General features: G+C 41.5%; 11 protein-coding genes and 1 long non-coding RNA gene across 23 annotated transcripts; 8 read left to right on the top strand and 4 right to left on the bottom strand.

The window, feature by feature from the left end:
* Nucleotides 1-27617: 27617 nt before the first annotated feature.
* Nucleotides 27618-52529, bottom strand: trip10a (thyroid hormone receptor interactor 10a). 4 transcript variants are annotated; one of them, XM_054758389.1, is made up of 15 exons: nucleotides 52201-52528; nucleotides 46901-47016; nucleotides 44419-44475; nucleotides 43847-43994; nucleotides 43062-43124; nucleotides 40747-40851; nucleotides 40534-40662; nucleotides 39245-39391; nucleotides 38981-39169; nucleotides 35109-35135; nucleotides 33468-33577; nucleotides 33136-33268; nucleotides 32016-32104; nucleotides 31729-31862; nucleotides 27618-30916 (listed from the first exon to the last, which is right to left on the bottom strand). In XM_054758389.1, the coding sequence occupies exons 1-15, from the start codon at nucleotides 52222-52224 to the stop codon at nucleotides 30765-30767; spliced, it is 1623 nt and encodes a 540-aa protein (XP_054614364.1). In that variant the 5' UTR covers nucleotides 52225-52528; the 3' UTR covers nucleotides 27618-30764. The 4 variants fall into 4 exon arrangements, with proteins under 4 accessions (XP_054614364.1, XP_054614361.1, XP_054614365.1 ...); XM_054758386.1 differs by lacking the exon at nucleotides 35109-35135 and adding an exon at nucleotides 35260-35424 and having other exon boundaries at nucleotides 28825-30916; XM_054758388.1 differs by lacking the exon at nucleotides 35109-35135 and adding an exon at nucleotides 35260-35424 and having other exon boundaries at nucleotides 30822-30947; nucleotides 52201-52529.
* Nucleotides 52530-56408: 3879 nt separating this feature from the next.
* On the bottom strand, nucleotides 56409-63562 carry angptl6 (angiopoietin-like 6). Its single transcript, XM_054759597.1, has 9 exons — nucleotides 63458-63562; nucleotides 62646-62710; nucleotides 62416-62583; nucleotides 60691-61128; nucleotides 60478-60615; nucleotides 58928-59126; nucleotides 58009-58202; nucleotides 56755-57025; nucleotides 56409-56684 (listed from the first exon to the last, which is right to left on the bottom strand). The coding sequence occupies exons 4-9, from the start codon at nucleotides 61126-61128 to the stop codon at nucleotides 56500-56502; spliced, it is 1425 nt and encodes a 474-aa protein (XP_054615572.1). The 5' UTR covers nucleotides 62416-62583; nucleotides 62646-62710; nucleotides 63458-63562; the 3' UTR covers nucleotides 56409-56499.
* Nucleotides 63563-63611: 49 nt separating this feature from the next.
* Nucleotides 63612-68117, top strand: ppan (peter pan homolog). 2 transcript variants are annotated; one of them, XM_054760702.1, is made up of 12 exons: nucleotides 63612-63691; nucleotides 64021-64191; nucleotides 64260-64361; nucleotides 64501-64551; nucleotides 64728-64898; nucleotides 65087-65163; nucleotides 66553-66660; nucleotides 66737-66860; nucleotides 66939-67017; nucleotides 67197-67326; nucleotides 67405-67562; nucleotides 67639-68117. In XM_054760702.1, exons 2-12 carry the CDS (start codon nucleotides 64114-64116, stop codon nucleotides 68031-68033), a joined length of 1473 nt encoding a protein of 490 aa, XP_054616677.1. In that variant the 5' UTR covers nucleotides 63612-63691; nucleotides 64021-64113; the 3' UTR covers nucleotides 68034-68117. The 2 variants fall into 2 exon arrangements, with proteins under 2 accessions (XP_054616677.1, XP_054616676.1); XM_054760701.1 differs by having other exon boundaries at nucleotides 63625-63808.
* A 283-nt stretch (nucleotides 68118-68400) lies between these two features.
* Nucleotides 68401-70523, top strand: LOC129171743 (eukaryotic translation initiation factor 3 subunit G). Its single transcript, XM_054760703.1, has 10 exons — nucleotides 68401-68510; nucleotides 68594-68640; nucleotides 69022-69110; nucleotides 69178-69237; nucleotides 69310-69414; nucleotides 69508-69703; nucleotides 69853-69963; nucleotides 70042-70178; nucleotides 70250-70356; nucleotides 70428-70523. The coding sequence occupies exons 1-10, from the start codon at nucleotides 68488-68490 to the stop codon at nucleotides 70441-70443; spliced, it is 891 nt and encodes a 296-aa protein (XP_054616678.1). The 5' UTR covers nucleotides 68401-68487; the 3' UTR covers nucleotides 70444-70523.
* Nucleotides 70524-72946: 2423 nt separating this feature from the next.
* Nucleotides 72947-74590, top strand: LOC129171188 (eukaryotic translation initiation factor 3 subunit G-like). The gene is made up of 7 exons (XM_054759611.1): nucleotides 72947-73039; nucleotides 73403-73478; nucleotides 73570-73605; nucleotides 73693-73888; nucleotides 74038-74148; nucleotides 74227-74363; nucleotides 74435-74590. The coding sequence occupies exons 2-7, from the start codon at nucleotides 73437-73439 to the stop codon at nucleotides 74543-74545; spliced, it is 633 nt and encodes a 210-aa protein (XP_054615586.1). The 5' UTR covers nucleotides 72947-73039; nucleotides 73403-73436; the 3' UTR covers nucleotides 74546-74590.
* Nucleotides 74591-78155: 3565 nt separating this feature from the next.
* Nucleotides 78156-97275, bottom strand: dnmt1 (DNA (cytosine-5-)-methyltransferase 1). 4 transcript variants are annotated; one of them, XM_054760270.1, is made up of 35 exons: nucleotides 97138-97275; nucleotides 94420-94456; nucleotides 93791-93898; nucleotides 93510-93711; nucleotides 93354-93426; nucleotides 92457-92538; nucleotides 92335-92375; nucleotides 92211-92262; nucleotides 92050-92133; nucleotides 91878-91987; nucleotides 91675-91793; nucleotides 90389-90481; nucleotides 90157-90308; nucleotides 89858-90045; nucleotides 89299-89313; nucleotides 87380-87563; nucleotides 86731-86828; nucleotides 86446-86593; nucleotides 86261-86376; nucleotides 85990-86191; nucleotides 85792-85925; nucleotides 85541-85717; nucleotides 84603-84827; nucleotides 84339-84531; nucleotides 84175-84265; nucleotides 83496-83636; nucleotides 83130-83412; nucleotides 82907-83048; nucleotides 82153-82319; nucleotides 80642-80819; nucleotides 80367-80562; nucleotides 80129-80292; nucleotides 79605-79721; nucleotides 79438-79531; nucleotides 78156-78317 (listed from the first exon to the last, which is right to left on the bottom strand). In XM_054760270.1, exons 3-35 carry the CDS (start codon nucleotides 93812-93814, stop codon nucleotides 78280-78282), a joined length of 4323 nt encoding a protein of 1440 aa, XP_054616245.1. In that variant the 5' UTR covers nucleotides 93815-93898; nucleotides 94420-94456; nucleotides 97138-97275; the 3' UTR covers nucleotides 78156-78279. The 4 variants fall into 4 exon arrangements, with proteins under 4 accessions (XP_054616245.1, XP_054616244.1, XP_054616242.1 ...); XM_054760269.1 differs by lacking the exon at nucleotides 97138-97275 and adding an exon at nucleotides 94799-95020 and having other exon boundaries at nucleotides 89858-90025; nucleotides 90173-90308; XM_054760267.1 differs by lacking the exon at nucleotides 97138-97275 and adding an exon at nucleotides 94799-95018.
* Nucleotides 97276-98452: 1177 nt separating this feature from the next.
* On the bottom strand, nucleotides 98453-126527 carry s1pr2 (sphingosine-1-phosphate receptor 2). The gene is made up of 2 exons (XM_054758378.1): nucleotides 126147-126527; nucleotides 98453-102007 (listed from the first exon to the last, which is right to left on the bottom strand). Exon 2 carries the CDS (start codon nucleotides 101890-101892, stop codon nucleotides 100777-100779), a length of 1116 nt encoding a protein of 371 aa, XP_054614353.1. The 5' UTR covers nucleotides 101893-102007; nucleotides 126147-126527; the 3' UTR covers nucleotides 98453-100776.
* An 89-nt stretch (nucleotides 126528-126616) lies between these two features.
* LOC129170644 (uncharacterized) lies at nucleotides 126617-132241 on the top strand. The gene is made up of 6 exons (XR_008566656.1): nucleotides 126617-126647; nucleotides 129198-129273; nucleotides 129341-129435; nucleotides 130793-130866; nucleotides 130955-131086; nucleotides 131933-132241. It is a non-coding gene; the product is annotated as an uncharacterized LOC129170644 (long non-coding RNA).
* A 2357-nt stretch (nucleotides 132242-134598) lies between these two features.
* On the top strand, nucleotides 134599-181392 carry LOC129171424 (hemicentin-1-like). The gene is made up of 23 exons (XM_054760067.1): nucleotides 134599-134758; nucleotides 137645-137723; nucleotides 160320-160469; nucleotides 161802-162071; nucleotides 162144-162467; nucleotides 163679-163915; nucleotides 164023-164253; nucleotides 165654-165917; nucleotides 166106-166237; nucleotides 168414-168674; nucleotides 168751-168909; nucleotides 169946-170170; nucleotides 170258-170494; nucleotides 171295-171493; nucleotides 171563-171579; nucleotides 173227-173502; nucleotides 173577-173900; nucleotides 174928-175176; nucleotides 175423-175571; nucleotides 177141-177264; nucleotides 178844-179110; nucleotides 179199-179531; nucleotides 179987-181392. Exons 3-23 carry the CDS (start codon nucleotides 160412-160414, stop codon nucleotides 180244-180246), a joined length of 4596 nt encoding a protein of 1531 aa, XP_054616042.1. The 5' UTR covers nucleotides 134599-134758; nucleotides 137645-137723; nucleotides 160320-160411; the 3' UTR covers nucleotides 180247-181392.
* Nucleotides 181393-182738: 1346 nt separating this feature from the next.
* LOC129170642 (hsp90 co-chaperone Cdc37) lies at nucleotides 182739-187597 on the top strand. The gene is made up of 8 exons (XM_054758377.1): nucleotides 182739-183123; nucleotides 183782-184063; nucleotides 185593-185698; nucleotides 185775-185890; nucleotides 186321-186443; nucleotides 186517-186699; nucleotides 186840-186911; nucleotides 187092-187597. Exons 1-8 carry the CDS (start codon nucleotides 183016-183018, stop codon nucleotides 187230-187232), a joined length of 1131 nt encoding a protein of 376 aa, XP_054614352.1. The 5' UTR covers nucleotides 182739-183015; the 3' UTR covers nucleotides 187233-187597.
* Nucleotides 187598-187758: 161 nt separating this feature from the next.
* Nucleotides 187759-205127, top strand: tyk2 (tyrosine kinase 2). 2 transcript variants are annotated; one of them, XM_054758374.1, is made up of 24 exons: nucleotides 187759-188817; nucleotides 189987-190187; nucleotides 190261-190384; nucleotides 190493-190613; nucleotides 192161-192312; nucleotides 192575-192917; nucleotides 192979-193158; nucleotides 194242-194399; nucleotides 194495-194612; nucleotides 196337-196520; nucleotides 196640-196755; nucleotides 196838-197002; nucleotides 197075-197162; nucleotides 198027-198154; nucleotides 198384-198519; nucleotides 199591-199742; nucleotides 199819-199963; nucleotides 200055-200146; nucleotides 200222-200408; nucleotides 201240-201358; nucleotides 201459-201631; nucleotides 204028-204145; nucleotides 204221-204331; nucleotides 204416-205127. In XM_054758374.1, the coding sequence occupies exons 2-24, from the start codon at nucleotides 189998-190000 to the stop codon at nucleotides 204548-204550; spliced, it is 3435 nt and encodes a 1144-aa protein (XP_054614349.1). In that variant the 5' UTR covers nucleotides 187759-188817; nucleotides 189987-189997; the 3' UTR covers nucleotides 204551-205127. The 2 variants fall into 2 exon arrangements, with proteins under 2 accessions (XP_054614349.1, XP_054614350.1); XM_054758375.1 differs by lacking the exons at nucleotides 187759-188817; nucleotides 189987-190187; nucleotides 190261-190384; nucleotides 190493-190613 and having other exon boundaries at nucleotides 192183-192312; nucleotides 192561-192917.
* A 178-nt stretch (nucleotides 205128-205305) lies between these two features.
* Nucleotides 205306-216897, top strand: raver1 (ribonucleoprotein, PTB-binding 1). Of its 4 annotated transcripts, none has more exons than XM_054760707.1 (15): nucleotides 205306-205716; nucleotides 207116-207182; nucleotides 207345-207814; nucleotides 208593-208784; nucleotides 210632-210755; nucleotides 210838-210938; nucleotides 211012-211047; nucleotides 211636-211714; nucleotides 211809-211984; nucleotides 213229-213310; nucleotides 213383-213513; nucleotides 213582-213650; nucleotides 213729-213857; nucleotides 214065-214130; nucleotides 215756-216897. In XM_054760707.1, exons 1-15 carry the CDS (start codon nucleotides 205387-205389, stop codon nucleotides 215900-215902), a joined length of 2199 nt encoding a protein of 732 aa, XP_054616682.1. In that variant the 5' UTR covers nucleotides 205306-205386; the 3' UTR covers nucleotides 215903-216897. The 4 variants fall into 4 exon arrangements, with proteins under 4 accessions (XP_054616682.1, XP_054616681.1, XP_054616684.1 ...); XM_054760706.1 differs by having other exon boundaries at nucleotides 211012-211083; XM_054760709.1 differs by lacking the exon at nucleotides 211012-211047.
* The last annotated feature ends 1842 nt before the right edge of the window (nucleotides 216898-218739 follow it).

Raw genomic sequence — 218739 nt, 5'->3', positions numbered from 1 at the left:
TTACAGTCTAGCCAAAACATAGATACTGACAGCTCCTACAGCGAAGTATGGCTCCTGCCGTGCATGACATGACTGAAGCAACGGCAATGGCCACAATGAATCATTAAAACGCAGTCGTCATTAAGATGTGCTTTGTGGGTTTTTTTTTTTTAAAGGCAACCCATGTGAGCTGTGCCGTGCTTGGAAAGGATCATCAGGGACCTAAGAACTTGTAAGACCATGTAGAAGGTGTCAGAGGAATGGAGGAGACGTGCAAGCGGAAAGCAAACGGCGAGCTCTCGTGATGACTGAGAGATTGAGGTCATCTGCATCGTGATCTTTACTTCAGGTGGAGGAGGGGTGGGGAGGGTGTTCTATGGCATGTTTAAAGAGATGACATCATTAGGATTGGTGTCACTGGAAAAATCAATGTTTTATATCATCATGCTTTATTAATGAAGGCGGTTTCCAAACAGATAGCATGCTGCTACCATTTGCATAATGGAAAGCAATATGGCCTTGACTTACATTGCTTGTCACTTCAAAGACAAAAGATGCCAGAAACAATGCAAAAAGGCTTTTTTTGTGTTATTATTATTAAGCTCAAGGCGAGAGGATGTAGACCCTTTCACAATGCCATTTAAAGCCATTCTGTATAAACATCACTAACATGAAATTTTCATGCTTCAGAGGTAGTAACAGAGGCGGGCCGCCACCCGTGTATAAGGGTATCCTGCCATCTCCCACCATGTTTGCTTGCCATGTTGTGTTAAACAACTGTCACTCTCCAACACATACGTTATTCATCACTCCTATTGCTGTGCACATGGGAGGCGACGAACGGCTGTGACCAGCCACACCAGTGAGCGACGTGTTCACATCCAGAGCGAATTGTACGAGTCTCCCACGGTTTTGATTGGCTTTCAGATGTTAAGGGAATTTGGGGGTATCAAAGTAGTTCAGAGGAGGAAAAGTGTTCGGTGTTGATCGAGTACTCTTGCTAGTACCAGATCTTACTAGTTTGGAGATAAACGTACATCAATGTCAGTGTAAAATGCATGTAAACTGACCCGGTATCTTTACTCTGGCACCGACAAGTTCCCATACCGCTTTGTTGTTTATATCTCTATATTCTTTTTTAGAAATGTCAAATACCTTCGGGAAATCTGACACGGCAAGTATAGTGTACTGATTAGCATCCTGTTCGCTCATTGGTCAATGAACGAAACCCCGGCTGATTGGTCCTCGTCTGGGCAATAGCGATGAAAAGTTGAACGTGTTTCAACTTTCTGGGCTCGCGCCGCAAGCCAGTGTGTGCACGATGACACGCGTGAACACAAACTTTCACATGCACGAATTTCACGTGTCACTTGGCCGGACGGTGACACGCGATAATCGCCCTACCGTGCAGGTTCCGTTGAAAATGAACGGAGTAGAGCCGATGTCGCCTCCCGTGTATGGCGCCCATTATACTACACAGTCTCCACTTTGCTGCAGCTGCCCTCAGTCTCCACTCGGATCAAATTAGATATAACAAAAAGATAGATATAACAAAAGATATAACAAAAATAAACACACAAATTATTGTTAGCTTTACACTCTGTTATGCCTAAACTTTATTATACTCCACTGTCTATACTTTCCTACTGCCCTCAGTCTCTCCTTCAATAATTTGTCTCCTTACTGTGACGGCTGGTAATGACAAAAATTGTTTTGCTCTCAGTCTCCTGTTAGATAAAATGTGTCTATTTACTGTGGATGTAAGTACAGGAAACCCTCATTCTGTCATTGTTGTTACTTGTTAGAGTGTTTCTTTGTGACTGAGACATTCAATACCGCTTCGAATTGTTTTATACATTACGAAACCGACCAAGGGAAAAATGTAAAAAAGAAAATAATAATAATAATAATGTCTGTGAAAGCACCTCACATTCTTGTCTGCACTATTCACTATTCTCTTGTCTGCCGCCGCCACACCATGTTTCTAGGCGACTGTCAAGCTTGAGTGGGAGAGGAAGGACATCGAATGGAGACTTAATGTGGCGTCCTTCCGACACACAGCTGCTGATATCTGCTCGCAAAGAGCGCGCCATAAAGGGACCGCATCTCAGCACTGCAGCTCACGTTGTGTTGAAAACAGTCCCTTCAAATATAAGATATATAGGAAGTTTGAGTTGAAAAATTCCCCCTATTTGGGTCACCAATTGGCATTGGGGGATGATGGTGTGTTTAGCCAAACAAGTTGAGAACCACTGGCCTAGGCCATACTAATTTTGTGGCGCACATGTCCTGCAGCCTCGCCACTCCATCCAACACAAATATCAAGCGTAGCTCTCTAATTATAGATCACCGCTTTCGGCTTTGTCCCACTTTTTATTTCCCGCGTCCTATGTGGACGGATGCAAGCATGCCGAGACCTTCACGTGCACACATGGAAGCGGAGGTAGCAGATGTTAGCTTTCGCGTGCGTTCTACGCGTGCAATCTGCTCTTCATCGTGTAATTAACCTCTCCGCTGTCATGTTTACATCACGTGTGTCAGAAGAAGCCTGGATGTTTGCCAGTAATGACGTGTTTCATTCTGTGCTCGTTACTGTAATTCCATCAGAGAGAGATTGCGTAACCGCTTTTTGTACGGGATTAAAAAGAAGAAAGCCGGCGAGCCGAGTCGTCAGGTGCATGTAGAATAACTGATGGAAGAGACACACTTTGAAGCGGTTTGTTGATGCAATTAAACCCCCACCTGAGCAACACATTTAACATAAAAAAAGGACCGCCGACTGGGTTCCCTCGGGCCGCACACAGCGAAGCAAACAAAACCAAACACCAGAGCAAAATATAAACTGAATATATCAATTATTTCTTTATGGCTGGTGTGAGCGAGCTGATCTAGGACCACCTATACATCCAATTTATTTGACGCACAAGTGCACCTCTGTGGCGTTTAGCACTGATGCGAATTTGCAGAGATATAGATTCAAGCGAGTGCTGTAAAAAAATTAAAATAAAACGCAAACAAATAATAGAGCAGGCTGAATGAGCACGTCAATAATTATGCACTGTATTATTTTCGCAACCAAGCAGAACAAAAAGAGAGCGCTTGCCACTTTTAAAATAGTAAATAATTGGGCTTTCTCTGCTCCACTGTCCAGGAATAAAAAGATAATGAATAGAAAATATGAGAGAATATTTCACACTCCTACCAAGAACTACTGGATATTTTGGGGGTTTTGTGGTTTTACAAGAGAGTATTTCCTACATTAATGGAAAGATCCAGTAACGGATGAAACTTTTTACACTTGAGCATCCATTAAGAAGGTTAGAAAGTGATCTAGAAAGTGAAAGTGATGAAAATCAGCTTCACGTTACGCCACTGAAGATGTTCAAGCTAAGAATGGAAAGAGTGTTTTGTTGCTATTGCATTTTTACTAGTGGTAGCGGTTAAGTTATTTTTACACTTGTATGACAATAGAAGCTGCTGTTTGTCATCGGATCAAGATTATATAACCAAAAAATATAAGAACACCACCACCGGCTAGCATATGTTACCAATAGTGGTTTAAAAGAACAAAAAAAAAGGCAATATTTTTCCACAATTGCGAATCAAACAGCATTGAAATAAGCGTGAATTGTCATTCGGCCCCAATAAGATGATGAGATGGTCACTCACGGCTGTCTGATATTCACGCACATGTCCATAGCGTGTACACGCACACACAAAAGCAGTCCCAGAAAAGCAATCAACAATTTATATTCTTCTTGTTGTTACAATAGGCTATTCATTCGGTGGTAGCCAATGTCAGTAGCTAAACTGAAGAGGGCAGGATATAATGTTTGCAGTAAAGTTGAATGTTAATGTCCTCTAGGCTGTGCCTAGTCATGACATACAGCAGCTTTAACTTGTTCAATACCACTACCGATACCGACAATGTATTTATATGTCTTTTATGTTTTTTTGCGCAAGAGGCAGAAAGAGATGATGATGCAACTCTCCACTAATGCATTAACACTTCAGATCACTTTTAAGCCAAAAAACAGAGATGGCAGAAGTGCATGTTATGAGGGCTCGGCAGCGATTACGACAAATCGCACATGACAGGACGGAGGAAGTAAGAGGTCATGGAGGAGTGTAGCGTGCAGAAGGTTACGCATTGTAGGAAAATCTTAACACACGCCCAAGCCCACACACGTGCACACACATTGTTCAGTTCCAAATGTGAAAATTGTAAATAGTTCATGGTGTTATATTTGTAAATAAATTGTTATTTTGATGTAAAACTACCCCATTTTTGTGTTGTTTACGTTGGTATAGTTGTTTAGACATTTGAGCTGTCACAACATCAAAAAATATTTGTGAAAATGTTTTCTTGAAATGTATCTTTGGACAAAAAGCTGGTTTTCTCCCTTTTCTAGTCAGGAACTGATATTTTTCTGAAACTTGCCTATGTTCTACTGCTGATTATAAAAAATGAATTTGGTAGATTTTAACATTCTATAACATCTGTGGAAAATAGGAAATTTTGTATTTCATATCGTACTTGCAGGCAAGATGATGTTATAAGAGTAATATGTGTCCTTCGAGCGCCTTATGAGCACCAACCATGAGAAAAATGCATCGTCTCTCACTTGATTGCTCCAGTTTTGAGAGGAAGCATGGACATGATATCACCTCCGATCCTCCCCTAACGAGGTGAGCCTGCTCCAGGTATACGCCGACCACTTCACAGAGGACAGCTTTGTAAAAAAATGAAAAAAAAAGAATTAAAACCAGGCTTCGCTACACATCTAAGCCTCAAACTCTACTATCGGCTGCAGACTGAAAGCTGTGAGTTAATAACAACATCCAAAAAGCCTTGGTGGATGTCCCACACAGGCTCTCCAAGGTTCCTTCAAGGCCTGCACTCAGCACAAAAATGTGGACCAACATGAGATGAAGACTGGATGAAAGGATTCGGCCGCTGCCAAGGTTTTTTCGTCCTGCAGGGACGAGTCGAGCGAGTCATTATGGATGTTGGAATGAAAATGTGTCACCTCTGCTGTTTTGTTTGTGTGCACACCTGCAAGTGTGTGATGTTCATAGTGGCTCTGTGCAAATGAGAGGAATTAGGCTGACAACATGCCAGAAATGCTGACTCATGCAAAGCACCCAATTACTCCCCTGGATTGCCAGGAAGCTCCACATTTTTTTCATCAAATTGTCGTTGTGAGCGAGTATAAAAGGGAACAAAAATGGCTTTTAATTTTTAGACTAAAAAGTTGGTTGTTCATTTTGATTTACTGGGTGCTACTCTCTGCTTTATGGTTTCTCTGTTGGCCCTTAAAGCAGCCACCACTCAAAGATGGCACATTTTAGAATGCAAGGGAAGGATACTCCAGACAAATCTGTCTGGACCTGGAGGGTGTAGGGGTTTGGGCTGCTTGCTGTGAGGGAACACAAGACTATACACATGCATGCAATACAAATACGACTGCTGCCCCGCTGGGATGCACAAACAAGCACTTAGAAATGTCGATTTGTAATCGCTCTCAGCGACACGTAACGAGAACACAGCGTCCAATCATTAGTGGGAGGGTTGTAAAAGGAGGATACATATACATATACACATATACTGTGTACATATATATATATATATATATATATATATATATATATACAAACATATACATACACACAAACGCAAACATATACAGTATATAAATGCATATATATGTACTGTATATATATACATACATACATATGTATATACATACAGTATATGTATATGTGTGTATATATACTGTATATATATACATATACTGTATGTATAGTATATGTGTGTGTGTATATACTGTATACAGTATTTCAAATTCCAGTATTTAACTTCATTGTAAAATGCAAATGAATTGTGTATGAATAAATGTCTCCTAAGTCTATTTTGTTGTTTAAGTGGTCTAACTTCTTCTGGGCGTGGTTGGCATATTCAAATATTGCTTATTGGCCACTGGTGCAGTCATGATTGAGTCCTCCGCCTAGCAAAAAGTGACAAGTAAAAAAACAAACATGAGCAAATCTGTCAATTTATGGTTTAAGTCTGAGTTCTGACAATGAATTAAATTACACATGCTGAATGAGGTAAAAACAGTGTTAAAGAAGCTCACCGGGAAGTCAGAAAGAGTGATGTGGTTGTCCGTATAGAAACTATAAACCACTCCATGCATCAGTGTGCTTGCATCATAACAGCATAATGGCTGTAAAGCCAAGGTACGGTATCACTCAGCTAAACGATACACCTTCAAAACAAAAGTCATTTCTCGCCCCACTCTTCCTTTTCGTCAATTTGCCAACACTCAGTGTCCTTGTTGGACTCACATCCTAGACATACATTGTATAGTAAACATCCACACACACTCTTAATGTATATATACACAAGACCCCCCACCCTCATCCATCACCATTTAGGGGGCTCGTTGTGCTTGGACATTAATCGCTCCCCAAGCAGCTCTTTGCTTACAAGGGCAAGAAGTCTACTTGTGATGCAATTTGCACTTTTTAAAAAGTAAGGGTAAGAGTGTTCAAACAGAGGGTGGGCAAATGTAACAGAAACTTTAAAAAACAACTCACTGACGCCCAAAAGCTGCAGGGTAAGTGGAAACAAAGAACAAAAGAATACAAAAGCAGCACTAAAAAGTTGAACGTCCTTGCGATCACTGCAGGATATTAAAGTTGGCGGCCAGTTCCGATGTATCCTATTGTGATGTAAAATACTGTAGGAGTGTAACCTGGGTTGCCAGTGCCCGGGGCAACTTATAGAAGCCAACTCCCTATCTGGTTCCACCAGCCAAGTATTGAGTTTTTTGTGACCCTGTTGGGCCACTGTGGTTCTCGTATATGTGGAGCAAGTGAGTCAAAAGATGAAATGAAGTGATGATGAAGACGAAACTTAGCCAAAGCATCTTTTTTATTTAAAAAAAATCATTATGACAACTAGTACTTGTATTACTACTATATTTTTCATTTCCTAAGAGATTTTGTACCACCCAACATTTTGCACACAGGGCAACGGCCACCTCTTTGCTTTTAAGTAGACATAGTCGCAGAATAATACCATGACAGTGTATTTTGGGGTTAAAAAAGAAAAAAAACATACGAATGTTTAGATGAATGGTTAATTAATTAACTGTTGTTTTAAATTGCATTAAAGAAAATTGTTTTAAACTATTACATCGCAAGATACTAATAAATACTCTTAAAAGCATAGGGGGTGGGGAGCAAGTCAGCAAGTCATTAATCCTTTTTTTGAAATTTTGACATTTTTTAACACCCAAAATTTGACATACAAGGCAATGGCCATCCCTTGGATCCCCCCAAGATATGCCACTGGTAGAAAACAGACTGAAGTACAACTAATCATCTTTTTAAAAAAGATATAATTACAACAAAAACGTGTTAAGAGCAAAGACACAAATAAAAAAGTGATCCAAACATATATTAGTCTTGTTATTTTAAGAGGTTTATTGGGGTTACTAAGTAACAATGTCTCTTCCAACCCGTCACTTGTATTTGCACTGATTCACTTTGACTTTTTATTTATTTCATGTTTCATTAGTCTTTTCATTGGCTCACTAGGCTGGAAAATATTCTTATTAATTAATGACCTTGGTTCATCCATTCAAACATCTGCCATAAAAGCTTTTTTTTAAATAAATAAAGACTATTTGCAGAGGAGAGGAGTGTCACTGAAGCTTGTTCGGAGCTTAAAAGGAAAATCGATAAAATAAATCAATAATTTAAAAAAATGCATTTAAGATGCATTTGCATGTGTGGTGTTTTAAATTAATTTATGGAATAAACAGAAGCTAGTTTGTGCAAGTGGGGATATTTAATTAATGTTGGGAGATGTTTTTATTTTTTTATTTGCTTTAATAACTCACATCATTTCAGCTGGACCATGTCGACTGCAGCCCCACGGCGCTCAGGGGCTCTTATACTAAACTCCACATGAGCAACACTGCGCATCACCATAGAAACCACGGTCAGCTGGGAGGAAGACGCATTACCATGGGAGCACGAGGGAGACTATGCAAAGTAGCTGTAGTCTAAATATATGAATAATTACAATAAAAACAACAACAAAAGGGAAAGCAATGGCGAGGGCCATGGTCGAGGCATCGGTTTATTTTTATGAGTGTTATTATCCAAGTGGGAAAAGATCCATTATAACTCGTTTTTTATGAACAGGATAGACTATTGAACACACGTATTTCCCTTTTCTGTGAGTTCTAAAGTGAGAAAAACTGTGATCTAAAGTGACAAAAGCAGCTAGCATGAGGGAGCTAACAATGCATGTAATGGGACACACCTATTTTGACTATAAAGCCCTAAAAAATGTATATACAGTATATGTATATATACAGTATATATATATACATATATATATATATACTGTATATATATATATACACATATATATTAGGGCTGTCAAAAATAGCGCATTAACAGCAGTAACTAATATATTTCATTAAATACGTTAATACATTTTTTACCGTAATTTACACACACGCATCATGGTAAGCCACGGCTCTATGTTATGACGACAGCTGTCGTCACAGTGGCGGCACAGTGTAGCTCCCCACAGAGTCACACAGTGTCTGACGCTCTTTTATAACTTTATTCTTACTTGAACACATCAACAGCAGTGCAATTCCAACACCATATATGTATCTCCTACTCCAAACAGTCTCTAGTCCATTCATTGCAACAACGCTTCCTCTTTGTGTTCACTGACACTCCGAACATCACAACAACGTCTTTATTATGCATGTATGGGTGGGTTAAATAAACAGAAATGCAATGAAAATCACTAAGTGGATATTCTTATCACTCACTTTGTAACTCTTAATGAGGAAGTACAATTTGCTGCATTTAAGTGTGCTCGGAAATCCCAGAAAATTCACTCAAAACGTGTATTCAACTTAAATGACATGGTGTCTTTGAACGCAACTCCTCATCGCTAATGGTAATGGTTTAATTTACTTTGAACATGCATACAATTTACATTGGAATACATCACAAAGTACAATTCACAGTCCTACATATCCAAAAAGGAGTAGGAAGAAGCAAAGCTTATTTAATCCTACCCCTCATCCGTTTCACATCAATTGCAATCCATTTGTTCACTTCCTGTATTACAAATGTATTATTTGCTAGTTTAAAATATATAGGAAAATGATAAAGTAATATGATAAGGTAATATAAGGTAACATAGTGTGACGTGGTGATTAATTATGATTAATTAATTTTAAAATCATGATTAATCTGATTAAACATTTATAATAATTTGACAGCCCTAATATACATACATATTATATTACTATATGTTATATTACAGTAACTTACTGTATTTCCTGGGCTCATTGATTTCACAGAGCCCATAGCAACGAACGCTACTTCTGTCAGTAACAGCAGCGTAGAAAGCGTGTGTTTGATGCTACTAAACATGGATTTGTGAGAATGGAGGTTCTAGAAGCTGAGCGGGCAAGAACAGAGAGTGAAACCTTGGAGCAGACGGGGACCGAGAGTCAGGACTGGTGGTGTAAAGTGGAGCTTGCCAAGCAATGCCGACAGAAATCGAGTGTTTCTGCTGCACTGAGTGATACACAGTGTTAACAGCGATGGAAAGGCTTCATGTACAGTATATGGCGAGGAGGACATTGCTCCAAGAGACTGCATCTACCCTGCAGTGGTAGAAACTTTTTTCCACCTACCCAAAATCAACTGGAAAAGACTCCCCAGGCCAGCTGGACCAGATGGACAAATGTCCACCACAATATTGATTCTGCTACATGGAGCACGTAGTGCTTGATAACACAGTCCATCTAGCCGTGTACAAACAAAACATGGAATGTGGGCTAATACAGATAATTTGGTTGTCTATTCGTAGTTGTTCATATTTTTGTTCCTGTTTCCCAGTCAGTACAGATTGGTGTCCTATCACATTGTTTTAGAGTGGGCCCTTTACCTCTTGGTAGTGGCGTGAGGTGCTGTGAGCAAGGCACCGTGTCACGACGCCAGAAATGCAGTTCTTTGGTGTTAGCTGCTACAATAACAATGTCTGTGTAGCTTGGTTCCTATGCAGGTCAGTTATGTAAATGTTGGAATTTGTTGGAGGTTTTTTTTAAGGGCTTTATAGTCTAAATATGTGTGTATACGTGCATTGTTCGCGCCCATATGCTAGCTGTTTTTCTGTCTTTTGAACGCACAGAAAAGCCATAAGGATTGTGGATGATGGGCAACATTCCAAAAAAAGTGCAGTTTTCCTTTAATAAGTAACACTATAGGTTACAGTAAGTCACATTTAAATAACATGTTGTAACATTATTACGTAATTGAAGAGAGGATGTTATTTTCAAAATGTGAAAATTCAGGATACAGTATAAACAACATACCTTTTTAACGTTAATAAGGACTTGGAGAGCATGGTCATTTATTAACAAGTGTATTGTGCACCGGGAGCTCCGCCTCTGCAGGGCATCAGTGCACTGCAGCAAAACAGCAGACAGGCGGCAGCAGAGCGACAGACACGGAACATGACATCTTTTCCCTAAATTTGGGTCTAATTTGGAATTGTACGGCTTGAGAGGCATTCTGCTTTAGTACAGTAATTATTTTTGCAAAATGCAAACAAAAATATAACAGCAGACAATAGTATTGTCCTGTGTAGTGAGCAAAATAGTTTAGTCTGCTCTGTATTTAATGTGCAATCCTAGCTATAGTAAGTGCTCTACTCTCTTTAGACACAATTAAATGCAAGAAAAGGGGGGTATAGAATGGGATAATGTGTGGCAGGAAGCAGGATATGTTGGACAATTTGTGATGGCGAGCTAAATGGGCTACGTTGCACCCTCACCACATGATGGACTCCACTGCAAACACAAGCTGACAGTAACGTCCTCTCAACAATTAAACCGTGGGTAAACAGCAAACACAGCTTCGCATCAGCTGTACGGCCCCGTGCGTGATGGGACATGCAGATGAAGATATTTACATATTTAATTTTGTACGTATGTCTCGCACATGTAAGGCCTACAAATATACGCATTCATCATCTCTGCAGAGAGCGTATTGTAATGATTTGTTACAAGGCAAGCTGCTGTTCTCACGCCAACATCTAAGTGCAAAAAAACAAATATATCAAAAGAAGACGAATATGACACCTTGAAAAATCTATTTGAGCTTCAGGAATATGTGTCTAGATACTGTGCATTTGTACTTGAAAAATAAGTTTTGGAAATAACAAGACAGGTTCATAGGCGGTTGAAATGCAGAAACATCACTATAATAAAGCATATGTGTATAATGATGTTTTGTCTTCACTGTAGCAAACTTTATAAGTTGACCCTCAGAAATCGGACAAAAATCATATTACAAACAGCATAGACTGTTATATTTCACTACTAAAAGCGGTTGACTTATTTTAACACTCTTTGAAGCAACAAATGACTTTCTCCAGTACAATGCTGTTTAACTGATGTTCACGAGGGTACCACAGTGTGCCCCAAACACTGTTTTTATGCAGACAGAGGAGGTAGTAAGTACTCCAGAACTTGGAACCCCTATAGGAATTAGTTGCACTAATTACCAAGGCTTGATCAACCTCCATTTTTGCAGAACAGCTTTAAATTGTTGAGCCATTTTGTGGCCCCTGAAACAGGCCTTTTTGTATAATTCTGAAATACACATTACTTTTCAGTTTTGGGCAACCTTGCCTTTTTTTTTAAACCTCTGGCACTTCACCGCTTACCTTTGTACCATTTCAAGCTATTCATTGGACTTGAACGACTTGAATTTCAATAAATAACTGGAAAAACTGGGGTGTTCTAAAACATTTGTAGTGTATGTTCACCGCTTACTGTACCGCAGAGGCACAACGGCGAATCAGGACGGGAGCTTCATGTCAGCTGACTGTTTTTGACGTGACACTGAATGAACCACACTACCTTCGATCGAACCACGACTGGTAGATAGCAATCAACGTAACGGGCACCTCTGCTCTAATATAACCTTGTATACATGTTGGAAATAAACTAAACCATTACTTCTTAAGGGGGAAATTTAGAAAAAGCAGTTTAAATACCAACCTGTCCAGTTCATCCTGAAAGAGGATTGTGTTGGACTTTAAGGTTCTACTGTACCTCTTTGACAGTGTCCATCAAAGCTGAACATTGCTGCTTCTTTGTAAAGGCTGAATTTTTGATAGAGCTCTTGTATTGGATCTCATTAATGTCCTAGTCGGTGAGCTTATACTCACTGTCGAACACACACACACACACAGACATGCCTGAGCACTACCCATCAATTTGGTCTGTCTCATTCATTATAAATCATGAAGAGAAAACAACAACTTAGCGAGTCACCCTTCTTGTGGGCTCGGCTAACAAACTCTCTGCTATGCCGCTCACAGCCTCGGACCGATCTATTTTCTGAAAGTGCACAAGCTAGATAGATGAAAGGGTTGCAGCTGTTGGCGCACAAACAACTGAGCCAGATGAATATTTATACAGACACACACACACACGGGAGGGCTTCACTATGCAGCTTTGAGAGCTCATTCTCCTCCTCATCCTCACAGCCGCTACACCGCTTCCCCGCTTTAAAAAAACAATCTCCATTCCAACTTATGAATCATATTTCCTCCAACATTGCCCTCCACTCTAGTAAACACCATGCCTCAATCAACTTTCGCAAGCGTCATCCACGTGAATAAATAACGGCCACACTTAAAAATGATGCCTCCTTTACTATGACTGATAGCACCGTGTGTTTACACGTCATTGTAGACATCTTTACCACAATACACACCGCCATCTGTAAAGCTGAAATTTATGGTGGAGTTCAGAAAAAGTGTTGCTGGGAATAAAAGATTGGGGGAAAACAAAACAAAAATCTGACTTATGAAAAACGTTTTCAAAATAAATTGTATTCATTCATTCATTTTCTATGCCGCTTAATCCTCCTAGGGCTCCGGGGGGTATGCTGGAGCCTATTCCAGCTGATTTTGGGGTACACCCTGGACTGGTAAAATAAATAATTTTGTACAATAAAAATTGTACACAATAAAGCCCTGGACCCTTACTAAATTCCTCACCACAAAGAGATGCCTGGTACTCTCAGTAGTTATGCAAAAACACCCGTACCACAATAAAAAAAACATTGATATTATCTATAGATTAACTGATACTCTCTGCAGTTTTGGAAATTTGAGTCAGAGGGTGCTATGACAAGTATATAGTGTCCACAAAAATAATAACATATTGTTTTATATATATTTTTTTAAAGTACAAATAAACACCTCCACTCTACTTAATTCCTCACCACTAATAAACACGCTCTGTAGTTGAAAAACTGTAGAAGCCCCTGGCCACTACAACAGATAAATCATTTTAACTAAGTATCTTTATTTGCTTGTGGAAAAAAGTAGTAAAAATCATATACACCCAACAAAAATAAAAACGTAACAGTTTTGTTTTTGCTCCCGTTTTTCATGAGCCAGACTCAAAGATGTAAACGTTTTTCATAAGGCTTATCTCTCTCAAATAAAATCTGTGTTAGCGAGCATTCATAATTCCTCCGCCTTACGGGTGGGGCAAGATGCTGTTTAAACAGCATTAGTGCCTTCGGTTGGCCACAATAAAAGGCCACTAAAAAATGTGCAGTTTAATGGTATTGGGGAAAGTGCAGGGGGGGGGTCTTGAAATTGAGTAATGAGTAGCATATATTATTGTAAAATGTATTATTTAAGTGTTATTATTTATTTGTGAGTAAAATAATATTACTATATGAGGAAATACTCATGAAATGAGGTTCATGAGTGAGCGTTGCAGTGTGTGATCAGTGGGACTTCACAGCGGGACGTCCTCGTTCAGACAAAAAGCTGAATGGCAAATTGGAGTGTTGGCTGAAAGCTGCCGAGCAGTGAGCCGCAAATTGCTCTCCTCACACTATCCCGCGCTAACACGGGCGCAGACATTCATCAATTATCAGCCTTGCTGGAGCATCCGCAGCTTTAAAGGCGCTAAGTGAGTGCTGTATATGCCGAATACAAGAAGCCAAAAAGTCCACCGGCTGTGTGAGGAGGGCAGAGAGGCAGTAAAGGGTGACATTGTGCTGTCTTGTCATTGCAGCACAAGCAGTTTGTGTTTCATGATAATGGCGGTGCAGCATTGTGCTCCACTTGAACTCAAGAAACAACTTAGTTCTGGGCAGTCATCCATTACAGCTAAAAAGAGCACAGGGAGCAGTTAGAGCTGGTTTTGACCTCATTTTTGGCTTGTATTGCTTGTTAACCACACAAACTGTACTGTTTGATCTGAATAACACATTTGGCCAAACTCTGCATTCAGAGCTGGAAAGTAAGTGCCCCACCAGATCCAGCAGTTCAATGTTGCTTTCCTTTTTCCAATATTTTTTTTTTCATTTTTACATTCATTTTTATAATTGATACTGTCTCCTCTCTGTCCAGGAGCACAACCTAGTGGCTATGGCAGGAATATGCCAATTTTATGACAGTAATCCCTCGTTTATCATGGTTATTGGTCCCAAAGGGTTCCTGATAAGTGAATTTCAACAAAGTAGGATTCTTTATTTATAAATGAAATATTTTCATAGTAACAGCATAAAAAACCTATTTACGACATTGTAAATATGATTTTTAACATTATAGAGCCCTCTAGACACCAACTAACACCTGTATAGTCAACTTTACACTTGTATTACCCAATAATGTAGACATAATAAGAGTAAATAAGCCATTTAAGACATAAATAAGACTCAATCTTGTGTGTGTTGCTATAAATGTATTCCCTAAGGGAGCTGAGTGGCGGGGATTCAAGAGATTCAAGAGATTCAAGAGAGTTTTATTGTCATGTGCATAGTACAACAGCAGTTATACTATGCAATGAAAATCTTATTCTGTTCATTCTCCCAAGAAAAGAAAGAAAACAAATGAAAGAATAAGAACATAAGAAACATAAACACATAAACATATATACCAATAATTGGGGATTGGGGTTAGAGTTGAATTTTAGCTTGCCGTGGATGACGGCCACAACAGTAGCTAGTTTTTTTATTATGGATTTTTTGGGGGGTTATTGTGCCTGTTGTGAGATAATTCAAACCTGTCATAAAAGCTTGTTGTTCCTGCAATCAAGTCTGGTGTTTGTGTGTCTCACCGTACATTACAGTAACATTACTGACACCAAGTGACCAGTAAGTGAACAGTGATACTACATATCATTCACAGCATCTCTGAATGCCTTTTATATGAATTTTAGTTAATTTTGCCATTTTTATGCTTGCATATTTTTTTACTATTAATTGGCTGTATTCAACCACTAAACAGCAGGATTTATTAATATATTTTGGAAAACTCGTGATAGAGTGAAGCCGAGAAATTCAAACAGCAAAGCAGCAAGGGACGACTGTAACGGACGATGAGACAGTTCTGATTGAGCCCGGTCGATTCTGCCAAGCAACAAGTGGCCAAATATAACGTGACCAGGAGCAGAAACAAGAAAATCCAAGCCACTCTGTTGATCTGCTACATACTGCTGCTCAAGGTTGTATCACTTTAAGCAGTTAAAAAACATGTTTTTATGATATATGTTTGTGCTTTCCTGTCGTCTGCAGTTTTCAGCAGCACAAGCAGTTTGTGTTTCATAATAATGGCGGTGCAGCATTGTGCTCCACTTCATCCCAAGAAACAACTTAGTTCTGGGCAGTCGTCCATTACAGCTGAAAAGAGCAGAGGGAGTACACAGAGAGCTGGTTTCGACCTCTTTTTTGGCTTGCATTGCTTGTCAGCCACGCAGACAAAAATCTAAATGGCTCTTTCTTTGACCACTCAATCATTATTAACAAGTATATCGCACAACACAGCTGAGTGGTGCAACCAACATTTTAAAGCGCACACAGAGGTAGACAAAGCTGCTGGATTCTGACCATTCATGATACTGACATCTAGTGGAGTTAATATAAACACGACATCAGGAGGTTGCCTACAGCTGCAGACGTGAATTCCAATGGGTTATTTTTCTTGCTGCTTTTGTAGACCACGCCCCTGACGACGCCAAGAGACTGGTTTTTGAATAGAGGCGTTAAATGGAGCATTTACGGTTGGCATCATTTGCACTGGGATGATCTTCTTTAGACAGCAAACTCGGTGAAACTGAATCAACAGCACCTTTGAAAAGTACTACACACCACTGTATCTAAATTGCTTCAAGACGCAATCAGTTCTACACAAATGATGGAATCCATCCATCCATCCATCCATCCATCCATCTTCTACCGCTTAGTGGAAATATGTTTTCTCCTGATTTTTTTGTTTTGTTACCCACAGACAAAAGTACTGGGACACCTTTGGAAAGAATGTTAGAAGCTCAACAGTCATCTGCCATTTTTGTTTAGTGACATGATTTAGGATTTATAAAGCAGCCCTATCAAGGAAGACCACTCTCACCTTGTGTCCGTCTGTGCCGGGTCAAGCTACCTTTTAAATTGTCGGCGTGACGGCGTAGGGCGTAGACATAGCTCTAATTTGTCCGACCTGTTCCTGCTATGAGATTCACTGTAGCGCGGCGGGTGGACGTGCTTCTCCTCTCCAAGAGCTGACATTTAATCCATGCCAATTTATCACCGCTGCGGCCCACCCGGGTTGGAGCGGGTGGCGCATCGCCTCAGGGTGAACCTCCAGTGCAGACATGGGGCAAATGTACTTTTATTTTGTTGTTTTTGCGCATGTCAATGAGAACGATGTCAATGAAGCGCTAAAAGGGAGGCGGCTCATAAAAAGGAAGACATTTTCTTTGTGCAACTTTTATGGCTACGAGGTGGACGCGGGCCAAGATAGCAGCCATGCAGAAAGATGCAGCAAGGAATCTTCTCAACAGCCGATGGAGGGAGGGTGAAAAACACTGCTGCGTGTTTTTTATAGTGCTTTATTACCATATTTGCAAAGTTGCCCATATAAAATAGTGCATCTCTATTTGCTTTGAATGCACAAGGCCGTTGTAGTGGAGCAGGCAAGAAGTTAAAAAGGCTACACTCTCAGGGCTAAACCTGTCAGCCTTGATTTTTTTTTTCCCACCTCCCGCCATCATAAAAACACAGATGATATTATTTTCTGTCAGTTTCTGTCTCTGTACATCACCAGGATGGATTTTGGCTGCTAATTCACTGCAGGCGAATGATCAAATGTGCGTCCCGAAGAGGTGGCACAGCAGATTACAACCCTGCTTAAGGTGACAATCAAGATGCCATGTTGCAAGAAAGCATTCTGGATTTATTCTTTATAATAATAATAATAATAATAATAATAATAATAATAATAATAATAATGAGGATACATGGAAATAACTTCAAAACTGTGTTCCTTCTACTATCTTTCTGCATTTGTGTTCCAATGGCAGCTCTGCGTTAGGGACTGGAAGGTCGGCACCCCACCAGATCCAGCAGATAGTGCTGTTTTTCCACTTTCCAATACATTTTTTATGGTCAATAAAAAGCCGTTGCAGTCTTTATTAAGCGCCAGTCCACATTGCTGTTCCTGTCTGCTCTCTGTCAAGAACAAGAAGAAGAAAACACGGCCATTCTGTTGATCTCTGCATCTGCTACGCTGCTGAACTTGTTAAGTTTTATCATTTACAGTACAGTCAAAATTTGGTTTGCCCTACTTTTCATACGATTCAGGTTTTCGACGACACTTTTTGTACAGCCTAATATTGCCCGGCGCACGCTAGACTTCAAATTTCGCAGCTTCACTCTGATGGTTTCTCAAAAATATATTAATAAATAATGCTGTTTTTCGGTTGAATATGGCCTTTTACTCGTCAAAAAAATATGGGAATTGAAGCAAATGTTACATATTTTTTGCCTAAATTAAGCATTTTCAAGAATAAAAATGGCTAAACTAGCTAAAATACAAATATAAGACATTCAGAAGACGCACTCAAAGACGCTGTGAATGATATGTAGTATTCTACAGTGGTCACTAATGTCAGTAATGTTACTGTAATGTACGGTGAGACGCACAAATGCCGGACTTGATCGCCGGAACAACAGCCATTTATTGAGGGTTTGAATTATCTCACAACAGGCACAATAATCCCCAATAAAAACACAGGCAACTGGTGCGGCCATAACCCCCGACGTCACTTTCAGTCCTCTCCACTAGGGAACACATTTATAGCAACACACGCAAGCATGAGTCTTATTTATGTCTTAAAAGTCTTATTATGTCTACTATCATGGGTATATATGAGTGTAAAGGTGACTATAGGGGTGTTAGTTCATGTCTCGAGGGCATTAATAATGTAAAATCGTATTTAGAAAGTTGTAAACAGGTTTTATATGTTCTAACTAAAAAAAAGAAAAAGAATCACCTATCATAGTCAGGTCTGGAACTAATTAAACCCGATAAATGAAAGATTATCATAGTCCGTTTGACCACATATTTCAAGCACTATGTTGATGTCTCCATTTGTTTCTCATTGAGTGAGCATCACCCAGCACGTTCATCCAAGACGATTTGTTATCCATTATTTTTTCTGCATTTTTTTTTTTTTGTCTGTTTTGCTACTGGTAACTAACCCACAACGGGGCCAAAGAAGACAGTTGGGAGCGACAGTGAAGAGAAACACTTTTGAATTCAACAAAGAACTCAGCGAAGTATGAAAGTGGCCTCTGGAACAGACTAATTGGATTTACATTTTGGTTTTCGTCCAACTTTTTGAAATTAATTACTACCAAAAAACAAGGTTTCACTGTAGTTTTTAGGTTTTACTTATGCTATAAGTTTTATGGAGAGTTTTCCTGGTATGTAGTCTACATCTAAGGGTACATTTACACAACAATGACATTGTAAAAATAAACATCCTCATCCAACGTCTGTTAAAAACTATCTCACATAAACACCACTGCATTTGGCTTTTTTTCCTCCTTTATCACATTCCCACTTCTCAGACTCCATCCTCATCAGTCTTCTGGAGGTCTCCCGTGCCCGTGACCCATCAGTTCTGCTCAGACCTCGAAGGGGTCATTCATCAACAGTCCACGCTGCAACCTGGGGATAGATTTCCTCTCCCTTCTTCCCCTGGCATCAATCACCTGCAGGGGGACTACTGTGCATACTCAAGCAGGCAGCAGAGGCTGGGAGAAGCCAGGCAATGTCACTGTGCAGGCCTACAGGCTATTTGGGGAATAGTATAACCTGTGCCTGATAGCCAATGGACTACAAATGAAATGGGTAATACATTGAAATCAGGGGGAAAAAAAACCCGCTGGAGATATGTGAAAGCTGAAAGTCCACATTCTTAATTACTGTAAATGCTCTAATTACAGCTGGGCGTTTATTTACCTAAACCGCAGAGATGACGAGGCATTAATTGAAAGCAGGCAATAAATGGAGAGACAAATTTGCAAAACACGTTATATACATAAATTTAATAATGACTTGGAGTGCATGAGAGTGCAAAAAACAGCTCTCATTGACCACATGGTCATTCATTAATAAGTATATTTCACAACACAGCAGCAACAGAACCAATGTTGCAATAGTGGTGAGGAGCAAACTGCTCACCCTGCATTAATACCACTGATGAGTTCACTGCAAACAGTAAACAAGAGTACACAAGTTTCACACCAACAGCTGAGGAGAGAAATCAACTTTTTAAAGCGCATGCAGAGGGAAATAAGCCTTCCCACTCATATTTTTCTACTTCAAATGCAGCTACTACCATCTTGTTGAGTTGATATAAACAATACCTCAGGAGGATTCCTTCGGCCACAGCTGTTAATGCAGACAATTTTTGATCTGGCACTAATTACAGCTTTTTGCTTATGTACACCACCCAGCAACTCCAGGAGACTCTGCAGTTAACTGAATCAAGGCGTTAGTTGGCGCATTTAGATCAGGGGTGTCTTTTTCTTTTTTCAGCCACATACTTTGGACACCTCAAACAGATGGTTTGAAAGAGGAGTAAAGGAAGCTATTTTTGTCAAACAACAGAACCCATCATTGAATCGGAATGGTGGTTTGAGGTTCAATTTGGACCCTGTGTTCAGCAGGTTACTGAGACCAAAACCCACAGCTCTTAGTCTTGCAAATGAGGTGAAGGCAGGGCCGAGCCAGAACAATAGATGCTAACAAGCCAGTATCAGAGTCGTTCATACCCAATTCAGGGAGCGACACTTCCCTTTTATCGTAGGTGTGAATAACAGGATAGGATTATACCACTGCTCCGCCCAGGCTTAGTGTAACGAACCAATAGGAGGAGGGTGTTGGCACACCAATTCCGCCCACTCTTACTGTATTTAAGGCCTAAGCTACCAGCACTTATTAGTTTGCTGACGAAGCTCTTCGGATGAGGAGCGAAACGTCCGACACCTTCTACACAGAAGTACAGATGACGTCTCAAGAAGCCTTTTCCTCGATGGACAACTCCTGTACGACTGAGAGCCTACACAGACGCATTGCGACCAACTTTGGGAGAGACATCCTTCTGCTGGTACGTAGCTTAGAAAAGGCCACTCTTAAATTAGCAGATTTAAGGAACCACCTCAGATTCAATCTTAGATGCAGGCAGAGTAGGTTAATCCCCAAATGCATGAGGCAAGCGTCCCTTGAGCAAGGACACTTGGCAAGGAAAATGCAACAAAACTACATCAGAAAAATACAGAATTTGAGAATTAGGAGACTTAACATAGAGATAAAAAAATAAACAGTCTGAAGTAGAAACCTTCTATCAGAGATTGCAAACCAAGCTTACGCACGAAACCTATCAGGAGGTTTGTGAATTTACCAAATCAGGTTATATGAAGCACCATAGCAAAACCAAAGAAAGGCATAAGGGAAAATTCCAGAAACTTCTATTGGAAAATCGACCACAGCTTGTCGTAAACACTAAGGATGGGGGGAATCAGACCAATACTAAAGAAAATTGGATCAAAAATCTGTCAGACAGAAGCCTCTCGGAGACAGAGAAGGCAGTATTAACCAAGGGTCTCAACTTCTCAGTGACTCCTAAAACGATACCCACAGTAGACTATATCACAGCAGCTGAATCGGCCATCAGGAACAATAACCTTTCTAGAACAGAGGCAGGGGACCTTCGTCTGAGAATATCGGCCCTTCTCAGTAGTGCCAAACCACCACCGTCCAATATCACGTTAGGTGAGAGGAAAGCATTAGCGGCTCTGCAGAAAGATGAGAGCATCACCATCTTACCAGCTGATAAGGGCAGATGCACAGTGGTTCTCAACACATTGGACTACGAAGAAAAAAAAAAAAAAAAAAAAAAAAAAAAAAATAACAAGTCTAATTAGTGATGCCAACACATATGAGCAACTTAAAAGGGACCCATCCAGTAGGTATAAGAAAGAAATCATACACTGTCTCCAAAAGTTAGAGAAGGAAGAACTAATTGACAGACAGATGTATCATAGGTTATACCCTGGGGAGGCTACACCATGTATCTATGGCCTTCCAAAAATCCACAAGGAAGGGTTTCCCCTCAGACCCATTGTCTGTAGCATTGACTCTACCACGTACAATGTAGCGAAATATGTAAAAACAGTCTTATCCCCATTGGTAGGCAACACTGATCATCATATAGAGAACACAAAAGGGTTTGTGGCGAGCATCAAAGACCTCAGATTGGAGCCAGAGGAAACTTTGGTGTCTTATGATGTGACTTCACTTTTCACATCTGTCCCCACCTCAGCAGCAGTCTCGGTGGTGAGGAAGAGACTGCTCGAGGACTCAACTCTGCATCGGAGAACAAAACTTAGTGCTGACCACATCTGCCAATTACTGGAAATTTGCCTTAACACCACATATTTTCAGTTTAGAGGGAAATTCTACAGACAAATTCATGGTTGTGCTATGGGCTCACCAGTCTCACCCATAGTGGCGAATCTGTACATGGAAGAGATGGAGAAACAGGCTCTCACATCCTTCTCAGGGACAAAACCAAGGCACTGGTTTAGATACGTGGATGACACCTTTGTCATAATCAAAAAACAAGAAATTCAGTCTTTCACAGATCACATCAATGCGGTGGACACCAATATCAAATTTACTCGCGAGGACACTAAAGAAAACCAACTAGCCTTCTTAGACTGCAAGGTAATTATAGGAAAGGACAGACAGCTACTTACAGAGGTCTTTAGAAAGGCCACACACACTGACCAATACCTGCTTTTTGAATCAAACCATCCACTACAACATAAACTAGGGGTTATTAGGACCCTCCAACATAGAGCGGAACAAATACCAACTAGTGCTGAGGGAAAGAAAAAGGAGACACAACATGTCCAGAGAGCGCTCTCAACCTGTGGGTACCCACGGTGGGCTTTTAACAAATGTCAAAAGAAGAGAGTAGGGAAAGAAACCCAAAAAGCCCACAGAAGCAAAAAGGAGAGGAGTGGTAGTCCCTTATGTAGCGGGGGTCTCCGAAAAACTCCAGAGGATCTTATGGCAACACAAAATTCCTACCTATTTCAAACCAGTAAATACCCTGAGACAAAAATTAGTGCATCCTAAAGACAAGGCTCCAAACCAGAAACAGAGCAATGTGGTCTATTCCATCCACTGTAAAGATGAGGAATGCAAAGAGCACTACATTGGGGAAACTAAGCAAATGCTCCAAAAAAGGCTTTATCAACATCGCAGGGACAATGCTAGTGGTCCTCAATCAGCAGTACATCTACACCTGAAAGCTACCAATCACTCTTTTCAGGACAGCGAGGTAAAGATTTTGGCCAAAGAAAACAGATGGTTTGAAAGAGGAGTAAAGGAAGCTATTTTTGTCAAACAACAGAACCCATCATTGAATCGGAATGGTGGTTTGAGGTTCAATTTGGACCCTGTGTTCAGCAGGTTACTGAGACCAAAACCCACAGCTCTTAGTCTTGCAAATGAGGTGAAGGCAGGGCCGAGCCAGAACAATAGATGCTAACAAGCCAGTATCAGAGTCGTTCATACCCAATTCAGGGAGCGACACTTCCCTTTTATCGTAGGTGTGAATAACAGGATAGGATTATACCACTGCTCCGCCCAGGCTTAGTGTAACGAACCAATAGGAGGAGGGTGTTGGCACACCAATTCCGCCCACTCTTACTGTATTTAAGGCCTAAGCTACCAGCACTTATTAGTTTGCTGACGAAGCTCTTCGGATGAGGAGCGAAACGTCCGACACCTTCTACACAGAAGTACAGATGACGTCTCAAGAAGCCTTTTCCTCTGATTTACAATATAATCCATTGTATTCACATCTTTAACCAAATCCTTACCAAAATTGTATGCATACATGCATCACTCTAAACAAAAATGCATAGAAACAGACAAAACAAAGAGTAATCTAAAATGGTACAGTTTTCTTTTGAAGATGTGTCTGTTTTCGACTAATTCCGGTTACTTGTTCAGAATCCTACTAAATCACCAGCGTTTTTTGTTTTTTTTTTGTACAATGTAGAATTCTGTGAAAAACAACAGCATTGCAAGTAATTTTGAAGGTTTCCCATGTTTAATTTTTTGATATCATTGCAGTGCTGTCACTATCACAAGCTGTTTGGCGCTTTATCTCTTTTTACGTGACGTTGAAATGAAGAATACTCCACATAAATTGTATGGGCGTAATCCAAAACATTGTGAGCAACAGTCTGTAAAGCCTAGACGAGCAGAAAGAAGGGGCGCTCTAATGACACACTACAGAGGCAGGAAGCACTGATGCAACAAAGTGGAAAGAGACTGAGTGGAGAAAGAAAAGTTTAATAAGACCTTTTTTGGGGGGGGCTGTGTCAAAGCAAAAGAAACGAAGCAGTTGTTGACTCAGTGCCCGACGTCGCTCCCCCTAAATGTCTACATGAGCAAAGAGCGCAAGCCGGAGTTGCCACCAACTCCCCACCAATTAAATCCTCTAATTAATCACGACTATTTTTAGAAACACGCTGGAAGCACGCCGCCGGAGGGGGGTGGAGAAGCCTTGCACATCTTTGCTCTGGTTCTACTTTTCTCCGAGCTGCCCTCTGGTATAGTGATGCTCCTGTTTGCAGAATGCAGCAGATAAACACTTTGCAAAACACATTTTTTCCTCACGTCACGGATACGGTCAAACCTCGGTTTTCGCACGCCTCAGTTTTCATATGATCAAGTCAATAATTAGAATCTCAATAAAATGTATTTTTTAAAAGGGATAGTTCGGATTGTTGGGCTGCACGGTGGCCTAGTGGTTAGCATGTTGGCCACATAGTCAAGAGATTGGGTTTGAATCTCTGTTTAGGCATCTCTGTGTGGAGTTTGCATGTTCTCCCCGTGCATGCGTTTTCTCCGGGTACTCCGGTTTCCTCCCACATTCCCACATGTGAGTGTGAATGGTTGTTATATGTGCCCGGCAATTGACTGGCAACCAGTCCAGGGTGTACCCCGCCTCTCTCCCAAAGTCAGCTGGGATAGGCTCCAGCATACCCGCGACCCTAGTGAGGATAAGCGGCATAGAAGATGGATGGATGGATAGTTCGGATTTTTTTAACAATTGTACTACATCAACAGTGACTTACCCCCCATTTGCGTTCAAATGAGTACATTTGCGTAAAAAAAAAGCCTACTCAAAAAAATCACCTGATAAATCGCTCGCCGTTATATTTGTCTCCGCCATATCCCTGCGCACTGCTGCGTCTCCATTCTTGTGTATGTGACGAAGACGCTCGCATCTTCTTCCGAGACGGAGCGCCGCAGCCATCTTGCGGAAGAAGATGCAAGCACAAAAGTGTAAGAATTAGTTAACCACTGATGCTGATAAAAGACGCTGGAGTCAGTAACTTCCTGTATCTGCTTCTTTTAACACGCCTTTTAGAGACTATAGCCCTTCTTTTGAAGGAAGTGTGGCCAGATCAAACTAATACTCCAACAAACAGTTAACGGGCAAGTTTCCTGATCATCGGGACCGCCTCCACAGAGTGCTTATGAGAAAGAGGAACTCAGTTTCTCTTTAGAGAGCGCTCGGACCTCGCTAGACTGCCAACTGGGTGGCTGACCGTTCTCTCCAGCGCTGGCATTACAATCGCTTGTATTCACTCCAAATGGAATAAATTGTTGACTCAGGTAGTTATTTCTGAGTGAAACTTCACTGCCAAAAACAATGCTTGAAACATAGTTATTAAACACTGAGCGAGTCTCTCATTTCAACGCATTTGAAGCACATTTAATACTACCTTGATGACAGGATGCCAGACTTGAGTTTCACTTTAATCATTTGCATTCAAACAGCGCGTCTGCTAATAAACTACCCTCCGTTAATGATTCATATTTGGAGGTCCAACCTCAGCCCCCGCAAAACACATCCATCCGTTACGCTGCGACATTTAAGAACATTTAAAGACAGAGGAGCCGTTCCACTAAACTACCTCCATCAAAGAAATATGAGCGGCACCAATGACCGCTTTTGTAACTTAGTTAACAATAAATCTCTCGGCGCATCGCCAATAACAGATACCCAGCTGTTTTATTGAGCTCGTAAAAAGGGATGATTAAACACTTTTTGATTTTAAGGACCCCGCACGCCGTTATAGTAATAATAATAATAAGCGCAACTCAAAAGGGGGTGATCTTTCAAAACAACAGTGACTCACTTTATGCAAAGTGAAGGAGCATTTGAGGACACATCATAATGTCTCGCTTCACCATGCTGAAACCAAAATAATCACTTTTTAAAGGCTTCTCGTCTAAAAATAAAAATCCGCTGCTGACCGCAAACCACATTACACAACAGGCAACGCCACCAAAATGGCCACAGCATTCAAAATAAATGGGGTTTAAAGTCAAAACTGCTGCAAGTTATGAGGGAAATCATTGAAGTCATGACAAGTCATATTTGCCGCATTTTGAGGTTAGCATTAAAAGACGCAATCACTGTTAGCAAAGATACATAAAACCCCAGTGGCCAAAATGCTACAAAACGGTGTCCATTTTGGTTCAAACAAGTCAAAGTTATTTTTGATGCAGTCTAAGCTTAAAAACGTAAAAAGATGCTGCTACTGATTGCCAAAACATTTAATGCAATACACAATAGTGGATAAAATGTTATGTTAAAAAAAAAATCTACCAAAAAAAACACGAGTGGCCAAAATGCTACAAAACGTGGCCATTTTGGTTCAAACAAATGCGTTGGATTTCTTTAATACATTCGACGCTTAAAAACTGAAGCTATAACCATGTTAGCCCAAATATTAACCGCAATACACAACATTGGATAAAGTATCAAAAAAGGGTCAGTTAAGTAATTTTTGTTGGATTCTAACCTTAACAGCAGAAGATACCATCACTGTTAGCCAAAATATGCAAAACAACACAGGGATGTGGCCATTTTGGTGCACACAATGGCCCCTGAAGTCATGTTTTAAGCATTCAAAGCTTGTAAACAGAAGATGCAGCTACTGTTACCACACAACAGTGTACACAATGTTCCAAAAAAAAAAAAAAAAGAGTCCATCAAGTCATTTGTGTTGCATTCTAATCTTAAAATCAGTCATTGGTAGCCAACAGTATAACTCATGACAATAGTTAAAATAGTCAAAAAGTACACCAAGTTTTCACAAGTTTTAAAGCCTTCTAATGGGATTCTAAAGCTTGACACATTTATATATCTGGCTTGTTTTAGTTTGAAAAGAAGAAAAGGTGCAAACCTGTTAGTCCTCACTTGAACCAAAATGGCCACCCACTTGGTTCATGACTCATGGAGGTAAATGTACTGCAGTTTAAGCTAAAATCTAAACACTAAAAACACATAAACTAGCTAAATGTCATGTTAGGGAGAGTCAAACATGTTACATACCAGAAGAAAACACAGGAAGTAGAGAACCACGTATTGTATATGTAGCCAGAGCCATAATTGAGGTAGTTGTTGTGTGGGAGGAGTCAAACTGTATAAGTGCTGCGTTCAATGACACTGAGATTTTTTTTTTTTTATCAATTTACCTTCCAATCAGAATGAGAGCAAGTAAAATACTTCATCACTCTGTTTGCTATTTCCGTATTAATACACAGTATGACATATAATTATCTGTGCTGTATTGTATTAACACCGTTCACTGTGTAAGAAACAAAATTTGACAGAATATTAGAAAATCCAAAGTGGTAAACAGACTGAAAATTGGCCTGGAGCCGCTACCCTCAGGAATGAACATGAAGCAGTCTTTTATTTGTGCATTTTACAACAAGAAGTTACCATAAAAAGCCTAATTGTTAATTCATGACTTTCATTGTATCACAAAGCATCTAAATAGGAGCTTGGCAAACTTGGAAATATCAATTATTCAGAAGTTATTTCCTACCCCTGTAGTGTGGAAAAGTTGCTTTATGTTTAGAATAGGACTTTAAAAATGTACATTATTAGACTGCTGAAACAGTTAACTTCTGTGGTGGCTGTAATCTTTTTTCCTTGCGGCAACTGCTGGAAGATCGAATTTTAAATCTAAATTTAAACACCTGCGGTGCAGGAGGGAGAGGGATAATTGCTTATTTTCTACCAGAAGCCACCATAAATAAAAAGAATATACCCATAGATTTTATCACTGAATACAATTACAGGGCAGGGGATACTAGTCCTGCTGCTGTATAGCCTTTTATTTCCATGTCATCGTCATATTTAACTGGCCTGAGCTGAGTAATGGTCCTTATTATTAGCAGTCTAACATACTGGAAGTGTATGCATTTTATCTCTTAACTCCACCAAAACCATGTACCACAATCTCTTAATTCTAGTTATTAATTAATGTATGCAATAATTCATTAATTTCCTTTATTTATAAGGCTCAAATTGTTTGGTTTCTTTAATTTGATTTTTCTTTATTTATTTTTATAAAATGTATTTATGCTTCCATTTTTTTTGTATCAAGGTTGTATTTTCTTCAATTTTTTTTTTATTTTATTTTGTTTTACTTTTTCCATGTGTTTGTTTATGTCCAAAATTACTATGATTAATGTTTTTTTAATGTAAATTTTTAAACTCTATTTTATTTATTTCAAGGCAGAATTATTTTACTCATTTTTTTTCTAATTTTTCCTAGTAATTACTATTATTATTAATGAACCAACCGGGCAGATATCAGTTCAGTTTCATTTAAAACATTTTTGTATTATTATTATGTACAGACACGTTTCTTCGAAAGAAAAAAAAAGACATAAAGCTAAACATAATTTTAAAAATTACAATAAAATGAATCAAAAATTAATATGACAAATAAAAAAAAAAAAAAAATACTTAATTGTATGGGTCAATTATATTTTATTTTTGTTTTTGTAATATATTTAATTTTTTTCAAGGCTGAATTATTTTCCTTTTTTGTTCTTAGTATTTGCTAATATAAATGAACCACATGGGCAGATATTACTTCAGTTTCATTTGTAACATTTCCATGTATTATGTACAGTCATGCTAAATGCAAAAAAAGGACATCACGTAAAAAAAACACATAATTTAAAAACATTTATTATAAAATGCTCATTATATCCTATGACCGAGGCAGCTAATTTGTGATTTATTCCCTCTGCGTGGACCGCTAATGTCGTACAGCTCTTTATCTTCTTTTTGTGAACGTTCCGAGCCAGTGGAGCGCTGCAGTGTAATCCCAGTCATTAGCTGTGCGATCAGGTAGATGTATCAAAACTATGTTAATCATCTCCATTGCAAATTGATCAAAGCTAAGGGTCTGCATGCAATTTATTGTGGCAGTTAACTTCTTTTTACACTTAAAACATGACCACTACAGCTAATAAAGGTTTCGTGATGGCCAGAGTATGAGCCGGGAGCTGATTAATTCAATTTTTATTCATTCTTATGGGGAAAAAGTAACAAACTATCAAAGTTTAAGGGTAGGACAAGTTGTTGTAGTTGTGAAAGTTGTGAATCCTATGGGATTCATCATCTGAGGTGCCAGCATGGCACATTCTGTAGCATCCAAAAGAAGGAGCCCCATGAATATAGTGTGTGACCTTTAAAGGCTTTGCATTCAAATGATCTTATCCTGTATAGCAGGATGTTCTTTTGGCTATAAGAAGAACTCAGTTCAACTTTAAACTAAATCTAAATCCTCCAAATCTAATGTGCAATCTAATGAATCTTGCAAATGTGCCACCAGACCTGTGTTGAAAACATAATCTTGCAAAGAAGATAGTTTGAATGCAATGTTACTTAGGAAAGATGCAATAGTGCCACCTAGTGACCTTTTTGTACTGTACAGTATGTCTATTTAGAAAAAATTAAAAATCCATCCAGAAAAAATTACTATAACTGGGCCTTGAAAGACCTAAAAGGAACCTATAAATAATGATCAAATTACATGCAGAATTTTACTTGAGTATACCTAATCTAAAAATCAAGTGTTAGAATATAAAAATGTGTATGAATATTATAAACATATTACAACAGTGTAACACTAAATTCTTTCTAATTATCTAATAAATGTTAATTTCCAAACAGAAAAATATGAAATATGTATATCCTTACTTACCAAGACCTCGAGGCACCTTAAAAACAGCTATGCATTATTCTAATTAAATAAGTATACATCTTTTTTTTTTTTTTTTTACAATTACAAAAATGCATAATTGTCAAATAAACTTGGCTTTTTTATTTGTCAAATTATATTAACAGTATAAAACAGTATTATATTCATAGTAGAAATTTAATAAAATAAAGCGTAAATGACATTTCATTGACCTTGAGACCCCTGAAACACCTATACATTTGTATAGTTATAGACGTATTTAAAAAATACAACACACTACCAAATCAATTTATCAATAAAAAAAATACTATAATAACTGACCATTATTTAAAATATATTCAGAATAAAATAAATATAAATAATAGTGTATATATTTAACAAATGATTCTGTAAGAGCATAAATGAGGCATGTATCTTTTGAAATGTGCTCCAGATTTATTTAGTTTTGAACCAAGAAAATATCTTAATGCAAAAATGGTATATATACACACATAATAATAATAATAATAACAATAATAATCATTTCAACCTGAAAGGCACCAAAGCTTGAGAAATGCTTTCTCGAAGAACATTTAAAAACAACTTCAGAAAGTATGAAGAAAATGACGAGCCTCACCATTATTAGCGACGTCCTCTGAAAGGTTAAATAAGACAATAGTGGTATCTAAAGCATATATTTACATAAATACAACCGCCACTATATCTGCTCCCTTTTGTGACTACATTGTCCGCCACTATGTGTGTGTGCACGTTTTAAAAAAATCCTTATTCAAAGCGCAACATCTGACAAATGGGACATAAAGATTTGCAATAAATTACATTGAGTAGAAAAGCCCTATGTCCTTTATGTTACCGCTATAGGTGGGATGTAGAATAGTGTGATATGGCTGCGATTGTCTCAACAAGGACGTGTGCTGTCAACAAACAAAATGTCACTCATTCCCCTCAGAGACTTCCTGCTCTCACAAGTGCTATTAAAGCCACATAAAAATGTTGCATATTTACATGTTTTCATTCATTGTTCATTGAAAAGGTTACATATCACTGTGGTGTTCTGTGGTGTGGTTAACTGGCGATGACAAAAAGAGCATTCGTTAGCACCACGCTCTTGCTAATTGGGGACAATTACCTTATTTTTCTCCTCCCTACTTCCCGGTCCCGCTCATAAGCGCTGTCGTTGCATCGTGATGGCTCCCGTAGGGAAGGAATGCAAGTAGTTTTTAGTTTGTGTCCTCTCACGCTGCGTGTCATTTATTGAGGGAGATGGTGACGTAGGAGGTTGGGATGTAGCCTTCGTCGCCGTTGCTCCTACGTACACGTGTCCAGCCGTCACCTTTGTCTTCCTCCACCACCGCCAGCACCTCGCTCTCCTGCATGGAGATGGTGCCCTCACTGGCGCCTGGAACCGCATCACGGAGCATTACGCCTGACTGTATTATTGGCGTTGGAGTTTGAAACGTCCACACATTGTCATTTTAATTCATTTACACCAAAACTGAGAATTACAATCTCTGTTGAAGCAGACTATTTGATACAGCTTTAATTGTTTTGGCACAAGCATAACAACTAGATGCAACTAAAGCCCAACTGAAGCATTGTGTGTTAAAAACGACAACTCTAAACACCTCGCCATCATATGTATGGGGCAACTCATGTGTTGTCATCAAACGAGATGTAATGCCTACTTTCACCAGAAGGGGCGTTAGTTTGAACTCTAACGCTTGTGTAACGTGCATTTTTATATATTTGTTATTTTTAAATGTGAATTTAAAAAAAACATAAACAGTCATTGTACAATTAAATGCACATTTTTTCCTGTTTTTTTTTTTTAAGTACAAATCAAAAGTCTGGACACACTTTCTCATTCAATAAAATAATAAAGAGTGTCCAAACTATTGACTAGAATTGTAACTATTTCAAGGTCAAAACATACAAATTATTAAAAAAAAATAAAAATAAATAAATAAATAGATATTTCTTTTGTTTGAGTAAAAAACAAAATCACATCACATTTGGAGATACATTCTTCACAAGTGTGTATCTTCTTGGTTTAAAATAATAATAATGTTGTCCTTTTTTTTTTTATAAATGACAAAATCTAATCAGGTTTTTAAACATTTTACACATTGTCGAGAAACGATTGTAAGTGATACCTAAATAGGTGGAAGGATGGATTATTACACTAAGAAGCAGGATGTGTCAGTGACATACCGGGAAAGTTGTACATGGCGGTGCAGGTCCCAATTGGAGCCGTGACTTCCTCATCCTCAAAGTCATCGTCAAACTCTGCGTAGATGGCGTGGGAGGGGTCAGGTGTGCCTCCGTCAGAGTGCGCTCCATCCGGGCTGCAAAAAGGAGGGAAAAAAATAAATACTATAGAAGCTAGGAGTGTCCTAACAAGTGCTACATTAATGACAGTTATTGTTATTATTATTATTGTTATTATTATTAGAATACACTAACCAGTACATTGCTGAGTTAGGAGAAGTGAGAGTCACCTGAGCGTTTCGTGACCGTCGTTGTTGTTGAAGGAGTGGGATTTATAGCGTGGTGTGTCTCCTCGACCTCCCGCCTCGGCTAGCCATATCTGGGTGCACATTTGGACACAGGTGATGATGCATTAAATGACATTTTGCATCCATTTGTATTTGTATGTATGTCACTGAACATTAAATTCTCTTCCTATTTACTCAAATGCAGAGAGTACCAGGTGTCTAGTCGGGGTCAGGCATTTATTAGTAGGAGATGGTGCCTTCGCTGGCACCTGGAAGCGCATCATCCATCATTAGAACTGACTTTTCTTACAGAGGTTATAGTTTGCATCACACTGAGAGCTGCTTCTAATATTCTGCCTTTCCCGTTGAGCTTTTACCTTTGTACCTAATGTTTTGGCACCAGCATAACAACCAGCTGCAACTAAAGCCTGACTGATATTGCCACCACATTTTACAATATTTTTATATTTTTTCCACAAATAAACAAGTTATATTATTATATACTTATTTACATATTTTTAAACACCATTTTTCAAGACACTAACAAAACAATACTTTCTTAACTCCACTATAAAGTTCAGCTTTACAGATGCCATGCCTGAATGTATTGTTTGACTGACTTTATATATTTGTTTGTGTAAACCAACTCTTCTACTTCTGAACGACTGCACACAAAAGGGTGAAAGTGTGTCAAAACATGCACCCCTACTGCGTTGCCTGCGCTATTACTAGTCTGACAAATCCACCACGTGGCAACACTGTTATTAAACCCCATAAGTGGAATCGACTTCCCACACAGCTCCACAAAACACCCACTGTAATTTTAGTCGAATCACCACCAAATTTGGTACACACCTTTAGGGGACTGACAAGCACATGTGTGTAAAATTTGGTTGAAAAACATGTCCGCCATGAAGTAAAACATCTTCGCAACTAATTGTACATAAAGTCGAAGTCATTAATAATTGTAAAAACTGATATCTGTATTTCATGTTCGCTAACGTGTCTTCCAATGCATTTTGACCACAACCTATAGGAGGCAAGGAGTCACATAAATAATTAAGTGCCTGACTAGGCTATTAATGGTGAAAGTAAATAATGAGAGCCCTGAAGTTGGCATTACCTCATACTTGCTTTGCTCCCCCCTGAGACGCTCTATATTCTGGGCCGTCTGACTGATTTGGGATGCCAGACTGGCGGGGTCTCCCAATTGAGGATTTTTCTCATAAACATCCTTCATCTTCCCCAGGGCCTCACTGACAGACAAAGAGAGAGGGGGGGGGATTTTATTTTATGAGTTCAAGGGCTCCATTCTCACTCTCTCACACACACACACCATAGTCATGTGTCACTACATGACTGTTACAGTCACAAGAGAGGCTCTAATAGAGAAGAATTGGTGTGCACACACACACACTCACACACACACACAGACAAACACAGAGAAACACACACCTACTATCTATTTCCTTCTGCAAATCTTTGCCAATTTCATCCAGTTTCTGCTGCAGCCTCTTTCTGCGCTGCTCTGGAGGGAGGTGGGTGAAGTCCTCAGTCACCGCGGGCTGCCAAAAGGTCACACAGCTTTAATAGGCCTGAACTTGCACCAGACAATAAAAAATAAAGAAATAAATGACCACCCTCAGGAGGAACACCAAGAAGCCAAAAGCCCAAATTCAGCTCACTTTGCCAGTGACATTTTAAAATCACGCTCGGGCCATTTCAGACATATTTTATATATATTGGCAGGTGCAATAGTGAGCTGAACCACAAACGGCACTCATATAATTAAAAACAATGCCTTTTAGCACATCATTTTCTATTAAAGAGTAGAAGGCCCACACTAAAAAAAAACGTAATAAAAGAATAATACAGTATTATGAAAATAAAGTCGTAATTGTATTAGAAAAATGTATATTATGGTTTCTTTAAAATGAAAACAAGGTTGTAATATTATAAAAATAATGTCAGTTTTTCATAAGTTGTACTACAACGGGGGGGAAAAATCATAATTTAAGAAGAAGAAAGGCATAATAAATAATATCACAATATTATTAATAATATAATATGATGAGTTGAAATCATACAATTAATACAATGATGTTGTAATATTACAGTAGTGTTTCTCGAGGAAAAAAGTGTTAATATGTTAAAAATATTGGCAAGCATTATTGTTATTGGGCAATATTATGACAAATACATACTTAATATATTATATTATATAATTATATATATATATATATATAAAATATTGCAAGAATATTAATATTACAAGAAAAAAGGATATTGTAATTTTCTGAGAACTAATTTCAAAGTGAATTAAGTAATCTCATCGGGGGGGGGGGGGGGGGGGGGCGAATAAATCGGAATATTATGAGATTAAACTTGTAATTTTTTCTTTAGAAAAAAAGCGGTAAATTAGCCAAAATATTTGTTTACAATATTTATGGTCGGAATATTACAAGAAAAAATGTTAAATATAGAAATTGTAATTTTCTGAGAACATGGTTCAAAGTGAATTTGGTAATATTATCAGGGCAGGGGGGAAACACTTCTTTTTACGCCAATAAAGTTCTGATGTTACAAGAATAAAGTTGCAATATGCCAAAAAAATATTTTAACAAGGTTGAGGTTGTGCTATTATGAGAAATAAACCTGCAATACGTCAAGTGTCATTTTCTGAAAATGACGGGAACGCAATAATGAGGTTGTCATACTGCAGGGATCATGCTATGATAATATGAGAATACAGCTGTAACTTTCAAAGAATTAAGTTGTACTACTACAGGAAAAAAGTCTGAATTTTACTGAAGTAAAACTAATACTGATACTAATACTAATACTGAAGTAAAACTAAAAGCTCAAGACTTTTTTTTCCCTCATAGATTTACTGCTTTTTTTCCTACTGTGTCTCCCCTCCTTCACCAGCAGGTGGCCACCTTTTCAATGCAAACTCATGCAGTGCTTGATGACCTTACCAACAGGGCCAAATGTATTGATTGTTTATTTATTAAATGTGAAACTGCATGGGGAAGGTGGCCACTATATGAATCACCCAGTTTGCACCCCGCAATGTTATAATGTGGTCCATATTACCGAGGCGAGCCTCTCTGGGGTGAACTTCTGGAGGGGGGAGAGGAAGTAATTTAAATAAAACCATGTGGAATGAAATAAAAGTGGTGCAGATGTAGAGACAGCACATGCAAGCCCCAGCGGGTGACTGCCTCTCCCTTTCAAATGGACTCACCGATCTCCTGAGTGTGCGGAAGGATGAGATTCTGGGTTTGACTGTCTTATTGATCTCCTTCAAATAGTACGACAGGGGGTCCCGGCCAAACTTGGGGGAGGGGGGTCCGTTGGAGGGTGAGGGGGCCGGAGGTGTGAACAAAGGTGGGAGCAAGGAAGGGGAGAGCTGGGGCGGGAAGAGGGACGCAGGCGGTTCGATTGGGGTAGTAGTGGGGAGGAGGGTTGACAAAAAAGAAGAGGACAAACAAAGTGACAAGAGAAAGAAAAAGACACCGTCAACACCTTAAAGCACACCACCAAGCCGAGAAGACACAGAGCCCCGACAGCACACACACAAACACATATCACAATAAAAGCACAGCAATAATAACCGTAAAGCAGCCATGCTTGTGTAGCAGCAACACACACCTGCAGTCACACCCAAACAAACGTGGTGGCGCATTACAATTTTTCTGGATTATTATTTGTTAAAAACTCATCTATACTGTAAATAAAACCTGCAAAAATGGTATTGCCCTAAAATAACACACAATATTGAGGTATGGGAGGGGTTTGCCTTAAGAAGTCATATATAAGAATGCATAATAATAATAAAATAACAAAAAGCATGTGGGGTTAAAGAGCCTACTCTAAAAATGAGATGTAAATAATATAAATCTACTCCGGGTACTCTGACTTCCTCCCACATTCCAAAAACATGCACGTTAGGTTAACTGGCGACTCTAAATCGTCCATAGGTATGAATGTGAGTGTGGATGGGTGTTTGGCTACAAGTGCCCTGCGACCGCCTCTCGCCCAAAGTCAGCTGGGATAGGCTCCAGCATACCGCTGTGACCCTAATGGATGAAATTTCCTAATAAATATATAAATAAATTCTCCAGTTTTATAGGTTGACAACTGGTTCTCCTCTTCTCCGCCAGCATGGGCAGCCTTTTCAACTGTCATAATGATTTTGATCTTTGTTATTGAGGTCGAATTTGTGATACAACTCTTGCATTGGATCTTAACAGGCTGAAACAACAAAAGTGCTTTATGAGGAACACTTGACTTTGTAAAACTATGCTTCAAAGTGTCTAAGAATGTAATATCATGTATATAGAATAATAATAATAAATTTAAAACTATGTGTGTATTTGGGAGCTGAGTGTGTGACACTACCATTAAAAGTGGAGGTTGCTCCTTTCCTTGACAGTAATGTCCGTCTTAGGGAGCTTTTAAAGAGCGAGGCGAGGCAGGAGGGGGGAATGTTTTCTAGAGAGCGAGAGAGACCCACAAAGCTCTCTCAAGTGAGCCCGCTATTCATCGAGCTCTCCTGCTCTAATTGGGAGAGCATGACTGAAGACACACACATGCACACGCACACATACACACACAAACACAAACACACATAGATGCATGGCCGAGCGCAGCCTGGGAAGACATGCTGGGAGGTGAGAGACGCTGAACAAGCAAACAGGGAGTACAGAGGGGATCATTTAGTGTTGTGAATAGAAGGGAGGGGGGATGTGAGAGAGGGAAGGTTTGAGAGGGTAGGTGGTAGACCACTCATGTGACCAAATGAACACCTCGGAAAGAGTGGGAACCTCAGAGTGCAGACCTCCAGCCAGTGCCAAACAATCCTCAACATGTCAGTATGATAAACACTTGGTGGTGCTGTTCCACTCCAGTCCTTTCGAGGGGGGGAACACACATTATACAGTAAAATCTTTGCGGGAGTAACAAGCTTATTTCTAGTGGATCACTGCCCGACTTGATCCCAGAAATTCGAATTAAGTTTGCACCTTTATCCAGATCTGCAGCAAAATTGCAAGGTTCTTGATCTGACAGTGTGGATCATGCAGGGGATAATGTACTAACTCGTAACGTTTAACTAACTGCAGTGGAACCTCCAAAGTTGATTACAATCCCTACTAACGTGACCTTGGTTGACTTCAAAACTACATTTTAGGAAATCAAGTCAAGTGAATGAATCCACTCCAGGGTCGAACTGTCTCCATAATAAGACCTTGAACTGTACATGAAATGTTTTTAGTCACATTTTAACTTCCCAAGCTGCCATATTAAGCATTTTACTGTACATTAAAATTAAATAGTCGCCCCTTGCAATATCGCGGTTCGATTATCGCTTGCTCGCTATATAGTGTTTTTTCAGAAATTAATGATCGCTGTTTTGTAGTAGACTATGGTCTATTATTAGCCAAAACATATTGAAATACAAGTCATATGTTGTATTCAGGCCACTAGGCAGCAGTAATGTTACATGGATGAGACATCCATCCTTATTACATTACTCTACCTTGCACTCCATGTAGCCAGCCATGAATGCAGGGTGAAAAAAGGTTCATCTCCCATTCTGTGTGGAAGTGGTAAGTTTGTGGCTTCGTACTTTGTCCATCTTCCCCACTCCGTTTGAAACCCTTTCTTTAGTTTAAGAGAAATTAAGTCGAGGCTAACTGGTTAGCTCCCTAGCTCTCTAGCAAGCGGCCATCTAGAATTCCTGTAGCACAATAGTGGTGCAAACCAGTGTACATGACTAGTGGGGTCTTATTTAATGTGTATAGGGCTCTGATAATGTTAAAAAAAATGTATTTAGATGGTCATAAACAGGTTTTCTATCCTGTAACTGCATAAATATTCAATTTATTAACATTGAATCCTATATTGCGGAAATTCATTTATCTCGGTGGGGTCTGGAACCAATTAACCACTATAAACGAGGGATGACTGTAACTAAAATAAAGTCAAACTAGTTTTATAGTTTTGTCGCAGTAGTTTTAGGGATACTGCTAGAATTATTCCATTCTATGATTATGAAGTGCTGTATGGTGTCTAACAAGTGTATTTACCTCAATAAATCTAAAAGTCAAACCCATAACCACACATAATGGAGAGGAAGCAGGAAGTAGTGTCTCCTAGTGGTGCATTATGGGGACTGCTGGGATTAATAAATGTTTGGTGTGTTATCTGAGAGTGTTTTTACGCTAGCTCGGTGCCTAACTGTATCGCTCATATTGTACTAAGCAGCCAGACACTTTGCTATGTTGCATAAAGTTCCATTTCTGGGTCTATGGTTATCATCACACTTTTCATCTGTCATAAATGGAAGTCTTCTGTCTTTATGTGGAAAAAAAACAGCAAAACCTGGCTACTGAGACATATTTTTCAAGAATTTGATGGTTAAACTGATGTATTTTTTTATTTTTTGCAGGTTCCACTGTAACTAAACAATCCAAACATAGCCGCCCGCTTTTGCACTTGGCACTGATACCTAAAGTACAAACTGACCCGATTCCCGTTTTCCTGACCTGGCAAATAACATTCCGGATTGTTCTCACAATGATTGCGATTGTGACAGCAGGGCACAAGGCTCGCTTCTAGCCAAGCATAATGGACGCAGTGTGTTTGTGGATGCCTGCAGAGGAAAAATTCAATGTTGTTCGGGCCCCGTGCTGCTGACAGCACAACTCTGACTGCAAGTTGACCTGTGCACACAGAGGGAGGGGGTGAGGGGACTCACTCATGCAAAGGGGCGTGTTCTAGAAAGACTCTCATGGGTGCAAAGGGTCATTATGACAAAAGAGATGCATGCTGTTGAGTTTTAGAGGGTGTGAACGCGTGAGAGGTCCACCCTGGCTCGGCCCGTCATGCAAGGAGTCACCCACTAGCTTGACTGCTTTGCTACAACATTCATCTTTTGTGTGATTTCATAATCATAATCCTACCTTTGACTTTTTGCTGAAAAGCCAAAAGTTTTTGCTTCGATTCTTCCCCAAAAGGTCCATGGGGCCTTTGGGCGTCCCCAGACTGCTGTCGGACGACGCTCTATTGATGCCCTGACTAAAGTCCTCAAACTCCACGTCACCCGGACGCTCAAATCCTGACTTGTTCTGCTCGATGACAATCATGGAGTCCTGGTTCAGAGAGTGAGCAAGCAGCTTAGTTATTCTTCCACCTGTTCCAAGCCAAAGACTAAATGAGCAACTCACATTCTTCTCGTTAACATTAGTGCCGGCTTTGGTGATCCCGTCCAGGCACTTGCCGATGATTGGCATCACCTGCTTCTCCGTGTCGGAGAACAGGACGTAGCCCTGCGCCAACTTACGCACTCGCCTCTCGTCAAGTTCTTGCAGTTTCTGGGTCACAGAAAACATTTTTTACACATTTAAATTAGAAAAAACTATTTCAAAAAATAGCAGATTGACGCAAAAATGTTATTACACATTAAAGCACACCTCTACACAACACTTAACTTCATTTTTTAACTTTAATAATGATTTGGAGTGCATGAGAAAGTAGAAAAGAAACTCTCTTTGACCATACGGTCATTTATTAACAAGTATACAATAATCCCTCTAAGCATGAGCTAACACACCGATAGTCACCTTTACATTCATCTTACCCAATATAGTAGACATAATAAAGAGAAAATAAGCCTTTTAAGACATGAATAAGCTATGGCCGCGACAGTACCCGTGTTTTTATTAGAGATTATTGTGCCTGTTGTGAGAAAATTCAAACCTGCAATAAAAGCCTGTTGTTCCAGCAATCGCGTCTGGTGTGTGTGTGTGTGTGTGTGTGTGCATGCGTGCATGCGTCCCACCAAACATTACAGTAACATGCTGACACCTAGTGACCAGTGTAGATTACTACATATCAACCACAGCGTCTTTGAATGGGTCTTCTGAATGCCTTACTTTTTTTATTTTACTTCATGTAGTCATTTTTATGCTTGAAAATGCTTAATTTAGGCAAAAAAATACATCAAATGTGCTTCAATATGCATATTTTTGACTAATAATAGGCTGTATTTAACAAAAAAAACAGCATGATGTATTAATTTGTTTTTGAAAAAGAGTAAAGCTGTGAAATTCGAACCGCAAATGGGGGTTGTATTGCACAAAAGCAGCATCAGAACCAATGTTGAAATAGCATTAAGGAGCAGCCAGCATTAAAACCAACGACGAGTTCCTTGGGAACTACAGTACGGCAAGTGTAATACGCTTACGTTTCACACCCTCAGCTGAGTAGTACAACCGGCATTTTAAAGCGCACGAAGAGGTCGATGAAACTGCTGGATGCTGACTCATGATATTCAAATGCAGCTACTGCTATCTTGTGAAATTACAAAAACTACATCTCACATTTCTTTGGTTAGAAATAACTGTTGGTGTGCAGTGCAGTTCCACACAATTGTAAACATACTACATTTATACTTATTATCTTTAAAAATGCATTTTTCATAGAAGTCTTGCATTGGCATGAGTAGAATACTTACATTAAAGATGAGCGGCATGTCGGTGAAATAGAACTGCTTCTGCTCCTTGTTGAACCTCTGGAGTTGCGCAGCATAGTCGTTCTTACACTCCTCGGCGACGTGCGCCCTCATGTGAGCTTGTTGTTTCGCCTGCGAGCACATCACCACGTTTCATCAAGTGCATCACATTCCACCTTGAAATTCTCAATATGAACTCCACTGCAGTTTCTTCACCTTTTCAACATCCGCCTTCGTGGCGTTGATGTCCTGATCCGTCTTGTCGGCATACTGCGCCGCGCGTTCTGCTTCTCGCCATTCTCGCTCAAAGCGCTTTTTACTCTGGAAAAAGCACATTAATAGAGAGAGCATGTGGATTTAAGTGTAAAAGAGGATGTATTATGCTTTTCCTCTTTTTTGACCTATAAATGTTACCATGTTGTACTTTGGTGTTAAACAATGCCAACTCGTCTGATAATAAGGTTTGCGCATTTGGAAGTGAGACCTGAAAGCAGTTTTGGACGGCTCTGCACGCTGTGTTTTACAGAGTATTTTTTAACACTGAGTTCTATTGACGTTGATGCAACCCTGACTTCCTTATATTGGCATGCCCAGCACCCCTGCTCTGCTTCGCTCTGTTCACGGTGTTAGCATGTCCAGCAATGGCTCCCAGGAAATGTTTTTTCGGGGGTGCCTAAAGAGGCATGCATCAGGCAGAAGTGGTTGGAGTTGCTAATTCCCCGCCAGCAAGAGAAAAATAAGCTCATCTGTCAACGGCATTTCACACGAGACTGTTTTGTGAACACGGGCCAATACAAAGCTGGACTATCCGCCAAACTGTTGCTGAAGTCCGACACCGGTCCAATGTTCCTTGGCCGTGTTGAAGAGTCAGGAGAGCAAGCTGTAAGTAACAATTTATTAGTGTCTTAACTGTTTATTTTGCATAAGTAAACGGACAAAAGGGGTTCGGCAGCTGTCCGGAAGTCCTCGGGAAGGCTTGGGAGTGTGACCAATCACAGCAGAGTGGGCTCGGCGGGAGGCGTTCCTGGAGGAGGGCCATGGGTGGAGTAAATTACACAAACCGTTTGGGCGGGAGGCAGGAAACACTGCAGGAAGAGGTGCAGAGTCTGGAAGATCTAGAAAGCTTTCTGTGTGGGTTATCGTGTGTAGCTGCTCTATAGGAGTCCAGAACTCAATACAAAAGGCCCGAAAATTAGTATAATAGGTCCCCTGTAAGGTTTTGCTGTTCACTTTTGAAAAGGCCATAAATAGAAAGATGCAGAGCCTGCCCTAACACGTTTTTTTTGTTGTTATTTTTATAAATGGTGCCCCCCTCCATGAGCAATTTACATATGCTCACAAAAGAAATTGAATGGCATTGTTTTTAACGCTGTCTTTGTTTTGTATAATAACGTGTCACCCAATTTACATGGTTACCAAATTCCAAATATATACAAAAAAAATCTTAAATACAGCATAAATACCCACAAATAAAAATTATATACATTTACACTATGCAATAACTAACAATATAGCTAAATAAAATAACTACTGTATGTACAAAAGCTATGTAAAATACCTACACACAACTATATGCAAAACGATGTACAAAAATTATGGGTGCAGGGACGCTTTACTACCATTTGTAGTAATATTAATTGGGCATTGCGTTACATTTCATTAAATGTGAGGTATTCCTTTTTTTAAGAGTTCATAGTAATAAGTAGTTTTAATATACAGTAATCCCTCGCCACTTCACCCTTCGAATTTTGTGGCTTCATTCCATCAGGGTTTTTCAAAAATATGTTAATAAGTAAATCATCGCTGTTTCATGGTTGCATATGACCTATTATTAGTTACAAACTGAGCATACTTTTATTTATTTTTTCAAAATATATTTTTTGGCTAAATTAAGCATTTTCAAGCATAAAAATTTATACATGAACTAAAATACAAATATAAGGCATTCAGAAGATGCATTGAAAAATGTTGTGATGATTTGTAGTATTCCACACTGGTCACTAGGTGTCAGTAATGTTACAGAGATGAGACAATAGCCACTACAGAAAGTTCTGTATTATGTATTATTTATGTCTAATATATCTATTATATCTATTATTTTATCTTATTATATCTACTATATTGAGTAATATGAGTGTAAAGGCAACTACAGCGTGTTAATCCATATCTAGAGGGCTAATATAGTTAAAAAACATATTGAGAAGGTCGTAAGCAGGTTTTCTATGCTCTAATGACAAAAATATTTGATTTATAAATGAGGACTCCTACTTCGCGGAAATTCACTTCTCACAGTCGGGTCTGGAACCACCGCAAAATGTTTTCCCAATTTTTGGCGCCCCCTTGAGGCCAAGGCAGCCTTAGTATTTGCCTATATTGACTAATGGGCCAGCCGACTCTGGAAAGATGTGTATATAACCGTCTGAATCATACATTTTGGACGTCTCTGCACTGTTTATTAGAGATCATGTGCCTCTACTGGCTCACAGAGAAAGTGACTTCGACTGATTAAGTTCCATGAAGTTAAGACTTACGGTTTCTAGCTGCTTGCTGGTGCTCTCCAACGCCTGCTGGGCCTTCTTGGCCTCCGTCAGATACTGCAGACATTAGTAAAAATACACAAGAGTCAGCATGGGAGGGAGGTGTGGGGGGTCATATGACAGCGAGGAGAGACGCAGGGTAAATAGTGACAACACGACGGAAAAAAAGGAAAAAATGAAAAGGACAAATGCCAGTGTGTGTGTGTGTGTGTGTGTGTGTGCGTGCGTGCATGCATGCGCGTGCGTGTGCGTGAGAGACGTCTCGTCTGCAGTAAGTCTGAATAATCCAGCGAGACAGAGCCAAGGAATGAATCCTCACGGGGGGAGACAGGCATATCGCTGCTTATCCAGTTTGGCTTCTGTAAACACTGAGATCTACACATCACCCAGGCACATCTCAACCACCCCTCACAGCTACTGAAGCACATTCAAAAGTCTTTGTACAACTGCCTGTCCATTCACGTACAAATTCACACAGATGATGTTAACGTGTCTATAAATTCACATCATATACAGGTAAATGTGTCTAAGCACAACTGTCCATTCGCATACAACAGTATGTAAAGATGTCTGTCTGTTCAACACATCAGTCCATTCTCATACAAACATCCTGTGAGGATGTCTGTCTAGTCGCATCATGCAAATGTGTGTCCATACACACACATACAGTGCATAATGCAAGTGAATGTGAACACATGTGAAGATGTCTCGTCTATTCACATCATGAAAACGTGTGTCTGTTGATACACACACACACATATAATGGAAATGTAGCTCACCGACTTTCGCTCCAGCTTGACCTCCTGCAGGTACTTGGTGAGCTCGGCGCAAATGTTCATCAGCATGTTCTCGGCCACCAGCTCCCTCTGGCCGGCATAGTCGTTCATCTCGTTCAGGATGTCCATAAACGACTGGTAGCTGGTGAACCTAACCATTGTTGGGGGGGAAGGGAACACAGCAGAGGCAGTGATGAGGGCCACAGATAACATGGGAAGCCATGATAAGAGCTGTTTCCTGCTTCCTTCTGGAGGCATTTAAACATCTCGCACTGCATCCTGGAGGTTAAAATGTGCTGTTTTTCTCTTTTTATAGAACCCAAGAGGTTATGTTTTCAGAACCTTTTCTATCCATTAGCAGGAATAAGCCACACATGCTTAACCAGGCATGGATCAAGGACCCACACATATTCGTGCAAATCTGGACAAAGGTGTAGCTGCACTTTTTCCTAACATGTTGGTTCATTTCTCACTGAAGGAGTCAGGCATATAACCTTCTAAAGTTGTACAATTTTGGTTAATCCAATTTAGGATTAAAGAAGAAGCAACTTTTTCGTTCAAGTTTGCATCATCACCTGCCATCTTGCTCATCTTTGCCGATCCGTTTTAGATTAAATTTCTTCGACAGGTTCCTGAAAAAAAGGCAAAGTGCGTGATATTAACGTGTAGACATATCAGGAAACCTTACAGGAAGTGAACATGGACGAAAACATGGATTTGTGAAATTTGGGACACACCTTTATGGGGACTGACATGCACATGTGTGTAAAATTGTTGGCTTAATTCATTGAACATTTGTCTCATAAAGGAGTGTCCAAACTTTGACAAGGGACACTTTGATATTTTGGGGAAAAAAAACTGCATCTCAGCTTTGTGATATATGAGTGAAAAAGCCTATTTGTGCTTTGCTCTCCCCCCCTCCCATTTTTCAGTTTTTTTTAATTTTCCAAATCTGTCAACTTTCTTCTTAAATACTCTTCATACATTTTTTTTCCTAATATTATGACTTTATACCCATAATATTTTTACTTTACTTGCATAATATTATACCTTTTCCCCATTTTTTTTGTTTTGTTTGTTTCTGATAATATTACGACTTTAAAAAAATTGTCTTTAATATTTCAATTCTGTGCTACAAAATTTTTCTCATCATATTACAAGTTTATTCTTATAAAATTGTGACATTTTTCTCGTTAGAATACGACTTCTTTCTCTTCGTATTTTGACTGAATAAATTCAATATGTAGCCGTTTTTTCCATTTTTGCTGTTTGTTTTTTTCCCCAATTTCTTCTTGTAAATTTTCTTCTCAGAATTATGACTTTATTTCCATATTGTGACTTTATTCCTATAACATTATCACTTTTTCCGCAACTTAACTTTATTCATTGTTTTGTTTGTTTCTCGTAACATTTTAATTTTTTTTTTAAATAACTTTTATAGTTTTTTTTATATTTTTCAACTTTATGCTACTAAAATGACATTACTTGTCCTCATAATATTACAATACAATATTACAATACTTATTCCAACTTTTTCTTGTTAGATGAAAACTTGTATTTTCTCTCAATAGTTTGACTTTATTCTTTCAAACTTACTGCAGATTTTTTCATTTATTTATTTTTTTACGTTCCTTGTTCAATTATATTTTTAGAATGTGCTGCATGCCAAAAAAAGTACAGCTGCCGGCCACACTTTGGACACCCCTGGTCTAACAACAGCAACGTTTTATGGATATCTGTATTACATGCATGCTAGCATGTCGTCCAAAGCATTTTGAGCACAAGTCATAGGGGCCGCCACCACTGAACTCTATAACTGGAATGGCCCCGATCGCTTGCTGCGCATTGGAGGCTTGAAGCCACCGGAAGTATAGAAGTCGCCATGTTGTTTCACCCAAAACAAGAAAGCCTCAGAACTAAAAGGAGTTCGAGATGCCGTCTTGTGCTGCTATTAATTGCACAAATCGTGATACTCGAGAAAATCGCGAGAAGGGACTTACATTTCACAGGTAGATAAATGCTTATCAATAATAAAAAGTTTAAAAAATAGATACTTTAAATCTGAAAGCATCTTTTCATCTAAGTAGTTGTAAATGACCCCTTATTCTCCTTTAGATTTCCACACTGCAATGCTCAACTTCTAAAGCAATGGGTAGTAAATATGCGGAGAGATAGGTGGATTTCTGCAGCCAGATCGCAACTCTGTTCAAGTCATTTCACCGAGGAGAACTTCGACATGACCGGCCAGACTGTTAGATTACGACAAAATGCAGTTCCAACAATATTTGACTTTCCTGATCATCTTCTAAAGGTATGCGTTGCATTTAACTTTGATACTACGTAGATCCTTATCATAACAAATACCTTGTGAACACTGAAATTGAGTTGTTATGCATTGTAATTTCACACCATAGAGGTAGGAAAAAACTTAAACTGGAGGGAAATTTTGAGATTTGGGTCTAGTAAATTTACTCTGTTTCAATGGAATTTTTGTTAATTCGTGTTAATTTTTATACCAAAACATAATAAATGTAGTGAATGGAGATACATGTATGTGTATGCGTGTGTGCTTTTTTGGGTGAAGCAAGATGGCCAACCAATGGCTTCATGTGGTCAGCAGGGACCCCCCCTTCCAGTAGTATAGAGTTCAGTGGCCACCACAACTTTCATTTAAAGCCATGTGAATGAAGACACCTGATGTATATCAAACTGGAGCAGGAGGGTGTGGTGAATGAAAGTAAAAGCCGTATGACATCATAAAGAAGCCGATAAAAGTGTTTTGGTGAAAGCATATTTTTTCTAAAAAGACAAATCTTCTTCCTTTTACTCTGACAACATCCTGTCAGTCATGTGTCTGTCTGCTCCCACTTCCTCTGGAGGATGAAGAGGGAGCAGCGGCTGCAGCCGAAGAATGAGGCCAGTGTGTTCTGATAGAGTGATGGGTCATGAGACCACAAACACGGCATAACACACACACACACACACACGCGCACACTTGCGCACACTTGCGCACACTTGCGCACACTCGTGCACACACAGATGAAGGACAAGGCCCACCTCAGCTGCTTGGCATAGCTTTGCTCAATCTCTGTCCTCTCCTTCACAAATTTCACATACTTCTCCGCCAGCTCCAGGCCGGACTGTGTGTGCTTCTCGATGACATCACATCGGTCCTAAATTAAAGGAAAAAAAGAAGCACGAGGGACAAATTAGGAAAAGAGACGCTGCAGGATGTGAATCATGTGAAGATAATGTTCCATTGGCTAGCATAACTCTATGGAGGCGCTCTCTTGTGTGTTGCATTGCAGAAATTGCCACCGCAAATGTACAAAAACCACCGCAACCATCATTACGCTAGGTCAAAAGATCACACACAGTGCATAAGCCTGATATTTTAAAAAAACCTGACTTTATGACATCTTCTTGCTCAGGCAAGCCTACCAAGAGATGAGATTGCAGATCTCCCCTCAGGTCTTATTTGAGGCTCGTAATTGTATTGATGAGGAGGATTCCTAACAAGTTAGGCCAAGTCGTCCATGCACCCTCCCAGCCAAAAGACATTTAGACTAATTACAGAGTAGACGATTAAAGATGGAGGCCAAAACAAAAGGTAACATGCGCAGTAACATTCAAACCCCCAGTATAACATCAGAGCTGTCCAATGAAAAATATCTCCATTATTTCTAGATATAGATTTCAACTGTATGACTAAATTTTGTCATACTGTAATCCCTCGTTTATCGCGGGTACTTGCTTCCAAACCGGACAGTGATAAGTGAATTTATGCAAAGTAGGACTCCTAATTTATAAATGGAGTATTTTTTAAGTTAGAGCACAGAAAACCCCCGTAGACCCCACCACCTGTGGGGGCAAGCAGAAGGATCCAAGTGCAATGTGCTATGGGTGGCGGTCGAGGGCGGCCGGAATGTCACGGAAGGAGCCAAAGCTTGTGACATTCCAACTAGACATAGTCGGACTCACCTCGACCCACAGTTTGGGTTCTGGAACCAAACTCCTCGAGAGGGGCTGGACCTTGTTCTACTCTGTAGTTGCTGCAGGAGAGAGGCAGCAAGCTGGTGTGGGCTTATTAATAGCCCCCCGGCTCTGTGCCTCCATGTTGGGAGTCATCCCCGGGGTGAACGAGAGGGTCACTTCCCTATGCCTTCGGGTTGGGGAAAGGGTCCTGACTGTCGTTTGTGCGGCAGTTCAGAGTACCTAGCCTACTTAAAGTCTATCAGAGGGGTGCTGGAGAGCACCCCAGCTGGTGACTCCGTACTTCTGAGAGACTTCAACGCCCACGTGGGAAATCAGTGTGACCTGGAAGGGCGTGATTGGAAGGAACGGCCTCCCCGATCTGAACCCATGCGGTGTGATGTTATTGGACTTCTGTGCGAACCACAGTTTGTCCAGAACAAACACCGTGTTCAAACATAAGGATGTCCACAAGTGTACTTGGCACTAGGACACCCTCGGCCACACGTCTATGATCAACTTTGTCGTGATATCATCAGACCTGCAGCCGCATGTTCTTGACACGCGGGTGAAGCGAGTGGCTGAGCTGTCAACTGCACCACCTGGTGATGAGTTGGATTAGATGGCGGGGGAGGATGCCGGACAGACATGGGAGACCCAAACGTGTAGTGAGGGTGTGCTGGGAACGTCTGGCATCTTCTTCTGCTGTGGAACACATACGTTAACACGATGGCCGCGGCGCTCCGCCGCTGAAGTAGTTACGAGCGTCTTCGTCACATACACATGAACACACAGGCGACAGTGCGCAGGAATACGGCGGGAGACAAATATATAACGCCAAGCATTTTGTGAGGTCTGATTTTTATGAGAAGGCATTTTTGTGATGCAAATGTGTTCATTTTTTTTAATGCATATTGTTTTGAGAAGCCAAACTTTTTACTTAATTGTCCCCTGCAACTAAGCAGAACTACGTTCTTCATCACGGAAATCTGACCAGAACTGGACTTAGGAGACCAAGTGGGGGGTAGGTCTCTGTTATTGGACTACAACGCTGGCGGGGATATCATACAACTTCATGTAAAAAAATCCGAACTCTTCTTGTCAAAAAATCCGTACTATGCCTTTAAGAGATGATACTTTGCAAGCAATAGCTAACAACTGGCTTGACAACACAATACAAACAGACAGACGCACGTAAAGAGCACAACACGTAAGAGGTAAGTTAACACGCAACAATGAACTACCATTCATATAGGTTAACTGTTATTTACAAGTGCACGCAATAATGCTGGGTAGTCCAGCGGCAACTCCTCTCGACGCTACGATATAATGACAGTATTACCTGTAGAATGACATGTACCGGTACATTATTGCCAAAATCATCATCAATATTTTTTTTAATAGCCCACACAATTCGCGCAAGCATGCACATCTACTGCTGTATGGAATGTAGCCACCACCCGTAAGTCAATAACTTAATGTTCTGTGGTTAAATAAGATTTACAAACATGAGATAATATGCCACATATTTCTTATGACACAAACCAGAAAGCTCCAATTTACCTGTCCACACACAAACACAGAGTTCTGCATTGTGGCCAGTTATGCAAATTAAACACAGCCTGGGATGAGCAGGAAAAAAACCCAAAGATACTCCAGAAAATCCATTTTTCGGGGAGTAGCTGTGACCCCAACTGTGTTATGTCACTGTGCCAAACTTTGGGAAAAAGAAAAAAAAGACTAGATGGTCCTTGGTTGTCACGGTAACAGCGGCGATGCTCTTCTCCCTATTATACTATATACTCTGGCGCAAAGAAAAGACAACTCCTGCAGGTGATGCTTCTATATCTTTGTCTATTTTTATGTTGACACAAGTAAGAAATATTGCTTTTTGTTGGCAATTTGTGCATTTTATCACTTTATATTTTATTGTCAAGAGTCCAATTAGCATTCCACACAAGTGGACACAATCCAAAGTAGGTCAAGTTATAAAAAGCAGTACACAGTGGCATCTTGATTTTCGCCATCAATTTGTTCCACATCATCCGCCGAAAACCAAAACGTACAAAAGCCGAGGCAATTTTTCCAATAGGAAATCATGTAAATCCAATGAATCAGTTCCAGACACCCAAAAATATTTAAACACTAATTTTTAAAACAATTATTATAGTTTTACATACAGAAAACAATGCAAAATAATTACAAATGACTCTTTATCAAAGTGTTGGCACTTTCTTTCTTTGGCCCCATGGTGACTTATGTAGCAGTCACACACAATAAAAAAAAAAATTCAGCGAGTCAGCAAGGTACGGGGTGCTTTGTTTGGACACTTGACCTCGCAGAACGATACACTGCAGAGCAAATGGACTAGTTAAGTGCAATATTGTTTGAAAACAGAGGCAACATTTTTGCAAAAATTTTAGACAAAAATCAAAAACTGTGGCATAAAAAAAACAAAGTTTGACCGTATTTAAGAAAAAGACAGAAAACTAAATAAAAACACAACAACATCCAACTCAGTCCGACTCTACGGTGTTTTTTGTGCCACAATTGGCCCCTAGGCCTGACTTTGGACGCCCCCGCTTTAGATAATCATCTAAACAGCTCAGCAAGACATGTTGACGCGCGTCTGTCATCACATTAGCACACAATACTCATAAAAGCCCTCCTAAAAGTCTGTTAGCACACACTATCGTAGCATGTGTTGACACTCTGATCTTGCACACCGCTCATCTTAAAATAGCCGCAGGATTAACCACCACCGTCAGTGGACGGATGCCATAGACTACGAACGACTCTTGAGGCAAAGAAAGTTATTATTCCTGTGGGACTTTTGTTTGAACTACCGCAACGGAGACTAAAAACAAAAAACAAGTTAGAAATCAACGTGACAGCAGAAAAATGTGAAACTGGTGTCCCAATCAAAGTAGGCCAAAACTAATTTGGCTGTTGCATGCAGAATAGAAAAAGGGACAGGGAACGTGGCCCGAGGGGGAGGAAACTCTGTAATGAGGCTGCAGTGTCCCAGTCGGCATTTCTGCAATGAAACACATTCTGCTTTTTCACAGAGAATGAGCATGACTGAGCTGAGCCATTATGTGACATACAGTACATGGGGAGCAAAGAATACATATATAAAGTCAGGACATGGCATGACATCATGTGACCTAACTGTGTTGAATGTGTATCGTTGTCTCACACACACATATACACACACACACACACACACACACACACACACACACACACACACACACACACACACACACACACACACACACACACACACACACACACACACACTCTCTCTCTCTGAGGGAGAGAGCATAGCACTGATACAGCCCTTCCAAGGCATTTTATCTTGCATATTTGTCATTTTTGCATGCTTTTAACCGTCATTTTAACACTGGTTAATATTACTTTCACAATTTAGCTCGAGTGAACCAAATCGAGCGGACCGAGACGGCACGTTAGGGTTCGGATGATTGCGTTTACATTTAACAAAAAGAACCGTACTTGCAAAACGCACCAGAGTTCATTTAAACCAAACTGAACACGACGAGTGTAAAGACACACTTAAAACCTCCCCAAGTTAGATTTATATTGTTGAGCTGTGTAATGATGAAATGTGCACAATTGCTTTGCCACATCATTGTTTAATTTGGGGTTCTTTGATCTTATGATGGGAATGTTTTATAAAGTACTGCATGTAATAATATTTCAACAGTTTGGTGCAATGCAGGTGAATAAAAATGTTGCTGCGCATATCTCGGCATTAGCACAATATTATTGTTGAGCACAACTAAATGCACAATTCAATATTATTGATTGCTATTAACTTATAACCTCTTGTGCATAAATGAGGCCCACCAGTGATGGTGATGATACTATGGTGGGACTTCTGTTTTCAAATAATGCCAGCATCTCTATGGAAGCAAAGTGTCAACAATGATTCCCAAATGGGTGCAATGCATGAAAACGCCTCCTGGGGAAACCTTTCAGGTGCTTACAAACACGGACTACCTTTTTCAGTGCATCAACATAAAGGATGTGACGTCACAACTTTCATGTACTGACACAGTATTAGGTACACGGTTCACCTGCACGATCTGAGTTTGGGGGTTTTAATTTTTATTTTTTTTTAAACTAGCACTATTTTTGGACAGTGAACACCTTTAGGTGTATCAAACGAAATGGCGAGTGGTTTTGGTGTGTGACATAGTGCAAACGTGGACTAACTTTTTTTAAGTGGCTTCTTGTCACGTATGCTATGTGAGTGACCCTGAACGCACCACCACTAAACATGAACAGCAGCTAGCAAAACACCAAGCTCGCATAGATAGCCCTCTCTCTTGATTTTGATGCCATCTTCCGCAGCGACTCACCCAAAGCTCGGTGCCCCAGTCCATGTTCAGCCCGCTGGCCAAGCCTCTCGACCGCCCCGAATACAAAGAACTTCTCCAAAGTTATTCGAGTATAATCCCGAGGCGGCGGCGTCGGGAGGGAGGGAAGCAAATAAGACTTCTTCGCAGAAGCGTCGCTTCCTTCAACAAGTCATGTAAACCGGTAACATAATTGAGCAATTACGTGTGCACACAGCTGTTAGTCTAGTTTGTCCAAATATTTTTCATAGCGAAGGGAAGGAAAGATAAACTAGGTTTCATATCCGCGTCACTCCCAAATCCTTAAACCCTTAAAGGGCCAGTGCACATTACATGACGGTGTGGGAAGCCACGTCCTGTCCGGCGCGCGCAGACGTACTGTGTGTTGACGCTCACACGTACAGAATCACGTGACACCCACTCCACGTAAAAAAAAAAATACATTAGTGTAGGGGGAAAGTAAGGATCGGCCTTGGATGAGCGGATGAACAGTGGTTCACAAATACCCAGGGGGTACATGAAGGTACTCCAAGAGGTACTTGAGATTGGGGAAATAAGCATTTGATCCCTGGCTGTTATAGGTTTACCGAACTACAAGTATATAAACAGTACAGAACCTTTATTGTGGATTTACTGTAATTTAGAGAGACGAAGTCCGGAAAGAAATATAATAAATAAAATGTATTTGCTCTTGCATTTAAGAGCACATTTATTGTCATCTCAGAATGAAGTGAATTATTTCTTCGTTTACAATTTACGTGTATTTTTATTTCCAAATGTTTGAAACATTGATGCTACAGTGTGTTTTGCATCTTTATTTAAATCAAATGATGCAAATTACAATGGCCCCTCATTGTGATATTTTGCCTTAAACCAATCCAAAGTAGATATGCTAAGAATTGTTCATATATTTAAAGAAAAACAGTGTGCATCTCAGTTTTGTTTTATAGGTAGGGGTGTGACGAGACACCCAACTCACAGGATGAGACGATGCACAAGAATGGGCCCGCAAGAACGAGACGAGATTTTAACATTAATCTGAACAAATTCAGCATACTGCCTTGTTCGTGTTGATGGGTTCACTTTGCTCATGATTAATATTCCCATACGGGGGCTGTGGCATTTAGCTTTCCAATCATCTTTCTCCTACTAATTTCTAGTACATTACTTCGCACTGCTCCTCATGAGGCTCCCCTGCTGCTAGTGACCGCGCCTCCTCCCAAAGGGACTGTATGACTGACAAGAGGTCTCACTCCGTTGTTTTACGGAAAGCTATTGTTTTTATGAAACGCCTACGTGCTGAATCAATGCACAGAGTGAAGCCTCTTCCTGTCTGTTTGGAGGAGAGAGACGAGGAAAAGAGACATGCATGCACAGGGCAATATATGGAGGCGGGCAAAATGGAGTTCATTTTCATTTAGCATGTGATTAATTTATTTATATGTTATGGCAAGACTTTTTTTCAGCTGTGATTGGCTGGCCTGTTGCCCGAAGTCAGCTGGGATAGGCTCCAGCATACCCCCGCAACCCTAATGAGGAGAAGCGGCATAGAAAATGGATGAATGGAAATCTTGACACATTTTAATCTTCTGAGATCTTGTGACATGAGATCCTGTGACACGCCTTGTTATAGGTGATTATTATTACTATTATTACTAAACATTTCAACATTTTCTTTTTACAGTATGGCTTTTTTCCTCATTTTTGCTGTTGATTTTGTTAGTGTTTTGAACGCGTGGCGTCACTTTGGACACCCCTGGTTTAGATAATCCTTCTTGTTTTATTATAGTTTTTAATTTTTCTTGACATTTCTGATAAAAACAACAAAAATGCATCACATAATTGAATCCAGTTGAAGTCCTGTCCTGTATAAAAACAACATGTGACAACACAGGGATATGTTCCATTCAAGCATTCACATAAACCAACCACTGGGGCCTTAAACGGCCGTTCACATGAAGTATTACATAGTCTTGTTTCCCTGGAAAAAGACACGTCGTCTTTGAGTGTCTTAAGATTTATACACGCAAACCAACAGATGGCACCAAACAACCTCTCCTCAAGCAAGTCAGCGCTTTTCTTCCCTGTCATTCACGCACACCGGCGCCTGACTATAGAGGTCTCACTATATTGAATACTTATCATAGAGTGGGCTGAAAGTGGGCCAGTTTAGTCTGTATATTTGTAAGTAATTAGTAATGGAAGGGTCTGACATTGCATCTCATTATTGTCTATCTTACCTGAGTCAGCATTACTGTCCTGGACACAGACTTGGCCGCATTCCTGGCAGTTGGCAGTACTGTTGTAAAGGCCGACGTTAGCAGATGTGGCTACTATGATCTCGAGTCCCATGGCGCCACTTAGTGGGCCTCACATACGCTGCATACACACCTCTCCAAATCATCTCAGCTGGAGGTGGAGATGGGCGGAGGTATTTCCTCAGCTACCCCCACAGTGCTGCCTTCTCGCTATTTTCAGTAATGCTGCAGTACCTCTTGCAAGGAAACCAAGGCCTGAAGGCCTGTGTGTGGACATGCAGTTTTAGACCAGGGCTATTCAACACAGTTGTTCTGGGGAGCACATTTTTAGGAGTCTAAGCAAAGGGGCTACGGACATCTTCCTTCACTATATTCTTATTTAGTCTACAATGCAATGTTTAAAATGTTTACTCCACCAAAAAGCAGCCGTACGATGTATACAGTGATATAGTGATAAAGATAACTTTAAGGACCTATTGTAAAATGGCCAGTCAAAGAGATTCTAGTTTTTTTGCTGTTTTTATTGCAGAAACATCAAAGATCCTATATGACAGGAGTGTGCTGCTGTTTTTCAGAATACAGCCCAAAAATGTAAGTCAAAAGCTTTCTTAATAGCAGGAGTGTGCTGCTGTTGTTTGGAATTTACGGAAAAATGCTAGTCAAAGAGCCCCTTTATGACAGGACTGCTCTGCTGTTTTTAAGGACCCACTCCAAAAATTCTACTCAAAGATCCTATACTGTATACGACAGGAGCTCTCTTGTGTTTTAACGGACCTACTGCAAAAATGCTAGTCAAAGAGCCTCTAAATAGCGTGTGTTGCTGTTTTTAGGAATCTACTGCAAAAATGCTAGTCAAGGATCCTATATATGCCAAGAGCACTGTTTTGATATTAAGGACAGACGGCAAAAGTGCTAGTCAAAGCGCTTCTAAATAACAGAAGTGTGTTGCTGTTTTTAGGAATCTAATGCAAAAATGCTAGTTAAGGATCCTATATCACAGGAACGCTTGTCTGTTTTTAAGCACCTACTGCAACAGTGGTGGTCAAAGATCTTCTAAATAACATGAATATTTTACTGTTTTTAGGAATCTTCTGTAGAAACGCTAGTCAAAGATCCTCTATATGATAGGACTACTCTGCTCTTTTAATGACCTACTAAAAAAATGCGGATCAAAGAGCCTATTTATGACAGGAGTACTCTGCTGTTTTTAAGGACCTACTGCAATAGTGCGAGTCAAAGAGCTTCTCAATAACAGGAATGTATTGCTGTTTTTAGGGATCTTCTTGAAAATTGCCAGCCATATGGCATTGATACAAGTACTCTTCCGTTTTTAAGGACTTACTGCAAAAGCGCACGACAAAGAGCTTCTCAAGACAGGCGTGTATTACTGTTTTTAGGAATCTTCTGCAAGTCAACGATCCACGACATAACAGGAGCACTCTACTGTTTTAAGTGATTCTCTCGCAAAACGCTAGTCAAAGATCCTATATATGACAGTAGCGCACTTCTGTGATTAAGAACCTATTACAAAGGACCTAGTCAAGAGCTTCTAGTTAACAGGAGTGTGTTGCTGTTCTTGGGAATCTTATGCAAAAACGCTAGTCAAAGATATCACAATGACAGAAGTACTCTGCTGTTTTTAAGCACCTACTACAGAAGCGCTAGTCAAAGAGCTTCTAAATGACAGGAATGTTTTGCTGGTTTTGGAAGTCCATTGCAAAAACACTTCTCTCTTTATGACAGTTTTTTTTGCTGTTTTTTGGTATCTGCTGCAAAATTGTCACCCAAACATGAAACACATACAGTATAGTACATGTAGAGTACAGTAATACCCCAACACAAATATTACGCACCCTGTCATGCAATCCACGAGAGACAACATTTGGAGGACGGCATTTTTTGGATCATTTTATTGAATTCAAAAACATGAACTAAAAAAAACAACAAGGAAGACTCATCCCAGTAAATCATTGGTGAATGTTGTTGACATCTCCAAAAGCAGCATTCATCTAAAGAGGAGACACAAGCTCACGATGCAAAGAGACTAACTGGGCTTGACCATCATGAGAACACGTCTGAGGGAGTAGGAGCCTCCGTGGAACTCCGCCCAATACACACCGTCTTGGTAGCGGCTGCGATAGTGACCGCCCCGATACCACACGCCGTTGAGGTTGGAGTGGGCGCACATGTGGTACCACCAGCCTCCTTTCTGGTAGTGAGCACAGTTACCTGGGAACACAACAAAAACCTGACAAACCCTCACATCCACAGGAACAGGGCATTAGGCGGGGATGCGCACCTGTGTAACCGTCTTTGTCCCGATCCAGCGTGGTGAAGGCCTTGTTGTTGTGCCACGTGAGGGAGTCGCCCGCGTTGCCACGATACTGTCCCAAACGCAATCGGTACCAGTCAGTCTCCGCCTCCAAACGGAAGCTGTCGTACTCGGCGAACACCTGCCGACCCTGCCAGTCCTCCAGGACCACACGCAGCTTGTATTTAGCTTGTTTGGTTAGCCAGTAGAGGTGCTCCAGGCCCAGCCAGTACTCCCCATCCAGGTTCCCAAAGCCTTGCTGGAATACATTGTCGGAATGGGCATAAACTAAACTGGAATTGGGCAACTTTGTAGGCATTCGTAGAAGATATTTTTTAGTTTATGCACTGACTAGACTAGAGGTCCTGATGCGTTTCTATACAAACTCGGAGGAACTATTACCGTATTGACAAGAATATTAAAGGTAATGGTAATGGTTTAGATTATTTCGAACATGCTTAACAAGTTTAAAGTACATCATATGTTTACACTAGCACATTTCAACATGTCCAAAAAGGAGTAGGAAGAAGCAGAGATTATTTAATCCTATACCTTCTCCGTGTTTTAGCACTTACTGATGTTTAACATGTAACATTACCATTTTTGATGATGAAAAAACAGATAAAGAACGTGTAATAGCGACATTTCTAGGGTTTTGAGATAACTTATTCAGTAATAAAGGCGTAAGAATTGACAGAAACTTTGTATAAAAAGTGAGGAATAAGTACAGGATATATGATAAAGAATACCTGAATGATAACAAGACAAATAAGTACAGGAGTTAAAACTGACACAAACATTGTATGATGAATAGATAAATACAAAATATATTATAGATAAAACTAACAAAAGCATTGTAATGAATAGATAAATATATAACAGACGTTAGATAATACTATTAGACGTATTTATGCATACAAACCAGCAGGTGGCGCCAAACAACACCTCCCAAAGCGAGTCGAAGCTTTTTTTTCTTTCACAGCCACGACACAAAGACAGTGGCTGGGAGGTGTTATGATGCTAATTTTAACGGTGACCAATGAGGCAGAATCATCAAACAAAAATTATGAAACCGTCTTTTATTGCAATTTACTTGTTATTTAAAAAGAAAAGAGGGGTTGTCTTATATTTGGTTAAATGTTTGTAACTGAAGTACTTTTGGGGGGCGTGTGCAGCTGGTGTGGTCATGAACGTAGCAGCCACGAGGAGACAATTATTTCATTTATCTAACACTTGATTTACCTTATACTGCTCCCAGGTCCTGAAGAAGTTGACAGATCCATCCTGCCTCCTCTGGATGACCGTCCAGCCTCCCTGAGCTTGGTTCTGATCACACCAGGCCTGCAGGAGTCGGTTGGGGCTTTGGAGGCGCAGTAGGTAGATCCCGCTGGTCGTCTCGCCGGATTCCAGAACGTGTTGGCAGTCTCGCCACGGCCCTGAGTTGCAAGAGGAGGAAAAAAAAAAGTGTGACCTTCGAGAAGAATGCATTTGCGTGTACAAGCAGAGCGCATGTCCTCGTTAGGAGAATGAAGGAATGTGTCGACACACACAGTAACTTCTCCCACACCGAGTGATAATGCCTAATGATCATTCCAACAATGTTACGGTGAATTCCCGGCGAATATGTTGTGTGAAGGTGGCCTCACTCTGAATCTACTGCTTGGTAATTGCAAACATTCTGATAAGGCATGCATGTTGCTGTTTGACATTGTTTGGGCATTCCCAGAGAGATAAGACTCCCCCACAAGTAGGTCATTGACTTCATCGGCATCTGCTGGACTTCAATACGTGACAGGCTATGGACAAAAGAATCAAAACAATTGCTCAGGGCAGGGTTGTCCAACCTTTTTCCATCAAGGGCCACATACAAAACATTTACAGCAAAGGATGCGGGGGGCCACTTTTGACGTTCTTCACATTTAGTGATCTGTAAAACTAAAACAGCCGACGACAAACAAAAATACAGACCGATATATTTTTTTGCATTGCTTTTGTTTACTTTTAGGCTCAAATATCTAAAATGTTTTTTTTTATTATTAAAAACTAACTTTTAGACTAAAATATCCCCAAAGTCAGCTGCAGTGTACCCATGACCCCAGTGAGGAACTCTATATTTCCTTTCCTGGCTGTCTCAAAGCCCCCATCCATGAGATTGACATACCTGGCGTCTTGGTGACAGGGAAACTAATGACAGGATGTTCTGTAGGAGGACTGGCTGGTGTGACAGGAATCAGATGCACTCCCATAGGATTGTCCTGCTGCAGAGAAGCACTCTGGTCCCTTTGAAGATCATTACTGATTTCAGTGCTGTCATTAAGATGCACACCAGAGTGGCTTTTTGGTGGGTCGGTCGCTACCACCTGCAGGAAAAACAACATTCTCAGGTTCTCATTGGGAAGGTACGACGGAGTATTAGGGCCACATAAAAAAATTAATCTGAGATTTCGAGAGAATGAAGTTGTAAATTTACAACAATAAAGTTGTAAATTTATAAGAAAAAAAGTTGTAATATTATGAGAATAAAGTCGTAATATTACGTGTCATCGCGTCATCCGTGTCAGAGGGAAAATAGAGCATAGCTCTTCAGGAAGGAAGGAAACTTTTATTTTTTAACGTGGCAGCAAAACAGAGCAGTTGCAAACAGATTAGCACGTCTAACCCTTCTCACCTCCGCCTTCTTTACGCCACCCCCTCCACATGCCCAAGGCCAAAGGTCACATAAGTCCCCTCTTTTCATAGCCGTTTCAGGCAATGCCTGTAACATAAAGTTACAAGGTTTTTCTCACAAATGTCCGACTTTATTCTCACTTTATTACCAGTTTCTTTATTTTCAATATCTCAGATTAATTTAATACGCCGCTGCCTGAGACAGCTATGAAAAGGGGGGACTTAGGTGACCTTTGGCCTTGGGCAAAGGTCATATTAGGACTTTTTTTTCTCGTAAAGTTACGACTTTAGGTTTGTTAATTTACGACTTTATTCTTGTAAATTTACTACTTTTTTTCTCGGAAATTTACACCTTTTTTCTCGGAAATCTAGGACTTCTTTCTTGTAAATCTACCACTTCTTTTCTTGTAAATTTACAACTTTATTCTCGTAAATTCACGACGTTATTCTCGTAAATGTATGACTTTTTTTCTCATAAATCTACGACTTCTTGTATTAGAGACAAGGCCACATTGGAAAAAAAAATCTGATATTTCGAGAATAAAGTGGTAAATGTACAAGAATAAAGTCGTAAATTTATGACTTTATTCTCGAAATCTCCGATTTTTTTTTCATCGTAGCCCTAATACTCCGTCGTATGAAGTTGCATATTGCTCTAAGCTTGAAACAATTTATATAGCAAATAATGTATTCCACGAGTCTTATAACATTTATTTACTGTAGACGTGATGTTCTGAGCGGACTATAACATTTATATATTATAACATTTATAACAATCATAAAAGTGTGAAAAAAATATGTTTACAAACCATTGTATGGAAACATAATGGAGAGGGAACAGGAAGGCGTGTGTGCTGTCACATAGTGGTGTTTACCGCTGTCATCCAGCAGTACCAATAAAGCGCTACCAGGTGACAGTATCGCACTTTAACTCATTGTAAAGGCACAATTTGCAATACAACTATTTTATTGGATCTCATTAGATTGTGTAGATTGTGTGATTGTATGTGCTAATATTGTGGTCTTTCTAGACCACCTTCTCACCTGGTCAGACTGTCTGGAGTCCGTACATTGGCATCGCTTCTCCAGGTGGGCAATTAATTGGCTGTGATAGCTAATTGTGGACGTGAGGGCGCCATACTTCTTCTCCAGCTCCCTGAAGTTGCTGGACACCTGCAGCGCCTGATGTTCAGCCAAACGCAGCAGATATTAGCAAGCTTTTCTCAACTGGACTTTTTACCGCAATGACATACTTACATGCGTTGTAGCATTCAGCAGGAGGTTCTCCACCCTCCGCTGCTCCAAAACGTGGTCCTTCTTGTGTATGACCTCCAGCAGCAGCTGGCTATAGAGCTGGGCGATGCGAGAATTCATGCTGCTGCTCTCCTTGCGCAGGGCTCTTATCTCCATGGCGAAGCTTCCCTCCTGCTCCAGCAGGGCCTGCAGGTGCTCCAGCTGCCCCTGCTGGTGTTTCAGCTCCACCCGCAGTGCAGCCATCTCTGACTGGTGGGCGGCGGAGGTGGCTTGCGTGTCCAAGCATAACGCCCCTGATAGTTTTTGCTGGGGAACGATGAAAGTGTAGGAGCAACGGCCTGCTTTGCTATCTGAGGTGCTTGGGGGATGTTTCTCTGTGGTCTCGCCTTGGGATCCCACCATTAAAGTCAGAAGAAGAATTGCAGCTGGTGTGCTGTCCATCTTGGAGGGGCAGCAAAAGAAAGCAAAACAGGATTAGAATCTTTATATATTTTTTGTATTTGATGCTATTATTTTCCATATTTATCCCATATTTAAATGCTAGTCATAGTTTAGATTTAATGCAGGGTTTTTTTCTTCGCCTGGGGTGCGTTGTTTGGGTATCGCTCGACGTATTTCAGTCTGATCAGATCCGATCCCGCATGCTTCTCTGCCCACATACTGTATATAATCATGTATGCTTTTCATTGGCACAATTGGACATAAAAATTACTGTGCCCCATACATTCTGCCTAGCAACAAGTAGTGGGGCAGGAGAAATAATTTCTGCAATTCTAACATATAATTTTTAGGTGTGAAGTTTTATAATGAATCAGGAACAATTTTAGTTTGGAATTCAGAAAAAAAGCACACCCGGAGAGCTGACCACATGTTTCCTTGCAGAGTGACAACGAACACAATTTGCTGCAGACCAATCTACAGAGAAGGAACAAATGTCCACACAAGGGGGCCAGAATCAACACAATCCTATGTGACGTCCGCACCTTGTCCCACCAAGACAAGCATAGTCAACATCATAAACTCCAATTGGCACCCCCTTTTCCCCCCCCCAAAAAAAACAACAACTTGGGAAACAAAAGAAGCAAGCAGTTGAGTGGCAAATGCAATTTAAACCCTGATTTTGGATGAAATTGCCTCACTGTCCAGTCCATAACAATACACTTTTAAAAATGAGTAGTGTAGTAAAAAAGTTTTTTTCTTTAAATTTATAAATAATACATTTTAAAAAGTAGGGCAAATTCAAATTGTGTGTGATATTAAATGTAGTATATTAGTTATATATTATATTAAATATCCTACTATTTTAGACAAAACTTGAACACGTGAGTGTATAAAAAAACATAAATAAATCCCTTGGGTTAAAATAATAATTCATGAATAATATTATATTTCATTATTTTAATTTTTATTAGCACAGCTAAGATGCAGTTTCCTATGTATGTGTTAGTATTAAAAATGTTTTATTTATTATTAAAAATGCATTATTGCAGATTACTACATAAAAAGTATAAGCATTTATTTAGAGTTTAAAATAAGTACAGTATACTAATAATATACTAAAAATCCAGTTTTTAACACTGAAGTCCTCAATGTTTTTTTAAAAAATATTTATCATATACCAAGGATTAGTAAAAAATTATCTTAGTAGGATAAATACTTCCTGCCATGCATTCAACATTATTGTTATTTTACAAGCATTTATTGCTCGTGAAGTAAATAACAGCTTACTGTGGTTACTTCTTGGTGTTATGGGCGTTGTTCCTTCTTATGACCCAGAAGCACAACTGTCCTCTCCCAGGATGCAAAGCTGTGTAGAACTGAGACTGGAGCTTCCTCAGAAAGCCACAACGTCAGTCATTAAAACCAGTCAGATCTCCCGGAGCTCCATTACATGCTCTGTAAATTCCAAGAAGATGACTTCAGAAAAATGTGAGGATTTAAGGCAGAATGATACCTACATTTCGCCAGCAGCTTGTCCAGCCCTTCTGTCCAGAGATGGTGGTGGTGGTGGTCTCTCAGGGATCTTGAATGAGGGAGAGGACTAATTACAAAGTGTCCTCATGACACCACCTCCCAGTTGCATGCTCACTGGAGGAATCCTGGGATGTCTCCTCCCATAAGCATCAAACTGACATCAAAGAACATTAAAATCATTCCCATTCAATGAAGAGCTTAAATAAACTCTGCTCCTTGCTACACTGCTTTTTAGATATATTGAATTGCGCAATTGTAAACATGTGATGTAACTCTATTACACATGTTTGAAATAAACAAAACCATCACCATTAGCTAGAACAGTGTACATTAATTACAAAACTCATAACGTATTGATTTACTTGATAAATGCACTGTAAATAGAAATAATGAGATTAAAAGAATGGATCCCTGATTTAAAAAAAAGAAAAACATGAATGACAACTAATATGGATCACACAATAATAAAAAATAATAATAAATTGATGTAAGACTTACATATATAGATATTATTAGTACAGTACGCTGTATACTGTATTTAACAACAATGGGAGTTTATAGTTAAAATATTGTTTCAAATGTAAATTCAGAGAAGGTTTTAATGTTCATTTCCACCAACATTTTATACAAAATAAGTGAAAATCAACAGACAAATTGCAAAAATTAAATGGTTTGCTAAACTGTCATAGCAAAAATGTTAGCATAACAAAACACAGAACCATAATGCTAACACCGACTATTTTTTTAAACCCAAAACAATCCTTCAAAATTTGTCTAAAGTGTTACAAAAACATACCAATAACTGATGTTGACATATTAAAAAAATGGTTTGACAATTAGCCACATTAGCTTAGCTTTAGCCAGGAACAACAACGCCTCACACAGTCCTCCAGTACAGTTGGTGGTGCTAATGCACTTTTAAAGGGAACGTAGAAGACGGAAACACACGAGCGATGACGCGGACATATTACGATGCGACACACGAGAGGAACCATGCGGAGGCAAAGGGGTTCGGCTCAGCTGTTACTTTGTAGGAATTGTTCCTAAAACCAAAATCTGTTGTGGTTAATATCTGTATGTAGTGTGTTAAAAGTTATGTTATTGACTTAAATAGTACGTTTAGCGTACAATCATGGGCAAGTCAAAGGTAAGTAGCGACCACGCCATGCGCTAGCATGCTAGCTTTAGAGTGAGCCATGTAAAGTCAATTATAATGCAGGTTATATTTTGTCTATCTGGCGTGAATGGTACCATTTGCTGTTTATATGGCAGTTAAATCATTTAGTAAGACCTGTCTGAGTGTATTTTTACTGAATAAAGTATGCTTACAATACTTATTTGCGATCTACTTGATGTTAGACCAAGAACCAGAAAAAGTCCCGAGCAACGGCTCATCAGGTGGCGGAGGACACGTACCGGTCTGTCCCCCATTCCTTCGTCTTCCACCGGGGCATGGTTGGGAAAAACGTGGGCCAGCTCATCACGGATGTCAGGAGAGTCATGGAGCCTTACACCGCAGAGCAATTAAAGGTGTGCTTACAGGATAGTTTGATTTTTTTTTATTTTAGCAATAATAATAATCAACTTGGTTTAACCAGGTCAGGAAAAAGAATGTGCTGAAAGACTTTGTAGCCGTAGCAGGACCGATGGGAGTGACGCACTTCATGATCTTCAGCAAGACCGACCGCAACCTCATGATGGTGAGATCACATGGACACCAAAGTAATAGATTACTCAATTCATACAGTGTGAATTCATCAAGTCAGATCAGTTGAGGCAAAATGGAGTGCACAAAATGCCTAACTACTAAATGTATTTATTATTTTTTGTCATTCTCAGAGGCTGGCTCGACTCCCCAAAGGACCCATGCTTTATTTTAAAGTGCTCAAGGTAAATATGAGAAACATGAAAACAGCATATGGACAAGGTGCAAGTGATGACCTTTTTTTCTCCTTGATTGTCAAGTGATGTTTTCCAAAGTAAACGCACTGATGCACTGAATCATCAGTTGAACTCCTGAAGTTTTTGCTGTAACTTAAAGTCACTAAAATTATTTTGTTTTGCAGTACACACTCATCAAAGATGTGGTTTCATCTCTGAAGAGGCACAGGATGCACGGACAGCAGTTCAAGCACCACCCGCTGGTCATCCTCAACAACTTTGGATCTTCTGGCATGCATATCAAACTGATGGCCACCATGTTCCAGAACATGTTTCCCTCCATTAACGTGTACAAGGTATTTTGGATTGTGTCGTCCTTTCTGTAGCGGCTGGCTGAGATGATGAGCGTATAGTCTTCTGAGTTCTACTCTGAAGATTTATCACAAGTAAACGCTTTCTGATTGCTCGGCCTGGATCAGTAACACCAGTTTGAAGCTGAGATTTTTTTGAGAAATGAGGATGTTCTTGTGCCCTCACCCACCAGGTGAGCCTCAACACCATCAAGAGGTGCGTCCTGCTGAATTACAACCCAGTATCACAGGAAATCGAATTTCGGCACTAGTAAGTGGATCACATTTCACTCATAGCTTAGTTGGTGTTTCCTCAAATAGTGGCCCCCGCTTGAATGAATGCCGGACCCAAAAATAATGGCTAGGTGTGTTGTCCACATGAATAAACAAACCTTACCCAGTTAATCACCTAGTGCATCCTCCAACTAAATAAACTTCTTGCCCGACTGAATCGCTGGCTGCATTGTGCACTCTAATAAACACCTTACCTCAATAAATAGCCAGTTTAGTTTTATGTTGGACGTTGGATATTCAGCTCCCTAGCTACAGTGGTAGTTCCTCCTCACTGAGCCTGGGCTGCTGTGTCATGGTGCGGGGAGCTTTCATGGGAAGTGCTGCGCTAACTGCAGTTTGTTTATACTAGTGGCTATCAATAAATTACAATTGCATTGAAGAGTTTGTTAAAAAAAAAAAAAAGAAAGTCTCAGTATATTCTAAATCACACTACAAATTGATATATAACCATGTCAAATGATTAATCTTATCCTGAAAGTATTTTTTCAAATTTTATCTTTTACTGGATTAGGGACCTGACAGATTTGTAACAATAGTCAATAGCCATGCTGTGCAATTTTTTTTAAATAAATAAATAAAATAATAATAAAAATAAAAAAAAATTCAAATTCGGCAATACTTCCAAGATTCCATTATTTTTTTTAAGTTTTGAAGAACTATTTTCGTAAACATATTCAATTCCACATTCATGTTTGTAATAAAAGTTTATTTGAAAGGAAAAAAAAGTATCAGGATTGGCCAAACAATGTGGATCAGGACATCCCTAGTTGTAATTACTCATCTGGTTAAACACCCGTCTCAATTAGTCATCAGGTGCATCATTGTCTTTAATAAATGAATGCCTTACCCAAATGAGTTGCCTTGTACTTCATCTATTTGCAGGTAAGTCCAGTTAATTACAGGGTGTGTCCAACTGAGTATATAAACACCACACCTTCAGGAGATTTTCTTCTCCCCAGAGAAAACAATAAGGTGTTGCCACTAGGCGTGTGCTGACCTTTTGCCATGACTGATGTAGACGTCCATACTGCAACGGACTGGCATCTGTAAATGTGGACAAATAGAATTGCACAATCAATGGCCTCAAACACCTCACTTGGCCATATGGTGTCTCTGTAGTTGGGTAAATAAATGGCCGCTATTTGAGGAAATATGGTACAACACCACAATGTTTTCTTTAAGCTGTTGTGTACAAGTTAAAGGTGAATCTGTTTAGTCAGTGGTTGTGGCCTACATGATGACAGACTAGGACTTGACTGCTTAGTGATTCATGTTCAAAGTAAACGCACTGATGGGGCCCCCTGAAGAACCACAAACTTTTGTTCTTGTCAAAATGACGCTGACTTGGTTCTCATGTCTTTTGTAGCAGCCTGAAGGTGGTCCCAGTGGGCATGAGCCGCGGCGTGAAGAAGCTGATGCAGGAGAGGTTCCCCAACATGAGCAAGTTTGAGGACATCAGTGAGCTGATGATAAAGTGAGGGTTTTATTTTGCAGGCTGAAGGGTTTCTTTTGCATCTTTTTTTAATCTAATCCAATTTATCCCCTCTCAGGGGAGCCAACCTTTCGGAAAGCGAAGCGGAACAGGACGACGAGCATAACATCACCGAGCTGCCGCAGGTCTACTCTGGCCGAGGCAACATGGCGTCAGAGCAGAGTGCCATCCGCCTGACAGAGGTAATTCTGCAGCATGTTTTATTCTACAGGTGTATTTACCCTAGTGTGATTGCTAATTTGAAGTTTCTGCATGCACAGATTGGTCCTCGCATGACGTTTCAGCTGACAAAGATACAAGAAGACATTGTGGGGGGGAACATCCTCTATCACTCCAGTAGTAAGTGTCGGCCATCTTTATCTGCCGGCTTGATTGTCGTCTATGTGCAGAGGATGAAAATGTTTCCGAATGAAATCTGTGATTTCTTGAAAAGTAAACGCTTACTGATGCACACAGACATTCAACGAGGATGTTGTTCCACTTGAGCAGATGACCATTAAACAAATGCTGCTTTGCAGTCTCCAAGACGGAGGAGGAAATCCAGGAGATCCTGCAAAGAAAGGAGTCCCGGATGAAAACGAAAGAGCAGCGCCGGAAGAAGCAGGAGGAGAACGTCTGTCGCAAGAAGATGCTCAAGGAGGAGCACAAGTCGGTTTTGACACTTTGACCTCAGTTTGAGTACAAATCAGCAGAATGCTGTGTTTAAAATATGTTCCCACCACTCAGGAAGAGGAGCCTGGCAGGCATCAAGAAGAAGCAAGCAGACAAGGAAGAGGACAGCGAAGTGGAGGATCCAGGCATGCAGGATGATCAACCGGCTGCCGTGGAATCAGATGACGAGGCCGAGTACTACAGGCAGGCTGTAGGGGAGGAGCCAGATGAAGGTTAATACGTTTAGATCTCTTTATGAAAGAGTCATGTGGCCAATTTGCCTCTCTGACCATTACTTTTCTTGTGCAGATATGTTCTTTGGATCCAAGAAGAGGAGAGGCAAAGATGGATCTCATGGACCAGCCAAAAAGATGAGGCTCTCTCCTGGTAACCAAGAGAAAATTGCTAAACCTCCAAAAAGAACTGGCCCAGGGGGGTGGGACAAAGACAAAAAAACTGGGGACAGAGAGAAGAAACCTTTCGGGAAGAAACCCAAAGGAAAGCCATTCAGAAAGAAACCAAGCGATGGAGCAAATAGTTTTGGCGCTAGGAAGAAATTTGAAGGGAAAAGAACTTTTGGTGGAAAGATGAATAAAGGCAAAGTGTTCCAGTCTTCCAAGAGTCAGAAAAATGGAGCGACCTTCAAGAAGAAAAGTGCCAGAGGAGCAAAGCAAGGATTCAAACAGAAGACGGGGAAAGGCTGAGCAGCACTTGCCGTAAAGTTTATTATTCCACACTGTGTAATTGTTGAAAGTGTTTAATAAATTGTTAAAGACATTTCTTTCATGACCATCTGTATATGGTTCATCCACTGTAGTGACTGAAACCCATTGTTGCAATGTTTTCAATTCCATGCACACAATCCGTTAATACTAGTAGTTGTACAGTAGTAGACTGGCAGGCATATTCATAATTGCTTACTACAGCTGTTTGTCAAATGTATAACAAATACACGAGTCAATGCTGTAGGTGTAAAGAAGACAGAAATATGATATCGAACTCTTATAGTGTAAATTACGTTCATTCGGAGGAAAGAATGCTCCGCGAATTTAGATCGGTACTTTTATCCTGAAGTTCATATTACGGAAGTGTGTCACAGTGGCGGCCAGTCTTGCGCTCTCTTTCCGGTCCGGGAGGCTAGGCAGCTAGTTGAGCAAAATGCCGTCGATTGAATACGACGAGTGAGTGTTTCCTTCTGTAAACTCTTAAAATTATACAATCTGCTTTTGTAGACCCGATAACGCATTGTATTATCTCCCCTCAGCTCAAAGCCCAGCTGGGCCGACCAAGTCGAGGAGGAAGTCGACGAAGGTAAACCACTCCCGTAGCTAGGATGATGGCACACGTCGTGTTAGCTTGGTGACCGGCTAAGTGGCTTGCAGTTCCACGTGGTGTTATTACGCTGTACAATTTCTGTTTTTATTTTACTATAGCATGCGTTAGTGTATCTTTTTAACATTCGTCTCTACACATCACAGTGACACAAATTGTCTACCCTTAGAATAAGGATGCCGACATACGGTGTGTGACGTAAGCAGGGACAGTTGCAGGGAAGCTAACTTGCTAGCTAGTGTTTTGTACCAACCTTTATGTTCACTCATTTTGTCCAATTTTGTGTAGGACATTAATAATAGTTGGTTGCCCTGCTTCCTGTGAAATTCTGTGCCAATCAGTCATACTGTTTTCTGACAGGAACACTTCCATCACCCAAGGAAACCATTAAAGGAAACATAAAAACCATCACAGAGTATAAAATCGACGATGATGGAAAGAAGTTTAAGGTAATTTGTCAACATTGGCGTGTATTGAATGATTGGGGAAGTTAACTCCCTGAATATCAATCCCTAGATTGTGCGGACATTCAAAATCGAGACCAGAAAAGCCTCCAAAGCCATTGCCAGGAGAAAGGTCTGCTTGTAGACTAAAAATGGAGAAGTTTAGAGCTTGTCAAGTGTTTTAAAATTTCCTCTCTCGTGTCAGAACTGGAAGAAGTTCGGCAACTCTGAGTTTGATGCGCCAGGTCCCAATGTGGCCACCACCACCGTCAGCGATGACGTCCTCATGACCTTCATCTCTAGCAAGGAGGTGACAATGCACTTTGGCCTTCTTGTAGCTTTGTACTCCACTCCTTTGTGGAATAATTCTGATGTTCGCCGCCACCGCCTGCTTCTTCTGTAGGATTTAAACGCCCAAGACCAAGATGAAGACCCCATGAACAAGCTGAAAGGACAGAAGATTGTGTCATGTCGTATCTGCAAAGGCGACCATTGGACTACACGCTGTCCTTACAAGGACACGCTGGGCCCCATGCAGAAGGAGCTTGCCGAGCAGCTTGGCCTCTCCACCGGCGACAAAGAGAAACCGGCTGGCGCTGGTATGTCGTATCACACCTTGTTAGGGAGCGCTCACACCAGCACACATTGGTCCGTAACCGAAATCATAGCGGTTCAGTTTTTGTTGGCGTACAAAACACTGGTACATACATCAGAGACAATTCCACTTTGTCTTCCTCCACTGCACCAGCTGAACCAGAACCTGTGCAGCCTGCGCAAAGCAAGACTGGCAAGTACGTGCCCCCCAGTCTGAGGGATGGAGGCACGCGGAGAGGAGAGTCCATGCAGCCCAACCGGAGAGGTGAGTTGAAGTGACTCTTGGTTGTTCCCCTGCTGGATGCTGCATAGACAACAAACCATGTGCCTTCCCCCTCAACAGCGGACGACAACGCCACCATTCGTGTGACCAACCTGTCCGAGGACACCCGCGAGACGGACCTGCAGGAGCTCTTCAGACCATTCGGCTCCATCTCCAGAATCTACCTGGCCAAAGACAAGAACACGGGACAGTCCAAGGTCTTCCTGTCATTGTAATGTTGTATCTTCTCTGCTGCTTCCACACCACTAATCAAACTTCTTGCATGCAGGGCTTTGCATTCATCAGCTTCCACCGTCGCGAGGATGCAGCCAGAGCCATTATTGGCGTGTCAGGGTTTGGATACGATCATCTCATTCTCAATGTTGAATGGGCCAAGTAAGTCCTCACTACTCATGTAAAATGGGATTAAAAACATCAACCAGAAGATGACTGTTATCTCTTTGCAGACCTTCAAACAACTGAGAACTACTCTTCCACCAGGAGGCCATGTTTTATTGCTGTGGTAAAATATGGTTATCAGCTTAATAAAGAGAATCAATGTAGTCGCTTTGCCCTTGTTTTTTTGTTTTTTGTTTAAAGTCCAATACTTCCTGCAAAAATGCTAGCCAAAGGTCCTCTATATCAGACAGTGTGCTAGCATGAATTAACTTGAAGTTAATTCAACACAGAACAAATGTGCACATTAGCACTCAATAACGTCATCAAACCTTACCCTTATGCATTCCCAGTATCAGCATTTAGGAGCAAATATGAAGTGAAAGAAAAATGGTTAAAATACAGTATAGCTGTCAAATCTGTGCAGCATGAGAGAAGGCAAGCACACGTACAATGCTACGTTCAAGGACCAAGTGGGACGGGGCGCTGCTCTCAACACACGTGATTTCTGTTACTTATTGAATAAAATAATGGTCCATAGTTCCAATATTGAATGTAGTTATTCACACATACATTTTTTTAAGTGTTTTTTTTTTTTTATCATTGCACCTGAAAGTTTTCCTACGGACTGGTACCGGGCCGCTCTATGTTACAGGAGGACTTTGCTGTTTTTAAGATTCTGTGAAAACACTACGCAATCCTCTGACAGTAGAGCGCTGGTGTTTTTAGAAATACACTAAAAAATAGTATATCAAAGGTCATTTTTTTTGTCTGGAGAGTGCAGCCTTTTGTAGGAATGTACTGCAAAAACGGAATCTTCTGATGGGAGAGCACTGATATTTTTAGGAATCCACCACCACAATGCTCCTCAATCCTCTACATCAGGGGTCACCAACATCCGGCTGGGCCCCGCCCACAGAAAACTTGATAAAGAATATAAGTACATCAAATTTTATATAAATGCAAATCCATTTTAGAAATAAGAGCTTTTGTTTTCTTTTAAAAAACAGTTGGAAATCCTACCGTTTTTTGCATGTTTGTTTTTTCTTTCATCGTGTTTTAGCGAACCATGACCCTTCCCACTTTGTTCGACAGTCCTTGAATGCACCAGTTGTGTATGTGCTAACTTTCCCGACGCTACACAGACAGACGTACTGTATTTTTCTTATTCTTTCACTTTATTTTTGTTAAAAATTCTGATACTGTGTGGGAATGCATAAAAGGTTTTTTGGGACTGGATTGACAACCAAGTAAAATGTACGTATTCCTTGCCAAAATGAAGCATTCAAGCATAAAATGGCTAAATTAAACTAAACTAAAATACAAACACAGTCCAAGGCATTAAGACGATTACATGTAGTATTCTACACTGGCCACTAGATGTCACTACTAACAAGCACCAGACTTGATGGCAGGGACTGGCTTGCTATCTCACAGACACAAAGGCTACTGTTGTGGCAGTTATCCAACTAAAATTCAACTCCGAACCCCCAACGTCACTTCCTGTCCACGTCCGGAAGACATTTATTGCAACACACAAGAACATGAGACTTATTTACGTCTTAAATGGCTGATTGTCTCTGATTAGGTGTACCAATATTGGGTAATATGAGTGTAAAAGGTGACTGTGGGGTGTTATTTCATGTCCAGACGGCTCTAATAATGTTAAAAACCGTATTTAGAAGACCGTTAACAGGTTTGATATGCTCCAACTACAAAATATTTATAAATAAGGAGTCCTACATATCAGTGTCTGGAACTATACTGTGTGTATGTAATTAATTTTGTACATTTGAGGGCATATTATTAGCCTTGAAAGTAGAAGCTTACTTACTGTAAATAATGGCCAAGTGTTCATTAAGGACGGAATACGCAAATAGTTGTACATTTAGAGTGTTCACACCTACCTGCTGTTTGCTCTTCCTTAACAGAGAGAAGAAACCTTTCGGGAAGAAATCTTCTCCCGAAGCAAAACGATTCACAAAGAAACCAAGAGATGGAGCAAATAGTTTTGGCGCTAGGAAGAAATTTGAAGGGAAAAGAACTTTTGGTGGAAAGATAAATAAAGGCAAAGTGTTCCAGTCTTCCAAGAGCCAGAAAAATGGAGCGACCTTCAAGAATAAAAGTGCCGGAGGAGCAAAGCAAGGATTCAAACAGAAGACGGGGAAAGGCTGAGGAGAACTTGCCGTAAAGTTTATTATTCCACACTGTGTAATTGTTGAAAGTGTTTAATAAATTGTTAAAGACATTTCTTTCATGACCATCTGTATATGGTTCATCCACTTTAGTGACTGCAACCCATTGTTGCAATATTTTCAATTCCATGCACACAATCCATAAATACTAGTAGTTGTAGTAGACTGGCAGGCATATTCATAATTGCTTACTACTGCTGTTTGTCAAAAACGTATAACTAATGCACGAGTTAATGCTGTAGGTGTAAAGAAGACAAAATATGACATCGAAGTAGTGTAAATTATGTTCATTCGGAGGAAAGAATGCACCGCGAACTTAGCTCTAGTGATAAATTTATCATCGGGCAAAACTTGGTATTTTTATCCTGAAGTTCATATTACGGAAGTGCGTCACAGTGGCGGCTAGTCTTGAGCGCTCTTTCCCGTCCGGGACCCCCTCAGCTCAGAGCACAGCTGAGCCGACCAAGTGGAGGAGGAAGTCGACGAAGGTAAACCACTCCCGTAGCTAGGATGATGGCACACGTCGTGTTAGCTTGGTGACCGGCTAAGTGGCTTGCAGTCACACGTGGTGTTATTACGCTGTACAATTTCTGTTTTTATTTGACTATGACATGCGTTAGTGTATCTTTTTAACATTCGTCTCTACACATCAAAGTGACACAAATAGTCTACCCTTAGAATAAGGATGCCGACATACGGTGTGTGACGTAACATGGACACTTGCAAGGAAGCTTTTATTTGCCAACCTTTATGTTCACTCATTTTGTCCTATATTGTGTACGACATGAATAATAGTTGGTTGCCCTGCTCCCTGTGAAAAGTTGCCAATCTGTCATACTGTTTTCTGACAGGAACACTTCCATCACCCAAGGAAACAGAGAAACCATGACAGAGTATAAAATCGACGATGATGGAAAGAAGTTTGAGGTAATTTGTCAACATTGGCGTGTATTGAATGATTGGGGACGTTAACTCCTTGACTATCTGTCCCTACATTGTGCGGACATTCAAAATGGAGACCAGAAAAGCCTTCAAAGCCATTGCCAGGAGAAAGGTCTCCTTATAGATTCTTGTAGCTTTGAACTCCACTCCTTTGTGGAATAATTTTGATGTTCGCCGCCACCGCCTGCTTCTTCTGTAGGATTTAAACGCCCAAGACCAAGATGAAGACCCCATGAACGAGCTGAAAGGACAGAAGATTGTGTTATGTCGTATCTGCAAAGGCGACCATTGGACTACGTGCTGTCCTTACAAGGACACGCTGGGCCCCATGCAGAAGGAGCTTGCCGAGCAGCTTGGCCTCTCCACCGGCGACAAAGAGAAACCGGCTGGCGCTGGTATGTCGTATCACACCTTGTTAGGGAGCGCTCACACCAGCACACATTGGTCCGTAACCGAAATCATAGCGGTTCAGTTTTTGTTGGCGTACAAAACACTGGTACATACATCAGAGACAATTCCACTTTGTCTTCCTCCACTGCACCAGCTGGACGAGAACCTGTGCAGCCTGCGCAAAGCAAGACTGGCAAGTACGTGCGCCCCAGTCTGAGGGATGGAGGCACGCGGAGAGGAGAGTCCATGCAGCCCAACCGGAGAGGTGAGTTGAAGTGACTCTTGGTTGTTCCCCTGCTGGATGCTGCATAGACAACAAACCATGTGCCTTCCCCCTCAACAGCGGACGACAACGCCACCATTCATGTGACCAACCTGTCGTACAACACCCCCGAGACGGAGCTGCAGTTGTTCTTCAGAAGATTCGGCCCCATCTCCAGAATCTACCAGCCCAAAGACAAGAACACGGGACAGTCCAAGGTCTTCCTGTCATTGTAATGTTGTATCTTCTCTGCTGCTTCCACACCACTAATCAAACTTCTTGCATGCAGCGCTTTGCATTCATCAGCTTCCACCGTCGCCAGGATGCAGCCAGAGCCATTCTTGCCCTGTCAGGGGTTGGATACAATCATGTCTCTGTCAATGTTGAATGGGCCAAGTAAGTCCTCACTGCTCATGTAAAATGGGATTAAAAACATCAACCAGAAGATGACTGTTATCTTCAAACAACTGAGAACTACTCTTCCACCAGGAGGCCATGTTTTATTGCTGTGGTAAAATTCAAGGATTCAAGGATTCAAGGATTCAAGAGAGTTTTATTGTCATGTGCATGGTAAAACAGCAGTTATACCATGCAATGAAAATCTTATTCTGTTCATTCTCCCAAGGAAAAGAAAGAAAAACACAAGAAAGAATAAGAACATAAGAAACATAAACACATATACATAAATACCAAGAAATTAAGCAACAACAACAGAAGAGACATTAATGCAAGTAAATAATACAAATAAATAAATAAATAAATAAAGTGCTATGAGTGTGTGTTGCGTGTGGCGTGTCTGAGTGCTTCATTGAGAAGCCTGATGGCCTGTGGGTAAAAGCTGTTTGCCAGCCTTGTGGTCCTGGACTTCAAACTCCTGTAGCGTCTGCCTGATGGCAGGAGTGTGAATAATGAGTGTTGTGGATGTGTGCTGTCCTTGATGAGGTTGTGTGTTCTGCGTAGGACTCTAGATGTATAAATGTCTTGCAGTGAGGGGAGGGCTGCCCCAACAATGTTCTGTGAGGTCTTGATCACCCGCTGGAGTGCCTTCCTATCACGTGTTGTACAGTTACCGTACCAAACAGTGATGGAGGCGGTAAGGACACTTTCGATGGTGCATCTGTAGAAGCAACTCAGGATTGTGGTGGACATGCCAAATTTCCTCAGTCTTCTCAGGAAGTACAGTCTCCTTTGGGACTTCTTCAGAATTTGTTGGGTGTTGTGAGACCAGGTGAGGTCCTCGCTGATGTGTGTTCCAAGGAACTTGAAGGTTTTCACCCTCTCCACCTCAGTCTCACCAATAAACAGGGGTCTATGTGGCTCCGTTTCCCTTGTTCTTGGGTCGATGATCATCTCTTTAGTCTTATCTGTATTGAGAAGGAGATTGTTATCACGACACCAAGCTATGAGGTCCGCCACCTCTCTTCTGTATGATGTTTCAACACCACCAGTGATCAGTCCGATGACTGTAGTGTCATCCGCAAATTTAATGATGCTGGTGTTGTTCTGGGAGGCCACGCAATCGTAGGTGAAGAGCGTGTAGAGGAGTGGACTCAGCACACACCCCTGTGGGGTCCCAGTGCTCACAATTCTTGAGCTGGATGTGCGGTTGTGGACTCTGACTGACTGGGGTCTGCCTGTGAGAAAGTTAAACACCCAGTTACAGAGGGAGGGAGACAGGCCAAGTGTGAGGAGCTTATTTGTGAGTTTGTGGGGGCTGACTGTATTAAAAGCGGAGCTATAGTCTATAAATAGCATTCTGACGTATGTGTCCTGGCCCTGTAGGTGAGAAAGGGCTGTGTGGATGGCAGTGTTGACTGCATCATCCGTGGACCGGTTCTGGCGATATGCAAACTGTAGAGGGTCCACAGTTGCCGCCGGGATGCTCTTTTTGATGTGGGTCATGACTATTCTTTCAAAGCACTTCATAACAATAGGAGTGAGTGCTATAGGGCGATAGTCATTCAAGCAGGTCACGTTGCTCTTCTTGGGTACGGGCACTATGGTGGTGGACTTAAAGCAGGTCGGTACAGATGCTTGTGCAAGCGACAGGTTAAATATGTCAGCAAGCACATCAGCTAGCTCTGATGAGCAAACCCGAAGTGCACGTCCTGAGATGTTGTCTGGGCCTGCTGCTTTTCGTGGGTTTGTTTTGTTTAGAACCCTGCGCACATCAGCTGATGTCACCATGAGAGGTGCGTCCTGTGTGCTCCCCAGGTTCAGCCACCCTCTCTGCTCATCAGAAGTTTGGGTGTCAAAGCGGGCATAGAACTCGTTCAGCTCATCTGGAAGTGTGGTTTGGCTGGACGTGGCTACGCTACTCTGCTGTCGATAGTCTGTGATGTGCTGGAGCCCCGCCCACACGCGCCGAGGGTCTGAGGTGGAATAGTAGCAGCTTAATAAAGAGAATCAATGTAGTCGCTTTGCCCTTGTTTTTTTGTTTTTTGTTTAAAGTCCAATACTTCCTGCAAAAATGCTAGCCAAAGGTCCTCTATATCAGACAGTGTGCTAGCATGAATTAACTTGAAGTTAATTCAACACAGAACTAATGTGCACATTAGCACTCAATAACGTCATCAAACCTTACCCTTATGCATTCCCAGTATCAGCATTTAGGAGCAAATATGAAGTGAAAGAAAAATGGTTAAAATACAGTATAGCTGTCAAATCTGTGCAGCATGAGAGAAGGCAAGCACACATACAATGCTACGTTCAAGGACCAAGTGGGACGGGGCGCTGCTCTCAACACACGTGATTTCTGTTACTTATTGAATAAAATAATGGTCCATAGTTCCAATATTGAATGTAGTTATTCACACATACATTTTTTTAAGTGTTTTTTTTCACCACAATGCTCCTCAATCCTCTACATCAGGGGTCACCAACATCCGGCTGGGCCCCGCCCACAGAAAACTTGATAAAAAATATAAGTACATCAAATTTTATATAAATGCAAATCCATTTTAGAAATAAGGGCTATTGTTTTCTTTTTTTAAATACAGTTAGAAATCCGACCGTTTTTTGCATGTTTGTTTTTTCTTTCATCGTGTTTTAGCGAACCGTGACCCTTCCCACTTTGTTCGACAGTCCTTGAATGCACCAGTTGTGTATGTGCTAGCTTTCCCGACGCTACACAGACAGACGTACAGTATTTTTCTTATTCTTTCACTTTATATTTGTTTAAAAATGCTGATACTGTGTGGGAATGCATAAAAGGTAAGGTTTGATGATGTTATTGAGTGTTAATATACACATTTGTTCGGTGCACAACCTCAAGGGAATGCCAGCACACTGCTTGTCACCCACACGCAAAGCGACGTTATAATTGTCTTCTTAAAAAGGAGGCTCCAAGCTGCATTCATTTTGTGCTTTTAATTTGATGTGCCCGTCGGTCTTATTCAAAATACATGCTCGTATTAGATTGCTAATACATCACTTCCGTAGAATATTCCGTCCAATAGTGGGAAACTTGTGCAATTCACATACCCCTACAATAAATATGGAATATTTTACTGAAATATTGCCTATAAAATAACATTGGTAGTAATAGTTTTTGCAACATTGAATTCTATGTATGATTTGAATCTTTGATGTCTTATACAACGGATTTAAGTCGTTTGTAACTGACTTACCGGAGGTCACGTGATTCCAAATTTAAACCATCCCTCTTGACTGGGCGCCACGTGTGGTTGTCATGGTAACAGTATTCTTACCAGTTGCTTGGCTGGAGGATTCAACATTTAAGATGGCTGCCGGTGTAATTGTAAGCTAATGTTCGAGTCATACTTACAGTACACTACACAACCTGGGACGTGTCTGTATGCTAGCTTGTCTGTTAAAAATGCTATACTGTAAGGCATAAACAATGACTTCTGCCGGCGCGTGTGATGCTAGCAACTAGCTATAAACGCTGATGTTGGCGGCCATATTCCGGATTAGACACTTGAGGGGAAATTTAAAATGGAATTAATTTGGTAAACATAACAGCAAGTCGTCATGAATGACAAGCACTATTCCATTTAATAAGAGCTTTATTTGAAATTTTATATATAAAAACTACATACAATTTATCCAACAGGATTAAAAGCACATTGAAAAGTTGGCAAAAAATTGGCACCAAAATTGTTTGAAGACAAGTTAGTCCGACAGTTCCATCTTCTCTTGTTTGATGTTGTCTGGAGAAGGACAGCAGATGTTAGTTCACATTGTGGAGAACATTAGTTTCTTTTACATGCATATTGATTGGGAGTAACACAATGATATGTACAGTCTGAAAAAGATCAATCATTTTCTGTGACTTTAATGGTCCTGGAGAAAAATCTAAATACTGTAGTTAGAAAGAAAAAAAAAAAAAAAAGATGTGAAGAATGGGGGGCAATTTGCTTGTGTGTCCACAGGAGACAAAAAGGGAGGTAACAAAATACATACTTTAATTAATTTAACTAAATTAATGGCTGCAATTTTTGGAAAAATTTGCCACAAATGCCTGCCAATTTTCTTTTTTAGATATATTTAAAAGATAAATTAAAAAGCAGCTAAATAAAAATCTACAATGGATTAAAAAAAAAAAAAACTATTGATACATTATACATAATTTTTAGTATATTTTTTGGGACTGGATTGATAACCAAGTAAAATGTACGTATTCCTTGCCAAAATGAAGCATTCAAGCATAAAATGGCTAAATTAAACTAAACTAAAATACAAACACAGTACAAGGCTATAAGACGATTACATGTAGTATTCTACACTGGCCACTAGATGTCACTACTAACAAGCACCAGACTTGATGGCAGGGACTGGCTTGCTATCTCACAGACACTCACAGGCTACTGTTGTGGCAGTTATCCAACTAAAATTCAACTCTGAACCCCCAACGTCACTTCCTGTCCACGTCCGGAAGACATTTATTGCAACACACAAGAACATGAGACTTATTTACGTCTTAAATGGCTGATTGTCTCTGATTAGGTGTACCAATATTGGGTAATATGAGTGTAAAAGGTGACTGTGGGGTGTTATTTCATGTCCAGACGGCTCTAATAATGTTAAAAAACGTATTTAGAAGACCGTTAACAGGTTTGATATGCTCCAAATACAAAATACTGGATTTATAAATAAGGAGTCCTACATATCAGTGTCTGGAACTATACTGTGTGTATGTAATTAATTTTGTACATTTGAGGGCATATTATTAGCCTTGAAAGTAGAAGCTTACTTACTGTAAATAATGGCCAAGTGTTCATTAAGGACGGAATATGCAAATAGTTGTACATTTAGAGTGTTCACACCTACCTGCTGTTTGCTCTTCCTTAATCCGATCAACGACACACTTCTTGATCTCCAGTCCGATGGCTCTGGACAGGGGAGGGGGCACGGCATTGCCCACCTAAAAAGATGACCATTAAACACCATGCGACCACTGTAGCACCTTTTTTGTGAGGACGGTGTGCTTTTCTCACCTGTCTGTGCTTGTCTAGGACGTTGCCAAAGAAGCGATACGTGTCTGGGAAGCCCTGAGAGCGTGCACACTCCCTCACGCTGACCACTCGATGCTGCTCAGGGTGGAGAACGCGACCCTGGAATGGGAATATACATGGGGAATTTAGCATAAATGCTAAAATGATAGTATTTATTCATTTAAACTGCAAAGAGGACAGAGCGTTAATTGGAGGGAGAGGCTGTTATTTCCTAAATTCTATGAGTTTTTTTTTGTTTTGTTTTTTTAACTTTACTTACTTGGCGGAGATACAAAAACTCAAATAAAAAGGAGGTTGCATACAGCCGCAACTGTTCATACCAATGTTTGACAAAATTAGGAACCCTGGAGGTTATTTGCGTTTGTAGACCACATACCCGGTGACTAAAGGTTAATTAGAAGCATTCATTTGAGTATTTACATGAAATGCAATTGAACACCTTAAATCAGTAAAATTCCTATGGGAGTCTTGTGTACTTTCAACTTTGTGCTCCTTTCCTGCTGTACCTGCTTCCCCATTGGCTCGGGGTTGGTGACTGTGGTGCTGAAGAAGCCGTCCCACTCCAGTCGGCCGTAGAGCCCCGCCCAGTGGTTGTGGCGGTTTCCCGTGTGCGGCAGACACCAGGGGATCAGCGTGTTGAACTGCCTGTCCGCCGGGTCGCAGGGCTTCCCTATAAAAAGGGACATGATCATGTTAACACTGCTGTCAGCTTCTTCTAGATTGGAGTTTAGAAGTTCCGCCCACCTCCGGCACAGGTGCAAACACCTCTGAGCGCGCCCGTGCTGCTGCGCCCGTTTTTCTTGTCTGGGTGCGTGTAGCGCAGTTTCTTAGTCATGGTGCCGTCCTTCAGGCGCACCTCGATGTTGGGCAGGTCCCTCCAGTCGGAGCCGGGGGCCAGGGGGATGAAGCGCATGCGGCCTTCCACCAGGGCGCTCATGTCCTGGCGCAGGCACGCAAACAAAGAAACATTAGCATATTGCTATGCTTCACTTTGACAAAGCATCGAGTCCAACGCTCACCTTGCAGATGTGATCCTTGAGGATGGGCTGGTACTGCGTGCCCCGGATCTGCCTCTGGAACCACGACTGTGGCTCCCCGTTGTAGGAGATCTCCAAGGCAGAGGCCCCGTTGCGAATCTCAGGCAGGTCGGACATGGTGTCTCTGACCGTGATGGTTCTGTAGATTCCTCCGTTACCGCTGAACATACATCACAGTACATGTTGGAATTCAACTTGTACTTGGACTTGTGTAGTCCCCTATCAAGACAATTATCTTACTAGTAGGGGTGTCACGAGACACCCAATTCACAAGATGAGCCCACGAGAACAGACCAGATTTTAACAATGTTAAAAGTACAATGTGGGGGGAAGAGTGGGTAAACAGACTTATTAAACCAAGTCGCAAAACAATGCAGATGTGTTTTGAAATGTTTATTGTCCCACAAATTGACTATCAAAGATAGTGTCAACATTTTTTAAGACCAAATAAACCACTGGTATAATATACCGTATTATAATAGCTTTAAAAAATATATTTAAGACAAATCTGAGTTTTTAGTATCAACATTTTAACTTTTCAAGGTACATTATGCCTTTTTGCTCCATTTTTGCTTGCTTTTGTTCATTTTATTTCTGCAATGAGCCACGTTCCAGATGGCTGCTGCCCCACACTTTTGCCAGGAAGGCGAGTTGTGTCCAAGTTCGGCCCTTCTTGTTCTGTTGGTCAAGGGCTGGGTTGCATTGTGGAGGGATTTTTACAGCTTTCCGACGTGCACTGCATGGCTTTACGGAGGTGGAGCTCAGCAGACACTTCACCTTTGTTAATCGCTTGTATTTAATTACAAATAAACGCATGACGCAAGAAACACTTCAATGCGCACCTTTAATTGCTAAATATACAGTAGTGGCAAAGTCACTCAATTGTCAACACTGATCTCTTCCATGTATGAAGTGTGTTGTGAAGCAGATGATTGCCGGTGCTTTACCAAATGCAATGGCCGTCAATAGAACTGCACGGTGATTAAGGGAGCAGACAAGTCTGAACATCTACTAGGTTGAACTGACAAATCTTAAGCTGATCAATTGTAGAATTACTACAGCTTCTGCTCGGACATCAACATGTAGCAAGCAGCTGTTTAACTCAGATGGGGAAAAAAAACAGCCACACGTCACTCGTTGACGCTGTGAACACCAAGGTAGGTTGGCTTGCATGTGCTTAAAGCACTTTGTGTGCTTCCAATAATGTCTTGCACTCTGCCACTTCCATATTACTGTATTATAATTCATAGTAGCGATGCCATAGGTCAGTCTTTACAGTCTCACGATACAGCTTCTCTCCATACAAGAAATGTCATGTTTTAATCTCGCCACACCCCTACTTACTACTCACTTGTATTGCCAGCTATGTAGACATGTACGTGTGTTGACACATTTTCAGTGGATATTAAAACTATACTGTTATACAAGCTACACAATGACTACTCAAATCAACTTTACTTTCTATTGACCCCGTTTATGTAGGCAAACCTTACCGTGTGACGTTACTGACGTATTTCTTCTCGTCCACCACCACGCTGAGAGACACGGCTCTGGGAGCGAACACATGGAGAGGCTCAGGATAGCGCGGCAGCTTCTCTCCGGGAGCGGCAGCCAGGATGATGGCCCTGCGGCGAGTCTGCGCCACGCCGTACTGGCCGGCCTGTTGCACAAAGACAAGATAACGATATAAGACAACGGATTAAAATAGGAGCACTGTTTGAGGAACTGCAACACATGCTAAATTTAACACTGCAAGGTAAGCAACCATATTTACTGACAATTGCCAGTTAATTCTAAGATTAAAGACGGGGAAAAAAAAAGGTAAGAAATCTGTGTTGTAAGTACAAGTAAGTGTTGGAATTTATATATGAATATAATTTAATATGAATTAAACTTCTGACCTGGCATGCATATTAAATGTTATACATTTCTCAGGTTTGTTTTAAATCCAAAGGAAATTAAAAACAAATTTAAAAAAGGAATATATAAAATATGCCAATTGATACTGAGGAAGGTTTCTCATACTGGTACCAGCATAAGACTAATTGACATAAATGTCTGTATTCTTGTTCAGTATAAATTGTAATTTGTATACCCGCATAATTGAAGCTCCGTTTTACCTTGGTATCACAAGAAATGTACACAAAATCATATCAAAACAATTTTTTTTTTTTTTTGCATTTTGCAAGCAAACCCGTGAACAAAAATTAATTAATTTTTATTAAAAAAACCAAAACAAATATCGACCTGAAGGACTCCAAACGTGCACTGGTAGCCCATTCTGACAAGACAGCGTAGCGTGAGCTTGAGGACCATGGAGCTTTTGAAGGACACAAAGTTCCTCACGTTCTCCAGCAGGAAGAACTTGGGTCTGTAGTAGTCGCAGTAACTGCAGCACAGGACAACACAGGTTAATAAGTAGTTAAGCATTTATTTAAAAGGATCGGGATGCACCATTCTTTTCCTTCACCTGAGGTAGGAGACCACCAGCGAGTTCTTGAACTTGGAGTAGGTGCGCGAGTTGAAGCGGTTCATGCCACTGAAGCCTTGGCACGGGGGTCCTCCGCAGAGCATCTCCACGTCGCCCTTCTGAGGCAACTTCTGGCCCAGGGAGTTGGTCTTCTCGCCTGACATGACCAGCTTGAGCAGGACATTGCAGTCCTCTGTGAAGACTGTGGTGCCCGGGTTGTTAAGCCTGAAGGCCTGCGCTGCCGGCTCCCACATCTCGATGGCCCACTCCGTATCAGAAATACCTTTAAAAAAAAAAAAAAAGTTGGATTACGTACGGTAACCTGCAAGGATCAGAAGGTTCCACAGGAAAGGAATGAGCTTTTACCAGCCTGGTGGAAGCCTTCAGAGAGTCCTCCACAGCCTGAGAAGACATCCAGTGTGCGGTACTTTGGCACTTTGGGCAGCTGTGGCTCAGTGGGCTGGTCTGCTGTTTCCTGAACAACTGATGACTTCCCTTTGCCTTTACCTAAAAACAACAGTCATACTGAAGGCAACACGCCTACATGCTACAATGGCTAGAAGGCTTTCTATAGCAAGTTTAACAATATTCACTTTGACTCTTATTTAGTTCAGCCATTAGAATTTGTTTCCTTCCTTTGTATTCATGACAACCGATTATGTATTCTTCGTAATTTGTATTTACAGGATTTTTTTCATTGAAATTTTGTAATTACATACTTTAAATTTCCATCAATAAGATACCTTTTCCTTTATAATTATGCATTTATCATTTCAAATAAGGTATCTTGATAATTAAAGAAGTTTTATTTAGTACATCCATAAGAATTTTTCCTCATATTTACTATTTTATGTATTTGATTTTAAGAATTTTTTCCCCCCTTTATAATATAAAGTTCTTATAACTTCCAGCAAGTTTTCTTCATAATGTTCCTTTAAATTCAGAGATCAGATAGCATAGCATCAGGTACTATATTACTGTAGTTGATACGGCAAAGAGAGAATGCTACCGGTTAGCAAACAAAACAGAATAATGAGTGCATTACCTTTCCCTTTGCCCTTCCCTTTGCCTTTGTGCACAGCAGAGCGAGCGTGGTTAGGAGGATCCTCAAAGCTTTTAGATTTGGCGTTGTAAGCCTGGTAGAACATCACGTGCAACAGTTAAACTCTGCAGTCAAAATGTGTTCAGCCAAAACAGTGGATGCGGTACCTCCAGGAAATAGAAGCGGTCAGGTCCTCCGCTGGAATATTCTTGGACTGTTTCGTTGAGGTCTTCTCCGTATTCCACCTGACAGCGCCCCAGCACCTCCGACATGCTGACGGTGACCTCCTCGTCGCTCCAGTAGAGCTGATTGATGTCAGTGTGGTAGCTGGCTTTCACCCCCTTGTGCGTGTTCTCAGGCCTAGCAGGACAAATAAGACTCAAGTGTTTAATTCTGTGGGTTTCCCTTCTGGAAAAAAGTCAAAGCATTACCTGTAAAACTTGTACAGTCGCAGTTTGACCTCCGATACGTCCGCTTTGCCATTGCTGCGCCTGTGACAGAAGATCTCCTTAATACGCCCGATACGGAACGGGTCTGGGGCGTCCAGGTTGGAGCCCTTGATGTAGTCCGAGGACTTCCTGTAGTACTCTGGATACAAGTCCTCGTCCACGTCCTCTTTCCTGTGGGAGCGCTTCACCGGGCTGGCTGCTTTCACACTGACATCACACACAAGAAATAGACTCAACATCTACAAAACAGACACGGCTACATGCACATTTATTAGTCATGTCTTGAAGCAAATGCTCTAATGGATTTTACCAGTAGAGGGCGCAGTTGATCAGGCCCATCTACCTTTATGCCTAAAAAAAAAGGGGCTAAGGTAGACTTAAAAAAATCAAATTAAATATATAATTACAACTTGCCTATTCATAGAACAGTTTTAAAATAATTATATGAATAAATTATATTTGAACTCATTTACATAACTTTGTATAATTAAATTAAATTTCTCTTTTCAAACAAGCAGTGGGTTAAATTACATTTAAAAAAATTGTATAAATATAACAAACCAAATTTGAAAAATTAATGACGTAATTAATCACGTATGAAGAAACCAAAAATGATTCATTTTACAAATTAATGCCAATTACAAAAAATACAGAAAAAGAACCAAAAATTTCAGTTTCAAAAATAGAGCTTCATTTTAGAAATTCTATAAAAAAAAAAACAACAACAAAAAAAAAACAACCTTAAATTACATTTTCAATTAAAAAAAAAAGTTTCCCCAGGCTAATCAAGTTTTATTCATTTAGTGAATTTGTTTTGTGCGAATTTGCATATGATGCTTGTAATAAATTAACCTAGTTTTTCCCAAATATTGAAATGTCTTCAAAAGGCTCCTCTGTAAAGTAGAATATTTGATAGGCACCTGAAGTGAAAGGCCTCAGGGGGCAGGTAGACACCATCTCCCACTCTGAAGTGTTCTCCTTTAAAGCAGGCTAAAGCATAGAGAGCCTTGGAGTCGTGTTCTTCATCCAGAGGCTCGAAGGCACGAGGCGTAGCCTGCTCATCGCGTTCGTTAATCCTCACGCAGCTGCTGCAAAACCTACATTTAAGAAATTGTAAATGGATTAGAGGAGAGCTGCAATACTTCAGATGCTCGTGGGGGACCGCGCTCACTTGAACTTGCAGTCCTCCGATGGCGTGGTGTTGGGCGGCGTCTCAAAGCGGGCGAAATCCGTGTCGTACCAGAACTGATAGAAGAAACTCTTCCCGTCGTCTTCGATCACCTTGACATCCACATCCACGCCACCCTGACGCACATAATGGCAGCAGTTAGGAGAAGCACAAAAAGGATACTCTTTGTGGTGGACTCACCTCCATGAACCAGTTGTTGGACGGCGCTTTGTAGGAGACGTTGACTTTGCCTTGCACGTAGCTCAGAGACATGTCCTCGCACTCGTCCACCATGACCAGCTCCAGAGGATCCGAGGACTCGCCCAGCACCGTCTGAGTGCCGCGGAGGAACCAGTGGGCGTGGAACATCTTGCCGTTGTTGTCCTCCCACAGTGCTGTGATCCTGGTGGACACATATACGTCTTAACACACTGGAACATGGACATTTAACAGTAAAAGTGCTCTACTCTACCTTGCCAGGTACAATGGAGAGGACGCGTCCTCTGAAGACACTGAGACACAATCGCCCAGCTCCAGCTCTTCATCGTTCACACAAACCTTCTTGTAGAACTGCTTCTTGGCCTCACACTGAAAGCACCAGAAGATAAATCATCATCGTCGTCGTACATGGAAACAAATGTTGAAACAAAGCAGTACCTTGATGGGCTCGCCAATCCATGTCAGCTTGCACTGAGTCTGCTTCTTCCTCTTCACCTGCGAAGGCTTCTTGCTCTTCTCCACAGGCAGGTCCTCCTCCTCGATGTTCTCGTCATCCTCAGCCTCCTTGACTGCCAGGTTTGGACACCTGGAAAGCCAGAAATAAAATTATCAAATGATCTAAAACACCACCTCAAATATATGAACTAGAAATACATGGCTGTAGACCACAATTTGTTTATGATATTGCATAAGAATATCACATTCTAAAAAGAAAGTTCTCACCGTCTTTGCTTGCAAGCCTGCTTGCTTTTGCCACTTCCTCCAAATTTAATCATGTCCTTGCAGGCGGCACACTTGCCACAGTCTGGAGACTGGCAAACCTGAAAAAGGCATTAAAATGGAAGCATTTCAGAGAGAATTGAGTTACTTCAACTTCGATTGAGTTCATACATTGTGTATTGTACACCACAGCAGCAACAGAACCAATGTTAATAATAGCGTTAAGGAGCAAAAAGTTCAGCCAGCATGAATACCACTGAGTTCCTTGTAAACAGTATGGCAAGTGTAACACGCATGCGTTTCACACCATCTGCTCAGTAGCAACACTTTAAAGTGCATGTAGAGGTTGATATAGCTGTTGGATGCAAAACGCTCACACTTCAAATGCAGCTACTGCCTTGGAATTAAAAACATCAGGAGGTTGCCTACAGCTACAGTTGTTTTTGACATGGTGCCAATTACAGCTTTTTGACCACACACCCAGCAACTATGAGAGACACGATGGTTTAAAAACAAACAAAAAAAATTAAAATTTTAATTGTAATAATTTGTTTTTCATAAAGTTTATTTTATTATTATTAAAGTGTTGCCCTCTGACAATGGTCTTAACCTGAAAATATTAGGCAAAAAAAAAAAAAAAAGTGTGACTCACTTCACAGACGCCACAGCGCTGCCGTTTCACGCCGCCACTCTCTTTGTCGTCCTGCTCGATCTGCTCTGAGAAGAAGGCATCAAAGATCTGGTAGACCAGCTTGGTGGTGGTGGCTTTGGTCGGACCCTTGCTGTCCTTCTCGATCTTGGTCGGGTGACGGATGGCCTGTCGTCTGGCAGCTCGCCTGCGAACCAAGAAACCTTTCATGTTGCAGCAGTATGTGTACAAAAGGTGAGCGGGTGGCTATGTGATGCAATGCCGTGATGAAGCAGCTGTCCACCTATGACTCACAGCATCCAGCCATGCAACACAGACAGTAAAAGCTGGCGAATGAAGAGTAGCCTAGCAGAATACGCCTGTATCTTCAAAGTTATACTGATGCTTTTCACATTCACTTGCCGGTGTACCTAATAGGGGTGTAACGATTCGTTCTAATAACCATTCGTGGTTGCCGATACGATTGAAGAACGATTTTGGTTCATTTAGATCGATACGATCCAAAACGATTCAGTAACTTTTTAGCCAAAAATTCAACCAGTGTTATTGAAATAAATACCTGGACACTGGACAATGCAGGTGAAATTTCCTAGATTCAGTTTTTTGTAAGAGAATCAGGTATAAATGATTAATGCTGACACTTTATAAATGATCAATGGAGTACAAAAAAACTGAGTTAAAAATGAAATACAAAATCAGGATGGACATACTGTAGGTTGGTATAGCTTGCCATGATGAATTATTTACTTTAAGTAGTGCAATCCAAACCTGCACTTTGCACCCTCAGGTGAGGGACTTTATGCAAATTCATCAGCGAATTAATGCGGTATGTGATCTTCAATTAGATGGTGAAACTTTCTCACCTGTACGGGCCGATGGCGGCAGGGGCTTTTTTTGTGCTGATAATCCTCCTTATCAGAGCAAAAGAACGGTGCAGAAACTAGCGAGTAATGTGGCCTTTTCCCGCTGAGGGGGCCTTGATGACGCGCTTAACAGAGACACTAAACAGGAGACCGTGGTGTGGTGGGTTGATCACAAGTGTTGAAAACGGGACCAAACAGATACAGTACTTTGCATGTGAAGTGATGGCAGATGGCGCGCAGCAGTGTAAGGAAACGTGGTAACGCAATAGAAGAATGCACAACGTGAGTGTAAATGTGTGACCAAACGAATAAATGGTCAACAAAAACTACTACTTTCTTCTCCGGTACAAGCAAGTGCGCGGCATTTTTTGCTTTCGCGTACGTAAGCATATGTTTTGACCTGGACACGCCACACTGTATGAGTCACTGCTGCTGGACCGAGAAACTATCATCAAGGTGTCCAAAACGTCCTTACTTTGCATATTGTCCCCAGGAATGTCACTTAAGAGTTTCAAATACATACATACGAGTTAAATATGAATATTGAATGAAGTGAATTAATTGACCAAAAGAAGAAAAAGCGAATCAACTGTATTTCACAGGTCCACTACAACTCTCCTGACCATCACATACCCAAAAGGACACACTGAACATCTTTATCGATCATTAAAAATGCAATAAAAACACATCCATATAAAGCCTGCCGTGCTTAAGTCCAATGCTTTATATTTCCTAATATTTTTAAACGATGTTAGATCAATATATGACATCAGGAATGGAAACTTGCTAAACACAGATCGATGTAGTTGCATCGGAGGAATATAAAATCGATGTAGTGAATGAATCGTGACACCCCTAGCACCTAATGAGGTGAAACACTGCTTATGCGTGTTTAAAATGACCACCAGATGACTTCATGACACTACTACACACAAAACTACAATGTAAAGCCCAACAAATATGGTGAGGAAAAGAAGTAGAATGGTATTTTCTCATCCATCTTGTAAGTGCTTCTCACATCACTTCATCACACAAGGCAATGCGTTGAGGCCTACCTACCAGTACAACAGCATGCTGCATTAGGAAATGTCAAAGGAATGTCACACGTTAGCGAGCACTTCTATTTTTTGGTTTTTGAAAGACTGCAGCTAAGGCATAGCTCATGTCTAAGATACTGTAAATGCTCCAATTAAATTCAGTTAACAGGCGCCAAGTGTATGGAAGCACAAAAGCAAGCAACGACTGGGGTCTCTAACTGGCGCCATTGGAATAACTTCCATCAGCTTTATCTATCTTTGAATGTGCTTTAAAATGTTGCTCTATAACCTCATCAGTGGTATTAATGCTGGCTGAGGAGTTTGCTCCTTGCCGCTATTACAACATTGGTTCTGGCTATGTGGCCAAAAGAGCTACATTTTCCTCTCTGCTTTCTCATGCACTCCAAAATCATTAAATGTTAACTTGTTATACAAGATTTCACAGCTCAGGAAATCATCATTGGCTGCTTCCAATCCAGACCCCGTTTTTGCAGCGTAGGTAAATAAAACGCCACGGCCATAATCAGAGCATTTACGGTAGTGGGCGTTAACCTGCGATGGGGGCTAAGGGGGCGCCATACCTCTTGCCCAGCGTGACACCAGCCAGCTTGATGAGGTCACGCATGCAGGGCGTGACGATGATGGGCTGCTCGTCTGAGTCGCCCGCCTCGTCGTAGCTCTCCACCTGCTCCACCACAAACTGGGCGTGGCGCAGCAGCGTGTCCTCAGTGAAGCAGTTGAAGTTGAGACCACATGGGGGCACTGTAGTCTGGAAAGGAGTTTTTTTTATTTATTTTTTTTTTTTTTAAATATAACATAACTACACAAACTTGGCAAGTCAGAAGTGCAGCAGGAGGGGTGAGGCATCCTCTGTCCTCACCTCAATCTTGTTGAGAAGGTCCTCATAAGAGACATCTGGATTCTTCTGAAGGAATTCCACCACAATTTTGCTCATGTAGATCTTTTCCTGCATCAACGCAAAGATGGGCGAGTACTCCTCACTGGGATGCATCAGGATATAGTCGGCAAATGCTAATATAAAAAAAATAAATAAAACACATTTAATCTCAAATCCAAGTGAGAAACCTAATTCGAAAGAACAGCTGTAATACCTGTAGTGAATCCAATAAGAGCTTTTTCTCCCCCATCAAATCCAGTAATCCACCAGGCATTGATAGGGCCAAGTTTCTTTGCAGGAACACCACCTTGAAGACACACACACGAAACATTGGATTACATAAAAAGGAAAGTTGTTTGCTGTGTTTAATAAAAATGTATTTTTTGCTCCACTCGTTGAACTGAATAAAATATTTTAATACAAAAGAAAAAAATGCAACTGAAAATACAATTTGAAAATGTATTTTTCTTCATTATTCTGCCCCTTTTATGTAACTGAACAAAACCCAAATCAATACCTTTCATTAAATAAAAAAATATTTTAAGTATTTAAGACAAAAAAAACAAAAAATTACATTTGAAAAATACAAATTGACAAAAAATAAAATAAAAAAACAAACAAACAAACAAACAAAAAAAACACTTTTTATACTAGTAGTGGGTCGCACAGGGGCCAAGTGGTTAGCATGTTAGCCACACAGGACATCCGGAAGACCTGAGTTCTAATCTCCGCTTGAGTAACTCTGTGGAATTTGCATGGGTTTTCTCTCCGGTTTCCTCACACATTAAAAACAACAACAACCCCCCCCCCCCAAAAAAAACATGCATGTTAGGTCAATTGACAACTCTACATTGTCCATAGGTATAAATGTGGGCTTGAGTGTTTGACTATAATGTGCCTTGCGATTGGCTGGCGACCAGTCCAGGGTGTACCCCGCCTCTCGCCCAAAGTCAGCTGGGATAGGCTCCAGCATACCTCCGCGACCCTAGTAAGGATAAGCAGCATAGAAAACGGATGGATGGATGATAAAAAGCGCTTCACAATGACAAGAAGCCATTATTCATTCACTTCAGTCACACACTGGTGGTGGTAACCAACATCTGTAGTCTCTGCTGCCTGACGGAAACATGGCTGCTCAATATTGTTAATTAAAAGTCCCTTTTCAAATGAATGAAAATGTACAGCATTTTTTAGAACTTATTGGGGGGAGGGAGATTCCTTCCGCAATTGAATATTAAGCATGTTTCTTTCCATAAAGCTGCAGATTTTTTTTTTTTAATACAAAAATGAATTAGTAACCATGTTTTCCCCTTGACATGTAATAACCCAGTTACTAACCCACAGAGATACTGAGGATTGTGTTCATTAAACAGCAAACATGTTATCCTCCTCTTGGAACTAGTAAATCTAAATGACCACATTAGAGTCACGTTCAGGTAGGCACAAGTTGATACCAGCGTGAGGTGGTGCAGGTGGTGAAATCCAGTCCAGTTGTCTTACCATCCAAGCAGGGGTTGTCGTCATAGATTGGTTTGACAACACAGCTGAAGTAGAGCTCGACGTTCTTCTCAATCAGGCCCGAGTCAAACGGACAAAGATGTCCGTGCTTGTCGTACACGCTGAAGGGGGGAAAAGAAGAAGAAGAAGAAGAAAAAAAAAAAGTGACACTTTTGTTTGAGGAGTCGGCAAACTTAACTACTCACCTGAAGTTTGTGATCTTGTGCTGCGGCAGATCCTCGTAGCTCTCGAAGCCGTCCTCGTTGGCGTCGAACAGGGAGAGGCGCTCGTCCGTCAACATTTCTGGCTCGTCCAGCTGCAGAGAGGACATGTTGGTATTAATTGGTCATTATGTAGGTTTAGGTTTAACAGTCTCACCGCATTGTCAGGATCCCCTTGAAAGAACTTCAGGTCCGAGTCGTCCAAATATTGTCTGCAATCTGGACATTTGGGAGGCGGAGTCTAAAAAAACCAAACAAAAAACATGTCTATTGTGATGACTTCCTATGGGACAATCATCAGTGTATTAATGTTGTTACCTTTGCAGCAGCAACAGTCTTTGTCTCAGGCTTGTCTTCTACAGGAGCAGCTCTGTCAACAGACACGATTTTAGTAACTACCACTTCACGGAAGCTCCATCATCAGTGTTCAGAAGGAACTTACTGGTCATCAGACTCCACTTTAAGACGCTTCTCCTCCCGAGACTACATGACATGTTTTAAAACATGAATTAGGTCAAGTGAGACACCGAGTAAACCCTGGCCAGGAGCAAGGAGACAACTCACCACCTCAGTGTCCTCTTGTTTCACTTCACTTTGTCCATTCGCGGCTTCTTCATCGCCATTCAGGTCACGCTTACGCTTTTGACTGAAAAAAATCAAAGCGTTGAATGAAAAATGGAGGGGTTTAACACATTTTAAAAAAAGGCAAATTATAGCACCCTGTATACTTAAAAATTAAAAAAAAAAAAAAAGTCATTCCTTGGTCAGATTTTTACTTTATGAATTGATTAGCAAATTTAGCTGGAAATTAACATTTTTTTGCAGTCATTAAAAAAACAGTGCTCCTGCAATAGAGGATCTTTGATGAGCCTTTTTGCAGTAGGTACTTAACAGCAGAGCGCTTCTGCAATATAGAGGATCCTTGACTAGCATTTTTGCAATAGGTGCTTAAAAACAGGAGTACTCATGCATTATACAGGATCTTTGACTAGCATTTTTGCAATAGGTGCTTAAAAACAGAAGCACTCTTGCGAGAGGATCTCTGACCAGCGTTTCTGAAATAGGTACTTATTAAAAGAAGCACACTCTTGCCATATAGAGCAACATTTAAGTACAGTAAAGTACTCCTGTCAGAGAAAAGCTTTGATTTGTGTGTGTGTGTATATATATATATATATTTTTTTTTTTAAAAAAAAGGTCTTCTGGTCCTGTATATAGAAGATCTTTGACTAGAGTTTTTGCGGTGAGTCCTTATAAGCAGCAGTGCACTCCTGTCAGAGGATCTTTGCGGTTTTTAAGGATCTACTGCAAAAGAGTAATCAGAGTGTTCCATTCTTATAGAGGATCTTTGATTAGCCAACAATTTGTTATGAGACAACTAGCAATCAAGCACGCTTAAGAATTAAACAGCAAAGACGACACTAAATCATCTTAAAAAGCATATAAGAGATGGAGACGCACACATTGGAGAACATGGACATGATGGTTGGTTGCTTGCCACCACTTCTTGTCACCCTGGAGCTGGCTGGAGACTCTGGAAAGTTCAAGATTTAAAACGTAAGTAAAGTAAGTAGTGCACAATTACATTACATTAGACTCAAACTGTTTATAGCCTACTTTTGCCATCAGCTTTGCTCCTGCGACCACCTTTCCCTCGAGCGCTTGGCGACTTGACGTCCTCCTCCACGTCCATGCTGGTGTCGCCCTCCTCGTCTTTGTGGGCGCCGTTGGTGTGGCCGTTTGTTTTTCCTTTGGGCTCGCCGTTTTCCAGGTGGAGCTCCTTTCCCAGCAAGGCTTTCACCTTGGAGACGTAGTCATCCTGGAGGAGACACATACAACTGAACCGCACTGTTTGAACTTGTCTTACTTAGTAGTAAATAAAATAAACGGACACCCACCATGGAGATTTCAGAGCTCTTCATCTTCTCCTCCAGGCTTGTAAGTGCATCCTGAGCGTCAGCATGCAGGAAGTCCTGCACCAGCTTCAGCTTCTCCTTCACTTGATCCTGTGCAGAATTTCATGTTGATTAAGTGTAGTACACGGCGGCTTCGTCAGCGAACTAATAAGTGCTGGTAGCCTAGGCCTTAAATACAGTAAGAGTGGGCGGAATTGGTGTGCCAACACCCTCCTCCTATATACCAGCACTTATTAGTTCGCTGACGAAGCTCTTCGGATGAGGAGCGAAACGTCCGACACCTTCTTCACAGAAGTACAGATGACGTCTCAAGAAGCCTTTTCCTCCATCGGTAAAAATGTAAACATGCATTTATTGATCAACCAAGCACACCATTTACTGGAGAAATGGCTTGTTTAACCATGTTTTTTGGAATAGTTGTGTGCTGAAATATTATTTTATCCTTCTGTTAGTGTTAAAGTAATAATGATGTATTTTTGGTAGGAAAACCACTTTAACCTAAATGAAATGGAGCACCTCTGTGAGCTTCACTTTTTCTAAGTGACTGCAGCAAAAAAGGGACTGTAACAGTAACATGGTATTTAATGTGTGCACAATGTAACGACACTCACCTCGTCTGAAGAACCATCCTCTTCCAGCACCTGTAGCCTTTTAGCAATCGAAAAACAAGACAAAACGATGCTGGGGTTAGCTTGACACGACTTTGAATCATTTCTACCATCTTTTGTTTACCACCAGTTTCACAGTGGCGCCAAATCCCCCCCATGCATACACATTGACAGGCTGTGGCGCTAAAGAGCATGCTAACTAATTGGTGCGGATGGTCAGGTGGGCACATGCTATCGCAAGCAATGACAAGTGACCAACAAACATGTGGTCCAAACACGAAAACAAAAAGGCGGTTGGAGAGAGATGATCGCTTGTATCGACGCGCTATCGTTCTTCACAACAACGTTAGCTAGCAGCCAGGTTATAAACGACAACACTTACCTTTTCCTGACATCCTCTGGCAACAACAGGGAAGTCCTGGATGGCATGCTAAGATTAAAAAAACGCTTAAAATGGAAGTTAAAAGGCTTTAAAAGAGTCAACAGCAGCTGCTGGGAGTGAGAAGACAAGACAAGAAGCGTAGCTCAGCCTAGCATGAGTCCAATGGATGCTATAAGCAATTGGCGCGCCTGGGCCGTCTTTTCGCGCGGAAACCTGGGCGTTTCGGACTGTACCACTACAGAAGCCTACGGGTATGATAATACTCCATCTAGTGACGTATTAAACCTTCATGAAGTACACATTACTATATTAAACACACTATGTAATAATTTAGAAGTCCAAATCACGTATTTTTTATGTTATATTCGCTTTTCTCTTGCATAATCACGGTGAATATGAATAAATCAAAACGCCACACCCCCAAGGTTTTACCGAAAGTTGAAATCGACCAACCAACCGGAAACAGATATTTTTGTTCGTAACGTGACCACATAATTGTTTGTACTGGGGTTTTTGTGTGAATTCTAAATAAAAATGAAATTAATACAATTAACATGAATATCAATAATACTCTTATCCATAATTTACATTAATGACAGTATTTTTTTTTACCAGAAGCACCGAAGCTATATTGAATTATTTAAATTGTTTTATTTGTATTATTTTAATATAAAGCTATTATATATTCTTATTAGCACTCATTTCTTTTTTATGTTTATTTATGTTTTTAAAAATCCTTTTATCATTGAAAAATGTCGGTTGAGCAGCATCAAAAGTAGCAAACAAGACAAAACACATATGACCCAGTATGAAACAAGCCAAAACCTAAACAAAAAATAGTAACAAATAGTAAATAGTAACACATATTTACGAATAATGTTGATTAAAAGACATGGTTTATATGCACACAAGGTTAATAAAAACACAATATAATAATGTCATTTATCAATGCAAGGGAATGTACAGTATATTATACTGTACAGTATATGCACTATGTATTTCAACCACTAGATGGCAGTGTGACATAATTTCTGCTATTGCGGAATGGAAGCTTACCATCAAGTAAGCACAGTTAGGATCAATGCAGGGACCTTCATTAAGTGTAAAATAATATTTTTTGCATTTTGGATGCATACTAAAATTTGTTAATTTTCACATGTCATTCAAATATGTATTGATGGCATAAATGTGAATATTTACATTGCGCATCTTTACTTTTGTGTGAGATTTTTGCATACTGGGCTTTCTTTGATGCATTGGTCTTCAGAATGTGACGTCATATCCTGCAAGGCTCTCTACAAAGATCTTGGCCGTCCTCCCAGCAAGCGCAGCCTCTCGGGGCAGATTGAGCCAACGTTCCCATCCAGGAATCCTGGACGTCTGACAGGAAACAGGCCCAACTCTCCCAAGGCCACTATAAGTCACCCTCGCCCAAAAGTTTTCTCCTCCCTCCATACCCCATAAAACATCTCCTGGGGCATTTCTCAGCCAAGCACGTTTACAAATAGATATTCTTGGGTCGCCACACCCCAAATTTCACTCTCTTGCCTTCCCATCAGTCTTGTCTTTGTCTTTTGAGTACGTGAACTGTTGTGTTGGGTAAGAGGGGCCAATGATTAAAAGACATGGACACAATTTAAGGCTTTCATGTCCCGGCTAGGCATTTTTTTCCAACCTTGTCGAAGCATGTTGGATTACCTCATGCATCTGCTCAAATTCATGCAATCTCACTTTAGAAGTTCAAGGGTTTCATGACTACATGAAGGAATACGTGTATACGTCTACCACTTCACGGAAGACAGCTTTGTATCTAAAAAAAAAAAAAGAAAAAGACCTTGCCACACATCTTAAAATACATATTTTTTTTGTCCGCAAATAGGCTAACCAAGCATGATTTTGCTGTTAAAATGTTGTAACGATGTTAGAGTGTACACAGTGTACAATGGCACTGTGGAGACAGGCATGGACAAACACAGCTCATTAGCATTAAAGCTGCAGACACACAAAATGGCGTGTTCCCAGTAGGGCTTACTAAAAGCCGTCTAAATTCCAACATTATGGCTACATTTTGGCCAATAAATGTGTGCCTCGCCACTTTGCGGTTCGAACATCACTCTATTGTGGTTTTTCAAAAATGGTAATGGTTTAATTTTATTTGAACATGCATACATGTTAAAATGGAACACATAGTACTGTAAATGAATAGTACTATGTGAATAGTGAATTGCTGTTTTGTGGATGACTATGGCGTTTTATTACTGAAGAAATATTGAAAGAAGTTATATGTAGTATTATCCTGGTCACTAGGCGTCAGTAATGTTACATTGAAGAGACATTACCTTACATCACCTTAGCTGTGCATGTATTCAGCCATGGAATGTCCGGCGTGACATAGTGAAAACACGTTCTTCTTCCCCACTCAGAATTAAAGCCTTTTTTAACGTTAAACAACCAACATTAGCTAGCTCGGTAGCATGCTAATGCTTAAAGTGGAGGCCGTCTCTTCTTCTTCTTCTTTTAGTTTAATGGCGGGTGGCAACCATGACTTTAAAAGGTACATACCGCCACCTACTGTACCAGAGAATGTAACATGGGCCATATACAGTATCTTACTTTATACTAACTTAGATAATGAGGAGACTACTTATACTACTACTAATAATAATCTTAATAATAATACTATAATAAAATATTCTAATAATTACCTATATTCTATTATATAATCCTGTGTCCTTCAAATATTCTATCACTGCCCTGTGTATGTCTAACCCCCTCCCCACCTGTTCCTAAAATACCCTCAATGCTCCATTCCCTTCCTATTTTCTTAATCCTTTTCCTTAACTTTACACGTTCTTTCCTATATCTCTTGCAGTGTAGTAATATGTGTTCTACGTTCTCTATACTTTTGCACTCCATACATACTTTTGATTTACATTTCCCTATCAAAAACATCTTGTCATTTAACCGGGAGGCCGTCTCGTGTCCCTGCAGTGATCCCGGAGCCTGCACAGAACAGTTGCGCAATGTATTGCAAAACAATAATGAAGAGTGTAAAGGTGACTACAGGTGTGCTATTTCATGTCTACAGGTCTTAAAAATGGTTAAAAAACGTATTTAGAAAGTCATAAACAGGTTTTAGTGGTCTAAGTACGAAAATATTCCATTTATTAATATTAAATGCTACTTTGCGGAAATTCACCTATTGCCGAATTAACCGCGATAAACAGACACACTGTTGTGGCATATCTGAGACTTAATTAAAATTGTCGAAAAATACCATAAACACAAACACTTTTTCATATTTCTTTTATTTTGTAAAAAATATGGAATGCATTGAACAAAATGTTGATGTACCTACATTAGTGTTTCATATTGTACCGAATGAACACAGGCAGGGTGCTACTGGCTGGACACACAAGGCTATTGCACACGAGACATGTCATCATCATCATCATCATACAACACAAAATCATATATAAACTGTACATACATACATACTTACATACATATTTAAAGACATAGTTGGACATGAAAACATCCCTCAGTCGGACAAAAACAAAAGACGGGAAGCAAACATCACTGAAGCTGCCAAAGTGCTTTTCACCATTTGTACTTGGCTGTGTTAATGTGTAAAGATGTTTTGTTTAACTGTAAAAAAAAAAAAAAAAAAAGTGTACAGTACATACAGGAAGAATGGGGGTGTCATCCTGAACAACAGGATGCGAACTATAGAACTAAAAGAAGACTTCCTGCGGTAGAAGGAAGTTGTAGAGGATGATGCTGACCTCCCAGGTGTGGGTGAAAAGGGTGGGAAGCCCCCGCCCCGGTCTGCTTGTCCCCCCCATGAAACCAGATCTCCCACGTTTTTATGAGAGGCTTTGGAAAGCAGACATATGGCCGGCAAATGAAACCAGGATGTTCATCTTGTTCGTGGTGCTCTTTCTTTTTCTTCACAGTGAGCCACCCTGTTCATCCCACTCTCTGCTCGTCAGTGACCCCCCCCCCCCCCCCAAAAAAAGGATGATCAGTAATACTGTCGACCACGGGACGCCTGCCCCGAAACTTTTTCTTCATCGTCATCATCATGCATACATTCAGCCAAATTCCCTGGAGAGGAACGGCGCAAACAAGAGAGGTTGCTAACAACACTGTCAGGACAAATATGAGTCAAAGCGGAGGAAATGTGCTTGTCCTTAAAAGAAACGATAGAAAAGAGGCACCGATGATGGAGGAAGGGTTAGTGATGGAAGCTGGAATACATCATACACGGTTAGCTACAATTCATAAAACGTAAGCAGATTATGTACGTTTGTTTTGGTTATTCACATGGATTTTTACTGAAAGTAAGGTTATATAGGGAATATAGAGCCCTGATTTTTCCACTGTGGTGTGCATATAAAAGCCTCATCTTGATTTGACCTCCTCAGACTTGTTTGGGGTTTAGTTTTCTAGACAAGTCCATGCACGGTGGTTCAAACGCAACAAAATGGCAAAAATAATATGGCTATTGTTACAAAAAGCCCCTTATATTATGCTCACTGCCATTTTCCACCTTTTTTATGACATCAACTCTGTCTTTGTAGGTAGCATCAGAGCCGAAACAGAGGCGGGATGGTGTCAAAGGCGCACACACAACTGCAGCAAAGCCCCATTTATCCTGCCTGACGTTTTCCACCTTTGTTCTGAAAACGACCCGGCAATTTTCCACCTTTAGATGCAGTGTCACAGCCGAAACAGAGGCAGGACACCTTCTGTGACACCCGACACTCTCTCCTCCCGCCTTGTCGCTGTCTGAAAATGGCTACAATTGTAAACAAAATATCCTGATTCCTGAGTCAAAGCCCCTTCAGCAACTTTTTACTGAAGTCGACCCGGCAATTTTCCACCTTTGGAAGTAGTAACACAGCAGAAACGGGCGGGACGCCACCTGTGTGTACGAGTATTTCACAATTCTGTTTTCACACCTGATACTCACTTCTCCTGCACTGTTGTGTTGAAAGCAATTGCAATTGCAATTGTGACTCACCTAATGATCTGGTTGTAAATGATCTGTGTGAAAGCTCACACAACTGTGGCAATATCCCAGGTGAAAGCCGCTTTCACATTACTTGACGTTTTACCACTTTTTTTCTTCCTGAAGTTGGCTGGCAATTTTCCGACTTTGGAGGTAGTGTCGGAGTCGAAACAGAGGCGGGACACCACCTGTGTGTAAGGCTTTAGGTGTGTCAAGTTTAACACCTGACATTCCTGATAATCCATCCTGTTGTTTTGACAGCAGTTGTTGCTGTCCAACAAGTATGAATAGTGACCTGATTGTAAAATAATAATTGGGGCCATATCCCACTTCGATGGGTTCTGTGTGAAAGGCACTGGCAATTGTTACTCATATGGCTGTGATGTTGCAATTATGTAGACTCTCACACCCCTAACCCTTTTTTCCTGAGGTCGCCCCGGAAATGTTCCTTCCTGTGTGCAAGGGTATTTCACAAACTCAATACTTGTTTCACCTGCCCTATTGTGTTGAAAGCAATTGTCCCGGTCCAACAGGCATGACAAATTTGATTGTAAGCTGGAGTGTGGCTGTGTAAAAGGGCACTCAGTTGTGGCGACATCCTGCTTTGGTGGGTTCTGTGTGAAACGCACAGGCAAATGTTACTGTTGCGGCTCTGATGCTGCAATTTTGTGGGCTGTCTGTGTAAAAGAGGCTCTTTTTTTTTAATTGTTATGATAAAATCTTCCTGCATGAGGAGGACAATCTACAAAGTGCAACATTGCAAGCTTTGCATTGATGCTTTTGGCTTCTATTGGGGGGGGAATAAGCATCCATGAAAATGACTCCATCTGAGTACCCATGAAATATTTCACATTTCTGAAAGCAAATGGTGAAGACGTTTGGAAAAGTGGTGTCACACCCCAACATGGCTGACATTTGATTGTGGGTTCATACAATTTGTGATTGTATCCGCTACCCCCTCCCATCACACGCAGGTGGTACAATCCTGCATGATGGGCGTGGTCTGGTGTTCGTGTTTGTGGGTGCAGTGGTCCTGAGAGCTGGAGCTCTTCAGCGGCACCAGGCATCGGTCGGCGGGCCGCCCGCTCTGCAGCACTCCCCAGCAGCAGAGCACGCGCAGGAACTCCTTCCTCATGTCCTTGCTGCGCAGCGTGTAGATGACCGGGTTGAGTGCCGAGTTGAGCGTGGCGAAGCCGAAAAAGATGTCCGCTTTGGAGAGGATGGGGCAGAACTGTATCGTGCAGGATGAGTCCAGGAGAAGGATGGTGAAGGCGGGCAGCCAGCACATGATGAAGACGCCCAGCACGATGGTGACCGTCTTCAAGAGGGCGTAGGCCGGGGAGTTGGTGGCCTCCTGGTGGCTGGAGCGTACAATCAGGTAGATCTTCACGTAGAGGATGACGATGGAGAGCAGGATGAGGCTGAAAATGGTCACCACAAAGAGGATGTACTTCTTGGAGTAGAGCGGCAGCACGGCAGAACACTCGGGCAGGTTGTCGATGCAGTTCCATCCGATGATGGGAAGCCCCCCCAGCAAGATGGACATCACCCAGCAGGCTCCGATGAGCAGGAACATGCGGCACGTCTTTGTGGAGCCGTACACTTTGACTTTGGTGATGGCGATGTAGCGCTCGATGGCGATGGCCAGCAGGCTAAAGACAGACGCCGCCAGGGCGATGAACGCCGTGCCCTCCCGGATGAACCACTGCACCGGCACCAGGTTGAAGGTCCTGGAGCCCGAGAGGAAAATGTTAGCGATGTAGGCCGAGCCCGCCAGGAGGTCGGAGAAGGCCAGGTTGCCGATGAAGAAGAACATGGCCGAGTGGAACTTCTTGTTGCGGCACACGGCGATGAGCACCAGCAGGTTCTCCAGGATGATGATGGTGCACAGGACCACGATGATGATGCTGGGGTCGGTCAGCACCTTCTTGTCCTTGTTGCGCTGGTCCAGCTGCTCGATGGTCATGTTCTTGGCGAACACGTAGTAGTAAGGGATCAGAGTCCGGTTGTAGTACTGCGAGTATTTGCTCCTCATGGTGACGGGCTGGCAGAGCACGGCGGCTTCACGGTAAAGATTCATTCACTCTGCGGGGTCGTGCTGAGCAGCGCGCCCGGACCATAAACATGGCCTTGAAGGAAGGTGCAGGAAGAGGCCTCGTCCCACCGTCACGTCTCAGGAGCTCTTTGTGGGTCACCTGCACACACGCACAAAGGAAAAGACAATGTGACTGTTGAGTCCCATCATCTACGCACTCTCATATTGCTGTACCTCGTGATGTCCACTAGTTGGTACTGTTGCCTTATGTTGTCTCAAGAGTTTTTGATAACAGTGTTGGTGTTCCAGTTAACTAATGTCTCTGAGGGCTCATTCCTTCAATAAATTTTGAAAGATAAGAAGACCAACGGGCCAGACTGCTGCGATTGACACCTTTGCTAACAGTTACTCACAAGAAATGTCCCTTAAGTGTGCAACCATCTTTAGCTTGTGCTTGTTTTAATGACCATAGTCCGTGACCCACTCAGTAACACGCATTACCGCCCCCTAGAAGACTGTAGCGGAACAGCATCAGTTTTTTCTGGTGTTGCATGGCGTAACCAAGTAGCCAATTCATTTCGGTACAGATCCAGAAAAAGCTTGCTGTGTGTTGTGCCACCAATTTGTAAGGCCCCCGAGAGGACTGGAGTGGAACAACATTGCCTGGCGAGACATGATTTTCTTTTTTTTAAACAAGTTAGTTTGTTAAATTAGTAAGATTATACAAAATTCATTTTGGTGCAGATGAGAAACTAATTTGCTTCATCGCTTTGTAAGTCTGCATTACCGCCACTGAGAGGACTGGAGTGGAACAACACCCCCCTGTGAGCCATCATTGTTCAATCCAACAATTACATTTAATTAGTTAGCACGTTTAGATGCAGATCTGTTTCTAATTTGGGAATGTACAATATTTGTTACAGTCTTACACCAAGGTCAAGTGGGGGCAGCGACCCACCAGCTCAAGCAGATGGCGCTGTGATGACATTGAACGCAGCGGGCAACCACTCACTGATGTGCATTACTGCCACCTATCAGACTGGGGTGGATCAATATCACTCATAAGTCAGGTTTTTTGTTTTCCACTTATGGATAGCGATATGAAACAAATCAATCAAAATGGCTTTTGCAGTCACTGGATGTTTTTTTGTTTCGGCAGCACATTTGCCAAAGATGACTTCCAGCAGCAAAAGCAGGTATCCAAACAGCACCTGCTTCCCACGCGGTGGAAAATGTCGCTTGGCCAAGCAGGATTATGAATTGCTACAAAATGTAGAAGGGAAAAAAAAATCCCTTTATGCCCTTGAGGCATTGTAGCACACAGCTTTGGAAGTGATTAACAGGAAAAGGCATCGGCACACAGTGAACACAGTGTGTAGATTTACTGCTACAAAGCTTTCTGCAGATTTCTTTGCATTATTTAGTAACATGCAGGAGACCTTAAATGACTTTGCATATTACTTGACATTCACAATCGCCGGATGCATCTTCAGGTAGAAATATGTAGCGAAGTCTTGCTTCTCAGACAAAAGCTTTGAGTGAAAGAGGGCATTCCACTAACGCCCGGCCCGAGCATTCTGCTGTCAACACAGAGCATTGTCTTTTGGAGTAAAACCATTCCAGTGCTGTGAGACATGTTTAGAAACGTCTGCATGACTTGTGGACGGGGTCAGTATGAAGATAAGAGCGAAACGGAGTGCACTACATGGGTGCAACCAGCAGAGGCGCTGTTGATGCCGTCTCAACTAGTTTGCTGTGTGAAGAAGTGGTGGGGCTAAAGCTCCTCCAGACAGAATTACTCTGCTCAATTAAACATGGAAATGGGAGATCAGAATATTCAAAAATAGATGCTCCCACTGAAAATTACTTTTTTTTTTTTTTACAAACAATACACTTAGTAAATGCAAAACAGGCTTAAAATTATGTGCACTTTAAAACTTGAATGAAATGAATAGCAATGTGTGATACAGTAAATATTTGAGATGCTTCTGTTCCAAGACCCCCAGTGAACTGTGAAAACAATAATTGACACACCCATAAAAAAGCCATAAAATGCCTAAACCCTATAAAGTCGTCCCTCGTAATCTCACGGTTTTTCAAAAATTCATGATTGCTGTTTCGTGATTGACTATGGCGTATTATCACTCAAAAAATATTGAAAGACAAAAGGTATATGTAGTATTCTGGCCACTAGGCGTCCATTATGTCATGTCCATTATTGAGACATGACATTAGAATCTGTCCCACTGCATGGAATCAGCCAAGCCATGTCCAACATGATAAAGTCAAAACAAGTTCTCCTCCCATTCAGTGTGGAAGTGGTAGGTTATTGGCTTTTTTGTCCTTCTTCATGTCCCACTCCTTTTTAAACCCTTTCTTACATTTAGAATACAGTAAATAATATAGTTAATATTGCTAATATAGTTAGCTCGCTAGCTTGCTAAAGTTTAAAGCCATGGCCGTCTCTTGTGTCCCTGCAGTGATCCCATAGCCTGTGCATTAGAGTTGAGCAATGTGGTGTAAACAAAGAATAATAGGAGTGTAAAGTTGACTATAGGGGTTATTTCATGTCTACAGGGCTCTAATAATGCTAAAGATTGTATTTAGAAAGTCCTAAACAGGTTTTGTAGGCTCTAAGAAAATGTTCGATTTATTAATATTGAATGCTGCTTTGCGGAAATCCACCTATCGCAATCGGGTCTGGAACCAATTAACCAATTAAGGGATCTCACAGTTATTAAACACATTTTAAATAAAGCTTTAAACATCTTCTACAAATAAATATTGAGTGAGCTTGTGAGATAGCGCCCTCCACTGAATCCATAGACTCAGCACTCTTTTTTCCCCCTGCAGATAGTGCCATCAAACCACTTTCTATTTGAGTTACCATGAAAAAAAAGACAATTTCGAGCAGAAAAAAAAAGAAATGTGTGACAATCCTGTTATATACTGTAATTAATTGAAATAAACTGGATAGGTGCAAAATTGCAGGTAATTGTGGTTAGAAAAAATGAAGCATGCATGAATTCTTTACCCTGCACTGTGCATCACTTTATGTGCTTGAGCACTGTGCTATTCACAAACATAACTATGTAAAAAGTGAAATTTTTAAGTTGAAATTGTCATGAAAAGTGTCAAACTTTGACCTTTTTTACCCAAAAATCACCCAGCTCAACTTCACATGGAAAGCTGTATCAGAAAGTTCTATCTTTCCACAGATAAACACAAATAAATATTTTCACCAACTAAGATAAACGAGTGTTAAATTGTGGAGGTGTACCTAAAGTTGTGGCCGTAAGACCCTTCTGTGAATGCGCAGAAAAAACAATGCGTGTCCAATATCGTGCACACAAACAAGCGTACTGGAGTGAAATGCACGCGGGTAACCTTCAACCTCACAGTGTATCGAGTTTTACAGTCACGCATGTAAAAGAAGTTTACAAATACTCTCCCCTGCTGTGGTGTTTAATTCCTTTTAAAAGGAGAAATATGTCAACTCAGCCATATGAAAAATGAACTCTCTCGCAACAAAGGGAAGATCTAATTAGGAGAGGAGGATGCTGGCGGCTTTAAAGCTGTCATAAGTAACACAATCCATCTGCGGAGTTCATTTAATAGGGATGCTTCTGCCTGGCTCCCTGCTGCAGCTCTCAAGTGTTATTGGCTGTACTCTTGCAGGAAAGACGGCAGCGAGGGCCAGCTAAAGCCACACAGAGAGCATGCATGTGGAACGGCATCTGGACACAATGGCAGGAATCTCAACGGCCGCACGCACAAAGAGCACATCCGTGGCCGTACGTGTGGAGTAGACGGCACGTCTTCAGAAATATGTCGCTGAATACAAGCGACGCGTGCGCAGCTGCAATACGGCCCGCCAGCAATAACCCGCTCAGTGTTTCCTCAAGCAGGAACAAGAAACAATAGGCTCCTTCAGCGCGGTGGCCAGACTTCAGCGCTTCATAATGGAGCCCGCTCACTCGCAATGGTGTCTGATGCATCTGGAGGCTGGGAGGAATTACAGCTGCGAGCTGAGCAAGTAGAGGGATGTCTAGTCAGCCTGCATCAGCCCTTTAGCTCTGTTAATGCCAAGGCTTGAGAAGGAGCACATGTGCCAGCTGCACCGGAGGAATCACATTACGCCTCATTGTTGCAGCATGGAATGGTTTGATTCATGGCATTGCGTCAGTTTAAGGGCTATACAGGACACATTTGGAACTTATCAGCGGTTTTTATATGTAAAAATAGCAAGAGGCTGCTACCAGGACAAATATAGTCCTTTCTCTTTTTTTTGTGTGTGTGGCATCCCCTGAGTTGTTCTCAAAACGCTTTGGAACACATGCTAGCATACATTTAACACAGATATCCTCAAAAGTTTAAGAATCGTTACACAAGTGGTCAATGACTTCTGGGCAGTTAGTTGCAAAGTCCCAACCGTGTCCCTACAAGACGTTTTGCAACCAATCTTGCCCAAATTTTACACATGTGTTCTTGTCAGTCCCCCCTTTCAGCAAAACTGCCTTAAGTTTTGTGGAGTTTATTGAGCTGCGTGAGTAATTTCAAGCCGATCCGTGTGGAGTATTTGGCAGAAAAATAATAGCACAGGCGACATAGGAAGGGGGCATGTTTTGATATATTGTCATTTTCATATTTTCCTTTTTGTGTGCAGCGGTTCAGGAGTAGAATAGTTAACTCCTGACCCGACCGGGATACTGTAAGTGAATTTCCACGAAGTAGAATTCCTTATTTATGAATGGAATATTGATATAATGGGCCGCACGGTGGTCTAGTGGTTAGCATGTTGACCAACACACTAACAGCCTGGAGATCGGGAAGACCTGGGTTCGATTCTCCCTTGGGCATTTCTGTGTGGAGTTTGCATGTTCTTCCCGTGCGCGTGTGGGTTTTCTCCGGGTACTCCGGTTTCCTCCCACATTCCAAAAACATGCATGTTAGGTTGATTGGTGACTCTAAATTGTCCATAGGTATGAATGTGAGTGTGAATGGTTGTTTGTCTGTATGTGCCCTGTGATTGGCTGGCGAGCAGTCCAGGGTGTACCCCGCTTGTCGCCCGAAGTCAGCTGGGATAGGCTTCAGCATACCCCCGCGACCCTAAAGAGGAGAAGCGGTATAGAAAATGGATGGATTGATGGATATTTATATAATAGTGGAATTATTGTAGTTCTAGCATTGAAAAAACGGTTTCTGACCTTCTAAATACAGTCTTTAACATTATTAGAGCCCTCCAGATGTGAAATAACACCCCTTATAGCCACCTTTACACTCGTATCACCCAATAGAGTGGACATTATAAGAATAAATAAACAATTTAAGACGTAAATAAGACTCATGCTCATGTGTGTTGCTATAAACTTGAGTGAGTGGCAGACAGGAAGTGACATCAAGGGGGTTCAGCGTTATGGCCACAACACTAGCCCGTGTTTTTTGTTAGGAATTATTGTGGCCGTCGTGAGATGATTCAAACCTGCAATAAAAGCCTGCTACTTTGGCGATCAAGTCTGGTGCTTGTGTGTCTTACCGAACATGACAGTAACATTACTGACACCTAGTGGCTAGTGAAAATACTACGTCAAATGCATTTTCTGAATGCCTTATATTTGTATTTTACTCTATTTAGGCATTTTTATGCATGAACATGATTAATTTAGGCAAGAAATACATAACATTTGCTTAAATAAAAAAATTGAGTAATAACAGTCCATATTCAACCATATTCAACTACAAACCAGCATGCTTTACTAATGAATATATTAAATACCACGATAAAAATATATAAATTTGATTGAAGTTTTCCTTAGCAGATTTTAAAATATTTTTCTTTACTTTGTCCACATGCTGCTACTCGGGGGGGCTTTACGCCTACTTGTATGAAACATAATTCTACTTTTTCCTTTTTTCACATCCTTTTTATGTATAATAAACATGTATACAATGCATACGAAATGAAACAGCAGTGTTTTAGTGTGATGTGTACGTTATTTATCTGTATATTTCTAAGATGTACAGAGAGTCTTGCTGCTGCTCCTGCACTTGTTGCCAGGCAGAGTTGACAGGGTTCCATCATAAAATTGGCCAATGGAAAAAATCTGGCGGATGGGAGCCACGCCCATGAGACGGTTTGAATGTGGGCGGGTAGAGAGCTAGCAGGAACGGGTACTATATTTATTGTATTGTATACATACAAAAAAAGCCTTCGTCCTAATGCAGACTCGCCACTACTCTATGACAGTGAATGGGGTCCAAAGTACTGTAAAGATTATGCAGGAACTAAATGGCACAAATTTACCTTAGCTTTCCCCAAACGTGATGTAAATTTCACTGTTCTTGCTCTGTTTATGAATGAAATTCACTGTGCATCTAAACCCGTAACGCCAGCAGTTTTCTGTCATTCCTTCGTGTTGCCTAAGCTCCAGCAGGTCAGCACATGACTACCCTCCAGGATTGTGTTGTGGAGACAGCTTGCAGGTCCTCCTGTCACCAAGGAGTCCCTGGCGTCTGTCATTACGAGATTTCACTGCTTCTCTGCGTGTGAAACCTGATGTGCAGGTTCCTCCCGACAGTGAGCCCCGCCCCCGTTTACCTGTCGTGTGTCGCTCACAGACACTGCCTGACGGGGATGGTAGGCTTCCTCCTATCTGACGCATTGCCCTGTGTTTGACCCCCACCCAACCACACTGACCTGACATAACATCATCAATGACTTCTTAGAACATGTAGGTGCATTTTTGTGGTTGTACAGAACTGCACCGCATCATACTAACCAAAGACAAGACGTGTGCTACTATCATAAGAAAAGAAAAGAAAAAAAAAAAGCATTATTCATCATTTTTCATCATATAATTGTCGAAAAATGTAAACCCCTGCCAAAAATCATGCATTTTTTCCATTTCAGGATCAACTCCAAAATCTTTTTCAATGCACTGTGCGAACAAAAGAATCATGAAAGCATCTCATGAAGCTGCAAAGTAAGTCTAACATGCAACACGTTCATTTGTAAAACGTGTAAAAGATGTAGTACATCAGGAAGTGGCCCACAGCCACAGCTGCATGAATTAGAGGCTAATTTGTTTTTGCATACCTCTCATCCGGCGACTACAGGAGACTCGATGATTAAATGAATAGAGGCTTTAACCGCAGTATTTAGGGTGAATGACCGAAAGGAACAATAAATAAGCTACAAATTTGCTACATGATGCATATTTAATTTTTTTTGCTCTCATTTTAGAGGCTAAAGATCTAGAACAGTGGTGTCCAAACGTCTTTCCACAGAGGGCCACAAACTGAACAGTGAAAATTTTCCAAATATTTCAAATTTCTTTGTAAATAATCGTAATAAATTTTATCTTCTTAATATTATGACTTTATTCCCTAAATATTACAACTTTTTACGCAACCTCATTTTCAAAAATGACACCTTTGTCATAATATTACGGCTTAAAAAAAAAAAACGCATCTTTTTTCTTTAAAATTACAACTTTATGCTCCTGAAATGACGGAAATTTTTTCTCATAATTACGACATTATTCTTGTATAACTATGACGTTTTTTGTTTTGTTTTACTTTATTCTTGTCAAATTACTGCTGATTTTTCCTTTTTTTTTTGTCTTTTTGTCAAAAATATTTTTTTTAATGTGCCATGGGTAAATAAAAAACAGACGCCGGCCGCAATTTGGACACACCTGATCCCGAACATTAACTTGAATTGCGCTTTATTTGTTCTTCATATAGAATGAATGCATGAAATGAGGCCGTCTACTCGGTTATTTTTTACTGGAAAGTTCCTTCATGTTTAGTTTCCTTTTGACAAATGTGTCAAACTTGCGGCTTTGTAGGTGAGAATGTGTGCACAAAAGCGTACAAACACAAAAAGACAAACAAACATAACATCCTGTCTGGATTTTTTTCTGTGCAAGGAGACGAGCTGGTGAAAAGCGTGGGCCGAGAGCAGACGTGTTAGGACGGGTGACAGACCGATAGAAACAAACAAAAGGCACAGCGTCACCTGAGGCGGGACGCTTGCCCTCTTGTCACCTATCATAACTTTCAATATTATTGGCACTTTCATGCTTTATTTAAAAAAAAAAATAAAAAAAACCCACAGCTGCATCCACTATATGATTGAGCCATTCAGGTCTGCGCTGAAAGCTGATGCTTCCCTCCAAAAAGCCGAACATGAGACGCAATTCAACGTCTCTATTGCAGGCCTGACAGCTGCACAAAAGCCACTGATGCTTTTATTTTTTTTTAAGCCACCTCCCGTCCCCCCTTTTTAAAACACCTGATAAGCTCCAATTAGCGCCGCACCACCTGCTACCTGTCTATGCTTCAAACTGGCTCCACTTTCTCGGCTTTAACAACGAGCTCCAAGCCGTGCACGCCCACCTTTCTGCACACATGAGAGTGCTGTCTAACCTATTTTTGATTTTTGTTTTTTGGGAAGAAAACCTTGATTGCATTACAGTTCAACTGCTCGGCAGCTACAGACGTTTGTGGTTTGGAACATCCTGCAACAACCCAAATGTTTCTACACTTTTAACTGTTCTTTGCTCACAGCAGTCATCCTTGTATGTTCAATTCAAAATGAAGGAAACACATGGATTTTGACCTCACTTTCCTTGGTCTCCAACAATGCAAACGTTTTTTGTGGTTTTTTTTTACCGATGTTCTAACAGTAATTTGTCTCTTGAGTCTGTTTGAGCACCAAATGTGAAAAAAATATTTTAAAAATCTATAATCTCCCTCACTTTTGCGTGTTTTCATGACATCATGAAGGAAAAACCTTCCTCATAGACATGACACCTCCTCCTAGCGAGATGAGCCTGCCGCCTGTATAAGCCTACCACTTTTCAGAGGACAGCTTTGCAATTTTTTTTTATCATAAAAAAAGAAGGCTTTGCTACACATCTTAAAAGTTAGTAACAGACATGGGAGCTGCAAGTTTGACCATTTTGTTTTAGACATAGGCATAGTACAGCGATGACATCTACCAACTTCATTCTGACTTGAGTAAAACATCGAGTCTACTATTGCAGTGCTTAACTTCTTTTTACACTTGTGAGTTGGTGGGAATGTTAAAAATGAGAGGCGTGATCATTTTAAAGGGAAACTGTCCTTTTTCTGGGATTTGGCCCATCATCCACAATGCTTATGTGGGACATGAACACACGTCTTTCTCTTTTCTGTGTGTTCTAAAGGCATAAAAACAGATAAAAAGAGACAGCCCATTAATGCATGTAATGGGACACACCTTACAAATGCCTTACAAAGACGTCCAACAAGGTTTTATGGTTTTATATACTGTACATGCTGTAACAGGTACATGTAATACTTACAGTATTTTGGTCCTTTAAGCATTACCGGAACGTCCTTCCTGGGCGCATTGATTTCTCATAGCAACATACTGTAGAAACCAACGCCTACACCTAGCTCCAGCTCCAATATGTAGTGTTACCTTTTGATAGTGTGTGGTCAAGCTAGTCGGCTAGTAGCTAGCCGGTGTGGTATGGCTAAGTGTCAATATGCCAGTAATGTAGTTGGATCGGTGTAACAATGTTAATAATAATAGCCTGGTTAATATGCACATTACATTATATGTACATGGAGCGTTGTTGGCGCATTTTGGAGTTTTTTTTAGGCGATTTACGTTCATTCTTAGCTGCGTCTTTTTACCTGTTTTTATATCTTTAGAACGCGCAGGAAAGAGAAAGACATGTGTTCATGTCTCACATAAGGATTGTAGATGATGGGCAAAACTCCCAAAAAAGTGGAGTTTTCCTTTAACATCATGCCTTCATCATTAAAATCAAGAAATGCATGTTTTATAGGCAGTTTTTAACTTGTTTTTACACTTGCATAGCAGTTAAGAATGTGGAAATGTTACTTAAAACCTTGCTTTTACAGTTAATGAACGTTGGTGGTGACAGTTTGAACCTGGAATGGATTATTTCTATTTCAATTATTCCCTATGGACATAGATGTTTTGAAATTGACACTGCAGTCAATTGTTTTTTTAATGAATTGTTCTTTTAAGAATATGAGCAGTGACATACGTCGCCTCATTATCCTAACACTGGACACGCTTCTCGTACAAGCCTTACAGACCCGGCCCGCAAGGTCTGAGTTAAGCCAATGCTGGTCACAGGGTGAAAGCATAAGCCACCACGGAACTAAGAGTGTGTCACATGGAGAAATGGGGGTCACTAAACAGAACACTGCCAACAATCGCGGTGCTCGCACACACACACAAAATGACAGCACAACATGTAACAGGTAAGTAACTACTAGGGGTGTGACGGTACACTAAAATGTAATTTCGGTTTAGTTCATTTTCTTGAAGTGCTCGGTTTGGTTCATTTTCAATACAAAAAACGGCAGAAAAAATGACTTGAAATGCTTTTATTTTAAAAAATGCAAACGCATTTTTTTTAATAAATAAAAGCGACCCATTAGACTCTGAGTTTTTAAAATAGAAATATAATAATAAAATAAACTGTTGTATTTAAACAATTGTTTTAACATTGTGGCGAAATGCAATGGACAGTTACGGTCAAATAGCTGTCTGTTGCACGTGAAGTCCAACCATCCATCCATCCATCCATTTTCTATACCGCTTCTCCTCATGAGGGTCACGGGGGTATGCTGGAGCCTATCCCAGCTGACTTCGGGCAAAAGGCGGGGTACACCCTGGGCTGGTTGCCAGCCAATCGCAGGGCACATATAGACAAACAACCATTCACACTCACATTCATACCTATGGACAATTTAGAGTCTCCAATTAACCTAACATGCATGTTTTTGGAATGTGGGAGGAAACCGGAGTACCCGGAGAAAACCCACACACGCACGGGGGAGAACATGCAAACTCCACACAGAAATGAATGGCTATAGCATTGTATTGCCAAAAAATGTAACTGTTATGAGCTATTTTTGTTGTTATTCTTATATTTGTCCAAACATGAAACATGAAACTGAAGAAACTAGGGTGGTCTAATAATTTTTTCCATGACTGTACTTAAAGCCAGCGCTCTCAACAACTGAATATGGTCGTAATCCCGTGGCTATAAAAACTCCAATATCATGTGTTACTGCTTTGGCCCGGTCAGAGTTGTTTGCTAGAGGTTGTTTATATGCTGACGTTATCGGTGTTTGCACTAAGCTGGTTTTCTTTCTTGTAAATGTAACGTCCACTGCCGGATGATACCGCTTTTGGGGCGCTAACATGTTAGACGTGTTTCCTGCAGCATACCCGATATCGTTATAGATATTATCGTTATCGTGAGCCTTACTCCCAATACTTGATGAGGCCCAGCCTCACCCAGACTCTACCTCCAGTAGCCCCCGGGTAAACTGAGTTTGAGACCCCTGCTTTACACGCATGCAGACATGGTACGTGATTCCCCCTGACTACAGAGCCTTGCTATCTCTCATGCATGTTTCCAGTCTACTATTGATTTTTACAGTCAATAACCGGGGATAAAAAACATGTACACGTCCATCACTGGAACCAGCACGAAGAGGACTTCCGTGACACGGACGACCCCCACGGTGCAGACAGAGGCAGCATCACGCACGACGGTGATGCTGATTTAGTCTCCTGAATGAGGTCAAAACAACAACCTCGGTTGGGAGAGCACGCGCTTATCTGCAACTCGTTATCTGTGTTACATGCCTGCCTGCACACACGCTGCTGATAAGGACCTTTACAGAAAGGGCGACCGCAAACTTCTGCCGAGGAAACATGCATTAGGTACACCTGCGCTAATGACATCCAATACAAGAACTTCCATGTGTGTCATCTAGCTACATTAGCTAACCAACAATATGTTGCACAAATTAGTAGCCTCCCTCATTGAGGTTAAGAGTGTTTTATTGTTTTTAGGTATTAAAATGAACAGTGGTTAATGATTTGGAGAGCATAAGAAAGGACAGGGGAAAAAAAAGAAAAACGTAGCTCTCGTTGACCAACGCGGCATTTGTTAACAGGTATATTGCACAACACAGCAGCAACAGAACCAATGTTGTAATAGCGGTTAGGAGCAAACTGCTCAGCCAGTATTAATACCACTGATTCTAAAGTTCATTCTAAACAACAAGTGTACGACCAGCGTAACACACACGAGAACAGCTGATTAGCTCATTTTAAAGCGCATGCAGAGGTAGATGCTGCTAGATACTGGCAACTCATACTTCAAATGCAGCTACTTCCATTTGCCATGAAACAATATCTCACTACTTATCTATCAGGATCCAATATTTGCTTGACAGCAGTTAGCTTATTTTTACACTTGTAAGAGAGTTAAGAGTGTTAGAATGCTAAAATGTTGGCGGTGGAGTTACTGAAGTTTGACCCTGGAAATATAGTAGTTATTTCTATTTCCATTATTTACTATGGGGAGAATGTGGGCGTCAACCAGTAGTGCATTTGATCTGAGAGTGCACTGCGTCAAAATGTCGTATACCTGACCACCTCCAGATTTCGAATCAGTAGCCTCCATCGCTAAAGTTCTTAAAAAGCTTTTTTACGTTTGAAAATGAACAGTGGTTAGCTTATTTTTACACTTGTTATAATGCGAAAACATTGCCTGTAGAGTTAATAAAAGTGTTATGGCAGCCACAGTTTGACCCTGGAACAGATGATTAACATATTCCCATCAGTGCCTATGGGGGGAAAATGGTTTCCAAATCTGAACAAATTGGAGAAAGACCAGTGTTGTGTTTGATCTGAGAGGGTCCACTGTAGCACAATGTCTCATAGACCTCCTGCTTATGGGGGAGATCCTTTATCTGCATCCGCAACAAACTGCATGTGTTCTTACAGTAAAGTAGAATTAGGTAAATAATAGCTTTGGAGTAAATCTGCTCGTTGCCAAGCACACACATGGCAATGAAGAACTCTCAGGCAGTACAAGAGTATTTATGACACTTTCACCATCACCATCAGCGCTTATTTCAACACCTTCAGGCAACGTGCGAAACAAGGAGGCGCCAATCCAGAAAGGAAAAGCGTGGGCCGAGCACGTAGGAGTACGACGCGGTTGCCAGTATCTGGTTTTGAAACACACAACCGTCGGACGGTCAGAGAAATGACAAACACGGCCTGGAAGAGGAAGTTTAAAACGAGGAAGGAGGAGAGGTGTGAGGCCGCAATGGCTCCGCTTATAACGTGGAGGGGAATTCAGAAAAGCTTTGCACAGCTTTTGGACGTCAAGGTAACTAAGGTTAAGAAAAACGCTGTGTGTGGTGCTTTGTGTGTATGGATTATTCTTTTGTAACACTTGGTTACTGGTTATTTTACCTGCTGACAGTAAGAGAAATGTGTTTACATAACCTTGGATGAAACACTTTCCTTTTCCACTGAAAGCAAAACGAATAGACACCAGACACTCTTTTTTCACGTGACTCTATGGATTTGTTTATGTAAGCTATTTCTTCTACTCTTGAATCGTTAAACACAAAAAAGCGCAAATTTGTCAAAGCATGCACCCCGACTGTGTTATGTGTGGTATTATTTGCCCGACAAATACACCACAAGGTGGCGCTGTTATTAACCCCCATAAGCGGGACTGACTTTAAATTTCTCCCCCACTTAAACGCTCTCCAAAAACTGTTACGACTCAATTTGATACACCCCTTTGGGGGACGGACAAGCCCTTGTGTGTAACATTTGAGCAAGGTTGGTCGAAAAACATGGCCGCCATCAAACAACGTCTTTGCAGGGGCAACAAATTGGCCATAAGTCATTGACTATTAGCCCAAAGATTATAAAACTTCGAGGATATCTGTATTACATGTACGCTAGTGTGTCTTCCAAAGCATTCTGACCACAACCCATAGGGGGTGCCACAAAAGTCATTCAGGACACAATTTAATGAGACAATAATAACTGATTGACACTGCCAAGTAATCTTTAATTTACAAAAAAATATGTAGTCATATATTCATATTGCTGATACTGATATTACAGTCACTACATTGCGGTTCAAACATCGTGCACTCATCTAACATGGTTTTTCAAAAATTAATTAATAAATGCTTTTGTGGTTGAATATGGCCTATTATTAGTCTTAAAAAATGCACATTTAAGCAAATTGTATGCATTCATGGCCTAAATTAAGCATTTTCGAGCATAAAAATGGCTACATGAATGAAAATATACAAATATAAGGGACTGAAAAGCCGTGATATGAAGTGCAATACAGTAAAAGATAATACAAAATAATACAAGCGTTGACTGTTAGTGCTAGCAGCAGGTGAGCACTATAGAGAGTGGCCGACAGCAGCTCCTGTGTGAATGTTCACTGCATGTGTTCTCTTGTTAATAAAGTGATTGAGGTACATCGTGACTCTCTCCTGAACCACAAATAGCGGCAAGAGTAGTGTTCTACACTGGTCTCTAGGTGTCAGTAACGTTACATTAATGAGACAATAGCCACCAGGAAGTATGCTATTAATTCTGTATTAATGAGTATCTTATCTTATTTATGTCTGAGATGGCTTATTTATTATTATTATGTCTCATGTATTGGTTAATACAAGAGTAAAGGTGACTATAGGGGTGTTACTTCATGTCTAGAGTGCTCTAATAATGTTAAAAGACGTATTTAGAAGGTCATAAACAGGTTTTTTATGCTCTAACTACTTAATATTGACTCCTACTTTGTGGAAATTCAGTTATTGCAGACAGGTCTGGGACCAATTAAAGCAATAAATGGGGCGACTGTACTACAGATATTATGAAGAATATCAATAAGAAACAGAATAATGACATTAGCACCAAAAATGTCTATTATTATCATCTTTGTAAAGGTACCTGCACCTTGTATTGGGCATCATTACAGGTGTCCCTAATGTAATGGCCAGGGAGTATGTTCTTACAGTATATGAAGCAGTATGAGTTGCGTCAGTATCTTTACATCATCCAGTCACTGGATGACAGGACAAAGCACAAAACACTTCCTCTTTCACTGACAGATAAAAAACTTCCCTCTTGGTTTTTATTTGTCTCCAACGCCAAAACCCGCCATTCCATCTTCGTCCGTTACGTGTAAGCAAAAACACATGCTTCATTAAAGCGTCTGGATATTCGTGTTGGCGTGTGTGTCTGTGTGTGTAGGGGAGCGGGGGGCATGGGTGCCCTCAATTCATAGAGGGGCTCATTTAATTAGGGATTTACCCTTTTCGCTTGTCAAAGAGTGTGACAGTTTGGGCACAGTCTCCACTGAGGGGTGCGCCGTGTCAACACAGTTCAGTCAGTGCAGTGAGGAAGGTGGACTTGCCTTCCTCACGTAGTAGTCCTCCCTGCTCAGGAAGTTTGCCATGCTTTATTTATGGCAGATGTTCTTGCCCTGGGGAGGGAGAGGGGGGCTCTGGAGACAAAGAGCCGCATAAACAAGGGCATCATAGAGCCTCGGGAGCCAAATGACCGGACCAGACACCACCCTGTCTTCATCCCCCCACACTTACAGTCTGGGGGAGGGTTGGCTGGGTTGAGGGTTATCCAAAGGGGGCGCCTCAGAAGTAGTTATTGTCATATCTTCACCCACGACCATAATTCATCAATCATTTTGGTCATAATCAAATAAAAATGAGAAAATTCATTGAAACTAGCCAGATAGACAGGGCAGAGCTAATACGAATGCAGCGTAGCTGCATGGATCATAAAAAATGTCTCCGATTTGGTATCTGCTCAGGTCATCTGCTAGATTTGTGTCATTTTTAGCTGCAGGAAGCATGCATGCTGAGTGTGAGGCAATAAGGAAGTGGGGTCAGGTCTAGCTGCCCTGCAGAAACCACAACAAGATTCAGGTTTCAGCCGCCACCTTCCTTGTTCTTGCCCTCACACTGAGTGAATCTCAAGCTAATGAATGGCTTTGAATCTTCTTTTTAGGACCCTATTGTCCCCCCTCCTCACCTTGCCTCCATTCTACTATAGAAGCCAGACCTTGAACTCCACCCCTTCTCATGTTCGCTTGTCGTGAGAGGCCACGGAATGCATCTGCGACCTTCACGCTTATTCCACTGATGCTCTCTCATTTGCCACCGCAATAAAATCCAAAGACGTGGGGGTGGAGGAGGGAAACGTGTTGACAACAGCACGTAATGGAACATGATACCATCAAGCCAGGCTGACACACAGGGGCAGTCCTGATTGTCGCTGCCTAGCACCCACTGATAAGATGCTGCACTGATGGAGGAACATCCATCCATCCTCACGCTCCAGCAGGAGGACAAAAGGTCCAGACTCTCCAAGCAAACACAAGTCCATTAAACAGGGAATACTGTTATGACGCAGGGGGGAAAAAACAACATGGTTGCTTAGGGAGGGAACATTGCAGAGGCATCCAAAGTTGAAACAAAGTCTTCATGTCTTGGCTATCTCTCATGATGTCAACTCTTTCTCAGGGAGAGCTATTTATTATCAGTGCATGAGTGCATGGAGAGATTTCATGACAAGAAAATTAATCATCAATTACCCTGCCAAAGGGACATTTAGAGCTTTGAAAACACACTACATGGCCTTGATATGGTTCCATATTGCAGTATTTTTCAACAATTTTAAAGAAGTGTCATAGGTTCCCCAATAGTGTATTGGAAAATATACTGTCCAAGATCTAGCCATGATGCTGGGATTTAAACTGTTTGAAAAGTGCTTTTCGTAAACCTTACTGGGAACACAGAGTTTTGTGTGTCTGTAGCTTGGGTTGTGTTTGTCCACGCTTGTCTCAGACACAGTGTGTGTCCCCAAGAAGTGTTATTGTGCACTTTATCACTTTCACTTGTTCAACATAACACTAGATGCCATACATCACACACAACAACGCAACATTAAGGAGTGGAACAGGAGATACAAGCGTGAGCAACACTAGCGTAGCTGTGTGAGCTACAATGCGTTGCAAAATTACACTCACATTTTAACAGCGACATCATGCAAGGTTAGCATATTTGCAGAAGTAAAATAAAATGACTTTAGCTGACTGATGGGTAGTTGGCAGATCTATAGGGACTGTCCACACAGAAATGTTTTCAGGTCAAAGCGGTAAAGTGTTTTATTGTTTACGCCATTCATTCACACGGAAACGGCGTTCTGGGTGCCCTGAAAGTTTTTTTTTTGTTGTTTTTTTTTAAACGACCAACAAGCAACAAGTCTCCTTATATTTTTTTGGCTTATACTACAAAATGACTCGCAGAAGAAATTCCATTTCGTCGTCAAGTCTAAACGAGCCTTAGAAGACCAAGGATTTTATACGCATGCGTTCTTTCTTCTTCGATAGTTTTGGTGTCATGTGGTTCTGTGCCTCTGTTTACAGCGCCACATGTAGGTGTGCCTTATGTATTACATCGTTTTCAGCCAGTGACCCGTTCCTGTCTGGATGCAAAAATTTACTAATCCGGCACAGTGTGGATGCAAAAAATCCCAGGAAGGTTTATTTATTTTGAGATGTGTAGCGAAGCCTTTTTTTCTTTTTTTTTCGCACATTGCTGTCCTATGTGAATTGGGGCAGACTCATCCAGCAAGGGGTCGGCCAGAGGCAGAGATGTCAATGAGGAACGCATTTTTTTCCATCCTTACCTTTATGAAAAGCCACAACTTCAAAAGCCACCGCCTTCTCTCAAAAGTGGAGCACACAAGTGAAGGAGACGATAGAGTTTTCTCACGTTTGGTGTTCATAAACAGGCTCTAGGGACACATATTACAGTTAAAACATCATTTGAAAGTCTCTTTTGCATAATAGCGGACCTTAAATAAATCAGAGGTTAGCTTTTACGTCATCTTAGGAAAGACATTTCAGACAAATGTATGCCTCCAACTTTGCGGTAACAATTTGGGGAAGACCATTTTCTGGTCCCAAAGACTCTCCCAGAAGATTGGAACCTATTATCGCTCCAAACGAATAAGTCCATGTATGTTTCCTTTTTCAAATCCTGTCCCGTCCATATATTTTCCAGGGAACAGCCGAATTAACTTTGACCTGGATAAGGCCTCTCTAAAGCTGTTGCTGCCACATTAAAAGCAAACAACATCCACAAACTGTCAGTTTGTTCCAATAGAGCGGTCTGGCCTCGATCACGACCCCAGCTTGTGTTTAGCTGAAGGTTAAACCCCTCATGTTTAAAACCTTAATAGTCATTTTAAACAAAAGAGCCTATAGTCGCTAACTGAAGCAGGTTGTTGTGGGGGACCATGGTAATGTGTGCGCATAGCTCCTTAGAGCTCCAACTGGCTGCACAATTCGAAACTCAAGTAAAAGATGGTCACCCTGTTGAGTTCTACAGCTGCACAAACAAAGCTGATTGGATAACAAAGGCTCCCAAGTGGGAGGAAGACTAAAGAGGACAAAGACGAGGAGGTCTTTTCAGCCACAGCATCCTCATGTATACCTGCTCTCGTACTCCTCCATCACGTGCACCCGGAAACATCAGAAGTCAGGAAAACCATGACATGACCACACTGATTAAGTCATCCCCCATCCACTTCATAAATCACTCAGTGCAACCTCAAAGTGAAGGCCTGCAAAGCCCTGTCAATCCCGTCCAAAAACCACAGCAGTAACCTAAACCTGACATTTATAATGCTGCCGTCTATGAGCGGCATTGTACTTAAGTCGAAAAACTGGGCATACGCCGTCCAATTCTCAGTCAAAGTTAACGTTTAAAGTGCTGCCGACTGTCAAACAAATCGAGAAGACCAGCTGTCTTTGGACTTGAAATACTAATGCTAAACAAATGCCAACAACAGCATCTTGGAGGACACAATGTAACCATTCTGCTGATTTAAATTGTCCATAGGTATGAATGTGAGTGTGAATGGTTGTTTGTCTACAGTATATGGCTGGCGTACCCTGCCTGTCGCCCGAAGTCAGCTGGGATAGGCTCCAGCATGCCCCCGCGAACCTAATGAGGAGAAGTGCCAAAGAAAATGGATGGATGGGTGGATGATTCTCAATGTATCCCATTACAAGGTGTATAGGATCGGAGATGTGCATATCTGGCTGCACACTTTACCCTTGAGACCAATTTGGTCGTATTGACTGCCATTGCAACCCCATATTTGTAATATGACACATAATGCTTTTCCCCAAGAATAAAATATAATTAGCCTCTACCTTCAAAATACAGAGAAAACTAGTATTAAGTATGATGACCCCATCCCTCTCCTTTTATGAAAAAAAATGCATACAGTCATGCCTCGCTACATCACGGTTCAAATTTCTCCACTTCACTCTATCATGGTCTTTTAAAAATACATGAATAAATCATACTGTTTTGTGGTTGAATACGACCTATTAGTACAAAATCTTTTGCACATTTTACGGATTTTTTGCCGTAATTATGCATTTTCAAGCATAAAATGGGTAAATTAATTAAAATACAAGTCATTCAGAAGACGCATTGAAATTGCGATATACAGTGTTCTACACTGGTGACTTGGTGTCAGTGGGTGCAACATACAAACGGCAGACTTGATTGCTGGAACAACAGGCTATTATAGCCGGTTTGTATTATCTCAGAACAGACACAATAATAACAACACAACAATCTTAATCATGATAATCATAATAATAACACGAGTAAATATTACATCAACATCAACTCCCGACGTCACTTCCTGTCCACACGTCCGGAACACATTTATTGCAACACACATGAGCACAAGCTTTATTTATGTATTAAATGGCTAATTTTCTCTGATTATATCTACTATATTTGGTAATGGTGGAGTGTAATGGTGACTATGGGGGTGTTATTTCTTGTCCAGAGGGCTTTAATAATGTTAAAACCCATATTTAGACGGTAGAACACGGTAGCTATGCTCCAACTACAAAAATATTCAATTAACCGCGATAAAGGAGGGATTATTGTACTTTGTTTTTCCCCTTGAAAAAAGTCAGGGGTTCTTATAACAAAAAGGGGTATTATATTCCTAGTATATATTCAACCACTACATTAATAAAATTCCATATCTTAATTAAATGTGCGAAGCTGTGAGTTTTGACTTTGCTGATTATTTTGGCGGCTTTCTATTGATTTGTTTTATGAAAAGTGAGATTGTCATATAGGCAAGACATTGATATCTACAATTCCGTCTAAAGATTTGATGCCTTGAAAAAGAAAAAATAAAGATGTTACAGTTTTAGTCCACTTTCATGAGAAGGGCCCTATTGGGACCTCAGCGTAAAAAGTGTAATGTGTTCACCGGCATGCAGAAGCAACAGGTGACACTATAACGCCATACATGTTACACCTGGACTCTGTCTGAGGTCTCCTCCCTTGAGGGAGTGTGTCCTTGCCTCCATCACAAAGAGTGGGGTTCAATTATTTATAATCTTTCAATATACTGTACAGTATAGTGTGCCTTGAAATAACCTCTGTCCAGCATAATTGGCTGGACTTAACTTGAGATTTTGGCCAATTAGCAGCCTGAAGAAAGTCATACTGGGAAAAGGCGCGGTTAAAACAATCGAGGCAAAGGAGAATCATTTGCTATTCTTGAATATCGTAAAAGAAAAATATAAAATCTGCTCACGTATGGAGACAGCGGTCACGTCATATGACGGGAGAACAGCCAAACAAAATGTTGGTTTTCCCCGTCTACACACAAACGCTGACAACACAGTTTTGGAAAGCCTTCACACTGGTTTTCAGTGACCCGAAACGGAGTGGATGAAAGGCCTGAAAAGTTTTTTAAAAATACTCCTGCGGACGGGACATAAAATGGCAGACCCAGTGTCTTTCAGGGGCTGACTTTTGGAATGAAATGTGACAGGAGCTGCATCTCCTACTTTAGCCAGCGTCAGGATATCCTGGCATGCTGCTCCAAGAGTCGGTGCCTGGTCACGGTGTGTTGAAGTTTGTGATGGAGAAGGGCTGTTTGGAGGGGGGCGGTCTTATAGTTTGTGCAAGTCCCTCAAGTGGAAAAGGAATGTAACAGGAGACTTTTAGGCTAATGGATTTTTCATTGACTAAGACACCTTCCAGAAGAGCTGTTTAGATGATGGCAGGAAGGAGGAGGTGGGGGAGATCTGTCTACATCTACCAATAATAAAAAAAAAAAGAGCCGATGTTTATTTCTCCCATGGGCGACACTCCCTGCTCTTGGCTGTGAATCAGAAAGCAACATGCTAGCGGTGTGTTGTGACTTGTGCGAACAGAAGTCTTTTTTTTTTTTTTTAACTTTGCTCCAACTGCCACACCCAAGGTTTTCAGGCTGAGGGGGCAAACCGACCAGAAGTGTCAGAACACATATGATAGCCTGCAGAATACTACCAGGAAAAAAACCCCTCTATAAACAGCTGCATTGTCTCTTGTGATCTTGGTGTCACTCTTCTTCTTTTCTGTATTGAGTGGTGGTTTCCCTTAACCAGGTAGAGGCCTGTGGCAGTGGACTCCTCTGATCTGACTCTGCAGTTGTTCACCCTCCAATCGAGCTGAATAAAGTGGTGTGTGTCTCCAACAAAAGAGGAGTCACCCTCCCAAAGGAAAAAGCCGTCTCACTGCGTCCTGTTAACGGACCGCTCCCAGGCTTAGGCTGAAACCTGAGTGTCCTACTCGGCGCCCGGGGGCGGGGGGCTTGCGACCAACACCACCCACCCGCTCCCCATCCACGCCTTTGAACCCCCCAGTGACCAGTAGGGAAAAAGAAAGTCCCTCGCAAATCCAGTTCCCACTGCTCAATTGTCATTTCCTTATCTGCACATGCACTTAAACATGTGTTAGACAGATCTATGTGACGCCAATTCTCATGCTAATCCACCAAATCAGGTCTGATTACCAGGTCCGCAAACGCTAAGATCCTGACCAGTTCTTCCTTTATATCACATAATTGTACTGTAGAATGGTTTGTCAATGGGATAGTAAGCTCAAAATGACTGCTTCTGTACTCTTGATACTTGGCTTTTGTAACTTAGGGACCACCCAGACCTTTTAGTCCAGGGGACAAGGTACAAAATATCCAACAACTAGCCCTGCAGGGTACTTTGGGGCAAATATCTTTAAGGATGCATGAGAAATACTTTTTTGGAGTCCAGCAACAAGCAATATGGGGTACAGTAGAAAAGGCTATCTTTAAAGGAACAACAGCTTGTCTCTTTAAGGTGTTCCCTTAATAATCTGCTTTAGTATCCTTGAGAACGTAGATGTGCCTGGATAAAATGTAACATTTAAAGTCCAACAACTACCTTGTCTTTGAAAGCTTGGGAACACAGATGTGCCCTGTTGGCCCCGGACAAGGACTGTACATAATGGAATCCAACAACTACATACTGTAGTCTTGCACCACATTGTTATATTGCCTTATCACTTTTTTATGTTTACAATTTGCAAAGAGTACATTCGGAATACGGGAGGTGAACAAATGTATTGCAAACTGATGTGAAATGGATGAGGGGTAGGATTAAATAAGATTTGCTTCTTCCTGCTTCTTTTTGGACATGTGGAACTGTGAATTGTGCTATGTGATGTACTCCAGTGTGTTTTGTATGCATGTTCAAAGTAAATTAAACCATTACAATAGCCTCACAGGGTACCGTAAAAAGATGATATATTTAATGGTGCAATAGCTTTTCACTTTAAGATGTTCCCTTAAAGATACTGCTTTAGAATCCTTGTCTTTTAAAACTAGGGAACAAAGCTGTGACCTTTTCACCTCAGACAAGATACGTACATAATTCAGAGTCCACGTACAAGCTCTTATGGTACAGTCCAGCAATTTTTAAGGGTACAACAGCTAAGGGTGTTCGCATGAAGTTGCTTGTCTTTCAAAGTTTGGGAACGCAGCTGTGCTGCTTTGGCCCTGAACAACACGCACAATTTAGAGTAGCTTATAGGGAGCCTTTATTTTTAAGGGTTCGCCGTCTTCGCTTGGGGAACAACCAATGCTGCTTTACTTTTTAAGGCATGGGAACATGCCCTACCAACAAGAAGAGTTCAGTTGCCTTGATTCAACCGTTTACACAGTTCTTGGCCTCGGGCTTACTAAATAAATGAAGCCTAATACTAACAACATCTCAGGGTTAAACGAGGCAGGACTGTACTCTGATGGCTACAGTGTCTTGTCACTGTGTTCTCAAAGTTACTGTGTTTGTATCCTTCACTTTACAGTTTGGGAACATACCTCTGCCCTTAGCATGATGAGGAACGAAGGTGTAGGTTCTAACCAGCGGGAGAGATTGTACCCCTATTTCTGATTGTCTGTTCGATAAGATGCAGAGAAGAGGACAAAGAAGTTACCCCATGTGCGAAAGAAGCCAAAACATGCTCTGGCCAGGAAGCCAAGTGTTTGTTCTGGTTCAACGAGCCATGCAATCACCAAAATGCAGAGACGGACGACCGACCGGTTAGTGCGTCGACTGCGGGTCTCTCCCCACCGTGCTGGGATTTCCCAAGATCCAAAACACCTAAAACAAACTGAGGAAGTCTCACGTGAAAACCGCCATCAATGAACCTGCTGACAGAGCTCTCCACGCTTGATAAGACGCCGACAAGCGCGTTTCCACCTCAACACCTGTCCCGTGATTTTATCACCAGTGTGTTGTCTTACTGGAGACGCCTGGATGCGTTCATGCACTTTGAGAGTCGGATAATAAAGTTGCTTTTGCTTCCCCTTTTTTTTCTCGCCTCGGCAGCCAACAAGACCAACTACAGAAGAGTAGATGACGGATTGAGGCTTTTATCTAGGCAATAAACATGACTTCCTCCATCTTATCCCCCAGAGATTTGGTGCTGCACTGCTGACACCTTCACTGCTACAGTAAGCGCAGTTTTTAAGAAAGTGCTTGATGAGGCTTTTGTGTGCACTTTCAACCACAGGATTGTGTTCTGACTGTCATTGTTCAAGCTGCCTTTCTCTCTGGAGGACATCTCTGACCCAAGAGATTTAGCCAATACATCGTAGTGGGGGGGGGGGGGGGGGGGGTAGTGGTAGTGATGGTGATAATGGAGGCTTTTGTCTTATTAATACATCCCTTCAATACAATGCCTTCTTTAGAGTGACGGCTGAACAAGCCCCAACAACATCTGAGGGGTCATAGCAGAGGGGGGCCCCAGCAGGCTGCACAACGGCTTAAATGAAGTACCTCCCCCCCCCACCCCAGCCCTCTCACCACCACAGTGCACAAGACAGCATATGATGCATGATCGCCACTAATGTTTAACGTCAACGTGTTAGCCATTAAACACACACGAAGTTGCAAAGTTAAGCTTTACATTACTTTCACTTGAAGACAGATTAAGTCAACTTTTACAGTCTCTTCGTTAGCACATATGCACAACATCATAAAACTTACCCCATGAGAGATAAAAGATCACTTTAGTGCTCACATGTGCTCACCAGCCAGCAGCCAACCGCCAAAAAACAAAACAACAAAAAATGCTCCAAATCTTTCCTGCAACGGTCCAGGAGTTGACTATCAGAAGTTTTTAGGTGGAGGACCAGACGGCGTGTCTTGTCTGGTCCTTGTTGGTAGATGATCCATAGCGGTAAGAGCAGCACTGTAAAGCCGGACAAAAGGTGGTTGCACTCCGGCAAAAGTCTGTGAGAAAGAAGGGCGGTGGAGGTCAAAAAGAGTCCCGCAGTGGTCTCACTTTCTCGGATCCAGCAGCACGTCTGCTAGTCCTGCTGCTTCTGACTGACTGACTGGCTGGCTGGCTGGCTGAACACACACACAAACACAACACACACGCGCGCGCACGCACGCACGCACGCACGCTCCTGTAGCTGGGAAGCGCGCATGACGTAATCGGCACGCGCACACACACTACACGCCAAAAGTCATCTCCACTGTACGGTATGTTGATGCATAAAATAATAATAGAACCAAACATGGCTAATTAGAGTTCCAACCCCTTCATTGGTAAACTAACTATTTAAAATGACCTTCCTCTCGATGTAAACAAAACTACAGAAAACGAACGACAATAGTAAAATCACAGTAGTAAAATCAACCAAAACTAACTAGCTAGCTAGATAGCTCCATTAATAGCCAATGGAAATGTATTTTTTATAATCCTGCTAACTAACTAAGTACTAGCCAGCTAGCAAGTGCAAAACGGATGAATAGTTTTGTGTAAACCTGATAACTAACTAGTGTAAATCTGGGTTGTAGTTTTTGTGTTTTCCTGCTCACTATCTCATAGAAATCTATTTTGGGGGTTTTATGCAATCACTCTAATTATCTGACTTAACTAGTAACCAGCTAGTAAAAAAAATCAGTTGAATGTTTTTGCATAAACCTCATAAGTAGCTATAGGGTAAATCTGAGCTGTAGTTTTGTTGTGTATTCCTGCTCACTAGCTAATTAATCTGATAGATGAGCAACTAGTACTAGCTAGTACAAATCTATTTTGTGGGTTTTATGCTATCCTGCTAACTAAGTGACTAACTAGGATCTAGCTAGTGAAAAATCTGTTGAATCGCTTTGTGTAACCCTGATAATAAACAATACACTATAGCTGCTAGTTAGCTAGTGTAAATCTGTTGTTTTATTGGGTATTGGGGTAATCCTGCTCACTAAATAAGTAACTGTCTTGCTAACTAGTGTAAATTAGCTCTGTAGTTTTTTTGCATAAGACTGTCAGCTCACCAACTAACTATCTTGTTGCTATCTTGTGGGAATTGGTTCTGTTTTTACTTAATCCTGCCAACTAACTAGCTACCTAACTTAGTTCTGTAGCTTTTGTGTAATTCTGTACACTAACAAACTAGCTATCTAGTGGAATTTGGTTTTATAGTTTTGCGTAATTTACTCGCTAACTAAATAACTGTGTTGCCAGCTAGTAGTAAGTGGTTCTTTATTTCTTGCGTAATCCTGTTATGTAGCTAACTAACAACCAACTAACTAGATATATAACTAACTGTTGCTAGTTAGTGGGAACTGGTTCTGCAAGTTTTACACAATTCTGCTAATTCACTAGCTACATTAACTAAATACTGTAACTAGCTGGCTAGTAGAAGTGGGTTCTGTCGTTATTATGTAATACTGCTAACAAACTAACTAACTAGTTCAATAAACTGTTGTGTGCTAGTGTAAATAGCTTCTTTAGTTTTCGGCCAACTAAATAGCCTACTAGCTATTAAGGCAGCTAGAAGAAATGATTATTTTGTATTGTATGCATAATCTGTACACTAAATAACTAATTAACTGGGCTGAATTCTGTTATTGTTCTTCTTCATTACTTTATCATGTATCTACCTAACAAACAAAGATAACATAACGTCCTTGGCGGAGGTAATAAGTTTTACAGCCTATTTTTGGGACTCTCTCCCCACGTCGTAGCGCAGCCCAAATCAAGTCCAGATGTTCCACCTCCTCCTCACTTCCTTTCCCCCTGATGCAGATCCCAGCATGTAGCAGAGTCCTCACTTTCTTTCCCAACTAATCCTGCTTCCTCTGTGAGCAGCTGAAAGAAGCACCAGGGTTCTTTGTGCTTTTACTATTATGTCAACGCACCCTGCTTACTGACCAGACTCATCACATGATCAACATTACCCATGTGATGTATATTCGCATTGGGCCTCCAGTGCACAGTCTGTCACCATCGTTGACTGAGGCAGGTGCTGCTCCTCCTTGTGTTCAGAACCCCAGTGGAGCTAATAAGGTCTTTATAGTCATTAGTCTGAAAGCCCAAGTCATCCCGAGTGGCTATGACGCGATGGTAGTATAGATTTTATCATGCTAATAGCCCTACAGGAGACTTCTGTCTGTGAGGTGCCCGAGGAAGCGGATTCGTGTTGCCTCTCTAAGGCCTCTCATGTGAGATTTAAATGTTCCATGGTGGATAATTTGACTGTAAGGACAAACATAAACTACAGGACGGGAAAGTGGATGAAAATATGAAAAGATCTTTGCAGCAATCATAATATTTTTTTATCCAAGAAGAGATTGAGGGCAGCAAGAAAATGGAGTGCTGTGGAGTGAATCGCCGCTGTTTGCAGAGATAGGCCACCATCAGGGTAGGCATGCGTGCTTATTTTTGTTACTTTTAAGGAGACAAATTTTATCCAAGAGGAGATTGAGGGCAACGTGGAGAGTATACAAATGCCATCCAGAGCTAAGGCAAAAAAAACGAAACGTCACAAAACGCTCGGCATTAGAGTTGTTTCCCGCCCTATTCCTATCTACTTCCGCGACGGCCATCTTGTTTACGTATGTGTTTCACAGCGGAAGAAGATGCGAGTGTCTTCGTCACATACACATGAACGCACAGGCGACAGTGCGCAGGGGTACGGCGGGAGACAAATATAACGCCGAGCGTTTTGAACACATATTGTTTTGAGAAGCCAAACTCTTTACGTAATTGGCCGCAGCAACTAAGCGGAACTGCGTTCTTCATCACAGAACTCTGACCAGAACTGGACTTAGGAGACAAAGTGGGGGGCAAGTCGCTGCTATTGAACTACAATGCTGATACAAGGTATGCTACAACTCATACAACTTCAAGTCAAAAAATCCGAACTAAGGAGACCAATTTTATCCAAGAGGATTTAGGGCAGTAAGAAAACGGAGCTCTGCAGCAGCAAAGAGGAGAATATGGTGTCCAACACTGGATAGTCCAGAGCTAAGCCACAGCAACAGGGTAAGCTAACATTAGCATGCATACAGTATTTATTTTTTCATTTATCTGGTGAAGATGATCTGCTTTTGTACATTAATGTTATATTGGAGTCCAATATTTAGCCCTGTGGGGTATATTTGTGTATATTCTAGCTTTATTGACAGACCTGAGTCCCCTTACTGTGCACACTGCACTTGCTCTCAGCCCTCAAGTGCACATAGACAGGCGTCTGGCTCATACCTGGCTGAGTGACATCAGAGCACTTACACAGGGGCAAACAGCTCATAGAATCCACCTGTGGTGATGAGTGAGAGCCCACCAGTGGAAACAAAGCCGAGTTTCTCAGACAACTTGCACTGCTCGTCTGCGCTGAGACGTTTCAGCAGCTTTGACTCATGTCGTGTCTACCCATGGTTAAGTCGGGGGAGATTGTGCAACTCAGCACGAATCCCCCCCCCGCCGCCCCCGCAGCAGCTGGTATGTGGAAAACACTGCAGAAATACTTTTTTTTTTTTTTTTTTTAGCACTAAAGTCATTTTTCATACACTTTCACGTTCGGCAAGCTGCAAGTCACAGACGTTCACGGAGCGCCTTTTACGACGGGACAGTTCAGGAGTTTGTCCACTGTATCTGCCACGGTCTCGGCACTTATAGTTTAAGGGAGGGGTCACGAGCCCTGACCTCACTTCCTGTTGGGGCTCCTCACAAGCATTCCATTGTCTGTGAGAATGTGCACAGGCTCAAGGGACTGTGCACATCTGGCAGCTGTTATTAGCAGGCTCCTTTTTAGCAACCAATCCACCACCACAACCCCTGAGAAGAGATTAGTACATGCGATGGTGGACGTGCACCTCATCCATGCTATTGTTTCACAAGTGTCACAAGACAGGAAGATTGTTTTATTTTTATTTTGCCTGGGCAGTCCTCGAGGAGAGCAAGTTTGAAAGTTGAACAAGCACAAACACAAGATGTGATGGGACAATGTGTTCGCTAATATCTCACACTTCCCAAGGTATGAAATGGAACATATACTGCCACAGAGTAGACAGTAGTATGAAAAACAAGTTCAATTTAGCTTAATGTGTGTTTGTTTTAAGTTTAGCTATTAATACTATTATGCTGTCTTTTTGCTCATAGACAACAATTAACTGCCTAAAACATTACCTGTAGTAGTGGTGTGTAGTCAGGGCCAGCAAAGCGTTCTCTGCTGGCCTAACCACTACCAGAAGTAGTATTTTAGTATTTTTTATATAGTGTTTTCCATTAAATTATATTTATTTACTCCAAACAGTTTATTATCATCATTTTGTGGCATGTTTCTTGGCTGCAGTGTTTCAGTAGTGTATATGTACGTTACATTTTGTTTTTGTCCAATCAGATTTCAGCTTCTATGTATAGCCATATCAATCTGCCCAGGGCCTTCAGAATCAAATTCTCGGACATCCTGACAAGGTCGTTATCACACAGTAGCAATGGGGTTGTTTTTAAGCCAATTTCTAGCCAATCAGACTTCTTATTCTACTTCTGATTTGCCTTAAAGCCAGCTTGCAGCCCCCCATTTCTGATTGGTTGATCAGAGCAAAGAGGCAGACACCCTGTCCTGATTGTTTTTTTGATCAGACGATCAATCGATACGTTACGCCCACATTGGCAGACTGATGAGAAATCTCTGGTAAGTAGATGTATTTTACTTAAAAGGTTTCATATTTTTGTCATGTTATTAGATGAATATTGATTGTGAACTGGTGCAGCAATGGCTGTTGCTCTATACGGGCAACCGTGGTTCAAAACCCTGCCGTTGTGCATGTTTACCATCATTTTTATTATAATTTTTTTTATCCTGGCTCTAACGGTGTGTGGAAAAAAAATTCTTGCCGGCCCACTGAAGGCCCAGGTACCAAATACACAACCCGCCACTAACCTCTAGAGTATTTAAACATTTAAGAGTTGAACTACAGGAATGTATTAATTCAGAAATGAATAAGAATTATGATAGTTTACAAATTCAAAGTCTGAAGAAATCAAAGGTTGGATAAGATCCTGGATCATGTTCACTTCTGAAGATCCACTCTCACACAAATTAACACATTAAAGCAACTACAGTGAAAAGTTGTAGAAATTTGAATTCAATCAACCTTTTTGTGAAAAATAAGCCTCCGAAGTGGGACAAAAAATACTGCAGTTCAAATCGATGAAGACGGTGTTATGTAAGATGAGAGTTGACCTCAAGAGAGCTCATGTTTAGCTTTTCTTTGGGCTTTCTGTGGTTTTTTTTGGTGACACTTACTCCAAAAGAAGAAACAGCCTCAACAAGATTACTGTGTTACTGTTGCGCTCTTGTTTTGTGCATGCTGAATTAACCCGACCACGTTAACTTCAAAATACCACCTCACACCGCACATTAGTTCCGTTAGCTTAAACTGAACCATGACCCACGTTTTCCTTACTGCTACTTTAAAGCTTGCCTCATTGCAACAATGTGTTTCCATCCATCTTCTATGCCGCTTATCCTCACCAGGGTCGGGTTGGAGCCTATCCCAGCTGACTTCGGGCAAGAGGCGGGGCACACCCTGGACTGGTCGCCAGTCAATCCAGGGCACATATAGACAAACATTCACACTCGCATTCATACCTATGGACAATTTAGAGTCACCAATTAACCTAACATCCATGTTTTTGGAGTGAGGGAGGAAACCAGAGTACTCGGAGAAAACACAACATGTTTCAAGAGTGTCAGAAGTCTATGACTACAACCTGAAGGCCGCAGCAGGTTCTTCAACATGACCGAGAAGGGAGGGGTAAGGATATTCAATTAGTTTTGTAGTGCTCCAGTGTAACTAATCCCTTCACACAGGACATTCAAGGAATACTTTGGCACATGACAACACTGTAGAATGTAGATGCAGGAAGTCTGCAAGGCCTTCGAAGCCAAGCGCCGTCTGTCACGTGATAGCATCACAGCACAAGTTCTTTTATCACCGGCACATGATTTCTCACTTTTGTGGAAAGTCCATCCACTTCCCCACAGAAAGAAAAAAAGCTGCAATGGCCTACATTTAAATCATTACGTCGGCAAGCCGTAAAATTCACTTACAGCTGCTCATGTGAGCGAGCACAAGACAGAGGTGGGGCCAGGCTCGCCATTATGAGTCACAATAATGCCCTTAGACACAACATAATGAGGATAACAACATGTTAGTATGTGGGTTGCAGGGAGACCGTGCAGGTCGCTCACAACTGATCCAGATGATAAGTAGTGGTGCATCACAACAAAGATGAGCAGAATTTGCATGCGTGAGACTGTTGACGCTTTGACCATGTGAACAATTAAGTGGGACAAACAGATTATGGTCGTTTCCCTGCCAAGACGTTTCCCCATCAAGATGATTCCCCGTCAAGCATTCGCCCACAAATATGGCAAGACGTTTCCCCGTCAGACTACAAGACACAAATTTATATAAATCGAAGAGTATCATCATCATCTGCACCAACAACGATGTGGTGGGCACTGGCACCGCCACTTCAACAACCAGGCTCGCCGCGACAGACTACCCTTCTACCGTCTGGTGAAGCTATTTAGTGATGAAAATGAACATTTTCGACACAAGCTCTTTTGTACTACTGTGTCAGTTACGCCAAAGAATACTTTTAGGTCTAACTAAAATGTATAACGAGAACTTTCACAGGAATAAAAACCATTGGAAATATTTATGCATATTTATATACTGTAAATTTGTGTTTATAACTTTCACAGGAATAAAAACCATTGTAAATATTTATGCAGGGAAATGACTCGTGTTGACGGGGAAACGACCATGTACGGGACAAAGGCATCTTTTTGCCCCTTTGACAAGAGCTGTTGATGAGCTGCGTGGAGAACGCAATGAGCATGCGTCATGTGGGGCGCCATGCATTCAGTTAATAAGCGACGACAGCACTCGTGGCCATTTGAGATTCTGTTTTCTGACACTGTAAAGTTATTTGGCTGGAGTCAGGAGGGCTTATCTCTGTCTGCAGGCCAAACAGCGGGCTTAAAGCGCTGTCTTGTGCCACGTCTCTGCTGTTCACAGGTTTTTGGAAGGAATCCGTGCACCCATGCAACCCCCCCGCTCAGAGACTTTGCAGTGTTGTCTTACTGCTTATCTGTTCACCATCTTTTTTTTTTTCCTGTAGCACAAAAGGATTGAACTGTTTACTGCGCACAGGAAGAAGTCAAAGCTTGTTTTTAGGTCGTTTAAGTCACATATAACTTAGCAAAAAGCCATGAACGTGAGCTATACGACATTTATTAGTTGTTTAATGTAATGTGACAAATTTCATATATTGGTATGAATAAATGTTATACGTCATTTTCTCACGATGTTAATTTAATTATATTTATGACTATCAAACTGGAAATTTGTCTCAATAAGAGAATGAAAAGGCACAATGAAAATTGTAATACGCATGCCAAGCCAGTCTTTGGCCATTCATGCGCGGATCTAGTAGCCACTAGCAACTGGATAAATTATGAGCAAAAGTGCCACGACAGCGATGTGTTCCGCCATTGTTGTTTTGGGTGTAACATATTCCCGTATTTCCATACAGTACACTTGTACAAATGTGCTCCATTTTTAGCGTTAAGATAAAAACCACATTTGTATCGTTTCACCCTGAGGATACTTTTCTATCATTTGCTTTTATAGGCTACAAAATGTTACTGTCATGTAAACAACCAACCTGAAATGATCTTTTGTAAGGCAAAATAGGACCTCTAAATCTCCTATTTTACAATATTATATATATCCCAACCCCCCCCCCCCCCCCCCCCCCCCCCCCCCCCCGGGCTTGAGTATTGGATGTCGGATGTGTTTATTGTATTGTGCCGCTCCACTGAGGCAAAGGGGTCTTAGTGGATAGTAAAGAGGCCTGGCCACATGGTTTGAAGTGGGGATGGGGTTGGGGGACAGTCATGACTTTTGCGGCTTCCTGCAGATTAGGCAGTGTTTACAGGGCCTTGCAGAAGTAGTCTTAGCAAAACACATTAAAATCCACACTTCCATCACAAGTCTAAACCATTATCATTGCCATAATGACGCCTTGTGTTCATAGTGGGAGAAGCCATAGGAAGAGCTCCCGTCTGCCGTGTGGTCAAACAGTCATTAGTTGGTTGTCAATTGTTTTTTTTCTGTACTTTTTTCACAGAAACACTACAAAGGTTTTAGTGTTGTGACACAATCACGCACATGTGAGCGCCGTGGCATTTAATCTTCACAGGCATCACCATATGGCTCCCATCAGCGCCAAGAAAGCCGACCCTGACGTCTGTGACGCTAAATCACCAAGGAGAAGGGAAGTTCAAAAGGTGAGTCATCGCTTTGCCTGTGCATGTAAAACGTTCCAACTCAACTAGAAATGGACATTTGTGAGGAAATTGTGAAAGATGCCATAGTTTCCCAAATAATAAATTCACATTCAAATGCCCAGATACCACGCAGTGCCATCTCTGGCAATGCCATGACATCATTGCCGTGTGTAGTCTTTCTGTCCTTGACTTTGCTGAAAAACCAATAACTTCAATTAAACTTCACACAATAAGACAAAAAAGAAGAAGAAATGTTTCAATGCACAAAAGCATTATGGAGAATGCTTTTTTCACACAATATAAGAAAAAGTTGTGAAGCAAAATAGCGTCACAACGAGTGCTCGTCTCTCCCCATGCACGTACTATACATATTTGTGTATAAGAAAATAAATCTTTTGATGCAAAATACAGTGCTTGTCTTACAACATTCACAAGGAAACATGTTTTAACACAAAAATAAATGCTCGGCTCTTGGGATAGCATCACTATTAGTGTTGGTTTCTCAGCATTTATATACAGTGTTATATATATTTGTATGTAAGAAAATAATTTGATGCCAGTGGCCCGAGTGAAATAAATGCTTGTCTCTTGTCATTCTCACAGTGATACCAACAAATCTTTTGACACAAGATAGCATGATTACTGCCACTTGTTTCTTAGCATTCACACAATAAAAGCTAATAATAAATAAGCTATTTAACGTCCAATAGTGCTAGTGGAAACATCTGTCTCTCAGCATTCACACACCAAGAGTACAGGTGTACAACAGCATAAGTATAAATGCCTGTCTTTCAGCATAATAACAGAATACTTCGACACACATTAGCGGGTGTGAATGATTGTCTCTCAGCACTCTCAGTTGACGTCAATGCGTTATCAGAGCAGTGCTGTGTGACACAGTTGAGATCCTACGAGATTTTTCCAGAGACGCATCTCATTGTTTACTAAACATCTGTGAGCACTCAGCAACATCTGCTCTCAGGCTTTGACCTCAGTGTGAACGACATGCTTCGTGCTCGTCAAGAAAATTAGCACAAAAAAGCAAAAAAACACAGATTGTTCATTTTGTTTCATGAGTCGAGGAGTTGAGTGAGAGGGAATGATGGAAAAGGGAAATTGAAAGGAGGTGAGCTGCATAAGGCAGAGGAAGTGAAGTTGGTCAATGGAGGGTAAAATAAGCTTTTGGGTAAACAGGTCAAGCGTGCGCCCAATGGAATCTTGCCTGGAGAGGCCAACATGCCGCCTGCTCGTAGTACTTTGTGTGAGATGATCCTTGTGTGTTTTTATGCTCCCGGCACACCGCTCGCTATTTGTTTAAAGGCCGTTTAACAAAAGGCTGTTTGTGCAAACACGTGCGTCAAAGGTGCATGGTTCACTCCTGGAGCAAAGGAACGCTGGCACTTGGCTGCCGGGGTCAATGTTGGATGTGGGGGTCATCAGATAAGAAGGATCAGGGTCAGTCCATTACTTTAATTCGAGTTGGGGATTTTTTTGTTCCACCCCCACTTTCCAACGGTTTAGGAATCGTCACACACACAAACCACAACACACTCACAAACATAAGCTTTGTGGTTGACGTGGTAAAATGTAGCATTGGAAAAAGACAAAGAATGTGAGGGGAGATGACAGGAGGATAACGGGGGTCTAAAAGTCACACTTGTCTGATATGGCCTAGAGCACAACAAAACACACAAACACTAGAATAGACCCAAACAACTTTACAGAAAGCAGCTCTTTAGATAGATGGATAGGAAGTGGGGAAATTCATACAGAGGTGACCAGAAGTTAAGCCCGTATAGAAAATAAATCTTTTCCAAAATTCCACAACTGTCTTTACGGACACACACCTACACTCAAACCTTATTCTTGGAACATTGATACTGTTTAATTGGCTTTTTGTTTAATTTTGATTGCCATATTGTTTCAATACCTCACTTTCTCTTCCTCAAGCATTGACACAATAGAGCATTTTAAAAAATATATATATATATGTTAAAGAAATATTGAAAATGTATTATATAAATATAAAAATATATAGAATATAAACATGATTTTAAAAAACTACATTCAAAAATGAATAACAAAGGTGCAAAGGAGCAGAATGGAATAAAAGGCATGTTCTGTTAATCATAGAAAATGAGTCAGTGTTATTGAGTGATGCTTGCCGTGAAAAGTCCAGCTTGAGTTAATAGCTTAAAAACCAGTGTGTGGTTAACCGTCGCGCCCATGTGGTCAAGCTCAACATGCCGCCCGAGAAGCGTTGCTTTGATCCGCGCCCTGCTTGCATTCTTCCCATCACCATCTCAATTCCCTCGCTGGATTTTTTTTCATATTATTGGCTGCAGCTGGAACACCTCCTAAACCCTTACTCCGACTCACTCCCATCCTGCTTCACCTGTGTTTGACTGAACCTGAAATAATTATACGCAATCCCAGCACACACAGAGCTGAATATTGTGTGCATGTGTGTATATAATATACTGTAATGTGTCATGACGCAATAGCTGTACGCTGGCCAGCGAGCTTGCATGCCACGCGGGATAATTTCTCTCCTAAATGAGCTTTTAAAGAGGTTTCGACCTTCCTGTGGTTCAATAAATCTTTTCCTTTTCCCGTAACCTCTGACCTGTTTATGAGAGGGGCACCAGTGATAAGGCCTTACTGCGGACATGAGTAGCTTCACTTCTGTCCTCACATGCAGGAATGAAGGCGGGAGACAGAAAAATAAGGAAAGAAAACAGACTGCAGTGTGTCATGTTCATATGCACATACTGGTGAAAATTGCCTTCTTTTTCTGGAAGAAAAAACAACATTTTTAAGTGTTAAAATGGTCTGTCTCTCTTCCATTGTTAATTCCCCTTTTTCTTGCTTTCTTACTTTCTCCAGTACAATGCTGGTCAACTGATGTTTACAAGGGTATAGTACCACAGTGTGCTCTGAACACTTTTTCATGCAGACAGAAGAGGTAAGTACTCCAGAATTTGGAACACCTGCAGGAATTCGTTGCACCAAGTTTGATCAACCTCCATTTCTGCAGAAATAAATTGCTGACCCATTTTGTGGTCTCTGAAACAGACCTTTTTGTATAATTCTGAAATACACATTATTTTTCAGTTTTGGGTAACCATACCTTTTTTTAACCTTTGGCACTTCACCACTTACCTTTGTACCATTTAAGCAACTTGAACAGCTTGAACAACTTGAATTTCAATAAATAACTGGAAAAATTGGGGTATTCTAAAACCTATGACCTGTAGTGTACTTTAAAATGGACACAAAAGTTCTGGACATTTGGCACATATTGCCATTGAGATGCTACAGCATGACTGGTGCAGTCCACACCTCCAAACAAAAGGCAGTCTCTGTGACCAAATTAAAAAAAATTAACATAGTTTTTGACTGGACCTTCAATTTGGTCCTATTTTGGACCACTATTTTTCCAACTGCAAAAAAACAGAACATGGAATATAGTTGAATATTTCTACAAAACAGAAATTGTCAGTTGCCAGGTCAAAACTGTTGCGTACAGGGAATGTTTGAAGTCATATTTTAACATTCTTATCTAAGTGTAAAAATAAGGTAATTACTGTTATTCGTAAAACAAAGGTCTAAGGTGATTTCATATCGCTTTTTTAAGTCGTCTTAAATGTCATAGAGAAAAAACAAAAGTTCATAACTGTAAAACAGAAGAACTTAATCTACCTTAACTTTGATAAGTGATGATACGTATGTATACTTCCTACTTCCATACTTCCTGTGTGCATTCTTGCTTTCTTAACACCGTGCTCCTTCTTTTCGGAAAATAGCCAAAGAAAAAGCCAAACACCAGAGCAACCGAGGTCTTGTGAGGTACCTCTGGTGTGATGTCAGGCATTGTATTTGATATGCTGTGGTTGAATTCTGCCTTGTTCGACCTCTGCGGCGGTCTGCTTTCGAGAGCCTGCTGTGCTGTAGCTTTAGCAAGGTAAACGGTGGCCTTGTGACGTGAGGGGAGTTTCGTTTTATTGATTCAGCTGCTGCCATGGCTACGTGCACACGATGACCTCATCGGCCACAGCCAATCAACTTGTAAATGCCATTGCACCCACCGCCAGCCTGTAATAGCCTCTTCAATTAGAGGAAAGTTAGCATATACCACAGATGGGTTTGCACTTAGTCTTTTCATACAAATAAAGATGGGGAACTGCTGCAGAAATTCAATACGACATGATTATTATAATTGCCCAGCAACCTGGCAACATCTGATGGCTCAATAATTTCTAATGAAATCCAGTCTTACTCAAGAGCACCACCCTCTATTATGACTTATATCTTGCTCGCCGTAACGTCAGCTGGTGAGCCTTTCACAAGATGATGAGTGGTAGCTCATGCCGGTGCCTGCCAGCTGGGGCTGGCCCTGCTCTGTGCTTCAACATTCGTGAGTCACATATCATCATCCGAGCCTTGAGCTTCATTATCTAAGGAGTAGCATCCGCCTGGAAAACAATATAAACAGCAATTAAATGAGCAGAAGTGGATGATGATAGGGGAAATAAAATGCATCAGTGCTAAAAAAGCAGGCAAATGCAGTTCATTAGTCTTTTTAGAGAAAGACTCTTTTTGATGGAAGTGGAAAATGGCTTGTTCCCAATAAGATTTGATCCACATTTTCAAATATACCAATGAGATTAAAGGGTTTTAGTTCCGTGTGATATTTCTTTGGACTTTTTCTCTGGCATTTTTGCAACAACGGGTGCGAAGAGATAAATAATAAACACAGAAAATTATGTTTAGGACGCAAACTTACATTCATAGCAGTAAAGCTCCAGCGTCACCATAGACGCCATCACTTATTACCCTACTTGTTAAGGTTAACTTGTTTTTATGCTCATATGATGATGAAGAACAGTAACATTTGGATATGGTCAATGTATCTGTGAACAACACAAAACACCTTCAACAAGATAAGACTTAAGTTTTTGATGAATTGTTATATTTATTAAATGTTTTATGATCTTTCTATTTCCATTACTTCCAATGGGACAGTCGAAGTTAAGGTGGATTGTTGTGTTGTTCTTACATTTTACAATGGTTTACTTCTTTTTACACTTGACGCTGCCAAAATAATTTGGCTTTATGCCTTTTCCATTCACCTACCAACTGTTAAGTTTTGTTGTTTTTTCTTAAACTGATTATATGTTTTACAGTTCACTTTGTTACTTCAAACATTGCCCGTCTAGTTTTTGTCAACAATTTGACCATTTTATACCTAACGTTGGAACCAGTGAAAAGTATGTTTTCATTTTGCATTGCTGCACATTAACCCGAAGTGTGACCTTAAATCAGTGTTTATGTCAATTTCTCACTCACTGGAAAAGAGCCGCGGGGTCTCTTGTACAAACAGTAAAACCTTGATTACTCTTTTGAGTTTCTACTTTCTCCTTCGTATGATTTGCACTGTCGGCTTCAACAAGTTCCAATAACACCACTAAATTGCATGACTCCTGCTTGGAGTAACAGCCCTTTGACCACCACCGCTCTCATAGGCCTTGGAAGTCAAAGAGTACAGCATCAGGACTGGTTCATAGGTTTCCCTTTCAGCTCAAGTCTTTCCTGAAGTGGATTGATTGTATAGAGAGAGCTCTTAGTGAAATATTGCTTTTATTCTAGCCTTGGATCACTCTTGCCTCCTAACCCTTTCCTCAGTTATCTGACCCCCCACCCTTCCCTCATAAGAGCGCCAGATTCCAGGAAAAGTTGGAGTGAAGTTCTGGCTTCCATAAATCACCCTCCCAGGGCCACTCCCTGTAGAGCATGAAGGGAGAAACATCATCCCCTTTCCTTTCCTTGACCCCCACTTACCTCTCTCCTCCTTTCTTAGGCTCCCCCACTTCTCTGACTGTTTTACAGATGAGAACTTCCTCACCGTTTTACCGCCACCTTTAACGGGAGTCTGTTTCACTTTGAGCTGCTCGCCGCAAGTTTAGATCTTTACGACGCCGTCTGTCACACCACATTGGCGTCAAGTGGCGCTGCTACAGTGCCTGCCGCCACATTTACCTGTCACTGTTTCAGCATGTGGTCAGGGTGTTATTTGGCTTTTACGGGCCCGCAATACACGGCAATGGTGCCAACCTGTCAGTCTCTCAAGTCCGGGTGTCTAGCGACAAAACGACCACAATAATTCTTGCTTGCTTGCACAAAATGCGCAGAGAGCAGCCGATGGAGATGTGTCATTTGTTGCTGGGAACATCACCAGTGACAAGCAGTGTTACATAAGAGGATTTTTTTTTACAAGGGCAGTGGAAAATCTTTTCATTGATTGACCCTAATCGTCTATGTGAGCCTGGTAGGACACGCAAAGGTTAAGTTTACATATAAGGTTCTGTTTTTGTACCCTTGACACTTGATTAGCCCTACTACTTGTGAATAACTCTATGCCCTGGGTACTTGAAAAGTTCAAAACATTGGAGTCATAATTAACATTGCAGGATAGATTAGTGTATATAGCACCTTGAGACAGATATGGACTCCTACTGTGCCCTTACTGTACTCCTACTGTACTGACATAGAAAAACTCTTGAGGCCCCTTGTAGAAGTTACACGTTTTACCTGAAAGTCCTCTCATAAAAGTGAAATAAAATAATGCTACTGTGTTATATATTCTTTATTATCCTCATTATCTTTTATTGCATCAGATCTTTGTATTTTTAAGGGAGAGGCTAGGATTTATTAGGCATTATGTCAGGATTACAGTACAGTATATCAAAAATATGTGGTTAGAATGGGAGTCAATGGGACCAAATTGGTCCTGAGGGCCAAGAGTGTAACTATATATTCAAACCTCCCATTCAATACACCTTGCAATACAGAGGGGATCATGGAATTTTAAAAACAATAAAAACAGTCAAATTCTAACCATGTTTTATACAATTAGGATTGGAACTGACAAACAAAACAAAATAAGCACTGTATGCACGTTCGGTCCACAAAATGTCTGCAAAGGAATCTGCTTTTGTACACTTGACTTTTACAGCTTGGGAACATCCCTGTCACTTTTTGACCATAGACAGTTTTCAAGTTCTAACACCTTGGGACAAATTAGCACCAGTTTTGTAAGTCTATGGACAGAAACTTTACTGCAGAAACCTACTGCGGTTTATCCCTGTTCCTGACAGCCTACAAATGGCATATCGATCACATGTCTCAGGTTTCAGGAGCGACGAGGCCCAGAACTCTGGCGGGAACTTCCATTGCATAAACAGAGAACATCCGTAAACAGTTCCAAAAAGACCCATTTGGACTTCTAGAGGGGTGGGTGGCTGGGAAGCATGGGATGCAGAAGGAGGACTGGGACAAACCCGGGGGTGAGAGAGTGAAGCACTGCAGCTGATATTCCCTCCATGGCGGCCAAGTTGGGAGGAGCAACATCAGGCCGCCTCTGTGTGTTCCCCCTTTGGGACTTTCTGCCTGTACAAACAAACCGATTCAGGACCTCGGGTCTAATGGGAAGCAGACCTGCTTGAAGGACCTAAATATCCCCTTTGGTCCTCTCTTCTTCTCTATCACCCTTATGACTAAGCATCTGCTTTTACCAGCTGAAGGACCCACTTCAATTATCCCAAACAGACCTGAAAATGTCAGAACACAACGTTCCCACACGGTACAACGTTCCCGCACGGGTGCTGACCCCCTTGACCCGTGGAACAGCCAGACTCCACTAACCTGCACTTATCTACGCCTTCTCTCACTTCTAAATGCTTTCTCTATCACTTCTGCCCACTCTCCCACTTTCTTACTTCTCTATTTATAAACCTCTTATGAAAAGCTTTCAATTGACCTCTGATCAGTCTGATGACCTGTAGCAGCATTTAAGAGGAACATCAACAAAAAAAGGTCACTGACAGACACATGCCTGCAAAATATGAGCAAGATTGGTTGAAAAACATGGTAAAATGTGGGCTTGATTCAACAACTTATTGCCGATAAGCCATTGGCCATATGTCAAATGAATGACAGCTCACTATGCTAAAATGTTTTGTTTTTTTTTTAAACACCACCTCTTCCATGTTTAAACATTTTATTCTAGTGAAAGTTCAATTCCTGGAGCGGATTAATTCTGTTTCCATTATTTCGTAAGGCAAACAATTCTCCACCCTCATTGGCAAAAGTGTCCCTCATGTTGTGGTTTGTGTCTGAAGGCTTCCTGCTGTCCTGCTGGGCGTTGAGTGAGCTCATCTTGGGCTTCGTCTGAATGTTGTCATTGTGAGAGAGGGTTCAGAGTTTATCAGTCAACGTCCTCCCAGTCTCAGTGCAGCCTCTATCTTGAAAGTTGTGTTTCACAAAGCTATAGTATATGAACACTTAAAAAAGAAAAGACACAGATAGCCTCCACATTGGCCAACACAGAGAAGGTTTGTTTGGGATATTGCCCTATTGGTGACACAGCAGGCCTCACGGCCATGTGGTGCTGTTTAGATTTCACCACTTTATCTTTACATTCCTTGTTACTTTGCGATAAGGTTGAGATAAAATAGCAAAAATTACATGTTAACGCTTCCTTATGTTGCTGTTTTCTTTTGTTGTCGGTTTCCCTGTGGTTCTGCTAATGCTAAGGAGAAGAACAACGTATTTGTGAATACAAGAATCAAGCACCACTACGACACTACTAGCTGTACTTGTTGCCGTGCCTTATCTCTGGGCGCTGTAGTTTTATACTCCACAATCCACAGTCTCCACTTTGCTGCAGCATTTCTTTTGCTACAGCTAGAACTAACAAATATAAACACAACATTAGCTTTAAACCCTGTCAATGTACCGTAGCTCTGGACAATGCATTATTATACTCCACATTCTTCTAATTTGCTGCTATCTTCAGCCTCCTCTTGAATAAAAATGTGCTTCTTTAAAGGAAAACAGCACTTTTTAAAAATGTTGTCCATCATCCACAATCCTTATGTGAGACATAAACACACGTCTTCCGCGTTTCTGTGCATTCTGAAGATATAAAAACAGCTAAAAAGATTTTTTTTTAAAACAGCTAAAAAGAGGCAGCTCATTAATGTATGTAATGCGACACACCTGTTGCGCCTACAAAGCCCACTATTAAAACACCTCCAAAAAAGTCCAACAACGTTTTCTGGCGTTATGTACATGCTGTAACCATGCAGTAACAGGCACATTCATGATAACATGTAATACTTACAGTATTTTGTCATATTTGGGTTGTTTTAAGCATTATTGTAACTTCCTTCTTGGGTGCATTGATTTCACATAGTAACATAGAAATGAACGGTGCACCTTGCGTTAACTTTTACAAACTCGAAAGCAACAACATAGCAGCAGTGACGGCAGCTCCAATATGTAGCGTTACCTCTCGGTAGTGGCCTGAGCGAGTGTGTGGTGAAGTTAGTTGCTAGCCGGTGTGGCGAAGTGTCACTACGAGTAACGTAGTTCTTCGGCCTAACAATGTTAATAACAATAATAATAACAATGTCGCTGTAGCTTGGTTAATATGAGATTCACATTATGTAAATGGAGCATTTTTTGAAGGTTTTTTCAGAAGGCTATATAGGTGAAATCGGTGCGTCCCATTACGTGCATTCTTAGTGGTTCAGTTTTATTTGGACATACAGTACATGTGTTTTACCCTGGTATACATCATATTACGATTGGCAATTCCACATGTCGTAGCTGCCTCTTTTTATCTGTTTTCGTATCTTTAGAACACACAGAAAATAGAAAGACGTGTGTTCATTTTTCACAAAAGGACTGTGGATGATGAGAAAAAAGTGTAGTTTTCCTTTAATATGACGGGTGGATCAAACAAATACTGTATAAATACAGACTAACCTTAGTTTTAAACGCTGCTGCTGTGCCTTAGCTCTGGACACTGCAATATTATACTCCACAGTCTCCACTTTGCTGCTTTGGTCAGTTTTCTTGCTACACTCATCTTCTTTAAAATAAAACTTGTCTCCCAGCCATAGGAAGTGAATAGAGGAGATCCTGGTTTTCCTTTATTGCTGTTGTTTTTAGTTGGTACTATTTTATAGTGGAAAATTGACCTCAGTAGAGCCCAGCTCCATTGGTAGTATGCAGTGTAAAAGTGGTCTTGCCTAACCAAACTGATCAACTGATGGTCTAAGGACTGAACATACGTGCATATCACGAGTGATACAGGCCCAGGCGACGTGTTTTTCTGCTGAGTCATCCAAAAAAAGAAACCACATGGCCCCTCTGCTTACAAACTCACTTTTTGGCTCCCTGCGTGCATGCGGTAGGTGAAATAAATCAGACAACTGGCAGCATGTTTTTTACTACAGCCAGTCCTTATTGAACAGCAACACGAGCCGTTTTGGTGACCCTGTGTGTGATGTTGCCACGGGTTACAGGAAATTGTATTGATCTAGTGTAAACAAGCCCTCGCATACTTCTGGCTTGATGTGAACGTGGATCGATGTCAGAACAAAACTAGCAGTTGTTTGATATTTCCTCACCCGCAGTTTTTAAATAAAGTCTACCACACAAGGCATGATGACACCGGGTGGGCGTGTTGATTCGGTGTGGGTTCACATTCCCACCGATGTCATTGGTGGAGGCAAAAGGAAGGGAGCAGCAAACAGTCAAGGTCATTGACCTGCTGCAGGGAGAACAAAAAAAGCCACCAATCGGTTGTGTGTTTCACATTAATGATTATTCCCTGATGTCAGGCTGCATGGGGGCATGTGACAGAGGTGGGCAGGCAACATCTTTGTCCATTAATGGTTAAATATACATTTGTCCCCCTTCCTCTTCCTCCATATTGTTCCACTGCCACGTTGCAACTATTAAGGAGCCACCTGGATCCAGCTGGTTTCCCTTGGAGATTGTTCTCCTCGTCCTAAAGTTGCGTAAGCAGTCGTCATGTGATGACAATGGTGATGTGGCAGGGTCTCACTGCACTGCACTGCACTGCACTGCACTGTAAGAACACCCACCCCCCACCACTTTACCCCACTCTCCCCTCGGCTGGGCTGTGTGGGATCGCTCTCGCAAGGGGGAACTTGAACCCTCTGACTTCCTGCCCGCTGATGAGGTCACCCGGTCTCAGTGGGAGCGTCTGTGAAATTCCTGCTCAGTAACAGCAGATTTGACTGTAGGGCACAGTGGGAGTGAAGATGGGGGAGGTAGAGCAGATGACTTGTGGTGGGGGGTTACGACTATGTTGTGTAGACAGGCCTGGGGCACTTTGTAGAACACAGCATGTGCTCTTGTTGTAGAGGGAATCTCTCCTATAAAGAAATGAGGTGATGGTGCGAAAACTACACGAAAATCTCACACAATTGGCAAACAAAAGGACAAAAAAGCAAGAGTTTGAATCAGGTTTATGGCCAAGAATGTGTGCAACTTGGTGTGACAAAACATGAAGAATAGAGCAATTAAAATAGTGCTGTAATGAAACAAAATAGAACAGAAATACATATAGAAAATAAAATTATATATGATATCTGAAAATATTACAATAATCCAATTCAGAGAACAATACAAAATAGTAAATGCAATGAAAGAAATCCTAATGTGCAATCAGGTTAACAGTATCGAAAACATGAGCCTATTCGCCAGGGTTTCCCAAATGAAAATGTGTTTGAATATTGTAGGAGTCCAAACAGCCAGACAAAAATAATGCATTTCCATGAAATATATAAATTAATGATTAAGAACACATTCAATTGCTACAGCAAACATTCATCAGTCATATATATATACTGTATAGTCACATATAGTCTATAACATAGCTTACAGCTTTACTCCGACACCAATAAAAAAGTAACTCACACACAGGATCTGTTTTGAGGTTAGTAACAGTATGGTACAGTTTGTGCAATGTAAAGAGGTAAAGTCAAAGTCAAAGTCTGGTTTGTATTATTCACACTATTTTATAAATACCATCCATGACTGTACAGGTCTGATTGGATGCACTAATGTGACTTCAGATAAAAATCAGCCCTCCATTTGCTACATATACATTACCCTGAGGCCATAGTCTCATTTATGAGCAACAAAACGAGGCTGTCAACAAGCCAGATGATCGTCAGTGGAGCATTTCCAGTGGTTACAGCGTCTCATTAAGTCTGCTGTATACAAAGCTCCTTACAGTGCTTGTGTGGTGCAAGGAGCAAATTTGTGGGATCACATGCTTTTCTCTCCCGCTGTAGCTTCTGGCTCATGTCACACATATGATGGAGGCATAGCTGATAGTTGCTTGCATGAAGGTCAGGTTGAGGTTGAGGTGAAGAGAGGTGAGTGGGAGAAAGAAGGGGGGGGACGCTCTAGGTAGGGTGAAAAAGAGGGAGGAAGGGAGGGTCCGGGTTGGTGATTGCACATACAAAGACATCTTGTTTCGCATGGAACGCCACATCCTACAGTCTGCTCCTCAAACAAAGAACCATACTGTAGAGGTACAGTAGGACTCCATTTATGCCCTGCATGTTACACTCTGCACTCATACCCTGTAGGGATGACTAGTGCACTGCGAGACAACTGCTTGGAGCTTTTCTGTGACCATTAGTGTAACTATATGTGCTGTAAAAGTGTGTTTTATTTTCTACCACCCATCTGACCAAACCATTGCACTTGTAGTGACTTTACATTTACACATAGCTTCTTATACCCACTGACTGTACATATATGCAAGTATAATACACAAGACATTCACGTAACGCTTTTACCGGTTGTTAAGTGTATGCCAAAGCAGCAGGTGGCGCTATAACCCCCATTTAAGCCAGTTGGAAGCCTGAAGAAAGTCATATGCAAGAAAAAAAACAAAAAAAAACAACCATTTGTGTATAAAAAGGGGAAGTTTACATACTGTATGTGTCGACGGAAGTTAGCAAAGTAGAAATTTAGCAAAACAAAAGAACGAGTGGAAGGTACCTAAAGCAACAATATCTGCAAAATAACATTGAAGAAACAGGTTTTCATGACATTATAAAGGAAAAACCTCTTGATACCGCCTCTGATCCACCCCACTGTACACACCCACCGTTTCACAGATAACAGCTGTGCTTCGCTACACATCCTATAATAAAGCCTGGAGCTGTGCGCGGGAGCTGCAAGTCTGATCATGTTTTTTCTTCAGTGTAATAAAATATTCAAATGTGATTGTAATGCCGCACTGTAGGTCACTCTTTACGTTGTCGTATCTGATTTTGTTTTGATACCCCTTTACAAATAACGGTAATTGTTTGTATAGTGTTTTTGTACAGAGGCTGCAGTATAGTGGTTCACATTACGTAGCTGTTATAGTATTGATTCTCACTACAGTTTCCGTCGCCCTGTGACTACACAGTCTACAGTACAGTCCGCATTTTGCAGTCTGCTGCGAACAAAGCAATCGTGATTTAAAAAAAAATCACAGATTAATCACAGATGCCAACCTCAATCAAGTCAAGAGTTGTTAAGTTTTAACGTCTTGCCTCTGTGAAAAGCACACACTCACACTCGCGTCATCATTCCAGAGTTTCACCTGCGGCCAACAACAGCTTGATGCCTTCCAGATGTGGCAGATGCTGTACTCTCCCGTCTTGGTAAACCTTGGAAGTTGCTGACCCTCCCTCGTGGTGTTTACAGTGCCCAGGAGGTCTCTCTGAATGGGGGTAGTGTCTCCAGACCCTTTCAGACTCCTGCTGAGCCCACAAAAAAATAGGAGCTCCGCATCCTTTCCCTTTTCACACGGTAATGGCTCATCTATCTTCAAGCATAGTCTGGAATGAAAAACCGCCTGAGAAGTACGGGTGTGGTTTAAAAAGACATCCTGATCTTATTTTAAGGTGCTCCATCCAGATGGGCTGAGATGGTTCGTATATTATTAGGTTTCATTGGCCTGCTGCGCTCACATTAAATCAATGACTAGAATGCCCTTGACTCGTCTTCAATGACCCTGTTGTTGCATCCTAAAGTCACACTCACATTAGCTTTGCAGGTCATGTGGAGCATGACTCTTTCACAATATGGATTCTAGATTAATGTCACATGCTTGTCTTCATTTCCTCAATGGTGCTGAGCTGGCTGTAGTATTCAAAGAAGAGTTTTGTGTTGTTTACATGACAAAAGACTGTCTTTACTTTAAAGAGTAGCAGGATCACTACTGCTACAAATACTGGACCATATGACTGTGACTGTAAATTACATTTGTGGCACCCTCGATTGGTTGTGCTCAAAAATGCTTTGGACGACATCTGAGCATACATGTGATAAAGGTATACACTGTGGGGCTGCATGTGATGCTAAATGCTCCCCCTTTTGTGTACTTCGGTACAGAAGCAAAAGAGTTAGCATACTCAAACAAATGCCATCATGTGAAAAACGGGGTGTCCAGGATAATCCACAGTCTCCACTTTGCTGCAGCGTTCCATTTTCTTGCTGACCTCATTTCCTCTCAGATTAAATTAGTCTTCTTACCGTAGAAGAAAAAATCGGAGACCCTCTTTGTCCTCTGTAGTTGTTGCTTGTTAGTGTTCCTCATTCTGACTAACACATTGAAGCAGCATGGTTTACGCAGTTTCCCGCAGCAGTAGAGTTGGTACTGTAGGAAGTAATGTGCTAACCAACAAACAAGATGGACAAAAAAAACACAATTAGGTTGCTCTTGTTGTTTTATTTAATTAAGTTTTGTTAAACACTACCAGTCTTGAAAATGTGTATTTGCTGTAGTTTGATAGCACGTTTGTTAACACGAGACAACAAGATTCCAGATTCCCGGCGGGTCCGCTGAGGCCTAGCGCCTGCGCACCCCCGAGTTCGACCCGAAAAACACGCTGCAAGCTGGAAAAAGACTCCAGACTCTGTGAGAAAGTGCCCATCTGCAGCAGCACATGCTGGAGCTGGCCCAAAGCAAACAAGTTAAAATTAAACCACAGAGCAGACATCCAATGTTTCCATGTTTAATGTCCTCACAAACAGAGGATTTACCCTATCAAAGGGTGGAGAAATTGTCAAGTTTTGTGGTTACTTTCGCCGCAGTTCCACCGATAATGTGTGTAGCAGCTGCTAAGCTTGAGACAGAACAGCTGATGATAATTTGGACAGACATTAACTTTTCCACAGGTGGATGAGAAGCTCCATTCCTTATGTGGTGAAGGCATATTAGGTACCTGCACAATGCATAATGGGATCCAATACAAGATTTGTTTTACGACAACCCCAATGATAAACATATTCTTAAATAAACATCTGTCTGTCAGTGCCAATCAAAACTGTTCAGAATAGTCTGTCTTCAGTTAGTTCAGGTTGTCCAAACTTTTGGGGCCACATGATACATTTTGTGCATTAAAGATGCAAAAACCAATCCCCTAGATTATTCACACCTGTCATAATGTAACTGCACTCTTTAAGCACATATTTCTAAGCTAATTTCTACACCACAAGGAAAATTGTTTTGCTGTTGACACACTTTACTGTCTACCAAGAATCATAGGGTGAAAAGTCCCACAGTACGAGGAAAAAAAATCCCCTCAGGGGAAATCAAAAGTCAAATCAAAGTTTTTTCAGAACCTGGCCACTTCAAAATGTGACAAGAGTTTGAAGAGTGACAGCGTGTCATGAAATCAGCGCCTGACTCACATTTCCTGCAAAATATAGGTTGAAAGGTTCACGACCCCTTTATTTTCTTTACATACAAAGTTACTTTGCATGCTTGTCAGCAAGATAAAAAATAACATTAGGCCTTAATTTCTGTTTTTTTTCCAGCAACATTACAGTCTATGCCTCTTCTTTTGACATACGTTGCTCAACATACAACTTTATATAGCATCCAAGAAATATAATAAAAAGCTGCTCTCTTGACTTTGGTATATGTCCGGACTTCCCAAAGAGGAAACAAAAACATGCTTTCTTTTCTATTTCTTGCGAATTGAAAAATGAAATCGGGATTTCCCTCATTTCATTTTAACACAGACGGTTTTATTTTCTTTGACCTTGTTAATTGAGACGTCCCAGTAGTTCTGCTTTGGCCGCAAAGTGAGTGCATGCGGCTGCTGTGGTTACCGCCCGCATCCATGTGATAAACCCACCTTAAATCCTTTCAGCCTTATGGGGAGGAGATTAAGTTGGTAGGACGCTATGGGAGGGACTGGCGACCAGTCTAGGGTGTACCCCGCCTCTCGCCCCAAGGTAGCTGGAATAGGCTCCAGCATACCCGCGACCCTTGTGAGGATACGCGGCATAGAAAGTGCATGGACGCTGTGTGAGCTGGTGCGTGGCTTTGGGGTTTCAGATTTGGCACCATGCTGCCATCTAGTGGTGAGTGTGCAAATGCATTTCAAAGATGCACACATTAACATAATGGAGCTATGTGATTTTTCTCCGCCAATTTGCAGAGAAAGTTATTGGGAATAATTTGAAAATTGAAACCAAATATAAAGAAAAAAAATCATGATTGTTGTGTATTGTTATTATTAACATCTAAAACTTGAACAATTACTAAAATAATGTAATACAGACTAAAATAATTTCAGTTCAAAGTACTTCAGGGTGCTCTAAAAAGCCATAATATTGTTTTACATACTGTAGTATGTATTATATATATTGCAAATTAATGCAGTATAGTACATCATTGTTGTTTTTTTAAATATTAAAAAATATGCATGTACTATAGTACATTTCAGGGGTTAATGTGATTTTCTTCAGTGTTTCAAGAGTGCTCTATTAAGGGATTGTTTCACATACTGCAATATGCATTATTATATTCCAATTGTGTATAATTTAAGACATAAAAACAATCAAATGATTTGTAATGTACTACAACAATTTACAATTTTAAAATATGTATATTTTTAAATTTACAATTTTTGCTCTCTGAAATGATAACAATGTTTTGCATTGTGGAATATTTATTATATTTACGGTATACCAGATGAATGCAGGATAGTTTTAAGTAAATGTAAAGAAAGAATTATATTGTTATCATTATCAATATCATTCTATAAAAGTACAAAAAGAAAAAACAGACTAGTAATGCACTACAATAATTTACGAAATTTTAGAATTTTAAAATTAAGAATTAATAATAGTTAGAATGAATTTCCAACAAGTACCCCAGCATGTCATAACAAGAACAAATATAACTGATAATAATACCAAATATATATGATTATACTTAATATAAGACTTCATTTTGTTTATGTTCTAAAATAATAATCATATTGACGCTTACCTTTTGTCCAACTTTCTTGAGTTGAACATGTGGTGGCGCCAGTGAACATGTTGATCCTGCAGTATGAAGGCCAAAGAAAAGCAAGTACTGTGAGTGTAGCGTGCACTTAACCCAGAGCCAACAGATGAAAACAATCACATGTTTGCAGCCTTCATGCGCAGATGTCATTGCATTGTTTGAAAAGTGGGGAAGGAAGGGGCGCAGAGACCATCTCTTCTCTCTTGGAACACTCTCGCCCCCCACATGTTGTTGGGGAGTGTGCGCACAGGCCAACTGGAAAACATTGACCATTTATGACTCCCCTGAACGGATGACATCATTCATCATAGAGCGCTCACCCCACCTAAACCCACTTTTCTCACTCACACCTAATCAAACACAGAGGCAAGAGTCTTTGTATTCTGTACTAATAACGCTCATTTCCAGTATCAGAAGGCCCCCTAAACATTCACATATGGTTACGATGTCATGGGTTGTCATGACTTTATACTCTTCTGTGTTGTACACTTACTATAAATTCAATCCAAGAGTCCCCAGTGTTAAAATTTCAGTTAAATTACCCTTCAAATCTCCTGCAGTCGCCGGATGGATGGTCTCCAAAAGCAAGTAATCTCTAATTTATGCATAGTCAAAAAACAGCTGCGGTAACAGCTGTGGCTGTAGACAACCTCTTGACGTCAGTATCTGCATTTGAAGTACCACGAATGGTCAACATCCAGGAGCTTCGTCTACCTCTGCATGTGCTTTAAAATGTTGGTGTGAAACTCATATGTGTTACACTTGCCTTACTGTTGTTTACAATGAACTCATCTATACTGATGCTGGCTGAGCAGTTTGCGCCTTACTTCTATTACAACATTGTTTTGTCGATGCTGTGTTGTGTAACATGCTTTCTAAAAATGACAATGTTGGTCAGAGAGAGCTACATTTTCCATTCCGCTTTCTCATGCACTCCAAATCAATATTAAAACCTGTTATATATAATATGTTTGTATAAAAAAAAGCGTATTTCCAATTCATTTTCAATTAACATCCCGTCCTCTGCGGTTTTGCTAAATAAATGCCCCAGCTGTAATTTGAATATTTACAGTAAGCAGGGTTGTTGCTTACATACGGGACGGTTATCTTTTGGAAGATTATGGTTTTGGCTACTTTGACCAGTAAGATGCGAAAAATATTTGACCTTTAGCCTCATCTACCAAGCCCTGATACCTTTCGAAATAAATCTCATAATCTTTAGGATGAGTCTTTAGAGGATAATACAGTCATGGAAAAAATGATCAGACCACCCTTGTTTCTTCAGTTTATTGATCCATTTTAATGCCTGGTACAACTAAAGGTACATTTTTTTGGACAAATATAATGTTGATAACAAATATAGCTCATAAGAGTTTCATTTAAGAGCTGATATCTTGCAACTTCAATGGTTTTCTTGATAATAACTAAAATCACGTAAGTTCTTACATGAAAAGCAATAACTCTTAGAGCTATTTTTGTTGTTGTCATTGTTATATCTGTCCAAAGAAAGGTACCTTTAGTTGTATCAGGCATTAAAATGAACAACAAACCGAAGAAACGAGGGTGGTCTAATCATTTTTTCCATGACTGTATGTTAAACAGAGGAAGTGAACAAATTGCTGAGACATGGAGAAGAGTCAGGATTAAATAAGTGCTTCCTCCTACTCCTTTCAAACATGCTGAATTGTCAGTGTGACGTCTAATGTTACTCAATTAACTTCTTAAGTAAATACCAGCATTACCATTCTTACATGAGATTTTTTTCATTCGTTTTTGGCACAGTCGAGATTAAGCCTAATCAAGTCGTGTGACTTGGGTGCTTTGAGTACTTTGTCAACCAAAAGCCTATTTGGCAAAACTTCATTCGTCGTGGAAGACAGTGGCCTTATCCCCTGACACTCAGCAGGACAGGAGTGAATCATCCCTCCCGCCACCCAAAAAAAGAATAATTTAACATAAAACAATTCACCTACAGCGAAATGAGCTTTTTGGGCCATGAAGACTACTAATACTGAGGCTCATTTCCACGTCAATAGAGCTCTTGCATGACAAAAAGGAGGCCAGGAGAAAGGAGCAGAGGCAAATGGGAAGAGGTGGGGTTGGATTAAAACCGATTCAAGTGGGGCCAGCAGTTATTTAACTATTCACAATGGTGCCACAGGAAGTCTTTTTGTGAATAAGCAAACACATTTAACTCAGGTGAACTTGTTCCAATCAGTCAGGAAGAAAGATGTTTAAAGAGGAGAGGGAGACAACGTGGCTGCATGATGACAGGGTGCAATGAGAAGAGCAGGAGGTCATCAGATAAGAAGAAGTAACATCAGGAAGTCCAAGAAAACACTTCCTGTCTTTTTCTCTGTGGCTACCTTATCACGTACTGAATAAATGGCATATTTCCTGCAGGTTATCCGTATCGATTCACCCTAATAATGTTGGTTATTGCCACAGCTATCGGCTAGTATTCCAGTCATGTAAAGGATCTTTAACTAGAATATTTTGCAGTCAGTTCTTAAAAACAGCAGAACACTCCTGTCATCTAGAAGATGTATGATTTGCGTCAACATACTGTAGTGCTTGTGGGATATGATAGAACCTAGCTTTAGCATTATATACAAACTAAGAATAAAAGTGAAAGGAGACGTCCAACCACTGGGCCTTTGCTTTCTGAAAGTATGGCGCCCAGAACGGTTTGGTAGAACAGCGTAGAAATCTAAATTCTTACTGTTCTCTGCGCACAAAGCAAGGCCCAAAAAGGCGTTCTTGGAGTAGTCTGGTGTAGAAGAGTGGAAGCTGTTATAGCTGCATCCATATTTTTACTTCCTCAAAGTGTTACAGCAATGTGTCCCAATGCGGCCATACTGTTTGCTGGCTTTCACACTGCTTTTTTAAAACACATATGGGAGAACTTTTGGGAATCTTTCCCATAGGAAATCAGATGTAACATATAGAAAGTGACCTTGCATTCCAGTAACAGCCTCTCCCTTCTTTAATGATCAGCAACCACGGGGTCCTTTGGTATGGGGATTAAATAAATATCAGCTTTATAGCGAAAGTGGAGCAGCAGGTTCGGGCCTGCAGAGAATAGCAGGAAATGCATGAAACTATTTGAGTACAATACAGTACTCTTTGTTTATATGGATGCACTTACCGGGCTCTGAACTTGTCAAAACAACTGATCAATGGCCAACAATTGCTTACGACAAAGGCTGCAATTTAAAGACAGGAGTTTTAATTGCCATCAGGTTAATCTCCATTTTATCTCATGAGACTTAAGCTCAGTGCCGGCAAATAGGAAAAATATAATGACGGTTATAGAACTAGAAAATACAGTGGCGTGGCCACTCTTGCTGCTTCATATATTATGGCTATGTCAACAATATGTTGATGAACATCCTATAAATTAAAAACATTTGTCAAAAGTAATTTTGCTACTAATGTCTGGGTTGCAGCCACGTAACCGAGAGGCAGTCCGTGTCACTTCTGGTGATCGGATGGAGGACACATGTCGAAACTACCACATACACACTCGTGTATGTGTGTGTTTGTACAATTAAAGGGAATAACGGTGCATGTCATTGAAATGATGAAAATTGTGAGTGTGCATGGTGTGTTGCATGAAGACATGAAATAGCTTATATCGTACGCTTATTTTCCGCTTATTTTAATGAATGTAGCAGATGAAAATAGCACTTCCAACATGTCTATCTGTGTTCCTACAGCAAGTCAGTCGTATGTGTCATTGTTTTGCTGCGCTGTTTTTCCAAGGGGGTGTTAATTTAATAATTAACTTGATGTAAACAGCGGAATTGCAATCCTGTTAAGTCGCTTCCCAGCCGTCTGCAGTTGACATGAACGGTCCATATATGCTACTAGACTGTATCGCTCTGCCAGAACACCGGTTTATTTGTAGAAATAGTCATTACTATATTTTCATGTAGAATTTATGACAAGTGAAAGTGTGTGTTCTTGTAGTCTTGTGTTAATGACGAGTGCACACTTTTCTCCCCTCTTTTATGTTACTTTGCATCTTATTTTCATGCAACAGACCAAGCGTTATATCTATGGTGTTTATTGAATAATTGGGCATTTATACAGTTAGAACATTTAGATGAATTACAACAATAGATACAGCTATTAAATATTAATTTAATGTCTGCCCAGTTTCTCCTCACACTGTAGGAACTAAAAAAAAGTTTAATTGCAATTAATTTAACTTCTTCCCTGAGGCCTTCTTCCGGTCGGACTTGCCCTGAACACCTCCTCAGGGAGGCGTCCGGGAGGCATCCTGACCAGATGCCCAAGCCACCTCATCTGGCTCCTCTCAATGCGGAGGAGTAGCGGTTCTACTCCGAGTCTCTCCCGGATGACAGTGCTTCTCACCTTATCTCTAAGGGAGAGCCCAGCCACCCTAGAGAAAACTCATTTCGGCCGCTTGTACCCACAATCTTATCCTTTCGGTCATTACCCAAAGCTCATGACCATAGGTGAGGGTAGGAACGTAGATCGACCGGTAAATTGAGAGCTTTACCTTTTGGCTTAGCTCTCTCTTCACCACAACAGACCGATGGAGAGTCCGCATCACTGCAGACGCCGCACCGATTCGCTTGTCGATTAACTTAACTTATCTTTGCAGATTAAAAAAAAAAAATGTTTTCTTTATTTTTCTTGCAGTGTCTCTCCTTGAAATGAAAAGAAACCCTGTCGTTCACATGGTCAAGGATGTTAAATGCTATTAAATATAAATATAAATATAAATATTAGCATTACAGTACAAATTTTGACCCTGGAACAGATTGTTTCTATTTTGTATGGGTTTAAATGGATTGTTAATCTAAACAATTTGGAAGTGACACAGAATGCGTTCTATCTTAAATGTTCCAGTTCTTTGCACATTTAAACAAACTTCTGTTTGTGTTTCTAAAAACAAGCAATCTTAGTAAACTCAGTGACACTTTTAATCTTACACTCATTTGGAGTTTTTTTTTGGGGGGGGGGGAGGGGTATATCCTCTTTGAGAAACCCGATGACTAATGGACTGTTTGATTTATCACACAGTATTCTCAGTAGTTTGGATAGAATTGGAAGAGGGGAAAAAGTGAGTCAAGAGAGACACTTGCACAAGACTCAATAGGAACACAAGAATTTGCACTGCACAGAAGGACCACTGTTGCACACATGATCACATTACACTGAGCCTTGTTTCACTAAGGCATTCGTGTTGGGAGTCTGAATTCACTAACCGGGGGGGGGGGGGGGGGGGCTGTATTTCGAACTAGCCGAAAGAAGCATCTGGTCACTGACGTAAGTCTTAAAAGCACAAATGTTTCCAGTCCAAGGCTACACTATCTGACAGTGCATTGCGTGAGTCTGCACTCTGTGTTTGCTCACAATCACATGACGTGATTTACACGTACTGTGGTACTTTCTTATCAAAAGAAAAACTTTTTACTGGAACGTACTCCCACACAACAATGTCTTTGTGACCTGGCATGAATACTGTAGGTGGCACGTAGCTTAATTAACAAGGGATCGTCATCTCTTATCTCATCATCACAAGTAGTCGTTTCATATTATTTTTGTATATTTTGCTTTCTAGCTGAGGGGGCCTCATTATTATGCATTGTAAGATAGACGCTGTATTTCTGGCACCTGGTCAGTGGATAGAAAAGTCAACTTTTTTCCATAAGTAAGATTGTAATGCTTAGTGTTTAACTGGCACTTAGGCAGGGAAAATACAGAAACATTATGTCTCACTCTGCTAAAAAAAAAAAGATTGAATATCCCATCATTAGATTTTTCTTGTCTTTAAAAATGTGTGTAATAATCAATTCACTGACATTATGGAGTAATTTCTATAATTAAATGAAATATACATACAGTATACGATAAATAATTATGGGAATATTAAATAGATATTTATTCAGTATTTATGTATTCATTGCTTTCCTCATAAAATGGGGAAAGGGGGGCATTAACCCATCAGGTTCATCAGGTTCTTTAGAGAAAGACAGCTGTTTACTTTCCATTCAATACATCAATTTGTATTCATTCGGGACAATCTTATAACCCCATCTCTCCCTGTCCATTCTTTATTGTGTGGGGCAGCGAGACCCAAGTGTATTAAAATAATAATAATAAACATTGTTGTGTATTTTGGAAGATTAATGGATTGGGTCAGCGACATCCTGAAACTGCCAAGGAAACAACCTTCATTTAGCTGCAACAAGCAGCCGATCGCTAGTTTTGACTTCATTTGTGAAGTCGTATAACGAATCTCATCAACTAGTTGTTGTCAGATAATTATCCTGTGTATATTATTTAATATATAACTAGAGAAGCACTCGGAGAGCGCAGACCTCCGCCAAGCGCCATAGTTGCCCCCCCCATATTGTGATTGCTTGGCAGAGGTAATGAACAACACTGAAGTGTCTTCGTTTCGGAAGTGAACAGCAAAGTGCTTAGAGCTCAACGATGAGGATATTTTCATCTTAAATGAGAAGCTTGCATAAAACCCTCTTGGAGCCAATGGGAAGGGTGGAGAAAAGGGCAGGCATGATTCGAATTAGAACGCTTATTTTTTTTGACAGGCTTCCCTTATTTGTCTTTAAGGGCCCGAATAATAATGCTCATTTTTGATTGACACAAGCAGAATTCTTGCTCCGGCTCTTGTATTGCATCTCATTAGATTGTGTGGGTGTACCTAATGTGAGTATATCCATCTATCCATCCATTTTCTATACCGCTTCTCCTCTTTTAGGGCCGCGGAAATGCTGGAGCCTATCCCAGCCATCTTCGGGCGACAGGCGGGGTACACCCTGGGCTAGTTGCCAGTCAATCGCAGGGCACATATAGACAAACAACCATTCACACTCACATTCATACCTATGGACAATTTAGAGTCGCCAATTAACCTAACCTGCATGTTCTTGGAATGCGGGAGGAAACCAGAGTATACGGAGAAAACTAATGTGAGTATATCTATCCCAAAAATGCACCCAAAGATGAGTCATCATCGACAGCATTCCCGCATCCAAGTCCCCTGAGCTTCCCTTACCTGAATAGCACACATATCCTGCATTTCCTGGAAATTCCTGTACCACCTCCACCATAATCAGTCAGCATGCTACAAACAGGAAGCGTCTTGACAAGGTGGAGTGTGGAAACTCCACAGTTTACATTTATGTCTTCCCGAATTTAATGGTCCAACAACACGGTACAGTGATAAGAAAGCTCCTGGTGAAGGCAGTGCTAAAAATACATTCCGTCTTGGTTCTGGCTGACCAAATATGATAAGACCAGAATGGTTTTCAGGAATTATGTGAGTTATACAAACATAATTGCTCAGAATTTGTGCAACATTTTGTGGAACCTTGCTTGAACACCTATTTTGTTTGATTCTTCCATTGAAAATCATGGAAATATAGAAATCATCTGTTCCAGGGTCATTATGTTGCCTTCATAAAACCTCTATTGAACTGTATGGGCAATGTGTTAAATAGCATTTTTATGAATGAAATATTTGTATTAAATACTTTACATAGTTGAACGTGCTGACAACAAAATCACACAAAAATGTATTTATGTATTATTTTTATTAATTTAGGCCGCACGGTGGCCTAGTGGTTAGCATGTTAGCCACACAGTCAAGAGATCGGGAAGATCTGGGTTCAAACCTCCGTTGGGCATCTGTGTGGAGTTTGCCTGTTCTCCCCCGTGCGTGCGTGAGTTTTCTTTGGGTACTTCGGTTTCCTCCCACATTCCAAAAACATGCATGTTAGGTTAACTGGCGACTCTAAATTGTCCATAGGTATGAATGTGAGTGTGAATGGTTGTTTGTTTGTCTATATGTGCGACCAGTCCAGGGTGTACCCAGCATACCCGCGACCCTAGTGAGGATAAGCGGCATGGAAGGGTGGGTTTTTATTGATTTATGTAGGTGTTTTGCTGTCCACCTGTCTATTCCATTTGCACAACAGCATGTGAAATTGATTGCCAATCTGTGTTCCTTCCAAAGTGGACAGTGTGATTTCACAGAAGTGTGATTGACGAGTTACATTGTGTTGTTTAGACTAATATTTTAAAAATGTACCTTATTCTGCCACTTTCTTGTGTCATTTACAGCCAGAAGATATCCATTCAACAAATAAAATAAAAAATGTGGCTAAGTTATACTGTATATCCTTTTGAGCTTAAATGTAATCACTTCATGCATTTGTGTGCATATGCGATGCTTTCGTTTCTGCACTGTATCATGGTGTTGACGCATTGGAGACAGGACTATCTCACACACAAACACACACACACACTTCCACTGAGCAAACCTCCCTCTCGTTTTCTCTCACTCTCTCTCCCTTTCTCGCTCCCCTCCAGTTGTATTTGTACACTTGGATTAGACGGCAGACCCACAAGTGGAGGAGAGCAGGAACCACAGAGGAAACTGTTGTTGGAGCGTAGCGGACCCGATGAGCGAGAGGACGTTGTTTGCGCAGCTCTTGGTGGGGCTTCTCCTCAGTGCCAGAGGTAGGTGGACCGACTGTATGCATGCATTGTAGCCGCATGTGCTCTTTATAGCAGGGGTCAGCAAACATCTGGGTTCAAGGGCCACTTTTAGTTTTGCAAATGTGGCGTAAAATCACCTACATGTACTGTATTTATGCTACAGTATCATCCAAAAGTGTACCATTTATAGAAGGTAAATGAGGATATACCTAAGAGGAGTCCGTGTACAGCTTGTATAGAAGTATAGATTTACTATCCACTGAAAATGATTCAACACAACCATTATTGTCAAAAAAGTGAGTAGACCTCACAGTGAACATGTCCAAATTGTGTTCTTGGTGTCAGCGTTTAGTGTGAGCACCATTGTTATCTAGCACTCCCTTAATCCGCTTGGGCATGGACTTGACCAAAGCTGCACAGGTTGTTTCTGAAGTGTGCTTCCACTCCTCCATGACGACATCACTGCTGGAGCTGGTGGATGTTAGACACATTGTGCTTCTCCACCTTCATTCCTTCCTTCCCACCTTCCTTCCACTTGATTGGGTTTCACCTTCAGCTTCCTCAGCAAGCTCCTTGTCATCTTGGAGGTGTGTTTGTGCGTCTTATCATGTTGAAAAACTGCCATGTGGCCCTGCTTCCTAAGGGAGGAGATCGTGCTCTGCTTCACAATATCACAGTACATGTCGAAATTCATGCTTCGCTCAATAAACCCACAACTCCTCAGCACTTGTGCAGCCCCAGACCATGACGCCACCATCACCGTGCTTGGCTGTAGGCAAGACACAATTATCATGCTACTTACTTGTATTGCCAGCTATTTAGACAATAATGGCTGTGTGTTGTATTTACATCTACTGTTATACAAGCTGTACACTAACTACTCTAAAGTATATCCAAGTATCTCTTCTATGGTAAGATATACTGTAATAGAAAAGGTTGCTGAAATGTGAGCGGTATACCCACTGATACCAGTAGCAGGAGGTGTATATAATTCCATTATAAGTCTTGATAATGGCAATGGCAGTGGCAAGGAGGCAAGTAGGTCTGACTGTGTTCTTGCCAGGTCTTCCAGGCCTTTCTCTGTCGTTTTGTGGCAGCAAAGCCATCTTTCCCAAGTTGCCAAGAAAACCACATTGTGTACATCAACTTTCTAATGGATGACCAAATCATATAAACTATTTGTTGAGTCAAAGGTTTTGTGTATCACCATTGGAGGAGAATGTTTTTTTACAGCTTAAAGTGCAAATCTGATCAAACGTATCCTCTTTCTTGACATGTTGTAGCACTCACTGTGTTCCAATTCAGTGAACGCACCCTTCGGAGGCTGCATATTAATCATACCACATCATACAGGTGCTTGCTGCCCCATCGAGCTGAGCCCCCCCAGCATTGCGGTGAAATATGGAGACCCCGTGTTGGTCAACTGCAGCACGGCAGACAACCTGTACAATGGGATGGGCTGGGAGGTTTCGCTGGGGGGGACGGGCCTGAAGATGACCCGCCATTTGACCTGGAGCGTAGACGCGCTGACTACGTGGAAAATCACGCCTCACTGCTTTCTCAACCCGTCACCGGGAAGTTCCAGAAAGCAGTGCTCCAAGAAACTCAACGTTGTCGTTTACAGTAAGTATTGAGTCTTTAGTGAGGAAAGATCATGCTGCTTATTTCCCTGATCACCTTTTCCCCTCTCTCCAGCGTTCCCAGAAAGTATCCATATCACACATTACGGTCATGCAGTCAAGAGTGTTTCGGTAGAGAAAGGACACCAGCTTAAATTCGAATGTGTCATCGGCAACATAGCGCCCATTTACAACGTCACTGTAAGGTGGTACAGCGGCGAAACAGTCATCAATGAAGATCACAAAGCAGGATCTTTGAAGACACCTGTTGATCTGACCTCTGAATTCTATTACTGGTCATTAATGGAAGAGAAGATACGATGTGAGGCACATTTGGACCTGAGACCAGATGGACCAGTGTTCAATGTATTTTCACCAGAGTTGAATGTCTCTGTTTTTTGTAAGTATACACAATTTGTTATTTCAGCTAATCCGCTATACCTGCCTTAACGCTTTCATCTAGAAGGATATGACACAAGGTAGCAGAGGTAGCCATGGTCAAAAGTGAAATGCTCATCGAGCTACATACTGTTGCTATCAGTACAAGAGCCCATATAATTTTACCGGGATTTGAGGAGGAGGATTGTGATGAAGTATGTTCTTACGTCAAAGAGGCCCGAATAATGAGAGCGCCACCTACAGTAGTGGAGGCGAACAACACAGTTTTCTTTCAAACTGCTGCTCGCACGTAGCTTCCATGCGTGTTATCTTCCTCCATTATTCTGTTCTCACATTCTTCCTCCTCTTGAGGCATTGAGGCTGCTCTCTCTCTTTCAGGTGTTGCAAAAAAAAAGAAAAGAAAATTTGACTCCTAAAACTGAGAGAGAGAGGCTGACCAATGCCCGAATTGTTCAGATTTACAATTTTTCCCATAAGAAAATGGTGGAAACCTACATAATCAAAATGTCTCAATTTAAAATCTTCATGAACCGTCCTGGCAATTTTTAAGCAAAATTAACTAAAAAAAGCAAAGGCGAGTCACAGATGCTCGACGGTCTCACTTTTTGCGATTCTCAATTGTCACACAAGTGTAAAAAGAAGTTTGCCACTTTTAACAGTGAAACAACTTAGCGATAGAACGTACCACACGTATGCCAGATGTTGGAGTATTACTGCTTTGAATGTACTTCACGTACCTTCCTGTGTATATATTTTGTAAAAAATATGCTGTAAATAGTGTTGCATAAAGCCAAAGAAAACTCCCAAACTCCCAAATTGGGTGTTTTGTTGACTGTAGAGGTTTCATTCTCGTCTTGGACATGTAATTATGCAGGAAGATACAGTGGGGGAAATAAGTATTTGATCCCCTGCTGATTTTGTAATCTTACCCCCTCAAAAAGATATGAACAGTCCTTAACATTTATGGCAGGTTTATTGTTACAGGGAAAAAGAGAATGTAAAAAAAAACTAGAAGAAAATGCAATTTTCTAAAGGTTATAAATGAATTTTTATTTCATTAAGAGAAATAAGCATTCTGACCCACACATACCAGTTTTGTGCCCATGAAGCACACCTTTAGAAAAGCACGCCAAAGCCCAACTTGTTATGTGGATAAAAGACACCTGTCACCTTCATTCTATTATTATATTGCTGTGTTTTATTCTTGTTCAGATGGACCAAACTTTGGGTGCAATGACAGCATGTGGTTGGACGAGTATTCTTTGCAGACTCTAGAGGATATCTGCCCTGTGACGGGCAATCCCACACCTGTAGTCAGATGGCTGAAAGACGGGAAGCCCATGAACCACTCTGTCCCCGTGACAAGGGACTACGCAGGACATTACACCATCCAAGCAGAAGGCGCTCAGTCTGTCAACAAAACTCTTCGCCTTTTTGTGCTGGTTGACGGTACACAAGTTACACATGATTCTATAATGACTCAGTGCAGTTTTACACAACTGTGTGCAAAGTGCACCCACTGTAATAAACAGGAGAGCCTTTTCTTATGTTTTCAGATGTAGAGCTGATGTGTCCACACAACTTAACTATCATGGAGCACACTCTTTTTGGGGAAGGCATCCCCTGCTCTGTGAAAGGCTTTCCTGAACCTCAGGTCACCTGGTACAAAGACGGAGATGAGGTGGAGTTTCCTGAGGTCCTGACAAGATATGACGCGGGGCAGTACGTAGTCATCGCCTCCAACAAGTACGCAAGTGCCAACGCCACAGTGGAGCTGGACATTCAATGTGAGTCATTCTATAGTCGTCTGCATACATCACACTTATCTAAATGTCATAAAAGGTCATAGGAGAAAAGGCCCACATCTAGGAAACTAAACGTGCACAGAGCGCCACCTACAGTAGAGGAGGCAAACAACCCTTTCATGCAAGTATACTGGGACTACGCAAATGCTGTCACTATCATCACAACTATTAAATGTACAGGTAGTTTTTAAAGTATCAGTTTAACATACAAGTGTAAAAATAAGTTAACAGTTGTTATACGTATATACACTTAAACAGTCTCATTATATTGATTGATGAATTCTTTAAAAGCCTCTAAAATGATGTCCCTAATGACAAAAAATGCCATCTTCCCAAAAACAAAAGTAAAAATATTACTTAATAATATATTTTTTCCACTCAAACCTTTGAATGTAGTTCAGCCTAAGATATACACATCAAATGTAATAATATTGTAACCCTTTTATGGCCAGTATGTGTACATTACACCACAATATTGTTTCATGAAGAAAACCAACAAACAAACAAAAAGTAGAATAAAATCATTTTCACTAAACACATCCATCCATCCATTTTCGATGCCGCTCCTCCTTATTAGGGTCGTAGGGGTATGCTGGAGCCTATCCCAGCTGACTTCGGGCGAGAGGTGGGCTACACCCTGGACTGGCCGCCATTCAATCGCAGGGCACATACTGAATAGACAAACAACCATTCACACTCACATTCATACCTATGGACAATTTAGAGTCGCCAATCAACCTAACATGCATGTTTTTGGAATGTGGGAGTACCCGGAGAAAACCCATGCATGTGGAGAACATGAAACTCCACACAAAGATGTCCGACGGAGATTCTAATCCAGATCACAGATCTCCTGACTGTTGTGGCCAACATGCTAGCTACTCGGCCACCGTGCGGCCCGCTTATTGGTAATATTATTCCATTATTATTAGACACTGGGATGGCTCAGTGATTGGCAGCAACATTGATTTCCTTTTTTTTTTTTTACTAAAGATTTAAAACAAAACTCACAATCGAGGTCCAAATGATAAAAAATGTCAAGCTGCCGAAAAATATTTGTAAATATATATTAATGTGTATTTCCACTTTGCATGAGTGGTCATTTAAAACTACTGCAGCTCGATAGATAGATAGATAGATAGATAGATAGATAGATAGATAGATAGATAGATAGATAGATAGATAGATACATACATACATACATACATACATACATACATACATACATACATACATACATACATACATACATACATACATACATAGACAGACAGACAGACAGACAGAATACCCTTACAACAGGGGGCATCATGTCTTTGCCCAATGAACATCTTGTGCGAACTGTGCATGCTAACATACTAAAGGTGAACTGTCGCCGTCAGACAAGCCTTCACCAATAGAGGAGCTGGTGGACGTTGTGGCTGAGCTCGGCTCTGACGCGTGGCTGAAGTGCTCCACCAGAGGCAACCCGCGGCCTGAATACACGTGGACTTATGCCAGCGCCCCAAATATATGTGAGATCATTGAGGATGGAGTGTCACTTTTACTAATCCGGAATGTGACTTTACACAACAAAGGCTCCTACGTGTGCCACGCCAGGAATGAGGCAGGTGATACTTCTGGAATTGCTACAGTCTTTGTAAAAGGTGAGGCTCACAACATATTTTTATGATTGTTGTTGTAGCGGTGTAGAACAGGAACTGTGTCATACTCAGAGGTGTTTCTCATACCCTCTCCTGTAGCGGAAATTTAATATATTCCTCCTGTTTCTTTCGATATCTTGATAAGAAAATGTGTCTAACAAGCACCTCTCTCTGTTGTTCCACTGCATAAGCTCCCCCACTTTGTGGCCAGACAGAATTTTTATGTGGCTCCGTTTGTGTACCGGAAAGTGCCATCTGCAATGGAGTGGAAGACTGCAGGGATGGGTCGGACGAGACCCTGGATTTGTGTTCTCAGTCAGACAGTAAGTCAGCTTTAGCGCAATTTCAGCTAAACATTATTTTAACTTACCGTACTTCATTGAAAGTATGTTTGATTCTTCCATTTTACAACGACAAACCATTTCTGGAAGTCCAAAGATGTGGTCATGAGGTGAGAACGAGTATGTGACTGAGTCGTGACTGACCTCTGACATTGGCTACACTATATAGACAAAAGTATTGGGACAGCTGCCCATTAAACCTGCAGGAAGCGAAACCCCTCATGTGAATCTTATACATGACAATCTGAATCATTTACTGTCCCACTTTTCCCATGTGCTGGAAAAGAATGAAAATGAACATTACCATTGGCATCAAATGTTGACTACAATGCCGGTGAGGCTACAACATTATCATAATAATCCCCTGATACTGAGCTTAATGTCTCCCTAGTAGTGATAGTCAGCATAGAGGAAAATCAGCACAATCTGATCAGACTCTTATGATCTTACAAAGAGGCTGTGACATTACAGTGTATATGGGTGTCACTGTTTTATTTTATTTTCTATTAATGTTTTTTTTGCACAGCATTTGTATGAATGATTGAGAAAATGATGCAACTTTCAAGAGATATAATATTAAGGCCAGAAAATTCAATGTGTCCATCTGTCTCATTTGCAACGTGTTCAAGGCTGTTCCACTCCAGTCCGGTAGATGGGAGTAATGGTAGTTGATAAGTGGGTGACACCCACACAAAGCTTTTTTAAATTGTGTTGTAATTGTAACACAGCATCATTTGCTGGTGGCTTAACTGCCCCTATATTGGCCCCATGCTGGCAATTTAAAAAAAAAAAATCCAGATCTGCACTAAAAAGGCTTCTTCCTACCGTTTTACAAATTTTCAGTTTGTGATTTTACTTTTTTTGTGCAACCTAACAAATTGAGAGAGGCAAAGACATATAGAGCCCAAAAAATGGCAGCCCTCATTGTAAAGTCTGTTTATTTGCAAAGCTAGTAAGTGCTATGATCTTCCAACAAGGCTATGATATAATGTCAGCATCATTGTTTATCTATGTTATTACTCTTTAATATATAGTTTTTGTTTCTCAGTAACATGTAGTTACATTTTGTCAAGATTAACATTGGATGCTGTATAGCAGAAGCACGAGTGCGCATGCGCGGTGTTAGGGTCTTGCAGGAGGTGGTGTGGTGTGGCAGGAAGGAGGCAGGACCCCCTTGTTTCTTCTCGGGTGGGAGGGGTATGGAACGGCCGAGCATGTAGCGGTTAGCTTAGCCTTGACAGTTAGCGTCTTCCCCGGGAGAAGCCAACAGCTCACGCGGGTCGCCGCCAGCCCAGAGCCGCTCTGGCGAACGGAAGCCGCGAGATGGATGACTTAAAGTGGCTTCGTCTTATGTCATTGCTTCTGACTTTAGAGCTGTCGCTTTGTAACGGGACACATTCGAGTGAGTACAACGGTGTGTTATGAGTGGGGAACAATATGACATTTTGTTTAACAACAATCAAGCCGTTGTGTTGTAGTTTGGTGTGCAGCAACGCAGGCACATAAATACACTAAAGTCAGACTTGAAACATTTTAAACGCAATAAGTTGCCAATGACTAGTTTAAACTGCACCTCTAGTGTGTTTTTGACAGCATTTTTAAAAACAGGATATCTCTGAGGAGTTTGTTGAAAATACAGGAAAGTGGCATGTAGATGTAGCATTAAGGGTCCAGCACAATGAACCAGAATTGAAGCAGAAGCAAATGAAGCAGAATTTTCTATATGGGAGGGGTCCTTTCCTTCCTGACTCTTTTCCTGTTGGCCTCGGACACATAGCTTTTGTTTTACACCAACAGTACCATCACATTACAACACTGCAACATTACATTCTTCTATCCAAATAGTACCAAAAAAAATGTAGACTTTTGCTGCATCCACCCATCCATCCTATAGCACTTGTCTGCATTAGGGGAGAAAGGAGCCTATCCCAGCTGACTTTTAGAGGCGGGGTACACTCCACACATATACAGTATGTTACATCCTGGATGAGGCAGATGTGCTAACCACTATTCCACCGCTGCCTCACATTTTACCAGAAAAGTAGATCCACTTTGAGTTATGTTGTTGCATCGCAATTATTCATTCAAAAACATCAGCAGAAAAACATCCTCTGCTCTTTTTGCATGTTCCAAATTGTTGTTTTTGTTGACTCTCCAGATGCACCCAATGAATGCCCCATTAGGATACACCCCGAGACCCTGGTGCTGCAATACAAAAGCCAAGGCCAGAATGTCACATGCACACCCGCATTCACCGGCTCCAGAAATGACATGGAAGTATACTGGTTTGATCGGCACAGCAACGGCAGCATGACTTGGTCTGCTGACACACACCAAGACTGGGAGCCTCATCCTGTCTGCTCTGCTGTGCTCCACGGGAGAAGAATGTGCCAGAAACATCTAAACTTCACTCTCTACAGTGTGTATCCCAAGGTCATTTGTGTCTAATTGGACTCTTCTGTTGTTTGACTTTCTTTTAATAACCATCTGACCAGAAATGCCAGACAGCGTCGTCATCCGTTCCGAAGAGAACTCGAGTCTTCTGGAGGGTACCATGTGGCAGCTGCATTGTGACATCGTCAGCGTGGCTCCCGTGCAAAGCCTAGCTGTGCGCTGGTATCACGGCAATGAAACAATTGAGCCGGTGTTCAGAGGTGAGGAATCTCACTGCTCTCTGTGTTTTACAGCGGAACCTCTCAGCTCGACCTCTATCGTATTTCAAAACAGTTGTTCCGATAGGAAAGAAAGGAAATGGCAATAATGTGTCCCAGGGTCAAGCTGTGGTCACTATAAAGCTTTTTTTTAACTGTACAAGCAATGATTTAAGTAACATTGTAACAACAAAAAGAAGCTAACCACGCCTAGATGAGCCTTACATTCTTAATTGTTACACAAGTGTAAATATAAGTTAAGCTCTGTAAATTGTAAAGAAAAAAATAAATAAAAAAAAGCAACAAAACATTTTTGACAACAAGACAAATAGTGCTACTGGAGTGTTGCTGCTTTGAATGTGAGTCAGCTTCTGTAATGTAACTTCCTGTGTATATGCTTCTGACATTCTTCTTCTACGTATTAGCAGCTTGAATTAAGTTAAATCCTTTGTGTTTACAATACAATGCTGAATACACCCTTATTAGGACACGTGACAAATGCAATGACAAGTGTGGATTCTCATGCCTGACTTATTGTTGTCATATTTTACACTAAATAGACAAAAGTAATGGACAGCTAGCTAGCTAAAAAAACAAGAGTGACACTCACTAGCGCTGACCCCCACCAAGGCCAGTACAAAACATGTCCCTGTCTCCATTTCCTGGAAAAGCGTCCGTTAGTTACGTTGTATATATCTCTCTCAAAGCACCAACTCTGATGTAAACAAAAGCTCTTGCTCTCAAAACTCTCCAAAGTGTCGCCTGTGGCCCACAATGCATTGTGCGATCAGGTCCCCTTTCGAGCCCTATTAGCGGCACATGCAGCTAATTTGGACCACATTGGCTGTGTGTTGAGTTACTTTCTATACTGCTATACAAGCTGTGCACTACTCTAAAGTAGATTGGATAGGAAGTGTACTTAGTCTTTATTTAGTATTGTCTCTTGAGAAGAGTAATAAAACTACTGACTGAAATGTGGGGGCTGTGCTCACTTTTTGATACTGTACGCTAAACGTCTTTTTGACAAAATGTCCTTTAGGGCCGCTGAGATTGGCCGACTGCCCGCCCGAGAGTGAGCCAAACGCGACATGTGACATCAGCGCGATAAGGACGCCGGTTAACGTGTCTTCTAGCGCCAGCATCCGTCTCAACAGAAAGCTCAACGGAGAAGATTTGAGGTGCGAGGTGCATTTGGAGCTGGGAGAAGAGGGGCCGCAGCCGCCTCCCTCCATGATGTCCCGTCCTGTCAGCATCACCGTCTACTGTGAGATCACCTTTTCTTAAGTCCACACTGCCAGAACAAAACAATGGCTGGTTGTGTCATCGCGTTGCTCTGCCTCACCTTTCACAGACAAACCCATCATCAACACCACAAAGCTCCCGGTGGTTGTCCCGCTCTTTCGAGGTTATCCTGAGGAGCTGGTCTGCGAAGCCGATGGTCACCCACCTCCAGAGATCGATTGGATACACACTGCAGATGCCCGTGTCTCAGGAGGCAACATCACGGTTTCGGAGGGGGGCCTGTACACCTGCAAGGCCTCCAATTACTTAGATGTGGTCCTCCATGAGGTTGAAGTGATTCCTAAAGGTAGTAACACTGCACATCCTGACATATTTGTATTAAATAATGTTTTTTTTTCCTTGGTAGTAACACCATGGCTGTCACTCACTCATGGCTTGTGCACATGCCCACAGTGTGCATGCACATGCATATACACGCAGCTTCAGAGAATCTATCGACAATTAGCAGTCATGGCTGAGCAGGAAGAGGGTGGGATAAATATAGTAGAGCACTCTCATTGCAGTACCCAAACATGACAGACAGCACCTTTTAAAATATGCCGCTAAATGCGTATATTTCACTGATTAAGTGATTTATTTCCAAATGTCAGAGTTCTCATAATTCCTCAGAATGCCAGTGGAAATTGGGGTAAGTTCTGTTGGGTAAGTTGTTTTTATGAGTTTCAGGAGGGCTTCACACAAAAATGAACGATCAATTGACGGAGAGTCGTCTGTATGTCTCTGTGTTGGTGCTAACTAGCACTGTGCTCTTCGTGGTGTCCAGGCGCTATTCACATGATGAAGCGCTCAAAAGCGTAGTGCGTAACTCTTAATGCAGAAGTACAATTTGCTGCATTTAAGCATGCTCCGAAATCCCCCAAAATGTATTAAAAACATGTAAGTTCAACTTCAATTACATGGTGTCTTTCAACGCAAACCCTCTAGTGTCTTTTTAGGCGAATTGGCTGTCAGACAGTCTCATTATTATGCGTTTATGAGTGAGAGCGAACAGGTACAGTCAAATCTATTTGTGGGGGGCGGTCGCTAATGAATGTATGGGAAACCTCTGTATTTTTGAGTTAACACAAATCTTGTTTCTTGTTGCAGAGGACTACTTACCCCTCATAGCTGGATTAGTGGCAGCCACGGTGGTGATCATCTCCGCCATCTTCGTTTTCATCTACTCCATCTACTACAAGAACACCAAGATGCGGCGCTACAGCCTGAAAAACCCCAAACTCAGCACGCACAACGGCAACGTGGCCCACAACGGCTGGGACCTACAGTTCCCTATGACCATACTCTCGTAGCATGTGACCTGGGGGAGGGGGCTGACCCACACTGGACTCAGGAGTCACGTCTTTTATCAAACAAGGGCTAACGTGTTGCGCTGTACACGCCATTACTGTGTTCAAAGTGAACAGACAAAAAAATTGAAGCTGGCTCTTTTATATTGTAATAAGCTCAAAGGGAATTTAAGATGAATGTTGAGTTGAGGTTTTCCTGCCCAAATCCTGTGGCCTTTTTGGCGCCCTTTCACTAACATGAACACATTAAGAAAGCACCCTGAGGCCTCTGTGGTTTTAACAGAGGAAGTGCACTACTTTTCTTTCAGGAAAAGCTAATCAGCTGTGTGCTCGTTTTTCCTCACAGCACAATGCCGATAACTGAGCCTTTTGTCCTGTTTGTAAGCCACTGTGCACTTGTCGTGTAGCCTTCCTTTGTGCCGTGCTGCTGTGGCCAGATGCTATTTTACGAGTGAATACCTAAAAGTCCATCGACGCTTCATTCAAAAACACTTTTTTGTATTTGTTGGGATGGCAAACGGACTGCATTGTTATGGATGTACATGTGGTAGGCAATGTATTTGTGAATATTGCTGTAAATATTTATGATGGAGAAAGAATTTTTAAATATATATATAATAAATATGTGTCTTTTCGGGAAAGTTGCTTTGTTGTTTTTTTTTTATATAGGAGGTAATATATAGAGTGATTAAACAATGAGCAGGAACATAATACATAAAGGAAATCCATTGGTTTTCAAACTTTGGAAGGTTGAATCAAAAGTTGTTGCTTACATGCTGCCTTCAAAGCCATCAGGAAGAATGAAATATCGAAACTCAACAGGCGTCAACTCGCAAGTAGAGGGTTTCCTATGTGTTCATAACCAGATGGAAATTATGGTATAATTTGTGGTGAGTACACATATTGTTCCTATTGCCAAATCATCTCCTCACTCACAATATGTTTAGTTTACGGAATAATGTTATTTTGTAGCGTAATCTCTGGTTAAGAAGAGCGCATTGCTTAATCTTGAGAAACTTTTTTTTACTTTGCACAACCTTTGCAGTGACGCACCAAATTGACGTTTTCACTCGTTGCCACTGCTTAAGTGTCGTGGACGGATTTACACTTCCCGTAACACACACGTTTATCTGAGCAGGGCGAGGGACACCTGAACGCAGCACGTAGTAACTTTTACTTCTCCGAATTTGTAGACAGACGCTCTTCAGTTGAGACGGAATGGACCTTTTTTGAATCATTTTAAACACAATTCAGCGTGAAAGTGTGTATTGTTTGGTGACGCTGTGACGATGTGGCGCATCGTATTCATCATCTTATTTGCGTATGCAGGTACAACAACTTTTGTTTCACTTTACAGTATACGCCTATGTTAGCATTAGCTCAAGGGTTAGCCACATAGTTAATACAGAAATGGCTTATTGTTTTTTTTTCTTTTCTGGCCCAGCCACGCCCTCTACAATTATTTGTTTTAATATGTTAATTATTATCTCATATGCTCTATATTTGCATATGTACATAGAAATGTTTATCACTTCAAGAAGACATATATGAGTATGAATTTAATTAATGTAATTCATCCGGAGTGAGAAACATCTCTCAGACTATCTCAATCCACTTCAAACTTGACCGAACGAAGCATACTTGCAGAGTAAATGCACCAGAGTTCCTTTTAACCCAACCAAACATGACTAGTTTGAAAGCACCCGGAATGTCTGCTAATATGTTCTTCCAGCACAGACCGCGAGCGACTCTTGTCCACTGGAAACGAGTCTTGCTAAAGTGGTGGTGCCGTTCGGCGGTTCTTTCTCCGTCACCTGCAAGGCCTTATCCGACCAAGTGGAGGGTATGGGCTGGGAGTCTCCGTATGGGGGCACAGGACTGCAGAAGGGAGTGTCCAACGTCACCATGCATGTTGCCGCCTGGAGAGGCTGGAGCGTGTCTGCAATCTGCTTTGCCAATTTCAGAGATGGCTCTCAGTGCACCAAACAGTTTCCAATCACTGCTTACAGTTAGTAGCCTTTCATTTGGATTGCTTTCCACTAACTAGACAGGCTCACTTTTGTTACTTTTTTTTTTTTGCAGAAATGCCCGACAGTGTGACCATTGGTGGTTTGATAGAGCCGATGCAGGAGGGCACAACGTACCCCCTGTCTTGTCACGTCGTTCAGGTTGCACCTTTACATGAGGCCACGGTGGAATGTTTCAAAGGAAATAGGAGCATGATTTCCTACACACACAGAACAGTTGAGTATAAAGAGCCGGTCAATGCCACATTTGACTGGCAAATGACAGTCTTCAGAGAGGATGACAGAACACAGGTGTGGTGTGAAGCAAGGCTGGACTTTGGGCCATCGGGACCCATACTTCCTGCCGTATCTTCGGAGCCGTACGAGCTGTTTGTGCTTTGTAAGTTTTCAATTTAATTGACTTTTGGGGGACGGTGTCTGCTTTCACGCTGCCTGTAAAAGCTGGCATTTTTCCTGCGTTTCTTTCCTTCTGAGTTGCTGTTCTGTATGAAAGGCCCGGTTTTGCAGCGAGGTTTTGCTATATTGCCACATCAGAGCCATTTATCCATCTTTGCCTTTAACACAGAAACACGTTTTACCGCAGCTGTATGCGCTTTCGCACGGTGACGTTGTCCAGACGTTGCCCGTTGAGATGAAAAAGATTCAAATAGGCAGAAGTACAGGTAGTCCTCGTGTTACCTACAAGTTCCTTTCGAGTTTTGATGCCCTGGGTAGTGTTGCAAGGAGTGAAAGACAGGCTTGTTAGGAGGAGAAAGCCTCTGCTTATACTGTTAGCACCGTCCATTTCATAGTAGCACTTTATTTCACATGTTCAAAGTATTATTTTTTATGATGGTCGCGCCACATAGCAGCACGCAACCAATGCTAATTTCTCCACTGAGCGTCCAACAGCGTGTAATTTCGCTTTCATTTTTACACGCTGCCACCAGACGAGCCTCACTGTCTTCGGGAGTCGCAGTGGAGGTTAAATTGGAATAGTTAACTAAAAAGAACAACAGTGACGATGTCTTTCCTCTCAGTGTACCGACGCAATTACGGGTTACTCATACTCTTTCACACAGAGATTCCTCAACAGAGGAGTCGGCATTTATCTGCCTTTGTCTGGAGACTCAGCATCCTGTAATCAGATAGCTGCATGACAAAGCGTGTTGTGATGCATAATCTTTACAAAAAAAATTGCAAAACGTCATTTTGTCCGTTTTTTTCCTCACTTGCCTCTCTCACTAGCGATTGTCACTTTTGTGCAACTCATTTTTTATCAACACTCAGAATATTCTGAAAATGACATAAATAGGTATGAGACTAATTTGCTTTGTAACCTGTAACACAAAGGTAAGATGCTTACACACAGTAACAGTAAAGACAGGATATTCTAATGCTCTGTTTGCATCATGTGTCATCAACAGACCGGCCCACCTTTGATGAATCTCACGAGAACCTGTCACTTCCCGTTGGGGGCAACATGACTTTAAATTGCACCGCCTCGGGAAACCCAGCGCCGAGATACAGTTGGACTCTCCCGGTCCCCTTGAAGTTGGAGACAGAAAATCAACCCATTTTGACCTCATCCTTCCAGCATCCCGGCACATACCAGTGCACCGCCGCGAACTCCCAGGGCGCCGCCACCAAACTCTTCACAGTCAGCGAAGCGCCAAGTAAGACGTCATTTCTTCAGCCTTCTTACCGTGTGGCTACGTAACGCCTACGTAACTTGCACTTCTTCGCTGTTGTCCTTTAGCAGGTAGTCGCCCCAGCGGGACCACTGCTGGGATTTTAATTGCCGTGTTGTTTCTTGTCATTGTCATTATGGGATGTGGGGTGTCCTTCAAGCAGAGAAACTCACAGGACGCGCATGTCGGAATAATTTACGAACAATAACGGAAAACTCCCGTCTCCCGCAGGGGATCGGACAACCTTCGCAGCGCTGTTGGGAGTGATTGTGGCCCTGGGAGTCGTCCTCGTCATCGTCGGCCTTTTATTTGTCACTCCCCAAGGAACGTTTTCTTTTAACAAGGGCAGCTATAGTAGGGGACGACCTACGTCAGGTCCTGTGTGATTTTTGATTTTTTTTCTTTTTTTTTTTTTACATTTCATAGCTTTATGTTGAATGCTTTAGGCCTAAGGGGATTGGCCTACCCTGCATGCACATTTTTAACATTATGCACTTGTTTACTCAAACTACTAGTATGTTTACATGAGTGAGATATTACTGTTGTAATTCACTGTGCACGTGTGTTTTTGCTAGCCCATTGGAACCTTAAAAGTCAAACGCGTTCATCAGTATAGGAAATAATCCGTTCCGGAGTGAAACTGTCAAAAACATTTGGCGGTTTTTAAAGGTTTAAACATGCTTAGCAGTCATGCAATCTAAGAAAAAAAAAAAAAAACAGTTACGCATGTACAATCATCAATTGACTTTCCTCTTGAAAGCAATCGGGGGTGAAATGGAGTGCACTACTTGGCTGTGGCCAGCAGGGGCGCTGCTCATTCTGGCTAGTTTGTCTCTCTGACTAGTTTGCAGTCTAAGGAGAACAGCAGAGGATTAGCTGCTGTGGGAAGTGAAGCAAGGTGAGCTACTCAACACTATGGCACAGCTCTTCGGGGTTGCATTATTCTGCTTAGTGCAATACTGGCACAGAAACAGGAGTTCAGAACATTACAAATACTATTACTACTAGGTCACGGGATCTTTGAAGTGACACAAGAGACGGCCAACGTTTTAACGAGCAAACTAGCAAACCGAGCTAACTAGGTAGCCTTCAATTTATTTATTATAAACTTAAAGATTATAAACTAAAGAATAGGTTTAAAAGTGAGTGGGGAAGAAGCCAAAAACGGACTTTTACCACACGGAATGGGAGAACTTTTTTTTTTTCCCTAAGATCATGTGGGATTCTTCATCCGTGGCTGACTCTATGCAGGTAATGTCTCATCAGTGTAACACTACTGACGCCCAGTAGTGACCAGAATAGTACATATGATGTGTCTTTGACTAATAGGCAATAGTCAACCATGAAACAGCAATCATTTATTCATTAATTTTTTGAAAAAACACAAGCGATGTTTGAACCGTGATGTACCGAGGGACGCCTGTATCCAGTTGCCATGTTATTGTCAAATGACTGAGCAGCCAGGACAGTGTGTGTCCCGGGCAGCAAATTCCATCTGTAGTTCTATGGTTATCGTCACACTTTTTTCCATCCTCTTCGGTACTCTGCTCTGGTAGCAGCTGAAGTCTCAACTGTTTTGTCCGACTTTTGAGGTCTTTTGTCGTCCAATTATTCAGTTTGAATTTTAAGGTTCCATTGTTGTTTTCTATGCGTGTGTTTTTAAATTTGTGTTGCTGCACCTTAATTTCTCTGTGAAGCTATTTTGTGAATCATACGCAAAGAATTGCACTGTAAACATTGACTTGTGAGTCCCATTTGAAATCAAGACAACCACTTGCTTTGTTCAAACTTGCTAAAAAATGAGCCATTAAATGGACGAACAGAGCGTGTAATGTCCAAACAATGAAACATGTTCTTGCACTTGCACCCTTTCTGCTGTTGTTGAGCGAGTGAGTGAGTGCGTGAGATAAGTCACTCGGATCTTTACATTCCGTTCCCGTCCACTTTAGGTGACTCCAGCGCTGTATGCTCAGCCTGCGTTGCCACGACAACCTGGCTCTGAATCGTTTCGGCTCATTTTTATTGCGGGGGAAATCGCGCAGGAGTTGAAGTACATAAAGTTCTTACTTGGAGGTGAGGGTATGTATGCCATGCAATTTGAGTTTCGCAGCTGTGCGCACTATAAATAACGCCAGAAAGCATCTGATTACGCGTGCCCCTGATAGACTGCGCGCAGCATTCTGGTCACAGTGTGAGTCTGGCAAACAACAGCAGCAGCTCCCGCCTGCTGGGGTAGCACAAAGCGCCGAGGTCACTGGATGCAAGAATGCAGGCAGCAATGACAAATATATGAAAATGCTGTACCGCATCTCACAAATGTAAGTGCAGCCCTCACATTTGAGCAGCCATTTTATATCTCCTCAAGGGACAATACAAAATAAATGGATATACTTTAGAGTAGTCAGTGTACAGTTTACTATTCACTGAAAATGTGTCTGAAAATGAGTAAACACACAGCCATTGTTATCTGAACGGCTGGCAACACAAGTGAGTAGCGAGGTAATTGTGTCTTACCTACAGTCAAGCACGGTGGCTGGGGCTGCACGAGTGCTGGTGGTACCAGGGGAGAGCTGAACTCCAACATGTTCTGTGATGACATGATCCCCTCCCTTCTAACATGATAAGGAACCCAAACACCTCCAAAATGACAAGTGTCTTGCTGAGGAAGGGAAGGTGATGGAGTGGCAAAGTACGTGTCCTTCTTGAGCACCTGTGCGGCATCCTCAAGCCGAAGGAAGGAAGGAAGGAAGGTGGAGCAGCGCAAGGTGTCTAACACATCCATCGATGTGATGTCATGTCTCAAAGGGTGAGTAGTTTTACTTGAGTTTTACTTTTATTATTCAGTGTTGAACTTGTTTTGTTGTTTTGTTTTTTTACATTCCCAAGTCTCCCCTCTGGAACCCCAACCCCGCCACCCCACCCACCCACTCTTAAGTCAGCTGGGATGAAGGGGGCCCTTGTGTTCAACAAGCATTGTTCCCTGCAGAGTTTGCCAAGCTTGTGCAACTTGGATTTTTCTTTCGTCAGGATCCTTCGCTGACATTTCACCGCAGAAATGGTATCTGTGCAGTGGATTCTGTGGACTATGTGTATGTTTTACTCAGGTAAGATGTTAAGTGTGTTGTGTTTATACACGTTGTCTTTATACATGTTGTCTTCACGTGGCGTGTTGTTTTTTTTTGTGGTAGTCCATGGTAATATAGGGAAATGGTCTGTGGATGGCCTTTTTTGTGTTCCGATCATAGATGTAAAATAACTTACTGTGGCTGCTTTATAATGAGCATTCTGCAGCTTTACAGCCCTTACTTACTATTTGTATCTTAAATTGCAGCAGCATGTGAACACAACAAAAGTAATGCTTTTCATGCTTTGTTGCATGTCAAAAATGTGGACAAAAATGTGTCCACTTTTAATTATGTGAAGACTTTTTTTTTTGGCACATTTTGTTACAACTCGTGACCGGCTCAAATGGCTCACCGTGGAAACAGCGCCCGCAAGTGGTGTGTTGAATTGATAGTTAGGCCCAGCACTACTTGGATAGTTTGACCATCAAACATCATTACAGTGACATTGGAATAAAACTATTAACATGTGATTTGTGAAGATTCTTCTAGAATGAGCAGGCCAACCTAGTAACTGCTGTTTGTCTCAGCATCAGGTGATGGTTGCTCCTTAATCCTCAAGCCCCCCAGGGTAGTGGTGGGCTTCGGGGAGCCAGTGTCGGTCAGCTGCGAAGCCGCCCGGCCTGTGCGCGTTCTGGGCTGGGAGTCGGCCATCAGCGCGGCACACACTCAGCAGGGCCAGAGCGTCCAGTGGAAGGTGGACAGCCTGATCGACTGGATCGAGGAGCCCATCTGTTACGGGGTGTTCTTCACAGCACCTCGCCAGTGCGAGGAAAAGCTCAACCTCGTCCTCTACAGTGAGACCACTCCACTCTTTTTTTTTTTTTTTTCTTTTTTCTTTTTTTAATAATGACTCGATTTTTGTGTCTGGCCCTGTCCCCACAGAGAGCCCAGACAGCGTCACCATCACGACTGTGAATCACACTGGACCCATGGTGGAGGGAAAAGAGTACCAACTACTCTGCGAGGTGCAGAACATCGCTCCTGTTCAGTACCTCAACTTGAGGTGGTACAGGGGCCTCACTGAGGTGTATAACCGCTCCTTTTCTGACCTCACATCTTCATCGCCGGTGCAAGTGTCCTCCATCCTGGTCATCACGCCCACTAAAGCCGACAACGGCGCCCAGTACAGCTGTGTAGCAGAGCTAGAACTCGGTCCGGAGGGACCGCAACCACCTCCGACTGTCACCTCAGAGACCCTGACAGCATCTGTGTATTGTAAGTTTTAAAAAACTACTTTTTGAACCCTCTAAAGCAGGTAGTGTGTTCAAAGTGCGGCCCGCAGTTTAATTTTTATTGGCAGCTGGCATATTCTAAAAATAAAATTAAAATTTGTTTTTAATGATACATATTATTGGATTTATACCACAAAAGCTGTTAGATTTTTTTTTTGTTCAGATAACATTGCATATATTGACCTTACATTGGTTTGGTTTTAGCATCTTTAATGCACAAAATGTATCAAAGTGGCCCCCACATCCTTCATTTTTCTGTATGGGGGGAAAAAATATATATTTTGGAAAAAGTCAAAGAGCGCTCCGCAGGTTTTAGGAATCTGCGACAAAAATGTTAGTCGCTCTGCAAGTTTTGAGCTGAACTCAAGCATGCCAGCTGATTAGCTGTGCTCTAAAGAATGTTAACCCACCTTTTTTATTATTGTATTTCCGCCACAGTTTCCCCAGTGTTCCAAAGTCCTGGACCAGAAAGTGTAGACCTTACAGAAGGTGCTGAAATGACACTGAACTGCACCGCCACAGGAAACCCGGCACCTCTCTACAGCTGGCAGGCCTCCCAGCCCGTGCAGGAGCTGAGGGTGGAGGGCGATGCTGTGCTCGCCTCCTCTTCCTTGCTGCCAGGAACCTACACCTGCACCGCTTCCAACACGCTAGGGAAGAAGAGCAAGCATTTCACAGTCAAGGCCAAGGAAGTCTAAAGATGCGCTCGTGAAGGCGTGAACAGCCTCTTCTTGTTTGGTTTGCTTTCAGGTTTGAAACAACCATCAGGACACACTGTGGGGAGTCTTAAGACCCAACACATGCAATATTTATGCTTCATTTGTCACTATTCTAACATGAATGGGGTGTAGCAGTTACTGTATTCCCTCAAATAGTGACCTCCACTCACTTAAATAAATAAATGCCTCACATCAAATAAACACTTAACCCCATTGTTTCCCTTTCAGGAAAAAAATGACAGGTGCTACCACTAGGGGGTTGTAATTACCTTTACTATGACTGGTACCGCCACGTATCCATCTTTACCAAAACGCTGACGTGGCATCTGTAAAGCTGACATTTACGAGAGAGAGCGATGCTTGGATGCAATGTGGAGCATTCCAGAGACCAAGAAAGAATACATGATTTGAAAACAGCACAATGCTCCTGTCATAGAAATCAAACAGAAAATTGAGCAACTGTTCAGTTATATAATAATATAATATACAATATAATGTAACAAAATATATATTTTTTTAGAGGGGTGTCCAAAGTGCAGCTCGTTGGCCATTTTGCAGCTCGCAGAACATTGTAGAAATACAGTTAAACAAAAAAAACATCTAAAATAGGGGAAAAAAGGCAAAAAGGAATAATGCAACGATAAAAAGCTGAAATGTTGGTAAGTAATATTTTTTTTAGCCACATCATACTATAAAAATGGCCCTGCAGCCTTTGATTTTTTCAGTGTGCGACCCTCGCAGGAAAAACTTTGGACACCCATGCTTTACCCCATTAGACGCTTATTGCTCTCTGTAGTTGAGTAAATAAATGCCACTTCGTGTCATAATGCGGAAAATGTGTTTTTCCCTGCCATTTTCTGTCACAAAATGTAAGTTATACTGTTTTCCATATTGATGAAATCACCTCGTTCTTATATATTATACATGTGTTCTTTCTTTGTTTTAAAGTAGATTGTGTTTGTAGAAACGATAGCTTGGTTAATAACAAGCATTTAAAAAAAAAAAAAAAGTGGGGACTGTTTAAAGTGAGGCTGCAATAACTATAAAAAATGGTTAGTTTGTGAATTAACATGATTGTCATCCTGAACAGTTGGAAACCAATTGTCATGTGCTTGTTTTATTAAAAATGGAAACAGAGAGGCTGTCTATTATTTCTACTTTGTAGAGATTCCTTACCCTAACTAATGTGCAAATGGGTTTATACATCCATTTTCTATGCAGCTTATCCTCATCAGAGTCGCGGGGGTATGCTGGAGCCTATCCCAGCTGACTTTGGGCGGGGTACACTGGTCGCCAGCCGATCTCAGGCCACATATAGACAACCATTCACAGTCCCATTCATACCTATGGACAATGTAGAGTCGCCAATTAACCTAACATGCATGTTTTTGTAATGTGGGAGGAACCTGGAGTACCTGGGGAAAATCAGCGCAGAACCATGCAAAGAGAACATGCAAACTCCACACAGATGCCCAAGTGGAGATTCGACCCAGGTCTTCCCGATCTCCTGATTGTGTGTTGTTTTGGGTTTAATAACATTGGAAAGTGAACTGTAAAATCTTACATTTTTACTAAAATATATAAATATTTTTCTCAACTTTATAGGTTTTTCTGGAGTCCAAGCTCATAAATACACACTGCAATAATATAAAATGCCAAGAGATGTCGCTGTTAAACTATTAGACAATTTTATGGGGCGCCTCTGCGCGTCACGTGATCAAAACATTGCGAAGGCGGAAGCGGAAGTCGAGCAAACTGACTGTAGCTCTCCCCGAGCGTAAATTATTATTACCGCTCAGGAATGCCACAAAAAGACCCATGTCAAAAGCAAGCATGTGCAATCCAAGCGTGTTTACAAGGTACAACCTATGTAGTTTATGTAATACGTTTAGCCAGCCGTATGTTCTAAAACAAAGTCTTAATGTTTGATGCTAACTCTCTTCCGGCAGCTAACAAGTACATCGAGAGCATGTGTGTTGACGTGATCAATGACATGCGGAGGTGTTGCCAGATACACGCCGCAAACTCCATTTGCTGCTCCGGTTTTAAAGACCCCACAGGCGGGAAAAGCAGCACGTGAGCCTACAAAGCATGAAGTGTAATTGTATCAAGAAGAACCATCTATGACTGTACAGGAAATCTCTGTTGGAACACATGCAGCAGTTTGAGAGAATATTATATCTATGGAAAAAGGTTGAAACAGGAAATGCACAGTGTTAATAAAGGAGGTCTGGAACTTTTTTATGGGTATGCACTTTTTTATGGGTGTCTGAACTAAATTGTTTTGCTAACACAAAAGGATATATATTTTTATTGCTATTATTAGATCCAGTTTAGAATGTGCTCGTCTGAATTTAATATTTGGAAATACTTGATGCTTCTTTGTTGTGTTCAGTAAATGCTAGGTTTGTTGCAGGGTCCTTTAAGAAGGGGGAGGAATTTCACACCCAAACACAACGCGCCTCGTGACGTAAGACGTACGACGTCTGCCGGAAATGTACAGGAGTACTTTCTAGAATGTAGCAGCAACCTCATGCTAGCTCATTCCTTGTATATTTTTTATATTAGGATTTCTCTTGTTAAATCTACTGAAGCGTTGAAGGCAATCCCAATATAATATTGTCAGATTTATGATTCTCACTTAAATTCGCCTTAAATAGCCTTCGTTAGGCCCCACTATTTTAGCGGAATCGTAGCTTAAAGCTAACGCGGCTCTGCGTCGAGGAGACTAATTAACTGGTAGGCATCATGTCGAGGATAGACTACAGCGTGTGGGACCATATTGAGGTGTCAGACGATGAAGATGACACCCACCCGAACATCGACACACCAAGCCTCTTCAGGTGGAGACACCAGGTATACGATAAATGTGGAATAGCTGATGCATTCCCAATGGAGGCTCGGTTAGTAGGCTTCTGTGACGTCATAGGGGTGTAGATTTTTTAAATCATTCTATTCAACGGGCGTCCCATGGGCCAAATGCGGCCTCTAAATGACTTTTGCATCATATTCCGAAAAACAGCAGAGCACACAGAGGATCTTTGAGAGCATTTATGAAGTTGATCAAAACAGCAAAGCAGCCTTGTTATTTAGACGATCTTTGATTATTTATTTTTTGCTGTAGGTCATTTAAAACGTCACATCAGTCCAGTCATAAGTAGTATCTTTTGACTACCGTTTTTATTGCTTTACTTGCTTAAAAACAGCAAACCTCTGCTGTCCTAAAGATGATTTTGGAATAAAAAAAAACTCTCTTGTATAGTTACCTTTCTTAAATAGTAAATACCTTTGTCAAATATAGCTATTACTATCTGTCGTTTAAGGAAATCTGGTTGTCATGATGCCACCATTCTATACATTTCTTTGACAACGTACAGGTATATATATAGAAAACTGCAGCAGAAATGTCTTATAAGTGCATTATAAAAGGACCAGGCTTTATAGAAGACAGTGTGTCCAGGTTTTGGACTAATGCCATCAAAAACAGCAGCACAAACGCGTGTCGTATTTTCAGGCCCGCGTGGAACGGATGGAAGAATTCGAGAAGAAAACGCAAGACCTGAACAAGGGACTCACAGAATGCCGCCGCAAGTTGTCAGAAATGCAGAAGAAAATCCAGGACATGAGCCTCTCCACATCAGAGGACAACAAATCTGACCTGAGCAAAGCGAAGACGGAGGAGAAGAAACTGAAGAAGGAGGAGCGCGACTGGGAGAGGAAGCTGGAGGACCACTGCCGGGAGGAGAAGAAGATGCCGTGGAACGTGGACACGCTCAGCAAAGAAGGCTTCAGCAAGGTGGGGAGCAGATATAATATAATACGTGGCACTTGTTTTCATATTTTTAATTAATTGAAACATTCCCTGTTAAGACATTTTCTTCTTTATGTTTAATTAAAAAATATGTCTATTTTAAAATATTTAAACCTTTTTTAAAAAAAAAATAAATTAGAAAATTAATGTGAATGTTTCCCATAGGATAAAGGTATCAAACACCTGCTGTACATTATACACGATGTTACCAGGAAATATACAACAATAAAAGTGGTAAATAATTAAACACAATTTCATGTGTCATTTCCAGCCAGAAGATAGGCATTTTTTTAAACTGAATAATTTAGAGCACACCAGCATGTTTAAAAATACATAGAGCGCATAAAAGCTGCAGTAAAATATATATTAACAATGAAATCCTGTCGTGATCAGCTTCAGCACATTCCAAATAAATCTCAAATATTATCTCGGCCTGACACTTCATTAGCGACACCTTCGTAAATGCGGAAGCTTGCATTTAATGGTTGCATTTGGAACTTTGCACAGCCACCACTCTGTTTCTTCCTACATGCTACACATGGAAGAAAGCTGAAAAAAATGATGTTAAAGGTAAATAGTCAATCCTCGCTTATTTGCGCGTCAGTATTCGCTCCAGTGCATATTCTTGGCTTTCCTTTCTCCGCTTTAATTAGTTTGTTTAACATTAAGTTAAATAAAAAGTGGATTTATGGCTGTCAAGGGAACATTTTCTGCTGGCTTCCGAATAGATAAGAGACAAGACAAGTTCTTGGAGAATAATGAGAGGTAATTTCATAAAAACCTGCATGCAAGGAGGCAAATCAATACAACCTGAACAGGCGGTCTCAAGAAAGAAATGCCTAACCCCTGCCAGGGCTGTGAGGTCATTCTATAGGTTGGTATATGCGAGGAGAGTGGTGTTCTAAAACACATCTTAATGCTACATGGATGAAAAAGGAAAAAGGTGAATGCAAATGACGAATTATAACAATGTGAAATAGATTATAGGTGCAAATAGTACACATTTTTCATCAAATTATTGGCGCTCTCTGCATGGGAAAACGAGTGCCGCAGCTATGAATCCAGCAGAGGGTACTGTCTCACATGTCTGACTCAACATTTTCCAGCTGGAAGAGGCTTTGACAAGATGTGATGTTGTGCATGTGATGTATGCTGTATGGCTGTAGTTGTTTCTTGACGTTTAAAACTAAATTCAAAGTGTGTTTTAATAGGTGTGAGAGGCATATTATAAGGTGTTGAATGTGGGAAAAATAGGCATTATTAGGGCTTTTTAGGTCCATTATTTGTGGTTTTTCACCATTTGTGGGGGGTCTTGGAATGTATGACCCTTGCATACAATTATAAATGGAAAGCCTCATCTCAAACTTGCACATTCTGTTTTTCAAATCTGCGTTTTTTTTGCGACGATACAATAACATGATACGTCTTTTCTCTGGAAATTTCCACTGATGGCTGCTAACCCCCTTGAAACAAAACTTCTTGTGGTTTCCTGTTTTAATCTTTGTCGCCCACAGAGCATCGTCAACGTCAAACCCGAAGCTGTGGAGGAGTCCGAAGAAGAGAAGGAGAAGAAGCACAAAACCTTTGTGGAAAAATATGAGAAGGAGATCAAGCATTTTGGTGCGGGTTTAAATTGTTGTTTTTGTGGTCCTGAGATGTGCTCAATCCGTCAGTGTTGTCTTCACTTCACCGCCAGGCATGCTGCGGCGCTGGGATGACAGCCAGAAGTACTTGTCTGACAACCCTCATCTAGTGTGTGAAGAGACTGCCAACTACCTGGTCATCATGTGCATCGACCTGGAAGTGGAGGAGGCAAGTGCTTTCAAACCGTCCTCCATAGACCGCCGGATATATTCTATACAGTGGAACCTGTCTCGTTAGCATAATGGGTGAAAAAAGGACTCAGATGCTCGGACTCCAGCTGTGTCCCAATACTTTTGTCCAATGAGTCCTTGCTTGTTGTCAAAAAATTGATTTTTTTCCACCTTTTTTGTGTTGCTTTTCTGTACAAACGGCACCAATATGGCAACAGTTAAGAATGCTGAAAAAGCATACTAAATAATAGTAATAGTGAGAGTTTGACCCTGGAACAGATTATTTCCATTCCCATTATAGCCTATGGGATGGAGGATGCTTTCAAAGCAGCCTCACCTCTGTGACCTAACAGTACTGAGACTGTAGTTTCCAAGTGAATTATTTAACACATTGGATTTTGCTGACACACAAATGTCTTCCTTTTTAGAAACATGCCTTGATGGAGCAAGTGGCTCACCAGACCATCGTTATGCAGTTCATCCTGGAGTTGGCCAAAAGCCTCAAGGTGGACCCACGGGGATGCTTCCGTCAGTTCTTTGCCAAGATCAAGGTGGGTTTGAATGTGTGTAAAATGGAGCTGAAACACACAGTACTTCATATGGCGCATACGGTGTCCTTCGTAGACATCCGATCAGCAGTATCAGGATGCCTTCAACGACGAGATGGAGTCGTTCAAGGACCGGGTGCGTGCCCGGGCGAAGATCCGAATAGAAAAGGCCATGAAGGAATATGAGGAGGAGGAGCGACAGAAACGCCTTGGACCTGGAGGACTCGATCCTGTTGAAGTGTTTGAGTCTCTACCACAGGTGAGGCCTCCTACTTTCCCACAGCATTAAAAAAATCTCTCTTTAAATTATATTTTTCTCACCTTTGGGTCTTGTAAACACACACATTACTGTTGGAACATCATTAAAATATCACTTGTACTCATTTCCTTTTACTGCAGGAGATGCAGAAATGCTTTGATGAGAAAGACATCCAAATGCTGCAAGATGTCATCAGCAAGATGGATCCAACGGTAGGTGACTTTATGATAGACAGTCTGTTCCAATAAATTCCTGGCTCCACGCCTCTGCTTGTGTTATATGTCTGCAGCGTCTTATTATTTGCATAAACATTATGCAAATGTGAATATGGACAGGATGGATGTGGTACAAACTGGTGACCAGGTCCACTTTGTCTTGTAATTGTGCTTTAGGAGGCAAAGACGCACATGAAGCGCTGCATCGACTCGGGGCTTTGGGTCCCCAACTCCAAGCCGGATGACGGGGAAGAGAAAGAGGAAGACTCCACTTATGAGGAGGTCAAAGAGGAACTGGAAGAAGCCAAGAATGAATGACCATCGGGGAGACCCTTTGTCTGTTTGCGAACCCCCCGCAGCTCCTATAAGTGTACGAATAGTTTGCCATGTAAGAAAAACAATGACATAGACGCATATATCCGTCTGACAAGTAAAGGATTGGCTGTCACCTAACTCTTACTGATGCTTCCAGCTCGGGAATGAACTGCAGCTTGTCTTATTTAGGCCTGTTTGAAATAATTGCGATGTACACTCATGTCGAGAGTACTAATACTCTCATTTCCCCCTCTGAATATGTTGGCTTTTTTTTCTTTTTTTTTAGATGTAGGCCTGCAGCAGTCAATGTAATCAGGTTGGAAGTTGCCACCTATTTTCTATAAACTATAAACTCAACTTGAGGCCGATGTACATGATTTATTTGGGATGTGTGTTTTCTACATTACTATGCTAGCACAGGGCTACTCAAATGGCAGCCTGCAGGCCAAATCCGGCCCATAATGACATCAGACTGGCCCCCAGGTTCACTTCACAGCTTGGGAGTGACTTGCATTTTTGCAGAAGATTTATAAAAACAGCAGAGCACTAGTTGACTTAATATTTTTGCAGTACATCCTTAAAAACAGCAAAGTCGTCCTATCATAAAATGGATCTTTGACTGGCTTTCTTGATTGTTTTTTTTCCAATAGGTCCTTGAAGCTCCTGTCACATATAGGATCTTTGATGTGTTTTGGCAGTAGGTTTTTTAATAAAACAGCAGAGCACTCATGTCAAATACAAAATCTTTGACAAGCGTTATTGCAGTAGGGCCTAAAAAACAGTGTGAATGGTTTGTTTGTCTATATGTGCCCTGCGATTGGCTGGCAACCAGTCCAGGGTGTACCCCGCCTCTCGCCCAAAGTCAGCTGGGATAGGCTCCAGCACATCCCCGTGACCCTAGTGAGGATAAGCAGCATAGAAAATGGATGGAGGGACTAGTTATTGCAGTATTGTAGATCCTTAAAAACAGCAGGGCACTCTTCTGTCATCTAGAGAATCTTTGGCCAGTGTTTTGGCAGTAGGTCCTGAACAGCGGAGCGCTCCTGTCACATAGAGAATCTTTGGCTAATCATTGTGCAGCAGGTCCTTAAAAACAGCAGAGTTATTAAGGGTTCTTCATTTGTGTTTGGGAACAGGTAATCCAGCAGCGTGCTCCTGTTTTGTAGAGGATCTTTGACTGACTAAACACATTGCTTTTAAATTATTAAAAAAAATATATGTTATGTATTTTAATTTATGACTTAATTTTTAAGTCCTTGGAGCCACAGGTGGGTTTGTCAAGCCCAGAGAGAGCTGTGGATGGATGTGTTTCACTTTCGATTTGAGACGCCTTTTGTACGTATAATAAAGTCATCATGTACACCTACCAAACAACACAAACACAGTCTCAATAGAAAAGCCCCGTGTTTTTTCTTTTTCTTTTTTTGGTATTGTGAATAGTGTACGTACGTGCGCGTGCTCTGCCGTTTACGTCACTTCCGGTTTTTGTTTCAGGAAGTAGACCGCTGTCGAAGTGGGCCGCAATGGGGTAAACTGGTAGCTTTTTAAGAAGTTTGACTTGTATTTTCATAACAACAACTGTTAAACGGTAAGCTTATTTTCAGTCTTAATCGTTGCGTTTGCCCGTCTCTGTTGCCATTATGGCGGTGCAAAGAAAGCTTTAAAAGTAAAAATGTAAGGATTCCATTCGTAGTTAGTAGAAAATCTAGTGAATTGTAAAGGGCTCAAGTGTGCCGCAAACAACAGGCGAACACGACACCATTTCCGGAGAGTGTTACATCATATATATATATATATATATATATTGTTCATAAATATATAAAGTCATATTATCAAATTAATCTGGTTTTAAAGTCAGGAATCTACTGCTTATGTGGGTCGTGATGTTTATGTGATTGTATGTGATTTGCGTGTCCAGACTCCATTGATACTTCGTGTTGTTATATAGTTTTTTTTTATTGTGTAAACCTGCACATTCCTACAAAGAAGATAATTACAGCAAGAAGAAATAAAATATAACAAATTAAATAAAAAGAAAATCATACAATTAATAGAATAAAGTCGTAATTTTATGTTAATAAATTAGTAATATAAGGTAAAGTAAAGAAGACCTTAAAAATATGTGTGAATTTTTAAATATTATGAGATTAAACCTTGAAATTATACAAGGAAAACGTTGTTATATTACCAGCAAATATTTCATGTTCAAATATGTTTTTCATATTATGAGGAAGAAAAAATTGAATTGTACAAAAAAAGAAAACAATAAAAGAAAAAAATGTGAGTAAAATTGTAATATTATGAGACAAAACCGGAAAAAGTTGTAATATATATCTATTATTTTAAGAGAAACATGTTTGCATATGAGACAAAACTTATAAAAAGTGTTAATATAAGAAAATATATTATTTTGAGAGCATTACGTTTATGCAACTACAAGACAATTGTACAGGAAAATGTATTTTAGGAGAATATTGTTTAAAATATAATGGGGCGGGGGAATCATAATTTTAGAAGAATAAATTCATATTCACAATTTATTTTCTTCACATTACTTTCTTTAATTTTAATTATAAATTATTTTAAATCTAATTTTAATAAACAAAAGCCATTTTTTGGGGGGTCAAAGGATAACTAAACATCCCTTTTGGGTATCACAACTACAATCTATTTGTGCCGATGGTATACATTGTGGTGTAGTGTGCATTTCCAGCTGAACGCTGCATGTTTATATATTTGTGTGTGTGTGTGTGTCAGGGTCTGGCATCATGCCTGTTAGGGGGAGCTCAAAGAGACGTTCCAAGGCAAGGTCCTCTCCAGGGCCTCTGGAGCCCCCTCAGCATCCCGGCATCCATGTGTACCTCTTCTGGAGCCCAGATGGAGAGCGTTATTTGTCCCATGTGGTGTCAGAAAAGGTCACGGCGGAGGAGCTGTGCATTTTGTCTGCGGAGGCCATCGGTGAGACATAAAATCCATCATAACTGATGACCTGAAGTGTCAGCATGCTGATGGCGGTAATGTCTTTAAACAGGCATACCTCCTCTTTCCCATGTGTTGTTTGCACTGTGTGAGCCACTGTCACGCTGCTGGTACAGTCCTAATCATCTTTTCAACCCAGAGGGGGATTGTCGTCTGGTGCTTCACTACAGAATGAGGTGAGATCACGCTCGGGTGTGTTCACACTTGTATTCAACTTAAAGTTTGGCATTATGTGCATTTTGGTTTGGAATATTTGAGTTGTGTCAGCGTTACTTTGTGTGCAGGTTTTACTTTCGGAATTGGCACGGACTTAACGACAGGGAGCCACTTGTGACTCGTTTTGCTGTGGGTGGCGGCGATGCACCACTGCTTGATATCAAATCATTGGAGTATTTATTTGCCCAGGTGTGTGTGTGTGTGTGTGTGTGTATGTACAGTGGTGTGAAAAATTGTTTGCCTCTTCCTTATTTGTTATTTTTTTGCATGTTTGTCACACTTAAATGTTTCAGATCATCAAACTAATTTTAATGTTAGTCAACGACAACACTACTGAACACAAAATGCAGTTTTTAAGTGAAACTTTTTATTATTAAGGGATCAATAAAATCCAAACCTAAATGGCCCGTTGTGAAAAAGTGATTGCGCCCCTGGTTAAAACATAAATGAGATTAATTGAGATCTATCAGTCTTGAAAAGGTTATAAAGCAATTTCTTAAGCTTTGGGACTCCAAAGAGCCATCATCCACAAATGGCGAAAACATGGAGCAGTGGTGAACCTTCCCAGGAGTGTCTGGCCAACCAAAATGACCCCAAGAGCGCAGCGACGACTCATCCAAAAGGTCACCAAAGACCCCACAACAACATCCAAACAACTGCAGGCCTCACTTTACTCAGTTAAGGTCAGTGTTCATGACTCCACCATAAGAAAGATACTGGGCAAAAACGGCCTGCATGACAGAGTTGCAAGACGAAAACCACTGCTTAACAAAAAAACACATTAAAGCTTGTCTCAATTTTGCCAGAAAACATCTTGGTGATCCCCAAGACCTTTGGGAAAATACTGTTTGGTCTGACGAGACAAAAGTTGAACTTTTTGGAATGTGTGTCCCGTTACATCTGCCGTAAGAGTAATGCCACATTTCAGAAAAAGAACATATCAACAGTAAAATATGGTGGTGGTAGTGTGATGGCCTGGGGCTGTTTTGCTGCTTCAGGACCTGGAAGACTTGCTGTGATAAATGCAACCATGAATTCTGCTGTCTACCAAAAAATCCTGAAGGAGAATGTCTAGCCATCTGTTTGTGACCTCAAGCTGAAACCAACTTGTGTTCTGCAGCAGGACAATGACCCAAAACACACCAGCTAGTCCACCTCTGAATGGCTGAAGAAAAAGTAAATGAAGACTTTGGAGTGGCCTAGTCAAAGTCCTGACCTGAATCCTATTGAGATGCTGTGGCATGACCTTGAAAAGGTGCTTCATGCTGGAAAACCCTCCAATGTGGCTGAATTACAAAAATTCTGCAAAGATGAGTGGGACAAAATTCCTCCACAGCGCTGTAAGAGACTCATTGCAAGTTATCACAAACGCTCGATTGCAGTTGTTGCTGCTAAGGGTGGCCCAACCAGTTATGGGGGGGGCAGTCACATTTTCACACAGGGCCATGTAGGTTTGGATTTTTGTCACCCTTAATAAAAAGTTAAATTTAAAAACTGCATTTTGTGTTTAGTTGTGTTGTCATTGACTAATACTTGAATTTGTTTGATGATCTGAAACATTTAATGTGACAAACATGCAAAAAAAACAACAACCCCAAGAACTCCGGAAGGGGGCAAATACTTTTTCACACTGCTGTATGTCACTTCTCACCACGTGTAGTCTTTGTGGTCCTGACTGACAGTGCTGTTTCTCTTTATCTGTCTCTTCCACTTCCTGTACCCTCCCTCACTCGCAGGCTAAATATGACTTTGTCAATGAAGCAATTGAAATGGAAAAGGAGGAGCTGAGTCGCTTCCATAATGAGAGCCTGGGGATGGCCGTGCTGCACCTCACCCACCTGGCGCTGCAGACTGGCCGCAACCTGCAACGCGTGGCAAAAAAGACCAGGTGAGAACTTGGGCAATTTCAAGTTTGGTGTTGCAGTATTGGGATTTTTTCCTCATGTATTTACATGTCTTTGCGGAAAATCTGTAATATTATAACTACTGTAATTCTGAGACTTTATTGCCATATTTATTTTGTTATTTTTCTCCTAATACTTGTTATTGTGCCGGTGTACCTAATGAAGTGGCCCCCAAAGAATCATGTATTTTTTTTTACATTCTTCTGCATTTCATTGAATATCATAAATGTAGGTCTCATCTTTCAGCTTTAAAACCTGCATACCAAAGTCTTTCGCAAAGCACATCTCTGAAGACAAAATGCTGACAAAAATTCGGATCCGGCGGACGTTTGAGAGATTCGTACGGACCTACCAGCGCAACACGGAGGCCAGGCAGCTGGATGTCAAGAGAATCATGTGCAAATACCTCTGCACTCTTGAGTACTTGGCACCGCAATTCGGCACTGAGACTTTCTCGCCGTGTCTGCTGAGGCTCAGTCAGGACGACCACACAAGTCAAGCTGACGAAGCTGCGGACGCAGCGGCGTGGGAAATAATGGTGTCTGCCGCCGAGGGGATCCAGTGGAGGGCGACGACAAGTGCTCCGAAGGTTGGCCAGATCACGGCAGGAGATACCTGCCCCCTTTTGCTGACATCGTCTCTTCACGCAGGCTGACGGCAGTTTAAGCAACAGCGGCGGGACCTCTGGGAGGAAAGCCACGCGACGGCTCAGCCAGCTGAGTGTGACCACCCCCATCAAGTGGACCCGCTTCTGTGATTTCCCTGACATCATTCACATCGCCATCAGTGAGGCTAACGTGTGCATTAGCACTCAGGACAATAAGCGTATGGTGAGAGCGCAGCTTAGCTTAATTTATTTCATTATGTCCAGGTATGTGGTCATAATAAGATGATGAGGCGAGAAGGGAGGCGTATGCAGCGCTATAGTGCCAAGTTCTGGCCTTTTTAAGGAATTCCGGAATTAATTGAAGTTCCAGTTCTGGTTCTATGGTTGACAATAAAACAGGAAATGTAACTTTCTGCAACACAAAAGTGTCAAGCTGCTCAATTACACATAGATATTCATTTTGCCAAGCATATGTTAACGTAGATATTAGGGTGTCCCAATACAACTTTTTCATTTCCGATATCGATACCGATATCAATCCGATCCGATGTCAGCACTGATCATACGTACTTTTATTACTTGTTTACTAGTGTGAAATGTTAGAAAAGAGAGTAACAGTCAGCAACAGTAGGTATGAGGAAAAACTGACCTAGGCTACGTATACGCTGCGGGTCAGTTTTCTGATTTTTTTTTTTTTTGCTCATAAGTGACCTGTATCAGATTTTTTTCATGTCAATCAGTACAATTCCAATTTTTTCAAATGCGACTCAGGCCTCGTTCGTATGTAGACACAAATCTGCAGTCTGAACAGACAGATCGCTTTCATCCGGCCTACAATCTCCCCTGGCTACAGTATATGGCGGTTCGAATATCCCTCCCCCGCTATATCGCGTTTTGGTTGACTATGGCCTATTATTAGTCCAAAAATATTGAAAGACAAGTTATATGTAGTATTCTGGTCACTGGGCGTCAGTAATGTTATGATAAAACATCACCTGTAAAGTTAAGAATGGTTTTGTGAAGCCAGTAACACTTGAGTCACAGCTTTGTTAGAAAAGATAGGAAGGCAGCACCATCCGGTGGGTCACGGCAAGCCATGCCCCAATGCGGAGCTTTCACTGATAATCTCATGTATTTTTTTTCCCCTCAATATTCTCATTTATTTGTCCAATTCACATGTGAGTGGCTATATGAGGTCGCGGTGTGCTCCTGGCGTTGTTGCGTATTTAGAATGTGTGAATGTGCGCAGCGTGTAGGTGGCAGCTTCGCTTCTAAGCGGCACTCGTCTTTGTGAATGTGCACGTAGGAGGTTGAGATGAGCTCCAGCCAGGAGGCCCGCTCCTTCATCTCACTGCTAGATGGATACTACCGGCTGACTGCGGACGCCCACCACTATCTTTGTCATGAAGTGGCGCCCCCCAGGGTGCTGCTGAGTGAAGCTAATGGACTGCACGGACCGATGTAGTGAGTTGTTTTGTTTTGTTTTGTTTTGTTTTCCTCCCTCACGTCCGCTCCGTCACACGAAAGCTTGAAAGAAAGATGCTGTGCTGTGTTTGCAGTGATGACTTTGTGCGACTCAAGTTGAGAAAGGAGGCAGCAGACGAAGGAGCTTTCCTTGTGCGCTGGAGCTTCCACTTCTATCACAGAATTATCCTGGCTGTGCTCGACAAAAACCAGGTGAGTCAGCCTTATTGTACCCTTTTTAACAGTTTTTAAATGTGTCTCAGAGGTCTCATAATAGTGTATTGGAAGTGTGTTGTCTAAGATCTAGCCTTGATCTTGCCATTTGAAAAGTGCTTTTAGTAAGCCCTACTGGGAACACGCTGTTTGACCGTGTTCATCCGCGCCTGTCTCTAACAGTGTGTGTTTCAAAGAAGCGCTTTTGCACATTTTATCCACTTTTTACACATACAGTGGAACTTTGGTTAGCGTCATTACAGTCGTCCCTCGTTTATAGCGGGCAATCACGTTAAATTAATTTCTGCGATATAGGATTGTTAATAAATGGAATATTTTCATAGAGCATAAGAAACCTGTTTGACTTTCTGAATACGGTTTTAACATTATTAGAGCCGTGTAGACATGAAATAACACGCCTATAGCCACATTTACGCTCCTATTATTCATTGTTTACACCACATTGCAACACTTACACTGCAGCAGCGACTCAAGACGGCCGCCAGTTAGCCTCATATTTATTTCTTTTAAACTTAAGAGGCCAAAAAACTTCCATACTGAATCGATTCCACTCTATTATGTAAGACGCGCCATGGCTGACTTCATGACTTCATGCAGTGTTAAGGTAATGTAATGTAAGGTCATGTCTCAATGTTTTGTGTCATTACTGCTGCCTAGTGACCATACTACCACATCCATCCATCCATTCATCCATCTTCTATGCCGCTTATCCTCACTAGGGTTGCGGGTATGCTAGAGCCTATCCCAGCTGACTTCGGGCGAGAGGCGGGGTACACCCTGGACTGGTCGCCAGTCAATTGCAGGGCACATAAAAAGAAAGTTTTTCACAAGAAAAACTAAATGATTACAGACACATACCTGGCAGGCTTTATTTTCAGATGTGTAGCGAAGCCTAATATTTTTACAAAGCTGTACTTGATGTCATGAACCTTTTGAAAGCGAAATGCGGAGTGAGATGGTAGATTTTTCTCACGTTTAGTGCTCGTAAACAGGCTCTAGAGCAGGGGTGGGCAAACTTTTTGACTCGCGGGCCGCATTGTGTTAACAAAATTGGCCCGGGGGCCAGGCTATATATTTGATACACGCACACTAGTTTAAGTTTAGAATTCTAACAGTCAACCTGGAAATGTTTGTCTTACTTCATCTGTAAAAGTGTCATACAATCTGCTATATGTCCTCGTGTCCCTTTTTTCAGGAGCACTATAAACCTCAGACCGCATCAAATAACAAAATTATTGAATAAGACACCTTCAATGTACGTGAATAAACCATGTTTGATATACAATACCAACTGTGAACAATAAAACATTGACTATTAAAGAGTATGTGAACGTCCCTCCTTTTTTACTTTCCACACAGTACAGTGGGTAGGTTAAGTTGTGTGTCACATATTCGTTGACTTGAGGTAGTTGTCTGGATCCCTGTATGTGAAAAGCTATGCAAACCATCAAAAGATTGACTGACTCTGCCTACTTGCAAGTCATGTTGCCAGCTTGTATGTTAAAAGTTTAAATTAAATACTTTGGAAGCAACTGGCTTGCCGGATTCAAATGCTTGGCGGGCTGTATATGGCCCCCGTGCCGTAGTTTGCCCACCCCTGCTCAAGGGACATATACAGTATTACCGTGAGAACATTATTAAAAAGTCAACTTAAGTCCTTTAAGCTGGGCTCATTGTCGCCTTTATGTATTTAATACCCACAGAACGGATCCAAGCCAAGCCACACACAGTTCTGTATCCAGCATAACGCTTCCGTCTTCTCCCTGGATGGTTGGGACCAGGAATTCTCCAGTGTGAAGGAGCTCACAGACACCCTGAAGAACTACATACTGAACTGTGACACTGAGAGCTACACTGTTAAAAAATGTTGCCTGCCCCGCCAAGGAGGTTTGCGCTTTTTTCACTTTCTCTTCTATTTTAAGAGAACCAGTTCACTTCCAGTATTTTCCTTGGTGCCCCCATAACCTAGGTGCACACTGTGTTTTGTAAATGTCGGTCTGCTGCAGAGCTGTCCAACCTTCTGGTGAAGAGGCACGGTGTGGATCACTGTCCAGAGGGGCACGCTTCGTCCCCAAACACGTTAGAGCTGTGCTTCCAGATCAAGTACAAGGACATCAAACAAGTGAGAACCACAACTGCTCTTTTGTGGTTCTTGTTTTGTGTGTGTGTGTGTCTGAGGCGCCTGGTGTGGTCTTCACGGACAGGGACAGCATTTGGGTTATGGGACCAGAACTAACATCTACTCAGGACATCTGCGAGTTGGGGGAGGAGACGAGGAGGAGGAGGAGGAGGAGATAAGTGGTGATCGACGGCAGACGGTCCAAGTGGTACTGAAGGTTTTGGAACAAAGCCCTGAAGATGTCAGATTCGTAAGCGGCTATGACACCGTCATTGTCTGTTGCTGGTAAACACAAACTAACGCTTTGCTGTCCACGGTGTAGGCTTTCTTTGAAACGGCCAGCTTCATGAGCCAAATGTCTCACTGTCACCTGGTTGGAATCTACGGCTTGTCTGTCAACGGATCTGAAAGTGAGAGAAGACATGTCACACACACGCACACACACTATGTTATGGAGTCCTAATCATGTTTTTATAGTGTCAACAGCGCCCTCCTCATGCCACTAGTGGTACTTACAAGAGGTGTACACTACAAATACACAACAAACTACATACAGTACAGTCGTCCCTCGTTTATCATGGTTAAATGGTTCCAGACCCAACCGCAATAAGCGAATTTCCGCAAAGTATCATTCATTATTTATAAATGGAAACATTTTTGAGTTATGGCATATAAAACCTGTTTACAATCTTCTAAATTTGGTTTTTAACATTATTAGAGCCCTCTAGACATGAAATAACACCCCTATAGTCACCTTTACATTTGTATTACACATAGTAGGTATAATCAGAGAAAATAAGACATATTAGACATAAATAAGAAAACAAAGACTCACATGTTAGCAGGTTTTAAGGTCACGGTTTACTTCATTTTGGGTACAGTAAGGGAACAAAAAGCAAAACAAAAAAATGCTTAGCTTTTCTGTCATCGGCTTTAATGATTTTTTACATTTTATTTTTCGTAAAGTTCTTTACTGGCTGAAGTGTAGCATTAATAGTTCCAGCTTGTATCCCCGTTTCCCATCTCTACTGAACAATGGCGGCACACTCCTTTTGTCTTATCCACTTATTATTTAAGATCCTATTTACTTTTCAAGCTCTGGGCTCCACTTGTCCCTCACTGAATGTGTTCCATGTGGGAACTCAATACGCCTTTGTTCCCTACAGAAAAATCAGGTTACAAATACATGTACTGTTACATCCCTAAAAAGAAGTAATTCATCCCAGGCTCGAGCACCACAAAGACAATTTTTGACATGATTCTTTCCCTTGCAGACATCATGGTGGAGGAGTTTGTAGAATTTGGGCCCTTGGATGTTTTCCTCCGTAAAGAAAAAGCCAAAGTGACTCCCCGGTGGAAATTTATTGCAGCACGACAGCTTGCCAGTGCCCTGAATTACCTTGTAAGTGGAGATGTCACTTGTATGATGTCATTTGTATGACTTGCAGTCAGTGCAAGTCTTTTAAATAATGGCCGCACAGCTAAGTGAACTTTTGGAAGATCCTTGTTTCTTTCCTGCAAGCGCAAATGAGATTATTGAAGTGGTCAGACACTGATTCGGTGTTTGGAGCGTAAGCTGCTGCAGCGTGACAGGAGTCATATATTGATTGCTAACTCCTGCTTTGTTGTAGGCGTCTAAAGGTTGTGTTCACGGGAACGTTTGTGCCCGGAATATCCTGGTGGCAAGACGAGGTCTGGAGCAAGGTACAACTCCTCTTGTCAAGTTGAGTGACCCAGGAATTGCCCTCAATTTGCTTTCCCAAAAAGGTAAGTAATACCAGAAATAACGTAAGTGCTCTGATTATGTTTACCTAAACCCCAAAGAGTAGGAGCATTAATTGGAAGCAGGCGATAATTGGAGAGATGCTGTTATTTTCTAAATTCCTGAGAAGTAACAATTTTTTTTTTACTTTAGTAAATGATTTGGAGTGCATGAGAAAGCGGAAAATGAAAACGTAGCCCTCTTTGACCACAGGGTTGTTTATTAACAAGCATATTTGGCAACCCAGCAACAACTGTTGTAACAGCGGTAAGGAGCAAACTGCTCAACCAGCATTAACACTGATGTTGAGTTAATTGTAAACAATGTTGTTTACATGATGAAAACTACATGATGAAAACTACATCAGGAGGTTACCTACAGCCACAGCTAATTATGGCATTTGTCAGCTAGTTAATACCTAGGTTTTTTTATCTGGCACTAATTAAAGACCCCGGTGGTTATTTGCTTATGGAGACCACACCACCCAACCAAAGTGTTAATTAGAGCATTTACAGGCGGAATTGAAGGCATTGACGCCAATGTAAGACGCTGTTTTTTTCCCAAAGGGAAAAAAAAGTCTGAAAAAGACAGGTCGCCGTATATTCTGAGTCTGGAGATTTATACTTGAAAACCAGAAGGTTGCTCCAAATGACTTCTCCCCGAGCCAGTCAGAACTTTTTTTCCTGTCACACACACACATGCACACCAGTGACTTCGATAGATGCAGTCGCGACAGACACTGAACAAAGGTGGCTCCAAGATGGGGCAAGACAGCGAGCAACAGAGGCGGAATTGCGATATCAGCTCTGCTTCTTCCTTCCTTCTTACTCCTTTTCAGACATGTTGGCTTGTGTAACTATGATGCTCCTTGATATAGTTAGTTAAGCATGTCTGAAACAAATGGCCATGATACAAATCAATGCAAAATGTAAACTTAAAATAATTAATTTTATCTTTTTTTTTACGTTGATTTTGTTGAGAGGTCGTGTTATATTCAGGATCGTCTTGTTTTTGGGTCAATACGGTATTAATGAAAAAATGGTAAAACAGCGGAAATGGCTCTATCTCCATTGCAGAGCGACGTGAGCGGATTCCCTGGATCGCTCCTGAGTGCGTTCGCGACGACGCGCCTGTCAGCCTGGGTGCCGACCAGTGGGGCTTCGGCATGACGATGCTGGAAATCTGCAACAACGGCGATCTTCCCATCACCGATGACGCGTTGTGTCAGGTGGGCCGCCGTGCTGCATGTGGCGGCATTCATCCAGCATATTCATGCCACCTGACAGGCTGTCTTGCATCCACAGGAAGACTTTTTTAAGCAGAGGGGATGGTTGTTACCGTCCTCCCAGGAGCTGGCCAACTTCATCAGCAAATGTCTCACCCACGAGCCCTCAGACAGGCCTTCCTTCTGCTCTCTGCTCAGAGACCTCATCGAAATCATGAACAAAAGTGTGCCCTTAAGTCACTCATCTTTAAATGATCATGAAATGTCTTTTTTTTTTTTTTTTTGCATTTTAATGATTTTTCCTCCTTTGCATAGATCCCGATATATCACTCAGTGATACCCTCCCTAAGACTCAAGCCACCGTCTTCCACAAACGCTTCCTGAAATTCAAAGGAGAGTTAGGAAAGGTGTGTTCTGCTATCAACTCCTTGTTTGTTTGCAGCCCAACGGCCTCCTCCTGAACTCATGTGGTCCGTCTTTAGGGTAATTTTGGAAAGGTGGCTCTGTACATGTACGACCCAGCCAACGACGGGACGGGAGAGCTGTTGGCCATCAAGGCTTTAAAGCAAGAGAACGGTCACCTGTCCAAATGTTGGCTGAAGGAGATCGACATCCTGAAGTCACTCGATCACAGCCATATTGTCAAGTACAAAGGACGCACTGAAATAGGTGAGTCCTCGCAGAATCTATTCAAGGATGCACATAGAAATAGAAATACAGTTGTCCGTCGCCACTTTGCAGTTTGAATTTTGCAGCTCCACACTATCACGGTTTTTCTAAAATATTTTAATAAATCGTGCTATTTTGCATTTTGACAGGCATTCAAAAGACGCATTCAGGTGTTCAACATTAGTTACTAGGTGTCAGCAATGTTACTGCAAACATGTCAAGATGAAACTGAACTGTGAACCCTTGATGTCACTTCTGTCCGCCACTGACTCTTCTCCCCTAGGGAACACATTTACGGCAACACGCACAAGCAAGTCTTATTTATGTCTTTACTGGCTTGTTAGCTCTTAGTATGTCTGCTAAATTGGGTAATATGAGTGTAAAGGTGACTGTAAGGGTGTTAGTTCATGTCTATAGGGCTCCAATAATGTTAAAAAACATAATTAGAAGGTTGTAAGCAGGTTTTCTATGCTGTAACTATGGAAATATTTCATTTATAAATAAGAATCATATTATCATGTGTGCCCTGCGATTGGCTGGCGACTAGTCCAGGGTGTGTCCCGCCTCTCTCCCAAAGTCAGCTGGGATAGCGGCATGGGAGATGGATGGATATTATCGTGTGTGTGTGTGTTAAAAGTGCGAAATCTCATCACTTGATGAAAAAACATTATCAGCGACACTTGCGTTTTTTTGGAGAAAAAAAATGTTTGGTTTTTTTGTTTTTTTTAACCAAAAATCTGCAAATACACGGGATCTACTGGAGTTGTCATTGTTACCTTTGGAAGGGAAACATACATGTGCAAAAGATGCTAACTTCTTTACCACTAACAGGAGGGCAAGTGGTGCAGTTAATAATGGAGTACCTTCCTCTGGGGAGCCTGGAAAAGTTCCTTCAAAAGGGTGAACACAGTACTTCCCAGTGCCTGCTGTTTGCTCAGCAAATCTGCCAGGTCGGCTGCTTTTCCATTGACTTTCAATTTGTCACACCGAGTTCTTCAATGGTGTTCAGTGACGATCAAACTCTCCTATCACTCACAATTATTTTGTAAGGGGATGGAGTACTTGCACTCACAGCGATACATCCATCGGGACCTCGCCGCCCGGAATGTTTTGGTGAAAAACAACAGTTTGGTAAAGATCGGCGACTTTGGCCTCTCCAAGCACATCCCTGAGGACGACACATACTACCGTGTGCGTGAGGATGGTGACAGTCCTGTGTTCTGGTGAGTTTTTGCGGCGCTACATACCGGATGTATGGCAGGAAGTTGTTTTGCCAGTGGCGCCTTTTGCAAATAGGCTAATCAAGTCCTAAGGCAGGGTTATTCAACTGCAATGTCATCGTTTTTTTGCAGCAAAATTACTTCAAAACTCTTGTCTTTATTGAGATAATATACTCTTTGAATTTGTCTACATTGACGCAGTGCTCTAAAGTTTATCAGTCTGAACCTGTGTCGCTGGCCTTTATTACGAAGGTAGTTGACGGTCTTAAGCATTCTTCCTCTCTCATTGACCCAGTCCCCCCTCACCTTTTTAGGGAGGTGTGGGCAACTATTGGCCCCTATGTTTGTAACATTATCAACAGCAGTCTGTCCTCTTGTATTGTGCCATCCTTTTGTGAAAAGGCTGCTGTCAAACCTGTGCTTAAAAAACGGGTCTTGATCCTTCAGTTTGATCTAATATCAGCCTATCTCAAAACTACCTTTTACCTCAACGATTTTAGAAAAAAGTGTTCTTGCACAGATGCAGCCTTTTTTAGATTAAAATGGGATTTTAGACACCTTCCAGTCAGGTTCCAGGGCCATTCATAGCACTGAGTCTGCACTGTTAAAGGTTTTTAATGACCGTTTTTTAATGACTGATTCTGGTGGTTGCGCCATTCTTGTGCTTTTAGACGTGACTGCTGCTTTCGACACAGTGGACCATACTATTCTTTTATCTCGCTTGGAAAACTGTGTGCGTGTCTGGGGGCCTGCCCTTGAGTGGTTTAGGTCTTACTTGTCAGGGAGATGCCTTACTGTGGGATTTGGGGACTCCACCTCGTCCACCGCCCCCCTTGACTGTGAAGTCCCCCAGGGACCAACTCTTGGGCCCATCCTATTTGCTTTTTACCTGGTCCCACTTAGTGCAACATTAAAAAAAACATGTAATCTCTTATTATTTTTATGCAGATGACTGCCAAATGTATTTTCCACTCACTAAAAATGACCATGCCCCCCGACACCCCTTCTCTTTGCTCACAGTTAGTCCAGAACTCTATGGCACGGCTTTTAACAGGAACCAAATGGAGCGAGCACGTCACGCCAATTCTAGCCTCCCTGCACTGGTTGCCTGTGCGTTTTAGAATTGATTTAAAGATTTTATTGTTTGTTTTTAATGCGTTGAATGGGCTGGCCCCTCAAATTTACACTCCAGCGCGCATATTGAGGTCTGAAGACCGAAGACTTTTAGACAAGGGGAGAGACTTTTCCGTAGTTGGCTCCGAGCTATGGAAGACTCTCCCTCCTCATGTAAAAACGGCCCCCACAATTGAATATTTAAGTCTCGTCTTAAAACCCACTTGTATTCTCTTGGATTTTAACTCGCCCTGAGTCATGTGGTCCTCTGTGTCTTTTATTCTTTTCTTTTTAATTGGTTTTATTTATTCTAGTTTTTATTGTATTTATTTTTAACTATTTCTTATATTTATTGTTTTACTTCTTGTTTGAAATATTTTACTGTTTTAAGTGTCTTTGTTTTTATTTGATCTTTTTTTTTAACAGGAGTAATTTGTGCTTTAATTTCTTATTATTTATGGTTTTACTCGTCTGTGCAAAACTTTGGAAACAGTGTTCATAAAATGTGCTATAGAAATGGATTGGATTGGATTGGATTGACCAGCGTTTTTTAAGTAGGTTTAACTCTCAGGAGTCTTTCACGTCACGGACGTGTAAAACGCTGGCGCGCCATAATAGGTGTCGTAGCATGATAACGCAGCCACACAGACGCTCCCTTTCAACCCACGTCGAAAGTGCCTTCGAGTCTTTTAAATGGTGAAAATCAGCCAAGTGTAACCAGATTTAGGATGGATAATGTTCATTGTGTTGTCATGTTATTTCTTATTTGTATACACTCTCGGCACAAGAAGGCAACCGCTTTCAAAGTAAAATTAAACAGAAAATGAAACATGACACCACCTTTCTATCGGTGGAAAAAAATCAAATGATCAATCAATCGAAGCATGAACAGCCGCTTGGTTGCAGGATTATATAGGCGGCCCGATGTGTTAATACACAATGTCATAATGAAATAACTACACACACGTGAGGATGTACTAAAAAAGAGGAAACCAACAGAGGCAAGAAACAGTTTTTAAAGTGTGCTATAGAGGTAATCATATAAAAAGTATGTAAAAATGCTAAAAACAATGGAGCACATCAGTCATATAAAGGATCCTGGAGTAGCGATAGTATGACTATATTAGCCAGTCAGTGAGGTAAAAAAAAATAAAAGGTTACGGCAGAGCCTTAAACAGAACAGATTACTAGTTGAATAGCCCTGCCCTTAGGCCACACACACATTTGATTCAAGCATTAAAGCAGGGGTGCTGTATATTTTGCCCTCTAACCTGCATGTTTTACAGGTATGCGCTCGAGTGCCTGAAAGAGAGCATATTTTCCTTCTCCTCCGACATTTGGTCCTTTGGCGTAACGCTCTATGAGATCCTGACCCGCTGCAACCTGAGCCAAAGCCCCCCAGCGGTGCGCTGTCACAAGCCTGCATGTTTACCATGCGACTGTGTGTGTGTCAAACGCCATGTGTGCTTTGCTTTGTAGAAATTTCGGAAGATGTCCGGGCTGGCCCGTGAACAGATGACAGTGATGGTGCTCATAAGTCTGTTAGAGCAACGGCTACGGTTGCCTTGTCCCAAAGATTGCCCGTCTGAGGTAAAGCACATCATAACATACGCATTCATTGTAAGGGGGGCAATGGGTGTCTCATTTGTTTTTCATTTTTGAAAATTATGACAGCTGAGGATGTTAATGGAGCAGTGTTGGGATGAAGAACCTGCACGACGGCCGTCGTTCAAATCCCTCATTGAGAGCCTGGAGGTGATCCGTGGACAGCCAAATGGTAGCTTTTTCTTCGGCTCCCATTTGGAGTGACAATCTTCTCTTTTGAATATCCTCAGAAACATTTAATAAGGGAAGCACTGTGACATTATCACGTCCGCCTCACAGTCTCCAATGGAACATCTCTGTGTGAAGTTTGCGTGTTATCCCCGTGCTTGCATGGGTTTTTTTTTTGCATACGGAGATAATTGGAGACTAAATTGCTCATCGGCGTGTATGTGAGTGTGAATGGTTGTTTTTCTGTCTGTGCCCTGTGGTTGACTGGCGGCCAGTCCAGGGTGTATCTCTTCCTCTCACCTCAAAGCCAGTTCATCTCACCTCAACTTCGACCCTAAGGAGGACAACGCTATAGAAAATGGATGTGTTTTAGTAACAGCATGCCAAATCACATTCTTTTGGCAAACATGTCCGCTTCTTAATTAATTATGATTATGTCATATGTGTTTAATAAGCCCAAATCATGGTGTTTTTTATGTACTCAACTTTTGCGTTAAGAATCATGGGGAAGTGTCAGTTGGAAGTATGAAGAGTGTTTACATTACACCCGTTAGGTTGTTTTATGTTGTACATTTTTAAGTGTTGATTTGATTTTGTATAAAACAAATTAATTTCTCACTCCAATGAAGAAAGTTTCCACATTTTTTGTGTGTGTTTTCCTGATTTGGGACATTTAAATTTGAATAGCAGAGCGTCCCTAGCTGTACACTTCCGGTTGGAAGTTTGACCTAGGAGTCGTAGCTCCACCCACTCACGTCACGTACCTTCCATCCAATCAGAGGCGACGTAGGGGCCACGCGTGTATTGTTTAAACTGCTCAAAGGCGAGTGAGTTTTCAAAGCAGCTAAACTAAACTTCCACCAAGTCGAGTGATGGCGGCCGTTGTGTCTGTGAGCGCAAACGCCAAAGAAGACAACACAGACACAGCGCTCAGCTTCGCCTCTCGCCCGCCTCACGAAAAGTACGACCTCGCTGCCGACCGCGACAAGTGGAGGCCCGCAGACCGCCGGCGGCCCCCGGAGCTGCTAGAAGCCGACGAGGAGGTCCTGTCTACGGTACGCGAGGGTCAGCGGAGGGCCGACGAAGACTTGACACCTCTGAGCCCCGAAGAGATTAGGAGCCGCTTGGAGAGAACTCGCCGAGAGTTTTACAACCGCAGGAAGATTATCATTAAAAATCTACCGTGCGACGTCACCAACCAGGTATGATTTCTAACTTTTTAAAAATATTTTTAAAAAGTGATTAATGGGGTAGCTAACATTAGCCTAGCCAGGCTACGCTTGTTAGCTTGCTAGCCAATAAACACAACCTGTTAACATGAATTGGCACTAATTATTTCCAAAACGACTTTCTTATCAAAGACTGCTAGCGACATGGTTGTAATTTTGTGGGTTTTTTTTAAAAAGTGTTTGTTTTTGACTTGATTTAAATCCCAGTCGGTCATTTAACTGTCATCGTGGTCCCCTGTGGCCTGTTTGACCCGTCAGTCATTAGGCCTGGCGAAAGTCCATGATGGTGATTTCAATTTTAGACTGCTGTCAGTCACAATTGTGGATGATTTGTCTTTATTCACAGCCTAAAGCACATTTCAACACTTTTTATATCTAATAATATTTAACTTTCTAACCAGTGATAAAGGCATGATTAGTTTTTATTTTTATGTTTTACCCCTTTTTGGAACGTGCCTGACTCGTGCGGAGCACTGGGCTATACCATTGTCCAGAATGGTGGGGGTGGGTAGTGGGTGGTAGTTCGAGATGCGAGTGCGATATGTAACAAAAGGTGGAAGGTGCGGAGACAAAACGCTTCAGAAAGTGCTAGGCAGCATCGCCATGCGTTTGTGAATGGACAAACGCAGCGTAGAACAATTTCTGCTCGCACAAAAGGTCTGTCGTTGGCCTCATACACCCCCTGCTACCAGCAGGTGCCCTACTGGCAGGTCAGCCACTTATGCTATACATTAATTCATAACACAAGACATCTTATTTTTTTTAATTTTTATTACAATATTTTTGACTTTTTTTTTTTTTCTTTTTGTAAGGTTTGTGTTTTACAACTTGATTTTTGTTTTCTCAATTTGTCCTGTGATGGTCACTGACACTTCAAAGCATGAGGTCATTTGACTCGCTAGATATTTCATAATTTCATTATTAACATTTAAGCTTAATTTTTAATTTGTAATATTTTTTTTGCAAAATTATTCAGGTTTCTCAAATTGAACTGTGCTAGTCATTGATACTACAACTGTAGACAAACGCTATATACGTGATCATTTTATTTTTATTTTCCAAATCTCCCTCCCCCAACATGATTAGATGTAGTTTTTTTTTTTTAGCTATAATTATTTTTTATTCATTTTTTTATTAATTGTATTATTTCATTTATTATCTCAGGGCTGCACGGTGGCATGGTACTCTGGTTTCCTCCCACATTCCAAAAACATGCATGTTAGGTTAAATGGCGGCTCTAAATAGTCCATTTTACCCCGCCACCATACCCCCGTGACCCCAATGAGGATTAAGCGTCACAGAAAATGAATGAATGTATTATCTTAATATTGTTATTTTAAACAAATGATTGTTTTTGCTTTCTCAATTGCAGGAGGTCCATGAGCTGCTGGCCAACTATGACCTGAAGTACTGCTTTGTAGACAAATACAAGGGCACAGGTTGGTTGTTAAAATTATATTATGTGTTTTGACCGAAAACAGTTTATTAAAACCGGAGCTGTCAGCTTGCCTCTTGCAGACGTGTGAAACTTCAAATTGTATATAGAGGATTTAACTTCAAGAGGCCTGGTTTTCTGACAATTTGTCGTCATCACCTTTCAGCCTTTGTGACCCTGCTCAATGGGGACCAGGCGCAGAGTGCAATCAAGGACTTCCACCAGCAGATGCTCCGTGAGCGGGAGATCTCGGTGCAGCTGCAGCCGACTGACGCCCTGCTGTGCATCGCCAACCTGCCACGCTCTTTCACCCAGCAGCAGTTTGAGGAGCTGGTGCGGCCCTTCGGCAACCTGGAGCGCTGCTTCCTCGTGTACCGGGCGTCCAGCGGCCACTCCAAGGGCTATGGCTTTGTGGAGTACATGAAGAAGGACTCGGCAGCCCGGGCCAAGTCAGAACTCCTCGGCAAGCAGCTGGGCTCGCGCATGCTGTACGTGCACTGGACCGAGGTGGGCTCGCTCACGTACCCGCTGCTGCACTCAAAGTGTCTATGCGTGGACCGCCTGCCTCAGAGCCTGCTGACCGCTCAGGACCTACGAAATGCGCTGGCTGACACCCAACCGCCAGTCTTCTGCCAGGTCAGGGTCATCACACGAGCACACCTCATGGAATAATTGCTTCAGGCGCTATTAAAGCCCCTTTAACTCGTTGATTTGGTGAATTTTCCCGTTCAGCTTCTTGCTAGAGAACAGCAACTTGCATAAAAGTCACACTGAACAGTTGGACATGTGCATTCAAAAGTTTAGAGAAGGCCAGATTTTAGATTCATCCTGAAATTTCACCCGAGAGACGATATCTTTAACTTTTTGTGAGTAGTGTATCAAAAAAAAAAAAAAAAAAGTCAGCCGTCTGTCACTGCCATTCACCTTTACCCCATATTTCATGTCCACCGGCAGCATTGCTGGTTTCTATGGTGATGACCATCTGACTCCCCCAGGTGGTGTCATTCAGCAGACTTTTCTGGAATGAGAGTTTTTTTTTAAAACACATAGCCATGCCCGTTCCCTTCTGGTGATTCCAGGCTTTTTCCTCTTAAATTGTGGCATTTGAATAAGGATCATGTGTACTTTTTTTGAGTATTGGCGTTCTTTCTTTCACATTTGTAAGCACTTGTCTCGTGTCCATACATTGTGAATGCGAGGGCGGGTGTTAAGGCAGAGTGTGCCGGCATTGTGCTGGTAACAAAGCTGAACAAAGCCCAGAGTGGACTTCAACATAAATTCACCTTTTTTTGTCATCCAATATGTGCTGAACATCCAGGTCTTGTGATTAACCACACACACACACACACACTTTAATTGATTTACTATTATTTATTTGACTTTTTTTTTTTTTTTTCGTCTCCCTAATCTTCAGTTGGCTCAGGGACAAGATGGAAGTTTTCGGCGGTTTGCCGTGCTGGAGTTCGCCACTGCTGAGATGGCCGAGGAGGCTCAGCAGCTCGCAGATGGCAGGCTGCTGGGCGGGACGCACATCAGGGCATCCTTCTGTGCCCCCGGACTGCCCGGACGCAGCATGCTCGCCGCTCTGATTGCTGCCCAGACCATGGTAATACACAGAATTGCTGCACACCAACATTTGCAGTAAAACACCGTATACAGTGTTCCCTCGTTTAGTGCAGGGGATAGGTTCCCATAATAGCCTGCAGTAAGTGAAATCTGTGAAGTAGCCAACTATATTTTTGTGCAATTTTATGTTTGTAGGCTGTAAAACCCCTCATCATGCTCTTTTCAAAGTTCCATTTTAGTTTGAATTTTAATGATCAACCTAATAGGTTGGACACAAGAACTGAAGTTGTATTTTCCTCACAGGGTTAGCTTCTGTTTCTTCTATTGTTGCAGTGTTGGCGGTTAGCAAGCAGCTCACACGGTTAGCTAGTTTGGTAGCCATGACCACAACAAGAGATGGCAGGGGAGATTGGCTGTAGACCATTGTCACTCAATCAGAATGCACAAGACAATGGCGGTGCAGACAGAAGAGAGACACCGCTGCTTGTGTGAAGGCACAAAACTATGACGCTCAACTTCCCACAATGCAATTCTTCTTAAAGGGGCATTCTTGGCAGCATTCATACGCTTTAAAAGGAAAGTGCACTTTAAAAAAATCTGCGAAACAGTAAGTCTGCGAAAGGTGAACCTCGATGAATTGAGGGAACAATGTAATCCATACTTTGAGATCAAATTCTTGCTTTTCAACCTTTTAGTTAGAAATGAGTGAAAATACAAATTTGTTCCAGAGTCAATCAGGCAACATGTAAACGTGACAGTCAAACAAGTATAAAAAGAAGTTGATAGCTGTATAATAAACTAAAATTAGACAAAAGTACTCACCCTACAGTTGGTAGCATGTAGGGAAGTGGAGAAGGAAGAACATTGTGATTTTTAATGCATATAATTGCCATGTAAATGTAAAAATAAGCTTACCACTGTTTTCATTAGAAAACCACTTTTTATATTAAAATACAGTGTACTTACTCTTAATATTTTTATATATATATATTCAAATAGTGTACTCACCCTTGTATATTTTAAAAACATATAAAAAGGGTACTTACCCTGAATGTTTATTTAAAAAAAAAAAATCATATTCAAATAGTACTCATAGTAATAGTACTCACCCTTAATGTAGTATATTTAAAAAAAAAAAGTAAAATATAGTGTACTCACCCTGAAATTTGTATATAAAAATAAAATCCTATTAAAATAAAGTGTGCTTGCCCTTAATATTGTGTATATATATATTTTTAAATCACATTAAAATATAGTGTACTCTCCTTTTTAATATTGTATATTTAAAAAAAAAAAAAAATGGGGAACGTGGGGTCTCTTCATCTTAAAGGAAAACTGTGGGAGGGGGGGAAAGAGGCAGCAGGCAATGCACATAATGGAAAGCAAATATTCTGCTTATAAAGCCTTCTGAAAAATAACACAAACAACGCTGCATTTACATAATACGACCTGCATATTCACCAAGCTACAGCGACACTATTATTATCATCATTAACATTATTATGCCGAAGAAATACTTTACTGGTGTAGTGACACCACACTGGCTGGCTATTAGCCGGCTTGCGACTAGCTTCACCACACACTCACAATGCCTCAGGCCACTACTGAAAGGTAAAGCTCCATATTGGGGCTGCCTCCACTGCTGTTGTTTTTATTTTTGAGTTTGAATAAGTTAATGCTGGGTATAGCGTTCGTTCTTGTGTTGGTATGTGAAATCAATGTGCCCAGGTAGGATGTTATGATAATGCTTAAAAACGGACAAAGTATGTAAGTATTTCATGTTATCATAAATGTGCCTTTTACTACATGATTACAGCATGTATATAAAACCATACCATGCTATTCTTTTATCTGGTGCTCACTGTCTAATGGTACCTCCCTCCCCAGGCTGTGAACAGGGGCAAAGGTCTCCTCCCTGACCCCACCGCCATGCAGATCCTCACAGGCCTCAACAACCCGGCTGCCCTCAAGATGCTGCTCAACCCGCTGTCTCAGGGCCACAACAAACAAGGTGATGAGTTGTTCTTCTCAATGCCCTTACAATGCTCTATGTAACTGTGCGCCACATACCTGACGTCACGCTGCGCTCACAGGTCTTCTCGGGGCGGCCCCCGCGGTGCCGCTGCTCGCCAACCCAGCCCTCCACGGCGTGCTGCTCCAGTTGCTCCTTCAGAAGCTTCCTCCTCCTCCACCGGTACTCATACGCAGTTTTGATTCATTCCTTTTTACGCACTTATGCCCTCCTCTCCTTCCCACTTTGCCACCAGCAAGCCTTTCTGGGAAATCCTCTTCTTTGGGCTCAGGTGCTGCACAGTAACGACCCCCCTCTTGCGCTTTGTGTGAGTGCTAATGGTGTTTGCACCAGGCGGTGTGAAGTGTTTCTTCTTCTCCTTGTGTCCCTTAAAACGCCTTAATGCAACATACCAACTTCAACATGCGCTCACTAGGCACACTTGCACTGCATGTAATGAGATCCAATACAAAGCGCTCCATTAGAACATTCTGTTCAGTTTTGATTGACACTGGCAGAAGTATAGCAATGTTTGTTATTGCGTATTGTATTTATAGTTTTACTGATATTTTGGGTGCTTTTTGTGGGGGACTAATTAACAGGAGTCACAATTTGAGGTCTTTTATTGGTTCCTATTAGATTGTGTTGGTGTGCCTAATGTTGTGACTGGTGAGTGTCGCAACATGTCATGTTTATGCTTTTAATATGTTGGACTCTTATTTCCATTGTATGGCTGCTTGAGGTAAGACTAACATTTCTGTGGGTTTTCATCATTTTTGATGTGTGACGCTTGATGTCTTCTGCCACTGGAGTACTACGTCCAAGCTTTGGTGTGACCTTCCTCTGACACTGAACCTCCACTCTCCCCTCTGCCCAGCAGGCAGGACTCATGGCGGACAATCCTCTGGCCTCTCTGCCTGTCCAGCAGGGAGTCCATCTGCTTGGAGAGCTGCCCCAAGGTCCGACATCAGCACACAGTCCCTTTTTTGAATGTGACCCAGTGGATTCATTTCTAAAATAACTTTTGTGTGTGTATGTGTGGTGTGGTCTCAGGTCTTGGCCTTCACACTGATCCCCTGGCCCCACTGAAGCCCGCAACCCTGGGCAGATCTGTGGGCAGGGATCAGGAGTCTCCCAGTTTCCCACAGACTCCCTCTCCCACTCTGCAGGGTCTGTCTGTGCCAATGATGGGCGGCATGATGGGGGCAGAGGGCCTCGTGGCTCAGGGGGTGAGGTTACATGACACTTTGATGGCTGCTAATCCAAAACAGACGTCTGTCTATGGACTCCCAACCACGTGATGTGTTTTTAAAATAGCCTGGATTAAAACGGTAAACACGCTCTGACTTCTAAGCATGTCTTGAAGCACGCATTAATCTTGTACTCCTGAACCGCCGCACACAAAAGGGTGAAAATTCATCAAAATGTGCACCCCTACTGTGTTGCCTGTGCTATTATTTTTCTGACAAATGCACTACACCTTGGCACTATTTTTAAACCCCGAAGTTGGCTTGACTATAAGTTTCTCACACGGCTAAATGGGTTATACAAAACACCTGCTGTAATTTGGTACACACCTTTTTAAGGGACTGACAAGCACATGTGTGTAAAATTTGATCAAGATTGGTTGAAAAACATGACCACCATCAAGGCAAAAGGTATTTGCAAGGGTGGGGCTTAGCAATGACGATTGCACATGACTTATGATTATAAAACAGGATATCTATTATATGAATGTAAGCAGTTTGACCACAGCCCATCAGGGGGGCAAACATATTTCACATACTGAAACAAATTGTAAGCCAGCATATGACACTTAACGCTTTGAAATTGGAGATTTCAATCTATCACTCTATTAATTATACTGTTTTGTTGTTGAATATGGCCTATAATCAGTCCAAAGTATTTAAGCAAATGTTATGTATTTTTTGCCAAAATTAAGCATTTTCAAGCATTAAAACGACTAAATGAACTAAAATACAAATACAAGGCATGTTGCAAATGTAGTATTCTACACTGGTTACTAGGTGTCAGTAATTGTTCAGTGCACCAGACTTGATCACCAGAACAACAAGCTTTTACTGCAGGTGTAAAGCTGAAACTCGACCCTGAACCCCAAACGTCACTTCCTGGCCAGCCCTCACTCAGGTCCATAAGGGGAACACGTTTATAGTAACACACACAAGTCTTATTTGTCTTAAATGGCTTATTTACTCATACTTTGGCTTGCATATTAGTTAATCTGAGTGTAAAGGTGACTAAATGGGTGTTATTTCATGTCTAGAGGGCTTTTATAACATTACAAACCATATTTAGGTCACAAACAGGTTTTCTGTGCTCTAACTACAAAAATATTCCATTTATAAATAAGGAATCCTGCTTTGTGGAAATTCACTTACAGTATCACGGTCGGGTCTGGAACCAACTAACTGCGATAAACGAGGAATTATTGTAATTGTGTCATCTCTTCCAGGTCTCCATACTAGGAGACCCGCCTAAAGATGTGACTCCTCCCCAGAGTTCCTTTCTCGCCGTCAACCATGCGTATCCCTCAGGTGAGTTGCCAGTGCACAAAGGTGGTGGAATGCAACCTCATGTCTGGCTTCTTTCCACTCTCCCTCTTCCAGGAGCTAACTGCAGACCTCACCCATACAGGAAGAGACCCACGCTAACTAACGTGTCCAACCAGCACATGCAGCCCAACTACAGCCTGCGCTACCAGGAGTCGTACGGCGCAGAGTATCCTCCTCTTCATCAAGTAAGGAGTTGCATGTTTACACCTTAGCATAGTTCTGCTCTTGTTCATTGTGTGTTGTTTGTCCTCAGGATGAGCTGCAGCACTTGTATGAGGAGCAGGAGAACCACATTGGTGACTTGGCAGGGTTCGGACAGCAGGTAGTTTGCTCAATTGATGAATGAGGTGAAATGGATGGTGCTTGGTGGCAATACAGTTTGTTTATTTTTTTTCTGCAGCTCTCTTGTCCGTCAGACTACAGCCAAAGGCACTTCACTTACCCCCCCAGCCCTCCCCTTTCCTCATATTTCAGCTCAGGGCCCGACGCCTCCGTTAATGGCAGCCTCCCTCCCAGCCAGCTCAATAGGGTGAGTCAAAAGCTTTGCTCTGGTGTGACTTTTTTTTTTTTCAAGCTTTGTCTTTTAATGAAACACTGTTTTAGTCCTATCGATTTTTCTCTGTGTACTTGAGAGCCCTGCAAGGAAAAAGCCCATGTTCCATCACGATTGCAGATCAATGCAGGTATGTGTGTGTCACATGAAATGAAAACTTCTTTTTTTTTCCCCCCTCCTCAGGCTGTGGGGATGCCTCCTCTGAGCCACACCTCCAGCTACCCTCTAGGACTCGGGAACACGATGAAGGTAACCTGTTCATTTGTAAATAATAAAAGGCGAAAGACACTAAAACTAAAACGTCGGCTGAATTAAGCTTAGCCTGCATCCCAGGGGAGGACGAGGCTATTGAGTCCGAATGGGCTCTATTCCGTGCCTCCATTGCTGAGGCAGCTGATTGGAGTTGCGGCCGCAAGGTGGTCGGTGCCAGTCGTGGCGGCAAGCCCCGAACCCGATGGTGGACACCAGATGTTAGGGCTTCCGTCAAGCTGAAGGAGTCCTATCGAGCATGGATGGCTTGTGGGACTCCTGAAGCAGCTGATGGGTACCAGCAGGCCAAGCGGCACGTGGCTTCGGCGGTGGTCGAGGCAAAAACTCGGGTGTGGGAGGAGTTCAGTGTGGCCATGGAGCATGATTTTTGGTCGGCCTTCTGGCAAACTGTCCGGCGCCTCAGAAAGGGGAAGCAGTGCCCGGTCCACACTGTTTAAAATGCCATTGTTTGCATTGCCAGCAGTAAGTGACGCCTGTTTCCCGTGAACGTTGGCTTCCGCCAAGGCTGCCCTTTGTCACTGATTCTGTTCATAATTTTCATGGGCAGAATTTCTAGGGGCAGCCAAGGTGTCGAGGGAGTCCAGTTCATGGGCCTTAGGATCTCGTCTCTGCTTTTTGCAGACGATGTGGTCCTGACGGCCTCATCGGGCTGTGACCTGCATCGTTTACTCAGACGGTTTGCATCTGAGTGTGAAGCTTCTGGGATGAGACTCAGCACCTCCAAATCTGAGGCCATGGTTCTCGGTCGGAAAAGGGTGGATGGCTCCCTCCGGGTTGGGAATGAGGTCCTGCCCCAGGTGGAGGAGTTCAAGTATCTCGGGGTCTTGTTCACGAGTGAGGGAAGGTTGGAGCGTGAGGTCGATAGGCGGATAGGTGCAGCATCTGCAGAAATGCGTTTGCTGTACCGGACCGTCGTGGTGAAGAGAGAGCTGAGCCGGAAGGCAAAGCTCTCAATTTACCGCTCGATCTATGTTCCCACCCTCACCTATGGTCATGAGCTGTGGGTCGTGACTGAAAGAACGAGATCGCGGATACAAGCGGCTGGAATGAGTTTCCTCCGTAGGGTAGCGGGACTCGCCCTAAGAGACAGGGTGAGGAGCTCGGTCATCCGGGAGGAGCTCAGAGTAGAGCCGTTCCTCCTTCACATGAACGCCTTACTGGTGAGGTGTTCCGGGCATGCCCAGCCGGGAGAAGGCCCCGGGGCAGACCTATGACATGCTGGAGGGATTATGTCTCACAGCTGGCCTGCGAACGCCTTGGTGTCCTCCCGGTGGAGCTGGAGAAGGTGGTTGGGGACCGGGAAGTCTGGGCTTCCCTACTGAGACTGCTGCCCCCGCGACCCAGACCCGGATAAGCGGAGGAAAATGTAATGGTATGGAAAACAAAAAAACAAAAAAAAAAACAACTTACATCTCCCATGACTGGAGCTGACTGGTCCTGGGCTTTGTATTAAGATGTGTAACGAAGCCTGCTTTTTTTGTTTTTCCTTCCTTTTTGTCTGGATAGCGCCCACATTTCCTCGGCCCGCCCCCTCCAACGAAGTATCGCTGTTTTTGTATCCTCCGTGTGACCACTACTAACTAATACCTCCACCCCCACTTCAGACTCCCATTGGTAGCCACAAGCGCGTCTTGTCCCGCCTCATCCCGTCTCCGGAGCCGAGCCCAGAAGGCGGCTACGTGGGCCAACACTCCCAGGGCCTGGGGGGGCATTACGCCGACTCCTACCTGAAGCGCAAGCGCATCTTCTAAACAAAACACAAAAAAAACAAACAAGAAAATGTCGCCACAAGAAGCCAGGATGTGACTGAATCTCCTCTAGTGAAAGCTGTCCCCCGGGGACAGTCCTTCCATTTTTGTGTTTGTGTGTGTATATACTTTTAGTGTGTTGCTAAATTTAATTTTTTTTTTTACTTTTTTTTAAACTTTTTTTTTTTTTTGCGCTTTTGGTTTCCTGTCAAGACTAATATGTTTACAAGCAGGGAATTAAAAAAAAAAAAAAGTGGTTAATAACGCTGATGTCACATTTTTTTCCTTTTTATGGCGTGTAAGTTGACTTTGGCCGGTTTTGATGGTGTTAGACATTTCAGTGACGTTACAAAAGGGACGTGCTTGCGTTGGCTTCGTTTGGAAGGCTCCACACTTTAAATGGACCTTTTGCGTTGTTTCCTCACCTTGGTTGCATGTGCACCTTCCTTTCCATCCACTACATTTCAACCAAAAAAAAAAAACCCACTCAAGCTTTAAAACTTTCCACGTTGTTTGTCTTTTGATCGGCACCCTTTTGGATTGTTTTGTTAGTCTTGTTTTTCCTCTCTCCCTCCACTGAGAGCACTGGTGTCTGTGGTGTCGTCTACGTTTTACGTGTTCATTGTTCCTCTGACAGTCCAAATGATGCACACCGAGGATGCTGGAAGAATCCAGGCAGGAGTCTTTTTGTGTATATATATATTTTTTAATGCTTTTATTTTTAGTGATTTAGTTTGATTGTGAGAACTTATTACCTCCTTTTTAGTATCCCGAGCCTTCCCAGTGTTGGCTTCAAGCTACAATTACTGATTCTGTCTTTTTAGTTGCTGTGTAAATAGTTTGATCTCGCTCTCTCTCTTGTTCCGCTGCTTATGAATAATTTGCGGCGCCGACAAAGACGCAGGCCAACACTTGGATGGTCATTCACCTTGACTGACTGGATTGTAACTGCTGTCTCTTATGTACCGTGTGCGTGTGTGAGAGAGAAGTAAATGTTATTTAAATGCACTCTGCTGTCAGTGAATTCATTTCTTTAAAGCCACGCTGTGGAAGAAATGTTGACACTTTAGAGTCACCATCAGTTGGTGCACAGGGTCTGGTGTTGCCATGGCAACCACACCACCTTTTTAATGATAACCATTTGTGGTGGACCAGCCAGGAGGCCCTGGCTAAAGCTAACACGACAGTTCAAAGTTGCATGCTTTAAAAAAAAAAAAAAAAAAAAAATTCACAAAACAGCTCACTCGTTGTCATGCTGGATTAGAAGTAACTTTCACCTTCCACCTGTAGGGGGACCCATTGTGCAAAGTAACCATTGCTTTAACTTCATGGCATGTCTGACGTGATTAGAGTAGGGTGGGTTGGAAGTTCTCCGTCCATCCCGTGCAGAAGTGGTAAGTTTTTGGCTTAAGTTCAGAAGAAATAAATTCAAGGCTACTAGTTAGCTTGTTAGCTAGCTCGCTAATTCGCTAGCTAGTGGCCATCTTGAGGCCCTGCACATAAGAGTTCAACTATGATGTTAACCATGAATACGTGTGTTATTCCATGTCTACAGGACTCTCATGTTAAACATATTTCGTGTTTAGCTTTCTATGCACTCACTACGAAGATATTGTTTTAACATTGAATCCTACATTGCGGAAATTCATTTAACACTGTAGGGTGTGGAACCAATTAACCACTATAAACGAGACACTGCTGTACATGTTAAACGATTATTTTTTTTTCAAGAACATTTTAATTGGGTGAGGGTGAATGCTATTTAGTTTCCCCCCCTCATTACACAAAAATCAGCATTTTTGTAAATATCCACAATGTGGCCATGGTCTGGGCCTTAACTTGTTTTGATGGTAGTGGTAAAACTAGTTTACACTTTTAACTCGTTCACATTGAGTAAACGTTGGAACATTGCAAAGCACTAAAAACCCCACAACAACAACGTCATCCGAAAATATGACCCAGAAAAACATTTCCTGTACAGTTAATAGAAGCTTTTTGGTGGTCACAGTTTGACCCTGTTTGACCCATTTCTAGTTCCCATGTTTTCCCTAAACCAATGGGCTGTGTGTGTGTCCGCGCAACAAGTGAACAAAGAGTGGAGTCTAAAAACAGAACATGTTAAATTGCGGCATAATTAAGCGGAACTGATGCGCTCTCTCCCAAACAGAAGCACAAAGTAAACAAGTTGTCGAAGTGAAACATCTGCTGCCTGTGCTTCTGCTTGAGGTGCCCTTTCTTGTGTGTGTGTGTGTGTGTGTGTGTGTGTGCGCACGTCACACACACCCCGTTATCAGGCATTGGCCTGCGGGCGTCTCAAATGGGCCCATTAGTGCAGGGGGGTGGGGGGGCATGTATGAATATTTAGCAGCAAGTTGTTGGTAGGAGGGATGAATAATTGCCTAAAACAAGTGGCTTAAAAAAAAATAAAAATGTCAAGACGGTCATAGCCTGATGACATTTTACTTGAATTTCAACTCAGATATTTTCTGTCTGCTTGTGAAGGAGCCCAGAGGTAACGTAGCACGGCTTAAATGAGTTTTTATTGAGATTTAAGCCGCCTGTCTACATGATTGGCCGCACGGTGAGACGAAGCCCCTCCAGGCCCCCTTCATTCTCTCACACTGAGAGGTGTTGATGGGGAAAGAGGCAGTGAGCAGATCTCCTCATTCTCCCCAAGGAAGGATGATTAAGTTTGTTTTTTGTTTTTTTGGGTTGGTGGGGCTCGCTGAGCAATATTCTGACTAAAGCAGAGCTTTTTACTCCAGCTCACCCTAATACCAACAGGCAAATACCAACAGATATGAGAGCACAGTTTGGTTTTATTTTGTTAATGTCGCCTT

Source organism: Dunckerocampus dactyliophorus, chromosome 18 (genome assembly GCF_027744805.1).
Source record: "Dunckerocampus dactyliophorus isolate RoL2022-P2 chromosome 18, RoL_Ddac_1.1, whole genome shotgun sequence".
Taxonomy (NCBI): Eukaryota; Metazoa; Chordata; class Actinopteri; order Syngnathiformes; family Syngnathidae; genus Dunckerocampus; species Dunckerocampus dactyliophorus.
This window is presented reverse-complemented; position numbering and strand designations above follow the sequence as displayed.

Coding starts and splice junctions, on each gene's coding strand:
- LOC129171188 (XM_054759611.1), top strand. CDS start 73,437: ATGACAGAGTATAAAATCGACGATGATGGAAAGAAGTTTGAG. Junction 73,479..73,569: donor ATGATGGAAAGAAGTTTGAG/GTAATTTGTCAA, acceptor TTCAAAATGGAG/ACCAGAAAAGCCTTCAAAGC. Junction 73,606..73,692: donor AAGCCATTGCCAGGAGAAAG/GTCTCCTTATAG, acceptor CTTCTTCTGTAG/GATTTAAACGCCCAAGACCA.
- ppan (XM_054760701.1), top strand. Junction 66,861..66,938: donor GTGCCATCCGCCTGACAGAG/GTAATTCTGCAG, acceptor CTGCATGCACAG/ATTGGTCCTCGCATGACGTT. Junction 67,018..67,196: donor CATCCTCTATCACTCCAGTA/GTAAGTGTCGGC, acceptor GCTGCTTTGCAG/TCTCCAAGACGGAGGAGGAA.
- raver1 (XM_054760706.1), top strand. CDS start 205,387: ATGGCGGCCGTTGTGTCTGTGAGCGCAAACGCCAAAGAAGACAACACA. Junction 208,785..210,631: donor TGATTGCTGCCCAGACCATG/GTAATACACAGA, acceptor CTCCCTCCCCAG/GCTGTGAACAGGGGCAAAGG. Junction 210,939..211,011: donor AGCTTCCTCCTCCTCCACCG/GTACTCATACGC, acceptor CTTTGCCACCAG/CAAGCCTTTCTGGGAAATCC.
- tyk2 (XM_054758374.1), top strand. CDS start 189,998: ATGCCTGTTAGGGGGAGCTCAAAGAGACGTTCCAAGGCAAGGTCCTCT. Junction 197,003..197,074: donor GCCCTGAAGATGTCAGATTC/GTAAGCGGCTAT, acceptor TCCACGGTGTAG/GCTTTCTTTGAAACGGCCAG. Junction 198,155..198,383: donor CCAGTGCCCTGAATTACCTT/GTAAGTGGAGAT, acceptor GCTTTGTTGTAG/GCGTCTAAAGGTTGTGTTCA.
- LOC129170642 (XM_054758377.1), top strand. CDS start 183,016: ATGTCGAGGATAGACTACAGCGTGTGGGACCATATTGAGGTGTCAGAC. Junction 183,124..183,781: donor TCTTCAGGTGGAGACACCAG/GTATACGATAAA, acceptor TCGTATTTTCAG/GCCCGCGTGGAACGGATGGA. Junction 186,444..186,516: donor AGTTCTTTGCCAAGATCAAG/GTGGGTTTGAAT, acceptor TGTCCTTCGTAG/ACATCCGATCAGCAGTATCA.
- LOC129171424 (XM_054760067.1), top strand. CDS start 160,412: ATGAGCGAGAGGACGTTGTTTGCGCAGCTCTTGGTGGGGCTTCTCCTC. Junction 168,910..169,945: donor AATTGAGCCGGTGTTCAGAG/GTGAGGAATCTC, acceptor AATGTCCTTTAG/GGCCGCTGAGATTGGCCGAC. Junction 179,532..179,986: donor CCTGACAGCATCTGTGTATT/GTAAGTTTTAAA, acceptor TTTCCGCCACAG/TTTCCCCAGTGTTCCAAAGT.
- s1pr2 (XM_054758378.1), bottom strand. CDS start 101,892: ATGAATCTTTACCGTGAAGCCGCCGTGCTCTGCCAGCCCGTCACCATG.
- trip10a (XM_054758386.1), bottom strand. CDS start 52,224: ATGGACTGGGGCACCGAGCTTTGG. Junction 40,852..43,061: donor CCAGCAAGCAGCTAGAAACC/GTAAGTCTTAAC, acceptor TGCTTTTTCCAG/AGTAAAAAGCGCTTTGAGCG. Junction 31,863..32,015: donor GACGGTCACGAAACGCTCAG/GTGACTCTCACT, acceptor TCCTTTTTGCAG/CCCGGATGGAGCGCACTCTG.
- LOC129171743 (XM_054760703.1), top strand. CDS start 68,488: ATGCCGTCGATTGAATACGACGA. Junction 69,238..69,309: donor AAGCCATTGCCAGGAGAAAG/GTCTGCTTGTAG, acceptor CTCTCGTGTCAG/AACTGGAAGAAGTTCGGCAA. Junction 69,415..69,507: donor CCTTCATCTCTAGCAAGGAG/GTGACAATGCAC, acceptor CTTCTTCTGTAG/GATTTAAACGCCCAAGACCA.
- dnmt1 (XM_054760267.1), bottom strand. CDS start 94,845: ATGCCATCCAGGACTTCCCTGTTGTTGCCAGAGGATGTCAGGAAAAG. Junction 92,539..93,353: donor ATGTCCATGTTCTCCAATGT/GTGCGTCTCCAT, acceptor GATTTTTTTCAG/TCAAAAGCGTAAGCGTGACC. Junction 80,820..82,152: donor TACGTCAGTAACGTCACACG/GTAAGGTTTGCC, acceptor ATGTATGTTCAG/CGGTAACGGAGGAATCTACA.
- angptl6 (XM_054759597.1), bottom strand. CDS start 61,128: ATGGACAGCACACCAGCTGCAATTCTTCTTCTGACTTTAATGGTGGGA. Junction 60,616..60,690: donor TGCTGAATGCTACAACGCAT/GTAAGTATGTCA, acceptor GCTGAACATCAG/GCGCTGCAGGTGTCCAGCAA. Junction 59,127..60,477: donor ACTCCAGACAGTCTGACCAG/GTGAGAAGGTGG, acceptor TTTTTCCTGCAG/GTGGTAGCGACCGACCCACC.